This window comes from Pezoporus wallicus, unplaced genomic scaffold, assembly GCF_028554395.1.
Source record: "Pezoporus wallicus isolate ANWC-B61680 ecotype Strahan unplaced genomic scaffold, APGP_CSIRO_Pwel_v1 contig_3815, whole genome shotgun sequence".
Lineage (NCBI taxonomy): Eukaryota > Metazoa > Chordata > Aves > Psittaciformes > Psittacidae > Pezoporus > Pezoporus wallicus.
The window spans coordinates 842,697-1,131,054 of NW_026637911.1; the positions used below are offsets into that span (position 1 = coordinate 842,697).

General features: G+C 38.8%; 2 protein-coding genes across 4 annotated transcripts; both read left to right on the top strand.

The window, feature by feature from the left end:
- The first annotated feature begins 71,269 nt into the window (after positions 1–71,269).
- EIF3E (eukaryotic translation initiation factor 3 subunit E) lies at positions 71,270–93,407 on the top strand. 2 transcript variants are annotated; one of them, XM_057408204.1, is made up of 13 exons: positions 71,270–71,423; positions 72,882–72,996; positions 76,140–76,257; positions 80,035–80,077; positions 80,539–80,643; positions 82,434–82,559; positions 84,012–84,136; positions 85,214–85,340; positions 87,786–87,887; positions 88,871–88,980; positions 91,684–91,786; positions 92,027–92,161; positions 93,249–93,407. In XM_057408204.1, exons 1-13 carry the CDS (start codon positions 71,334–71,336, stop codon positions 93,285–93,287), a joined length of 1,338 nt encoding a protein of 445 aa, XP_057264187.1. In that variant the 5' UTR covers positions 71,270–71,333; the 3' UTR covers positions 93,288–93,407. The 2 variants fall into 2 exon arrangements, with proteins under 2 accessions (XP_057264187.1, XP_057264188.1); XM_057408205.1 differs by lacking the exon at positions 87,786–87,887.
- A 25,089-nt stretch (positions 93,408–118,496) lies between these two features.
- RSPO2 (R-spondin 2) lies at positions 118,497–221,349 on the top strand. 2 transcript variants are annotated; one of them, XM_057408207.1, is made up of 6 exons: positions 118,497–118,815; positions 175,180–175,368; positions 186,256–186,399; positions 187,429–187,617; positions 192,390–192,462; positions 220,517–221,349. In XM_057408207.1, the coding sequence occupies exons 1-5, from the start codon at positions 118,722–118,724 to the stop codon at positions 192,434–192,436; spliced, it is 663 nt and encodes a 220-aa protein (XP_057264190.1). In that variant the 5' UTR covers positions 118,497–118,721; the 3' UTR covers positions 192,437–192,462; positions 220,517–221,349. The 2 variants fall into 2 exon arrangements, with proteins under 2 accessions (XP_057264190.1, XP_057264189.1); XM_057408206.1 differs by lacking the exon at positions 192,390–192,462.
- Positions 221,350–288,358: the final 67,009 nt, after the last annotated feature.

Sequence of the window (288,358 nt, forward strand, 5' to 3'; positions counted from 1 at the left end):
GTGTTTTGAGGGGGATATTTGAAAGTGCAGAAAATTCACCGTGAGCTTTTCGTAGGTAGCACAGCTAGTTCTACATACTACCAAACGAAAAAGAAAAAACAACCAAACAAACAAATCCCCTTTTTTGCCCAGTTTCCTATTAAAAAAAAAAGTTCTCTTTTATTATGAAACCCATCAGTCATTTTAATAATAATTCAGTCAGCATTACTGTTCAGAGAAATGACACCTACCAGGAAAGAAGAACACAGTAATTTGATTTACAGTTTAGCAATATAGCCCGGCATGGAAGTTCTGTATGTGAGCTACAGCGGAAATAAAGACATTCGAGCTCATCACCTAATAGGTTCTAGAACCCAGTGTAGTTCAGTAATGTTGGGGGATTAGTTTAGTATGTAACAGTGGTGGCATCCATCGAGTAAGTAGGAGTTAGGAGGAAACAACTCCAGGTCAGTCATGGCACAAGAAAGAATGTACACCTGTAGGATCTGTGCATTCTGTGAATGAATAAAGGGGTAATTTGTCTTCTGTGTGAACTAAATGATTCATTCACGTGTAAAGATGCTCTTTCTCACTTTGTGAGAGTATGGACAAACTTCATTTTATATATGGAGCATTTACAGATACCATTAGCTTGTGTAGCAATGATAAAGGCGAGTCCCAGAAGATAAATTAGTGAATGAAAAATACAGGAAATTCAAGAAATTTTAATTCTGCAACTTAAGGAATCTGTGTTTTAATGTAGCTTGCCTTTGAGCCTGGTCCTTCTTGGCATTCATTTACTAACATTGGAACTTGCCTCAGGTATTTTCTTACATCAAGTTTAAAGTTTCCCAACACAAAAGAAAAATTGCTATGAAAATAAATTAATAATTTTGCTTTAAGGGAATTACTGTGACAAGTAATGTATAGAGAAGAACATTTTAACATGCTTTTATCACAGCATCACCACAAATAAGAAACACCAAGTAAAAATCTTTTAAGTTATCTTGACAAGTTTGGAGGTTTTTTTCCTTATCATTTTGACTAGCACAAACTATTTTGTATAGGAACATACATAGCAAAGCCATAACACTTTGAATTTCTAATACATCATTAGTATTGTGTCAATTTAAAATTAATTCCTAGTTTCTGACTCCAAAAGAACAAGAGTTGACTTGCAGGAGGATTTTTTTATCCTTAAGCTATACATCTTCCTGGCTATTGACACTTGCAAATGGAGAACATGCCAGAATGACATCATACAGTCTTCCATGGAAAACGGCAAAGAGGAGACACTTTTGGAAAGCTGGGGAAAAAAAGAAATATAAATCAACTTGATGAATTGACAGTGCTAACAATCCTTTAGCAAGTCTTATGGCACTTCCTCTATGGCTTAATAGTCTGAACTGTATCCTGAGAACCAGAGCCTCCTGAGACTGATTTTAAAATGGCAGTGAACAAATGCCACAGATCCAAGCTTCTGAGTTCATATGATAAGGTAGTATGTGCTTAAATTTTAGGATCTACTAGCTGAATATATGCAAGCTCGATACTGCTGCCCCAAAACAGCTTTCTGCTTGCTTAAGTAAGAATTTCCATAGACTCTTAAGTAGATCCTGTGGGCATTAATTAAACGTAAGAATACACTAATAGTAATCTGCCACAGAGGCTTAAATTTGGTGCTGGAAGCTGTTATTTGCTCTAGCTAAAGTGAACAAATATGCAGTGAGGGGTAGTCTTTGCCAGGGCAGGTGGGGAGCTGAGGAGGTGCATCCAGCTGGGCCAAGCCACATGCCCACTGGCCTCTTTTCCTATGGGTGGATGCCGAGAATGGGGCCAGTCCTGCAGGGTGATGGGCACAGTCAGGCCCTGCCGCCCCAGTCCTCCTCGGCAGCGCTGCCAGGCGTGGGAGGGAGCGATGTGTGTGAATTACCGTCTGACCTAATGCCACAGTTTTCATCCAATTCCAGTTCCACTCCCTGGGCAGCATGAATTCACCACTCTCCTTAAGCAGGGTTTGGCAGTCTTGTGCTTGCCTGAAGCAAGCAGCAATACCCCTCTAAGGGCAGACCAGGAGAAATAAATGTCTTGCCCACATACCTGCTGGGATGAGTGCTTCTCTCTTACGCAAGAAACAAGGACGAGAAGCAGCGGGACTGGAGAGAGCCCCTCTCCCAGGGAAGCAGGCATGCCAATGCTCCTGAGCCATCGGCTATAGGGGAAGGGGATGGGGAGGAGCCAGAGGGAGGGCTTGGGGCCCGAGTTCTGCAGCTGAGCAGGTCCCAGGGACTTCCTTCAAGGGTGGTGGGGGACACTGCAGGCAGCTGTATGCCTGTAGGCCTGCACTCACCTCTCCAGCTCCTCATAGCTGCAGTAGTATGTCATATACATTTGGGGTCTTTTTGACTGACTTGAAATAAATTGTACTGAAGTTAAGGGAATTGCTGTGCTTGCCCTGGGCTGAAGTCTGCTCTGAGAATGTTTTTTTAATGCCCTCCTGACATCCTGACCATTTAAAGATCTTATCATTTCTGAACGATGTGTCTGTCTCACAAAGAATTCTCCTGTGCTTTCCCTCAATCCTTATTTATTAACTTCGTTCTTTTTCCAAGTTCTGTCCTCGTGTCCAGCTATGTCTCATTATTTTTGCGATGTTTCCGAGATGAATTTGTCAGGACAATCTCTGGACTTGGAGGGGAAATGGTTTCTTTGTAGGGCAGCATGTTTTATTCATGAATACAGTGGTTTTAAGGTGTTCCTACCCTTAAAATGAAATGTAAACTCTATTGGAAACGGGCTGGTTATCATACCTGCCAAGGCAAAATAATGGTGACAGGTGGTTGGTGGTAGCTAATCCATTCTCACTTCAGCAGAGGCAGAAATTACTTCCAGTGTGGTTCTTTGACCAAGGCTTCTCTTCATGCTGAGGAGAATAAGAAATCTGTATACCTGTTTCTCATCTCAGTGTTACAGATGAGAAAATCAAAATACAGGGAGCTGTATACTGTGATACTGTGATACTGTGGAGCTGATGTAACTTAGCTAAGCTGCTAAAGCAAAACAAAGCACTTACCTATCACAGTATCACAGTATGCTAGAGATTGGAAGGGACCTCAAAAGATCATCTAGTCCAATCCCCCTGCCGGAGCAGGAACACCTAGATAATGTTACACAGGAATGTGTCCAGGCGGGTTTTGAATGTCTCCAGGGAAGGAGACTCCACAACCTCCCTGGGCAGCCTGTTCCAGTGTTCCGTCACCCTCACTGAGAAGTTTCTTCTCAAGTTTAAGTGGAACCTCTTGTGTTCCAGTTTGTACCCATTACCCCTTGTCCTATCATTGTTTGCCACTGAGTAGAGCCTGGCTCCATCCTCGTGACACTCCCCCTTTATATATTTATAGACACTTATAAGGTCACCCCTCAGTCTCCTCTTCTCCAAACTATACAGACCCAGCTCCCTCAGTCTTTCCTCATAAGGGAGATGCTCCACTCCCTTAATCATCTTCGTTGCCCTGCGCTGGACTCTCTCCAGCAGGTCCCTGTCCTTCTTGAACTGAGGGGCCCAGAACTGGACACAATATTCCAGATGCAGTCTCATATTCATGCACAATCCAATTGTCCAATTTGAAAGTCCTTGTTCCTGGATTTAACCATATTGCTATTCAGTACTCACACACATTTGTTTTATGCACTGCTCACAACTTACACTGCCAGGTCCTGTTGCAATTAGGATAGGTTTGTGAGGCGTCCAACTTCCACATTAATTTTTCTAGGTATTCCAGTCCTTCTCCTGTTTCTTAAAAGCTTAGTGGCAATGTATATCTTGCTATTTGTCATTTAATCACTCATTTTCTTTTCAAAACGTTCCAGGTTGCTTGGCCAACATTTATGAGTTTCCACACTGCCAGCTAACTGAATTTTTAGCAGTCAAACCAACTGCTCTCACACTCCAAGTGACTGGTTAGAAAAATAGAGTCCATATCCGAAGGACAAAGCATGTCTGGAGGAGCTACACTGAACACCACCGTTGCAGTAGTAACTCACATTGGTATTGGCAGCAGCCTCCTCAGCTGTTTTTTTATTCTACTAAAGCTATGAGCACAACAAAGATATAAACAGCGCAACTGGGAATCAAAAGAAATTCATTACAGGGCCAAGAGTGCCTTGAGGAAATACCCTGCTACAAAAAACTGAATGAGGTACTTTCTGGTTCCCTAACACTATTCTGCTGATTGCTTCATCCAGTTCTTCAGCCTGGGGCTTCTTTTTGGAGCAGAAGCAGACTAGAAGAGCAGCGGCAGAACCTGGACACTGCAATAGCAGGTATTCCTCAGCAAGCAGAGCTGCATGCTCTCAACCTGCTCCATGAGGTGGCCTGTGAAGTTTCTCTGGAGATGCTTTTGGTAGTGTAGCCTCAGCTGCACCCTGAGCTACCAGGCAGTCTCTGTTTCTGCCCTCTTTGCTTGATCTTGAAGTTTTCTCATGAGTTGATAATGAAAACAGAGTTAAGGAGGATTCTGACTTTCCTGGGGTGTCACTGGGATAGAAACTTTAGTTGATGATTTACACATCTCCCTCACCTAGCTGTATCCTTGACAGTGTGTCTGCCAAATGAAAAGAAATAACGTTTTAAAAGCACAAGCCAAGCAAAAAATGCCTCAGAATAGTCTAAACTGTGATTCTAATTACCATGACATTGTTACACACTGGAGCTTTTACATAAGATTTAAAAAGAGTATACAATACACCATTACAATCTGCATGAGTGAATGTTAATGGACTGCAGCTTCAGGGGGGGAAAGAAGTTAATCAAAACAAGGCTGTGATTTTGCCTGCAAATAATAGGACTCCTACCATGGAAAATGTTCATGTTAAAAGTCAGAAGCAGAAGGGTTCATCTCACTTCACTGTAAATGCATACAGTCTAAATGTCTATATACAAGCTATCTATCTTGGGTTCAATTTGTAGCAAGTGGAGCAAATTATGCATTTCTGGGGTGCATTCCATCCAAAAGCAGGTGTCACAAACTAAAGTCACATCCTAAAGCCAACTCTTTCTCTCCATTAACTGTAAAGGGAATCAAGAGGACTGGCTCAGCTGCAGATGCCTTCATTGACAATGTCTGTGTTTAGTTAGATAAACTCTCCCCACAGGAGTATATCCTGTCGTTGCTTGAGCCGTGCTACAGCCACTGAAAATGGGAAACTGCTTTTCGCAAGTCTCCCTCTCCTAGGGAATGAGTCATTAAGGTTCTCAACACAAAGAGCTCCTGAGAGTCTTATTTCTTTGCCTCTTTGCCCTGTGATGTTTTTTCTTTCTCTTCCTACTGTAATGAAGTGACATTTGCCAGTTTTTATACACCTAGTTAGTGAGTTAAGGAGATAATCATGCCCATTTTGTTCATGTATATGTTTTGCAGTCACCAGACTTGTAAAAGAGTGTATTTGAAGAAAGTAATTAACTGGTGTGAAGTGCCACCATGCTTTGCCAGATAGCAACCTGTGAAATATTTATGTTCCTAACAAGATGATCGGCTTGAAAGATAGCAGTGGAGCCCTGACAATGAAAGAGATCTTTATATCATCAATATCCATGTCCTGCTTACAGGAAAATTGCTATCCATCATGATAGGACACCAAGGAAAAAAATATGAAGATAATTATGTGCTGTAAAAGACTGCTTGGGCAGTTTGTCACTGAAGGGTATTAAAACCAGACAAAATAGGAGCAATTGCATTAGGGATGGATTTCATGTTTCTATGCCTTCCTATACTATTTGTATGAAAAAGAAGAATACAACTTACCTTCTGATATGACTGCAATTGCTTTGTCTTCCCATGCTCACCTCTGAATTACCCAGCTTGCAGGCATGATAAAAGCATAAAATGCAAACTGTAGCTATGTAATACTCAAGACAGGATACATGCAGAAAGGAGGAGAAACTACACGTACTTAATTTAAAACAGAACACTGAATTAACTATTTTTATTTCACACTGAAAATACATGGAGTTTTGTGGGGTGAGCTGCCTGCCAACCAACATGAATATGGCACTGCTGCTTCAGGTGGCCAAAGGATGAACCCTGATGGCCATACCATGGGTGCTGAAGAAGCTCAGCAACTGTGGAGCCAAGGCTGTCTCCTCTTCTTTCACATTTGTTCACTCTTCTAGGTAGCCCATACTTATGCCATCTGTAACATTAGGCAACTCTGGTGTACAGAGTTGGCTGTCTTGTCCAGACCTGTTGTCTTTTCCCTGAAAACACAGTGTGCCCTCAGTGGTGCTGGTACAACAGTTTTCTGGTTCTCAGCCAATAAGTATAGGCAGGTGAAAATTAACCCCAAAAGAGCTTTAAAAAAAAGAGGCTCATCTGCTCCAGCTCAGGGCCAGGGATCTAGTTTCTCACTGAAGTTAACCATATTGAAGGAGCCATACACTGTGGCCCAAGATAGGAAAAAATGGCTGAGGATTTACTTATCCATGGAATGACGAATCCCTTCTGTAGTGCAACTGCAGCTGGATGGTGTGACTATTCTTTTCTTGAACTTTAATTTTATATACACTTCAGTTTTGGAATTACTCTGCATTTTAGTTTTGCCAAGCTTCATTTGCACATTATTTTAGCATTTAAAAGAAAACACTTGTTTGCTTGTGGCACAGCTGACTGTAAGCTTGTTTAGCTTTCTTTATCACATATTTTGCCAGCTTAATAAAATTCAGTGTTTGTTGAACAATTTATTGCTGTAAATGCAATTGCAATGAAACAGAAAGCCTCAAGACACTACTGAAATATTATGAACCACCAAGCAATATGTACAGTCCTCTGAAATAATGTTCCATGATCTCAAAATTGCAGGCAGAAAAAGCTCCAATTAAATCAATACTTAACTCAGCAGAAAAATCAGTGCTTTATACACTACCAGACTTAGAATTTACCAGGAATAACATCTGCCCTACAGATCAGCGTCTTCTTCAGTGCAGTACTGCAACAGTAGAAGCATTTCCAGTCTGCAGAACAGCATGTGAGTTAGCAGGTGACTTCTTGAAAGGATAACTATGTGTGGCATGAATGTGAACACATACATACTCAGAATGCCATATGGGCTGTATTTACTTGGTGTATATATGCAGAGGAGAAAGAAGTGTATGTGTTACATTTCATGTAATAAAACAGGTGTTGTTGCTTTTTGTCCTTCTCATGCTTTTCTGTGAAGGCAGAAGGAAAAAAATTTGAAGAATTTCAATAACAAAAGGTGCTATAAAAATGCTATTGACCATAAAGTCATCCTGAAAATTTTTTCATTATTATACACTAAAGTTCCAGTGTGACTTTCCTAATTTCCCTGGTCTCTTGAACTAGGACTGCATTGCCTTTGGGAGCCCTTTCCAGATTTTCAGATCAGCTAATGAGTTCATCAGTATCCAGATATTATTCCAACATTTAAAAAAATTGCCTCCAGTTTCCCATATGTTGCAAAAAGGTAAAGCAGGTCATCATCATATGGATAGTATTTATAATACTGGCATTCAAGTGACTCTGGAAACCATGCCTTCTTGCCTCCAGCCTTCCCAGTGACTAATCCACCACCATTCTGCAACCATTACAGGCTGTAATAGCATGCACTGGGTGGATACACTTTGTGTATATTTAGCTTCTTAAGTCCTGGCAGGAAAAGCTAGATGGAATTCTTCAGAATAACAGGAGGCACCTGCACCCTATTGAGAATGTTATTAGTGGGAGACAATAAAGATCTCAGCTTGTCCAAGGGTCTGTGTGTCTTATTGTCTCCAAATACAGATGTTGTGTATCTTGCCAATGCCTCCCAGGCTGGTGCTCATAAGCTTGCGCCATGGTCCTCCGTGATCTTAAAGAACCTCTTACGGTTCAGTTAGTTACTAGCTTCTTTGGTGAAAGGGCAAACACTAAGCATATTTGTACCATCTATGGCCTTACCACAGTTTGTAAGCCCTGCTCTCTGAAAGCCAGACTCCGGTATTTATTGCTCAGAGGCTGACATCTTTTAAAATAGCATCAAAAATCTGTGCTACTACATGCAAAGGTTTTTCAAGAACAAATGCTAATCTTGATCGGTTTTCAGATCATGATCTTCTGCCTGCCATAAGCCCTGTAATTTGTGTGTTTTGATGGTAGAGTGATGGGTAGGAGATCATTTGGAGCAGCAGATTTCCCAGATCTCTTGTATTCTGTCACTGTGATCCAGATCATCTGGATTTGAACGTCCTGGAAAATTCACTGAAGTCATTCAGCTTCTATCTGACCATCTGCCTGTCCCACAGATCCACATTCTAAAAAATTCTTCTGATGGATCAGTGGTGGTACCTTATGCCACATGACTAGTTTTTGCCCTTTAATTTACAGCACTTCTGTGAATATTTTCTTTAAAATGATACAGTCAATTCACATCTGTTTTAACAGGAACCTCGCCAGGTCATTCCCAAAGTGAAGAATGGGTTGCAGACTTTTCCTGGTCCCACAAGGATCTTTTTGCCTGGTGGTCTACTCTTCCAAGGCTCAAAACTGACACTGCATTCACCTTTCAGTTCTACCATTCTGCTCTCTGCCATTATACATCCATAAATCTTTAACAAGGGCACCTCCGTAAGGCAGACCTGCCTTTTCTTAGCATGGATTTTAAGTTTCATATTTTCTGTTCTCCCACCTTTCTGAGTATCACTCAACCTTTTGTTCTTCCTGATGATCTCCTAAATATAATCATGATTTCTGCTTAAGCTGTGACCATTGACTAGCTCCATCATATTTCTTATTTACTCCTTCATACAGAATCTCCTTTCTCTTCCATCTTTTGATTCTCCTTTTATTGTACAATGAAGGAAATGTGCTAATAATTCTCATTTTTCTTCTGCGTTTTCCTCCTGGTCATCTGACAGATTACTGTTACCACTCACAGATCAGTTTTTCACGTCTTCTCAACATGTATCTGCAAATCTTGTCTTTCCTTTCCTCTTCTCCATGATGTGCCTCTCAGCTTCACTGTGGACTCCAGACACATTTCTGTATCTTCTCTGCCTTAGGGCCTATCAGATGACCTGATATGGCACAAACTCCTGTTGAATGCCCAGTGGTATCTTTCAACCCACAACTATTGTGTGCAGATAATCTTCATTATCTACACAGTTTTCCAAATCTCTTCTACTTCTCTAGCAGCTTCTGTCTTCTCTGTCTTAGCAGTAAAGAACCCACCACAAAAACCAGAACCCCCTCAACCTTTCCTTCCTTCTTTTGTCTGCCTGATGTTGTCCTTAGTTAAAGGACTCAGGTACTGTCAAATTAAGTTTTAAGTTTCCTTGATTCAGAATAAATATTTGACTTTGAAAATAAAACATTTGACAATGGCAAATCTAAAAGTTGCAGATCTAAGAGCTGCAAATCTAGAAGTTGCAGTTTTTCATTCACAAAAATTAATGATTAATCCCCCATGCACCACGGAGGAGATCATGTATGCTTCCTGACCATGGCTTGGTTAGCCTCTGCATTGCTTACCATGTGTGCACAGCCAGAAATCAGAGGTGCATCTACCCTTTTTATGGTTCACACCACACTTAAGTAGTCCCAGCTTTGGATCTTTTTAATTAAATATTTCCTCTACACTTCTTTTTTATTACTCATTGGCTGTTCCATGGAACTGCAATTTTTGGAAAAGGCAGCAGTGAATGTAAAAGTGCATGATGTGTCCTTCAAGATGGGTAAGTCAAATGTGGGTGTACGATCTGTAAAACTTAACATTGTTGAAGGACACCAAAATGAATTGCATGTGGTCATTTTTCAAATTTCCACCTCACTTATCTCCAGGTCTTAAATCTTACTATCTCCAGATGATTGTGAGTGGCTATGAATCAGACTTACCAGGGAACACAGACACATCTATAACCACATCAAATAATCAACTGTCTTTTATCTAACTACAACTTTTCTCAACAGGACCAAAGTATAAGGGAAGTTATAATCTCAAGCTGCACTCCAGACCTGCCTCAAACACAGCTTTGACGTCAACAGCCCTTCCTTGCAAAACAACTGCTTGTCTTCCAGCTTCTGAAACTAAGCCACAGATGAAAAGTTTGACCAGGAAGGAAAATGGCTTATGTGCTGAAATTGCTTACTGTGAAAACCCAAAGAAACTGTGTATATGCCTTTAGCTTAATTCCACAAGCAAAAGGAAAAAATTTTGAATACATACATTTTAACAGCCCAATCTCAAGCATAAGAAACCACAATATGTTGTCATTTACACTAATAACGTGTCTCAAAGAACTGGCATCAGAGAAGCAGAAGTGAGAGCTGACGGCTAGATCACCCCTGACTATAACAACAACCATCTGGATGTTAAGGAGAGAAAAATCTCCATGATATTCCTACAATGGAGTTGCCTCTAGTGAATGAATCACAGGACCCTAACTCAAACCCACATGCCAGGGTGCGAGGGTTTTCTGGTGAAAGACCCCTTGTAGTGAAAATTAGAAGGGTTATTGAAACTTCTTGTACTGCTCCGGTAATACAAAAAGAACCTCATGCTTGTGAGTGATGCTATTTGGACTGTCATATTCTGTATCCTGAAATTCTTGGTGAAGTAACTTCATTTACCATGGGTGAGGTCACAGAGGCTGTGCTCTGACATGGTCTTCTGTACAAGTAAATCCCTGTGCACAGGACCATGCTTTGGTACTGAAGCAAACTGGCATCAAACAGTCTGCATCTCTACTGTTAAACTCTCTTGTCCTCCAAATATGGTGACTGAATCCAAACTGCAGTGGTCTGTGGACTATGCCTCTTCCTGGATTGCACCCTGGAATTACTTGGGAGATTGCTAGTTGGCCTTGGACACAGCTATCCCAGGAACTATTCTGGTAATTTAAATAGTGGAGGCTGTTGATTTCTTTCTTCTGGGAATACTGTTTGATTTCACCTAGATGTAGTCCTTGGATTCCATTTAGAAGAATGAGTAAGACCACTGGCACGTGTAAATTGACAGATATGGTGGATATCGAAGAAATGGCAATCAGTTACTGAGCTCAGACACTGACCAGTGAGTGGCAGTGGAATTGTGACATCCTTACTTTTAGGTGATAATATGGATTGTCACTGTTTTTTGTGGAGGTTTTGAGTATTCATAGTTTTAATATCTTTTTCTGCCTGAACTATTATTTTATAAATATAAGGGAAAACTTTTCACTTTCAGTAAATGTTTTTTACTCTGTGACTGGTCTTACAAATATTATTTCCAGGTTATGTTCATACTCAATGGGTAGAAAAGTAGAAAAATACGTCCTTCAGTGTTCAGGGAAATGAATTAGCTATGCTTGCACTCTCAGTTCTCCTAGGCGCATCAAGGAGAGCTTTGATTGCAAAAGACAAGCAGAATCTGGACCTGTACATGTGTAACATATTATTTAGTCATCAGCACTTTGCTTGGCAAATAGATGTCTGCTAAAAATAATAGTTGTTACTATCTTCCCTTCAGTTGCACAGTAGCTCTACAATGAGTACCAGAGATGCATTAGTATGGCAATTGAAAGTTTCAACCACAACATTCCTCTCAAAGGTATCACTGCTAGAAACTCCAGGGTTATTAAGTAGAAAAGAACAAGAACTTATTCCACTACATGAACTGCAAACTGTGTCTGAGCTAAAAATGTGCAAATGTTGTCAAAAAAGCAGCTACTGTGAACCTCACCGTACATTGCGTGTTGTCAGTGGATCACTTCTTGGCTGAGTAGTTCAGGCTGTTGCTTGAAAAATATTTTACTCCTGAAAACCAGAATGAAATGAAAAGTCTCTACTGATTAATGGAATTTATCATTAACTTCAGTATCATCTTTCATTTTACTCAGTATTTATTTAGGCTTGTATTTACTGAGAGTTTAGTTAAAATGTGTTACAATCTGATGACAAACTAGTAAGTATCATATCATGAAACAGTTGATGTTCACCAGTGTATTGAAGACACCCGCACATAACATGTGGGATTTATTTGGTCCCGAATTTACTGGACTTGATCCTACTCAATAAATTTAATTTCTATTTCTATAAATGGCAAAAGTTTGCAGTATACTCCAATATGTTTTTCTAGTAAATCAGAAGCAAGAGGCAAATGTTAACACTGCCCAAAGTGTTAATATTAAGTCATCTAGAGCTATACAGGGTGCTCTTTTTTACCTCTCAGACATTCTGCATTCCGTATTTTCAATACGAAGTGAGAACATGATATATTACCAGCACAAATAGTTTCTTAGGTTTCTACAGGTCACATTTTGTTCTGCTGTGGTCCTGATGCATCAAGCACAGTTTATCTGCTAATAAAATGATAGAATGGCATAATTTGGCATTTGCAGGGAGTTCACATAAAATTGTCCAGCCCATATTAAAGTGGGGAATTTTTAGATAGAATGTGTTTTACTGCATTGAATCTTCTTACTAGTAAACAAGAAAATCAACATATTCAGAACTGTAAAAAACAAAGAATGTCTAAATTCCATAGAAATCACAGCTTCTGGTGATTGATAGAAATGGAATGAGAGCTGTTTGCAACTCTTAGTTTGTAATTTGTGTGGATTTACTGCTTGTATTTTTACATATATTTGATAATCATAGAATCATAGAATAGTTAGGGTTGGAAAGGACCTTAAGATCATCTAGTTCCCCCCCTCCTGCCATGGGCAGGGACACCTCACACTAAACCATGTCACCCAAGGCTCTCTCCAGCCTGGCCTTGAACACCACCAGGGATGGAGCATTCACAGCTTCTCCAGGCAACCCATTCCAGTGCCTCACCACCCTTACAGTAAAGAACTTCTTCCTTATATCCAATCTAAACTTCCCCTGTTTAAGTTTTAACCTGTTATCCCTTGTCCCATAGCTACAGTCCCTAATGAAGAGTCCCTCTCCAGCATCCTTGTAGGCCCCCTTCAGATACTGGAAAGCTGCTCTGAGGTCTCCACGCAGCCTTCTCTTCTCCAGGCTGAACAGCCCCAACTTTCTCAGCCTGTCTTCATACGAGAGGTGCTCCAGTCCCCTGATCATCCTCGTGGCCCTAATTATCTGAGTTCTTAGCAAATATAACTGAAACTTTTATTACCCAGATCATACTCAGTATGCATTGATTTCTGTCAGTGCCTTTTACTGTTCATATATTCCATCTTTATTCAGTAACACAAATGCCTCTTGTTCCTGTAGAAGATCTGCCCTGAATCCCTTGAAGAACCAAAAGCATACTGATGTCCCATGGATGCCACAGGGAGTTGTACCTAAATGTCTGTCATAGTTCCAAGCAAAGACCTTAGGAAGTGTGCCATACTTAACTTCATTTTACATTCCATCTTCAGACTATCAAAGCGTCTTGATTTTTTCCTTCCCTGGTGGAGAGACATTACCTTTTGTTTTTCTGAAAGAGAAATAATTGTGTTGAAGTAACTTTAAGCAGAGAAAAAAATGCTCTTTTGTCCTGTTAGGAAGTTCTAACTGACCTTCTTCAGTGACACCTATGAGAAAACTTGGCTGAAACTTGAAAACTGAGATGCCACTGCTAAATTGACTAGACATCTCTAATGGTGACATCTGACTGAAAAATCACTTCTGAAAATACTCCCTGGACATCTGTCAAGAAGCACCTCCTCACTCATGATCTCACATAGGAAATGGAAAGGCATATATTATTTATCTGCTGAATTTGATAAAGCTGAGACTGAAAAAGCAATTGTGTAAAGAAGACTGCAAATGCCTCGTTGCTGTGTTCAGAACAAATTTCTCCCCCAAATTGTTGCCTTATCCTGAAGGAGAGGGTGGAAAATCCTGCAGGAGCTAAATGCAGTTAGTCAGAAGCTGGACTACGCAGGGAACATTTTAAAGGTCAGTTTGCGCAGGAAGCAGTGTGGTTACAATATCACGTTGGCCTCATTGTTCTGCCTGTGTAATCTGTGCAAGCAATGTGTGCAGAACCCAGGGGAACAAACACATACCACAAAATCCAAACTGCAGTGGAGGTGGGGAACTGGTAATGCCTTGTTATCAGAGAATCATTGACTGGCTTGAGTCAGAAAGGACCTTAAGATCCTCTAGTCCAACCCCCCTGCTATGAGGAGGGACACCTTCCACTAGACAATGTTGCTCAAGGCCCCATTCAACCTGGCCTTGAAGACTGCCAGGGATGAAGCATTCACAGCTTCTTTGGGCAACCCATTCCAGTGCCTCAGTACCCTCACAGTAAAGAACTTCCTCCTTATATCCAATCTAAAATTCCCCTGTTTAAGTTTTAACCTGTTATCCCTTGTCTCGTCGCTACAGTCCCTAATGAAGAGTCCCTCTCCAGCATCCTTGTAGGCCCCCTTCAGATATTGGAAGGCTGCTATGAGGTCTCCACGCAGCCTTCTCTTCTCCAGGCTGAGCAGCCCCAACTTTCTCAGCCTGTCTTCATACGGGAGGTGCTCCAGTCCCCTGATCATCCTGTGGCCCTCCTCTGGACTTGATCCAAAAGCTCCTTCAGTTGCAGTCACTCATGTTCACAGTGCACTTTTGTAACGTTTCACTTGTAAGGAACAGTTCGATGGGATTTTTTGTGAAACTTCTTGTTTCATTTTGAACTTTACAGGCCACTAATTTACTACAGAAGTTCAGTATCTCAGTCACTCTGTGCAGTTCCTAAAATTAACTACCCCATGACACAACCAGTAGGTCGCAGCCCAAGAAGCTGCTGTCACTGGTACAATTAAATCACATAACTGCTTTAAATTCCTCAGTTTGAGAACCTTGAATAGCTATACCAATCTTTTTTATAAAGAATAGTTTTTGGCCCATGAAAAGCAGAGATTTCAGACACATTTTATTTTCATTGGAAATGATTGTGAATATGTGATTGCCCCATACTTGATGTGTATGTGCTTGGCTGAACACCACAGCCTGTCAAAGGAAAAGAGACCACTGTTGTCAATGGCAGCTTCCACAATCTCCTAGAAGGAGGCAAAGCTTCATTGTGGAAAGCCACAAGGGTAATCCTCCATGCGTTCCACAGCTGCTGTTGTGAAGGAAATGAGTACATCTTGTAGGTACTCTGAATTATAAAGATAAACTTGGACAGCCACAAAAAAGCATTAAAAATTAAATGCAGCCTGACTCCCGTTTCATTTTCCTTTTGGAGGTACACAGCTCACTGTCTGTCAGTGTTAGCTAACCACAAATAGCCTTCTCATCTTCTGCAAGCTGCATTGCTGTCAAATGATAGTGATGACCCAGCCACTCTGTCTAAAGATGTCAGGGGAAGAGAAAAACCAGACTACTACAAGTGACACAGCGAATACTCCTTTCCTGTTAAATTCCACATTAAATCTAAGTAATTACTTGGCTGCAGTGATACTTAGTCTACAGGACAATGCTTTCACAGGCATTTAGAAACAGCAGTTTACAATAACACTTGCATATGGGTTTGATATCTTGTGTTGTTAAAACAAATCAGCAAGTCTAGACTGTAATTTGCTGAAGCAATTTATGGTTATTTCATGGCCTTTTTCTCTAAGTGGAGGTGAATACATTTGATGGTCCTAAGAGGAAGGATGGTAGTGCACATTCTTTTCATTTTAACTGTAAGGCTGATCTGAAACAGAAGCATTAACATCCTGATTTCATACCACATAAAAACTGCCCTGGACTATTAGTGCTTTATTCCATATGATGTTCAAGTATTGTGTGAACTGCTGATTAATCATGAAAAAAAAGCACTGCAAGTTGGTCAGTGCTGCTGCAGCCATTTCTTCACAGATTAGTAAATTGAGACTGTCAATACGGGAAGTCAGTAGCAGAGCAGGGAGCAAGGACCCATCTGATTAACCCTCAGCTGCCTTGTATTGTTATTGAATTCACCAAAGAATTACAGCTGGGAGTGGTTGAGGATTCCCCTTAGCTCTTCATGCCTGGGCTCCTGCTTCAGCAGCAAGGCAAAACAAATGCTTTTAGTATTTCTGGAAACGCTGCTTTATGGCAGACTTGCCAAAACTTTTCTTCTATGTGAGCAGTGTAATTTTCTCACCCTATTTTTCCATCTTATTGCAAGTCTTACACAGCATCAAAATCTGCATAACACAAGAAGACACCACACTCATTATCCATAGACGTTGCATTTCTTGCATTTCTGAAGAATGTAACACAATATACAGATAAATAAAATAAACAAACAAAAAAACCAAACCACCAGGCTTTCCAGAGCTAAGGAATACTTTTGCTCTGAGAGTTTAGTTTCCTTGTACTGTTCAGCCAGGAAAAGGAGTCCCCAGCCCCATACGGCTGATGCTTGAGTTCCCATTGTGGCACACCCCAATGCGAGATTTCCAAACCAAAGACCCAGAGGGGCTCTGAGATTTGCCTTTCACAAAGATATCTCCCACATCACAGCTGCCTGTCCTCCAGAAAGAGAGCCTCCTTTGAACACTGTGGGCTATAGCTTCAGGGCACTTACCAGCAAGCAAGTACACTTGGTACTGGCAGAACAGAAAATGGATTTATACAAACCAGTCATTAGCTGACTACTAATCAGAAGAAAAATTAGGCTGTATCTTTTTCATAAAGTTTTGTAAAAAAAAAAAAAAAAAAAAGGGCAGTGATTTAGCCAACAGAGACCTTTTAATTTGCATGGACTGCAGTGCTTTCCAAGGCTCATCAGTTATTATAATGAAGATCCTCATGGACTTGATGGAGCCTTGTACTGTACTGCTATTTTTCTTCATTTTTTAATGTTTGTATAGATGTATATGAATTACCTTCTAACAACTTACTGTTTAGATAATGATCTTTGTGTGATGTGATTTTCATACTACTGACAGAAAGACTTTGAAAAAACAGATTTCTTTTTCCTAGAAATCAACAGATTTTGAATTTACAAAGGTGTCTCTTTTTATAAGGCAGCAGAATGGCTATCATCCTCTATTAGTACAAAGTGGCATAACTCCAGTAATGTTGATGATTTGCTACACTACCTTGTTTTCACTGAAATTGGAGGTATGTTACAGGAGACATAACTATTTACTCATTGCTTGTTGACCTTAACCAATACCCCAGCTCCTAGATGTCCATCTCACTTTTGCCATTGGCTTCTAATTTCTATTCTTCAGAAAAGCATTAATACACTGTTTTGAAGTAGAAAATGGAAGACTTTCTGTTTTACAGAGCACCACGTGAAGATCTCACAGCATTGTACAGAGCGTAACTAGTCGAGCCTGTGAATCTTCCAAGCCTTGGGAGAAAGCAGTTGGACTGTACTCCTGTTCAAAACAGGCTGCAATTTATAATAAGGCACCTCATTTCAAATGACTGCTCTTCTGATATTATTATACTTTGGGCTCTCTTTGGTTTTACTTACTTTGTGCTGCCCATATGGACTGCAGTTTTTCTGTAACTTAATCCTTAAAACATCAGTTCTAAGAAAAGATCTTCCTTCATGTTAAAGAGATGTGCATATTTATCAAGAATCAGACTTGAGCTTCTACAGGCTTGCACTCCAAATCCTATAAATGGGTAAAAAAGCCTATTTTGATGATTTAAAAAGGCTGTAGAGAGGCAGACATGAAACTGTGTGATTGTACTGGGGTAATCCACAGTAGCTGAATATCTGTCCCTAGCTGTTCAGAGAGATGCGCTGGGTTATTATGTTAACAATCATAAATTAAAAATGTCCCAGGGCTCACACTGATGTTTGTTGGAGGCCTCTGTCCATGTGAGATGTTTCTGAAATTTCCATGTGCCGTTCCAGGATATGTGTCATGGCCTCTTCTGAGAAGCATGAAGTCACTTGGCCTTTGGTCTTTTGACTTCCAGCACACCCCAGGAAAGGAGTATCTCATCAGGAGCCATGGCCTGTAATGTCTTCTTCTTTAATTACTGTTCTAGCTGTGCCAAACTATATTAACCCTTACTGCACATATGCTGCCATGCTCCCTGAGATGCCTGTGCTTGGGTAGTCTTTGAGAAGGCTTACTGCAGTATCTGTATCTGTTGTAACAGGTAATCCCAGCAGCAGGGATTTCAGTCTCCCCAGTAAATAGTTCATGCACAGAACCTGATTTATCCTTTTGCTTTTCAGCAAAACACACACAGAAAGTTTTAAAATGGAATAAAACCCAACCAAATACAAAGTCCCTGCAGTTAAATCAGATTCAATCTTCTCATATTCCTTTTCTCCTATGACTTCTGTCAACAGTTTGCTCTTCAGTGCAGGATGACAACACTGGAATGTGACTGTAACACCACAACCGCTGACAGTCTGATCAGACCAAAGCTGTTACTGTCACAGACAGGGTATATCTGGGCTTAGCAGAGATATGCATTTAATCCTTTAGAGCCCTCTGCCAGGTGGGAAAGTAAAATGAGTCTTTCAGTGCCATCACCCTAGTGTCCACCTAGCAAGCACTCCCATTTCTATGTGTATGACACTCATTATATCTGGCAAGAAGGATTGTGTTTAAACAAATGTTTCTAAGTAGATCCTTGTCTTTTACTACTATATTAAAGGGCTAAGGACATTAGATTTATTAATGTGTTCAGACAAATATTCTATACATGTTTTTTTCCATACCTCTAAGCATTTCTGATACTGTCTTTCATGATCTCCTGTCCAAATGTTGTTCCAGACCTCTTAGCAGCGAGAGGTTGCAGGTATCATTCTTTGCTGTTTTCTCTACCAATGTAGAGATGTTGAAGATTAGAGAGAATTAATTTTCTAAGATTTTGAAAAACTAGCTAGTACAAAACTAGAACTGGCTCATGAACATCCCTATTTAACACAAGACTTCCACTTCTGGCAATTAGTGTGCAAAATTATCACATTAAAACAACACACTTTGGACCTAGCTTTGTGTAGAGCATTACATTCTACATTAAGTGACACTGATATAAACACAAAACAACTATATTGAAATGAATTTCCTCCTGATTTTCACCAATGATGTGAAAATGTGATTGTCCTTTTTATCAGAGCCCTTACTTTTCATTTGGAAATTCAGCCATTGCTCCAGATGAAATGACATTTGAGTAATGACAGGAAACCAGTGCCAGAAAACCAGCATATAACATACCACATACAATACACATAGCAATCAATCATGACTAAGGCATTGTGGCAAGTGTGCTATTTATCACTGCTTAAAACCTATGTAAAGCTTTTCTCTGAGGAAAAATGAGAAAGACGTCTAAATTTTTCACAGTAGGCATAACTGAGAAAACAGTTCACTGCAGAAGGTGTATTTAATTGCTTTTCTGAGTGTGTGCTCATCTCTGCTTCTGCTGATGTTCATCCCTGTCCTGAATTTATTGGATAAGGAGCTTTCTGGCCCATGGCTCTAGGCTGAGAATGGCCCTCTCTTCTCACAAACAAAAGCAAAAAGTCCATCAGCTGCAGCACATCTTAGACCTTTGTCCTCTTAAAATACCTTTTTCAAAGTAAGTACAACCAGCAATCATAAAATAACTTCCATTTGCAGCTGTAACAGAATAGTGTTACATTATCTGTTGGATCCTGGAACCAAGTATGTGGTGGGAAAGGACTAGACCTTCCTGGGCACTTCCCTGCAGCCACACCAGGCTGTACTGGGCCATAAACTAGCCTGTCCAGTCCAAAGATCGTATTAAGCATACTGGAAACCGGTCAGTGTGTTATTTGGATCCTGTTGCTGCTTCAATCATGAGAACAGTTCTGGAGAAAAGAACGTCTAGCAGAAAAGCTGGGACTCATGATAACAGACATCTTCATTCCTTCTTTATGAATGTCCCTTTTCAGCTGCTCTTAGAATTGACTTAAATTCCCCAATAAGATGACGCTTTGAATTCTTTGTTAGGGCCTATAAGCCTGATTGGAGAAAGGTAGCAACTGGGCCTTTGGAGGAAGTACCGTATTATTCTGGTACTCACCAAAGTAACTTTGAACTGAAGGAGGATGGACCAGCCAGCTGGCTTCTGGTTGACACCAAAAGAGCAGTGAGGGGGAGAGGGACAACAGACTGAAAGCAGACTATCCACAACACGTAAGAAACATGAAGCAGGAGGACCAAACACTTCAGATGCATAACAAACAGGTTATCTCAATGTTAATATTTTGACCAATGTGACAAGTTTCACAGTATCACAGTATCACAGTACGCTAGAGATTGGAAGGGACCTCAAAAGATCATCTAGTCCAATCCCCCTGCCGGAGCAGGAACACCTAGATAATGTTACACAGGAATGTGTCCAGGCGGGTTTTGAATGTCTCCAGGGAAGGAGACTCCACAACCTCCCTGGGCAGCCTGTTCCAGTGTTCCGTCACCCTCACCGAGAAGAAGTTTCTTCTCAAGTTTAAGTGGAACCTCTTGTGTTCCAGTTTGTACCCATTACCCCTTGTCCTATCATTGTTTGCCACTGAGTAGAGCCTGGCTCCATCCTCGTGACACTCCCCCTTTATATATTTATAGACACTAATAAGGTCACCCCTCAGTCTCCTCTTCTCCAAACTATAGAGACCCAGCTCCCTCAGTCTTTCCTCATAAGGGAGATGCTCCACTCCCTTAATCATCTTAGTTGCCCTGTGCTGGACTCTCTCCAGCAGGTCCCTGTCCTTCTTGAACTGAGGGGCCCAGAACTGGACACAATATTCCAGATGGGGTCTCACCAGGGCAGAGTAGAGGGGAAGGAGGACCTCTCTCGACTTACTAACCACCCTCCTTCTAATACACCCCAGGATGCCATTGGCCTTCTTGGCCACAAGGGCACAGTGTTGGCTCATGGTCATCCTGTCATCCACTAGGACCCCCAGGTCCCTCTCCCCTACACTGCTCTCTAACAGGTCGTTCCCCAACCTATACTGGAACTTGTGGTTGTTCCTGCCCAGATGCAGGACTCTACACTTTCCCTTGTTATATTTCATCAAGTTACTCCCTGCCCAACTCTCCAGCCTATCCAGGTCTCGCTGGATGGCAGCACAGCCTTCTGGCGTGTCAGCCACTCCTCCCAGCTTAGTGTCATCAGCAAACTTGCTGATAGTACACTCAATTCCCTCATCTAAATCATTGATGAATATATTAAATAATACTGGTCCCAGTACTGACCCTTGAGGCACTCCACTAGTTACAGGCCTCCAACTAGACTCAGCCCCATAGACTACAACTCTCTGGCTTCTCTCCTTCAGCCAGTTCACAGTCCACCTCACTACCTGATCATCCAGTCCACACTTCCTCAATTTAGCTGTGAGGATGCTGTGGGAGACTGTGTCAAGTTTTTGGGAAGGCAGGAAGAAGCTAATTTTAGTGGATGACTGAAGAAAGAATCCTACCTTGGATACCATTTCTGAAACAGGAATTGAAGGAATAAACATAATGTGATACCAGAACCAAGAGAATAGGAGTATATAACAATGCCAAAATCATAAAGACACTTGTGGGAAAAATAGCCCTAGACATAAGTACTTCAGCTGAGTGGGTAAATGGAAAAGTGTGTCACTAAAGATGCCTGCAATCTGATTTACTCTTCCATCAATCCATTTGATATTTCTGCAGTGCTGTCTGCCATTATTCTTTTAATTTGATATTGCCACTTGTGTGTCATGTGAAATACCATTTGAATGCCAAGGCAACTGAGATTCTGGCAAACACTGTTGACAGCTGTTTTGAAACTACGAATATGATGTATACTACATCTGGTGAGGTTGGAGTGGAAAAGTATGGTGGAAAACAACAATTTCTCTTTTGGGACTGTTGGGAAGGGTTTATAGTATCTAAGTCCCTTATTTATTTATGGGACTCTCCAATTACCTACCCATACAGATATCCTTGTAAAATCAGAGCCAAAGATTGATTCAAGTATTTCTGCAAAGCTGGTTTGTTCTGTGTAGCTAGGGAAAATGACACAGAACATGAAAGAAGACAGATGCTTGAATGAGTTAAATCGGTGAATCAATAAATGATCTAAAAATATTTTTTCATTAATTTTCATGACACAGATGTGATTATGTCTATTAAGGCACCATGTGTTCTCAAGCCTAATAAAGTCTAATACCTATGACTCAGTAGCAGCAGTGGCAGCAGGCCTCCTGGAAGCTGAAATGAATAAACAAGGGATTGTTGGTGTTGGGCTGATGTTGTAGGCATTACTGAGTAAAAGAGAGTGAAACCACAAATAATGTGCTTTATAAAGTTTGGAGCATAACAGCCAGGTAAGCAGTGTTACTTCTGACTGTCCTCCACAGCTGATTTCTAGAAAAGAAGTCTTAAAGAAAAACCAAGAAATAGACAGATGATATAAAAAATATAGATGCTAGTAACAGCATCTACTGGGAACAGTGTTCCAAACCCACCCCTGACCCAGAAGTATATAATCTTTAGAAAACTGTTGCCTCTTTCTGCTTCAATTTACCCTTTGCCTACCAAATTGTTAGAGCCTTTATATTGCAGTTTGCTGCACAATAGTCCATCTTTATGAGGAGAAGAGAAGAAATGCTTAATCCTTTCTAACCTTACCCAGGGAATCCTTGGAGATGTGAGACGCAAACTTGACACTAATAGATAGGGCTGGACCTGAACTTAGGTATCCCACTTTCATGGGATATTATATGTAAAAATGGGAAAAAAAAACTATTATATGTAAAAATGGCCTTTATTTTTGCTGTGCTTTGACAAACAAGCTGTTAGTCAGAACCTAAGGGTTGCCTTACCTAGTGCATTTGGACTGTGACTCTCCTTCTCAGAGAAGCAAGTAAGACAACCAAGTCTGGGATGATGGGAAAAACTTCAGCTACATCTTGGCTCTGGAGTTTCTCATTGTTTTTTTCTGTTTAGTTTTCTGATTGCTAGGAGTCCTTTGATACGCTCCTAATGGTTCTGTGTATTATACTGAGGTAAGACAGATGGCATGGCTAGGATTGGTAACACTACAGTCAACCTGATTTTTTAACTTTGGCCAACACCAATGTCTAAGCTTAGACAAACAGCTAGGTGCGATAGTGAGTGAAATGTATCTTGGCCAGATTCACTAAATACAGAAGATTCCACTACAGTTTGCTAATGTTTGCTAACAGATAATTAAAGCTAAAAAGGACTGGAATGCTATTTCTCTGCATTGTTTTTTCTATATAGAATGAGAAGTAACAGAAAATTAAAAATGAAGAGATCATGTTCAGAAATAAATCCTTGATTGGTTTTGAAACTTTTACTCTGAGTCCCTAAGACACTGAAGCCTCTGCAGCAGATGGTTTCCACCACTGGGGCCCCCAGGGCCTCCTGGAACTGCATATTTGAAACCAAAGATAACTGATTAGTTCAGAAATAATATAAGAATTCAATGTTTTCTTTGCAATCTGCCTTTCATCATTTTAATTTTCATACAGAAAGATAAATTTAGGCACCATGAAGCTAAGATAACAGCTCTAAAAAATACTTAGTTAAAAACAAAAAACACTGAAAAGGCTTATTGATAGGAAACAGTAAAGGACAAAAGACTTATTTTTCCATTGGGATGCAGGAGGTTCATGTGGACATCCATGATGAATAACCAATGATTTTGAAGAGATCTGGTTGCCACAAAGAAGTGTAAGTATTTATGAGTGCATAATGTATAAATAATTAAAAATATACATAACAACATCTTAAATGTCAGAGAAATAATTCAGGCTTTCATTATATTATTATATCATGCTGAAGCTAACAGTTTTCCATTACTGCCTCAATAATTTGAAATAACAATTTAATGCACAGAATGAAAAAAAGTTAAATATTCAAATTCAACCACAGAAGTTCTGGAAACCATATAATATGTGGGTGCTGAGTAAACTTTAGACCACCCAACCATCATTTGGCCATTGGTTCTACAAGTAAAACCTCACCTGCTTATAGAAGTCTGAAGTACTACACAGTTTTTCAAAGTTATTCTTGATGGGGGAAAACAGAAAATGAACATTTTGTAGAGGTAAAATAGTAATTTGAATGTTCCCTGAGGTTTATGTGTATAAGAAGCAAGGTTTATTAAAAATAACATATCCAGGGAATATACAGGTCTCTCATTTAACAAACAATAATGTATTTATGATCAACAAGGTTTCTCTTCTTAAAATGTGCAGCGAATGGAGCTGAGTAGATTTGAGATTTTCTCATTTATTTTTCCTAACAGCAGCTTTCACTTAATGTAAAATCACTGTGGCTGACACCAAATCTTTTAAATATGTAATTTTCCCAAAACTAGTTCTTTTGCTCTTTCTTTAATACACATTGATTAGACTGAGTGTCAGAACTCAATTAGGACCATCTGATGATGGTGCTTGCTTGGGGAAACTGGCTACATCAACAGCAGCACTAATATTTTATTTCAGATGGAGAAACTCTTTCTGTTGAGGTTGCACATTTCTGTGCACTGTAATGATTTGGATAGAATTTCACCTCAAAAATCTGAACACTTAAATTTTGTATTTCTATGTGCTACAGGGCCTTCAACAAGGAGATGCAGTGCTGTCAGGCTGTCCTAGGCTCTACTGAATCTCTTGAAATATGACCAGAGTGGAAGTTTTTTTTTGATGACTGCCTTATTCTTAGTTGGTAAGGACTTCTGTATTTCCATGAAACAATGCCATTGGCTTCAAATACAAATACAGTCTTGAAACCTCAGTGACATGGTTTGGTGGTGGACTTGGCAGTTCTGGGGTAATTGTTAGATTTGATGATCTTAAAGGTCTTTTCCAACCTAGTTGATTATAAGATCCTGTGAAACTGGAAGTGAAGAATAAGCACAGTGCCATGCTTGAACAAGAATATACTCTGGTGAAGCCACAGAATAAAGCACTCAGTGTGAATCTCCAGTTTTAGCACAAAGGCGAAGACAGGTCTGGATTTTCTGTAATAACAACCACCAAAGCATCTAGGTACATCCCAAGTGCATCCCAGACTGGCTTTATCCAATGTGCTGTTCTTTCTTCCATGCCTTGTGGAGCTTCACTGTCCTGAGCACTGATGTAGCACTGCTGGAGGAGAAAGGGGCAACTCAACACCTTGACAGCTCCTCTGCTGCAAAGGGGATTTGTGGAACTGGGAAGAGTTGGGAAACACTCCATCCAGGCCTCAAATGATGTGGTACAGTGAGGTCAAACTGTTGTTATGTGGCACAACACAGCTTTGAAGACTGATACAATGTAGTGGGAACACAGGAGATCCTCATATTCCCACTGACCCCTTTTGCTTCAGAGACATATCCAGTATTCACAGCTGGCGCTGTGTCTCCAAAAGCCAGGAGGATGAAAATGCTTAGAAAAAACCCCAAGAAAATGTCAATAACCAAACCAGTCAACTTCCCAGCCACTTCCTTATGCATTATAAAATACTCAGGATACTTCTATTTTAGGAGGAACATTCTGGATTGATAAATAGAAACCAGAAATATTTGGAAAGTACTACTCTCAAGAATAAGTTTTTCAGGAGGAAAGCCCACAGTTCCAAAAATGCATCACACCTGGAGTGCTACAGTGTGTAGAAGAGCTTGGCCAGCTTTATTCTTTAAATATGCAAGGGCACAAAGTGAATTTCTGTTTTGCTCTGAAATTAAGCAATATTGATTGTATTTTTATATGACACTAAAAGATGTCTTATAACTAGAAGAATGTACTAGTTTTGTGTGAAAAAATTGTGTGAATTAAGAGTTTTTGAATGGACAGGACATGAAATCATTGATAAAGTATCGTCCATCCTTTTCCCAGAACAAAATGTTAACAGATCAAGTTTAAAAACATGACTTGCCAACCCCCTTCCCTTCCAACCCACTTTTCTTAAGACACATTGCATCTTAATTAATTCAGTTTGGATTTCTTGACATTGATAGTATTACCATTTTAGCAATTCTCCTGTCATCCATAAAGTCTGCTATGAAGCCTAGATCCAGCTTTGCTTTCCTATACAATTTATAAACAAAACCATATCTTAAAAATTAGAAGGAAATCAGACAGAAAACGGATATCTTTTGCCTGCCATTTCAGGATAGCATAGGCAATGTTCATGAGTCCTCTAACCCAATATTTAACTTGTTTTAATTTAACTTATTTAGGAGTATCACAAAATGTGCCATAGAATCTTTGGCTTTCATTTTGCAACAGCATCTGCCTGAGTAGATCCTTATGGAGTCCCCTTCCTGAGTGAGAGCTTAGATATTGTAAATCTATCCCAGTCATCCCTAAAGAGAAATTGGACTTTTCCACTGTCTGCACTCAAACCTCAGCACCTCCAGATGTAGCACGCATTGCAGCCTTCACTTCAAAACAGCTGTCAAGAATGTGCGCCAGACTTTCAACTGTCATGCCATGCAGGCAGAATCCCACACGACATAAGAATGGCAAAATGGAATTAAATAATGGTACATGATATGAAAAGAAAAATGCAATAGAATTACAAAATGGTGGTGGTCATGCTTCCTGACGTTACAGAATCCAACATTTCTCTGCTGGAGTGAGTTTAACACCAGACAGTTCTGAAAATCATGAGGTTAAGAGGTAACTGCATTTCTTGAGAGGGGAGTAAATTTACCTGGCTAATGTATTTTAAGAAAGATGGCCTAAAATTTACCTCGGCTCTTAACTTGTCTAAAATACTCGTTCCATTTAATTTAGCTGTTATTTACTGTGCATATAAGGCTATGCTGTTCATGAGTGATGAGGTATATAGTGTAACTTGCAGCCTTCATGTTGTGGTGTAAAAAAACCCTCTGAAACTGCTGTTACAGAATTTGGTATTATTTCATCAATTACTAACACTCCTCCTAAATAGAAGTAGAATTCTAGTGAGTAGCGTATTTGATGAGATAGATTAAGCTGACAACTTTCATTAGTGAGACATACAACCATTGTAAAACTCTTCCAAACCAAAAGGTTAGTCTTAAGAAACTAGACACTGATGTTGGCAGGTTCAGAGGTATTTTTTCAACTTTATGCAACAGTTCATCTGTGCCATTTTCAATAACTCAGGAAGTAATATACTGAAATATATACCGATGGCCTGACACTGAAAGAAGCCAAAGAATAAGGAAAATTTAGATGTTTCTGATCAAGTGGTTTTATTTGTCGGATGCTATGACACCAGAAGCAAGCAACTTAAAACTCAGGTAAATACTAGGAATTAAGTTTTGCACTGGATTTTGGAATAAATGCCGCCATAAAAATGGGTCTTCAAGGAACATATTGTGAGAATTATTTCATTGAAGATCTAGATGACAAAGGGTTTAATTTTGTCTAATAGCACTGTAAGTTATCAGTTATACGGTATAAAATAAACTGAGGAAGAGCCCTCTCAGAGGACTCTCTAGACATTGCTTTTATACAAGATCAGCTCAGGCCAGATGATCTAATAGTCCCTTGTGACAATAACATCTATAAATTTACAAAAAAGTTTTAATAAAACATAAGACCAAAGATGATCTTGTATTTCTAAGTCTTTTGAGCTTTAACATCCTCTGCCTCCCATTTTGTGTTTATCCCAAAGCACTTCAGCTTTTTATTTAAAATTTTCTTCTACATTTAAGCACACTGGTTGCACTGGTAGTCCACTTTCCTGTTGTTATTCTTGAATTCAGTAACCTACCAGTCACAATTTCTATTATGGTGGTGGTGCAACTATTTAAGCTTCTTTTATATTATTTGTAAACTTAAACAGAATGTTTAAAACAAAATATTGGATCATCAAAATACATCACAACGTTAAGATGAATACTGCATAGATTTTTCCCTACCTCCTAATTGTACAACTTTCATGCTATCTTAAAAACTTGTTCCTTGTTCTTAAATAAGAATCCTATTAACTTCTCATAGACATAAAGTCCTGCTAGTTAGCTCTAAATAATGGGATAATTTCGTTATTATAGTATTTTAGGTATGTGCTGCTAACCTGTAACTGTAATTGTTGAAACTACCACTCATTATATTATCTGTTCCCTGTTAATGTAGCCTTAATTCTTGCCAAATGGCACTCATCTACCTCTTCAGAGTGAGAACTTACCCTGTCCAAAATAACTGATTTCTTGATTGTCACTCAAGTAATATTTCATTCATTCAATATTACAGTTTTTATTGGGTGTCACTCATGTTGGCCAAGGAATTCTGCACAGGTTTTCCTAATACGATGGCAACTTTTTTATGATGGGTCGTCTAAAACTAACAATGTTTTTGCAGGGTGGGTTTGCCTTTTTATGTTTTTGAAAGAATGCAGTGACTGTGTAAAGCTAATACAAGGTTTGGGCATTTATTTGTTTTTTAAATTAATTTTGAGAATATTCTACAGTAACAAGAAAATTCGCCTGTTCAGATTATACTAATGAATGTCAGTTCAAGAATCTACATAAAAAGGTGGACTAAACTAGTTTTCTTTTGCTTTGTATCCACTTGACAGCAACAGGAAGCACTCAAAAAACATTGTACTTACTTGACTTTTGTATACCAATTTCACAGACCAAAAGAATTGCATTTAAATGAGCTGCCAAACCTGGGTTTGTTGCCAGCCTGAGCACTTTCAGTTTATCACCAGCTGACCTGCTGCTGTAATTCTAATATGCACTTTCTTGCTACACACTCACAGTTCCTTAAGAATAAGATTCCATGGTCACTTCAGCAAATCATAGAATCATAGAATGGTTTAGGTATGACAGGACCTTAGGATCATTTAGTTCCAATCCCCCTGCCATAGGCACCTTTTTCCAGTATGTAAATCTCGGTTAAAATATGCCTGGAAAAGACTGTTGTCTGCAAAGCACCCCAGTATTCATGGAGCTCCTACCTGTGCTTATAATCTCTATAAGGTATTGGAATCACTAACTTTTTATGGGTATCTGTATCTTAAACTGACAGCATCCACTGTAGCCTGACGCTATTCCAGTTGGTTTCCAGCAGAATTCATGCCATTGGGCAGAATCTGGATCTGATTTGGAGGATGGCGATGGAAATAGGGATTGTTAAAAACACCCCATTATCATATGGTCTGGTAGTTGGCTACAGTGCTGTTCTACAAACATGATTTAGTACAGATGTTTCATTTAAACTCTAGGTTTATAAAGGTACACATTTTTCTGGTTTACTCTGATTATAACCACAGTCTACTCCTCCCCAGTAATCAACTGCTAGAATTTGTCAAATGTTGTCATTTAATATGTGGGTCACTTCCAGTGCTGTGTTTGTTGCATGGAATGCTCCACTTCCATAGAAACAGATGTTTTAACTTAACAGCAAGAAGAGCTAAACAAGTGCATGTGAAGGCACCGTGCAAATAATGTGTTTCATTTCTGTTATTTATAGCTGTCTGCAGCTATCATAATTTTTTTATTTGAAAATTATTAAATCAATTACAAGAAGTTTATTTGCAGATACTGCCAAGAATGATGCATGCTAGGTAACTGCTTCTGGGGAAACTCTCTTCGTATGGGCCATTACAAAGGCGTTTAAGTGAAGCCAAAGCATTTCTGAAAGGCTGCAGTATGACAGTGTTTATACAACAAGCCTCAGCACATATGCAGAAAAAACTTACCCTTTTTAGATCTCCCAACCTTCTGGCAGATATGCCAGGTGACAGGGACAGCGGAGCTAGTGCTTCATTCTCAGCATATCTGAAAAGGGCAAGGCCAGCTGACATGGTGGTTAAAAAGAAGGCTCTGGCTGGAAAAAGGCTGGGCTGAGAGGATGGGTTTGTTCCTTCTTTCAGTTTGATTTAACTCAGATACATCCCAACTAACCCGGGAGTTACAGTTAGGAAAAGCTAGCAGCAGCCTTATCTAGAATGCAATGGGGGGAGGTGGTAGTTGTGGTGGGGTTATGGTATTCTTTTGAAGCACAGAACTATTTACACACACCACAATCAAGCAACAAATCAGCCACCTGTGAAATTCTTTGCTCTTTTAAATTCTACCTGACTAGTTTCATGTCAATGTAGGAACCACTCATATTTATAACAAAGGTGACGTTTGAAAATGAGCCATGGTGCATACTTTCCAAAGCACACAGACTGAATAATTCGTAACAGTGCTGTAATATTCCACATCCAGGGGTGGATCACGTAAAGAGTAAGCTGTGTGCAACCAAGGTAGGGGCTGATAGCTGATATTGCCTAACATCATTTCCCGAACAAATCCCATAATTTCTACACTTGAACCATGGGCAAGCTTGAAATACAGCCCAGGTTATTCCAAAAGTTCACTCTGTTCCCCTCCATGGCCCACTCAAATGCCCTGGACATGTACTCCACCCACCTATACTGAGGTTTCTGTGCAGAAGACAGAGACAGGCCAGATGAGAGAAGTATCTCTGTTTGGAAAGCCTGTGCAAATGTGGGACACAAAAGCAGTAAACAAATCAAATGGGATGCCAGACCAAATGTGTTCTGCATTTGTGAAAATAACAAAGTTGAGTCATGAAAAAAGGTTTATATGTCTTCTTCTCGTACAATCCTTCCCAAGGTACTTCCTTTCAATCCTCCCAAAATTAAATCCAGCACAGAGAGCAGCAGTATTTGTGAGTGCACAGCATTAACCAAATGACAGCTCCATGCGGCTTAGCACCAAACACAGCTCAGAGGGATGGGCAGGTGTGTCCTCCCACAGCCCTCTTCCATGCCCAGGCATTCTCTTGAGGGACAGAGCAGTGCTGCAAGCGTTTGCGCCTCACCTGCCATTTGCAGTGGACCCAAGCTCAGGAGCCCCGCCAGCAACTTCTTCCCATGAAATTCTCCAGTCTCTGCCTCTACCATGAATTCCTTCATGGGAAAACCTCTGGATCATTTCTGTAGCCATGGGAAAGACCTTGTGAAGCCTGCCTCTGTTCGTGTCGGTGACGGAAAGCCTCTTCAGACATCTTTCCAAGGAACTTGTGAAACCACACGAATCAGTGCACCTCTTGTAAACAGGTTACGCAGCCCCTGGGAGCTCCGTGGTTTGGTGTTTGGTAGCTATACAACAGCAATTGGAAGCAAGATGTAACTGAAAAGCATACAGGTAGTAGGAGATAGAATTGCTGTTTGACATCTGATTCACATGAAATGCTAAATGTAAAAATACAGATTACCAAAAAGTTTGGCCAAAGTTTCTACTAATTCATTTTTATACGAAATCTTGATGTGACAACAAGTCACCCAGGGATATTCATTAGAAGTGTGCTTTTGCACATCCTTAATGAGAGATGGGAGTTTTTGAAAGGTAGGAAATCTGGAAAGCTTTTTAGCTCTTTTCAGTGCATTTCAACTGATGTCTGCACAGAGTGAGAATTTAATGTCGGCACATAGTGAGCACAGTCCAACACAAACCTGAAATAAGGAAAAAGAATGTCAGCTGGTGTTCTAAAAGCCTACTCTTTACACAAAAGTAATGAAGTTGTCATGACTGTCTGGTAGCAGATCAATATGAAGATATATTGCATTAATGTATTATATATTAAGGGGTATGGGCATATTATTTATTCAATTAACTCAGCCTTTTCTCTGACTGCAAGTTTTCCTCATAGCAAGTGCTATAAATTTTTTTTTGCATTCTTTTTTTGTCTTAAGTCAGTTTATGGTACAATTTACATGAATGACAGCATTCATTTAATACTCGAAATTTAGAATTCCATTGTCTACCTGAGTCATTATCATTATTTTCAGTCTTTGTTGGATAACTGAACCTTTAGAAAGTGGGCAGAGGGCCTCATTCATTTAGTGGGACTTTCATTCATTTAGAAGACTGGTTAAAGAAGGAAGATCTATTACACTAGCACTGCATAAGCAGATTAAAGGAATATTAGGGCATTACATACTTTTTCTTGCTTTATTAACTAATAAAATATTTTCCTATATATATGACCTTCATATTTAATATAGGCTCTCTTCCTGAACAAATGAACCACAGAAAGATATTGCAATAAACCCCAACTGATTTAGTAGATCTCAAAATTCAGAAACCTTTTTATGCATCAGATACACACAGTTTTGCCTGCACATAATAGTCACATAAATCTTTCTTCCCTTGATATGGTTATTTGCTGCAGAGTCAATGTCTGGAACAAAGATTCGAGGATCTAAATAAATATCAATAAATATTTAAATATAAAAATATTAAATATCAATGAGAAGAAAAAGTCTCACTCCATGATTTTAGGTGTGGCCTCTTTCTGCTTTTATTTCTCTTCAGTAGCTAAATCATCCTCAGGACAAACCTAAAAGGGAAGGAAAAAGTCGTAACAAAGTTACACCATAATTTCTGTACGTGGCTCCATAGCCATGTGTCTTCTTCCATTTTCACAACTCCTTTATAACTGTAAAAAACAATGGAAGAAATTATTCACCTGCAGAAATCCTGTTTTTTCAGGGATTTGTGTACTGGATATCCAGGGGTTCAATGGAGCTTCATGCCATACCAGCCTTCTCCATGGGTTTCCTTTCACTCCTCTGATGTGCATGCCCATGCCTTCAAGGTGAAGGCTCACAGGCAGGTCTTTGCTCACACCCCTTCTCAACTTTTTTATCATTTTACCTACATTTTATATCCTTGTTGTCAATTCCATACATGTAACGATCTGTGCACTGCAAGCTCCAGTGTCTTCTTGATCTGAGAAACAACCAGACAATAAGAGAGCTGAGATGAAAAACATTTTCGCAGAGCAAAACTACCCTGTGACAGTAACTTGACAATAACCATTGTCATACAAAATGACATTAATCTATCATCCTGTTTCCACTATGTTAGTTTCTATTTTTTGTTTTCTTGAGTTACCACCGCTCACCACTGTTATTTTGCAGCAAAGAGTTAGATACAAGAATAGAAATTATCTTCACATGTGCATCTGTTGTCTCAGCAAAACCCGGCTCCCACCTTCAGCATGTGCCTGCACACAAAAGGCAGATGAGGAAACTCATCTCCTTTGGTGCACACCAGACTGTCCCCCTGAGAGGGCAAGCAGACAGCCACACATGGGAGGTATCACCAGCAGAAAGTACCAGCTCAAACATGACAGCTTCAGGCTTTGACTTGTGTCTGCTGCTGCTGCTGTGCACTTAGAATCATAGAATAGTTTGGGTTGGAAAGGACCTTAAGACCATCTAGTTCCAACCCCCTGCCATGGGCAGGGACACCTCACACTAAACCATGTCACACAAGACTCCATCCAACCTGGCATTTTCAACAGTCCTGCTCCCAAACCTGGTCCAAATGGACACAAACATTTAAAACTAACACGCACATGACCAAGCTGTGAACCAGTTTGATTCCCCTCCATTACTGTATTTAACATGCATTCATTAAATGGCAAGATTCAAGACTGCAGGCACCTCTGTCATTCCCCTTGAGCCCTCTTCACACACCCTAATCACTCATAGCTGTCAAAAATGCACAGTTACCTTAAGTGGGACACTACTGCAACCCATAGGTAGATATGTCTATGTGCTTTAAACTTCACTTCATTAAGATCAAAGGAAAATCTAAAAAAAGTAACAAAAAAGAACTGCAGGATGAACAGTAAAATCAGGTGAAGTCCTGGATGAAGTCCTCAAAATCTGAGTCTTGTTTTCTTCAGGTGTTCTGCCTTTCCCAGTAAAGCTGTTGTGTCCTAGGAAAACGCATTCATCCTAGCGCTGTGTGCTGAGTCCCGTCAGCCCCCATAGCAGCTCTCTTAACCTCCAAATTCTCACTCGACCTGCAGCGCTGCCAAATTTGGTAGTGCTGCAGTTGCTTTGATGGGAAGTTCAAGCAGTTAATTCACAAGAGGTAAAGATAAATTGTTTTTCTAAACTACCTAAAAAGTCCAATTTCTATATAGACTTTCAGAAATAAACTTGTCTATTAAACCCATGTGCAGCTAAATGCTGTTTAGTTGAAACTGACATATCTGGGAGAATCTCAACTGGAAAAAATCCACAAAACCAGTATTTCAAAATGAACTGCTGTTATTCTGGAAAGTTGTCATTTAGAGGGTTTCAAGATAGTATTTGCTGATGTTATATTTGGTATTTTATTTTACATTATTTTATTATGTCTTGTTAAAAGCGTTACTTTACCTTTTCAGAATCCATAAAGATATGATCATTAAGCTCACATATAATTTTCACTGAAACAATTTTTATTTCCTTCCTAAGCCAAAAGACCTTGTGTTTGATAATGAGACAGCTGGACACATAGATACTACATGTGCATAATATACATTACTACCACCATACCTGAATAAAGCCCAAGTGAAAGTTATACAAAAATGAGAACTAATATAATAGAATGCAAATAATATTTTTAAAATCTACATCGAATTTTACAATACCTTCAATGTACTTTTCAGCAAAATAAAATTTAAAGGAAATATTTCAATATAATCAAAAGCAACATTTTCATAAAAAATATTTTATGAAAAATTTCTAACTTCTGTAGGGAGTGATCAGAAATAAGGCAATAAGCTTAACTATTAATCCCAGAATTAGGAGATACAAATATATGATTCTCTTTCATTATTTATCTGGAAATATGAATTCCTGAAAACTGGTATAAAATTACAAAATATATTCAAATGAACAGTATTGTAAGGTAAAACTGAGGGAAATATCTCAATTTATTAACAACTTTTTCCTAAACCCTATAGTCTGTAATTTCTGCGGTTTGAAAATGATATAGAAACATGGACAATTTTTATTATATTTCCTCTGGAAAACTCCTTTTATGTGTTTGGGATACAACAAACTCAAAATTCCACCGATATGCCAACATGCTGTTTTCCCCTGCTGCAAAGTTAAAGCTGTAACTTTCATTCAATGGATTGTTGGTTTCTGCCCCACTGAGGAGCTGAGCCCTCAGCACTGATCACTTATCTCCCTGTCTCATTTTACAGAGGTTCAATGAAACACTGATTTCTTTATGCACTTTAGCTTAGGATGCTAGTGTCCAGGTATTAATCTGATCCTCAGTTTCATTTCTGTTGCTGCAGAGAAACATCTTATCCTTTTACAGAGTGGACTAAATGCTTCCCTCATGCTGTTTTTTGATCTGGCCACTTGTGAACTACATCTGTAACCTTTTAGTGCCTTGCAGAGCCTCCCCAGCAGAGCACAAGCCAGGGGATGGCATGTTCTCCTGGCTGGGCCATGTAGCTGCAGCCCACAAAGACTTCAAAATGCTTATAGAACCATAGAATCATAGAATAGTTAGGGTTGGAAAGGACCGTAAGATCATCTAGTTCCAGCCATTAGTCACATCCTTCTCACAATGCTGACAAGAGGGATGGGTTGTCCAGCAGCAGCAGGAATTGTCTGGGCTGTGAACAGTCAAAATCAAGCAAAAAGCAAGCTTCTTCTTGAGCCTGGAGTTAAAGAGGGAGCAAAGATACATCCAGGAATGCATGCATTTCCTGACAATATTTATCTTTAGTGTGATCATGTGTTCCCTGAACACAGAGTTCCTATCCCATGGGTCTTCTCCTATACACTCTGCTTTCCATCCCTGAGAAAAGAATGTATCTGTACCAGCAGCTTCTACATTGTTTAAACCTCCTTTGCAGCTGCTGTCTGTGCTCACCAAACATTGCCGGCAAGCAGCCTCCTCAGGAGGAAAAGTACACTCATCTTCTGTTTGACAAATCAAAGCATCCTCTGGAATTAAATAACAAGAATAATTAAACTGAATTTTGCAGACTGTATTTTCCAGTTGCCTGTTCATACCATGATTCGATATTAATTAAAATCCTGCAATGTTTGCAGACATTATTTTCCTGGGGAATTTTTTTTTACTTAGCAACAGTGCTATTTTAAAGAAAATTTTCTGTCCAAAATAATAATTTCAAAGACTGTAAGAGGTTACTGTTTTAGGAACATATTACCCCATGATGACAAACAAAAGACTCAATAAAAATGAATGAAAACTGAAAAGAAATGAAGTGCTTATGGATGCAACACAACTTCACTTCCTAAACCATCATCCTGAAATATAGCCAGAAGGAACCCAGTAAGATTCTCCTAAACTCAATAAGCTGTAGACTAGATCTAATCAGGTATGAGTCAGAAGTTGTTCATGCTCACTGTGGAGCTGATTTCTGCTCACCCTTTTGCCAGGATAAAAAGAAATGTTTCATCTTTGCAGGCTCATGGGACATTTACTGGACTCGAGCCTTTGGAGGGTAAGGAGACAGCAGGTCTGCAAGACAACAGCATCCCAGAGCACCTGTTCACAGTACAGGGGATGGGAGAGCAAGGAAAACTGCTCCTGCTGTGAGAACAGAAATGCTGCAGTCTCATTTTGTTCATTATGGAAACACAGCCACTGTCTTTTGAGGGTTGTGAGGCGCTGGCACAGGGTGCTCAGAGAACCTGTGGCTGCCACATCCCTGGCAGTGTTCAAGGCCAGGCTGGACGGGGCTTGGAGCAACCTGCTCTGCTGGAAGGTGTCCCTGCCCGTGGCTGGGGGTTGGAACTGGATGAGCTTTAAGGTCCCTTCCTACTCCAACTGTTCTATGATTCTATAGTATTCTCTTCCCATGAAAAATATAAAAATGAAAAAAATGTTATTATTTGTTCTGATAGTAATGATGATATTTAAACCTGAAATTTCAGCTGCTAAGGCATTCTGGCTTCACAAGTTTCCTTAATTCTTATACAAAAGTTAATTACACGTGTGCTTGGAGTAACTGGAATTATTCCACTGTACTGGTGGCAAAGGCAGTTTCCAACAAGTTGGTTTCAGTGTTTGACTCTTATTTTTACCTGGTTGGGGGGGCTTATTCCCATCAGCTGGTGATGCCTGCACAGATCCATGGGGTTTGCATGCAGTTACTTGGCAGGTTCAGACCTCCTTTGGAGAAGACAGCCAGGGTAAGTAATCCCTTCTGCCAAGTGGGCTCTGCCTGCTCTGCACTGTTAATGGCCTTTGGTAAAATTCAGTCCCTGTCTCAAGAGTCCAGAAGAGAAATGTGAGCAATTTGATTACTTAGAAATCAATCCCTTGCTAGGATTTGATAACTGCAACAAAGTTCCCAACCAAATTTGACAGAACTTCTACTTAAATCAATCTATAAGCTTGTGCTTAAGCACTTTGTTAAATGAAGACTTCAGCAGAGGAAGACAGCAACCGTGACCTGTTCTTTAGGATAATAATCTGAAATGCTTCAAATTGGGTTTGCAGCCCCTTACGCCTTCTATAGCATTCTGATTCCCTAAATCAGAACTATCATCTGCAGAAAAAGTGAGATGGTGGAAAATTCTTATGCTGGAAATTGTTTCCAGGATGTATTTTTCTTAAACAAGATGCTAAAGGTGTATATTAAAATAAAATTTAAGTTTTACTTAATTTTTAAGCTAAGTTTTAGGCCGTAAGGAGAATAAATGTTGAGTTTGTTTAGCACACAGCTCCTGGAATGACTGTAATCTCCAAACTTTTTGTTGCAACTGTGTTTTCTGAAGATACTGCTTTTGTTTCTTGTATATTAGAATCCATGGCTTATATTTCTTTTCTTTTTTAATTTTTTTATATTATTAGCCATATCTATGTGGCAAAACCCCTTGTATATTTATAAGCTCTATCTCTTCTTTAAGATGAGATAAAGAGAGTTATTTTAAAAATGGGAGATAATATAAAATTCCTTTCATTACACTTGTCTTTCTCCTTCACTCTTCTGCTTCTAGCTCTGCATCTAAATCATTGCTTTCCTCCACATGTTGGAATAAGTGTTTACAAGACACAACACTTGGATTTCCTTCATGGGCATGCAGTCAGCCCAAGACCTGCGGCTGAATGGCACACATAGATTTTATGCAGAGATGGATAAATTACACCAGGAATAAAAGGCAAGAGCAAACGTGGTTATCTGTGTATTCCTTTGTACACCATTGCCTTGTCTTGGTTCAGTAGACAGAAGCACACATATTTAGATTAGCACCTACAATTTAGTGGTGGGTAAAAATTTTGTGAAACATCCTAACTGTGCAACACTGAATGTATTCATTTTCTCATTCAAGCTAAAAAAAAAGGCTTTAAGGCACTGCTGATGGAAACAATCACAGAATGGTTTGGGTTGGAAGCGACCTTAAAGATCATCCAATTCCAACCCCTTGCCACGTGCAGGGACACCTTCCACTAGAGCAGGCTGCTCCAAGCCCCGTCCTACCTGGCCTTGAACACTGCCAGGGATGGGGCAGCCAAGGCTTCTCTGGGTAACCTGTGCCAGCACCTCACCACCCTCCCAGGGAAGAGCTTCCTCCTGATGTCTAATCTAAAAGGCAACTCTCAGCGACCCCTCACACTCCAACAACATTTTTTGGTGGTCAGAGCATAAAACGATAATTTCCTTGGGCAGCCAAAGGTTATCCCATTCAGGCCAGGGCCCCTGAGGAGCAGCTGAATAGTGCTTCCCTCAGTCTGGCCATCAAGAAGGAGCTTTGCATGCAAAGACTGAGACACCACAAGATGCTAAACCAGCACCAGCTTGCCCTCAGTGGGAGCCACTTACAGCAGTGCTGCTGGAGAGCTGATCACACGTCTTCTTCAGTGTGGTGCACAATAATGTTGTTTTTCACGAGATTATGAACTATTAAATCTGTGTGACATATAGATGAGAGAAGAAATGTTCACAGGCCAGCGTAATTTATGAACATGTGCTGCACAGATGTGAAATTTTTCTTGCTATACTTTTGAAAATTTGGATTACATTTTCTCTCCTCTCTTGTGTTCAAGCTCTGTACTTGATGCCTTATTAGATGTCTCAGCAGGGTAAATGGATGATTAATAATTGTTGATGACAGAAATTTGGTTTCTATAAGCTTTAGAGTGAAAGATAAATATGATGGGAACAGTCCTACCTATGTATGACAACTAAGCCTCTTTAACACTGTCTTTGTTAGGGTTACCCATGATTTATGCCGATGTCACCACTGCCCCTAGATATGGAAAATCTCTTGCAATTTCTCTTACTGTGATCATCACTTTTTATTCAGATACCTGGGGGGAAAATATTCCCCCAAAAAAGGAAAGAAAGAAAAATTTGCTTTTTCAGGGCCAGGAAATATTCTATAAAACACCCAACTCCTGACCATTAGATCATTCTTCAGAGCAATGCATATGCTGTGCTGCCATCTCTCAATTAACTCTTGAGAACAAACCAACAAAACAAGACCATGGGGTGTGTGCGCCAGGAGCCAGGACTGAACTACAGGTTCACCTCAGACTCTGGTCCCCAGTTCACTACTGTATTGTGAGGAAAATGAAAACAACAGTTCTGAATCCCTCCCGAACAGAGATGAGCCATGCTGCCTGGATCCTGGAGAGTTATATACCAAGGTAAGGGTTTGCTTCAAGACCATCTCTTTTGTAATGAGAAGTGGCTGGCCACAACAAGTGAAATCCAATTTCCAATTAAATTCAAAGAGATTTTAATGGATTACGTAGGTCAATTGACAGGAATAACTCACTCAAACTGGAAAGATGAAAGCCTTCCCTCATTTTGAAGGCTATAATATTCTGAAATACAAAATCCTCATTTGCAGAAATACAACACTTCTGTTTCTTCAGGTTGTATCTGTTGTATAAACAGGAAAAAACCCAACAATTTTCTTAGTAGTTCTAATTTCTGTACATCTTCTAAAAAGTCACATAAATGTTGCCAATGTGACATTCATTTGTTTCTTAATATCAACTTGTGACATCTGCAGAACCCTGAGGAGAACTGGAAATCCTGTAGTCCAAAAAAAGCACAATAGGAACAGACATAAAGGAGAAAACAGGCTGAAAAAAAGGAATGTCAGCTATAACGGCTGAAAAAGGGGAATTTGCCTTACTAATACATAACAACTTATTTCATACCTATAGTAGTATTGCATGTGCTAAACAAACTTCAGTCTATTACTCATTATTCTATAATGCAGGTCCCTTTAAATATGTAAGCAACTACTTAAGATACTTTTCTCACTCAAAAATTTTGCTCTGAAATTAAAAAAAAAAAAAAAAAAAAAGATTCTGTCTGGAAGCTTTCATCTCTCCTGAAGTAAAAGTTTAAAAACTACTACAGATTTCTCCAGCTCTTACTGTTACAGTGTTATCCCCCTTTGGGTTCATAGGAGGACAGAAACTCTTTGCTTTTCTGCATCTTTTATCTCATCTCCATGAAATTTTCAAGAGTTAAATTTGCATGTAGGAAGAGAACAACTCCTTCACACATCTGGTAATTACTCTGGGAAATGTACTCATACAAGAGACTACAGGCTTAAGAACCACAGTTGAACTGTATGTCTAGAGATTACTCTTCCTAATTAGTAATTATGCATAATGATAGAAACCTTATCTGGGTTTGTGCTTCAAGAGTATGCAGCCTGACAAAGGGTTTTTAATACAGGCTAAGAAGTCCACTTCCTGTTTGTGAAGGAAACATCAATCATGTTAAGGTTTGGCCCTTCCCCTGTTGCTTTGAGTTCCAAGCACATGTACACCTGAAAACCTAATGCAAGACTGACTGCAGGCACAGTTAGCCTGAAGATTCAGGAAGGGACTGTGCTGCGAGAGGCTCAGATGCTCTGCACTGACACACTGACCTTCTCCTTCTCCAGGATTTTAGAAAACCCTGCAAATTTATATTCTCTTATCTTCTGCTATGATCTGAGCTGCTGGGAAGTGTTCTTCCCGAACAACATGAATTACCAAAATCAATAGACAACTCCCCTTAATTTTAATTTGCTTTGGAACAATGTCTTTTAAACATGGCTAAATCAGCTTTGATTTTGATCGCAACTCAACTGTGGACAGAAGGAGTGGAAAACTGAGAAACCTGTACCAGCTGTTGCTTTGCACTGTCAGAACTGGTTTCATTATAAAACCTCACTCCACTGTGCTGAAGCAAAATGACTGCTCTCAGTTGCTTGAGCAGACGGATGAGCTTGGGGTACAGCTCCACTCACACAAGTCCCTGTGGCTGGCAGGAGGCATTTCAGGAACACACAAAACTGCTGGGTCTCAACACAAACACAAAAAAAAACAGTAGGAAAATCTACTCTGAAAAAGAGATATAAAGCTCTTTTAACCTGATCTCACTCACTGCTGAGTGGCAGCGTGTCACCCTTGTGCTGCTCAGGCTGAAAGGAGGGCCCTGGCACTTCCTACCAGCTGTAGCAGCTCCTCCGTAGCCTCTCTCAAGGATGGCAAACTCCTTCTCATGCAAAGATATGTGATAGTGACTGTCATCATACGGTTTTGTACCAGGGTCTCTAGAGCTGAGACCACTGTTCGCTTCAGCTACACAGGCAATTTCCTTCAGCTCTGCCTACAGCAGACTGTCTGCCATCTCTGCTCTCCCCTCAGCACAAAGGGGGATTGACAAAGGGGGTTAGAGCAAGCTCCATTAGGAAAAAAAAAGGTAATTTCTTACAGGTGGGAACAAGTATGTTTTAATTCAGAGATGCTTCCTCTGGAGCAAAGCTCTCACTTAACAGTCTGAAGCAGGATGTGTCTTTGTACTTTTCCAGGCTGAAGGAGGGGAGCGACCTGACCCACCAGTACTCCTGTGGCTTCCCAGTGCTGGAGCACGTGTCTGTCAGGTCCAGCAGCAGGGGTGGAGGGACCAAGCCTTTCAAGTTTCTCCAGCTTCCAAAAACTGCTCAAACTGGCACATTCTCAGACATACAGAATAGTAACCTCCTACTGTCCCAGAGCACTGGGCAGACCTTAACTTGTTTAAGGATTATCAGTAGTTTTCAAGCCAATGGAAAACAAGACATTCAACTGCCCCTGTATTTTGGCTGTTCCTAAATTTTATGCCACTCCCAAGGCTGAGATGGATGTTCACATTAATTATAGGTCAGTGGTGTTGAAGACAATTAGTAAGTAGATTGGATAGGTTTGGAGTCTTACCACTTGTGGTGGTCTTGAATTCCCTTACCACCTCTGAATTGCATTATCTTATAGCCTAGTTATAGGCATTATTTTATAGACAACAGCCTTAGTCTATCTTACATCTAGCTCTATAGGGTGAGGATAGATGGAGAAATGTATGCCACCATGGATGTCCAGGTCAGACATGTACAATACAGATGTGCACAGGAACACATTTCTGCTGTTCCACACCCTCTTGCTGTAAATCCCATCTCAGAGAGCTGATTGACACTGGAAATATGCATATTCACAACAGAGAACAACAACATATCAGTATTACAAATATTAACAACTTGACCAAAATCAAATCTAGTTTCTTTTCTGGTTTCCTGTCTTCACCGTAGCTGAGACGGTGCAGTAGTTCTCCCAGGTGGATCAGGATGATAGTGGAGTTTTTTTCCATAGAGGCTGATAGAAGCACAGTGATAAGCAGCATAAAGCTATAACAGATATGAGAGTTCCTCTGTTTCACACCTGTTGACATTTACTAAGCTAAGGACTGAACAGTTTTACAGTTATTTTTTTTCCTCAGTAAGCAGCTTTATTATTATAAATACTAATTAATGAAGAATAATGCATAAAGAGAGCAATTAATTCATTCAGGTATTTCTGATCATCTCATAGTTCCCAGCAATAATGTAGAAGAAACCATAAGAACAAAAGATGTAACCTGTGTCCTTATAGTCTATATCCTGGACTGAGAAATACATGAGCATCTGAAGTAGTATCACATTTAGATACAAACCTCACTCACAGCTTCTGCTTTCAGTCACCTCCAGAATCCTCAGGTTAGTAGCAAACCACAAGCCATAAAAGAAAGGAGAGTATGCATTTTATAACTGCTAAGAAAAAATTGAGCACTTACTACCTTCTATTGACAGATTCATGCTAAACTTCAAATATTCTTGCTTTGCTGCATTTCTAATATGCTGCCCTGTGCTGCTGAGAGGGGGAAAAAGGGGACAAGCTTTCTCCTTTCTCCCTTTTCTCAGCTGATCTGAGCTGGGTGCAAAACTGGGGCTCTAAAAAGTTTGACTGGCTCCAGCTGGACACACAGAGCCTACAAAGGACTAGTTCCTCTTAGACAGGTTAGAGGAATGTAAATTCTTCTTATGTCATAACAGTGACAAGCACTCAAAGCCCCTACCAGTGGGAAAAGTTGTGGAGGGAATTACAAGAGCATGTAACAGAGAAACTCTCTTAGGGGGGAAAAATAATCCACACAAAAGACTGTAATGTACACAAGAGTGGACTTCAGCAGGAAAGTATAAAGAATCAGCATCCCATGTGTTATTAAAAAGTAGATAGGTGAAGTAATGCAAAATATGTTGCATTGAACAACCTTTCATTAGGAGCAGGAAGGACACAGTAAAGTATCAAGTAATTCTTCTTATCATGCATGTCTTTCATTGCTTTTGAAAATAACCTGGCTTGCCAGACTGATCCTTGCTGTGGGACAGAAGAGCCTCACATTTATAACAATAGTCCACAAAGAATGAGTCAGTGGGGAACCCTTTGTAAGATGCATCTTTGACAACACTTTGCAGGTTAAAATGTGTTGCTTTTTATTCTCTCTTTCATAAGCAAGTACAAATCCAAACTATAAATTTAATGGCAGGCACGTTGTGTATAACTGAAGCAGTTTCTTGTAAATATGTGAATGTAACGATCTAAGGCAGACTTACCCCAATGAATGACAAAAATGAAAATATAACCCTGAGTTGCACTGGTGTGTGCTCACGCAACACACACCTACTGGGACTTAGCTTAAAAGTTTTTTTAAATATGTTTTTCTCTAATATTTATTTAAATGGAAACTTTCCCAGCTGTTTACGGCAGATATCATATGCTTGTGGTGGCAACAAAAATGGCAATTTTTCTGTTCCTGTGGAATGTCTTGTTTTAGCTGTGTGAAAAGAAACACCATATTGTAAAGCCGAAATGGAAGCCTGTCAGTGACACGAAAATAGGGAAGAAATTTAATTGTTTCCGTAATTCCTTATTTGAGTTAAATAAATCTACTCAGACATAAACCCCCTAAAAATGGGGAAAAGCTGCAGATGTTATGAAATTAAACAGTTTGTGGTTCTCTTGATAGCAAATCTTATTAAATGTGAACTGGTAGGGTTTATGCAAACATACAAGATACAAATAGTAGGATCTTTTATTTTAACTCTGATAACAGCTTCCAAATATAATCTGTAAATATTTAAGCAGGGACAAAAGGTACTGTCTTTTACAGATCTATATACAGCATTTCATTAAGAAAACCCAAATAACCCGTACATTCAATTATAGTATAATGCTGGCAATGACTGTTGCTCCATCCAATATTTTCTCATAACGTCTGTTACTTTCCCCCATTTTGTGATTGCCTGGAATTTCTCCTCTTACTTTATCAAAACCAGGCCTGAATCAGTTTGGTTTATTTCTTTCTTCAGACCAAGGAAGAAAAGGTAGTATAATTCCCACTAAATCTTGGAATACACTTTCTTCTGTACTAGCAAGTATTTGCTTTTTTCTAAAAATACTACATGTATCCATTGTTAAAGCTTGTTGTAAAATAGAAACTGAACTGGCAACACTGAGTAAAACCACATATCCAAACCAATTCCTTTGCATCTGCTTTTCTTTCTTGGACTTCAACCTTGCTCACATTTCAGCTCCACGTACAAGTAAGCAAGAATTTTGCAAGGGATAAAGCTATTAACCTGCAGGAACAGGCAGAGTTCATCTGGAAGGCTCCAAAGATACTGTCTGAGGGGTCAACACAGATGTGATGAGGTTCCCCCTGAGCATGCTGTCAGGCAAGGCATCCTAGCACAACGCCTATATGAAGACACTGTGTGGGACAGCTAGACCGCATCAGTTACAGGTGGTTTACTTTCACAGTTATTGACTAGTATTGCTAACTAGTAGCTGGTCTATTAACATTGTTGCAGTATCACAGCTGTTAAGGATTTTATGTCTGGATTAACTTTTCTTATGTGTCTGAGGGAAGAGGTGTCTTTAACAAGGAGGTGAAATTGAACCCAATAACCCAAACCTGTCAGAAAGAGGCATCCCTAATTCAGAGCTGATCATGACTGGCCATCATGCACATGGCTGACTGGAGAGGGGCAGCAGAAACACAGCCCTGAGCTAGCCACAAGCACAACAGTCCCATGGCACTGGAAATGATGCTCCCAAGAGCGGATGTGAGCATGGCTGGCACATACTGGAGACTAGCCCATGAAGCAGTGAGACCTGAGACAGAATTCCTTCTTAAACCAGTAAAACCCCTGTCCTCATCACACTCAATATACCTGGACATAAATCCTTCAGCCATCTTACAGAAAACAAGAAAATGACTTTTCAGAGGGACTGCATTTCAGATATTAACTTTAGAGTCTGGCTTTTCTATTTTGTTCTTCTCTAGTCAATTAAACAAAGAGATGCAGAAGAACCAACGAGAGAAATATGAGAAGCTGAAAAAGTGCTGTTATGATTGTACAATGGGCTGCTGCTACTTACACAAATTTGTGTATTCAGATTCAATATTTTCCATATGAAGATCATCACTTAATATTAATGCTGAAGCTGTATGGAGGATAGGGCCCCTTCTTCCAATAAAGAATTTGCAGCTACAAGGGCAAGTACAATCCCTGCCCTGAGGAGCTTGGAAATAATATCCTGCTTGTATAAGTTGAAATAGAAATGTGTTTATTTTTACTACAGTCAGTGCTTGACATGCAATAACTAAACCAAAACTATTATTTCAAAAGGATTTAGAATAATATTTTAATTATCCCAATGTTTATAGTATTGAAAACCAGGAACTTTTAGCTATTAATAATGACGGTCTCAAATACTTCTATTTTTTATTTGGAAGATCCAGAGACTGGTATAATGATACGCATTTGAAAGCAGTTGGGCAGAGGAGCTCTTCCATTACAGGATTTGGCCTAGAAGAGTGTAAACAAACTAGCATCTCTTCAGAGCAATTTATACCTATCAGCCTCCAGAAATCTATATTGTTGAGGAGGATCTTTGGGAGTTTTATGAGGCCAAGTAAAAAAAAAAAAAAAGTAGAAGTTATTTGCAATACGAGCAAAGAAACAGTAACCACATTAAAAGAGTATGTCATACTTTATTCACACTCTGCAGTAATACAGAATATAAAAAGTAGAATCATAGAATCACAGAATCATAGCATGGTTAGGGTTGGAAAAGACCTTAAGATCGTCAAGTTCCAACCCCCCTGCCATGGGCAGGGACACCTCACGCTAGATCACATCACCCAAGGCTCTGTCCAACCTGGCCTTGAACACTGACAGGAATGGAGCATTTACCACTTCTTTGGGCAACCTGTCCACTGAGGCCTTTAAAGGGTCACCCACTCCATGGCAGAGCTCCATCACATTTTGAAAGAGCAAAAAGAGGAAAAGATCCAGAAGAGAAAGGAGTGCAGAAAGGAGAAGAAAACACTGCTTTAATCTGCACCACATGTAAAACACAACTGAACTACAAGCTCCAGGGAGTCATAACTCTGAATGTCCTGACTTTTGTGTGTTTAAAATCTCAACTGTAGCATTACAATATGATGTTTGTTTTTTTTTAACATTTAATTTTTTTTCTTTGGGGAAAAAGAAAGTATGCTTTAGCATACAGTCAAAGAGACGGACAGTCAAATAAATATCATCCATACAATTATTTGCATGATTAAGCCATCAGTCAGTCAAGTAAACGGAATGGAGTTCATTTATTTGAATAACCTCCAAGGTATTTTGGGGCACATAAATAAAACGGGGACAGCAAGCAATGGCCCTTTATGTTCTCATTGTTTGTAACAGTTCAACTCTAGAGTAATTCCTCTGAAACAAACGTGAAATCAATTCAAGAACAAACTGATACACATCTGAAAACCCCTCTGCTTTCCCCATCCTCACCCATACACATAAAAGCTGATGATTTTAATTCTTTGTGAAAGGCAACATACATTACAAGTATTTGTCCAGACAAAGTTCAGTGCTGTAGTGGCTAACCAGATATCTAACACAAGACAGTATAGTGACTGCACATCCTTGCAGGCATCAGGAAGATAAACAATTTCCAAAGAGACAAAGCAGAAAGGTGGACAACTGGTTGTACTGTTCTTACAACTTCAAGATAATTACATTCTTCAAGAGCATGTAACATCTGCATTGCGTGCTGCGGTTTCTACATCAACTAACAACCAAGAGGACAGAACTGGTAAAGCAGAACACTTTGTGTGTAAGACCTGACACACATAGTAAGCACATTTTAAGGCTCTTTTTGCTTTTATCTTGGTGGTCTTAGAGACTTCTGAACTAACTCTATGCTGGTCACATAGACTAAATGCCCTGCCTTGGGAGCAGTGCATTAAGTGTGCTTTGGGATCCGATATTCCAATTTAATTTCATCCAAGGAATCTAGCTGTATGCTCCAAAACTACCCCAGACTGAGAAGTAAAGCACATTCAGTAGGGACAATCAGGAGTTTTGTTTCCAAGTACTCCTTATTTGCATTAAAATGTTAACACAGACATGTACTGTGAAGGAGAGGAAAGATGACTTAAATTGATGAACTACGACTGCTACATATTTCTCAAAAGTAAAGAATAAACCTTAGAAAAAGCACCCAATTCTCACTTCTCCCACGGTGTGGACAGATTAATGCACCTACAACTGGGAAAGCTTCAAGCCAGAATTGTGGAAATGCTTCCAAAGAAGTGCGTATCAATTCAGACAGTACTTATAGTCCTTTATGACTCAGTGGTATGATGCTTCATCATGAGTCCTGTGCTTAGGGAGTGATGACAGAAAATGGTTTAGTATCCAGAAGCATTCAAATACCAAATGGATCTTATTTTTACCATCTGAAACAATAGTTTCATTCAACAATGAAAAATGAATGGAGTTTTGTCTTAAATCAACAGTGAAGTCCAATACTACAAATCACAAAAGTGGAAAAACTGTGAAAATAACCCAAAGTGACGAAACAAAGCAAAGCAAAGCAATGTTGTAAAAAAGGTTATATCAAGCTAAGCAAAACGTTAAATTTCTTGTGCTGCCTTAGGCCATGCAGTGTTTTCCTTATGCGTAGGCTCACAATCAAGGCCATGAAAACAGCAAAGGTTGCAACTTCCAGATCTGGTGAAATCTGGTGATTTATAGTGGAAACACTAACTACTCCACACGACTGCCCCAGGAGCTGGGTATTCTGCTTCATATCATGCAATACCCCAGTATGACATCATACCTTCCAGCAGATGAACTACATCATATGGGGACCTCATGCACATGTCTACACTGTGCTTAGCTCCTTGGAACTCTGAGGTAGTGGTCACCTGGCTACCTTATTCTGCAGCCTTCCTCTGGAGAAAAATCAGCTAGAGCCCTTCAAATCAAAACATGAGGGCAGGTCTGTGGATAGATGTTTAGCAACTGTTCTCAAAAGACAGGATAGGCTAGTTTGCACTCTGGGTCCTGCTTAGCGTAGTCCTACAACACTATCGGCAAATAACCACACATTCCTTTCTGTCGTACCTCAGAGCCTGGAGCACATACCTTAACATTCATGTAATGAAAGCACCACTCGAGGAGACTGAAGTACAACCCAGGCATTACTGGAAAAACACACAAAAATAACAATTCGCAGGGCCACCATGTGAGGCTCACAAAAGTTGAATGCTATGGATGAGACTGGTCTGTTTCAGAGTAGAGTAGCCCTGAAAAACATGGATGTGACCATCACTCACCAGATGGTCCCTGAGCCAGGCATCGTGTTGCACAGCAGACACATTTCACAACATAAATGTACTAAAAGCATCTTAGTTTCTTTACAGGAAAATCCTTGACACCAGAGAAGTTATGTGAGGAGAGCTAGGTGGATTAAGCTTGGATCAGAAGTCTCAGTGAAGTGAAGGCTATTTAATGGTTATGCCAGCAGGCACAGCAGTGCAAAGGAGACAGAAGAGCCACTTCCAGATAAGCTAGCCAGCTTCCTAGAGAACCAATACATGCCTGTCAATGGACTGCTTAGGTAGCCCCTTGAACCTGAGCTACTGTAGGGAGAACTCCTACAGAGGTCTCAAATATAGAGGTCTCCTGTGTAGAGGAACATCAGACGTACCATGATGTGCCAAGGTCTAGTAACCTAAGCTATATATCACGGCAATGACTCTGGTGCCAGGCAGCTATAAATTATCATCTCTAGGACCATGATACCAGCCTGGAAGCCTGTGAATACAGGGGTACAAGTCTGGAAGCCTGTGAACACAGGGTGAAGAATATTCCTTCCCACAGTAGATGGAAAGTGTGCATCCATCAGGTTTACTGACACATTTTGTGTGACAATGTGTTAGATGTTTCAACTGCAACAGAACAAATGGTTTAATAAAGAGATTTATTCAAATATTTATGTCTGTATTCCCACTGAGGACTGAAATTAAACCCATTATCATTAACAAGTTTAATCCTGAAATGAGTGGGACATCTGCCTGAGTAATGATGGACTCCAAGATACATTACCCTGTGCACTTTTACAGATAACAATGGCAGCTGCTGTGAAAACAAGACCATTATTTGGCAAGAAATGAAATTAAACCACATTGAAAATATTTAAAGCAACATATATTACCGTAACAACAAACTTTAATCACTCTATTGTGGTACCAGGAGGGATTTTGTTAACTCCCTCTGTAACAAATTTTATCAGTCCTACAATAAAGGTTTTAATGATCAATCTAAAATGAAAATGAACCAAACCATAACTTCTCCACATTCTTGACAGCTACTCACCAAATATGATCTTCTATCTACCCCTGAACATATTGAGCTTAACATATAGACCGCTACTTTGAAAGTGTCTGAAATTCAGCAGACATCTATTCTAGTGCAGCTTTAAAAACCCCTTTGTACCTTCTTCACTCTTCAGTTGCCAAGAAGAGGCAAGGGAGGGACAAATGCAACGAGAACAAGAAAACTCTTTTTGCAGAAACTTCAAAAAACAACACTGTTGTTCACTACAAGATCAAGGCTTGAGCTAGCTAGTACTCACACTAGTTTAACTTCCCTAGTGTGAACTTGCAACCAGTTACACTGATTCCCTGTGGCAAGTTGTGACTGAGCTTTACTCAGCAGGCACTGATGCGAGTTTCTCTTTCAGTATCAATTTTCATGAAATGTGTAAGACCTTAATAGTTCTGAGACCTCTAAGCCTCCGTGAAATTTGGTTGAAATTGGCTACCAGGTTCAGAAATTACTAGAGGACTGTCAGACAAGCAGATGATGGATGAACAGAAGAGCAGTATAATCAAGTAATTTGTCTTTCCTTATAAGAATGGCTTAAAAGAAAAAGAGATTGAAAGTAGGCCGTGAATCAAGGAAAAAGTTCCTACTGATGTTCCTGTCTGATTACCCAAGTCTTCCAAAGAAAGTGGTGGAAATGTCATCCCTTGAAACCTTTCAAACCTCACTTGACAAAGCATCTGTAAATACATAATAAACTACCCTGCAGGCAAGGCATTTTTATAGTGAATAATTAGGTATTTTCAGGAGAATTGATAGATGATATACAGAGATGGTTCCTTGTTATCTCTCTCTTCATGGGAGCAAACATGCATATTTAATATACAGAAGTTTATAAAGATGTAAAAGAGTTTCTAAATTAAAATCTCCTTCATTAAGTCTTCTTAAGATATGAAAAAAATGTGCTCTGGTTTCAGCTGGGATAGAGCTGTTTTTCTCCCTAGTAGCTGGTGCAGTGCTGTGTTTTGGCTTTAGTCTGAGAACAATGCTGGTAACACACTGATGTTTCAGTCGTTGCTCAGTAGCACTCACCCCGATCAAGGACTTCTCACTTTCTCATGCTCTGCCAGTGAGGAAGGGCAAAAGAAGCTAGGTGGAAGCAGAGCCAGGACACCTGACCCAAACTAGCTAAAGAGGTATTCCATGCCACACAGCACATCATGCCCAGTATATAAACTGGGTGGGAGTCACCCTGAAGGGACTGATTGCTGTTCAGGTTGGGCTGGGTATTGGTTAGCAGGTGGTGAGCAACTGTATTGTGTATCACTGGTGTTTTCTGAGCTTCCATTTCTTTTTGTGTTGTTTCCTATTATTATCAGTATTGTTATTGTTGGTATTATTTCTATTATCATTATATTTTACTTAATTTCAGTTATTAAACTGTTCTTAATCTAAACCTGTGGGCTTTACATTCTTTCGATTCTCCTCCCCATCCTTCTTGGGGAGGGGGAAAAAGGGAATTAGCATGCAGCTGCGTGGTACTGAGTTACCAGCTAGGTTTAAACCATCACAAAATATCAAAATGGAAACCCTTAAGGTTCAAAAAGGATACTGTAGGTATTAAGACCAAAAATTTGTCACTGCTGGGATCTACATCAAACTATCATTTCAGAGAAGTACAATGAAAATAATTGGGTTTACTTAACATTTGTATCTGAATGACTCATCCTCAAAGTCAACCTGAGTGTCTGGTTGTATGTCCTTTGTCACCAATCATTCTAAGGAAAACCAGTCTTAACTATCTCCTCGAAGCGCATATGGCCAGTTTTATTGAAAAGAATGGACACTGGCAGTTAACAGAAATCTCTTTACCTGTACAGCTATCTGCCAGTGTTCACCGTGTCTGTACTTACAAAAACATACCCTTTCCTCAGTCTCTCTGTCAGCATTGAGCAAACAAATTTCCTTATGAAGAACCAAGTTCCAATCAGTTTCCCCTCCTCATCTTTATTGTTAAGCAACACCTTTGTAGAAATTCTTCATCTAACATTTGGAGTTGTGTTTCATTTCATTTCACAGACCTAACTACAGCAGTCTTCAACTGCTCCGAGCCCCACAGCATGCACGGACATATGGTGATGAGATTTGGTAATGTAAATGCAACACTCATTACGGGTCACTGGCTGGGAGGTGGTGTTAAGATTCTGGGATCACAAAAGCCAGAAGTATGACCACGTAGTTTATTGCAAAAAGACTCAGAAACATTCACTGGTATGTAAGCCCACAGAGCTGTAATACATACGGGTTATATTATGCAAATATTACTTTTCTTTTATAAAAATGGCAAAAAATTCTTGAATGCCATATCCATACATCAGTTCTGATTTTCACTGGTTTATTTTTATATTCAGTTTTTTACCAGCAAGGTCAAAGAGAGAAAGTAGGGAATAATACAGCACACACAAAAGGAAATCCCAGCTAACAGCTCACTGGTAAGCAAGAGAGAACATTCTCTTTTAGGAAACTGTTAAATGGCTGTACAATGCTGTGGGGTTTCCGTGTGCTTACCTTAGTAGTGAGGACAACTACTACTGCTTTCCTTAAACTAATGGAGTAGCTGAAAGATCAAGTTTAAAAGTGTAAAATTGCTCTTAAATTCTTATCTAAGTTAGCAGGTTAAAAAAGTTTATCTTTTTAAATGTGAACAGCCAATCAAGGTCCTACAGAGGTCACTGAGCACTGCACGCTTTCAGCATCTTTAAAAGGAATTGGAAACTTGTAAGTCAGGTATGTGCCCACAAGCATAAATCCAATCCTGCTCAAGTCAATGGTAACCTGCCTTCAAACCTTGCCACTGATTGCTCACAGTCAAGATTTTACCAGCAGATTTTAAAACAGGCTTCACAGGTTACTGGAACCGTATCACCTGGGTTGAGTGTGCCCTCAACTCCAAAAGTTGGTTCAATTTCAAAGCTTGACAGAAGCTGTGTGAAAACACAGACCTGTCATTGAGAAGAGGACAGAAGAGCTCTACACAAGCAATCCATCCCCCCATACAGGCATACTTCTTCCATGTCTGTCTGCATGGGCCAGGCACCGGGGCCAATGTGCTTTTGCACAGACTGCAAGTAATTTCCTTCTCTCCTGGCAGCACCTCGTAAGAGCCAGCAACTGATGAGTGGACGACAGAAGGAATCCTGCTTGTGAACCATGCCAGACTTCTGACAATGTTTAACTACCCACGTAAAGAAAAGTTTAGGGGATATGGAGACTTAGTTACACTAAATTGTAATGAATCTTCCCATCCACGTTGCCTACAGGGCCTTTAAGAAAAAATTGCTTTTCAGTGCAGCCGATGAGAATTCACCAGTTTCCAGTTTCGTTATGTACATTTGGCAAACTGTTTAATGGGACTTGCAGCCTAAGGCCCCAGAGAACCACATGGGTTTGCCAACTTTTCTCTTAAGGACAACTTGGAGCATCACCACAGATTTTTCTCTTTCCGACCACAGTATTGCACAGATGTACTGACACCAGGAACTTTCAAAATAATTATTATCTGCAGCCTAAAGCCACAGGGGACACAGGGATGATAGCAGAATAACTGGAAAGATTAATGATGCCTCTTTGGAACAATACAATGTAAAATGAAATGTAGATTAAAACAAAAGAGAAAATGAGGTGATTTTACTTGCAAAGCGAATTGAAAGCTGCCATTTCCTATCCTTCCTTTCACCTATTCTTCATGTTATCTTTTAGTTACCCAGTAATAAACAATTCTTACCTGCATTCTCTGCACTACAGTGAATTAAATGCCTCGACTTATTACAGAAGTTTTACCATTCTGTGTCACGAATAATTCTAAATCTAAGCTGCTAAGAAATAGTTCCTTCAGGCAAAATTCTTACTGTTATCCAGAAAGATCTGAAGGACTAGTGAATGGGGACAAGAAGTCATTTGACTTTCTGTCCTATTGAAACAATTATCAAATTTTTCTACTCCAGGCTCAATGGTAACATTAGAAAAAGCATGTCCAAAAATCTCTCTTTTGAGAGAAGTTAGACTTAAGGTCAAACTCAGGATGTTGTAGCACATTAAACTGGGTTTCATAGTCAGCTACTATGGTCCAAGGCCTTGTTGGAACTCAGTCATTTACCCTGGAGAAAACTCAGGGAAGACTTTATAGCAACCTTCCAGTACCTAAAGGGGGCCTACAAGAAAACTGGAGAGGGACTTTCTATAACAGCAAATAGTGATAGGACAAGGGGGAAGGTCTTTAAACTGAAAGAAGGTAGATTTAGATTATATATTAGGAAGAAATTCTTCACTGTGAGGGTGGTGAGGCACTGGCACAGGCTGCCCAGAGAAGACGTGGATGCCCCATCCCTGGAAGTGTTCAAGGACAGGCTGGATGGGGCTTGGAGCAATCCGGTCTAGTGGAAGGTGTCCCTTCCCACGGCAGGGGGTTGGAAGTAGATGATCTTTAAAGTCCTTCCAAACATAAACCATTCTGATTCTATAATAAAAACCACCATGGTGATAGTGCCAACAGCCTTGATACTGGCTAAGGTGATTAGAGCATTTAAACTCATAAAGGATGGACAAGATGTAGTATACTGATAGATTTACTGCAGTGACAGGACAAGGGGTAACGGGTTAAAACTTAAACAAGGGAAGTTTAGATTGGATATAAGGAAGAAGTTCTTTCCTGTTAGGGTGGTGAGGCACTGGAATGGGTTGCCCAAGGAAGTTGTGAATTCTCCATCCCTGGTGGTGTTCAAGGCTAGGTTGGACAGAGCCTTGGGTGAGATGGTTCAGTGGAAGGTGTCCCTGCCCATGGCGGGGGAATGTGTGGGTGTGGGTGTGTGTGTGTGTGTGTGTGAAATTAGATGATCTTAAGATCCTTTCCAACTCTAACTATTCTGTGATTCTACGATTCTAAGATGAACCAGATTCAGGACTGCTCTCCCATGTTTCCACAGTTAAGTTGTACTTGAAGCAATTAAGAGCTTCTTTGTAATTTGCTCTAAGTTCAAAATCACATTCCGACAAATCACCAAGGAGAGGACAAATATTAGTGCTGCTTTGGAAAAGGTTAACCTATGCCAGGATATACACTGGTCTGAAAATAAGAAGACACCTCAAAACACGTGTGGAGAAGCAAAGACAAAGAGCTTCCAAAATTAGAGAAAAAGTGAACCTCAAGATAATTCTTTCTTTCTTTTGCTTTGGGGTGACTGTGTGAGATGCTTGCTGTAAGCCCTGTGCTAAAGAGTTGGGATCTCTAGGAGATGAGATGCTCATCTCCAAGATGCTCAAACACTGCAATGCTTTACAGAGTGTTAGATCTACTGCTTTACCTCAGAGTTCTGAAAGGTCTTCTGAAATACTGGTAAGTGCTCCCTATATAAATATTTCTGCTTTTCTACAAGCAGCACCAATCAAATATAACATGAAAAATTCTTGCAAAAGTATAGCATAGAATTATACACCTAGCACTATCAGAGCTGCTTACAGATATATGCAGTTGACACAAAAAATAGGAGTAAAAGCGTATTTTGTGTATGATTTTGTTTTTTGTGCTTTCTTCTCTCAACCTATGACACAATTCCCTTTTTCCCGAGTTGAAATACATCAGGAACATTTCAATCCTTTATTAGCACACCCTGAAGTTAGTTACTCCTCATTTGCAACACTGTTACAAAGATCTGCAGGAAGAGGAGGACTTTTCATATCATTTTCTTTGTCAATTTGTCAAACTATCACATTTAATTCATGGATTTAAATGTGCATTAAACAGTCATGTTCACACTTGCTCAGTGAGCAGTTCTATTAAAATGTACAAACCAGCTAATGTTTCAGTTATATCCTGATCCAGAGCCTATAACTGTCTCTCTTTCAAGCTAAGTGCAACTAATGTAAATAGGAAAACATACCATGTTATGAGCAGCGAAATCTGAAATAGAAACACATAGAATTGTATTCCAAGCTAATTTGAAGTCTATGATTAAAATCTGGAAAAGTGAATTTTATTTCAGTGAACTACGTTGTTGATTATAAGGCAGCATATTGAATCATCCCTTACATCCAAGCCTTCAGTTTTAGGAGTTGCCCAAGCAGTATATAATTACACTTCACTTAGAAAAGCTTGAAGGTATACTGAATTATGACGGGTCAGAATAGCTAGTAATATGCATGCAAATATGAAGACACTTTGTAAGACAGCCTATTGGTGTTTTGTAGTTTGCAAAATAAGGTGTATTGTAATCTCTGGAACCCTACTATCTGCAAAATGTTCTGCTTTGGGCTGTTTCATATGAGCTTCTGTTACCAACAGGCAGCCAGTCACCTTATTGGGTTTTCTATGAAAAACAGACAGTCCTTCCATTTATGTCAACATTGCGCAAATGAGTTTGAACATTTTCACGGAGGGATATCACTAAATTTTGTACCTATATACACAGTTGAAAGTTTCAAAAATCTACCTCCTGTTATCCTCAGGCAAGGTGGAACAACACACAGATAAAAAGAAATCTTAACTTCTAAAACAGCAATAGCTAAAGACAGTTTTTATTTGAGCTCTGAGTATACAGCTATTGAAGATATTCTCAGTATTTGTAGTAACAGCTGTGATTCCTATACATATTTTGCCAATGGGAGGACAAGCATTTTCCTCCGAATAACTACTCATGCTTCCAAGGGGCTGCATACAGCAAAATTCACATCCTTTTGAGGGAGCAGAAAACACCATCTCTGATACAATCTTGACCTAAACCCAAAAGAGCAAGGCCCTTAGGATTGTGATTGCAAACAACACTACCCACACCTTTCCCCTCAGTCGTGCATTAGATCTTTATTTCATCACTATGGGAAAAGAAGTATGAACAAGTTCACTTCTGCTTTTGTATTTCTCATGATTTCAGCAGTTCCTAAAGTCTGATACATAGAAAGGTCTTATTACAGACTGATTATATGCTGGTTGCCAGAAAGATCAAATGAAGTCTTTTAAGCTTCATCAACCGTATGGATGTGCCTTGTCTTTTTGGAGGACATATTTTTCCCCTGAGGATTTCCAGCATTTTAAAGTTCTTCTATATTAAGCAGAATATCTAATAATTTCAGATAAATTTAGGATGACTGTGAGACTGAGCAAGAACCTGACAGTAACTCTCCAAAACTGCTAAGTTCCTTGATGTCAGTTTTCTTTAACCTGTGTGATATTTTCAACTGTAGATACATTATTAATGTGCAATTATTTTTAAAATAGCTTAAGGTTTGTTGCACACATAATTAGCTGCAATTAAACATTTCTTGAAGAAGCTGGTTTTGTCTTTGGTCTCATGGCTGAACTGTAACACCAACAGCCCCCTCCTGCCCCTCAACACACACACTGTGTTTTGCAACTCTATCTTCAAGTTTTCCTTTTCTAGTTCTTTTTGTTTTCTGCTGGACAAGAGATGTAACGCTCTACATTTTGCAGCTAGATACATACCTGATGGACTGGCTAAGCTGAAAGTGTTGATCTACTTGGCTGCCAGGAAATCCAGACGAAAATCAAGTCTCTCATCCTCTGGCAGATGAACAAATAGGTTCAGGGCCTGTCTTCAGTCCCTGAAGTACTGTGGGAGATTTTCCCTTCTAGGATCTCTACTTTTAAAGTTGACAGAAATGCCCTACAGGTTACAAAAGGACTAACAGAGGTACCTGTGACACGACTGCAGAAGCCTTACTTCCTCAGTGAACAGGGTCAAAAACCAGCCTGGGCCTCTCAAGTTACTACATGTGAAGCAATGGCTGTTGAATGCAGTTAAGGTAAGGTTTTACCAGATCATGCTTATAGGAGGCAAAAGGAGGTGGCTCTGAGTTTTTTAACAATCCACTTATCCTCATGTAACTACCTCACAAATTCCCTGTTTCAAATCCTCTGAAGCCAGTGAAGCCAATCGCACAAAGCTCCATAATGGGATGTCAGTTCAAAGCTCTGGCAAGGAATAAACTTATACACTTGAAAAATCCTCCTTCAAGGCCTCCTTATCCATATCTGAAGGAAGAGTGTGATGAATAGAACAAGATGTTTATCCCCTGTACAGTGTTACTGAAATGTGTAGACCATGAATTTCTCCTAAAATAGAAAATTGTCCTGAAAATGTTCTAAATTTTAGGTAAAAAAAAATTAAAGTTAAAAAATTATAATAATGCATACCGCATAATGAAAAATAGCCCTTAAAATAAAGCCCCCAAAGCCTCTAGAGAAAAATATGTGCATGTATGATGACATTCACCACATGTAATACTTAGAACGTGTGAGCTTAGGTATGTCAAAAAGTGGGAGCAGAAGATACTAATGCTACAGAATCTAGACTATTATCTCCCAATAATCAGCAACAGAAAGAGCAGTTTCTTGTAAAACCAGTGCTGTGCCTGTTTGTGCGCCATGTTAAGATATGTGCACAGTAATCATGAGTGCCACAAAGAAATGTTAGCAAAAACCTGCAGTTTCTATTATTTCACAGCAGCTTCAGAGCACACAAAGAGCACAGGGTCAGTCCCACTGTCCATGTTCTTTAGCAATGTCATCAATATCTCAAAGGAGATGCTGGCCTACTCAACTTCATTTCAGCCCCTGAAATATCTTTCTATGACTTCCAAAAGAGCTGGGCACAGTTTTATATGAATTATATTTCCCTTTTAGAATGATTTGCATTTTATGCCCACGTTAAATACTATCAAAACCCCTAAGAGACACAAAATTTCCTAGAACCTACCTTCTGTCCTGCCTTTATTCAACAAAAACAATCCAGAATAGTGGTGTACAAATGTAATGAACTACTTTTTGGCAAGTTTTGCCCATCAGTTTTTAAGTAAAACAAGTATGCTCAATCAAAACTGAAGCTTGGAAACACTGCTAGGAAGGCCAGCTACTAAAAGGTTTACTACAGAAACACCACCAGAAAAACAGAATTCCTATCAAGTGGGAGAGAACAAATGTTCCATTAATTTCCACAGTTAATATGGACAGGTCAAAACAAACACTGTAGCATGTAAGTAGTAACTGCTGATTTACTGCACATTGCAAGCTCTTCTTGGAGGAACACAGAGAACAAAATATGCAAGCCAGTTGTATTTTTACTGACATATCAGCACGACATAGGGATAACTCACTAGGGCCTCAAGAGTGTAGTCTCACCCAATGAGCAATACGTGATGCAGCACATGCACTTCAGGAATGGCTGTACATGTGCATAGCCTCCCCCATCCGCCTACTGCTGCATATGGCATCAAGACAAAACAGAGGGTGTTGGCAGAGGCAGAAGTTAAAGAGGAAACCACAGCCCCTCTAAAGAGCAGAGATAGCAACCCCCAGAAACAAGTGCATAGGCACAAGCCATCCGCAGCAGCAAATCTATGGTACAGAGCACACATACATTCAGCAGATGCAAACCTCCTCCCACACAAATGTGAAAACCTTCCAAATCCTTCCCACACTTGTTCTGTTCTGCTCAGGGAGCTCATCCTACTGCTCTACTTACATATGATCACAAAGTAGTTTACTGTTAAGAGTAATACCTGAATGCATACACCCCTAGATTAATTACAAGATGAAAACTGAGCATCATTTGCTCTCACTTCTGTAAGAGTGCACACAAAGTAACCTACATGGTGACAGCTATGACAATTATATTTTATTTAAAATATATGCCATTGCCTTTAGATTTAGATGTGCTCACAGTATTTGAAATGTCATGTAACCATATTGTTGCTGTAGTCATGCTGTGATTCCTGACCAGATTTCCTTCAAATGTGATGCATACAGTAAGACGACTTCCCCCCCGTCCTCCAGGGATATATCAAATAACTTGGGCACATACTGCCCGAAGCAATAGTTCTTTTTGATATCCATATACAACCATATGTCCCAGAGCTTTCACTATCCTCTGGATTTGTTCCCAGAATAATTTCAGGAAATTTCTGGGCCTTTCTGTGTAAGTAAGCTTTCCTAAAATACTCTTTGGGGATAGACTCTAGAAGCAGATGGATCACAAACATTAGAGCCCAGCAGGAAACAGATTATTAGCAAAGTCAGTATTTACACACTTGTACTTCCTTAGGACTTTTCCTCATGTTAAAAAGTGGTGAGTTATTGTTGAAAAACTAACATCATCCATTTTGGTCTTCTGAACAGTCTCTTAGTTATATCTATGGCACCCAACTGTATTTGCCCGATATCTGCATCCTGCTTACCTTCATGATGCTACATGAATTTGTGCTAGTGATACAATGCTCTGCCTCATTTGACTAAATAAAAAATTAAATTTCACATCACGCTCTCGAGAACACCCAAATGATTCTTCAAAAAACAATGTTGTCTCTTGTCCTTTTTCGAAAGAACAGCCCTTAGAGATGCAGTGAGTGGGCTATTCCAGAAAATAAAGTGGCAAAAGACAGAAGTCACTGAAGAATCTCAAGGCCTATTAATTCCAGTTCCCTCAGGAACACGTTTTGCTTGACATTACAAAAGATAGATAGGTGTGAATTATACTCTACTGGAGGTGAATATGGAAGCATATTATAAAGCACTACCATTTCCACTGGATTTCCCAGATCCTGGCCTCTCAATTAAGTTTTCTTCTATCTCACATGTAGTGTTTATCAAAACTTTTGAACACTGAAAGGATGAAATACAGTCACAGGAAAACAGACTGGCCAATATTTGGGGAATGGGTCTTTTATTCTTAAGTATTTCTAAAAGGCTGTAACAAAAAGTGATTTTTAAGAACATTTCATATTAAAAGAAAATACTTTTTTTTACTCAAGTGGACTTAAACTTATGCTGTAACTACCATAATTTCATATTTACATCTGATGTAACTATGGATCAAAATTTACATGGAAACATTTGCTTGAACATAACTGCACTTGCAAGCATTCTCTCCCACTAATATCTAAACTTCTACCTCAAAGTATTCCAAGACAAACCACTGACGTATAGCTAAACAACTTGGCAGGCAGGCAAAGCAGCATTTCAACAATTCTTCAACTTATTGTTGTCTCAGCACAAAAAAGCCCATACTCACTTTATGAAAAATATTACAACATCTCTAGGGTGTATAAAACAAATTGCTTTTAATGCAGCAGCTTTGGCTCATATTAAAATCATGTGGAGATTAATTTCTCTCTTTTTGAAGGTAAAATGAGTTAACTCTGCCAACAGAAGAAAAGTTCTGATGTTCTTAAGCACTCCACAAGAACATCCAGACCCCAAAGTAATGCGTCAATGTAGACATTGTGTGAAACACTACACACCTAATATTTAAACTTTATGTAACAGATTATTTTTCACAACCTTTCAGGTATAAGCAAGAATTTTCATTTCTAATTTCATTCTACATAAGTGTTTTCATAAATGAACATTATTTTCAGGATACAACCATCCACTTTGATCTGGTATAAAAACCAAAAAGTCAATAAATAAATGCATTTTCATACTGTTTTGCAAATGAATATTGAATAGAATACTGCCACCTTTTGGCTATGATCTGGACTTAAAAATGAGATTTCTCTGTAAAACTCCTATAAACATTGGATGTATAACAATTATTTTAAAGACTTCGTTATGTGAACAGGCTAATGTTATACTTATTGTCATTGAGGTAAGAATAAAACTTTTCATATTTAACTTCATAGCATTATCCTATTATTTCTCGATAATGAGCAAGCACCTACACAAGGGCTTTTGTCTTTAGCAGAAAAGACAAAAGCATAGCTTAGACAGGAAGCTAATGGAATTACTACTTTACAGTCATGGCAATTCCTCTACTGCCTAGAGAAAAATAATAATACTTTCGTGCAACTTACACATTTGACTTCATAAATATTGATTCACTAACTGATTCTCAGAAAATTCTTATTGGAGAATTGTTGAGTCTAATATTAACATATAAGCACTTTCAAACACAGGTGAAAGGCACTAAGTCTTTCAGCAACATCCAAAAGAAGGGCTCTAAAGTCTCTTACTGTGAATAAATGATGCCACTAGAAAAAGCAGTGCAGAAGAATACAGGGCCTGGGATTTGGGTTAATCCCAAGCAAGTGTTCCAAGTCATTGCTAAGAGATTCTCCTAACTGTGAGCTAATCAGGTTTCAATTTAATTAATTTATGCTAAGTAAATTAAAAAAGAGGGTTCGATCCATCTTTGTGGAGGAGTTTGCTGACTAAAAAGTTCAGGAAAACAAGCACTCCATTTTTTGTTTCAGTATTTGTTTTATGAATTGGAGTGACTGGCTACCAAGCTACGTGGAAGGACCATCACTTACCTAAGGGTTACTTTAAAACAGACCTTATAAACCTACAAGTTTACTATGAATTCAACTGTCTAAACTCTCCAGTTTTGCTTTTTTAGAATTTAGCTAGTAACTTGTTGAAAAATACAAAGAAAAACCTAAATCCCCCGAATTTAAAAGAAGAAAGGGTCTTATCCAACTCACTGTGAAACGCTAATGCCACAGTTAAGTGGAACATGATTTTCAATTGTAAGTATTTTCATACAATCATACTTTAAAGAACACGTTAAAAAGCAATAACCACAAACCACAGCACTGTAAAGGCAGAGTTCTTGTACCAGCCTTTTTTCCTAATATTGCAAATATTTTATACAGAAACTTTAATAAGCCATATCAGAGTTAAGTAGGGAGAACTCACTAGACTGGAAGCTTAAGTTCCATTTACAAGTATAACCATTTGAAATATATACTAGCAAGAATATTTTGGAATTCCAAGACATCATTCGCGTTTAGAGAAGAACAAAGAGCAGGATACACAATTCATATATTTTTAGCCACCAAAACACTAGTTTCCTCTTTCAAAACAATCCTACTTAAAATACCTGCATTTTTACCTATAGACCATCCTAGTTTTCTGATTAAAACTGTGCAGGCTCAGTGTGAAACTATTTATACAGAAAAATAATTCTTCATAATTAAGGAGGTATATACACAATTTCACTTTAGTCACCTTCTTCTCCATCGATCCTATTCAAAACTGTTTTTACCAGAATAAACTAAATGGACAACTGGCCATATTTACAAACTACCTGTACTTTGGAAAAAAAATTTAAGCAGTGTTTAACTTTGACAAATAACCTTCACTAACCTTTACAAATTTGCCTGTAGGGATAAAATGACATTCACCGTGGGGCTTATTAGACTCCTAGAATATTGCTTTAATATGGTCCTTCAGGAAACACTATTTCAGATTGTATCAGCACTTCCATTTTTCAGGGCCTAATATCTCAGCTTGAAAAAATAACAAACCAAAAAAACCCTGAACACCCACATACACATTCCCTATGGGATGAAACTTAACACACAACATCATGAACATTGTTTCCACAACTTAAAACATATCACACTTTCATAACATTCTGTGCCTGTATGTAGCTTATGGTGCCTGTATTTTTGGAATAACAATACTGTAAAAGATTAGCACAGGCAATGCTTTCAGTATTTTGGGAGGGGAAAGGAAAATTGGACTTAAAGTGATTTAGTATAGTAGGGAAAATGGTGTGCTGCTGCAGGGAATAAAATTACCTATTACACTAATGCCCTGGTCTCAATCCTGTATCTGCCTCTGACCTTCTAAAAATTCACTGAAATCAATTGATCCTTCTCACTGTCTTCAATTGGTTTGGATAAAACTTCCCAAGATTATATACTGCCATAGCAGACTTCTCTACAAGGAAATGATACCAGACATTTAGACATACTAGTCTTCTTAGGCAAGAAAGGAATAATTATTGAGATCTAAGACATTATATTCTGTTGACTGAAAACACTAATACAAATTGTGTAGATCAATATTGTATTATGTGTTCACCAGTGAGAAAGGAAAGTCAGCTTTCTCTATACTTTCCTGGCTGAGGCTGCATTTAGAACAGGGATTCTGAAGCAGTTCGTACCAGAAGAGCCAATCACAGCATCTTAGTCAGTAGCTAATCTCCCTTTATTGTCAGAGAGAAGCCCATATCCACAGGGTGAATTTGATACATTGACAGGAGTGCCTGTCAGCATTCCTCTTTACACTGCTTGTTCCTAAAGTAGACATGTTCATTAGAGTATCTGCTAAAAACCTTAAGTGGTGGACTCAGTAGATGGCTGTTGATAACAAGTTTGTATCTTTACTTTAGCTACTCCTTCATTCTCCTCACTGCAGGCTGCATCTTCCCTTTTCTTATCCACTTAACTTCCTTGTTATATAATCTTTCAAGATGCTCTTACAACTAAATTTGTCAAGAGCTCAAACTGTCCAGGCCATACAGTACGACTGATTAACTGTGAGAACAGAAGAGCTTGAAAACGTGAGAATAGCTGGCTCTCAAAACCCTTAGCATAGAGCTGGTAACAAATCTATAAAGGGTGTCTCAGGGAAAAAAATAAATCAAACCCAAATCAAACTTTGCCTGCTCACCGCTGCCTATATCCTACACCTTTCAGGAGTGTAAAAGAGTACCTCCTACCCACACATGCTCTGCTTCAAATGCATTGAGTTCAGCTCACGTCTTGTACGGCAGCAGTCTCTCTACTGTTACAACTTCCTGCCTCTTTGGATGTGCCTGGATGGCTCTGCAGGCTCTGTGGTGTCTCTTGGGCCCAGCCTCCCAAATATCCAAACCCTGCCCGTACACCTGGATTCCATACCACAGGAAAAATGTGCTCAATATGGAAAAAAGATGACAGGGTCCATAGGAGGTACAGAACTCTTCATGAATATACAGATTATGTTTTCTTTTCTGCCCACAAGCTGCTTACTGTATTTTTTCTGCCTTACCTATTTGTAATACATCAACACAGTCCTGTTATACGACTTGTTCCAACATATGTTTTAGCTGTTGTTTCTCTTACCCGTTTTTCATCCCTACTTGGATCTGCTGTAACATCTCCCACATTGTGCCCCACAAAAAATGGCCTTAGCTTATTTCTTGGAGCTGCCTTTGTGTATTTTATTATGTTCATATGATCTTCTAGTAATATTCTTGCACAACTTTATCTCATGTATCAATCACCCGTTCTACATATTGTCCCACAATTATCACAATGAATGTAGGCTACTGCAGCTGCGGAAGAACAATGCCTTCAAATACAGCTCTCAAACAAAAGAAGAGAAATGAACATCTTCACCACAACCCCCGCCCCCGTGAGAAATTCTGCTTTCCACTGTCTTAGACTCATTACCGACTGGAGGCCCCTACAACAATTAAGTACTGCAAGAGACCAGAGTGAGGTCAGATCTTTTCCTCTTTCCATGGTCCTGCCACTAATCTATTGTGTTAGCTCTGAGTAAGTCTTTATCATCTCCCTGCTTCAATTTTCCTCCTCAACAAATGCGCCTACAATGTTATCCCTCCTGGAGAAGTTAATTTGAGATGAGTACAGGAACACTAAGACTGGAATGTTTTTCTTGTAGTTAGCATGGTGACTCAGTCCACTTCCCATGGACAAAGCCCGAGAACAGCGATGGCATCTTTCTGTATTTTCAGGCATCTTTGGTGCACTACTGTTGTAGGGAAAAAGGAGTTCAAACACTAGAAGGCAGGTGATAACTGGGTTACACCTGTGTGAATGGCTGAAACTGAACTTTTGAACTCTCAGGAAGACTGCTGCTTCCTACAGTCAACCAGTATGGTCTGGCTATGAAGTTTGATAAAACCGTGACTTGAAGAGTGGCATATCCTAACTCCTCCAATTAATTCAGGGACAGAACCCCCAATTAGGAGGCTGATCACTCATTGTGTTTCTACACATAGACTACTTGAGAAAATGGGAGGCAAGGGGCCTCAAAGAAGGGTTCCCTGAAAAAATGATGTGGTTTTCGAGACAAGAAAGGGGCCTGGAAAGAAGGCAGCAAAAATCCCAGCTGAAGAAACAATCCTAGAGATCAAGGGGTCTGTATGGAAATGACTGGCAGGGGGTGCTCAGGGACTTTGGTCTGCAATGCTTGAGGCCAGTAACCGCGAGCAGCAGCACACCATAATCCAACATCCAGCATTCCTGGACCACTAGCGACCTCCCTGCTGGGAAGGGAAGCCAAGACCTACTGACCATAATTCTGCGGGGGAGCAAGTACATGTGATAGAATCTAGTAGGGTAAAAGCTCTAATCCAGCTGGTTCTCGAATAAACCCAAGTACCTAGATCACTGTGGGCTGTTGGTTACTCTGCCTGCCCCATGAACATTACAAGGTAATCCTGCAGCCTGTAACTGTCCCATCCTTTCTGAACAAATGCCATCTGTTTTACACTGACACACAAGGCCATGAATATATTAAACCAATTTGAACACAGCTTTCTTGCAGGGTTTGCCATGGTGACTGTGACCACTACAATGTCCTCCTGAAGACAGGTATGTATAATAAAGGCATTCAAAGGTGAAATATCCTGCCTATATTTATATAAATCCAGATTGCCCTTAAATCTACACTATATACCCCAGAGGGCACCCACAGCAAAGGCATCTGGCACTACCTGCAAGCATTCACCACCACCCTTTTCCAAACTATTCCATTTCAAGAAATGCATCCATTTGCTACATTTGCTTAAAGTTTGCAACCTTTACACTGAAGTCCTTGTGAAACAAACAACCTATTTTCTACTCATTAAAAGATTTTAAAAACATTTTAAAATACTAAACTTTGGAGGCAAACATCTTAAGCTAGAACAGTTTCTAGCCCTGTCTCCTGAACAATGAAAAGGGGAGCAAATTTTTAAAGCCACAGCCAAAAAATACATCTGAGCCAAAAAAAAACCACCAAAACAAAAATGACCATATAACAGGAACAAAGGTTCATGGCTACAACCAGGTTTGTATCAAATTCAGATGGTTTTCAAATGATTGCTTCAAAAAGCCTGGTGATGTAAATATCTGTATCACCTTCAACTCAGATTCTCATGCACAATCATTCCACAAATACTTAATTTTTCATAACTGAGCCTAAACTGATGCAGCAGTCAAGAACAGAGAGAGAATATACAATAGGAGCTGCTTGCTGTTCATCAGCACGTAGAGTTCTTTTGTGTATGTAAACTTATAAAATAATATTCACTGCAAGTCATTGTACATATACCGATTATATTGGAACTTTTTCATAGTAACCTATTATGTTTCCCTAAGTACTTCCTGGGGATATAACATTTAAAAGTATTTCCCACTAGGAAAATCTTCCTTTCCCTCCGCTCCATTTTATTTCCCTTTTCTGATAAATCAAAGGAGCAACAATTTCAAATTTCTTAACATATGCTTTATTGTATCCTTTAACATATAATGCTATTTTGAAAAATAGCCTTAGAACATGATTATTTTGAAAAGCCTCATTTGTTTCTCTGATCTCCAGATCAAGTATACTTGAACTCCAACATTTTTTCTCCAAACCCCTCTCCTGCAAACAACTTGGGAGTGGAAAGCAAAGCTGGTTTCTCTCATGCTCATCCATCATCACCAATAACAAAGATCTGAGATTATGCCCTTCCTCACTGATTCCAATGCTCTGGGGTAAAAAGATTTACTTATCATTTCCTTTACCTTGTTTTGTATATTTAAAGTATACTATGTCATACTTACAGAGCCAAATTCATTTATTCTGTATCAATCCAACTAAGCTCACTGAAGTCTTCTGTAATTCCCAGATCTAGCTCTGCCCTAACAGGCCTTTCAAATTCCTCTTGAAAGCATAGAATTGGACAAGCTGGTAACACTGAAAATGCATTTGTTATTTTCAAATCAAATTATACTTTTTCCTAACTTGCACTGTTACCGGGACAAACAAAATCAAAATCCTACCAGAGGATGGAAAGATAAAAGACTATTTGTGTGTAAAAGGTTTTCCCTCCATTCCTTTGACACGCTGCACTCTCTCTATAAAGCAAAGCAGTAGACTAGGAACAGGCTCAAAGCCTCAAGTCATATGGTTTTCCTTGCAATTATAATTTTAACCCTAGTATGTATCAGTGTATTATGACATATCATGTATCCTTTAAGAGGATGTCAGCCAACAGAGACATCTATATGTGTAAGATTCAATTTTTAAGCCTTTACTCTGACAGGTATCCTACATTTGGAACCTATGAGAAAGGGACTATTTTTCCCCACAGGTGGAATGGTCACATAATATCCCTTTTCTTTATGAAATAATTATCTCATTGCTTCCTCTGTTCTTCCATCACCTTTGTGGAAGGGGAGGAAGTATTTTATTTACTTGTTTTACACACACCTACTTTGGTTGAAACCTTGAGAGAGAATGTATTAAAACTAACTTCTACTTAACTGTTCACCTCTCTATTCAAATTATTGCTGAAGCTTTCAATACAGAGTTCCATAAATTGTTTGGGATTTTTAATAAGAGAAGTATTTCCAAAAATACAAAAAATGTCACACTGAAAGCTGAGGATAGAGCCTAACACCATTTGTTAGTAACGTGTAACCTGGTAAGCATTGCTGCTTTCAGCTTTTTAATACAGTCATCCTTTCAAGTGATGAAAACCTGCTTATACAAGTTCCACTAGTACAAATGCAGAGTAGCTCCACTAATTTAATTATCATTCTGTGAGACAAATTCTTTACTAATATCCTTGCACCAGAAAAAGGGTATCAAATAAGGTTTTAACATGCTACTTCCATTTTGGACCCTTATGTCTCCTACTTTTTTTTCCTCCAAATACTTTAAATAGCACATCAACATGGCAATCTTTTATTTTATGATTTAGCTAAATTATGAGATACAGTTATGCAAATTTGACTGCTACCAGAAATAGCTGACAGCAGTGAATTCTAGATGTCACATTTTTGATTTTAACAAGTGTAAAAATATTTATGGATGCAGGAATTACTTTTTTTTTCAGGTATAAAAAAGCTAAAAAAAAAAGATAAATGTAATTTCAGAATTATTAATACATACAAAAAGAAAAAATAAACAAGTTTCATAAGATGTGAACTGTATCTTCTGTGTCAAGGTTGTGGAGGAAGTTAATATGTTCCTTTTCCCTTTGATAATGTGAGACAGAAAAATATTTCAGTATGATTTCCTAGTGATAATTTAGTTCTAACAATTCAAAGAATGTTGGATCCCACTGCTGTGTTAACAGTAAGATGAATGGCAACCAGTTATGTAAATCAATACTTTAGACAAAATTTCCTCCCATTTAAGAATTACAAAATCAAAAGACCAGAGCAAGAAACATTCATGACGATTTTCTGAAGATATTTTTTTAGGTAATTGCCCCCAAATGGCTTTTATTTCATGAACCAAACTAGCAATCTTTAAGAATCTTACATACAGTGGACTGAAATTCCATAAGGGAAGCACTCCACTAGGTTGAAGCACTTCAGGTTCAAGTCTGGTCTATGTCAAAAATTTGGCTCAGAGGTTACTACGCCTTGTAATTCCCCAGTCAGGTGTTTGTGCAAGAATTCACAATAAACTGCAATTTCCAGTCAATCAGTTAAGCCTAGCTCAAACTGTTTCACCATGAAAGCTTAGATATATTTGAGTAAAATTTTTACCAAGGGAGTTACAGCTATTTCACTAAATGATATAGCTAAAGCAGTTAGACAAGCTTGTCTTTTCCCAGAACAGTAGTCTTCAGAATATATTCCACTTTGGGACAGCTCCTCTTGGTACAGTATTGTTGTAAGATTCTTTCTGCTAAAAGGCTCTCCTCAGCTAGTCCTTTACACCTTTTCACTTATTACTGGACTTATTTCTAGCAGACAGTCACTCACCAAACGGAACTGAGTACTGCACAGTGCCTTGAATGCTTTAGCCTTTTGTATTGCTGAAGGCCTTCCACTGACAACTTCGTAGCCTAACTGCCAGAAGGAGAAAAACCAACAGCAAGTCTGAACAGGCCCTGGTGAAACCCACATAGTTATTACGGTAAAAGTATTAGAGAGAGACAGCTTTTACCACTGGAGATGAGATGATGTGTATCATCAGCAATATGCAGGCACCATATAGGTACCATTAAAACAAAGTAATACGTACAATTACTATGGAAAATGTAAGGTGGTCTTGCAGATAGAGATTCTCTTCCACAGCTGATATTCTGTTACTAATACAAAACTTCATAGACCACAGATTCATGTTAAAGAGTTAGTAACTCATGGTCATGTGAGAAACTGACTTCATTCATCCTGCATACTTTTTTTTCCCCTTATGGGACACCTTCTACCACTGTAATCACTGAGCTGCTCTGAAAACTCATCTCCAAAAGCCAGCCTGTCATGTCATGAATGGCTTAGTAGATGTACCATGTCCTTATTTCTCATTTCCCATTTATATTTAAAACAAACCAGCCAACTCTAAAACTAATCTGTACTAACAACTATACTAACTCACTATTCAGCCTCTGCAGCTGCCATAGACATAGCCTGTAGTTACATGATTCACTAAACAAATTATTTATGCCTCTGCTTAGGGATGGAAGTGTTCCCTTGTGACAAAGGCTGATGTCATGCTTTTTGTGAAGAGATGAGACTTGACTCACTAAAATCAACTGTACGTTCTGACAAAAATCAACAGAAAACATACACGGTATGAAAGCAAAAAGTACCTTTAGGATGCATCAATGTTCTGGTGAGTTAACATCATGGTGAATCAATCACAGAAATGTTTAGATTTGAAAAGACCTTTAAAATGATCTAGGTTGGACAGGACCTTGAACAACCTGGTCTAGAGTCAGGTGTCCCTGCCCATGGCAGGAGGGTTGGAAGCAGATGATCTTAAGGTCCTTTCCAACCCAAACCATTCTAAGATTCTACTAAGTCCAACTGTTAACCTTGCACTGACAAGGCCACCACTAAACCACGTCCCTAAGCACATCTACACACCCTTTAAATACCTCCACAGATAGTGACTTCACCACTTCTCTGAGCAGCCTGTTCCAATGCTTCCTTACTCTGGCTACAAGAAATATTCAAGTCATCATCCATATTACTGATTCCCCTATTTCTGTTCCTAATCTCAACATTACATTTCCACCCTTGGTTGGATTTCACTGTGTAAGTCATTGACAGCTAGGTCTCCACGCTCCTTATTGCCTCTGATCTGTCATGCCCTCAACACAACGAGCTCAGAAAAACGGCCAACACAAACCAACACTTAAAATATTTAACTTAGTGCCAAAAACATTTTAGGTCCTTTTCCAGCTCCTCTGTACCAGATTAAATTAAGCCAAGATTCCGCATTAAGCGCAGAGTGGTTGGACTCGCACTTCAAAGCTACTCTGTAACACTTCTGGAGAAATTCACCACTTCAGACATCGAACTGTATTCCGCTGATACCACAAGAGACAAATTATCTCTACTGAGCACTCGTTAACGCGCTGTACTAACTCCTTCACCCAGCCCGAGGCGGAGGCAGCCCCGCCCCCACCACACCGCGCACCCGGACGGGCCCTACAACCGCCTCAAGCAGAAACCAGGCCAGGACCCAGCTCCGTCATTCCCTCCGCAACGACACAGCAAAGTTTCAGCTCCCTGCCGAAGTCCCGTCCGCACCCCACCGCCAGCCGGGCCATCGGCTCCCACAGCCGCACTCAACCCCGCTCACATCACTGCTCAGGCGCACTCCACCACACCCCCTCTGGACGGGACCGCGGAGGGCAGAATGCGCATGCACAGGAGCGGCGCAGGCGCACAGCCATTAAGAGCCGCGGCCGCCTCTCGCCTCCCCGTGTGTCGTTGGGCCCCGCCTCTCTCTTTCGTCCCTGTCGCAAAGATGGCGGAGTACGACCTGACCACCAAGATTGCGCACTTCTTGGACCGGCACCTGGTCTTCCCGCTGCTGGAGTTCCTCTCCGTCAAGGAGGTACGTGGCTCTCCCAGACTGGGTAGAACCGACCCGGCAGCTCGGGGAGCGTGAGAGCGGCAGGTACTATCGCCAGCTGCCGGTTGGGCCCAGGCGCTCCGCGGCCGTCTCCGTCTTCAGGCCGTGCGCGGCCTGAAGCCGGCCCGTGAGGCGTCTTGGAGCTGGCTGCTGAAGGGAGGAGTTCAGGGCTTCCGCACCGCGCGGGGCGAGGTGTGTGGGCCTTCTCCGTGGGGGATGAGAGGAGGCTTGATGGGGGAAACTTCTTCCCCTTCATCGCATTAGGTGTACTTTCGTTTCCTTTCTCATCTTCGGGTGGGAAAAGTGAATATTCCCTCTCACAGCCGCGGTTCGTGTTCTGCTGCCTCCCGACAGCGTGAGACAACCCTCGTTAGCCCCGAGCTTCGCCTGCGGCTCTTGTCACCATGCTGCCGCTTAGCCGTGGAGCTGCAGGGCCGAATGCCGGGTTGCATCAGTATAGACAGTGTTGATAAGTAGTTTTGATTCTAAATCGTTGTCATTACGAGTTTGTGTTTAAGCCAAGTGCAAGTCTCATCTAGTGTGTCCCACCTTGGTCTTTTTATATATATAATTTTAGTTATGATACTGTAGAGAGCCTGGTAATGCGGGAGATAATTTACACTGATGAGAGCTTAGTCTGAAGTGTCTGAGGAGTTTATCTGATCCATCTTAAAATGGGAATAAAATGTGTAAAATTACGTAGGCTTTGAATTTAAAATGGGTACTATTTTAGACTTTAGAAATGAACCAATTAAGCATGTATGCATTGGGACAGCTTGATTGTGTGACCATTTCCATGTGTAGTGTATGGACTTTGCTTGATGTCTGTCATCTCAGGGGCGTTTTTAATATTTTGGCTCAAGTTAAATAGAGTTGGTTTTACAAATCTCTCCCAACATGCTGGTGAAACTTTTGTAGGTTCTGTATCTGAGAGATTTATGAATGTGATGTGGTGAATTATAGTACAACTTTCATGAAAATGTAATTTTGAGGTGTACTCTAGTTGAGGCCTCTACCTACATCTTCAAGACCTAACCGCAGTTTACAGCTCGTGGCTAAATTATGGGGAAGGAGCTTTGAAAGCCAATTTGACCATCCAGTTAAACAAGCTAAACTAAACTTGCTCTTGTGCTATAGACCTAACAATATATTTTAGATTAGTCTGTGCTACAGTTAAAAACATGATCTTGAGTATCTCTTATGGTTTCACTTCAGATTATTTGTATTTGCTACTTGTACTGATATCTTGTCAACATCAGAAATATGGAAAGGCTGTGTAGTAAGCACACTAAATGGCAGAGCTGTGAGATCTTGCAAAGCTGTGAAATTTGATGTTGAGAATTATTTAATTGGAAAAAAAATAATCCATAAACTGTGCCATAAGCATAATATGAACTGGAAATTAATAATATTCAAAGAAATCTGTTAATCCTATTTCAGATCTACAATGAAAAAGAGCTACTCCAAGGAAAGCTGGATCTCCTTAGTGATACCAACATGGTTGATTTTGCTATGGATGTGTACAAAAATCTTTATTCTGATGAAATTCCACATGGTAAGCTGTTTATTTAGAAGTAAAATCTGTTTTACAGCCATTCAGTCTAAAATAAATATGTAGTGGTAACTTGCTTGTTGCACGGCAAAAATGTAGTGCAATGCAAAGACTACATTTAACTTTGGCCTTAGTGAAAAGAAGTGCAATACTGAAACAAGTGGAATCCCCTAATCCCATGTTTGGGTTTGTTGGTCTAATAGGAATTTAGTATTTGAGTTATGTCTGAAGTATTTGAATTTTAATTTCAAGCACTTTAAAGGTAATATCCTAAAAGAGTCACACTTTGCTTTCATCTGCCAAGTTAAACATTGTTGCACAATGATTTGGAGTTACTAGACTTTTTTTTTCTTTAAAGCATCCAGTATGCTGAGGGTGGATTTCCATTGTGAGTAATTCTATTAATCAGTCTGTCCATGACTGATTTCTAGACTTTGTGGCAATACAGATGTTTTTGAAAACATGTTTTCCTTGCTTTATGTATAAACTACTGTTTCTCAATGGTATTTACAATTATAGTGAATGCAGAAGTTAAATCTGTTACTGTCTTCTACATGGTTTTGGAGACTTTCTTGTTAATTACTTAAATTTCTATTTTCCTGAGGAGCATTTGGGGAGGAAGGGAGAAATTTGAATACCTCACTTTGAATACCTCACTTCATGTTTGGTTTTGGGGGTTTTCTTTGTATTATTTATTTTGTTCTGTTGTTTTGCTTTTTTTTGTGACTTTTTTTTTGGGGTGTTTTTTTGGTTTGTTTTGTTTGGTTGGTTTTTTTTTTTGAGGGATGGATGGGAGGTCTTTTGTTCATTTGTGGTTTTCCTACTGATTTTTGTTGGTTGTTTTTTTTGTTTGTTTCTTAGTGTTTTGGGTTTTTCTTTTTTCCTCTTCCTAACCCTAGTCTTTAAATACAAACTTTATTCCTAATTCTGTCTTTTTTTTTTTTCCCCATTTTGTGGAATTTCTCTCCTTTTTGTAAATCAGTGGGACTACAGTTTGTCTTGGCCACAGCTTAGGAGGAAGAGGTTTGGTTGCTTTTGCGTAGCCAAGTACAAGATGCAACAGTTGTTCTGCCTCTGGGTCTTACTCTTTTCAGGCACTTGAAACTGGAGAGTTGGCAGGTAGCCTCTTTGAAGAGGACTGATAGATTTATGAACACTGGATTCAGTGTGTGACCAACTCTTTGATATGCTACAGTTAGGTCTTGTCTATGGGTGTATACATAATGGTGCGTGAGACTGATAACAAATAATTAGAATCGGAGGTTTTCACTTTTGTAATCTAAAATGGTTGTAATGATAGCTTCACGCTTAGATTTACTTACCAGTTCTACTGATCAAAAAAAGTCAGACCGTTTCAGGGCTGTAAAAATCTCAAAGCTGAATAGGTCTTCTTTCTTTCCTTTCTTCAGCCATTCTAAACTGTTATCAGTAGTAAAATGTTAAAATCATAAACAGCACAAAAAATAGTCCTAGCACACTTTCACAAAGTAACTCATCTAATGTCTTTACTGTTCTGATTACAGCCAGTTAAGCAGATTGGTAAGTGTGTTTCATGAGGCCATAGCTGCAAATAAGTTGAATGAATTTGGTCACTGGAAGAGCTCTGCCTTCGTGCAGTCAAACAATTTCCACACTTGTAACGTTTTTGTAATGCTAGTTTCAAATATCTCTAAGATTTTACATCAGATTGGCAAAATTTTTTTCATATGACTTTCTATTTAATCTGTGGCTCTTATTTAACAATGTAAAATTAACATTAAGCAGCGGTGGTACTTTCACATGCAGTTGGTTGTTCTGGGTGCTTGCTTGTACAGCTTTCTTTGAGACGATCTTAACTGGCTCTGAGTTCTTTCTGACATATATTCATGCATCAACACCAGAATGTGTGTACACACAGGTGTTTCTGCCTTGTGGAACTGCTGGCTTTGTTAGAATTTTACACTGTTCTTAATTTTTTTTTTTAAGACCTCACTTGTTTAAGTACTCAAAGCTAAGTTCATTTATGCCATTATATTTAGAAATGTCCCTGCACAATTTATAGTTGCTTTTGTCTTGTTTTCATTGAGAACAACTTACAACTGTGCAGCCAGGAGGTGTCACAGGAAAACATTTTTTACTCTTAAATGAATGTATTTTCTGTCATTTGTTTGCCCTTCCTCTTATAATTTCAAGATTCATCTGAAGTTGGAGATAATTTCTCCATATTGGAACACTTCATATCAGGCAAGTCATTCTTAAATGTAGGTTGGGTCACCATTATGGTGTTAGTCACTTTGGACTCTCTTTTTCAAATACATATAGGTAGTCAAATCACGAAAGAGATGTCTAAAAGGTTCACTGTGGCACTGAGTGTCCTGGTGTATGGATCACTTCCAGTTTCCTGCATACTGTTCTCTTCTAGGATATGGGCTTGGCTTCTCTGATCTTCCTTTATGTTTCTTGAGTCATATAGCCAGTGCCAGGATGCTGTTTGGGTCTTTTTAAGGGTTTGGTTTGGGGTTTTTTTAGGCGTATATGGTTTTATGAACTTTATTTAAGTGTTCATTTTTATTGCACTGGTAGCATCTGGTGAGGAAGTTTGGGTCTATAAAACAATCACCATAAAGCCATTAGTTCTGTTTCCTCACCTTTTTTCATAACAGGTTTAATGTTCTAATTAAGCATGCATAGTGTTTCAGATCGTAATTTTGCAGGTTGAGCTGCTTTAAATTCTTCCTGTCAGTTGTCATTAAAGTTTTATAAAAATGTGCTTTCAGAACCTAGTCAGTTAAAGGAAAATTAACATTATTTGTATCATAGAACTGTTTACTTCTTTCCAAGTTTATTTGGAGTAAATGAACTTGCTTAAAAGGTTCTTTCTGCCTTAGTGGAAGCTTGAAAATAGCTTGTCTAATACAGACTGCTGCGGCTATACCTGCTCTTCAGTGGCTTGATTAGAACTCTGCACAGGAAGAAAGAAACCAAACGTTATCAGCTTTTCTTAAGTTACTGAATTGTTAGATACCTCTGGTTTTGTGACTTGACTAAGAGGACAATTGAGATAGGAGAACATGAGAACATGTGTTCAAATGTGCTGTCAGCACAATGTACTTACAGGTTGGCGTCTGTAAAAACTTACACATCACACAAATCTTTTGTGTGTTTAGCTTTGCGTGAGAAGAGAACAACTGTTGTTGCACAGCTGAAGCAGCTTCAAGCTGAGACTGAACCTATTGTCAAGATGTTTGAGGACCCAGAGACTACAAGGCAAATGCAGTCCACCAGGTAATTATATTTATCAGTATGGCTTCTTGGTATCTCTTAGGCGTTGATGATAGGAATGCTCCATGTGTAGCAACTGTAAAAAAAAAAGATATTTTTATTTCCAGGCAAATTCAAGTAGTGCTTATGGTCAGGTAATTGAAATTGCTGGACACGATTCAGTCTTTTCAGTACTTTTACCTGTTGTGCATAAGGTGTCTCTGTTAATGTTTGTGACTCGACTCCAGACGAGTGAAAGTCATTCAGTGTAGTCAAATTACAGCCAGGATTGGTTTGGGGGAAGTTGGTGGTGGTTTTTGTTTGTTGTTTTGAGGGGAAATATGGGCTGAAACAATTCAGATGCTCTTTTTCTGGGAGACCATCTGCCTCCTCTTTTCTCTACCTTCCACAAAGGGTTATGGTGTGCCCTTAGTCTGGGAGCCCCAGTGGATAAGCAGCCTTTCAGCCTCACAGCATATACTCTTCAGGAGTCCTGTCCTTCCCTTTCCTCACCCCTGAAACTGACTAACTTGTTGGTGTGAGATAGTGCTGATATTTATCTTTAAGACTTACCCAATTTCTCTTCACTTTGCTTATGGGAGCAACTAAAGGAGATTGAGTTTGGCTGCACATTATATCTGCATACTATAAAATTTTTCTTATGGCTAAGTCTGAATTTGGCCCTATAGGAGAGCCTAACTGTAGTCTTTGAGAAAGTAGACTTCAGAAGAGGGATGGGTAGGCATTTAGTGTAGATTACAACTTTGTCTTTACATAGGAAGCGTTGTTACTACTGTTGTCAGTGTGTCTAACCAACTATGGAAAAGTAATTAGATCCCTTCCTCAGCCTTACATTTTTTAAGTTTTCAAATAGAGCACACCACGTTAGATAGAACACTTTGATGTGAATTTGAAGGTGAAACCTGTACTTGGATTTATTGTTGGCAAGCTTTATGCATCTACTGATACAGAAGACTAACATTGCTTTTGGAATTTTTTCTTAGAGTACTGAATGCATAAACTCTTCCTTCTAGCCTGCAGAAATCTTGACAAGGTGTACCTGTGTTTGGGAACAACCTCTCTGAAGAACATCGGTCCCTGAAGGGGGAAGAACTTGATTAGACTTTGCTCTTTATTTCAAGTGCAGATGAGCATCCTTTTTTCTTTTCCCATCTTTGCCCAGCCTGCAGATAAACCTAATCCACCCTTTTGTCCTATGTTTTTTCCACTGTTGTGGTTTAACCCCAGTCAGCAGCTAAGTACTATGCAACTGTTCACTCATTCCCTTCCCTTCTGTGTCCCTCCACCCCTCTGTATATTGCTTTCAGAACTTGTTACAGTCTAGTTTAGAACTCAGTACAGAAATGGCAAGGTGCAATATATTGGGTCTTGATGCACACATGAAACAAGATGTCAGTAGAAATCATGAAATCTGTTGGCTTTCTGGCACTTCAGAACAAGATTCTATCTTCTGTTTACGTATCACCAGAGCATACTTAAGCTTCTGTTGTAGGAAAGCCCTGTTAGGTGCAGGATCAAATCTCTGTCTGATTTCAGCTTGGATATTTATGTCGGATAACTGTATGAGGAGAAGGAATTACATTTGCTTATGACTTGAGTGGTTATGTGAAGCTAGGAGCCAGTCAACAGCTTTTGGAAATACAGCTTTGAAAGTGAAAGGCCCAGTTGCCATTATCAACCACCTTGAAGCTGCTGACTGGGTCTATTTTAATTAAAAAACAAAACAAAACCCCCCAAAACCAAAAAAGACTGCTTGATGCTATCACAAATCTACTGCTCCTCATATGCAGCAAGTTTTGTATTGGAACTGGTACATCGTTTTTGTTTGTAAAATATCTGAAAACAGTTCAGAAACAATTTATTTTAGTTACTGGCTCGATAAAAGTTCCCTTCCAGATTGTTGGGGTTGTACAGTAATGGGGGGAATTAGGCTGAAAGGCGTCAATCTGTCTAGACCCTGAGGAGCGTGCTTTAGATAGCAGAAAGCAACTCTTGATTCTTTGGCTGTTGTGAATTTTTGCTGGTGATTTGGAATCTATCAAATTTAGAGCTGCATATTATCAGGGTTTTAGATCACAGCCTTTGCTCCATGACAGTCTTGTTTGGAACATCAAAGTCTGGGAAATGATAGTAGATGATGTGTAAAGGAGACTTTGCAAGTGGAAGTTCTTTCAAGCGTAAGCCAGAAATATTTCACTTTCTTTTTCATATGCAGCTGTTGGAGGACACTCACTTTAAAATTATAGAGGAATAGTCAGTATTCCTCATGCTTCAAGTATGTTCCACTGGAAGAAACCCATGAGATTATTTCATTGCTTCCACAAGCTTTACTGGAGATTGTCATTCTTGGCTACTTTGGCAGTATGCCATTTCCTTGTAGAATTTTATATCATGAGTTCTAATTAAACAAGCTCACAGCTTTGCAGTCAGTTGATCTCAGAGTAAATGAGGAAATTTTCCAATGCATAAACTTTTACTGGTTTAAGGGTCATGTTCTTTATGGTTTTGTGTGTTTGTTTTTTTTTCCCTTTTTTTTTGCCCCCCTTTTTTGGGGGGGGGGGGGGGGGAAGAGGAAGGGAGGGGCAGACTATGTGGTTAGTTTTTGGAGGTTTGGGTTGTTTTGTTTTTTTTTTTTTTTCCCCAAGAAGAACTTCTAGCTTCATGTTCACCTTTTCAGTTAAATCTTGGTTACATGTTCTGTCAGATACGGTAGTTTCATTAGTTGGTCGAAGTGTGAATATACAAAAGAGGTGAAGGCAGGGGGGGAGCTGCAGGTGTTGATGTGTGCCTGGGGAGCGGGGGTCTGGAGAAAACTAAAAATAACATGAATTCTTTTTGTATTGGAGAAAGGCAGTCCATACAATCAAACTGCCAAATTGAAAATACTTGGCTTCATTTATGAATGCAAATTAAGCTATGGTTCTTCTTGCCAGATGATTGCAGCAGAGTTTGAATGGAATTCTTATTGCATTGAAAAGCTGGTGTGCTAAAATTTCACTCTGAGCTGATCAAGATTCATTGCAGAAACTGGAGAAGAAAATACTAAGTTAACTATTGCTTAAAAATGTTCATCTAAAGTTTGGTCATTAATGTGAGACTTACTGGGGGTAGCTAATGTTACACTTGCCTACTGGAGGGTTGAACTTCCCTTTCTTTGATCTAGGTAATAGTGCTTGTCCTTCTATTATCTATGTTGACTAAAAAAGAGGCTTCAGAAATGTGATCATGTATAAATTAGATGTTTAGACCTTACCAAGTATGATTATTTTTTTTTGGTAGTTTCGCAGTCTGCAGGCATATGCAGTGGTAGAAGTGTTCTTGCTAACTGCTATGCCCAGTGCTAGCACTGGGATAAGTTTCTCATTTTATTTTATTTGAGTTTTTGCACTTTTTTCCTGTCTCCTTTTAAGTTCAGACTGTGAAATTGCTGTGGAATTAGAAGCTCTTTTAAGTCAGAAGTTAACTTACATGCTGAAAGCTCATTATGCCATCAAATTTAAACCAACCTCTCACCCTTTTTTAACTCCAGTTATTGTTGCAGGTGGCATTCTTTATTTAAAACTACAGTAATTTTAAGATTTTGAAACTTTTTCATGACACTTTAAGGGTAATTGGCCTGCTGTTTCTGCAGTTGCTTTTGCACAAGTGGAGGAGTATCATTTAAATTTATATTCTCTTTGGATATTTTCTAGGGGCTGAAGGTTGTGTTGTGTAGTGTGTTGGTGACTGGTGATGATCAGGTTGTTTTGCAAAAACAGTGGTTTTATTTTTTCATTATAGGGATGGTCGGATGCTGTTTGACTATTTAGCTGAGAAGCATGGTGTAAGTGTGTTAATTCTTTTATCTGTTTGAATTTGGCTAAATATCTCCACCCAGCCTCCCTCACCACGAGCAGCATTGAGCAATTATGAGCTAACATTTTGCCCTGTCTCATGTCAATATTGTAAATAGGCAGAATTCCTAATGCCAATGTATTTTACTTGAATGCCTTTGAGCTTTTAATTTTTATACAAATAAAAATAAAGCTGTAACGTAATGTTAGCTGCATGCTTACAACTAAGATATGCTTTACTTTGTAATGCAGAATTTCACAGTTTTCCCAGTATTGGTATAATCTTGCATTTGGTGTCACTGATTAAGAGTATAATAGTTTAATATTGTCTTTCCTGTGTACAGCATCTTTCTAAGAATCTAAAGACTTCGAAGGTTAACTTACTATTAAAATTGGCTTGCAGCAGTATGTTTCTTCCTAGTGAAGAAAAGCTCTCTGTGTTCCTTTTCAGTTTAGGCAGGAGTACCTAGATACACTCTACAGGTATGCAAAATTCCAGTATGAATGTGGTAACTATTCCGGAGCTGCAGAATATCTCTACTTCTTCAGGGTTCTGGTAAGTTTGGGATGTTAGTTGGCTTGGGGAAGAAGGGGAAGTTGCGGTTTATTTATTTTAATGAAATACTTAGACCAGTGTCTATATTAATAATTAAAATCTAATACTTTTGTCCTTTTTTTGAGACAACTACTGTGCACCACAGAAGTTTAAACTAGTTGTTAATAATCATCTCTAACAATTGCCCACCAGATCTGTTATTTTCATGCTGAATTTAGAACTTAATTTTTAGGTCTTGTGGTAACATATAAATATGACATACTTTCCTCACTGCAAATGTATCCTGAAAAATATTTAAAAAAAAAAAAACAAACCAAACACTAGCAGCAAAATGAGCGCTTGTTTTGTGCACAGATGTAATTCACAGTAGTGAAAAGCTTGCAGGTAGATTGAATGTAATTGGTGGTAATGAGCTATCACCTTATCGTCTGAGCTGTCATCTGTCTTGTTTTGAATTTTGTGATAGAATCAAGAGTATAAGTCATTTGCCTAGGAGATGTAAGCAGCTTAAATGAGAATTGTAGAACTAGATTATAGTCTCTGAAGCAAAGCTTTTCATATTGCTGTAATTCATACAATTTGCGGTGGGAGTGAATTTTGAGAAGATTTGGTGTCTTGTAAGCATCTTAACGCAGTAAATTTATTATTGGTGGTCAGTGAATGTGCCATTTTACTGACAAATGGAGGTTTAAGGTAACTGCCTGAAAATCCAGGTACTGTAGCTAGAGCAGCTGCAGTATCTAAAGGAAGTTACTGTGAATAGCTAACTTTTACTTGTAATTAAATGATTTGGAACCAGGAGAGTGCGTGTGAACCTTCACAACTGAAAGTATTGGCTAAATTGGCACTTTTTTTACCTGGAAAATAATGGCTTTTGAACCGTAAATTTCACAGTCATGGGTATGTGGTGCATTTGCTGAAGATACATAGTGGCTCATATGTTGATGTTTGTTTCTTGATAATTTCTAGTCCCATTAAAAATATCCATAACTTTCTGAAATAATGCTAGAGTAAATAATAATTTCTGTAATTGGCTATAATTAAAGAAGAAAAATTGGGAAATATATATTTTAATCAGAGTGGGGTTTAAAGTAGCAACAAACTGAATTCTTGCTTGAAATTTTGATTATAAAGCTCAGTCAGTGTTATAGGTATATTCTGTATACTGAGAGAAAATAAGTTATGTATGTAGGTTTGTGAGCAGCTGTCTTTAATTCTTCATTCTTAATTCTGGGCTTAGCATTATGCTCTTATATGTCAAATAGCTAATTTCATAAAGCTTGGTATAAGACTTTCATTACTAATTCTGATGGAAGAAGATTTGTTTAAAGTTCTGTGTCATGAAATGCAGCCTATGAAAGAGCTATTGTAACTGATCTGAGAACAGAATTTGACACTGTGAGTAGCCTAGTGTAATTCATTCCTGTATAAAACTAACACTGCTTGACCTTAGGAGTACCCTTCCAGGAAACATATTCACTACAGCGAAATCACAGGTTTACTGGACATTTCTTTAGGAAATACGCTTCTTGGCACTCATTAGCAGAAAGAACATTGAGTACTAGGTTTTTTAAGGCAGTTACCTACTGCAGTGGGTTCCTTAGGAGACTGCTTTGTTAGAACCGTGTTTTAGTACTTCAGAAGCACTTAAATTAGCAAGATAGGACCCTGCAAGTCTTATAAATTAAAAATACTGCCAGAAATATTTTTCTTTCTTAAAAGTAATTTAGAAAAATTGAGAGTATGATTTTTTCTTTTTTTTTTTTTTTTGCTGCTGCTGTTGAAAATAGGTTCCAGCAACAGACAGAAATGCTTTGAGTTCTCTGTGGGGAAAACTGGCATCAGAAATTCTGATGCAGAATTGGGATGCAGCCATGGAAGATCTTACAAGACTAAAGGAGACAATAGATAATAATGTAAGTAAAATCTTGGTTGTGTCATTAAGGTGAGAGGTTAGAGGTGTTAGCATTCAAGTTTTATTATGAATTGCTTGCAGTTTTGTTTCTGAGTAGTTTACCAGCTTTTCACTACATATTTTCTTAATAATGGTGGGAAGAGCCGAAGTCTACTTGTAAAGAGCTAGTGAAGCTTCCTTTTCAAATTATTTGCTTCCCTCTTGTCACATTTGAAAATGTGGCTGGGAACTCCTAAAGTATTTCCAGTGACCAGAAAACCTATTCTCAAAGATGAGCTTGAGGGCAAGATATCATTGTATGAAATACCTGCTTAACTTTCAGATAGTTGTACTATTAGCTTTCCAAAATGAATGAAATGCATGTAACAAAACTGCACTCGCGTGAAACCACATTTTTGACACAAAGTGCAAGACAGCTTGGTTTTGGAAATAGTTTTCAACCAGTTCAGCTTCCTTGTCAGCTCCTGAGTTCAGTGTGCATTAAAAACATAAAAGAGTGGGACTGCAGTATTAATTCAGAGCAACTAGATTGATTAAGGACTTTTCAGTGTTTCCCCTCATGAGGCTTCAGTGGCCATATATGAAATATGGAAGTTTTATTCTCCTGAACTGGAATCTTGAAAAGGTGTCTGGTGGTTGAATGTTTTTTGTGACTGGCTTTTGCCTGTTGTTGTTCTCCCCAGAACTGTTCTTTGTAGCAGATAACTAATGTTAATAGATTTTTATTTTTCTCAAATTTTCTTTCTTTATAAAACTAGACTATTAAATTTGACTTACTCATTAGTATCCAAGATTTTTTTAGGATAGAATCATAGTAGTTACTTGTCATGGTCTTTAGACTGATTATTTGCTGTGCGAGTTCATTCTCAAAATGTTGCTTTGCAATCCGTTTGAAGTGCTGCTGAAATCTGGAGCTAATACAGATACTTAGTGCTGATTCCTTATGTGTCATTATCAGCTGGCTTAAATGAACATAGTTGCATTCTTGGCTGAAAGTGATCATAGTGTTTCATCGTTTTCTGAGAGTATGTGGCAAAAAAGCTTTTGAGTCTTTTGAAAGGAAGTAAAACTGAAAAGCTGGAGAAGCCAAGTAGTTCTTCAGATCACATCTGAAGAGGGAATGCAAGAAACAATTCAGGATTAGAAAGGGAAAGACTAACTTAAGTTAGTGTGGTGGTCTTAGGATAACTAAAATCTATCCTGTTGACATTAACAAAATACAAATTTGGCAAACAATTTAGAATATAATAGTGGAAAATTTATCTTTATTATAATATTCAGCACATTTATCTTTAACAGATGATGGATTAGAGAGCTAGAGGTCAAATTCAGCCTGACAGTGCTAACTAACAGTTAAAAGGAGCTGGGGAAAATCACAAACTTTTGAACAATTACAGGTATTCATGCAAACTGTGTTCCATTTGACCTAAACCAATGTTATGTTTTCTTTTAGTCTGTCAGTTCCCCGCTGCAGTCTCTTCAGCAAAGAACTTGGCTCATTCACTGGTCCTTGTTTGTGTTTTTTAATCATCCTAAAGGGAGAGACAATATCATTGACCTTTTTCTCTATCAACCACAGTAAGTTGTGCTGTGTTCCAGCCTGTAAAATGAAGGCAGATGATGAACATGCAAGCTTGTCAAACATTTTTAGCCTGAAGCTGTTTTAGAAGCTCTAATGACAGTAACAGTTAGAATATTTTTTTCCAAGCCTTTCTTTTTCCATGTTTGTCTTCTGATTTTATTTTGGGGTTTTTGATGTGTGTTTAGAATCAGCTTTTCTTCATTGTTATACTCCCGCTTCAAGGGAAAACAGTGTGGAAGTAGGAAGTTACTCTTTATTCTGGTGCTTTGAGGGGATGGAATAAAGGATTTTGTTAGACTACCAACCCCATCACATCTTTTAAGACTCATGGGGAAGGTATTGTTCTATTTTGATTTTACAAAACCTTTTTAAGAAGGCAACTTGAGAAAAATCTGAGAATAAAAGTTAAGATTGAAATGCTATAGCCATTTGTGAGACGACCGACTTGTACGTATATCTTCAAGTCAAGAACAGCTGAACACTGAGAAACTACAAGTAGTACCTAGTTGGATATGACATATTACAATGGGAATAATAGTAATAAAAGGCAGTTGAATTTTTTCCATGATGATTGCAGTGGGATGGTAATTTGCGGGCTTTTTTTGCTTCCTTTTTGTTTCATAGTATATGTGTTGGTATGGGGGGTGGGGGTAATTTCTCACTTGTGCTTATGGGCTAATTCATTGGACAGCTGAACAGGAAAGTTGCAGGTTCAGATGACAATTCAGAAAAGGATTTCCTGTGGTTCTTTGTGCTTGTCCAAACCCCTCTTGTGAAACTAGTGTAGCTGACAGCCAAGGCCGGCATTGACCTGAACATAGTATATCAACCATTCTTCTTCAGTACTAGCCTCTTCTTTCCCTAGTGCACTGCTGCCTTCTCTACCCCTTGCTTCCTCCTTCCTGTGCCCCAGAAAGACTGACAAAAAAAAATTGTTCTTCTGTATTTTAATAAATGGTCAGTCATAAGCCCTGGTATTGAATTGCATAAAAGGTGTCTAAGCTATTTATCATGAATATTGTTTTGATGCAAAATTGCGTTATCTGAGCTTGATCTGTATTTTATCCTTCTAGGTATCTCAATGCAATTCAGACCATGTGCCCACATATTCTCAGATATTTGACTACTGCAGTCATAACAAATAAGGATGTTCGAAAACGTAGACAAGTGCTGAAAGATCTAGTCAAGGTTATTCAGCAGGTAAGGACTGAAATCCATTAATTTTTTCATCATTTTTACTGAAATTTCTTCATAACTTTCTTCTAATAATATGCCTTTTTTAGGATGTCTGTATTTTTCTTTCATTGAACAGTTTTTCACTGTGAAGTAAAATGCATGTTAATCCGTGGGAGGACAGAATGATTATTTTTCCTCCTTTGATGTCAACAAGTAATAATCAGAGTATGCTTTTGGTTTTGATTTCTCTCTGTGTTTAAATGCAGAAAATTCAGCGCAGTGTGTGAAATGGCTTTGGATCTGATTCTTGTGTTTCAGCCATTCCTCCAAGTAATTCTGTGAATAAGGGATCTTGTTGGACCTTGCTTGCATTTCAAAACCACTGAAGTATATTGTTTTGTGTTTATTTGCATTTTCTTAAAAATTATTCTGTCAGTTATATGAGGGTGTAGATGTGGACAAGAGCAATAAAAGAATTGTGCTTGGTAGCAGTGGAGCTTATGGCAAAAGGATTTTATTCTGAACACTTGTAATTATAACAATATAGTGAATAATAAACTATGGTATATGAGTGACAGTGAAGTTATTACAGGGTAGCAGTCAGTTATATCCACTTCAAGCATTGATGTTTAAGTACCTATACAAAGCACAGTCAATGCAAAGATCAACTTTTAAGTGTATCTTAATCTGGTTCTAAGCATTAGTGTTCGCAAAAGTAGCATAAGAAACTGTAAAGTAGTTGAACTGTTAAGACTCATCTTCTGTCTTAAAACCCAATTTTAGCGTTGAAATTCTAATATTTGAAGTAACATTTCACAACAACTTTTGCCTCTGTTTTATCTTCTACAATTGGTATGAATAAAAAAAATCACTAGGGTTTTCCTTTTGAAAATACCAACTTTGCTGGATTTGATTTTGAAATATCTGATAAGAGATTTATTTTTTAGTACTCTTCTAGTCTGTATGGTTCATTACATTAAATCATGAAATGCAGAGGTTTTATACATTTTTAACGTAGATTAGATGGATAACTAGTGACTTGCCTACACAAGAAAAACAAAGCATCAAATTAAGTGATTTGTCAAATGTCATAGGAAATTACCAATCTCTATTAGCAATTAGAGATTGGTAATACCTTTGCAAATATGTAGCCAACAGGTAAACTGTTCATCTCTGTTAATTTTAGATGATTGATCCAAGGCTGTTTTACATAGTGGATGTTAATTATGTGGTTAACAAGGACAGTTGTGATGTGAAGACCCCTCTACCTATAAAACTGAATTTTAAACCTAGATAATAAGACTGTAAATACAGTTCTTTGAGGAAGAAAAAACAACTTTGATCTAGATAAATCTATTAGTAACTACTTTAATTTGCTGATTTTGTTGTATACTGAAGCAGGTAGTGACAGATACTGAGTTAACCTGTCTTAAAATTGTACGTTAAATGTCTTAAATTACATCGTAATTTACCCAGATGTATATAGATCTGCCTTGTAGTTGAAAGTTGAGTAATTTTTTTCATGCCAAATTGAAGTATTTTTTAATATAGAGAAAGTAGCATTGTTTGATAGCTATATTGTCTGTTTGAATTAAACAGTCCTTCAGTTTGAAATATGAAGCATATTGTCTTGGACTACTGTTTGAAACCAGAATTTAGGAAGAGTGCCTGTCAGTCTGTTCTTCCATATTTTAAGAAATTTGGAGGTTTGAGCTAGAACTAGCTCTAGTTTGTAACATTTTTCAAACCCAAAGACTACAGCACTAAAAGCTGAATGTGAAACTACGCTTCTGGTTGTTTATCCAGGCTGCTGTGGGTGGGTGAGAGTGCAGTTATACTGCTTTTAAAAGAGGAATGGTGAAGTTTAACTTAGTTATTATTCTCCAGGGTGGTTTATGGGAGACATTGAGGTGCTGGAGTGGAGCCAGAGAAGGACAGTGTGGCTAGTGCAGGACCTGGAGCACAAGTGTGATGGGGGACTGCTGAGGGACCTGGGGGTTTAGTCTGGAGAAGAGAAGGCTCAGTGAGGACCTTATCACTCCCTACAGCTGCCTGACAGGAGGATGGAGCCAAGGTGGGGCTGGTCTCTGCTCCCAAGGAACAAGGGACAGGACAAGAGGAAATGGCCTCAAGATGCACCAGGGGAGGTTTAGATGGAGATGAGGAATAATTCCTTCCCCAGAGGGTGCTCAGGCATTGGAACAGGCTGCCCAGGGCAGTGCTGGAATCACTGTCCCTGGAAGCATTCACACACTGTGTAGATGAGGCCCTTCGTGCCATGGGTTAGGGGTGGCCTTGGCAGTGCTGGAGTAAGGATTGGACTTGGTGATCTTAAAGGTAGTTTCCAACCTGGTTGATTCTATGATAATGGACTTGTTTCTAGTATTAAATTGTGGTTAAAGAATATAAGGAATACTTGAGTTCTCTTGTGGCTTTGATTCCTAATATTATTCCTTATTTTTTTCACAGGAGTCCTACACGTACAGGGACCCTATCACAGAGTTTGTGGAATGCTTATACGTTAATTTTGATTTTGATGGTGCGCAGAAGAAGCTGAGAGAGTGTGAAACAGTAAGGATTATAACATTCATAAGACTCTTTCCCTTAAGTAAAGATCCCTCAAATTCATAATGACCAGCTAATATTGTTCGAAGTGGTGTTTGATTCCGTTGCCAGTATTTTCTGATGAGCTTTAATTCACGAGTGTGTAGAGTTGGGTTTGCTGGGAGGGGGATTTTTAACAACTCATTTTGTAACACTTAAACAAGACTTGCTGGTAAGGATATAGCTTTAAAATTGCATTTTATCAGTTCTAGAAGTAGTGATAGGTAATCATTAATTTGGCTGAGCTTCAGCTTTTCCATTAGTGCTTTAGAAATGCTCAAAGAAAAGCTTGGATTATCCTTTTGTAGTGAAAGATACTGCATCCTGGAACTGTAGTGGTGGAAAGTAATGGAAGTAACATTAAGATAGCTAGGTACGTATTCTTGGAAAACCCTTAGTTAGTATACTGTGAACAGTAGAAGATACCTAATGCTTGGGTTGACTCCTGTGAAAGTCAGTATTCCCAATAGCTGACCACCAGTACTATTTCTTACATCCTCTGGTTTGGCTTTTCTTTCATTAGTATTAGTCACCTAACTGAAAATCAAGTGGTTTGTAATAGTCTTCACTACATAGGGCTGCTGGTCCTGTAATCTAAACTTCATAGGCACACCTGCACTGCTAAGGAGCTGTTTTGCTTGGTAAGGAGAATGCTGATCAAATTGCAAAGTGGAGTGGGAGAAGAATCCTACAGTATGAGCAGGGGGCTAAATTTGTGTTGCAGGGACCTTTGTTTTCTTCTTGAGTCAGATCTCAGTAATCATGTTAGCATACAATTTTTGTTTAACAAGCTGCAGAACAATGAAAACCTCTAAATCTGTAGCTTTTCCTTCACATCTTAGAATATACCAAGAACTGTGCTTAGATCAACTGTTTACTGATATTGATGGTACAAGTAAATTGCTACTTCCATGTTTGTCCTCAGTGTTCCCCTTCTCTTTACACTGCAGGTGCTTGTGAATGATTTCTTCTTAGTGGCATGCCTTGAGGACTTCATTGAGAATGCCCGTCTCTTTATATTTGAAACTTTTTGTCGCATCCATCAATGTATCAGCATTGGGTAAGATCACTTTTTAATTTGGCAGTTCAGAAACATCAGTCTTGGATGACAGTTTGACAGACAGTGTAAACTTCAGTACTAGACTACTCAGTCATCAGATAAAATCACAAACTAAAGTGTAATTGGATAGTTGTCATTCTAGTTTTATAGCTCTAGTATGATATACTTAAATTACAACAATCAGATTTCAAAGTTGAATTCTTGTACTTAACTTCAATGTTCACTTTATAAGGAAGCTAGTACTTTAGCTAAAATCACTTTGAGTACTACACAGGGATAAGGGGTCTTTGAATAAGTATTTGGAAGAACAAATGCAAATGTAGTTCTTCCTGATCGTTTCTTGCTATTTCCTATAATTTATTTATTTATTTATTTATTTTAGTACTGTGAATCTTGTGCATATTTAAGCACAAGTTTTAAAGGAAATTAGGTGCTTAAGCTTTTTTAACTAAAGACTAGATGTTGTTGTGAGAAGTCTGCTTCTCTGATCTGGCTCCAGTCAGCAGAGAGTGTGGAGGTTGTATCCTAAATATGTTCCCAGTCTGTCAAAAAATACTGATAAAGTGTGTGTAACATACTAGTGATTTGTTACAACAGAAATAGCAAGCTCTGTTTAACAAATCCAGGTTTATGGTAGATGATTGTCATTTATTTAAGTTCACTTATTTTACAGTTTGTATTTTTTGTGCTGTATGTGGTATTTCAACTTCAAATAGGATAGTAAGTGCTGTATTTGGCTCTCGTTGTTATGTGTGATTCATAAATACAGGCAGCAGTGTCATAATTTTATAAGCATTATAGTGTTCTCTGAGGTGAATGATGTACTTTGAGTTGAGACAGACACATCTCATATTGACATGAATATTCTTACCATATATCACTTCAGGTAATTACTGTGAGATTCCTTTCAGTAAGTCATTGTGTTTCAAATAATGGACATAAGCCTTAAATTTTGCCAAGCTTTAACAATCAGTAGATGTGGATTATTAAGTGGGGTGCTTAAGTATTTCTTGGTGCATTTCAGGCTTGGTTTTGAAGAAATTTGCTAGTGAGAATGCTTTTAATTAAATGACTGAGGCATGGTTCTTGCATTTCTTTGTCTAAAAGTGATTTTCACTGCTATTCTTGGAGTTGAAAACTAGTTGGTTGTACCACAGTGTTTGATAAGTACTGTTTATTCAGAACAAATTTGAAAACGATTAGTGGGAAATCTGCTATTTATGTTCAGTGCAAAATAGATGTCCCAGTTAATTTTGTTTTTTACTACTTACATGTGTTAAGCAGCTGACGCTTTCAGAGAATGTAGTTGCTTTATCAGTTGTAATGTAGAACTTGCACATCCCAAATCATCCTGCAGTTAGTTTACTGTTTGAAATACCATGTTTAACATGGAGTAATAGATGAAAATAATTCAAAATGTATTTTGGTTAGTTTGATATGCCTGGATTTAATTGAAGACCTTAATATGTTTCATTCTTCTTTTTTTTATATATTTTTTGTGCAGTACAAGATAGGCTTGTTTATATACAAAGATGTGTGGAATTTGGTAAACTTGTGCTTTAAGTAAAGGAAAACTTAAATCATGACCCAAATAAGTGAATCCTCTTTTAAGACACAGGGACAGAAATAATCTCAAGAACTGTTTTTGAAAGTACCCTTTGAAATCACCTCTAACCTCAAATGAGAGACCAGTGTTCTTGAAACATTAATAAAATCACTGCATCGTTATTTGGTAATTTCTGTTGCATTACACTGGGGGTCTTTATGAACAATGGTCATCTAGAGTACAACTTTCATGCTTCCATTCCTTAGTACTAATGGTGTTAATGTGTATTTGTAAACCTGAATGTGTCATTACTCAGTGTAGCCAGGCGGCTTTTTGGTCATGTCTGTAGCCCTTACCTCATGTTTGTAACCTTAGTCAGAAAGCTGATGGAAGAATGAGCATTATAAATGTCCTGTGTATGAGCAAACTGCCATCCGGAAGCTGAAGGAGTTGGCTGGAAAGCCACAGGGAATGCCATCAGAAGGAATTACTCCTGGAAAAGAGTGTTTGTTTCATTAAGAATTTTCCTTGCTCTGTCTTCCTCCACTTTCCCTCCTTACACTATGCTCAAGCTTCTTGCAGTTTTATCTGTCCCATTTTCTATACTAAACTGTCTCATGGTTCTGTCTCCTGAAGCTTCAATATGAAGTTTATTGATAAACACTTTTCTGGACTAATTGGTCTAAACTCTCTTGACTGCTGGCTGGATTTAAGTAAGAAGAAAATCAGTTCAATCGTTCTTGTTACAATGGTGTTTGCTAACTTGTGGTTAAATTACTTAATTGACATTTTTCCAAAGAATGTTCACATAGGCACGATTTAATAGGAATACAGAAAAATAGTACAGGTTAAAATTTTAACTATAGGATGATGTAGTTCAGAATAATTATATACTTCAGGATGTGAATTCCTTATTCACACTGTCCCAGTGTAAAGCAGTGGGGGTGAGAGATGAGGCAAGAGTGCATGTATGTAAGCTTTAAAGTCATTTCAGACGAATGGCAGTGTGCATCCCAGATTTGTGGTATTTATTGAATACAAGTCTAGGGCTGTATCAAATTTTGTGTTAGCTTAACTTGTATTCCGCAGTCCCTAGTAGTGTTTACCAACATCAGGGGGACTCTTATTTCACAATCTGATAAGTCTGTTATCTTTAGTATGTTGGCAGATAAACTAAATATGACTCCTGAAGAAGCAGAAAGATGGATTGTCAATCTAATTCGAAATGCACGACTAGATGCCAAATTGGATTCAAAGCTGGTAAGACTGTACACATGGATCCAGGTGAATTTGTTGAGTTTTCCATTAAATTTCTTTTATTGTATTCAAGAACAGAGAGTTCTGATTTCTGCTGTTTTTCTTTGCCCATAAAGTGACTCATGTATTCTGTTTTGATCCTGTGTGTAAGATGAACTGTGAAAGCTTTGAAAGCAGAGCATTCTATTAAAGGCTTAGCATTCTGAGTGATTGTTTAATTGTTCTATCTTTGCTGTGTTTTAGGGCCATGTAGTCATGGGCAACAATGCAGTCTCACCTTACCAACAAGTGATTGAAAAGACCAAAAGCCTGTCTTTCCGTAGTCAAATGTTGGCTATGAACATTGAGAAGAAATTGAATCAGAGTGGTAGATCTGAGGTTGGTATAAGTTATGTTTTTCTGAATTCCTGAGGTGTTTGGTTTTTTTTATTGTGAGATATACTGAAGTATAATTCTTAGCCTGTTCTTTAATTCATCAAATATACCTACTTCTAGTTCTGGCACTAGGAATCAAATTGGAAAACTTTTTTTTCCTTATGGTGAGCATTAGGCAGTGATTCTTGTTCTTGCCTGTCTCTTAATCACCAAGTATTCCTTTTATTGTTGCATAAATAAGTGTATTTCTCTCACCATTTGATTCTCTACTTCCTTTAAATGGTTTCCTTCACCACCTGAAAAGGGCTAATTTTGAAGGCTGTTTTGTCAAAGTAGTTATATTACTTTTTTTCAAGTGGGTTGTATTTAAATATCTGTAGGTGTATATATAAGACTTAAGACTGGAACATGAAGGAGGAGTTGTTCAAAACCCTAACTGTTAAACCCATTTCATGAAATACTAGAGAATATAATTAGGTCAGCCAGAGGTTTAAGTAGAGCTAGTGAAAGTGAAGAAGTTGGCAAGATCATCTGGCTTTGCCTCTGTCTGCCTTAAAACATAGGCAGCTTTGTTGTAAAGAAGAACAGCAGTGTAGGGTGGATAATTCTGAGGTCTACTTAAGGACCCAGCCATATATACTCAAAAACACCCAAAAACCAAACCACACATTAAAAGAACTTGGAAAGTGTTAGAAGTTTTATTGGGCTTCCTCATTGCTTGTCTGAAATATTGATGGGAGTTGAACAGGGAGTGGTGCATTAGTTTATTCCAGTGAAGTTAAGTCGTGAAACTTATGTGATATTATTGCATTCAAAAAATATATATGCTTATTTTATGTTCTTTTAGACTCATTTAGAATTTTTCCTTTCTGAAAGTACCAGTTTAGAGGGCTCAGGCTGTACAACTTAATTGCATCATGTATTTCTGCTGTATCAACATCTACTTTAAACTTGTAGGGTATCCTTCCCTAATTAACAATATTGCCACTTCATAGCTATGTATCAGTATTTTTTTTACAATTTCTCATAAATTTCAATAGCCAATAGATAATAATTTCTTTTTTACTAATCATTATTTTTTTTTTTTTAGGCACCCAACTGGGCTACTCAAGACTCTGGCTTCTATTGAAATACTCCTGTAGAGGAAAAAAAAACAGTTTTCAATAAAAAGCACATGAATATGTAACTTTGCTGAGAAGGTAATCATGTGTTCATCTAACAATGTTTGAATAAAATTAGCCAATTTTAACAGTCTCTGCATCTCTCTAACTTAAACAGATAATTATGTTGTATAGGAGCTTCTTAGCATAATGGTGGTCTGAAGCATTTAGGATCACAGTCTGCAAAATTTACAGTATTGGTTCTGTTAGATTTGTCCTGAAGAATGCAGTTGCTGTCAGAGCTGTTTGAGTTTGGAAGTGGAGAATTACAGTTGCTGTTGCAATTAAAAAAAATAAGTGGATGGTACAAACAAATGGATTCCCACTGAATGTTTGGCCAAACAGGAATCTTTCTGCACTTGCAGATTTTTGTTTGTTTGCCACAGAAGCAGCTTGGTGGAGCAAAAGCATGTATAGCCTACACCTTTTATGAAACCTAACAACCTACAAGCAGAATAATTTGTGTAGACCTGTGTGTTCATGCTTCAGATTTTTTTCCTGTCCTAAATCTCCTTTTTAATCTTGCCCAGTGTTTGAAACTTTCTGGAGTAGAGCTTTTTGATTCAAGGAGGGGAAAAGCCTTTCAAAAGGTGTAACTAATGAGCTGTGTATGGTTTAAAGCTTACATTTTGAAATTTTGAAGTTCTTGAGATTAATCGTGCAAACATGAAGCAACAAAACCCTGTGGTGTTCAGCTGTTGTAATTTGAAGGGTTTCTTAAGTTTCTAGGTTTTTCAGCTTGGGTTTCACACTTCCCTCTGTTTCCTTAGCACATTTGCACTGCAGAATATATCATAGCACTTCTGAGAAAATTCAAGATCCTTTTCAAGGTTCTGTGTAGTGACTGATAAGTGAGGTGAATGTGAATATTGGAAAGAAACAGACACTTATCTTTATGCAGTTTTGCATTTAAGGTTGAAGGGAAAAATTAATGACTTGCCTTCACCTTATTCTATCCATGTACCTTTTTTCCCTCTTTGCTCCCAAAGTTCTGGAATTCATCTACATGTGGAAAGTTGCTGTAACTTGCCAGCGCTTCTGCTTACTGTCTGCAGTTACACTTTTGGCTGGGTAACAGTCACAGGAACTGATTTGTCCATCAGGATGGTAGGTTTCTTTCTTTAGAAGTCATTTTCAAGACAGATTAGTCTCTTCACTTCCATGCCTAATCCTGTACTATACCAGTCTAGGAGGGGAGGGGCAGTCTGTATGCTGGAGGGCAGGGTTGCAATTCAGGGGAAGTGCAGAAGGCTGGAGGACTTGGGTGATGGAAATGTCTTGAAGTTCAGCAAAGCCAAATGTCAAGTCCTGTATCTGGGATGGAATAACCTCATGTAGCAGTGCAGGGAGGGGTCCTGAACTGAACAGAAAGCTGCTTTCCAGAAAAGGGCTTGGGGACATGGTGGACAGCAAGGTGAACACAAGCAGCAAGTGCCCCTGTGGAAAGAGACGTGACCATAGCAGAGCCATAGTGTCCTTTCTGGGCTTCATTAGCAAGGCTAAAACCACATCTTGGTGTTGCTTTTGGTCCCTTCGAAGGGAGGATTCACTGCAAGACTGGTCTTGAAGGTACATGAAATGGGATGAGTGTCAGTGGACACGAATAGGGTAATTCCAGTTAGATTTAAGGGGTTAAAAAAAATATTATTTTGGGATTTTACTATGAATAAGATCAAGCACTGAAACCAGAGATGTTATGGAATCTTAGCCCTTGGAGATGGTCAAGTGAATTTACCTCACCATCCTGATAGACTTAGACCTGCTTTGAGTAGGGAGCTGGATTCAGTTGACCTCCAGAGGTTCTTTACAGTCTAAATGATTTTATGACTTAATGTCTTCTATTTATTAAGATGCATACTAGTAACTTATTTTAGAATACTTGCAACTTATTTTAAAACATACTTTAATACAGCAGAATATTATCAGAAGAACTGATCTAGCTGTAATAAGCATGGTTTATTGTGCTTAGTTACATCTTTTGCCTTATGACAGTCAAAGCAGTTGTGGTGGGTAGCAGGGGGAATTTTAAGAAGTGAAAATAAGCAGTTAAAGGTAGATTTCTGCTGGACTATATACACCAATGCAGAAAGCTGGTCTGGAGCACAAGGATTCACTTTATGAATAGGATTGGCTCTTATGATGAGGATGAAGAGTCTGAATTGGGGCTGAAGGTAGCAAGTTGCTTTTTGACAGCAACATTTCCTAAGGCTACTAAGCATGCTCTTTATGCCAAGTTTCTTATTGCTCCTCAAGTTTTTTCTTGAGAGATTGACTAAATTGCAAGCTGTAATTTCATTCTATATCATTACAGCCCCAAAACACTCACTTTAGAACAATCCAGATTGTGTAATAGCCATGCTCCCTGTTTGATAACACAATCACAAAAGTGCTGTTGTGTAATAATTAAAGAATTTTTAAATGAGATAGAATTGGAATGTTTTTTGTAAACAGTAGGCACATGGCCCACATGCAGTTTTCCTTTTGACAGGAAGAATTTACTTAAATAATCCGAGTTTTAAAATCATCTCGTCTCAGGAGCACAAAACTGTTGTCATAGCTTTTACTGGCTTTTTTTCCTGGCCTTTCATCTAGCAGGTGTGCCTTTATACAAAAGGTACCTGTAGATAGTAGCACTGTTTCAAATCTTGGTGGATACTTAATGAAACATTAGTTAACATGAACAGTTTTGAATCTTAAGAATTTTTTTCATGTGTAAACCTTAAAGGATAACTTCAGTTTGAAATGATGAAGGTACCTGCTGTAAATATATTGTGCATCATCATACTTTGTCATCCCCACACTTGAATTCCTCCACCAACAAGCTGCTGTACATCTTAAGGGGTCCCCCATGAAAGGCATCAGTCCAGCTCACAAAGCAAACCTATGTTCACATGCAGTAAATTACAGTGACTGTGGGGGGGTGGGGGGTGGTCCCTTTAAGGACACTGAGAAGGTGAAGTTTCTTCAACTTTTTGAAGATGTAGAACTGATGCTTTTGTGGGATGATTTTTATATGTTGAAGGGAAGTGGGGGGCGAGGAGTGTTGTCATTTTATATTAGCACTTAAATCCAGGTGAAGTGATCACTGACACCACTGATGCAGTCGGTCAGTCACTGCATGCAGTCAGGTGGGCTTCAGGAGTACAAAATGAGATTTCATATCACTTCCCACAAGAGACAATTGTCAGTCAGTTCACTAAAATAGATACTGTAAAAATCATCTAAAATTCAGAGCAAGCCATAATCACTGGTGGTACTTCAGGTACCTGTAAGAATGTTGTGAGTAACATTTCCAGTTTTCTGCCATTCTGATTTAATGTGAAAGGGTTTTTTAAACAAATTATTATTACCTTTTTTTATTACTTCTTTTAGTTACCTGACATTGTCTCTTCCTAGGAGAAGTGGAAAGTTCATGTCAGTCTTTGAAATAAAAACCAAAGCATAAAGATAGATAGTTACGTGGTGGAGAGGAGTGTTCTAAAGGTCTGTCTGCTGTTACACAGTCAGTGTAATGTTGCTAAAATGTTTCTCTTAAACGGCATGGATTTCACCTTGGTTTGATAGTGAAAGGGGAAGGCTTCATTCAGGGTGTCCTGGTGACTGTGAAGGGCTGTAGTTCTAGGTAAATCTTGGTGAAGTAAACCTACTGGGTGCTTCCAGTGACCTAGAGGATTTAGTTTTTTCTGTGTGCCTGTGCTGCTACTCGGAGAGGAAAGCTTTGCTGAACCAAAATCACTGCCATAGCACTCTGCGCTGCTACTTCTCTGTATATCTAAATGCGGATTAGCTGTTTTTAGACATACGGCTTCTCTGTAGATCTAAATACATGCTCAGCAGAGCTTGTCGCATAGGTATTGATAACATGCTGTCTTCCTTGCTGAGCGAGTCAGGAGGTCACAAAATAACTGAGGTATGACTGAATTACACAGGGACTGAGCGGAAGACAGTAGAAAGCATGTTCTCAGCCCCGGGACACAGCTGGCCAGAGCAGGGGTTTGCAGTAGGTTGGCAGTAGATGAGAGTTCAAGCATGACAATCGCAAATTCTGTCGTAACTTTCTATTGACTAAGACTTAGCGATCTCATTAGTAGCAATATTTTATAAACATCCAAGAATAGTTGTTCTCTTTAAATGACATGAAGATAAGGTCCACTTTGTGCCTCTTGTTTTGGCTTGGCTTTTAAAAAAATATTTGTAGTAACTGCTAAAAGAAGCCCTTGGAAGGGGGAGAGGAAGACCAGTGTAAGATTTCCTTCCCCTTTCCTTCTTGGGAAGAAAAGCAGAAGATGGGGAAATCCTATAATTCCCCCTACTGCAAGGAATCTTTTCAAACAAAGTTTGATTTTTATTTTTTTTCTTCCAGTGAATTCATTGAGCAGTTTCAGTGTTACACTGCCAAGTTTTCCTTCATGTGTAGAAAATAACAATTTTGGTTTTCTCTTTACACGAGTGTAGCACATAAAGCTATGAATCTCATGGGGTTAAAATGTTTCATTTCTGATCTTACTTAGAGAAGACATGTTGTTATGTTTGTAATTTTGGAATAAAATTTTTAATGGTTTCAATAAATGCCTTCTCGGTTCTCATTGTAGAAATGCCATCAGAAATGAAATCTGAACACCCATTCAAGGATTTTTAATTAAAAGAGCAGGGTGGTGGTACAGGAACAGTTCTGCTGCTGGTAATGGGTTCCTTTTACAGCATGTACAAGTGGAAGAGCAGTGTGAGGAACTCCTAATCTTCCCTGCAGATTCTTCCCCCAAGCTGATGATTAATTATATAACCTTTAATATCCAGGAGAAAAACAAAATCAGATGCCTGTGAGCTGTATATTAAAATAAAGGTTTAAACAAAATCCCACCAGCAGCTTGGAAAGACACATGATTCTCTACTCCAAGTCCTCACTAAGTTTTATGGCCTAAGACTGTGCTGCCAACAGAAAGCGCTGGCTGCTGGAAGGGTGATGAGTCAGGACCAGGAATAAGTGACTGAAGGAGGTCAGGGGAAAGCGCTGAGAACACAGCATTGCCGAGACGTGGACCTGGCTTTCCTTGATCCTTTTGTACCTGTTGACAGAGAATGCAGTGTATGTACTATCTTCACTGTAAACAAACAAGATGGTAACAAACAGATACCTACCTCCTTACAGGTAAATAATTCAGGAAAGACTTCATGTGACAGCATGGCTGCATGGTTAGTGCCGATGACAGAGTGCCAATGCACTGTGCAGGAGCAGTGCATAACCTCCTGCAGCTGGAGCCATTGATTCTGCATCCTTAGAAAGGATGACAGCTGCCAGAAGCAGCAGGGTTGTGAAAATCATTACCATGACTGTCCAGCCAGCCGACAGGCTGTAAACTAACATCCTTCTTTGCTTGTATAATGCAGTCCTGATTAAACTGTAATTTAAAGATGTGAAAATGCAAAACTGCAAACCTCCAAATTAATGTTTTCGTTTTGTATGAGAATGAGCAATGCTTTGCAAAGAGCAGAACTGTCATTGCTGTATAGCTATCCAAAGATTCATTAAGTTGTTCAAGTAGAGGATTGCTATGGTTTCTCAGCAGCCTCAGCTAAGGAGTAAGCCACATGTCGGCCACTCCACACACATTTTTATAAGTACTGTATTTGTTTCTTGCTCAGTGCATCCTCAGTGGCAGGAGGGCATTCAATTCCTACTTCCCCTTGTAAAAGAGTAGGTTACATGTTAGCAGCCTAGACCAGGCACAGCACACCTCACCCATCCATGCTGCACTGATGGTATGAACTGAATTTCTCCATCCATTGTGTCCCAAAGTATCTTCTCTGTGAAGGTTTGCACTCACACATGCATTATGGCCACTGGACAAATTTGCACTTTAGTATCAAATAAAATCATAATGTGATGTAAATATATTCTATAGCGTAAGGATTTTGAAAACATTCATGAATTAGGTGATCATGATGTTGGAGCTTATCTTTTTGGAGGAACCAACCCTGAATACACTAAGCATTTATTAAGTAAGCCACAAAGATTTTTTAATGCCAACAACATGAAAGTTTAAGCTTGTTCCAGTAGATTGAGCTTGTTCCAGTGAACATCCAATGTACATGGAAGAATTCATCATAAATACTGGATTCTTGTGAGAGCCTTCACACACTGCAATAGTAAGTGCAGAAAGGTGCTGGCTGTGCTGCTCAGCTACAGCTGCCTTGGCTGAAATGGCCATGGCCTGGAAGCTGCACTAAGTGAGCTTTTAAGAGGTGGGAACATGCAGGTTATATTCGTCTAACAAGGACCCAGGGCAAGGTATGTGGAAGCAACTATTTAAGACAAGGATCCTTTTATATCCACATTGAGAGCACTTAATTGTGCCTCAGTGGTCAGAGGTTATGGTATTTAAGGAAAAAATTGTCCTGTGCCAAAAAGGCATTTATTGACCGTGTCACAAGGTGTCAACCTTGTGGTGGAATCATGAGGCTGGTTGTGGAAGGATCAAGATTCTACACATGGCTTGGACACAGCCTTCTTGTTTAAACTCAAAATAAGGAAGTGTCATCTTTGTGCTTAGGAATTAGACGTTAAAGTACCTTTTTGGAGTGTTGATATGTTAATAATTAAATTATTTCAGTATGTTTTCACATCCTTGTACAAAGAGGGCCACAGAAATGCAATGTGTTATTTGATAACAATTGTTCAGATGATGCTTAACTTGTTGTTTTTCCCCCTATTACTACTGCTTTAAGGAGCATTCTGCCTCCCGTGATGCCAGGTTGATGTGAAGGGTCAAAAAGATGATGACATTTAGATAGTAAGAGTTTATCCTACACCAAACTGCAGTTTATCTATCGGACTTAAATGAACTTTGTGTTGTATGATTTCCTTGGTGTAAAAAACCTTTTTCCTGATGATTTTTTGAAAAGAACAAAGAATTCTTGTTTGCAATACAGGAAATTTAGAGGTTTGAGCAATACATAGAGAGCAATCTGTTTGTTATTTTTTTCCTGCAGGTTTGTTTTTGACCTAACTAGGACTATTTGTTTAGAATCTATGGTTCTATGATTCTATGCCTTTCTTTCTGTGTATGTGGCAAAAGCTGTATTGCAAACTTCTTTTCCTTTCCATTCCTTCACTTCATACCGCTTCATAAATCTCCCTAAAGGATCTGAAACCCACTCAGGGCGGTCAGCTTCCAAAGCTTTGAATACATTTATTGGAAATTATAAGAAAAATATAGTCCAATATACTGTATGATTTGAATACAAAGCAAGTGTTACCAAGAATGGGAAATGTCAGAGAATTTGTGGGGTTCAAATTAAGTTAGAAGAAGCAAGGACACTTGTCTATTTTGGATTTCAACATAGTTAGATACTAGTTTCTTGTACAAATTCAATCAGTATTTTCAAAGAATATACAGTTTCAGCTGAATTACTTGCACAGATTAAAGGCACTGATAATTTGCAGTGTCCCTGCCTGGCCAAGTAGACAGAATTTGTGAGAGGTCAAACACTTCTGATTGTCGAGTAGTTACTCTATGTCTGTCTATAGATTGAAGAACCCGATTTAGACAGCTGTGTTACCTCAGATCTTGGCTACATTTTGTGAAGTGGCATAGAAGCCTTTTGCATTCAAACGTGCTTTGTTTTAACAGTAAAGTGAGGGAATACCCCTGATGTGAAAGGAGCTTTCCATTTTGACCTCACTCAGTCCTCATCCCCCCAACGAAACTGTCCAACTGCATCATGTTATATAATTTATTTGTCGATTCTGTCAAAAAGGAGAGCTTGTGTTACTTGGAGGGCCTTCATGCCAATTCCAAAACAAAAACCAATGCACACTGCCAGTACAGCAATTGCCTACAGACTTACTGAATTTCTTCACTCCTACTCACCACCAAAACCAGCTCAGGAAAAAAAATACCCCCAAATGGCTTGTTAGAAGTCAGCAGAACTGCAAGTGATAAAATACTGACATTTTTTCCCGAGGGGGAGATAAAAGCAAAATTATGTAATAAACATTATTAATAGGCTATCTCATGTATAGAGCCAGCCTTAGTGAACTGTTAAACGTGTAGGCACAGGGATCCATAAAAACATATAGCTTGTGTTAGTTTAAGCCCACATATCCCAGTACCCCACCACGTTCTCTTCATCTTCCCTTGCTCTAAAGGTTGATCCTGTAGAGGTGGCCTTCCTCTCTTCCAGCTTCTCTATGTGTTAACTCTCTACACTGTGAGAAAAGTAAATGTATGACATGGGTTAGTGTGAGGTGTCCCTGCCCATGGCAGGGGGGTTGGAACTTGATGACCTTTAGGTCCTTTCCAACCCTAACTATTCTATGACTCTTATGATATAAAAGGGTATCTATCAGCTGGTAGGATCCACCTATTTAAATGTAAAGGGTGGGAAGGAAGCCTCCACTCAAGGCTTAAAAGGAATGTGCAAAGAAACAAGACACAGCAAGTAGAGGAAAAACTTCAGGAAAGTATTCAAAGGGTGAAGCATGTTATGGAAGAAAGAGAAAAAAGAATCTGTTAAATAAGAAGAATTTTAAGAAGAATCAGAAGTACTAGGCAAAGTTAGGAGGAAATTAGAGCAGAGGTACGGACAAAGTAAATATTCCATGCCATGAATATGGGGAAGAAGTGTTAAATTTGCTTCAATGTATGGGGCTCATCAGCCGATTACGCGATTTCTGTCAGCTGTAGTTAGTGATAATAATGGGGATGGAAGAGCTGGACAAAGTAGGACGGGGAAAGAGGATAGAATAAGCACTGGTGTTTGTCTCTTCATTTTATCTGTTTTCTGTGTGTTGGCTCATTAGGAATCCCGCCTTCTGCCAAGAGAGAAACCATTTTGGTTTTGCATAGTTGCAGCCATGTGGGGGAAAAGAGATAGAGTATCCTCTCTGAAAACTTTTGTTTTCTCTCTAATGTAAGATAAGATATTTTGGGCACACCATGCTGTTTGCATGGAAATATTACAGCTGAGGAGTTAAATGGCAGAAACAGAAATGGAATAATAAGCTTGAGGAAAGTAGTCTGGTTGGCAGCTTATCAGAGGTTTTGGTTAGTAGTTGTAACAATCCAAAAGCTTCTAGTACCGCAAGTGTCTTTCTTTTCTTTTTGGTTTACTTGTGATGAGAGAAGAATGACAGTAAAGATCCGATTTTAAATTTCCAGCATGCTTATATTTTTTTTCTGCTGTGTTCGGAATGGTGATTTATTAAGTGACACCGAAGCAGGCTTGTCACTGGGGGAACAGCACAGTGCAGCTCTTGCTATCTGTCGGACAAAGGCTCCAAGCTATAATTTGCATAGGAACTCTTATGCAAAATGCCACAAATAAATAACACGATGTGGGGGTGGCTAGGACCAAGAAGTCACCGCAGTCCAAACTTCCCAGAGCTAGAGGAGAAATCTGGCTGAACAATCCTTCATTTAAACAGGGGAGAGAATACTTCTCATTCTGGGGCAGGCTGCCAGGAACCGTAGGAATCAGTTTATTACTGCTAGATTGATCTAAAATGAGGATAAAAAAATCACAGAGCATAGTTGTTCCAAGCATTATAGGTAGCTTTTGTGTCTTGGTGCTGTCAAATGGCCTGGAATATGGAACCAGAAAGGTAGCTGTTGCATTAGTCAGGAGTTTCCAACCCCAGACCCGCTTTTCAGATCCTTCCACAAGCCGCCTTCCAGGTGCATCTGTCTAACTGGCGGATGGAGAAGGTACAAAGTTCACTGAAGAATTAGAGCCTTCAGCCTATTCTTTACATCCACCTGATCTGCCCATAAAAATTTTAGTAAATAGCTGTGTGTGAACAGGGCTTGGAAAATCTAAAGCATTCATGGAGCGAAGTATGTACTCGAAAGAACAGAGGTGTGACCACTGCATATGAGGGTGTAAACGTGCCAGCCTGAAGTTACCTGATAAAGAAACTAGTAGCAATGAGGATGCTGCGTTACAGGACTCAGTGCAGATGAAGGACCTCAGGAAGGTCTGAGACCCAAGTGAAGCCCAAACCACATTTGAGAGTCATTCCCTTATAATTGACATTTAAGTGCTTTATTCAAAGCAAACCAGCTATCTCTGCTGGCTTACACTTGCAGTTTCACTTGCAGCACTGATTTAATCTGTGTGCTAAAAATCCCCAAAACTATAGCAATGGTAGGACTGCCCTGTAAATATCAAGAAGTAAGGACATTACTATTGCTCTTACAGCAATATTGTCCTCACCACACTATGCATTCCCAAAACTAACTGGCTTTCAGAACAGCATAGCTAACTACTTTTACATCTGGCACAAAGTCTGTGGGAGGTTTGCTGCAGTGTTTACTCAGATCATCAAGACATAGTGTATAGTGTTCATTTTTAATTTGTTTTCAGCCATTATTCTATTGATGAAGAAACCAGCAGGAGGAGATGTGTTAGTTAGCACAGGAGGTTGTGTTAGTTTAACAGGCAGAAATGTGTAAGAACAGTCGGTATTGAACCATCTTTCTTCAGCTGGGTGGTGGGATCACAGTAACTGGGGAATGACTTCAGTAACCATTAGACCATTTGTCACCAGTAATGTCCCTGTGTGACCCTACAGGATGTATTAGTAATAGAAAATCCTCCTTTCATGTGCAGGTGCCTACGAATTTAAACCTGCAATGCCTTCCAAAGCTGCAATCTAACCCTTGAGACTTCTGAATACCCCCATGGCTACATTCCCAGTGTCGTGTGTGCTGGCTGAGCTTTGCAAGAGCTCACTGTGTTCTTTCACCTGGAGTCCATCCTGCATGGTAGGCTCTCTCTGAACCTATTTGTGAGAGCTGGCACAGCAGAAAAACAAAAAAAAACAGAGGGATGTCTGCAGATAGCCTGAGTCCATGCCCAAGACATGCAGTGGCAGGGTTATGTCTCTCTGATTCCTGATTCAGATCTAGGATTTGAACCTCAGCATCTCACCTCTCAAGAAAGCACCAGGGTGACTTCTCCTTCTCCTGTTTTTACACTTCCTGAATGATTTTTGGAGCAGGTCTGCCCCAGCAAGCTTGAGATTTGTTCCCTTATAATCAACATTTAAGTGCTTTGTTCAAAGCAAGCCAGCTATCTCAAAGAAAAAGAAGCAGACTGTTGACTGAGAAGCCAGAAACCCAAACACAAATATTTTCTATACCTTGTGTACAAAACAGTGCAGTTTATGGGAAGGTTTTGGTTTAACCAGAACTCTCCACCAGTGTAAACAGAGTGACAAAGTGGATTTATTTTGACTGAGGTATCAGCTAGTGATATCTGAGACATATGAGATATCTGCAATGGGAATCATTCTTAGCATAGCTATGCTAATTGCTAACCTCAGGTGGTTGGCTCAAAGGGTGGCTTTCTTCTACTATTTGTTTGAACAATTTACACAGTATTGCAGAATTTTTCTTATATATCCAGGTCTCATGCTGGACATGTATGATATATGGGCTTGAAATATATATATATATTTACCTAAAATATTAAATTATTTTAGCTGCTCTGGAATGTCTTATCTGTTAAGCTACTACTTGCTTTTGTGAAAGCTTTCTGCTTCCAGAGTATGTTGCTGGAAGATTGAAAAAGCAAATCATAGAAATCAATAAATTTCTCAGTCAGTATTGCATGTATTGCAGTGTCAAATGCAAAACCAGTTGCAGACAATTTGGGGTTTAATTAAACGCACTGCAGCTACCTCAGCCAAATTTCTGTCCCAGAATAAACTGACTCTACCAGGTTAGATAGTAAAATAACATTTGTCATGTAATTTTGATATGGCCTCTGTTCTGCTGGATCTTGGATTGTATGTTCACAACAGTTTATCAGCCCAATTACATTGTCCATAAACAGGCCCAGATCTTCTGTCCTCAGGCTTCTTAAGCAGTTTTAGGCCTGTGTCCATCTCACTTGGCCTTTCTGTGCCAGCTCAGAAGAACCACCACTCATTTCTCCAGCTCAGGAGAGGTGTGGATTTACTGGGGTGAGTTCACTGAAGCGCCACAAAGATGATTCAGAGACTGGGGAGCATCTTGCATATGAGGAGAGGCGGGGGGATCTGAGACTGTTCAGCACGGAGAAAAGAGAGCTTAGGGAGATCTTATCCATGTGTAAAAACAAGTACCTGATTGGAGGGAATGAAGAAGAGGGAGCCAGTCTTCTCAGTGGTGTGCAGTGACAGGGTGAGAGGCAGTGGTCACAAGTTAAAAACCATTACATTAAATCTGAACACAAACTCCCTAATTTTTAATCTGAGGATGATGAAACACTGTCACAGGTTGTCTAGAGAGTTTTTGGATTCTCCCGCCTTGGAGATATTCAAAAGCTATCTGAGCAATCAGCTCCAGGTGTCCCTGCTTGAGCAGGGTGGTTGGAGTAGATGACCTCCAGAGGTCCCTTCCAACCTCAGCCACACTGTGATTCTGTCATAGTGCCCTTGTACATGAGACTGCTGACTGGAAACGTGCCAGTACGAAACAGTGCAACTTGCCAACATTTAATAAAAAGTATGACATGGCCATGCAGCTATGGCAGAGCTAAGTCAAGCCCCAGAACTTGCTCAGAGTGCATTCTCCAAGATCGGCATGATACAGTGCTTCTTGCCATGGATGGAGGTCCAAGATCTCCACTAGTACAAACCATCCACATAAGGACAATAGTTTGGAATGTCAAAATAAGTTGCTCCCGGCAACTTATTAATAAGCAAAATAAGTTGCTCCCAGCAAAATGAATGTGGCCAACATGTGGCACAGCAACATGATGAGCTCTAATGAAGGTCTGGAAGCAAGTTTGGTTTGGTGCGTCCTCTGGAGACAGAGGAGAATCCTGCTTCTATTGTGAACATCTGAGTCATACCCTGGGCACTAATATGAATGGAAGGGGTTCTGGAGGAGTCATCTTCATTCAAAGATAGTTTGTGTTTTGCAGCTCTCATGAGGGAAGCATAATGTAAGAATGACGAGCACAGTGAATGAGTGAGAAAACCATCAGTGGTACGGAGAAATCTGCTTTAAGTCTTGTCAGCAGTTTCATGCTTCCACTCTATTGCTATTACTGCCACTGGTAAGAAAGATGATTTGCTGCCTTCCCACCTCATCCAGCAAGCAGTCACATTACCGTATCAGTGTTTCAAATGAAGCAGATACCAATACAAAGCATCTTGGTCTGGGCTTCCTTTAGCTTGGGAGATTTTCATGCCCCAGGGTGTTACACTGCAATCTGAGGGTTGCCTAAGATGCATGCAAGTGGGTGAGTGAAGCTCAGGAAGCACATTGGTGAGTGTTCTCTTTTTGACCATTTTCTTATCATTGACTTGTGAGATATTTTTTAAAAGCCATGAAACAACAAGTAGGTCTAAGCCAGTGATGCAGAGGCCTCTGCTTCCCCCCAGAATGCCCAAAAGCTGACCTTGTGTGTTCTATGGAGCTGCTCAGGAAACTGTTGAAGGAGTCCCACTGCGGGTTACAGTTACTGCATCCTAAGCAAAGGTATTGAGGTGGCAGTGTAGTGTCCCAGCTGCTCTCCAAAGAGCCACCATAAGCCAGATACTGCTCCCACCAGCAAAGGGTTTGGAAAAGTATGGTCACCACGTGCGCTTACCTACAGCCACTCTGTCAAAGAACAGACCCACATTCACCATTTTCTTTTAAACAAAGCCTGGAAAGTTCACGTCTTTCTTCTGGGGAACAGTTGGACTTCATGATCTTAAAGGTCTTTTTCAATCCAGTTGATTCCATGATTCTGTCATTCTGTGCAGTAATTTACAGGCTTGGCCATTCAGCCAGAGAGTACTCAAACCCATCTTTACCCTCTGTGTTTAGTCACATCCACATTTCCTGGACAAAGCCGTGTGTTTTCCTAACTGGAAACCAGCAAGAGATGCATTGTTTCTTTCACTCACAGCAACTTAATCATTATTCAAGGCCAGGTTGGACAGGGCTTTGAGCCCCTGGTCTAGTGGAAGGTGTCCCTGCCTGCGGCAGGTGGCCCTGTGGCAGGGCGGCTGGAACTAGATGAGCTATAAGATCCCTTCCAATGCAAACCACTCTGTGACTCTATGATTGATTATGGACAGAGTGTGTCATGGGATGATTGCTCCAAATGAGCTATATAGCTGTGGGCTCTCAGCCTCCTGTTCTGAAATGTTTTTGTGGCTTGACGCATGTAACATTTTATGCAGTAACTGATGAATGTATATGCACATCTTCTGGGGGGGCAGAAACCTGAAACCTGAAATCCAAGCATGGCTCTTTCCTAGGCTGTGGGTTCCTTTCTCCTGCTTCTCTCTAATTTAACAAATCCTGATTTCCTTCCTGCATAGGGGTCCCGATGCCATAGGGGTGGTATAGATCGCCTCCTCTCCACCCTGCCTTTCTGTTCTAATTACTTAGGACACATTCAGAGATGAAAGTTTTCGTATACTTGGGCAAAAGAGGGAAAATTGTTATTGTGTGGTATGAGCATATTGTTGCGTCTGTGTCTTTGCAAAGAAGTCACCACAGTTGGGTTTTGCAGGGAAACCATTCCCAGCTATTTTCTCAGAATGTGTCTGATAAATCACAGAGTCATGGCTAGGGAGATAGACTGAAGTCATTGATACACATTTTGCATTTAAGATTTGAGAATGCTTGTGTCAGTGAGGGCCTCAGCCTTCCAGATTTGCTGGTTTGAGGTAGAAGCAAAGCTTTGTTCCTCCAGGATCTTTGAAATCAGGCTAAATGGTGCCACTGAGTTCAAAGTCTCTAGATGAGAAGCAAGCTAAAAAAGGGGGGGTTTAAATTATTGTTATTTCCATTTTGGATTTAGGTGTATTGACTCAGGTGAGATTTAGTTGCAGACATTCAAAAATGTTCCACTTGACTGATCCTTAAGTAGTTGTGAATGCTCCATTCCTGACAGTGCTCAAAGCCAGGCTGGACAGAGCCTTGGGTGACATGGTCTAGGGTGAGGCATCTCTGCCATGGCAGGGGGATTGGAACTAGATGATCTTAAGGTCCTTTATAACCCAAACCATCCTATGATTCTATGATTTAGCCCTTAGTTTCTATCCCACATATATATATATATATGTATATATGGAATAAGATACAGCATCTTATCTTTTCCTAATATTGAAAATGCATTTTAAGTTTTGAAGGTGACCCTTTGGTGAGGACACAGCAATAGCATAAGATTAATTCACTTTTAAAAACCCCTTGCCTGAAGCTTTCCCAACCACATCCCTCTGCATCCCTCACACTAAGCAGATAAAATGTGGATTTTGATACTGGCACAATTGGTTACTGTGCAAGAGGCTGTTCCCCAGAAGGACTAAACAGTGAGGAGTGGACTCAGGCCCAGTGTTATTATTAGTTGTATTTACCAAGCCAGCTATCAGTCAGAAAATATTCAACTGCCAGCTGTGGGCCAAACCAGGACTGGGGTGAAGGAAGGTTTGGGAGTGTCATGAAGGCACTGCAGATGATCAGTAGCTTTTTTTAGACTGGGGCATGTGATATGTAATATTCCATTTGTTAATTGTCATGCTGGCTTAAACCCCAAACCTTGAATTTTCCCCAGGGAAAGAAGCTGACATTCAATAATGAAAATCATCACTGAGGTCCAAGTGAGCTGAAAATATCCATTAAAGCGATGATAAAACTTCAGTGTTAAGTTCAGGGAAAGCAAAGTGAAATATCTGCATTTGGCATGCCGTCACTTACTCTCCTGTTTTAAAGGGCTCAGTGGAGGAAAAAAAAGCTTCTAAACAAAAGTAGAAATTAAAGGTAGACAACATCTAGATTACCATACGTTTCATTCTGCCAGTGCATGACTGAGTTCTTTAATTCTTATTTAAGTCTTTCAGTCTGTAAGGCGCATGATTTATAGGTTTTTCTGCTGATCAGCAGAAGATAGGCATGGTTAAAGACTACGGCTACTCACATACTGTGGTTCATGCTTTTGGCTCCAGCCAGGGCTTCTCAGCCCTTGGGGTGTTGTTGAAATGGCAGACATCACAGTTTCTCGGCCCTATTTTCTAATTTAATTTTACTCTGAAGAATGGTGACCTTAAATTTGCACTTTTTTCTGCTTATGGCTTAGCTCTAACTTACTATAAGGACAGATATAAGTCAAATTTTTGTTCCAGAAGAAAGGTATGATACACCTTTCCAAAACTTGCAATGAAGCAAAAGCTGGCATTCAGCTCCCATGGCGATTAGCAGGGTATAGAGCCCAGACAAAGCAGGATTCTAATGTGGTTTATGCACTTCTTAAAATTAAAAGCTGTATTTTGCGGCTCTCAACTTCTGAAAATATGTCCTTGGGTATAACTGTGCAGTTCTTCTGACAAAATAGGATGTAAGCTCTTTTCTTGCCCTTTCACTGGAAACCTTCATTTCTGGGCTCAGGTATTTGTCACAACAACATGTGAAGGGCTGGTATCCTGAGCGCAATGAGATCATGCACCCGTTTCCTATTGGTGTCACTATCTACTGATCCTTTGCTGTAGGATTATCTACAGATCCAGGCTTTCTTCTGAGCTGAGCTAAAGGAGGTCACAGTGTTTTGGAGAGAATGCTCATGTGTTGCCTTTTAATATTTTCTTTCCTGAACTTTGTTAGATATATAAGACAAGGGGTAATCAATGATGTGACAGTGGAAAAGTATAATATTCTGCAGATTATGAAAGTTTCTTGAAGATAGGCTTTTATATTAATGGATGCAATTTCACTTCTGAATTTCACTGTAGATTAACTACACAAATTGTGGGATTTTATCTGGGGATTCTTAACTGTCCAAAATTCTTTTTAAACTCACTTCTTTATTATCATCTGGCAGAGATGCTTCTTGTATAATCCAACAAATATTGCAAGCACTTTATTGCTGTATAGATATGCTGAAGAAAGCATGTGCTTAGCCTCACAATATTTAACACTTAGCCTTTATTAACATTAACCAGTAAAGGTCTCTAAATTGTACTTGGAAGACACCTCCAAAGCCAGTTTCTAAATTAGAAGGTTATTCAGAAAAGATGTTCATAAAATGAATCATAGAATGGTTTGGGCTGGAAGGGTTGTTAAAGATCATCCAGTTCCAACCCCCTCCCTGCCACAGGCAGGGACACGTTCCACTAGACCAGGTTTCTCAAAGCCCTGTCCAACCTGGCCTTGAACACTGCCAGGGATGGGGCAGCCACAGCTTCTCTGGGCAACCTGTGCCAGTGTCTCACTACTCTCACAATGAAGAATTTCCTCCATATATCTATTCAACAGAAACGGTGGGAAAACAGGGTAGATGTCTTGAAGAGATATCCTTAAAACAGATGTCTGAAAGAGACATCCTTTAAAAGAGACATCTTTGATCTCAAGGATGTCTTTTTTAAAAAATATCTTAAATATGTTCTTTATCATCTGATTTATAGGTGTTAAAGAAACAGAGGAAGTGCAAATTAGAAATAAAAACTAAACCATATGTTTAAAACAGAATATACCATCAACATATAATTCAATATATTAAGAGATGCATACAACCAAACATACAAATATATTTAGATATAAAAGGGAGCTTATAAGAAGATGGGGTGCACAGAGAAAAACCAAGGTGCAACGGTCACAGCTTGTGAAGAGGAGAGTTCTCTCTGAATATATGGGACAAATTTTCACCATGAGGATGGACAAGCACTGGAATAGGGCACCCAGAGGGGCTGCGGAATCTCAAAACTCAACTGGAGAAGGCCCTCAGGAATCTGACCTCACTCTGAAGTTAGCTCTGCTTTGAGCAAGAAGTTAAACAGATGGTATTCTGAGGTCCCTTCCAAGCTCAGTTACTCTATGATCTTGTGCTGATGGGTTTATATGTGTATCAGAGATAAAGCAGTGAGATTGTGTACATCTTAGGGCACAGGATGTAAAATCTACGTATAAGGGTGTAAAAACTTATGTAAAAACCAATTCACATTACATCTTTGCATTCCACGTGTCCTTGTAAAGCCATTTTTCTGAGGCCATATTAGAGCAAATTTAAACTCATATATACATGTTGCAAACCTCTACTCTATGGTTAGGGTGCAATGAAAAGTGCTGCAAACCAGAAAGCCTGAACTGTCCTGGTATAGGTTAGTTTTTCAGTAATTTTCTGATACAAGTTGATGGCAAACTGAAATCACCATTCTCCAAAAGAAGTGAATTATCTGCAGCTGACAAGATGGAATTTGAACTTCACCTTCAGAATGTGATATCCACAAATGAGCACACTGGCTCTTGCACACTCCAAGAGAAATACGGTGTCCACCGCTGGCAGGCAGGACCTGATTGTCTTGTGCTGGTCCAAATGGGGAGAGGAGGATACATATCATTTCGGGCATGCCTTTCTCATTACTTTTTCTGCGTTCCCTTTTTTTTTTCTACAGAAAAAAATTAAACTCAAGAGAGCTACAAAAGTTATTTTAGAGATGTTACCCCTTCTTTCCATTTGCTTCTCTGAGCTCTTAATGAAAACCTCCAGCTTTAATGGATTTTTTCTTCTCCAGGAAAATGCTCATGGATACTGCTGGAAGTGTTGCATGAGCAAAGCCTGCACAAGCCTGTGAAAAAGTAGGAGTTGGATTGTGTTTCAGGGAGGCATGAGAGTTAGAAGGAAGACAGTCTTTCTATGTAAGAGAATTTAGTTAGATTTGCTTCTAGTCACAATCTCTTAATAACTACAGTCTTCCTCCATAAGGCATTGGGTATTTTTGCTGAGACAAGACTTTTTTTAAAATTAGCCTAGTTTGAAATCTCTGTAGACAGAAGAATTCAAGGTAGTGAATTCACTGGCTTAAACAGATGATAACTTTTAAAGAACATTGTAGCTTAACATTAAAACCAGACTAATTACTTCAATCATTTTATTTCTTCAAACTATGGAGGATTTTATGAGAGTTTGAGGGGTTTTTTTTTGTGCACTGCGTTGCAGAGATACCAGGTGGCTAGGTAGTGTTTGAGGGGAAGCTACGTGAGTGCCTAAAAGGTGCATGGGCCAATCTTGTTTTGGGAACTCATGGTTTTTATAGGATTGCCAAATCATCCAGACTGGCAGGGATCTGGGGAAGGCCCCCATGCAACCTCTTGCTAAAAGCAGGATCAGAAGAGTCCAGACTAGGTTGCTCAAGACCTTGTCCAAGGAAGGCAAGTCCACAACTTGGACCGGTGAGTATTCACCCTCACAAGGAAAATTACTGTCTTCTACAGCCAGTGCGAACTTTTCTCCTATTTCAGTCCATGACCACTGTCTCCCATTCTTCTGCCCAGAACCTCCATAAGGATCTTGGCTCCACCTGCTCAGTAACCTCCTCATAGGTATGGGAAGGAGCTATTAGGCCTCCCTCAAATCCCCTTGTCCTGGTTTTTGCTAGGATAGAGTTAATTCTTTCCCTAGTAGCTGGGGCAGTGCTGTGTTTTGGCTTCAGTCTGAGAATAGTGCTGATAACACACCAGTGTTTTAGTTGTTGCTCAGTAGCATTTACCCTGATCAAGGACTGTTCAGTCTTTCATGGTCTGCCACTGAGGAGGGGTACAAGAAGCCATAAAGGAGCAGAGCCAGGACACCTGACCCAAACTAGACAAATGGGTATTCCATACCACAGCACCTCATGCCCAGTATATAAACTGGGGACAGTCACCCAGAAGGGGCTGATCACTGCTTGGGTTGGGCTGGGTATTGGTCAGTGGTTAGTGAACACTTGTGCTGTGCATCACTTGGGGGTGTTTATTTATTTTTTTCCTCTCTCTATGTGTTTCCTATTATTATTATATTTTAATTTATTTCAATTATTAAACTGTTCTTATCTCAACCTGTGCTGTTTTTACCTTTTTTTCCAGTTTTCTTCCTCATCCCACTGCAGATGGGGGGGAAGCGAGCAAGTGGCTGTGTGGTACTTAATTACTGTCTGAGGTTAAACTAAAACACTCCCCTTCCTCAGAGTGAAAAAACCCAGGTCCCTCAGCCTTCCCTCACATGGTTAGTACTCCAGCCACCAAACATGGTGGCTGTTCATTGGTCTTGCTCCAGTTTTGGGAGACCCAAAACTGGGCACAATGTTCCATTATTGTTATTTATTATTTTAGATCACTTTTGAAAGAATTAATGAAAAACATGCATTTAAACAATTTAAAGGAGGTAAAGATTATCTTGGAAATAAAGAGTTGGAAGCTGGATTGTGTATAAATTTATTTCAAGTTTAGATGTAAAACTTGCCAGGATAACTCATTTCTTCCACTGAAAATAAAGATACATCTCTTCTACTGCAGTGTAAAGACTTACATATTATTGCTGAAACTGGCCTTAGGAAAGGTCATGACTTCAGTTCAAAGGAGATGAGTTGCCCAGCTACAGAAATAAGGAGAAATCTCTTTTAAAATAAACTTTGGTATTGTTCATTTTAAGATCTTTCTCTGCTATGTGATGAAGTTAGGATACTTACAGATCACATCATATGGAGCCCAATAAAGAATGGAAAGGTTCAATTACTTTATATTGCAGAAGCAGCAGTACTTTGGCTTTAATACAGCCAAAGTGTAGAAGGTAAGGTCTTTTACAGTCAGTGAAACATCTGTGGAGCACAACACATAAAACTGAATTTTCAATGAACAGAACTCTAGTCCTATAAAATATTATGATTTTTGAACACTGTAACGAATCGTCTCAGCACTGCTCAAGTACATTAATTTGGTTGCTGAGACTTTTGAATAAACTACATAAAATACACCTCTACTGAGCTATCCCCACAGCTAAAGCTGTTGCCCAGACTCTCATCATCTGGTATTTCAGTCATTGCCACACCATCTTCTTGGGCCTTGACTAATGCTTTTTTCTATGATCATGTTCAGTGAACACACTATTGCTCAGGTAGTTTTCCCAGTTCCTCACTTTGACAAATTCCCCCCTAGAATGCACGCAGGGTTCATTAGTGCCCCAGTGTTGCATGATGGTACACATGCTGTGTCATGCCTACAGTGAACTCCTCTCTGTTGATTTCAGGGGGACTACAGGCACAAAGGCCTACCACATCCTATGGAACCCATCCCAGTGCTTTTTCCTTGTCTGCTCAAGCCCACTCAGTCCTTTCCTTGTGACTGTAAACATATTCTGGGCTCCACAGACTTTAATTTGGCTTCTGAGCCACTGGCACCATTCTTCCCAGGATTTTTAAACACTGTTTCTTAATTATATCTCAAAATTACTTTCATTCTTCTTGATTTACTGACCATCCTGAACAGCTACCTATGTGCTCGAATTCTTTTTCTACATTAGTTCTTGTTCTCTTCAGTGTTTGCTTCCTCTTAATATTCCTTCAGAAGATCACCCAAAAGGGATGCTCTGGTGATCCTCACCCACTTTCCAGCTGCCTGACAGGGGCTGACTGGTACTTCAATGTCCTGTTTATCTCCTCCTTCTACCCTCTACCTCTGGGTAGTCTTCTCTGAAAACACAAGTTCAGATATTATTTCTGTAATGGTGACTAATCATCTGAGACCTACCTGCAGATTTAAGAACCAAACTATATTTGATCTGTATCTAGAAAGAAGATTCTTTCCATGCAACCTATTTTAAAACATGAATTTTCCATCCACTGTACTGTCAAAACTGTGATCCATATTCTTACTGCCAAATATCTTGCTTTTTGCGACATTCTGTGAATTTAAATCCAGTTTAGCTTGCTGTCTGTCTAGCTTTGTGTTCTTAGCTATTAACTTTGATTGTAATAAATTTTCTTGCGTACTTCCACTGATTCTTCCTCATAATATGAAGCATAAGCTGCTTGTCTTCTCTTTGAAAGCAGTTCTTGCCTATCATACCTCATGCAGTATTGAGAGTTCACCTCCAATCACCATTTGATCCAGGATGCAGGTGTCCACCACTCAAACTCTGGATCTTTCATACAAGTGCTTTCATACTGTCTCCTTAACAGTCCAACACACCTAGAAAGATCTCTTGATAAATAATTTTAAAATAAATAAATAATTATATTCCTTTAAAGTTGTCATAGCTGTGTTTCCTCCCAAAGTACTGAAAATGCCACTCCAGCTCAGATGCCTGCCTGTTACAGACCGACAGTGTCTCACTGTCTGCAGATGTTCCCTGCCTGCTGTCCCTCGATGTAAATCACATGAAACAGTCACAAGGAAGTAGCTATGTCCTGTACTTACACGGCGTGATAGGATGCTAGCCCATGGCTAGCCGTGCCAGGTATAACAGGGGCTGCCTGTGGGTGATCTAGCCTGGATGCTGAAATCCCAGCAGCTCCTGAGGCTCTGACTGCAGGCTTCCTCCGCAGAGCTGGCTTCTGCCTGGGCTACTGCCTACCCCATTACACATAGGAAAATCTCAGTGCTGAGGCTTACTCCTGCTCTTAGAATCTAAGACTTTCACTTGGAGATACCTTCCTCATATTTACTTTTCCACGTCTTGGAGCCCAGGGGGGGAGAAGGGTGACAGGCTTCCTCCTTAAGAAATGGGGCAATGTCTGAGACCTGTTTCCCCTGAAACCCAGTACTACATGTTGAGGGACTTAACGTCAGCGTCAGCAGGGCACCTTTCTGAAAGTCCATTTATATTTTTATGCATTTCAGACACATCCAGAAATGGAGTTGTGTTCATGGTGAGGTCTTGTTATCACTGTTTAAACAAAGGACTCTAAGACACATCTCCAGGTAACTGTTGTAGACAAAGCCCTGTAAATATGGGTTTGTAGACCTGAAAACAGTAAAGGAGACAACTTCCTGGAGCACTTACAAAGCTGTGGTTAATCCCTCTGATTTCCCCTTCTTCTTGTAGTCTGATGTCTCTCTCCCTTGCACTACAGCTTGGGGGGATCTCTAGGGTGGTCGTATGCTTTTTATTTCTGCATCAGAAAAGTGTAACCATGTGCTGTAAAGACAGTGCCAGTGCAAAAAGTGTCAGTCGCAGGTACCTGTGGCACACAACCTGTCACGTGAAGTTAGAGTGGATATGGGGACTACACATCTTGGAGAACTCTGGTTGCCAGTAAACTTCATGCACTAAAGTAAATTATGGCCTCTGTTGCAACAAGATATATTGTAAAGTTTCACTGTGTAAGTAGATAGGGGAAGTAAAGACCACAAACCACATTTAGACATGCCTTTGTTTTTGCACTCTTTCCCATAGCATCCACTCCAAATCCAGTCAGAGACCACTGACACTGAGCTAGGCTGACCTTGGCTGACCTAGTTCTTAGGTCTGTGTTAATTATTTGACAGGTCACATCTCTAAAATTCTTAGGTTATGACAACACTGAGAGGTACAGGTGCTCTGTGTAGCTCAGTGGGATCTCGTACACTGTAACCCCGTAATGACAGTTACAATAAATGAAGACTTGACATCAGAAGATGCTGTAATGTGACTTTACAAAACGTTTACATTTCATACTAGCGATTAAACCTGTACATCACTACTATTGTACAGTAAGTAAGTGTAAAACAGGGCAGCCAAGGGGTTATTTATAGTAGTGTCTGAGAAGTTGGGAAACTCAGGACTGAGTTTTGATGCTGTCTCATACATCCTTTTTGATTTCAAGGGAGTTATTTAGCTTCTTTGTAACTCAGTCTTCTGTCTGGAAACTGAGGGTACTGATGCTTCTGTGCTTCAGAGGGATATTATACTAATAAATACAGTCAAAATTTCTGGGGTCTCAGGATGGGATGGTAAACACCATTTATCTGTGGTCAAATTGTCTGGGCCACGGACGCAAAGCCAGCTGGGGTCTAACATGATTTATTAGCTCAGGCACAGTGCCATGTGAACACAGTTACGCTCCTTCTAGAGTCAGCTCTGGTCTGGAAAGCGTACATCTGCTCTGGTGAGAACCTACCTGGCTCTATCCTGAGGCAGCTCAGGTACTTCGGCACCACATGCCCACAATCAGAATTGTCGGTGGGTGTAAAGGAGCAGAAACACCAAGCTCAGAGCCAGTCTGGATCCAGCTGGGTTTATGAGACCTGGCAGCTCTGTCAGACCCAAGCTGCCTCCCCAGCTTCCACACCTTCTCTGTGGTGTCCTAGGTCTTCTGGGGCTCATTATGTCCAGCACCACAAACAAGAAGCCATGGTTTGTTGATACCTGCAGTGCTGGGGTACAGGCTATGAGTGAGGAGCAGAGAAATCAGATAGCTCTGTGGGGTCAGTGTAATAGATGCTATGAGAATTAACAGGCCCTCCTTCATCAGAGCTAAGTTCACCTGGAACCACTTGGATGGTCACTTGCTCCATCCTCTCTCATGTGCATTATTGGAGCTCCTGCTTTACCAGCTCCACAGTACCTTTGCCAAGTAGAGATGTGGCTAGAAACAGCTAAAAATAAAAAAAAGTTGTACTTCAGGAAGACAAGAGCCATGTTCCCAGGACAATGAAAATGGCACTTTATTTGGAAAGTATGAGCTCAGATTTTAAGAAGCCAGAAGAAAAGGAGGGGAAAATAAATGGATAAAGGTCTTAAAGCCAGGGATGAAAGAAGGAAACAGAGTTAATTACCAAACCCTGCGGGAAGAAAAATAAAATAACAAAAAAGGAATAAAAAAGTGGGAGAGCAGCGCTGAGGATCAGCTTTCCCGAGGCTATGAGCAGTGCAGGGAAGCGGCGAGGAGGCTTTGCTGGAGCGGGAGAAGCGCGCCGAAGGAGGTAAAAGCCTCAGCAGCTGCCGGGGGGGGGGGGGGGGGGGGGGGGGCTCGGGGCGGGCGGGCGTTAGGGCCCGGCGGAGGCAGGGTCGCGGGCGCGGCGGCGGCGGGCGGCGCTAGGGCCGGGCAGGGAGGGTGGTCCCCCGGCGGCGGCAGCGCTACCAATGGACCGCGGCCCCGGAGGAGCTGGAGCCCGGGGGGGAGGAACCGGCGCGGACACCGCCTGCATGCGGCCGCCGCCCGCCCCGCCGAGCCCGCGGGGGGCTGCCCCGTGGCGCGGAGCCGGTGTCCGGGCCCGGCGGCGGGGCCGTGACGCCGAAGGTCGGGTGGGGGGGAGCGGCTGCGCCCCGCCGTGCCCGCGACCTGAGCGCGTGTGGGCGGGGTGCGCCCTGCGCCGCGATAAATAGCGCTGTGCCGCGGCTGACAGCCCGGGCCGAGCGGCACCGCTGGCCGCCGAGCTGGGGATAGCTGCGCCCCGCGGTCTGTGCGCGCCCCGCGGCAGTGCTGCTTCTCGTTTTGTTTCTCGGGGAGAGCCGGAGCAGGGGGCGGACCGGGAGAGCCGGAGCCAGGCTCTTTCCCCTTCTCCCTCCCTGCGGCGCACGGGAGATGCTGGAAGCTGCAGCGAGTTTGCAGCGCCTGAGAAGTACGGCGAGAGCCGTGTGAGCTCCTGCCGGTCCCCGCGGCTGGCAGCCGCTCGTAGTTCCGTACGCAGTCGCCCCCAGCCGCCCCTCGCTGCCGCCGGAGCAGGCTGCCCACCCCTCCGCCCAGGATGCAGTTTCGCCTCTTCTCCTTTGCCCTGATCATACTGAACTGTATGGATTACGGCCACTGCCAAGCCGGCCGCTGGAGACGCAGCAAGAGAGGTGAGTAGCGCCGCCGCTCTCCCGGGTCGCCCGCCCGGGTCAGTGGTGCCAGCGGGGCAGCAGAACTGCGTGTGCCCGTCCCCTCCTTTCGCGCCGGGGCAGCACCGGCAGGTGAGCTGTGTCCGCTCCGCGCAGGCACGGCGAGAGGGGGCGCGGGGCTGTACGGGCGTGGGGACCCTTCCGCGGGGCTGCTTCCCGCTCTCCCGCTGGGAGGCCGGAGCGGGCAGAGCGGCGTGGCCCCTTTCTCGATGGGAAGTCTGCTCCGCGACGCGCTGCCGGGGCCGTCGAGCGGTGAGTGCAGTTCCCCGCCATTCCAGCTCTTTAGGACGTGTCGTCCTTCTCCCCGCGGGGCCGGCCGAGCCGGGGCCTCTCCGGGAGCTGCCCGCCGCGGGAATGGAGCTGCCGGCCCCTCTGCTGCCGTGAGCCGTGGAAGCGGCCGGTCCCGCCGTCGTAGCTCACGGCGGCCCGAGGTTCGCTGTTTGCCCGCGCCGCTCAGGCTTGTGTCCCCATGCGGCGAACTTTGAAGAGCATCCCGTGCAGCATCCTTGGGGTGACCGTGTTCCGAGGCAGGAAGGCGGGCTCTCCCCTGTCCGCCCGGTCCCGTCCCCGCCGCTCCCGCAGTTCTCGGCGGCTCAGCTCGGGATTGCCTTTAAGGCGGAGCGAACCGCGCCTCTCCCAGCAGTAAGGGGTGCCTGTGCCGCCAATTTTGGCTAAAGCAGGCAGATCCCTCTGAGTTAAAAAGAGAAACGGTGCGTTAGAGTTTAATCTGTTTTTCCTTAAGTGCTGGTGTCGGGATTACTGGAGTTCAGGAGTCGGAGCGGTGAGATGTGCCAGTACAGCACCCATGTGGACGGAAAGGTTACTGCAGCTCTCCCAGCTGTCAGGGCCGTCTGATGGGCTTTTCTGCTTCTTTCCTTTTTTTTAATTTTCTCTTAATTTTTTTTCCCTTCCTGTTTTTGGGCTTACACGTTCAGTATAAATGTTTTAATAATACAAATATTTCGCTGACCCCTTTCCTATTATTTTCTCAGCCATGTCTTCCCATTTCTAAAGTTAGCTGAGGTTATCAGGTGTCTCAGCTGCCGAGACATTCATATTTCTGAAAGAACTGGACTTTTGATGAAGTTATTTGGAAGGGGAAGGAGCTAATATCTCCTGTGTTAAGCCAGTACATATAGCACTGAAAGTGTGAAAGGGCAGTAGTCTGCACTTTTATACAGATGTCACCCTTCAGAGTACATACAAATAAAATTGTGAAGCAGTTTAATTTTGGTGTTTTTTCAACAGATGGTTTCCGGAATTTAATTTTTTTGTGTGTGGCTAGAACTCTAGCAGTCCTTTAAAGTGACCAGACTATCTGTGCTAACAAAGGGTGTACTGTTTCTTTAATTAAATGTGGAACTACTTAGAGTGCTGGCTAGACTGTGGAGGGTGATAGTGGTATTTCTGCTTTACAACAGAGCTTAAGGATTGCATTGTGGGAGTACTGAAATGAATAGACATCCAACTCGAGTTGTGTGAATTGTCCTCCTACAAAAACTTAAGCTGGTTTTAATTGATCTCATGTTCGCTGATTGATCTTAGACCGATTGTTGCGCTTGTTGAACAGTTGGCTTTTCCAAAAGAGATTGATTTAAATTAGGTTTTAGTTTAGTTATTGGGTAAATACCATCAGTATTGACAGTTGACTTACTGGTGCTGTTTTATGCTGTCACCTAAGGGTTCTGTTTTGCACTTTGAAGAATGCAGTCTTTCAGCTAATAAGTCTAAAGAAGTAAGCATAGCCAGTTCTGAGCACTGAAAGCAAACCCTAAGAATGTATTCAAATTATAATAGACATTTGCTATGACACATGCAGTCTGAAGTAATGCTTTCGTACAGGACCCAAAAATTCCAATAATTTCACAATTTTTCCATATCCCATCTGCAAATAATCAGGCATTCACTGTGGGGTACTGGCAGTTAAAATTTCTCTGGCATTCTGTTTTTGTCTGTTACATGATCTCAGATGCTCCATAATATCATTTTCTTAATGAAATAAAATTTTTGGCATAGATCAAGTCTCCTGTGAGGTAGAAATCAATTGCATTCAGTGGAATTGTGGGCAACTACCATGTGTAGCTGACTTCTTCAAGCAGCTAAATGTACAGTAAGCTTCAAGTATATACGCCTATATTGGAGTTTGAGTGGATTTGTATCTGATGTAGGATATTCTAGTGAACAAGAATTTAGTAAATGCAAGGCGGTGTTCCCAGTCATCTTCAACCCTTTCCCAAACCAAGGCATGCAACTTTGCAGTAGAAGCGGAATGAAAAATTGAGGTTTAGAGTGTGGTTTCTACCTGGCATTGATTTGTGTTTTGTTAGTCAGTGTTATTTCATTAAACATTATTTGCTAAATGCATTATAATCAACAGATTCTAACTCCACTGCTGCTTTTAGTTACTTTTGCAACTCATTAGAATATTTCTGTCCCTAGCTGGCTCAGAACCTTGATTCCGTTGAAACATGCCAGCAAATTCTCTCTCTGCAAGTCTCTGTCCTGAGGAGGTAATTATGATTATTTGCTTTTCGTGCAGAACCTATTCTAAAATGGATCTAAGGGTTACTTACATAGCTTGAAGGTCAGTGGTGTAATCTCACACCTGATATCAAAGCACTTCCTTTCTCTTTCTTGTCTAATTGTACAACTTTATTTTTTAATTTCTTGCGGATACCTACTCACTTTTTCATTTCAACTAAAATTTCCTTCAGATTTCTATTTAGCAGTCAGTACAACATGGAAAAGTACATAGGGTTCACTGTAAATAGCTGTCAAAATCTAGAGGTTGACAGAATTCCCTGGGCATAAAAAAAGTCAATGTGACAGCAGTGCCTGCACTGATGGGAAGATTCAATTGTAGTACCTCCAGTGAGGCCCTTTGGGGTTGGTGAAACCAGCTCTGGAATAATGAGTGATGTGAATGGGACACATTAGCACTAGGAAATTGGAAGTTACCTATATCCAAGAACTCAAAGAAAAACTATGGGTGTTGAATACTTGTCTTTCTGTTTAGCTCATGTTCAAGGAGTGTCATAAGGGTTAAGGTGCATACTTGTCTTCTGGATGCTATTCTGTGATTTTATGCTCTCACTCAGTATTAGATGTACTTAAAGAAAGGGGTACTATCTGTGGCAATGGGTGAATAGTACGTGACAGTGGCCATGGCAAAATATCCACAGGTGGAAATAGCAGGAATGCGTGGGGAAGATTTACCCAGGTGTTTTTTTGGAGCTCACTATAGCTCTGTGTATGGCACTCGTAGCTGTATATACATGTATGGAGGAACATGGTAGCTGGAATCAAAATTATGTAGATGAAATCTGTATCACCTTTATGTAAGATAGGAATCTTGACCACAAACAAGTTATTAATATTATATATAGGCTGTTACATGGATTTTTCAGCTACAGAAAAACCCTGTTCAGATGTTGGGGACTGATTTACCTTTCCTGACTAGATACTTATGAGATGGTGAGAATCTTGGAAACTGTCTCAGCTGGATTGTGCAGTCAGGCTTTTGGAAATACTGATGATTTGAGCACTAGGAAAAAGGAATCTATGTTGGAAGTACTCAACTGAAGTAAACATTACATCTGCTTTTATAGGGACTGTACTACCTCCAAAAGAGTAATTTGCAATCTCAAAAATCCCAAACCTAATATATGACAAAGAATATCTTTGAATTGTCCAAATACTTTACCTATTCTGTCTTTTTCCCTTTGAACTTGAAACATGTTTTACATTTGGAGGACAGTTAACTTTTTGTCTGTGGGTTAAGCCTTAAAAGGAGGAAGCTGTACTTTGAGATATCTGTTTTTCTCAGGTGTTACGTTAAATACTTTTAACAGAATTTGTAAAAGAGCTGAGACATGCTAACACTTCCTGGAGCAATTTCCAGGCCCTTGTGATTAGTTGTAAAGCTTTGGAGGATAGCTTCTGTACCTCAGCCCCTTACTACTTAGGATAGTTAGTTATTAAGCATTCTTTATATACATATCATTACTACAGCAGCAAGAATATGGTAACACTGTAACCACTGAAAAGTAAAAGCTTTTAAACTTTTTGGCTACAGCCTATGATCTGTTAAGTTTGAGAAAGTTTCTTACATTAAAATACCGGCACAAATCAGAACTTCTCTGTCAGTGACTGAGTACCAAACTAGGTAATGGTGCAGAGTTACTGAGGATAGTTGATGCTGAAGTGGATTGTGAAGTTTTGTAGAAGAGATGATCAAAGCACCAAGAGCAGATGACTCGCCATGAAATCAGACACCTAAGTTTAGGGGCTTGGTTCAGTTTCCTGAAGTACATTTCTAGTGCTGCTTGTGATATTTAAAGACAGCCTGGGCTTGGCATGTATTTGATCTTGAGCAAGAGGAGGTCAGGCAGGATACCCTGGAACAACTTGTATACACCTGACAGATGTCTCAAGGAGGCCTGTTATAGTGGAAACTAAAAGTTGGGAGTGTGTGCTGGCACAGTGTTGCTGTGTGTATGCTTTCCCTCGCCTGAATCCATCCCCATAGCCTCCATTCTGGGCCACTTAGGGTCAAGATGCTGGACTCAATGGCTGTAGACCTTGAAGTCTATGCTTATGGAATCATAGAATGGTTTGATTTGGAAAGGACCTTAAGATCATCTAATTCCAACCCCCCTGCCACATGCTTATGTGCTTTTTGTTTTAAAAACTGCAGCATGATTTACATTGTGATGAAGAATTTGGCTGAAATCCGTTACTAGAGCAGCTCAAAATGCATGACAAATACCAAAAGTGAGTTTGTACTCTAATATAGGGAAGCTAAGATGCTAACAGCAAGAATGCAATTTCTTACTTAAATGTGTCATTTACAATACACAGGCCAGCATACAGCATAATTACTATGACAAAGTCAGTTTGCATGGTAGTGTTTGGATAAGCTGCTTTTAATGAAAAATGTGATGTTATTTAAAAGCTAGAAAGTGGAAGAGGTGTTGATTATCAAAACTCAAGGCATAAACAACGGTCTTTCTGCAAGCTGTATTTGGTTGTTTTTTTTTTAATTTCTCTTGCTATTTCTGCCAAGAGTCTGACTGTCCCATGGGGGTCTGCATTTCATTTCTGATCACTTAGCTATTTTTCAATACCCAAAACCCTTAGCTAACCATACAGTAGAGGGGACTGTCTAGTTAAACCTGCAGACCATCACAGGCTGCAAACTTTTCTCCCAGTGCTTTACATCAAACTCTGAAGCATACAACTGACCATAAAATCCCTTTCCAAAAATGAATCCTTGATTATAAACTCCAGGGGTGGCATTTGTGTAATATTTCTTTAATAATTGATATAGTGCTAGTTGGTACAGTCCATGGAGCTGGTGGTACATTTTAACTCATCCTACAGTAGGTACTTGCTTTTGATAAGATAAAGCATACCCCAAAATTAGTAAGCATAAGATGACTTGACTACCTCTATCTATAATTGAAGATGTGTACATCTGAACTACACTTTACTGTTAGCCCCTGTAATAAGCTGAAATGAGCCCCAAATGAGAAGGGAATCACCACATCCAATCTTATCACCTACATTAAAATTGTGTGTTGGTGCAGTTGTTTAACAGATAAGGTCCCTGAAAGTGATACTTTCTCTTGTATTAGAGATTCATTTAGTTTCAGGTATTTTTGTAAGGACTAAATTAGATTCCTCAGACGTGCCTTCTCTTTTTCTTTTCACCTTAAAGTTTTGTTTGGTCACAGTTGGAGAACTTTCTGTGTTTGCCTAGGCTCCAAGTGTTTGCTAATCCTTTTCTTGGTGAAAAGAATGACTTCATATGTATTGGCTGTTGATAATGCACAAATGTAACAGCTTAATCCTTTCAACATGGGCTGCTTTAGACACCAAAATTAGGTGCTGCCATGTTTTTCATACTCATTGTAGTACTCGTTTAGCAGATGCAGTGCTTTGGAAAGCATCAGTCACATGCTGCAAAGTCACTTGGTGCATGCAGAGTAAGTCTTGTCACTTTTTGGGACAGTCGTGTTGAGTTTAAAGCCTATTCCCAAGTAATTTTAGGTGTAGAGCATGGGATAGACTTCTAGTATGACTTCTTGATATCTGGATTCTAACTAAAACATCTTGGGAAGTGAAGTATCAAGGGTATCTTGTCTCTGAGCTCTGTCAGGGAGATGAAGAGTTTGGGTCATACAGCTGTTTCTCCTGTCTACATGATGGATTTATCCAGCTAGCTCCGTACATAAAGGCCACTTGCTGACCAGGATTTGCCATTACACTTGTTGAAGTGTGTGTATTTGTGGTCAATAGTGTAGCTTGTAAACCTGTCTTGAAACCTGTCTGCATCACTTCATTCTCTGGTTCTTCCAGCTCTCACAGGGTTTAACATGAGATGCACTGTCCTGTTCATCTTCACTAATGCCTTTTCAAAACTCTGAGGAGAAATTAAGTCAAAAGGGATTGCCCTTCTGGTTTGTGCCCCCAAAAGCAGAAAATTGTGTAATACGATGTCAAACACAGGAGAAGGAAGAGTGAAAGAATGAGTCTGTCAGACACTCTGATGTCACCCTTGCAGTGCAGTTTCTGCATTGAGGTGGCAGGAGGAGAAATTCTATGGAGTTGGTGTTTGTACATAATCCTATTTCAAAATACTTAATTGATGTGAAAATCGATGTTCTGAGCATGGGCTAGAGATGACAACTGTAACTCACCTAAAATGGTGGCATATCAGAATACTTTCCTTTGTATATAATCCTCTGAGACTGCAAGGTTTTAAGACCATAACTGTATGTCTTTACTTTGGCATTGCTCCATTTGAGCACCCTGGTTAGCACATCTCTGATCTTTATCTATTAAACTGTGGATCATGGAGCAGGTGCTAGCATTTTCTGGATGTGTGCAGGTCACCCTGTCTCATCCTTGTGTTTGTACCTAAATACTCTTGAATGCAACGCTCCAATGAATTTATATAGCTTTGCTTTAATCTTATTCTATTTTGATGCAATTGCTTATTGCTTAAATGCAAACTTGTCACTTAAAATTCGTTTTTAGGTAGTAGCGTGCAGAAGATTGGTGATTAAATTTTCTGACCTTCTTGTTTATGGAATTGAATGTACAAACTGTGAAGAGCAAAAAGACTTTAAAAAAAAAAAAGGATTAAAATTGTAGCGTGGGGGCAGAAAGAGATTATTTTCTTTAGTCTTTCAGGGAAAGCAGAAAAACAACTAGTGTTTGAGGTACCTCGATTGTGTGATCAAGGGGAGGTTTTCAAGATGCCACCTGTTAAGATCTGGTGAGCAGTGCAAAAAAATGTTCATGCTCTTTGTTTCATTGTAATAGGAGAAATATCTTTTGATAGCAGGCAGTTTGCAAATCTCGGCATCCAGTAATTAAGCAGTTATGTATTTCCTTTTGAAATGCAAATTTCAGTAGAGCCAAGTGCTTGATGTATCTGTAAGACTTTGTCCTTGTATGAGGGAATGGAATTTATGCTATCTGCTTTCATTCCTTTCTTTTGTTTTGTTTTTATGGGATGTTTCCATGACTGTAACAAGGGAAGTGTAAGTAATTACAGGTAATATTTAGAAGAGGCACGCAGCTCTGTAATTACGTTTCAAAATAAACACTTCTAATTGAATTATGAATGTTATTTGAAGAGGGTAATAGCAAATCTCAGGTACGGTTAACATAGATCCAGAACATTATGAAAATCCTTCTAGTATGATTTTCTGTTTAAAAAAAAAAAGTTTTTGCTTTTTAGGATTTAAAAAATGTAAATCTGAAAATAATCCAGAGCATATGGTTTAGGGAGTATGAGTCTCAAACTTACCTCGCAGAACTTTTGCCTTTTTTTTTTGAGAATTGTCAAGATTTTCTCCATCTTGATGAAAACCAGACCCAAACATAAATGTAGTGAGGCAGAGGAAGGGGCCTAAAAGATAAATGGTGTTTGTGATGTTGGCTTTTAGGTACAGCCTAAATTGGTGCTTTTTTAATCAGTGGGCAGTTGCATGAACACTAACTCCCAAGTAGACCATGTGCAGCAATGAAGACAATGTTTGTGCCTTCTTATATATTGGGAGAAACTTGTACTGCTTTACACTGCAAAGGGACAGCAGTATTTCTGTTAGGGCGTTACAATGGTGCAACAAAATACAAGCTTTCTGAAGAGATATTACTTTCTTTTTCAGGTTGAAATGCTGGCTGAAATATGTTACACACAAATACTCTGCACTAATGTATGGTCTCTTCAGCTGTATGGTTGCCACCTTTGAAATACCAAAAAGCCCCCCAAACTAGCCACAGAAAGCCATATCAGACAGATGGCTGTTGTGCATGCACAGATTAATCTGCACATGTATAGCAGCGCTGACAACACCCAGTGCATCCACACTGAAACTTTCTGGGCAACTTGGGAACCACTGGAACAGCAACTGTGCTTGGCAAAGATGGGTGTTAGTGATTTGCTCTTGCTTTCTTGGATTACTCAATTAAAAAAATTGAAGTGGGTATGATACGTTTTGATTTTAAACCTACCAGCTTCCCAAGAGATTCCACTTCAAATGTGTAGCTACAGCTCTTTAGAATGGGAATTAAAGCTTCATCATCTTTCACTTTATCTATATTGAGGTGGTACTTAAGAATCCAGACTGAAGTGAGGCCCAGTAATGCTGGCCCTGCTTAGACAACAACCTTTGAATTAAGGTTGCCAGAGCAGAATCTGTCCCAGATTACCCTCCACTATCAGAAATGTTCTTTGGCCTTTCATTATAGCTGGTTCATGGCTGGTTTAGGCCTCACTTTACACAGTGTGTGCCAATAACATGATGAAGCCCATCAAGGGGTGAGAGAGTAAGTCTTATATATTTTATTTCTGGATAAAATTAACTTGCATCATCAGCCATCACTGTCAAAGTGAAGTCCAGAAGAGAGGACAGCCTGATGCAACTTCCTGAGAGGAAGCCGGAATGTAAAAAGCACCTCACTCTTTAGAAAAGACTTTGTTTAGGGATCTGCCTTAAGAATCCCATGTGTTACAGCTCTGGAGAGAAGAGGCATCTGAGAAAGCTGGTTGATTTTCAAGGATTACAGTGTGGATGAGGCCCTCAGTGACACAGTTTAGTGGTGGACTTGGCAGTCCTGGGGTAATGGTTGGACTTGATGATCTTAAAGGTCTTTTCCAACCTAGCTGATGCTATGATTAGGACATTATGACATGGATTAATTTTTGACTCTGCAAGAGTAATTGTGTCTTGACAGGATCACTGCAGTGCACCCAAGGTGTGTTAGGTTGTGTTCACAGCACAACACCACAGCAGCTACTTGTTTTTAGCTTGCTCAGACCTATTGCTAAATATTGCAAAATACAAATATGCGATGCTTCACTCTTGCAAGGGACCTAAACCGAAAGAACACTTCGTCCTCATTGAATTATATGCTTTAATGCTTTCATTAGGAGCATTCTCAGGAGGTGGTTTTACTTCTAAATTTAGTGTCCTCTCCTCTCCAAAATGGTCAGTCTCCTCTCCTCTGCTTTGTTGAATGGTCACTTGTGAGGAAAGCTGTTTTTCTGAGGAACATCAGAGGGAAAGCACATTTTGGAGTAGGGCAGTTTTGTGCCTTTGCTGTTGTGGTCTACTGCTGTAGCTACAGCTGATGACAGAGCATTTCTTCAACATATAGTCCTTGCTTGAGCCATCAAAAATATACCTGGCCTGTATGAGTTTTTGGTGAATTTATGATGTTCTGTAAATATTCATTGCACATGGGCTGATCACCTGTTTTGTGGTGTTGTCTACCTGTCATGGTTCAGTGCAGGGAAGTCTGCCCTTCTGGTGAGAGGGTACCTTCAAGAAGTCGGAGGGATTGCTTGCATTACTAGTCTTTCCACACGCATAACTTTTGCTTAATACGTATGTGTGCCAATGGCAATGGTAGTAGAGAATAAATCCTCCTTTTTGTGTAAATGCTAAGTGGTGTGTGTGAAATTTCAGTGTCAAATATTAGTATTATGGCTGTATGGGAGTTAATAATGGAAGCATGTAATTGAAATGGAAGCCAAAGCACCTGCCTCAAAGCACCAGCTGTGTTTCTCACAGCACTACTGCAGTATACTGGAGTTCAGCGGCTGCACTTTAGCTAGTGAAACTGCAGAATTACAAGTGCTTACTATAACTTTTATTCAGTCCTAGATTTTGCTGAACTTGATCTTTTGTCTTTGGCCTTCAGAGTTGCTTGGTTTTTTTTCTTTTGGAGGGGAGAGGGGAGAATTTAGTTTTAGGAAACACTTGCAATTGTAGTTTGGAAGTAAAATGAGAAATATCCCCAGCATCTTTGTAGTGTTTGAAGTAACAATATTTTTCTATAAAGCAAACTTTGATTCAAGTTTACAGTGTTATGTTTGTGAGGTTTTTTTTTTTATATATATTGTTGTAGAAACTGAAAACTAAGAACTGCTTCAATGCAGTATGTGTGCTGTGAAACTGAGAAGTGAAATCTTCTTCAGACACTTAGGTGAACAGAGCCTGCAGGCCACCTAGTGCTACACAGTATGTATCTCTACTGCTTACAGATGTGTAGTAAAAATACTTTTGAAGATTTCAGGTGAGCAAAACAGTCTCAGGGTAGAAGAGGAAGAGGAGGCACAGAATAATCTGGTGATTAAGAGTTTGGGATAAAGCTGGGTATTTGATCTCCAGTTTTGATTCTCAGTTGTCCATGTTAACTGGGTTATGTATCACCTCTGTGTTGAAGGCATGTGCTAGCACACACACAAAAAGGGTATTTCCTTCATTTCAGATAGCAGACTTCAGCCTCATCTGTATCTCTGTCAGCAAGGAAGCCAACAGTTTAACTGCTCCTGTATTTGTGCTGCACATGCTCTCTTTTTTGCATAATCTCTGTAACCCAATACCGACATTTCTATACTGTGTCAAAGAGAATCTAGTTTTGCTCTACTTAGGGTACAGGAAGAGGAGGATGTTGTCCTGCTAAAAACGGCTTGTTATTTGCATCTTGTGCCAGCAGTATTCTGGAAAGTACCCCCCACCCCATGCAGGAGGACCTCAACAAGCTGAAGAAATTGAAAAGAGCCTCATGAAGTTCAAAAAGAAGTGCAAAGTCCTGCACCCACGAAGAGAACAACCCCATGCATCAGTGTCTGCTGGGACCACCCATCTGGGAAGGGCCCTGAGAGTCATGGTGTTGCTATGTTGAACATGAGCCAGCAATGTGCCCTTGCTGCGGTGAAGGCTAATGGTGGGTTGCATTAGGAGGAGTGTTGCCAGCAGGTGATACTTCTCCTGTAGCCAGCACTGGGGAGGCCACACGTGGAGTAGTGTGTCCATCTGTGGGCTCCACAGGCACATGGACATACTGGGGAGAGTTCAGCAAAGGGTCAAACAGATAACTGAGGGACTAGAGCATCTCTCCTGTCAGAGAAGGTGGAAAGATGGGACTGTTCAGCATGGAGAAGGCTCAAGGGGGGTCTCATCAATGTAGCTGAAGAAAGGGTGCAATGAAGACAAAGCCAGGGTTTTTTTCAGTGGTGTGCAGTGACAGGAAAAGAAGTGGTGGCCACAGACTGGACCATAGGAGGTTCCCTCTGAACATCAGGAAACACTTTTTTACACTGAGGGTGACCAAGCATTGGCACAGGTTGCCAAGGAGATTGTAGAGTCCCTGTCCTTGGAGATACTTAAAAGCTGTCCAGACTTGGTCCTGGGCAACTGCATCTAGGTGTCTGTGCTTGAACAGGGTGATTTGACCAAATGACCTCCAGAGGTCCCTTCCAACCTCAGCCATGCTATAAAAGTGGTTAGAAATGTATCAGGTGCCTAGCTTGTGCCTTGCCTGGCTTTTAGTAATAGCTGCGGAGAGGAAACATGGAGATTCCATTCCATTTAGGAATCCTTGGAGTACGTGGCCAAATCATGTGCTGTTGCCATCACCTTAAATTTGTTGGAGTACTGAGATCAACCCAGAGAAGCTTTCTGATATTTAGCAGTGACACAGGACTGCCCAGCTCTGACCACTTCCCTTCAACGAGGCTCCCAGTCTAGCAGAAGTCTTGCAATTTGCACCTGCTCCACCTCTTACTTCCCTTCTCTGCTTTATACTTCCATGCAAAAACTGCTGATGATGCACAGTGGAAATGAAAGGTGAAATCAAAGGGGAGACAAAAAATCGTGTTTGTGTGGGTCATCTGAGCCATTTAAAGTTACTGTAAAAATAGGGGTTTGCATTGCACTAATTTTGCATCATATGAGTTGCTTGCTCCCCCATTTCTTTTTCTTTTTTTTTTTTTAATTTCCAAATATTTTCAAATACCAAGGAGTGCTTTGAGAATGTAATGATTAAGATACTGGATACAAGTCTGGTCTCACTCATTTTGCTGTAAATCTGGGGCCAGTGTCAGTCTGTCTCAGGTATAGTGTATATTTCTGAAGTGATGCTTGCTCTGGTACATCGTTGTCTCATTCAATATTACTATCAGATCATACAGAAAGTTTCAAAGTCAGGCACTGACTCTAGTTTTTAAGAGCTGTAGTTCACTTTGCTAATGCTGTATTGAGAACTCTTTAAGATTACTTTTAGTTCTTTCCATCAGACTCCTGGAAAAAGTCTTGGTACTTCCAACTTTTATTTCAGTTATTGTAACATTAGCAATGGCATCAATGTGTAGGGTTTTTTTCAGCTTTTGGAAAAGAGTTGAAATTTGACTCTGTTAAACCTGAATTTGAAGACAGACTTGGTTTCATATTGTTTTCTCTTAATAGCTTTCCAAGCAGCCAGCAAGTGAAACTACTGCATATTGAGCCTCGTGTAATATGAGGCTCATTGGGTAAAATAACATTAGTCTGTGCTACTTAAACACACACTCTGGAAGGCTTAAGGAGGAGAGGAAAGGAAATATTTGAAGAGATCAACTGGATGTGGTCGAATTCAAGTAATGTCACCTGAGAAGGATTAGAATTTGCCAAAGCTTGACCTGAATGAAGACCTCCATTTAGGGCTTGTGTTCCTACCAGATCAGCTGCAGTAGTTTTTCCATGCACAGTTTTCTCCTAGCAGTTGTATAGTGAAAGAGTCCAGTGATTTACTTGGCTTCTGTGTCTCAGCTGCAATAAAGTGGTGTTTTTTTCTTTAAAAAGAAAAAAAAATAATCAAATCCCAGTTTAACATTCCTTCTCCTTATTAGCTGCAGCTGGCTTTTGCTAATTAACAAAGTCTTAACATATTTTTTCATCTACATCTTGTTATTTTTATCCTTGCTGGGAGCTCAGTGTATGTACTCTAGCTGATAAACAGCTACACGTGTAGTTTATATCCTTAGATGTGGACAGCTTCAAAAAGTGCATGCATTGACACTTCAAAATCCAGGAGAAGAGTCAGTGGAATGGTTAGTAGCAATGGTACTTCCTCCACCATGGTCTTTGTTTTCTGATTGTGTAGGGTTAGCAAACCCAACAGTCTCATATCCTTACTAACCTGCCTACTGTGATATCTTTGAAAGTAATTTTTTCTTCTGTTTGTGATTGAGTTTTGGAGGGCTCAGGATACTTCCCCATGCACCTCTCCAAAGTGAGAGATATCTCTTACAGGTGTAGAAGTCTAGTCTCTGGGCTTATAATGTCCTGAGGTCTTCTGCAAGGCAAAAGACTGCTCACCACCTGCTGACCAATTCCCAGGCCCTTCCGGGCAGCAATCTGTTCCTTCTGGGTAACTCTCCCCACCTTACATACTGGGCATAATGTGCTGTGGTATGGAATACCCCTTTGGCTACTTTGGGTCAGGTGTCCTGTCTCTGCTCTGTCCTGGCTTCTTGTGCCCCTCCTCACTGGCAGAGTGTGAGACTGTGAAAAAGTCCCTGATCGGAATAAGCATTGCTTAGCAACAACTAAAACATTGGTGTTATCTGCACTGTTCTCAGACTAAAGCTGAAACACAGCACTGCACCAGCTACTAGGGAAAAAAATGGACTCTATCCCAGCCAAAACCAGGACACAGAGGAACTGCTTCATCTCATGCTTCTAGGTTTAGACTTGAGTATCTTAGACTGAGAGTACTCTTAATGGGGAGATGAATTTGCTTTTATTACCAAGAGGTTTCTTGGACCTTTCTCGAAAGCATTGTTGGCTGCTGCTGGAGTGAGCAATGCTTTTACTCAGTGTATCAATTTCCATGTGAAATTTTCATTACAAATTTTCTCTTTCTACAGAAAATGGTACTTGATTCTGTATCTTTGTGAGGCTCAGCCTAGCACTTGTCTTTCTGGGCTTGATTAATCTTAAAAATACCCAGAGTTGAGCCTGGCAGATATGAGAAAAGAGCACACAATGAAATGCCATGCTATGGAGGAATAGCATGTCTCTCAAGAGACTTATTTTGAAATGATGTAATGTCGGAACTACTTGGTGTTATCCTTCTTTTGCATTTACATCTCACACTGCTAACTTACGAAATTGTGACTGAACGTCAACCGTTTTGTTTGGACACAACCGTAGTTGATTTGTTTGTCATCATTGCTCATTACCATGTTCATTTGTTTCTTGATTTTTGTCATTCATGCTTAGCTTGTAACAGAAACACTATCTCCTCTCTCCATGTAGTAACCATTTAGAGATCCCTATGATATTCTACTGGATGTAATAATTTCTCTTTTGTTTACATATGTTGAGCTAAGGAGGATTATGATTAGCTGAATGCTCTTGATAGTATTCAAGTACATCCTAGAGCTTTGCATGTGCTGTTTGATGTTTCATTTTACTGCTTTACTTAAATGCTCTGCAGGGATTGTGGTTTCGTGGTGAGAGCATGAAATTTGAATCCAAGGTGCCTGGTTCTCTTACCAGTAGAGCTGGTCAGTATGTTTAAAACCAGATTCCTCTACCCCACCACCCCCCATAATGGATTCCTGCATTTGTGTCTGCAAAGTAGGCTTTCCTCTCTCTTTTTCTTATAAGTCTTGAGCACTCACAGCTTAAGAAGTCACTGTAAGTCTTTCTTTTGCTTCTGCATTATGACAGCGCAATTTTAATTGTATCAGTGACTTGCATGCTTAAGAGGTCCTAGTGTGTTGGTCTCTAGGCGTGTGTATAGTTATTATGAAGGATAATAAGCACATCAGTAAGCTTCCTGCCTCTGAGTTTATTGACTGGTCACACACCTGCATGCAGAACATTACATCCATGGCAGTGATCTAAGAGACTTGATGGGGAAGTTTTCTGCATTATCATGTCTGCCAGAGATGAGACAGCAAAATCTGTGTTACTGCATCACTGCTCTGTAGTGTGCAGAAATTACTGCTGTTTTTTTTCACTACAACACGTGTCTCGCAGCAATAATGTAAATTTGAAGGAGTTACTAAGGTGACAACTGTCATCATCACAAACAGGATGCCAAGCTTGTGAAGAGGGCTTTAAATGAAAGTTGCCAGGGGAGGGGGATCTCAATCTACCCCACTCCTATCAGTCTGATATCAGTGTCAGAAAGAGATGCCCAGAGCCTGGAGAGGGATTGTGGGTCAGCAGAGGAGCACTTGAAGAGCAGCATAAAGGAATTCCTGATGCTCCAACCAATGCATTGGCTTCATCAGGCGCCTAACTTAAACACATGTAGTATGGGTAGTAAACAAGAAGCATTAGAGATGTGTCTGTGTGCCTGCAGGGCTATCATCTTAGTGGCATCACAGAGATGTGGTGGTCTGGCTAATTGGAGCCTTGGAATAGAAGGATAAAGGCTCTTCAGGAGGGACAGGCAGAAGAGAGAAGGGTGAGACGGTATGAATGCATTGATGTGTTCTTTCTCCAAGTGCTAGAGGAGACACTGAGGAGAGGTGCTATGCTGGATGTTCTTCTCACCAACATGGAGGGGCTACTGGGGAATATGGTCCCTCTCCAGAAGGAAACAGGAAGACCTGGTTACTTGGATATGAAGACTGAGGTACTCCATGACTTATTTGCCTTGATCTTCACCAGCGAATGCCTAAGTCACAGAGGGCAAAAGCAGGAACTGGGACACTGAAGAGCTGTCTGCTGTAGGGGAAGATCAGGTTCAAGAACATCTAGGCAACTGAAGGTGCACAAGTCCATGGGAGCTGATGAGATGCATCCATGGGCCCTGAGGAAACTGGCAGATGAAATGGCTAAGCCACTATCTATCATGTTAGAGAATTGTGATAGTCTGGTGAAGTTCCCACTAGCTGGAAGAGGAGAAAAATAACCCCATTATTAGAAAGAGAAAAAGGATGACCTGGGGAACTGCACAGCAGTCAGTCTCACCTCTGAACCTGGCAAGATCATGGAGCACATCCTCCTGGAAACTGCTAAGGCACATAGAAAATACAGAGGCGATTGTTGACAACCAACATGGCTTCACTAAAGGTCAAATATGGTGACCTTCTACAAGGGGGTTACAGCATCAGTGGATAGAGAAAAGCAAGTGTGACGTCATCTACCTGGTCTTGTGCAAAGCATTTGACACTGTCCTTGTCTCTAAACTGACATCCTTTTCTCTAAACTGGCATCCTTGTCTCTGAACTGGAGAGGCGTGGATTTGACAAATGGACGACTTGATGGGTAAGAAATTGATTGGATAGCTGTGCTTGGAATTATGGTCAACAGCTTGATGTCCAAGGGGAGGTCATTGAGTGGTGTTCCTCAGGGGTTTGTACTGTTCAACATCTTTGTTAGCGACATGGACAGTGGTACTGAGTGCACCCTCAGCAAGTTTGCTGATGACATGAAGCTATGTGGTGTGTTTGACATGCTGGAGGGAAGCGATGCCATCCAGAAGGACCTTGCAAGCTAGAGGAGTGGGTCAGTGTGAACCTCATGAAGTTCAAGAGGGCCAAGTGCCAAGCACAAATACAGGCTGGGTGGAGAATGGTTTGAGAGCAGTCCCAAGGAGAAGGACTTGGAGGTTTTGGTTGGTGAGAAGCTCAGCATGGGCTGGCTTCAATGTGTGCTTGAAGCCCAGAAAGCCAATCATATGCTGGGCTGCATCAAAAGAAGCGTGACCAGCTGGTCAAGGGAGGTGATCCTGTCCCTCAACTCTGCTCTTGTGAGACCCCACCTGCACTACTGCATTCAGCTCTGAGGCCCCCAACAGAAGAGGGTGGTGCATCTGTTGGAGTGAGTCCAGAGGAGGCTACAAAGATGGTCAGAGGGCTGGAGCACCTGTGGTATGTAGAAAAATGAGAGTTGGGGTTGTTCAGCCTGGAGGAGAGAAGGCTTTGGGGAGGCCTGATGGCAGCCTTCCAGTACATACAAGAAATCTGGAGAGGGACTTTTTACAAGGTCATGAAGGGACAGGACAAAGGGGAATGGGTTTAGACTGACAGAGGGGAGATTTAGATTAGATATTAGGAAGAAATTCTTCACTATGAGGGTGCTGAGGCACTGGCACAGGTTGCCCAGAGAAGTCGTGGCTACCCCATACCTAGTAGTGTTCAAGGCCAGGTTGGACAGGTCTTTGAGCAACCTGGTCTAGTGGAAAGTGGAGGTAGATGATCTCTAAGGTCCCTTCCAGCACAAACCGTTGTATGATTTTGTGATCTAGTTGTCTGTTTCTGCTTTCATTCTGCTACAAACCTTTTTTGTTCAGATGTTTATAATTGGAAAGACCTGTTCCTTAGCATCCTTTACCTTCAGTTTTTAGTGTCTTTATCCCACATGCTGCTTGGAAGCTTTCTCCTTAACCAACACCATGATGGTCAAAACCTCATGTCCGGAGTTTAGAGTAGTGTACTTCTATTCACTTAAACTGTTCTGTGAGTTTTTCAGGGCAAAGATAAAGGGTGAATTCTGTCCCTGTGAAATGAATAATTCATAATTCATTCGAGTGGAATGAGAATATCGCTATTGATTCACCAGTACCAAGGAAATGTTGTGACAGTTGGATATGTCTGTGAATGAACTTTTCTTATCCAGTGCTTTTCCTGGGATCTAGTAGGAGTGTGTTCCTTTGCTTATTTGCCCAGTATATATTTTATGTAGATTATAACGAGGGCTTAGGTCCCTTAGAAGTAGTTGAGGTGAGCTGGAAAATAGACTGTTTCCAGTAGAGGGCCAAGCTTGCTCCTAATGCCCAATAAAAATAAGAGAATAGGATTTCCTTTAGACTTGTGAGTTTTATTTACTCAGCATAGTATTAGAATGTAAAATCTTATGGGCATGGATGAAATTAAGTAATGTATTCCTTTGTTGGTTTTGTTTCAGAGTTTGCAATAAACAACCAGTGCCATTTCCAGCCTCTTAGCAGATAAATGCTTCATATTTTATTAGAACAATTTGGTTCCTGACATGAACTTTAGGTCCATTAATCCTGCAATATAGTGAATAGGGCTGGAAAAATACAGGATGTAAATATGTTCTTCATGCCAACCAGATATATATATAATATGCATTCTAGAACATGATAGTCAGAATCTACTAAGCAACTATCAAATTATTGACAAGGTTTATCTGCTGTTGGCTTATTTTGGGGTTAAGAGCAAAAAGACTTCAGAAATTTTAACTGTTTGACATTATACTTTGATGTCTATCACATCTTGCTGGACATAGCTTAAATAGGTAGGGCTAGTGGCTTTATTACCTTCAGCTCAGTACTTTTCATTGAATCCAAAAACAAGACAAAAAATACATGAAGCGTTCTTCAGTAAGTTTTATGGAAAAAAAGACTCATCAATTATCCAAATGATTAAGTTTTTACTTTTGCAAGAATAATGATATTAATAATTGAGATAATGAAGCAGTAAATCTAAGCTCTTCTATTTTACCATATTTATTTTTTTTTTTAATTTGGCACTGGTTTCTCTTCCCAAATGTAATCTAAGAGTTACTCAGATCACTTAAGAGGGAAAGAATAAATTCCTATTGATACCACAGCATGTACTACAAGAATCTTAGAACTGATGATCCTAATGTTCTCAGTGGCCATATGTTCAATTAATTAGTTGATGCTACTCAGTGGGGTAAAATTGACCTCCAAACTGAAAAGTATGCTCTAGCGAACAGCCTGTGTATCTTACCTGTAGCTCATCTGTGGGAGCATGCATGTGGAAAAGAAACTTGAAATCTTTGAATACAGTTTTATTTTTCCCATGAAGTATTTTCCTCTTGGACTGTCAAAGTATTAGACTTCTGCTTGAAATTTGTGAAGACCGGAATCTTGATTAGGGCCTTCACTATCTGTGATATTTCAAATGTTTTTGAGGTTTGTAATTCCAGAAACGGACCCACCGTGTACTGTAGAGTGTTTGCATTGAAAGTCAGCATGTGTTGTTTTGTATTCTATAAAGTTTAACTATCTTCCCCATGGAGCTTGTCCTGAAGATATTTTAGTGTGTTGGCTTCCCAGTTAGACAGACTTCAAATGCATTTGTGTAGTGAAAGGACAGTCCCTTTATAAATAAAGAGACATTTGAGACCACCTAATTAATGCTTACTTAATTATCTAATAATGCTGCAAAATTCTGGTATTGCATTAGTGTACTGCAATATTACTTCCTTTTCCTTCTTAAAGACAGCATAGCAGAAATTTCAGTTCTTCAATAACGCCATTTGTAAGAACAGGTCAAGTTCCACAGCACTGGCGACTGAGCATTAGAAGATGCAGTGAAAGACAATTTTATAGCCTTACTTTTTCTTATGTTTCAGACCTTTCCTTTAGGACTGAGATCATTGCTCCCACAGCACAGAGATGCTAATGTGGAAAAAAGCAAAGGAACCACTGTAGTTGGTGGAAATTGGTGGCAGAAGTTAGGCAGAGAAACAGGGAGGAAAAACCCTTTTTCATGGAAATCAGACAACTTTCAAAGAAAGTGCCACTTAGTAAAAAGCAAAAAAAAAAAAAAGCTAAACAAAATATCAGTGTAGAAACTTTCAAGCAGCCATAGAAAATGGTATCGAATTCATTGGCATGGGATTTTGGGGTGCAGTTTTTATTGGGTCTGACGAAGTGTGTTTTGATCTGTTTGGAATGAGACTTCATGGAAATAGACTAACAGCCTGTGCACAGATTCAGAAAACATTCCTGTATTTGAAGTGGTTTAGCAAAATTCATTTATCCATTAAATCAAGAATTGTGTTTAGGCTGCAGGACCTGATGGCCCACATAATGCGCACTGGGCTACTAGCAGTCATATGTAAACTGTCTAATCACTCTCAGCTGTGTTATAACAAATAATTGGAAACAATATCTACCAGCAGTGGTACCTGTATCTCTAACAGTAGTAGCCATTCTTCTTAAAACAGTTCCTTAAAAAGAGATCCTTCAGAAAAAATTGTTTGGTTTTCTTAATTTTTCTTTCCTGCTACTTTAAGAAGCTGCTGTTACAGCTTAGCTGCCTGTTGTCCATGTTGCATTGTTTTCTTTGAACAAAAGCCAGACCCCCTTTGGCAAGTACTTTGCCATTAGAGCAACTGTCGGTGGGGAGAGAAGCGTTTCTGTGTGGATGCAGTCATGATTTTAACAGGTCACTGATGCAGTGGAGGACATTCCAGAAACATTCCTGGATACAGAGACCCTTGCTATGAACTGTGTATTGTGAATCCCAAAGCACTGTACAGTGGGCAACTCTGGTCTACTGTGTTGACTATCTTATTGGTTAAAAGACCAGTAAACCCTTTTGGAGTAGTATATGACATTGCTTCTTGTTCACTGTTTGTGATGCAAAAGCAATGGGAAAAAAGAAATACACCCTGTGTTCTGTAGAAAGATTTTCTGGTTTTGTAATGTTACCTGATCTGCTGGAATTCTACAGCTATTGAACCTGTATCTGCTCAAATGTATTACAAGACCTGGGAAAGTACCCTGATGGTAGGGTTGTGGTTCTAGATAATACAGCTGTGCAGCCCTCTCAAAAACATAAAAAACATACTGATGTGAAAAATGGTGAATAGCTGAAGCAAAGCTGTAATGAGATCACTTGAAAACTATCATTATGTACACATTCATTTTAACTCTAATATGAAATGAGAAATCTTTTTTTTTCTTTCCATAACAGCCAGGTCTGAGCAGATGCAATGATTTTGGTGTGCTATAATTAGTCCAGTAATTAGCTGATGATTGCTTGGCAAAGAAGCCAACAAATCAAGAATATGAAGAGTCCAGTGACTCATCTGAGAACATTTGCTGTGCTATATTTGCTTGTTAATTTTTGGTTATATGATTGCTGTTTGAATTATTTAGGGACTTATAACTACAGAAAGGAAATAAGTGTAAGAGCTAGTTTTCAAAGGAAAAATGGGTTTTGGGTTCACACAGAGATGATGTTTCTCTTTTCCATTCAGAATAAAGCCCATGAGGCCAAAATAGGAATGAAAAAGCTGCGATAGTGTTACTGTGAAGTTGCAGATGATAGTAGATTCTTGATTAAAGCATTTAATTGGGAACCTTGCATTCACCTAAGTCCAACTTCAGCTTTGTAATATACAACAGTGCTGCTAAGTATTAACTTCCAACATCTTCCAGGACATGATCATCTCCTCTTGGTCTCCTGAGCTGAACCAAGCCTGTGATGGGCTTAGTAAGACACAGGTCTGCTCAACAAAGAACCTTGTACTTCCTTAACTTCACGGCTGTATAACACTTCACAGGCTAAAGGCTGGCATGTGAGAAGTCTCAAGTGAATGGCACTTTCTTCCTTTTGATTTTCTTCACTCTATTTAGTTCTAATGGCCAGCATGAGTGTGATATATTGTATTTATAGACTCCCAGGCTCCCTTAGAACTTGTGGCAAAAGCTCACATTTATTTTTGTACTAGATGTTGTTATGCTAAAATGAATGTGGTGGTTATATGGACTTGAAAAGTTGAAGTTTTCAGTAAGAGAATGAAGTTCCTTTACTCATATTTGTGTCTTTGAAGATCTTTCTGCTTAACTACTTGAACTTCACTAAACGTGGTAGGTTTTCTGCATTTTAACTGCATTTCCCAGCAAAAGAGGGATGAGTGAAGATAAATGAGCTTTCCTGTGTTGTTTTCTTTCATTATTAAGTCTTTGCTGTGAAGTGACAATCCATATATGCATAAGTCTTTGTGCAAAAGCTGTACACCTATATTCTTCTAAATACCCCATAAGCTTTACTTCCTTGCTGTTTGCTACTTGGGTAGAATGTTTTGCAAGAAGATAGTCCTTTGAACCTTGAGTGTGTACCCCTGGTCCATGCCTCTTGGGATCTTTTATTGCAGCTCTGATCTGGAAGTAAGGTATATGCAAGGGATTTTGTAGGTTTGTAACAAATTCCACTGCATTCAGGAACCACTTGTAAGACTAAGGCCAAACTGCTTTGATCAGGAAGTCCAAAAGAACATGAATAAAGGTGGGAAAAGATGATGCTGGTGTAACGGCACAAAATGTAGCAGCAAGAGGAAAGAACAGTGAAGGCAGTTTTATTGTGGAATGGAGATCAGCTGAGTTGATTAGTTTCATGTGTGGGATTCTTTCTAAAACATTTGTTTATAGAATTAAATATAAGTTCCTTACTTGAGACTATTGTGGTTGTGTATGGTTATGCATGTGTGACAGGATAGCAATGTATACATTAAAAAAAAATCTGTTCAAAATATCAGGAGATTAACGGGAGAAGCACCTTTTCATTGACTTTAACAGCATCTAAACTGTGTCCCCCTGACTTAATTAGTGTCAGAGTTATTCATTTCTCATCATATTAGTCTTCTATTTGTTACAGTTTGCTGGAATACAGTCCTTGACATTGTTTCAGTTTTAGGTGCTGATGACAAAGTTTGTGCATCTTATAAATTGCATGCAATGTATAGAACTCTTATTAATTGGTGGTGGAAGTTACAACCCATATTTTAAATAAGTAGCATAATACATCCATTCAGAATTACACCACAAAAAAGAGAGAGGTTTAATGGACTCCATATGTCTGCTTTTAGAACTGGTTGAGTAAAACTTTGCTATACCACATAATGGTAAACCATCAGTGCTATAATGTCCTTGGGGTCTTTTAAGAACCTTCTTTATAGACACTCTTCTGAGAAAGATTAATTCATTAATGGATTCAAGCCAACAGTATTATGGTTTACACTGTTGCAATAATCAGGCATCAGTGTTGGTTGCATTGTCCCTTTAAATTCCTGAAAACTGAAATGCAATATCCCTGCTTTTGAGGAAAAACTGATTTTGAACAAGCAGCAGCTTTTCAAGTACATCACTTGCATTTTAGAACAATTGTTTTAATGCATACCTTAGCTTATGCCCTTTCAGAATAAAGGCTAAAAGAGTAGATGTATATAGGAAAACATGTATATGGGATGCAGTCTTCCTGCATCAGGGATATTTTTTTTTATACAGGAATGTTGATAACTAGTCCTTCATGGCTAAACATTTAAATAAAGCAGCTCTATGTATAATTTTTAAGAAGCTATAGAGCTTGGGTACTAATGGGTAGTTAGCCATCTTAGGGCCACATTATGTTAGTGGTCTGATCAGGATCTCATCCTTCGCCTGCCCACCCCAAAACAGCACTTACACTTGGGAGTAGTTCCCAGCCCGTGACCCTACAAGGGTGCTGCCTGGCCTAGCCACTCCTTTTGTAGTGAGAATCAGATCACTGGATTCTGTGTCAGCAGTCCTGTGGAAAGCATGTTAAAGTCCTTAGCAACCCCTCCTTCGCTTCTGCCCCTTAGGCATTGGCTGGTGAGGAATGTGCATACCTTCACTGTGTCAGGGGATGTGCTGCTTCACCATTCAGACCAAGCTGGGTCTGCTGCTGCAAGGATCAAAGCCATAGAGTGTTGCATGACACTGCAAGGGGGGACAGAAGCACCCTGAAATGGGAATTCTGGACATTTGCATAACAGTGCACTAATGAGACAAGCATGTTTTGGTGAAACACAAAAGCCAGGGTTCTGTTAAAAGGGTACAGGTAGGAATCTAATCTATTTTTTCATTAGATGTCTTAAAATGACTTGTGCTTTTCAGAAAAGTGTGTGTAAGTGTGTGTGTTTAAGCATGTGAGCGCATATAGGGAAATTACTGCATACTGCTGAAGTTCTCACTATGTTCTATCTAGGTGTCAAAAATAAAAAGTATTAGAAAAGCATGTTTAAGTGGTCTTTTCCAAGGCTTTTTGAAAACCTAATAAAGTTCAACCTATTACTTTCTTTTTTTTAATATTGAATTAGTAGTTGAATGAGCTGTTTAGATTTGCTTAAAAATTTAGACTGACCTTGAAAAGAGCTGTTTTAGTACTTGTAGGTGACTCCCTCAAAGTCACATTAAGAGCAGTCAGTCTGTCTGTTCAAAGGAACCGACCCACATTCAGGTAGATCTCCTGTATCCATAGTCCACGTGGATATTCACGCTTCATGCTGTGATTGTTGCAAGTATCTAAGTGGGGTGGGCTGACCTTGGTTGGCTGCCAGATAGATACCCACCTAGCCACTCTCTCACTCCCCCTTCCCAATAAGATGGGGAGAAATAAGATGAAAAATCTCATGGGCTGAGATAAAGACAGGGATATCCCTTACCAACCTAAATGCTCTTTGGCTATATGAGAGTAACGGCAGTGGGATCCATTTTTAACTCCTAGAGAGACAGAAGGCATATGGACCAACATCTTGAATGGTATCACAGCATCACCCTATGATAATGAAATAAAACAGTTTCCTCAAAACTTATTGGAATTACTGATATTTCTGTACAGCAAGGGAGATAAAGCACAAAATTAATATCTTCATGGTCTGTAAAGTAGTTAATGGATTTTAAGGCTGTATACAAACTTGACTGCAAACTTGGACAGACGCCACTGCTTCTGTCAGTCCTTTACAGTTTGTTTGTTTTTTTGTTTTTACCTTAAGAAGAGTAGAAAGAAATCCTATTGTTTGCCTTCTTAAAAGTTATTACAGGAATCTAGGACCTGGGTATCTGGGGTCCCATTCTCACACATCTTCAGTATTGGCAATGCCACCTTTTGGACGCTCTGTATTTCAACAGGAAACCAAATTGCTGCTGGAAGGAAGGGAGTCATGCAGATGTCAGAGAAGGAAAGGAGAGCTTTCAACTCATGGCAGCTGATTTTTAAATCCTCATTTCTGCTTTCTTAAAAGGCTGATAATTAATTTAGTTGCTTGTCAGCCCGCATTTTTTGATAAAGAGGTAGTTACTGTAGAAACAAACATTTGTTCATTATTTCAGATGCTGAGTTTTAATACATGCTTGCAGTTACCTTCTGCACATATGTAATATATTCTAGCTTTTTATAAGGCTGTTGGTTACAAATAGCTTTGAAATAACTACCATGCCTTCCAGCTATAAAATACCATAATAATTATTCATTATATCACCATCATTTTTACTATGCTAAAAGGGATTCCTCCATACTCCCTCCCACAGCAGAATAATATTGTAGAAGGGATTTCATTTGCCCAAATTAATTCAGGATTTTTCAACAGTGCGATACAGCTATATCATCTTTGTTTTAGGGGAAACTGAATGGAGTGCGACAGCAGTTCCATGAAACTTCAGTAATTGGATTCATGTTTAAATAATGTGTGGGCAAAAAACCCCTTCAGCTTCCTAGCTTAATTCTTTTTATTATCTGCATGTAATCTGAGTAGGTTCTAACTAGAAGTTCTCTAAGAGTTAGGCTAGCTGGCTTTATAGCTATAATTTAGGCATAGTTATACATACCTCTGACAATTCCCACTTCCTGTTATATATTCAGAACTTAAAAGACAGGGATGTTGAGATGGTAATTTGTTTCTGAAAATGAAGTCTGATTCTTTTAACCCCAAATTGTAAAAGTATTTCTGAAGCTTAAGGCCATTTATTTGTGTTTTTGTTTTGCTTTGTTTTTTTTTTTTCTCTTTTACGTTTAAGACTACCAGAAAGTCTGATTTTAACTTAATTTCAATTTAGTATATGCTGCTATAACATCCTACTGCTTAAACATATTTTAGGCTTCAAAATGCATTCATTTAAACTGCTTTGGTTCCAGAGCATCCGAGTTAGATACTTGTGCATTCACTTCTTAAATAAAGTGAAAGCATATTGTGTCATACAAGATATTTTTTTCTTCATTATCTGATCCTTATGCATTTGAACTTGGGCTTCTGTGACAAAGACACAGTTGTTTGTGTGCTGATTGAATTTAACAAGAAGCTGGTGTTCTGTAAGTACGAGTGCCTCATTTCCTATAACATAACAGTACAGTCATGCTAAATGCAGATATGTTAAAAAAAAACAACAAAAAACAAAAAAAAAACACCCCAGAAAATCTCCTTAAATCTCAGAGCTGGAAATTCAACCACTGAAAGGTAATTGTACTGAAATTTAAGCCACAAGTCATTTTCTTGCATGGTTAAGGAGTTTTAAATGGAATCAATAAACTGCAATAGAAGGGGTCTTTCAGAGGCAACTTCAAGGAGTTGGTATGAATTTATGTGCATTGAGTGACTGTAGTTCCCAGCCAAATGTACAGCAAAAAGATATTTTCAAGCTTCTTGTGAAATAATAGGTAAAATAACCCTTATTTTACTAAAGCCTCTTAATTCTTTCTGTTACCTATTTATGTAAATTATATATTTTTTTGGAGCTGCTGCCTAGTAAACAGGTACTACTGACAAGCATTTCTGCCTACCCCAGAAGTGTAGGACCCTTGCATCATGCTGATTGTTACAGCAAATAGTGTACAAGAATGTCCTAGATTAAAGTTTAGAGAGGGACCCATTTCCCACAGTTTTAGCCATCTGAAGGTTAGATTCAGTCTGACCTAGTTGTTAGTGAAAAGGGATTGAGCATCTCAGCAGGGATGCTCAGCCCACTTAGCTTTTAGGTTCTTCTGTAGTCAGTGGAAGAGGATGAACATCTCCAGAGAGTAATTTATCTTATCCCAAGGGGCTAACCTAAGAGTGAATCTTTAACATTTTAGCTGGTGAAGTTAGTTGAGGTGAATTTCAGCCCTAGCTTGCTAAATATTGTAGCTTGTTACAGGGCTGTATTTGTTTATGACTTGAGAATGATCCAGGATGTCTGTGGTGGAAGTTAAAACACGCTTGTTATGTACTTAGTAAAGCAGAGCGTTTGCTTTAATATAGTTGAGTAAAACCACATTTTGAATTGTGAAATTGTGAAAAGGAATACCTTTGTCAAGACTCGGAATCCCTTCAGGTGGGCTTCAGTCTGGGAAGTTCTGGTGGAGCCTGAAGACTGAAGTTTCAGTGAATTTTTTTTGGAACATCATTCAGTTATAGAACGATAGTAGGGTGGATTATAGTAGAAGAATGCTTTTTAGATGAAACTTAGAAGAATTATGACAAGTATTTCACATTTTACAACCTGCACAGGTCCTTTCCTATTCCTTATTCCTATATTTTCAAAACCTTGACTTCGTAAAAATACATTGGGGTCAACACATCCAGCAAACCTTCATGTGCACAAAGCTAACACAGTTCTTATGGGTGACATCCTTTTGCTCACAAGTGTCAATGAGCTTATGGAAATACCAAATAAAGAAATCTGCTTGTCTCTAATTCTGTTAAAGCAGCTTAAAAGTTCAGACTTCTTCTGCAGTAGTTTTTGTGAAGACTCTTGCCATGGTACTTTGAGTCTTAGGATTGCCTAGAAAGCACGTTAGGATGTTCTGCCAAGCTCCTAATCTTTGTATGTTTACTTGAATAGCAATACTAAACTATCTGTAGTATTCTGTATGTGTAAATGGGTTATTATTTTCCTCTGGTTCCTGTCTGGCTCTGCATAGTTGCCATCCTGGGCTTTTTTGTTCGATGGGGTGGTGGAGCAGTGGTTTGCCTCTTAAATTGTTTTGCCTTTTGGCACTGGTGCTTGACTAGCTTCTGCCTTCTGTTTAGTTCCTAAATATTTTTGTCTTTGCATTGTAGTTACTGATCTTTATCTGTAATATTTATGTTTGTGGTGATGTGTTTGTTTTAGAGTTTCCACAGCGTGCTACCATTTGTTCTTTGTATCATCTCATATGCTCACTTACTGACTTGGAGAGCAAAGAGAAGAAAAAAAAACTAGAAAGGAAAAAGTATATGTACTTTTTTTCCCAACATTTGTAGTCAACACAAAATACACTGCGGAAAACACAGTTGTTTCAACAGACTCTTGAAGCTGAGACCTGGGTGAAGTTTATGGTTTCAATGAGGCTCAAGGGAACATGCATTTTCTGCCAACTCTAAAAAGACTTGAAAATGTGTTGAAATCTTATATGTATTGTATTTGTTTTGTCTGTGTAGGCAAGTGCTTCTGTGTGGCCCTGCTTTTCTCGATATTCACTACAGCTGACCTTGTAGGTAGGTTTTATGTCTCCGGTGTCGATCAAAGGGAGTTTGTAAAGTGCTTTTTAAGAGTGCTTTAAGAGTTGGTCTGACTCATGTTTCATGGGTTTGAGGGACTTATTGAAAATATGTTCAGCAAATTAATTCTTATTTCTACAAGGAATCTAAATTCAGTTTCTTGACTATTAGATTTTATTTTTCCCTCCCTTCTACAAAGAAATAGGGGTTTCCTATCATATTTATGTCTTATCTGATAGAAAACAGAATTCCCATTTTATGCTCTGATGCCTTATAAGTAAGTGTGCAAGTTTTCTCATGGAAAAGTTACTGGCTACATGCAGGTGAAAATACTCGTATGCACCTGTACTTTAAGGTAGGATTTTTAGAATGGTAGGCATGGTCTTGCTATGTCTAACACCCATTAGAGTCATTATTTTGTTTGCGTTTTTCCGTTTTTTTTCCCCTCTAAGTCTCTTTTATTCCAGTTCCACAAACACCTATTATTACTGTTAGACCAGACTCACTGCAGCTAGGGACAGGTTAGGGTATTCTGCTGTGCTGCTTCAGTTGGCAACGAGAGAACAGGTACTTGTTATTTCATGTCAAGTGGAAGAATAGCACTTGATCTCTGGATCTCATGGACATGGCTTGATTGACTGAATTATTGTCCCAAGTGTGCTTGTTTAGTACCATGTATTGTCTAGACTCCCCTATCATTTCAGTTTGAAAGTTACTTTCCATACACGTTTCCAAATTCAAATTTGAACAGATGTAAGTGATTTTAACTATCTAGTCAAATTGGCTGGTTTCAAGACCACTGGAAGTAAGGAGTATCAGTATACTTTCTATTTTGACAATGGTGCAACTGTTTTTATACAATTGCTTAATGCAGTTGATTAAGCTGGTAATGGATTCCTATTGCTTCAAGTGGAGCTGAGCAGAATTCAGCCTTATCTCTCCATGATGGTGTCACCTTCAGAAAGGTTCTGTTAAGTCAATGAAAATGGTCTGCACAGTAAGTATGTAAAGATGGAACATCTCACAAGAACATACTTGAAACTGCACCAGGGAGATCTCACAAGAACATACTTGAAACTGCACCACATTTGTAAGCAGATGTTATTTTGCGGTTTATGAAGATTAACTTATGTTTTTCCTCCAGCTGTATGCCAGAATCTTACATTTGCGCACTTTCTGGATGCAGGCAGAAGTTGATGTATCAGTTGAGCAAACCCGAGTCTGTTCTCTCATGTATTTGTGCATAGTGTTGCCAAAGATGCTTAGATACACTTGGATGAGCTTTTCCACTTTTGGATGCATTTTTATTTGTTTGTTTTGACACATGATATTTTGAGATCACATCTGTCTGCAAGAGCAGCAGCAGCAGGAGATGAGACTAATTCTCAGTTTAAGCAGTTCAGAGATAAACTGATACAGTAATTTTTCTTAGAATATCCAAACTGCTTTGTTACTAAAATCATACAGTTACCTTTCTCCTTATTTTAATAAATGCATTTTTTATTTAATCAGCATCTCCATCTGGGAGAGGGAAATTTGAGAAGTGTTTTTGGGGATTGCAGTGGGAGTCAATGTTAGTCTGGCTTCTTTTGATTTTTTTTTTTATTTTTTTTGTCTTTAATCTTACTGATTCATGGTCGCTTCTTTTCTTGGAAGAGCACTTCTCTGATAGCAAATGGTGGAGCCACCCAGCTACAGAGATTGCACGTGTGTGAGCATAAGCTTTCCTTTCTGGGCATTATTTTCTGAAATCTGTATTAATTCCTGCTTCTAAGGACAGGTACTTTTCCTCATGCTCTCTTGAATTGCAGTGTCTAAAGGTTCCTACCAGAGGGTGGAGAATGATTAAAAAAAGGCAATTTGACCCGATGATAACTCCTCTTTATGAAAGGTGACCTTCTCAGAGGCTTTCAGAGTATCTAACTTCATTTTTCCTGTTGTAAATCCTACTTCAGCATATCCATTAGTTTCTGTTGCCTGGACAATGTATGCAGAAAAGGGCATTTGAAGGGAGATTTCCTGAGCTGCAGGAGCCTTTGAGGAAAAGCTGATGAATGGGCAGAGATGTTACAGCTTCCCAGCAGGATGCCAGTTAACATTTCTGCCCCCAAAGGAGCCTGGCAATTCCCTGCCTTTCCAGCTGAGTGCTTCCACAGGAATCTTCTTTACAGGGATGAAAAACCTCCAAGATTTCTCCAAGCCCTCCATGTGATATGTCCCTTTCATGTACATCAAACTGATGATTCCTACTGCCAAGCAAGAGGAAAGGTTTGGGATTAGTGCATTTGCAGTTAACAGTTTTAGCCTTTCTGATCTGGTTCCAAAACAGGGTTTGTGTTTGGGTTTTTCATGGTTTGTTTTTTTTTTTTTTTTTTTTTTTTTTTTTTTTTGTATTCTAGTTTGAAGACTTTGAAGGCTCTTATTTAGCCTAAGGTGGTCCAGTCTTAACATGTGAACTAGAAGTCCATTTTGGGTTTCTTCTTGGGAGACAGAAGTAGCAGAAGCTCAGGGCAGCCCTGAGTTGTGCTGGAAGCCATCCTCTTCTGCTCCCATCTCCTTTCCCCCTCTGGTCAACAGAGGCTTGCAGTTCTGCTGACTCTTCTTTCTTCCACATTTGAAGAAAGCTGCAGCACTCAGGTTTCTCCAAGGCCATGACGTTGCGGGGCGGCAGATGCTCCCAGCCCAGCTGTGTGAGCAGCAGCTGGCTGTGCTATGCTGGCTGGTTTGCCTCCTCCTGGGAAAAGGCAGTGGGCCAGACTCTGCTTGTTAACTTCCAGCTGTATCTTACTAGCTAGTCTATCCCAGCAGCATGCAGAACTCGCAGCAGACATCTAGGAGGTAAGCATGGAACTGCAAACTGTTAGAGAATATAAGAAATTTGAAGCATCTCCTAAAGTATTGAGTGGACTTTCATAGGATGCAGAATTCATCCAATAATCAGTTGTCAGTTTTACAACTGGGATACGTAGGACTTGAAATCAAGACAAATTTCTTTGCTAGCTTTACCTTGGTGTTTATTTTCCCTTCCTTTTCCACAAGAGCTTTGTTCTACATCCACTCCTGTGCACACCACTGTCTCCAAGAACCTTTCCTTGAAGCCCAAGGAAGTGGTTTAACATTGGATACAGACGCATGCATGCAGACATACACAAGTGTAACATCCCATTGTTAGAAAAGGAGCGTGACTTCCTGCACACAGAGGGATTGATGGGGGTGGGAATGGCACAGTTGCTAAAACACAAACAGCAGAAAGGCAATCCCCACAGTATATAAAATTCCTATAGTTCAAATGACTAAATCAGCTAAATGCTGCTAAATGTTCCAATGGTTCAGTACAGGCTAAATGTGAAACTTGCAGCCTTTCTGACAACCAAACTTGGGCTGTGGAGGCAAGCAAAAAGAACTGAGGGTGGATGGTAAAAGAAGATAGTAGGAATGTTTTAAGCATCTTACTACTCAAAACTAGTTGACATTTTGCTGTCAACTAGAAATAAGGATGGGGAACCTAGATGAGCATACAGAATTTCTGTATTGGAATGTAACCTAGGCTTCCTTGTTGCTGTATCTCTGCTTCTGGTTGTTAATATGGATCTCATAAAGTGTATACAGTAAAGAGCTGAAGTCAAATGCAACCTGTCCTGGAGCAAGGTTTCTTGTGGTACTTTTTCCTCTGATAAGAGGTGGAATAACATGAAAATGCTGTGAATGTGATGGACTGATTTTCCCTTTTGAACTTTTTCTTGTCTATTCCTCCCGCACATGTGTTCTTCCCCTGTAAAACTGTGCTGCACACAAATCTCCTTGCAAACTTGTAGAAATTGCTTCTGTATGTCTTTAATATTCCTACATGCCCTCAGACCAGCCAAGCTGGTGGCCCTCTGGGATAAAAATTTGATGTGTGATCTCTCCAGTAACAGAACACATGTAATTAGATACTTGGGCATAAAAATACTTGATCATCTGGGTTTGTTACTGAGGTGTTCCTAATCGTCTCTGCACCGAATAAGAGAATCTAGGCCTTTCCATGGGGATCCATGCCATGTTAGGTGGATGTTCAGGTGCTGCAGGAGGTTCTGGTAGAACAGCAGTTGTCTGGAACTTCCCTGTACGAGGAAATGAAAAGCTCAAGCTGATGGTGGTAAAACAGAGTTTTCTGATGGACCAGTTGAGGGCATTAGAGGGTTTTGTCCCTGCAGCAAACTCTAGTGACACCTCTGCGATGGGTAGGAACAAAGCTATGAGAAAGACCACATTTTTGTTTAAACAGGAAAAAGGAGATACCGGCTTGATCACAATCAACTGGATGAACTCAGACTTTAGCTGACTCATTACCAAGGCACTCCTTGCTTCCCCAGCAGCTATTTATGGGAAAGCAGTCCATTCTTGAAAAGAAGTGATATTGAAAGTACCATCTTTTTATCTGAGACACCTCTCGAGCCTTGTGGTGGTGCAGATTTCTAAGAGCACACCTTGGACTGAAAGAGTTATGCCAAGTGCCAAGTCTTTTCTTTCCCTCCTAATCACCACATTCTCCAAAAAGACTGCCCCAGTAAACACATATAGTTCTGCATTCCTTATCTCTTGTATTTTTGAATATGATAAACTGTTTTACCCTGAGATAACCCTGTGTGTCTACAAGATTTTTTTAGATGTCCATGTTCCTAAAAATAATACATGAATGAAGTGTTCCAAGCAGCAAACCACAGCTTCTTAAGGTAGCAGTGCTTGTAGTAGTTTCTAGTTCAAAGATTTTGTTTTATAAGTGATATAACATTGCAGAGTCTGCGTCCAGTTTTACAGCCTTGCTTTGCTGTGTGCTGTTTGATCGTGTTCCTGTAATGATACTTGGATGCAAAGCATGTGTCATTAGTTGGCTCATATAGCAGAAGATTGCTACAGCATATGTTTTGTGGTATGTGTGCCCACTCCACTACTTTACAAGGCTGTTTAACCTATATGTTCTTTTTAGCTCTAATTATCAAAATATTGGTCACGCATTTTAATCATCTATTTTATCACATATTCTGAAAGTGCACTTATTTCTGCAGAATATATTCAGGACTGAAAGTTTGGGTTAAATACTCTGACTTTTGGTACAAACTGTTTTCTAAAGCCCTGCTTGCTCAAACAAAGTCTTTGGTAAAAAGGGATCTGGCTGGGATTCGATTGCCAAATGTGTTTAGAAAAGGCATTGTAAATGATAAATAATGATTTCAAGTTCATTTGTCTGGGACAAATCCAGGCATGATATGTGTTATGTTTCAAAATTAATTCAGCAAAATAGAGTGCATGGAAGGAAAGGGGGGAGAGTGAAACGGTCATTTGGCAATAGCAAAGTACTTCATTTTCTTGACAAAGTTCTTAATATTTTAAAACATTTCAATCTTTTGGACAGAAACCATACACTCTCTAATTACTGGCTATAAAACTAAGGATTTAAGAGCTATGAATGTTACAGTTGGAGGAAACTATAATTAAGGCTGGCAAGACTCTGTTTCCTTAAGGAAACAGAGTTCAGGCAGCTCTTAAAAGGAGATGGTAATTTTTTTTTCCTATTGAGCATATATGTATTGATAAATGCACATTGTCTAGTCTTCAATCAGTAAGTTAAGCAGTATATATCCTAAGTAACTTCTTGTGCTTCCCAGTGTACTGTTTCATCTCTAAAATGATTTATCTAGTAATAATTATAGTTTATTCAGATTGTAAATTGGGATTCTTCAATCATGTATCTCATATCCTCTGCTGAGAGAGAAAAAATGTAAAGCAAAGTAAAATTTACTGGATATGGTTAAAAAGTAAGCTGATTCTCAGTTACTGTGCTGTGTATGTATTTGCATGCATTCTCTTGTAGCCTGTTTGCTTCCAGGGGACCAGGGAGACACTGCTGAATACAATAGCAGGAAGACTGTTAGTCGTAAAATAAATGTGGGTGCACAGTAGTGTTGCCAGTCAGCAGGTCATTATATGCAACCAAGTCTAGACCATCTTGGAATCACTGAAGAAACCATTGACATATAAATCCATCTTAGTCTGGTGGGCTTCCCTGTGGCAGTATTTTGTAGCTAGGAAAGATGCTGTGGAGGCTGAAGCTGGGAGTGGTGTTTGCTGTAGTATGACCCCTAGGGCTCTCACTTTACCACTAAGTTCCAGTGCTGCCAGGACTTTGGCTGCCGCAGTAGCTTCCCAGACACTGGGGAGAGCAGAGAGGCGTGTCTCAGTGCTGGTCATGGGGGGCTTCCTTTTAGACCACTAAATCATAGAATAGTTAGAGTTGGAAAGAACCTTACGATCATCTAGTTCTAACCATCCTGCCGTGGGCAGGGACACCTCACACTAAACCATGTCACCCAAGGCTCTGTCCAGCCTGGCCTTGAACACCGCCAGGGATGGAGCATTCACAACTTCCTTGGGCAACCCATTCCAGTGCCTCACCACCCTTACAGTAAAGAACATCTTCCTTATATCCAATCTAAACTTCCCCTGTTTAAGTTTTAATCCATTACCCCTTGTCCTATCACTATCACCTGCTATGAGGTCTCCACGCAGCCTTCTCTTCTCCAGGCTGAACAGCCCCAACTTTCTCAGCCTATCTTCATATGGGAGGTGCTCCAGTCCCCTGATCATCCTCATGGCCCTTCTCTGGACTTGTTCCAACAGTTCCATGTCATTTTTATGTTGAGGACACCAGAACTGCACACAATACTCCAAGTGAGATGTCACAAGAGCAGAGTAGAGGGGCAGGATCACCTCCTTCAACCTGCTGGTCATGCTCCTTTCGATGCAGCCTGGGATACGGTTGGCTTTCTGGGCTGCAAGCGCACACTGCAGGCGGCTCATGTTCATTTTCTCATCAACCAACACCCCCAAGTCCTTCTCCGCAGGACTGCTCTGAATCTCTTCTCTGCCCAACCTGTAGCTGTGCCTGGGATTGCTCTGACGCTGGTGTAGGACCTTGCACTTCTCATGGTTAAACATCATGACGTTGGCATGAGCCCACCTCACAAGCGTGTCAAGGTCCCTCTGGATGGCATTCTTTCCCTCCAGCGTATCAACCGAACCACACAGCTTGGTGTCATCCCCAAACTTGCTGAGGACGCACTCAATCCCACTGTCCATGTCAGCGACAAAGATGTTGAACAGGACCGGTCCCAACACTGATCCCGGAGGGACACCACTCGTTACTGGTCTCCAGCTCGACACTGAACCATTGACCACAACTCTTTGCGTGCGGCCATCCAGCCAGTTCTTTATCCACCGAGTGGTCCATCCATCAAATTGATGTCTCTCCAATTTAGAGACAAGGATATCATGAGGGACAGTGTCAAATGCTTTGCACAAGTCCAGGTAGATGACATCAACTTCTCTACCCCTGTCCATAAGTTCTGTAGCCCCATCATAGAAGGCCTCCAAATTGGTCAGGCAGGATTTCCCCTTAGTGAAGCCATGCTGGCTGTCACCAAGCACCTTGTTGATTTTCATGTGCCTTAGCATGCCTTCCAGGAGAATGTGCTCCAAGATTTTGCCAGGCACAGAGGTGAGACTGACTGGTCTGTAATTCCCCAGGTCATCCGTTTTCCCCTTCTTGTAAATGGAGGTTATATTTCCCTTTTTCCAGTCATCGGGAACTTCACCTGACTGCCATGATTTTTCAAATATGATGGCCAGTGGCTTAGCAGCTTCATTTGCCAGCTCCTTCAGGACCCGCGGATGGATTTCATCAGGTCCCATGGACTTGTGCATGTTCAGGTTCTTAAGATGGTATCGAACCAGATCCTCTCCTGCAGTGGGCCCAAGGTCTTCATTCTCACGGTCCCTGTGTCTGCTTCCCAAGCCTTGGGTGGTGTGGTCAGAGCCTTTGCCAGTGAAGACTGAGGCAAAGAAGTCATTCAGAACCTCAGCCTTCTCCAAATCCAGGGTAGCCAGTTCTCCCGATAGCTTCCGGAGAGGGCCCACATTGTCCCTAGTCTGTCTTTTATTTGCAATGTACCTAGAGAATCCATTCCTGTTATCTTTAACATTCCTAGACAAGATTAATTCTACCAGGGCCTCAGCTTTCCTAACCTGGTCCCTAGCTTCCTGGACAACATCCCTGTACTCTTCCCAGGCCACCTTTTATATGCCTTTGTATGTCCTTGCTTCCACCTTTTATATGCCTTTTTTTCCCCCTAAGTTTCCTCAGCAGCTCCTTATCCATCCAAGGAGATCTCCTGGCCCTCCTGCTGCACTTTCTTCTAGTTGGGATGCAACACTCCTGAGCTTGTAGCAGGTGATCCTTGAATATCAACCAAGACTCTTGGGCCCCCCTGCCCTCTAGGGCTATATCCCATGGAACCTTCCTAAGCAGGTTCCTGAAGAGGCCAAAGTCTGCTCTCTTGGAGTCCAGGGCAGTGAGCTTGCTGCACGCTCTTCTCACTGTCCTGAGGATCTCCAATTTGACCATCTCATGATTGCTGCATCCAAGGCTGCCCTGGGGAGTCACATTTCCAACCAGCCCTTCCCTGTTGGTGAGCACGAGGTCAAGCATGGCACCTCTCCTTGTCGGCTCCTCTATTACTTGCAGAAGGAAGTTGTCTTCTACACAATCGAGGAACCTCCTGGATCGCTTGTGCCAGGCCGTACCGTCCTTCCAACAGATGTCAGGGTGGTTGAAGTTCCCCCATGAGAACAAGGGCCTACAAGTGTGAGGCTTTTCCTATCTGTCTGTAGAGTGCTTCATCCACAGAGTCCTCTTGATCAGTCGGTCTGTAACAGATCCCCACAGTAATGTCTCCCATCACTGTTTTCCCTTTAACCCTGACCCACAGACTCTCTGTTGACTGCTCACCTGTCCCCAGACACAGTTCCATACTCTCCAGTCCATTCCTAACATAAATAGCAACTCCCCCTTCCTGCTTGCTGGGACTGTCCTTTCTAAAGAGCCTGTAACCTTCCATTCCAACACTCCAGTCATAGGAGCCATCCCACCATGTTTCTGTGGTGCCTGTTATATCATACCCCTGTAGACCTGCACACTATGTATAATAATATGGAGGCACATGAGCACTTGGGAAGCCTTGGAAATGCTGGTTCCCCAGTGCCTGTGTTCCTGCTTCCAGCTCAGGGAAATGCTCTTGTTAGTTGGGCAGCACCAGAACTTGGCTTACCTTTGAAATATTTATTTGTAATTTATTCTGGACTGGAATTAAGACTGATTTTTGAAACAGGAAGATTTACTGTAAAGTGGGATTATATTTTTTTGTACATCCCTGCAAATGAGAAGGACCAAATCCTGTACTACAGGGTTTTGAATTATTACATAGATTCAGATAGAAACTTATGTAGTTAGAGAACAGAGTATCTTAAAAACCTGTATTCAGAAAGTCATCACAGAATGAGTGCTGAGAAAGTATACTGTGGCATATAAAATTCCTTTTCTTTTATAGAAGTTATCTTATATAACTTTTATAAGTTATCTTAGAAACCTTTTCACAATTGTGATTTAATTCAGGTTTGTTGTTTTTTGAACTAGTCAGGCATTTGGGGTGATTTTATTTCACTTTTATGAGGCAGTTTATGACTCTAGTATATACCAGTTTGTTCTGCAAGTGAGTGAGTTTGTGTAAGTAGATGTTTTTCATCTTTGAGTCAACTTCACTGGAAGCTGGTTGTCCCCTGTTAGAGCTGTCTGCAGATAAATGAGTTGCTGCAATGCTATGAAGAGGATGTGGGGTCAACGGCTCAATGTCTAGATGAAGATCAGAGACAAGTGATCCTTCAGGGGTCCTTGCTGGGACCTGATAACAGTACAGGATGGGGGATGAAGTGATTGAGAGTACTGTTGAGGAGAAGGACTTTGGGATACTGGCTGAAACACCTCTCCTATGAAGACAAACTGAGAGTTGAGTTTGTTCAGCCTGGAGAAGAGAAAGAAGGGTTCAGGGAGGCCTTATTGGAGCCTTCCAAGACCTAAAGGGGGCTTATAAGAAAGATGGGGTCAACCATTTAGCAGGGCCTGTAGCGACAGGCCAGAGGGTAATGGTTTTAAAACTAAAAGAGGGTAGATTCAGACTAGATGTAAGGAAGACAGAACAGGTTTCCTAGAGAAGTGATAGATGCCCCATCCCCGCAAATATTCAAGGTCAGGTTGGATGGGGCTCTGAGCAACCTGATCTAGTTGAATATGTCCCTGCTCATTGCAGAGGGGTTTCACTAGATGACTTAAAGATCCCTTCCAAATGATCATATGGTTCTCTGAATTTGTTCATGCATCCTTCTGTTTCTCCAAATACAAATTAGCTAATTTTTGAAAGATAAAATAAAATGAATATGTTTTACAGTGGTTGCAGTAAAGCAGAGCAAAGCATAGCACAATGTCTTAATGTAGGTTGTGGCACAATTATGTTTTTCTCTCCATCTTTGGAGATGGAGACAGCTGTTCAACAAGAACCATAGTGGAGGGTTGTGGAAATCTGTGAGGAAATCTGTGCATTTTTTGGCACTTAGGATTCTTTTTCAGTTTCTAATTTTCACATTTAACCAGCCCTAAAAAGGCACACAAAATGTTAAACCACGAAGTGTTAAAAATTACTTCTCAGGTCACAGGTTGTGTTTTAAATCAGTCTTGTGTTGTTACGGTTCCTGCTAATATTTCTGGAGTTACAAACCTGTCAGTGTTTCCATTTGGAGAAAGAGAGCTGTAACTGCCTATAAAAATATGTTCCCAGCCAAAGCATGCCATGTGAGGTCGTTGCTGAAAAGCAATTAAAGTCTGGCAGCTTTGAAATTACAGACAAATCAACAAGGCTGGGAAATCTGCTGCTTTCTGACTGTGCTGCACTCCTAGAAGTCAGGAAACGTACAACAATAGGTGTGTGGTGGCTGTTTGGAGTCTGCTTTTACAGGTCACTCTCTGCATTGTCAGGTCTGCATGGATGATTTTGGTTTGTGTAGATGTCTTTAGCATTAGGCTGTTATGCTTTCAATGTTGTTTCACAAATTATGCTCTTGATGGGTATTTTCACACCTTCTATCCATTTCCTAAGTCTTTTGTGCAATTGGTCCTTTTCCTCTGGTTCACCACAACTTTAAGTAGCTCCAGCACACTCTTCCAATTTACAACGTCTCCCTGACTCGCCAGCTGGACTCCACACGTAGCCTTGGTGCTCCAGGAAGGAAGACTTGGCATTGAGTGAGTCTGGGGTTAATGAAAGCCTGGAGTGGGAAGTTATAAAAATCAGATGGTTATAGTAATTGTAAGGGGCTATATGTTGAGTTTAATAGCTCCATGGGGAATGCTGAGATTGGTGATATATGAGGAGTGCAGGAGGAGAGAATGCGCATAGGAAGGTGCCATTATATAAATATATATATCCCTTTTCCCCCTCCCCTTTCATTCCTTCTTTGCAGGCTATTTTATATCTTTTTGCCACCGATTCATCAAACAGTCCCTGCAGAAAGCCTGCAGAGAGGGGAAGCTGTTCCCAAGATCCAGTCTTCCCCTCTGGCTACAATGAAATACATAAGTCTGATAATCACATGTGATTATCTATCCTGCATTTTCCATGGTAATTTTTAATCATCTATTTAACTTTTGGCTTGAATGGCTACTTACCTGTTTTAGTTTACATTCAGGCAGATGTAAGGCAAGTTTTTTAAAGGAAGACAGCCACAAAGTTAACATCACCTTGCTTTTTGGTGGTGGCCTGAGTTCATGCTCAGTCACACAGGCCACTGCTCCTGCTCAGGTGGAAAGAGGGAAGGCAGGCCTACTATAAAGGGTTGACTGCAGTCACAAACTTGCCATCACAGGCTGCCTGTGGTGACCAGCATGTAGGCAGCTGTGGTAAGCCAGGAGTTTACAGCTCTATACAGAGGCACTGGCAGTTGCTGTAGGTACAGGGCTTGGTGCTCCCATCCTTCTCCCTTCATGGAGGTAATGCTAGGTCCTTCATCTTAGTGCATTGGACCATTGCGTGTTGTCCAGTGACCCCAAAAGTAAGGAGACCCTGCTGGTGCTTAATAGGCATAAGAGGACACTAAAATTAGAAGCTCCTATATCTGGATGATTGAAATATTAGCAACTGAAAATGAGTGTTTAAGCAACAGTTAATAGGACTAGATTGAGACATGATTATATTTTGAATTAAAAAATTAAATAGTCTTGAAAACATTAAAAAAATCTTTTATAAAATAAAGTGTTTTCTCTGTGACTGCCTTGCATGCGTTCTCTATCATTCTTGCTTCATAGAGTTAAACACTTCTTGTTTGTCTTGGCTTTGCAAAGCCAGTGCTGTGACAAAAAATGCTTTTGATTCCAGCTTGTACTCTTAGAATAATGAAATAAAATTACACTGGCCTTTATTTACGTCTCTCTTTTAAGTATGAAGGCCATGTTTTTTATATGGTTTAATAGAAAGCATAATGAGTACAAAATCTTTGAGGGTGATACAAGCACCTTTCATGACAGAATTTAATTAGTTTTTATCTAGGCTTGGTTTTGGCATAGAATATGTATGCCTGTGTATATGTGTGCATGTACACATTTACATGTGGAGCTCATAACTTGGGCAAACTGTTCTGTAAGAAGTCCTTAAGGTACAATTGTGGAACATCACAGTGCTGGTTTAAAAGTCATGTTTTGGAGAGGAGAGGTGCTTGGAAGAATATTCAAACTGCATGGTTTATTCAGTTTTTAAAGACTCTTTCAGGTCAGGATAGCATGTTTTCTGTATGCTTTACAATGCCAGAAAATAATAAATAACAAAAAACCAGCACCATAGAGATTATGTAACTTGAGGTTTCAGTTTAAGTATCTAAACATAAATGTAAATATCAATGTGTTTAATGGTATTTTTTTTCAGAGGCAAAAGTAATTGCCTCTGGGAAGGAATGCCATCCAGAGGGACCTTGACATGCTTGTGAGGTGGGCTGATGCCAGCCTCATGAAGTTTAACCATGAGAAGTGCAAGGTCCTACACCTGGGTCGGAGCAATCCCAGGCACAGCTACAGGTTGGGCAAAGAAGAAATTCAGAGCAGTCCTGCGGAGAAAGACTTGGGGGTGTTGGTCGATGAGAAACTGAACATAAGCTGGCAGTGTGCGCTCGCAGCCCAGAAAGCCAACCGTATCCTGGGCTGCATCAAAAGGAGCGTGACCAGCAGGTCGAAGGAGGTGATCCTGCCCCTCTAATCTGCTCTTGTGAGATCTCACCTGGAGTATTGTGTGCAGTTCTGGTGTCCTCAACATAAAAATGACATGGAACTGTTGGAACAAGTCTAGAGAAGGGCCACGAGGATGATCAGGGGACTGGAGCACCTCCATATGAAGACAGGCTGAGAAAGTTGGGGCTGTTCAGCCTGGAGAAGAGAAGGCTGCTTGGAGACCTCATAGGAGCCTTCCAGTGTCTGAAGGGGGCCTATAGGGATGCTGGGGATGGACTCTTCATTAGAGACTGTAGTGATAGGACAAAGGGTAATGGGTTAAAACTTAAACAGGGGAAGTTTCGATTGGATATAAGGAGGAAGTTCTTTACTGTGAGGGTGGTGAGGCACTGGAATGGGTTGCCCAGAGAGGTTGTGAATGCTCCATCCCTGGCAGTGTTCAAGGTCAGGTTGGACGAGGCCTTGGGTGATATGGTTTAGTGTGAGGTGTCCCTGCCCACGGCAGGAGGGTTGGAACTAGATGATCTTAAGGTCCTTTCTGACCCTAACTATTCTATGATTCTATGATTCTGATTCTAATTTTCATAACTTCCTAAAAATTTGCTTCTGGTGGTAGACATGAAAACGTGCTCGTGATTCTCAGCTGCAGCTTTGTGTCACAAACACCTCCTCAAAATCTTAAGGAATTACAAACTCAAGTAAATCTGAGAGACAAAGTAAGATGTGCATTTAAATAATTTACTTTCTTCATGTGAAAGAGCTGTGTGAAGAAATCAGGTGTACTAGGGCATCATTTGAGTACACTCTCCTCAGTGCACGCGCTTGCATGAGTGTATACAATGGAGTAAATTTGTTCTCGGTCATTTTCACCTCTCATTTTAGAGCCCAGGCCAAGTCCACACCAAGACTTTATTTACAGATATTTACGTGAATTAAGGTTTTTACTTTTTTAACTTTTGACTCTGGATAAATATATGTGACAGCATGCTTAGTACTGCTAAGTTTTAAGGTGGCTTTTGTTAAATGGCAGTCTGGCTAGGTTTTTCTTTATTCAGATGATGGGTTTTGGGCTCACCATGGGCTTTCCTGAAAGTCTAATTCTTAAAGACTTTTTGCCTATCTGTACAGAAAACTAATATCATTTATTCTCAGTGGAAAGATCGTTTTCTTTCTTCCAGTCAATTTCTTCAAGTCAAATATCCAGTAGTGAGGGTTGTAATCATGGTGTGAATTAGCAGGCTGAGTTAAAGACCATAGGTGCACCAAGGCTGTACTACACAGTCCTTTCTTTCTGGGAAACTACCAACAAATATTTATCATTCAGAAAACTCTACCAGGAGACCCATAACTGGAATGGTTCTGGCTCCTGCTGACTTACTTGAAATTATTAGAGACTGTTAATGTACAGCAGCATAAAAAACAAAGCCCTGTTCCAATATCAATGTATTGATTTAGCTGCCAGGTTTCAAGTGCCTCATTTGAAAATACTGTTCTGTATTTTTCAGTAGCTGTTTTTTCAGTGGCTTACACAATTTTTACTTCCGGTGGTCTCTAGGATGAAGTGTTTTAAGAGCTGAGGGGAGAACTTTGGAAAAATAATTTCTACTTTATAAAATACTCCAGAGATGAAGTTTTGCATTGTATCAATGGCATTGATCTCTTTTTTTCTCTCTCTTTTTAAAGTGAGATGAAAGCCCATGTAACTCCTTACTTTAAGGCATTGACACTCCTTGACACTCACTATCCTGAGATAGTGAAGTGCAATAATCTCAATTTTAGGAATGAGGAATTCAGAGTATGAAAAGGTAAGGTATTTGCTGAGGTCATGAAATCAGCAGTAGCTGACTTATTCCTTGAACCTAGGTGTGCTTTACCCTAACCTGAGGACTCCCTTGAGTACTTCATTCCTCCTCTCAGAGGTACAGCCTTTCTAATAAAAGGGAATAAAAATTAAACTGTTTTACTCAGCATATCCTCATTCACTTTTTAAGACGAGGAAGGACTGTTTTTGTAGTATATTGCCAAGTCTTACTACTTTATACTCAGATGTATGTTGTCTAAAGACTCAAATTGGCACAAACCAGTTCAATTCACAGGTTACTCAACTATGTTTCATAGACCACAGCAGTGACCAAGCAGCCACAAAACACTTCAGGTCGTTGGAAAGGCGAGACATTAAATGAAAATTGCCCAGACAGTCCCAGCAGCCAACTGTGCCACATGCTGCAAGTCTATGCTGCTTTGATGGGAGAGAATTCCTTTCTGAATGGAATATAATAACTAGGTTGACTCTGAGTATATGGGGGGCATATATAAACTAGACACTAGATTTGATCTAGCGTGTTACTCACACCTAGATATGGCCAGTCTCTGATTGTTCCAAGGAAGAAAAACAATTTTCCCTCGTTCTTGGGAAACTAGATCTGCCAGTTGCACACTGAAGTTGGTAAATTTTTCAGGTTACTGGCTGGGCCCTGAACTGTGACTCTGTATATGATCTATAACTGATGCCTTAACAGGCATGGGACTACTGAGAGCAATATGGGCCTTTGTGTTCTGCCTGGGATTGGAAGAGACTCACTGACCATGTCTACAAGAGCAGGAGATAAGGTCCACTGGGGTGCAGTTGTAGAACTAAGCAACTAGTACTGGGGGACCTGATGCCCGTGCTTTACGTATTTCAGGGTTTTAATTTGGGCTAGCTCTAATTTGGTCCTGTGAAGTGGGAGCATACTACTTCCTGAAGAATGTTAGGTGTACACTTGGAGCATGTTTTCCAGTTGAGGTTAATTTGAAGGAAATGAAGCTTCAAGATTGTTCCAGCTTGTAGAGCAAAGCTCAGTCTTTAGGTGATGGTTTGGATTCCTGATATAAAAGCACACTGATGACCCAAACTGTGACAGACATGAGTCATGTATTCTGAAGTTCTTGCATGACACCTCCAGGTCATGATCCAAATACTTTATACCACAAATGCCATTAAAGCATATAACTTCGGAAGAGAGAGAGATAGTCTCCCTAGCAAGGTCTTACAGCATGTAAAGTTATCCTTTAGGATCCCTTATTTGCAATTACAGCATGTTTCCAAAATGCACTGTTTCCATTTCATTCATTGATACTTGTTGCCTCCCTCCATGGATCTCCTGTGAAAAGGAATATATCTGGACATCCAGAAAACTTTCTGTATCCCTGTGTGCTTTGTTACCTGTTCCTCCTCCATCAAAAGTGCACTGCACATCATGTATGTAGCTCAAGCTGCTGCTTCCTTCAAGCAGGAAGTAGTACTTCAGATGCAGGTCATAGGACCACAGGGTAAGTCAGTCTGGAAGAGACCTCCCTTTACAATCTGCTATTCAAAGAAGAGTCAGGTGTGAGGCCAGACCAGGTTAGTCAGAGCTTGAAATGGCTGTGCATTCCTTTACCTGTTCAGGAGTCTTGTGGTATCATTTGTAGTCCTGGGCTTACTGAAAATGGATAGCTGTTGGTGTAACCACACTGTTCATCTTGCTTTGAATTTTCCTCCTGGGCAAGGAAGAAACATTGTCTTCTCTCTGCCTACTGCTTCAATAGCATTGAAATTGATTCGTCCCAAGTACACCATCTGGGACCTTGTAAGCGCTAATGGTATTCTAGCACAAACGTAATCATTCACTATTCTGTCAGCTGCTGTTGCTGGGGGAATGCTGAGCTATGTCTACACACTACCCAAATGAGTTTCTCTACAGGCTTGTTGCATGTCCCTGATACCAGCCTACTCCTCTGCAAGGCTGTGGGGAGCAGTTTTACTTCCGTGTTGTCTAAGCTTCATTCTTAACTTAATGCCTAACCTGAAACTCAGGTTGCCTCTGTCAGGCTTGGACACATGGCAGATCTGCTTGTACAGAGCCCCAGGGAAGCTTTGTTCAGAACTAGATTTTGCTCAATGTATGACAGACTTGTACAACATTTCTTGTGTAAAACATGGTACGGTGAATATAACCTTACATGCATTTTAAAGTTTCCTACTCAGCTCCTTGTGTTTGAGGCAATTAGATCTTCCAGACTCTTCCCAATTGTCTAAAACCTTGCATTTCCTCATTCTTAGGGGGTACGACTTTCTCTACCTTTCAATTTAGGATTTTTTTTAATTCTTTTTTTTTTAAAAGCCAAAAGATCTATTTTTATGCTGTTCTGTATTTTCAGAAGTTTGGTATTTATGAAATACCAAACCAGTGTGTTCCCTGCTTTACAAACTGGAGAAATAAGGCATGTTCTTCACACTGTTACAGATTTACAATTCATAGTCAAATATTTATTTGTTTGGCATTTCCTTTGCATACCAGCTCCTGCTATACTATAAAACGTGATAGTAAACAGTAGTTAAGCGTGTAGTCATTAGTTTAGTGGTGCCTAATATAACAATGAGAATAACTATATAGTCTTTGCCTTTATTTCTGTTGGAATTGCTGCATCAATTATCTAGCTTCAGAGTCCAGATTTGATACCTATCACTTAATCATGTATTGAATTCAGTCTTCCAGGAACTGAAAAGAAATACTTGAGCTTCTTCTCTACCCACTCTTTCTCTGTTCCTCAATCTTTTTTTACCCTTTTGGAAATTGTTTATTAAAAGTATGAAAAGGCAACGTGAAATATCGTACATCATACATAAAGTCTTCCTGTATGCCATTGTACTTTGTGTCTTAAATAGTGCCCTGGATCTTCATCTACTTAGCTTTAGTGCTTCCAATAACGTTTTGTCTTCAGTGATTTGGGTGGATCTGGTTTGGAACTGTGTTTTGGTTTGAAAAGCCAGTACATTGGATTCCTGCAGTTTTCGATGCTTGGAAAAGTTATAACTTACAATAGAAGACAAAGCAAACGCACCATCAAAAGGGAAAAAGTTAAATCTGTGTTTATTCACCTGCATGCTAGAGAAGAATCTTACAGAGCTAGCTGAAATAGTCTAGATATTAAAAGGCTTGGAAAAAAGTGAATTGTTTAAACCCTGGGCCTTTGTTCCAATAGGATTTGTGTCCCAGATGTTGATTTGCAGCAGCAATATGCTGGATAAAGTTTGCTGTTGAATGTGCTATCAGATAGTGGCACACGGAATATGTACATGGGAAAAATGCATTTCTGTGTATTTCTGTGCTGTTTTGTAATTAAGAAGTAGGCTGCGACAGCCCATGCGCTTCTGGAAGACTATAGCATGAAACAAAGTCTGAGACTGCTGGTGGTCAAGAGACTTTTAACCACCTGAGAGGTGGAAGTGCAGCCTTGTGGACTTCACTGACCAGGCCTCTCCACCCATATGGTGTTATGAGGAAAGAAAGGATTATTTCTTCTTTAAGTTTTGTTTCTCTTTGCACATTAACACCATATATAAAGAGTTGGTCCCAGGTATAGTGAGTATCTGGAAGTGCCACAATTATTTCTGGAACTACCAGGCTCTGGTTGAGCACCTGCTCATGCTTCCCAGTGGAATTTATTTTTAATGGAAGGCAAATAAACTTCCCACTTGAAATGAGCTGGGAAATGTGAGGCTTGTCATGAACTGTCTGCCCTGCTTACTTCTTCCTACATACAAATTCTAGAAGGCGCTCTGATGTCTCATATGTAGATGAGGTAAAGGAGATACAAGTGAAGAAGAGCTAAAACTTTAGCTGAGGAGATTTTTCAATAGTGTGTTCGGGAGGACACAGGGATTGGTGTGTCAGGAAATTGAAAATTCCCTGTTCCTGCTGTAGATGGTTTAAAGTTGGCTCTGTGCAGGCGCAGAGGCTGCAGAGTGCTCACACTGTTTTGAACTTGAGTGCCTGCTGGAGAGCTGTGACTGGTGAGTGACAGAGAGGTGGCCTGGTGGGAGGGAGCTGTAGATGTCCCTTCTTTCAAACCAGCCTGCTGTGCCACTAAGGCAAAAGAGCCCCTCCACTGCATGAAGAGCATGCCGGAGAGAGATGGACATTGGGTTCGATCCTAGGGGTAGAGCAGACTGGGGTTCTGGTCTCTGTCCCATCAACTGATTTATGCAGTTTTCATCAGATGTAATCAATGTGCTCTTGCCAAAGATACTGACTTGTGGTGTTTGCCTTCATGTCTGAATTGCTGGAGTTTGTGGAACAACCCAGAACCTCAGATGCGATTGTTTTCTTTTTTTAAGTAGTGGCTTTGGGGATTTTCTACATTTTACTCTACAGACCTGCAAAAAAGCTGGACGGCTAATTAATATAGCATCTAAATAAGAGAAATTGGATGACAGTTTATTCCTCAAAACTAGTACATGTCAAAAAATCTCTTGGGTTTTGTGTTTGGAGTTCCTTGAGGTTGCTATACATGAAACTACCATCATTTAATCAAATTCTCTGGGGCATATAAAGTACCCTAAATAATAAAGCTACCTGATGCAAGTTTCTTGAAAGTTTACATCATGGATAATTTTACAGAGACTGAAGATGCCAGAAACGATAAAGAATTTTGAGATTTGGAGTAGACAAAAGTTTCAAGTGTTGGTGTTGAATTATTCTGTCAGTGGAAGCAGGAATACCCAGTGTAAAACTGGTGAATCTATGAGCAGTGAACAGCAGTAAAAGCTAACATTTCCTAGGATATCTGAGCAGGGAGTAGGACACTTTCTTCTCTGTGTCTATTTCTGTACTTGAGTTTTAGGATGGCAGGTGATGGAGTGGTGTTTGTAACCTGCAACAAATGTTCCATATTTTTTTTTTCCATCTGGTAGCCAGAAAATGCTTCTTGTGCATAACATCCAAATTGTTGACAGCACTGGACTGAAAGGATGAGTACTGTCACTGGGGAAAAGAGCAACCAGACTGAAGAAACAATGCTACTCCATTTTCAGGGACAGAGAAAGTGTCCCCCAAGGAACTGAACAGAGGGAAAATGTGGAGGAAGTTTCACATCAGGAGGAAGCAGCATTGAGTGAAGTTGAGGGCAAGTGAGGACAGGTAGGCTGTGAACAGCAGGCAGAAGAGGACAAGGGGAGTTAAATGTTTCCAGTTGATAGCAGGTATCCAGAAAGTGACTGAGAGATGCCTTTAAAAGCTCCAGAAGGTTGAATGAAGAAGGATGCCTGAGATCTTTGAACTACCTCTCTGGCACTTCAGCCCAGCTGGAAAGAACATCAGTAATGTTCTCAAAATATCTACGCAACCAAGGCATCCTGAAACCAACATGCATGTCATTTTATTGATAAAGTAGGCTTCTGAATTTGGTAGTCAGTATGCAGTGCTGTTAATACATGTACTTACTAAATATTGCAAAATATCTCGATGTGTAGGTGATTTCTTGAGACTTGCCAGGGTGCTGAAGGAGAATAACATCTAACTGATCTTCACAGTGATTCTCCCTACTTTCAGAAAATTCTGAAAGTATTCAATAGGATACCCATGTAGGAAAAGTAGAATGTTTTGATTTAGGAGTGGAGTAAAAGTCCAAAACATTCACTGTCTGTTGAATATAGGTGGAATGACCATAAATCTTCTGAGGCCTAGATTAGAATAATCAGAAGGACATATATCAATAGTGAGAGAATGAAATGAGCTGAAAAATGGGATTAGTTTAAGCATAAAATTATGATATTGAGAATACAATTAAGACTTCTAAAGGAAGTGAAGAAATGGTTTCATAATAAGCAGGCAAAATTGTTCATTTACGAGCATAAATTTCGTGAGATTTATACCAAACTCATTGAAGTGAAATGCCACTTTACAGTTAGTCTGCCTCCAGAAGAAGGGTGGGAAACGTGGATTTTCTGACATGTGGGGAACTTCAGAGAAAATAATTCTGAGTGGTTAAGGCCCAACATCTTGATAAAGATAGCACTGAGCTGTCTTTGTAACTCCAAAAAATGACGGCTTCATACCCAGACCAGCATGGAACTTGGGAAATGGTGTCTTTGTGGTCAAAAAACCTTATATAACACATGAATGTTTTTGAGAGTAGTATCTAGGAAAAGTAGAGAAGTTATATTGCTTCTGTCTTTGGCATTGGTACAATAGCTTTTCCCATGCTGAGCAGTTTTTTTGGTGCCCATAAGCCTATTCATAAAATGGTAAGGAATTGATCAAAGGACTGGATACTTTGCCTTGTGGTGAGACATTCTGGAATCTTGCTCTGTTTATCTTACCCATGAGAAGGCTAAGGCTTGACCTGATCAGAGTGTCTGCATTGGGGAAAAAAAAACATTGAAAAACTGTTAACAATTTGGCAGGCGAAGATATAAAAAGGTCCCGTGGTTGCTATTTGAAGTTCAAAATTCCACCACAGATTTTCAACAGTGAGAGTGATTAGCCCTGTGATATCTTAACAAAGGTTATGGTGGTTCCCTACCGCTGACAGTTTAAAAATCAAGATTGAATGGTGTCTTAAATTATATGTTTTAGTAAAGCGCAAGTTCTGTGGCTTCTTTATATAGGACATTGGGCTAATTGTTCATGAGAATACCCTTTGACCTTGATTCTCTTAATTCTCTTGAAGGCGATGACTAGAGTCAAGCTAGTAATTCCACCCCCACACCTCCCCCCCCTTCTTTTTTTGTTGTTATTGAAGTTTTCTGTCCAAAACTTACTTTTTGCTTTTACACAGCTCTAATGACAAATAGGTGTTTTTCTTGGACAGCATCTGTTCCTAGCCTGTCAGATGTTTTTTAACTATAATGACCTTGCAGTCTTACAGTGTTAGTACATTGGTACACTGTGTAATATCGGTGTACCTGTAAGGCTGTATTCTTTGTTCTATTCTTTGGTGCTCTGAAGATATATGCCAAGCATATTTTATTTGGTTTTATTGAGATGCGTGGGATATCTTTATAACACTAAGTGAATTCTTTCTACAAAAAGTGCAGTTTGCAGTAGTCTTTTAGTTGCTTCCCTCCTCTGAGTCCTGTCTGCACACCTAATGTTTACAGTGATGAATGTCTTAGAGACATTACTGCTAGATCTGAACTAAAATCCAGGTACCAGCATTTATGTAACTGCAATTCCAGTTAGGGCAAGTGTGCCATTAAGCTGGCCATTGTACCAGTAAACCTGGTTTCTGACTTCAGAGAGTTCGAAAGACCAAAGATTGCCAAAGTGATACAGAGACCAGGCAATGAGGGATGTTAGGCACTTAAAGAGCACATTAGCCTGTCCCTCTAAAGAAATTATGTTTAGGTAATGATGTTTTCTATTGCTTGTTTCTCTGCCAGGCCCTCCTCTTTCTCTAATTGGTTTTGTATTCATTTGTCCATTTCAGTTGGGATTTTATGAAAGTGTAAAAATACCAAATCTTGTGGTCAACTGAAGCACCAGGTTCAAAAGATGTTTGTGACACCTAAAAAGTGGGTACGCAAGAAAGACACAAATTAGTAGCAGTTGTTGTGATATGGGCGGCAAGACAGATCACAGAAAATCAAATGCTGTTAGATCTGTTGCTTACAGATCAACTTGTATTCTTGTGGGGAATAGGCTAGACTCATTTTGTACTATTGATTCTCTTGTGATTTCAAACAGTCATAACAATTCAGTTAAAACTGCTTCAGCAATATAGATTAAATACTTTTGATCCAGACAAGAGTTAAAGTAATTAGCTGACATTTGATTTTACTTGGTACAGATCCAAACCATGAAACTTTGAACACGCTTAGAGAGTTCATTCAGTGTTTGGGTACTAGTATGTGTTCTGAAGTAACCTTTTCAAACTTGGCAGCTTTAATCCTAGATCTAAAATAAAAAAGGACCATAGCGAATCTAGCCTGTAAATGCTTTTTCTTTATACTCCAGATATTTAGTTGTAGAAGCAGCAGACAGAAGTAATAGAAAAATGTGTTATCTGCATAAAGGTGTGTGTTTGCGTGGTGTTCACACCCATGCACATACTTACGTGGCTGTGCAAAACATTAGTCCTTCTGCAAAGACCTTACAATCTTAACAGACATCCAGGGTAGTCATGTACTGTGAGACCCAGAGGATGGTGATGACTTGGAGCATGTGTGCATTTTCGGTTTTATGATGTGACGACAGCAGCACTCAGATGCTGGTTAACATTTGTAGGCCCTGTGGAAGGAGCGAGTTTCCATGAGGGATTTTGTTGGAGGAAACCCCTCTGCCTGGCACACATAGTTGAGGGAGGAGGGTGTTACAGGCAGGGTCAAAAAAGGGATGAGTAGTGTGATATTCTACATTGTGTGTGTTGCAGCTGGATACTTGGAATTTGATTGACTATGTTTTGTAAGTTTGTTATTTTTTCTTACAGTCTAATACAGAAAGAAATAGAAAATTATGAAGAAATTTGAAAGGAAGTGTATAGGTGTTTATGTTGAGCACAGGCACTGGCTTCCTCCTTCAAAGAGGAATCATATGAGAATTGAAGAAGCTGTATGTGATAAGAATGCATTGTATTTGCTATGTTAAGAAACCAAGATGGAAAGGGAAGACTTTGGGGCGGGGGGGATTCAGTAGGATTTAATGATAGCCTGCGTACATAGGGGCAAAGAGAGGAAGTTAAGTTGGTATCTTCAAGATGGCTTGCTGATGTGACACCGAAACCAGTGCTGTGATACTTGATTTGTTAAAGTATTTGTTCAGTATCCAAGTAATGTAGTAGTAGACCGTACCATGATTTTCCCTGCATTGTTGAACTGTCACAGAAGTCAGTATGCTTCCCATGAAGGTCTGAAAAGAATAAAGGCAACAACAATGTGGGAGACCACCAACTTCACAGTAACTTACTGTATATAAAATACTTGGAAATTTTTCAATGTCATGCTTGAGCAGCACAGTGGAAAGTTTTCAGATTATTTCATAAAGTTCACTGGCTGTATTGCATCATATAAATCATATTATTTCCTCTTACAGCCCTATCATTGTATAATTCTTTAGTGTTTTTTTTTCCTTAGTGTGATTAAAAAAAAGAAAAATATCTGATGCATTTTTAGTTTTTTGTTATAACTTAATCAGCTAGATGAACAAGGAAGGTCATCACTATGTGAGCATTAACTGTGTGACCATCTTGAACTCTGTTATCCAAAGTCAATGAGTGAGTTAAAGTTCTGATGAACTGACTCTCCCAGTGTTTCTGTAACAGGGAAAAAAGATGCAAGCATAGAAATGACAAATAATTTTTTAAGGCTGGTCAGGAGATAAGAGAGTCTAGATGTCATGGTCTGAGGAACCTCCACACACGTGAAAATTTTGGAATAAATGTATACAACTTACAAAATTACTGTATTATTCAACTCCTTCGTATATCTTGTGTTGACCTTAAGCTGTGAAAGATGTGCCATCCCTCTCCAAAAAAAGGATAACACAGGATAATGGAGGATCATTTTTTGCTGTTAGCTCCTTTTCATATGAGAGTATGTTAGGACAAAGCTATGGCTGAAGCTCAGAGAAATCAGCATAATTAAATTTGTCTGCAACACCCCCAGGTCCTTTTCCACTGAGCAGCATTCCAGCCATTCTTCCCCAGGCCTGTAGCGTTGCACAGGGTTGTTGCGACCCACGTTCAGGACCTGGCGAGTCGGTTGTCTTCCCTGCTGGCTTCTTTTTTGGCACATGAGGACAACCTGCTCTTCCACCTTTAGGATTTCCTTCTTGAAGAATGTTCAGCCTTCCTGGACCCCTTTGCCCTTCAGGAGTACCTTCTGAACAGGCCAGAATCTGCCCTCCAAAAATCCAAAGTAGCAGTTCTGCTGGCCCCCCTCCTTACTTTTCCAAGAGTTGAAAAGTCTATCATTTTGTGATTGCCATGCCCAAGATGGCCTCTGTCCATCACATTACCCACAAGTCCTTCTTTGTTCATAAACAACAGGTCCAGTGGGACGTGTTCCATAGTTGCCTCACTCACCAGCTGTGTTAGGAAGTTATCTTCCACACGCTCCAGGAACCTCCTAGTTTGTGTTCCCTCTACTGTATTGTATTTCTAGCACACATCTGGTAAATTGAAGTCCCCCATGAGAACAAGGGCTAGTGATTGAGAGACCCCTCCCAGCTGCTTATAGAATATTTTGTCTGCATCTTCATCCTGGTTGGGTGTTGTATAACAGACTCCCACCATGATATCTGCCTTGTTGGCCTTCCCCTGATTCTTACCCAGAAATCCTCAACCCTATTGTCACCATCAAGTTCTAGACTATCAAAACACTCCTTAACACACAGGGCTCCACCACTGCCTCTCCTTCCTTGCCTATCCCCTCTGCAGAGTTTATAGCCATCTGTCACACCACTCCAATTGTTTGAGTCATCTCACCATGTTTCCATTATGGCAACTATGTCATGATTTTCCTACTGCACAGTGGCTTCCAGCTCCTCCTGTTTGCTTACCATGCCGTATGCATTGGTGTGGAGGCACTTCAGTTGGACTATTGATTCTGCCACTGTTCTGGGGGGAGAAGCCTTAATCGCTATGTGACCATTCTCAGGCACTTTTGTGATTTCTAACACATCATTAAGACTTGCTTTGCTGTTGCCTCATGGATCTCAATCCCCTACCTCCACTGAGATGGTGGTACACTGAAGGACCTCGGCTAGCACACTGTCCCATAAACGTTGGTGTGCTGCCCCCAGACTTATCTCTAGTGAGCCTGGGTTTATCCTTTTCCCTCTTCAAATCCAGTTTAAAGCTCTTTCAGTGAGCCCTGCTAAGGCCTGTGCAAAGATCTTTTAACCCTTTGAGGCAGGTGTACCTTGGTACCTTGTCTGTTGCCAGCAAGCCTGCTGTTGTATAGCTTTTAGTTATATCTGTGTATATATGTGTATTCATAGTCACCTTTAGCTGTAACCATGCTGTTCAGTGGTTGGCCTGGCCCTAGAGTCATAATCGTGCACATGCTGTATATGAGATCTGACTTCAGCTGATTGAAACTCCAAAGAAAAGTGTTTGAGTGACAAATAAAATCAGGCATCTCGCATCTTCACTCCTTTGTTCTATTTAATTCTTTGTATAGTGCAGGCTTCTCTTAGGAATCTTGAACAAGCTGGAGGTACAGATTTACGAAGAGTGAGATCCAAGGAGACTAAAAAGGGATTCAGAAGACTACAGGGTTGCCCACCATGTGTTAAGCAACAATTGTTTCAGAGTACATGGTCACATTATTTGATGTGGTTACAGATAGGCAATTCCCTGCTGACAGTAAGATGAGGGATGTATCCACCAGGCCTAGCTCATCATCTGTTTGTTTCTTATATGTCTTTGAAGATGTGGATTGTGAATGAGAATAGTAGCAACATGAAGTGTAGGAAAAAGTTATATCTGAAGTCTTGTGGGCAACAGGAGATGGGAACTGGTTTAGTAGTATAAGGCAGTTGGTCTGATAGGAAGCCTTGTTACGTAAGGGTTATCAGAGAGGCAAAGAATCATACATATACCCTAGAGGGTAAGGATGCCATTCCCATCAAGTGGTTCTCATTGTGTGAGCCTGGTGTCAGAGGACTTCAGGACTCGAAGTGTCCCACAGCTGAGCTGTTTCACACTGATTGCTTGCCTTTTTGTCCTGCCTGCCACCCACTAGGATTATTTTGTACAAGATCAGAGTTGAATGCTGTTGGGCTGAATTTGGTGTGGCATGTGTGGGGGACGGGAACAGAGAGGGAGTGGGAATGTGGTGTGCAGATGTGTGAAGGTGAGAGTAAAGCTTATCAGCTACCGGTTCCAGAGGGTGGTGGGCTTTTTCTTTTCCTGGCTCTGCTGACCAAGTCTTCCATTGAACAACCTCAATTATCCATCCATACAAGATAAAAGTACCAGAGTACTTTGTTAGGGTGTGAATACTTATAAGTTTTTAAAAATATAACCATTAGACATAGTCTTTGTTCTTTTGGCTAGCTGCTCTGTTAAAAAGCTCGTGAGACCCCGAAGACACTTTCCTTCTGTTGCATGGTATTTTTTTGTTTTCTTTCCAGTAAACAGAGTTTGAACTAGCAAATTTCTGTGAAGTCCTGTAGCCAATTTAATATTTAAACCAGACCTGTTAAGTTATGCTGTTTCCAGGAATGTCATGAGCCATCCTCTCTCTGCTAACCTGCTAGTGCCGACTTGGGGCTTGAGGAGTTGACAGCCTATGGGGACAAGGCAGTGTTTGGTGACTCTCTGGAAAGGCGGGATAATAAAAGCTCATAAGGGCAAAAGTAATGCAGCTGAGGTTTGTGTTAAAGTTATCAGCCAAGTAATTAAAAAAAAAACAAAAGGGGGGAAATAAAACCAGAACTTGAGAATAGAATTGAAGTCACAGCAACTGGTGATCTAAAATGGTATCTCCTTCAGTAATGTCTGCGCATATTGTTTTCAGCCCATTTTGGTAGAAACTTGTAGAGAAAGGCGACTGGAAGTTGAAATTGCTACTCTTTTCTTGGAAATAATTGTCTCGAGATAAGGTTGCAAGAAGAGAGTTGTTCTAGGACTGGACCCTGAGAGCTATGGGACAGCATTGCTAGTGCTGTACCTGTTTCTGCAGAGAATTCTCTACTCTTAATATTGCTTTCTTCACAAGTCAGAAACTACAATAGTGTGTTTGCCAGATTTCCATGAACATGTCATTCCAGGTGCATGTATCAGTGTGCTCTTGTTCATATATTTTGTTGTTGTGTGCTTATGTTCCCAGCTTCAAACTAGAATTCAGCACCTGGGTTTTACTTAAGTTATACTGGTGAACTTTATATAGCTTGGTCTCTGCTTGCCGATACTTTTATTTTCAATGTGTGTAAATTCATTAAATTGCCTTATGTACAATAAAAAATGTAGAGATTGCATTTCTCTTTATTCACTTGCCAGTGCAGATGTATGAGAGTGAAGTGCACTTTCAGAAACTTCCTCTCAAAACTATTTGTAACCATGTGGTAGATAAGTAACACTTTAGAGAGAAGAGGACCTCTAGCCAAAATAATTTCAAAATGATCTCAAAGTGCAATTTATCTTCTTATTTTGCAGCTAGCTATGGACCAAATCCAATTTGCAAAGGTTGTTTATCTTGTTCAAAGGATAATGGGTGCATCAGATGCCAACACAAGTTATTCTTCTTCCTACGAAGAGAAGGAATGAGACAGTATGGTGAATGCTTGCATTCCTGCCCATCGGGGTACTACGGACTCCGAACGCCAGATATGAACAGATGTTCAAGTGAGTTGTTTTTTTTTTTTTTTTTGAACCCTTACATTCACTGTTGTAGGAAGGCCATAACTCATGCTCAGTTTTTAAAATGATATGTTGTGGAACATAGTGATATTTTCACAGATGTCTCAAGATCATCATAAAACTTCTTTGCTAAAGAACATCCCAACTCATTCCAAGATATGTAACATTCAGCAGATTAAATAGTTGATGCATTAGCGTAGTTTTTATTGTTGTGGTTATTTTTATTGGTTTTATTGCTTTAGTTAGAAAGGAAGTTGAGGAAAGAAAGATGATCTAAGCAGATAGTCCTAATTTTAACAAACAGATTCCCACTATATGAAAATAAAAAGCATTAAGCATTAATTTAACAGTGCCTCATGTAGGAACTTGTCAGTACAAACACTAATATATGGGTGGGCTTCTTGTCATGCTTTTTTGTTCCCACACAAATTTCATGTGACCAGACACCTCGCACCAGACATACTTTAGTATGTAAGTGTTGCTATTTTAATAAAACAGATGTACTATTAAAACCAAACAAACAACCTTTCACTTTTAGTACTGCATTTTATTTGGAAATTTACAACCTGCTAATGTGCAACAAGATTCCCTGTTTGCATGTTTGTGCCTAGAAGCACAACTGTTAAAATCAACAAGTGCTCTGGTATCTCTGCACATTATTTCATTGCTGTCTGGCAGTTGTACTGATTCATATCGAGTTTTCCATATGCTCATATGTGCAGTATTACCCATATGGATTATTAATTGTTGTTACTACCTCTAATTCATATTTGTTTTTTTTTTGTATGTGTGTGTATGTCATAGTCTAACCAGAATAAAGTCACTGAACCTAGGAACCTGAAGTGAGAAATAGCTTTACTTTGCTTCTTGGAATAATCAAGTGTCTGTTCCATGAATGACATTCTCCCCCTCAGTACTGTAACATGTCACTGGGATATGCACCACATTGTGAGAAAGTGGGTGAAGGCTTTCACATCACATCACATATGATCTTCAGACCTGTGTGAGGTCAGTCTGTGGCAACCTGAGCTGGACGATGAGCACTCATAGCCATGCTTGGACCTGTCCCAGCCCATGGAATGACATCCTGCCTCTTTCCCCATTCCCTGTGCAGGCTCCATAGATATGGTATTCTTCAGGTTGCGTCCCCAACTGCTGTGTAATATTGCCAAGTGCTGCCTAATCTATACCAGATGGCTAGGTTTTGATGAAAAATTAAATGAGACCAGTATATGGTTTATGTATCCCTTCTGTAAATTAGTTTAGGATTTTGGCCTTCATTTTCATAACATGTTTATGAATTCAGCAACTTGTCCACTTTAAACCTTTCAAAACCATGCTGTAAAAACTTGCCCATATAAAAATGTTTTTGAATATAGTTACAACTTTGGGAAATAGGTTAATTTATCTGTATTAGCCTGTACTGTGCTTAGGAAATAGAAAAAGTAGTCTGTACTGGGAAGTCTTTCTTTACTTTAAAAAAAAACAACAAAACCCAAACCAAAAGATTATTTGCAGAAGGTGAATTCAATATAACTTTTTTCATTTTTACCACTTACTGAAAGTGGCCTTTTCCCTGAATTACAGGATTAGTTTTTAAAGCATAAATGTGAATTGTGTCCAACCCATGTTGGCATGTGTTGAGCACTGGATACTTAATTCACCTTCATGCCTTTGTCAGTCTCCCCCTGTGAGACTAATGATGCAGTTGCATTTACCGACCAGTTCTGGTTCTCCTCCAATGACCTTTGTATTGTATATTTTTATTTTAGTGTAACTGCCAACTGGTGTATTTATAAATCTCATCTTTTTTTTTTTTTCAATTTGGTTTGGTGATCTTGCATGGCACATACATTGCATTGTGGACACACAGACATTTTGAATGTGGATTGAAGTTGAGTTAAAATAAACATTCTTAAGAAGTAGAATAGGTTTCTTCCTACTTGATGTTAGATACTTTTAGGTATGCTTAGTTACAGACTCCATTGCTCAGATAATACTGTCTCAGCTAAAAATAAGAAAAATTCTGGCTGTTTAAAAATCCTTCTGGGAGTTACAGGGCTTGAATTACATAAGTCAAAATTGCCCATTTTTGTTAGACAAGCGATAGAACACATCTTTGTGGAAAATGTTGACATGATTTTAAAATCCAAACATATTTAGTGCCAAATGTAACACAATAAATGCAACAGCCAAGTGCAGCAACTCTAAAATGATGGAAATTTTCAATTTCAAGATTAGCTTTCTTTTCTACATGTAAGCTGTATGTGTGTGTCTTGAATTTGCTAAGTGGTTCTAGACCTTTTTTCTAGTAACAGTGAATCATGTAATTTGAGACTGCTTGTCTCTAGAAATCGATGTAGAGTTTCCTGCTGGAGATATTTTTCATCTTGAGCTCTGCAGTATGAGAATGCAGTACATTTGGACATGAAATTGGAAAGTGTTGAGTCTCTTCTGTAGAAGAATACCCAAGAGAAAAGCTACACTTTGTTAGTTTTCCAAGAAATTTTAATAATTACTGACTTTGAACTGAACTGCTCAAAAAAAAAATCACATGAGAAAAAAAATAAAACTGAATTAAAGACTAAGATGAAATCTGTCACTTGGGTGGTTGGTTTAACATTGGTCTGATTAATGGATCAAGCCTATCTTGAACCTTTCAACTTAGTCTGTATCCATAGTAACTTCTAAAATTTTAGGGGGAGGAAGCACTCAGTGTTGAGAAATTACAGCTCCCTTCAGCTTTGGTTGGCTATTCCATTTGTTTAGGTTCACCTTCTTTCTTCACAGGAGAGCTCGACATTGCTAAAAGTGTAATTTCCCCTTCCATGTGCCTTCAGTAAAATCAAGATAAAGAGAAGCTTTTAAATAAATTGAGCATTTATTAAGTACCTGTAGTAAATTCACTTTATTAAGAAAGTTCTTTTTTTTTTTTTTTTTTTTTAAACTTTGTTACAAAATAGCAAGGCATCATTAATATATCATGGCTCGACTATTTCTAATGTAATATAGCTGAGCATATGACTGTCTGAGACTACTGTAGTCAATGCAATTGTAACGGTCTGCTGAGGGGTTCAGTTACCACAGGGACAGCACTGTTTGCTTTAAATATTTTTTCTGACTTTTTAGAAATAGTTTTCATTACTTTTGCATTTGTTTTCTTCCAATATGGCCTTATCTCTTTAAAACAAACTTAATATAGCATTTGGGATTTGAAAATTAAGTTGAATGGCCAGAAATTGAGGTCTATCTGTCAATATTTTATAGGCTTTTATATTTTCCTTCTCTCTTTCAATGTCTTTCCTTCCTTCAAATAGTTCTGTTTTTGTTTGTTTTTTTTTTTTTTTTTTTAATTTGGAGTATTTATTTATTTATCTATTTGTTTTTAGTTTTGGCCTTTGTGTTTTGATGGAAAAGTTTTATTCCATCTGTCTGGCAACAAAAATCATGACAGTGTTTTGAATTAAGATTTATTAAATCTGTAGTCAATTTAGATTTTAATAAGGCAATTGTGTATATGTGAAGTAATAATTGAAAACACTGTGGTTTGGCATTTATTTAAAAGATCTCATCTAATAATGAATTGAGATTAGAACTTACTGGAAATGTATCACTAAGTCTTTATTAAGTGAATTTAATTTAAAAAATATCCTCACTAAAGTATTTTATAATTAGGATGTTGTATTCCAAGCATTGCTTTCTATGAAATGGTAGACCTGTGATAAACTTCAGGGCCTGTTGTGGTCAAGTGGCAGTGTGTGTCATTTTCTAGAATTCATGTTTGGCCCCAGCCCTGTAGCTTAAAAATCTTTATTTGTATAATAATAATAACAATAAACCTGTAACTACCTATGCCATAGCTGCTTAGGAGGTTAAATATCTAATACAGATACTCCATTGTAAGCTAAAGCTCTTTTACTTACGGTTTTCCTTCTGTTCTTACTGTTTCCTCAGGGACTTTTCTGAAAGTTTTGGTCTCTCTTCTCTTTCCATTGGTTGTACAAATGATACTCCATCCACTTTAAGAACTTTTCACATCATAACTTTATTCAGCATCTTGCATCTGTCTCCTTCTTTTGTTAGCACTAGCACAGTCTTTGCCCCTCATGCGCCCTTGTGTCCTCAAGATTAGCTACAAAACCTGTAGTCTGTCTGGATTTTTGAAGTATCTCTCAGCTCAAGAAATTCTGGAAGGTGGTGCTTGATCATGACAGATTGGTGTGGAATGCCAATGCACACGTGAGGATGGCAGCATGAAGTCTGTAGCACCAATGCTGTTTTACTGACCAGCAGAGGTATGGGAGCAGCAGTTGGAAGGAGTGAGTGTGATGGGCATGAGGACAGTCTGGGGACAGGTGAAATTAGGAGGTTGTAGGGTAGAAGAGGCAGCGATCTGAGGAAAGAAGAGTGGGGGCTGTGGGTCAGAGTCCATGTGAAAGACTCAAGTATTTAATGCTTTGGACCAAGCAACAATTGTCACTCCCCAGGATAACCAACCTCGCAAGTTATGGGCCCAGAGGCTCCTTTGGAATGTTGCCTTAAAGACTGAGTTTGACCTCCAAAAGTAAAACACTAGCTGTAGTGAATCATCATCTGTTACTTTGACTTCTTAAATACAAAAGAATGCCTCAAGCAAAGATTACCAAGCCCTTCAATTGAGGAATGCCCTGTTTCCTTCCACAGCTTCAGTCAGCAGCTTCTCTTTGCAAAATATGATCATTATCTCTCCACCTTGAAGGTGTTCAGTGCAGTTCTCTTTCTTACACTTGTGGTTGCTGGTTTCCACTCATGCAGATCCCCTTGCATGTTCTCACTTCCCTTCCCTATAGTCAACTTCTCTTCACTCGTGTCCAAGATTCATATGGAGCAGAACTTGCTGTGAATTGTTATTAACATTACGAGAAATTGACCAGCAATCTTTTCCGCTATGTGTACCTCAAAATATCTTTGTTATGAAGGGAGTTATGGATGGATAGTCACATTGATTATGTTTAGGAAAGGACAATATTGCAATGGTAATGCTACAGAATCTGATCTTTCACAAAGGCAAAATAAGGCCTGTGTAAAATTTTCAAGATTATGCATATCAATAAAAGTACAAGTGAATCACTACTTTTTTTATAGTGGAGGTAGACCTTTTTTGACCTTAAAATTCATCATATTGTGCTTCAGATAAAAAAATGATATAATAAACCTTGTTAAGGTATGTTAAAATTCGAAGCACATGCATCTCAATATTTTGAGGCATATATTCAAAGGCATATCTTTCCCTACAATTCATCTGATTCTGCATCACCTTATAAGCTGGTGATAAATTTACTATGGAAGTATGGTATTTGTTTTGGTAATGTTACGCTAGCTCTAATTTTAATACAAACAGATGATGTTTACCAGAGCATGTACTATTTTTTTTACAATAAAGGCATATGTACCTGAGTCTATATTTAATTCAATATCTGAATTTGCATTTTGAACTCCTGGGCTTTTGATTCTATCTCTAAAACGTAAGACTGTCAATTCTTTAATGCTCATTTTAAAAGAAGAATGAGTAGGACTGGCTTATCAGGACTGTCAGGAAGCAAAAACAAGTCACAAAAATCTTTTAATATCACATTTTAAGCAGATAAACCCCAGTATCTCTAACTTAGACACGATTTATAATCTGGGCTTTCTCCTTCCAGAGTTCTTTAATGCACTATTTATATAGTTTTCTATAAATATTAAGTTTCATCCACATCAGTCAGATTTGTTTCTTTTGTGATATTTACATAAATATATGTGGGTCAACATAAATGAGATCATAAAGCCTAAATACAAACTTACTATTCCTGGCCAGCTAAATAGACTTCTTACACATCTAATTGTTGCCCTAGCCTTGACTGAAAAATGGCTCACAGCTATTACTTTCTCAAAATATCTGGTGCATGTGCAAAATACTTCAGAAAAAAGTTATTTTTTTCTGGAGGGAAGGAATGCCATCCAGAGGGACCTTGACATGCTTGTGAGGTGGGCTGGTGCTGTGCCAACCTTATGAAGTTTAACCATGCCAAGTGTGAGGTCCTACACCGGGGTCAGAGCAATCTGAGGCACAGCTACAGGTTGGGGAGAGAAGAGATTCAGAGCAGCCCTGGGGAGAAGGACTTGGGGGTGTTGGTTGATGAGAAAATGAACATGGGCCGGCTGCCGTGTGCGCTCACAGCCCAGAAAGCCAACCGTATCCTGGGCTGCATCCAAAGGAGCGTGACCAACAGGTCGAAGGAGGTGATCCTGCCCCTCTACTCTGCTCTCGTGAGACCTCACCTGGAGTATTGTGTGCAGTCCTGGTGTCCTCAACATAAAAACGACATGGAACTGTTGGAACAAGTCCAGAGAAGGGCCACGAGGATGATCAGGGGACTGGAGCACCTCCTGTGTGAAGACAGGCTGAGGAAGTTGGGGCTGTTCAGCCTGGAGAAGAGAAGGCTGCGTGGAGACCTCATAGCAGCCTTCCAGTATCCGAAGGGGCCTATAGGGATGCTGGGGATGGACTCTTCATTAGGGATTGTAGTGATAGGACAAGGGGTAATGGGTTAAAACTTAAGTTTAGATTGGATATAAGGAGGAAGTTCTTTACTGTGAGGGTGGTGAGGCACTGGAATGGATTGCCCAGAGAAGTTGTGATTGCTCCATCCCTGGAGGGATGGAGCCAGGCTGGACAGAACCTTGTGTAACGTGGTTTAGTGTAAGGTGTCCCTGCCCATGGCAGGGGGGTTGGAACTTGATGATCTTAAGCTTCTTTCCAACCCTAACTATTCTATGATTCTAAGTGTCATAGGGGTGCTAGAGCTCACTGAAAATCAAGGAAAAGGGGACTTGGACTCCTAAGTCCTGTACATAACTTCTTTTTTGCCACTCAGTTTCAGTCAAAGTCAAAGATGGTTTAAATTTCTGTCTTTGAATTCTTTTCTGACAGTGGCCTATTTTAAGGGAGATGATATTATCCTTCTTTTTCTGCTTTTTCTCTCTAGAACCAAAGATGTCCTTCAGTTTGGTAGATTTCCTGCCTATTGACTGAGCAGTGCAATATTAGCTTATGGAGTTAAGTTTCTTTCTTGAGCATATTCTGTAACTACTCTCAGTCATGGGAGCACTTTTACCTGCTATAGTCTACCCTTGGGCTCTACTGAAATGTCAGTCATACACATTCTTACTCTTCTGTCAGCCTAAATTAAGAGATTGCACAGTATCAATAGATTTTTCCAATGGAAAAGTTATATATATTGTCCCATAAAGCAGCATTTTAAAGCTCTTGAAGAGGTAAGTTTCTGTTTCGCTTTGTTTTGTCTGAACACCAAAGACAGTTGAGCAAACCACTTCTGTCTGATTTCAGCCCAGCTCAGCTTCACCAGACAGAGTAGTGACTTCTCTTCCACCCTTTCCCCTGGGGGGTGAAGTCATGGAGCTGTGAATTTATAACCACTCCTGGGACAGCTTGTGATTGAAAGTAATCTACTAGAAAGTTTTTCTAACTTTTGGAGTACTGCTGTTCTCCAGTTCTCACTTTTCAATTTATAAATATGTTTTTATCATGAAACATTATACTCTTTATTGTTTCTAATATTACTTTTTCCCATTAATTTCAGTGGGGTCTGGTCAATTTGATGGGATAAGAAAGTTAGTAGTTTAAAACAGCCTTTGCTGAAGCAATTAGGACCTTTGCCATGGGTTTTGGTGAGGTCAGAATGTTTTCCTTTTAGCATTTACATACAACTCTTGTGGGAAGTATGGTGTGACATTTTAAAAAGTGTCATCTGTTTAGAAACAGTGTGGCTAATCAAGCATACCAGTAGATTTCTATGGGCCTCCCTGAGTGCTTTTTGAAGTCCAGTTATATGTGAATGGTAGGAAAAAAGCTGTATGGTCTTCACATGGGAGTGGCTTTCAGTGGTGCTTTATACCTTTCAAGTGAAAGAATGGAAGCATGTATTTCACTTTCTGGCTTTCTCAAAACAGAATCACTGGAAAGAATACATGAGATTGTGCTAGAAGAGTTGCAGTAAGTGTTATGATGTCTGAGAGGTCCTGGTTATGAATAGAGGGCAATAGGGCCAGGGGGATATAAGGAGACATGATGCTGATCAGGAACAGGAGGGATTTGAGGTCTAGTTGGAAGCAGACCCTTGGTGAGATGCTGAAAATTGAATACAAGTGAAGGAAGGAGTCAGGACTCGAGCATCTAACACTGACCTACAGACTTGTTGCTAGCTAAATGGAAGCTGCACCAATGAAGCACCCTTTACTTCTTTGCTGTCACGTTTTGATGATTAGGTTTCTGTCATTGTTGCCCTACAAATATGGTAGGCCTGCCAAAAGTACGTGATTGTTCTTTGGGGTTCTTCCGCAGGACTGAATTTGTCAACTCTTTCTCCCCTTTAAGCCAAGCTTATCTTCCCTGCGCCCCCCAGAGTTCTAGGCTTCTTACTGCTTCTCAAGTCTCCCAGGCACCCTTGTCTATCTGAAAACCTCTAGTGGGCACCATTTTCTACATATTTTTAAAGATTTATTCATTCACTAATTTAATGTTTAAATATGAGATATTCGCGGGTTTACTAGCAATACACAATAGCAGTTTAAATAGCAGTAGCAAGCTGCTAGTAAGCAGTGGCAAGCAGTAGCAAGCAGTAGCAAGCAGCACCAAGCAAAGGTGAGGCAGGCTTTTGCCTGCTAAGCATGTTTATATGTTATAAAAAGGCAACTTTTGTTAAAAAGTTTTTCATTTAATCTCTCTTTCACCCAAAAAAGTTCAAATGGATTAACTTTAAAGTTTAAACTTGTAACTCCCCAACATGTTTTGAAAGCAATAGTTAAAACGATATTTATTTCAGAAAATATACTTGCGTCACTTGGATGTGAAGAAGGGTTAAATGATGCTAATTTTTCTTTTAATGTTCTGTATTATACCTCATCGTTGAACTACAAGATCTGGAAAAACCTTGATGTCTTTTCACACTGTCTTGTGTGGGTGGGCAAGAGGCAAATGTTCTTTTCTGAATATTTACGCACACTAGGTGTTTGATTCAAGCATTGCAAGTAATAAAGTACTTGCATAGTACATCTCGAGTAGATAACAAATCTCAAACGTAATAAAATAACTTGCAATTAACTATTGCAGTAACTCTCCAGAGCAAGTCACCATATCATTTGTGCAGTCAGATTAATCTAGGGAAGTGATGTTGCAGGGTTATTGCTTGGGCAGTGATCTTCTCTTCTTTGGAGAATGTTTCAACCCTTGTTCTTGGGAATTTCCTATAAAGTAAACCGTGGATAAGAAGCCCAGCTTGTGCTGCTTGTGTGAACACAAGTTCTTAAAGCCCCTTTGAGAGATGCTGGACACAGGAGTCAGCAGCATACAGGTTATGTGTGGTTGTGTCTAAACAGAGCCTGCAGAGCTTATCTTTGGCAGTGCAAGACTTCAAACTGATATTCGCATTCCTTCTAACCAAAGAAAGGAGTACCAGCATTTGATTTTTTTATTTTCATGCAATATGCCTGATTTGTTGTCCAATGCCACAAGAAACCTGATCTAAAAAGCCTCATATTGCCCTAATTACTAACAAAGAATAATTTTCCACCACCACCCAGTTTAAGTGTTATGTTGTGCTTTACTTAGGCATGTTGAAGTTCAGGAATAAATACTAAAATCTGTTTTATAAGGATTACCTAAATTTGAAATGTTGTTAAGGGAAGGGCATATTTACCAATAGCTATTTCAGAAGTCATTATGGTTTGTATTTTTTTTTCTTTAGAAAAGAATGAAGAATAAATTAATTGACCAAAAATACTCGTATATTGTTGCATGACCTGAGTAACAAATGTTTCCTTCTGTGACTTCAGATACCTGAAGACAGGATAGTTAACTATAAATTAACTATGTTAGCTGAAGGATTAGATTATTTTAAAATAATTTTGAAGTGTTTATTACTTTTCCAAGTAAAATCGCTTTTCCTTTTTAATCTTGGGACCATTTTTCCCTGGCATTTTTTTTTTAGGTATGTGTGACTGACTTTCATAAGTCTCCATGTAAGTATTTCCACTTCTCAGGTGTGCATCTGAATGTTGATATCTAGCTCATTTCCAAGTTGCCATGTTTTAGTATGGAATAGGATGTTTCTGAACAGTCTGCCTCCGAGTCTGTAGTCTATCATGGATGTAGTCTATCTATTCTCTTAAATTTTCAGAGAAATCCAGTATTTCAAAACACAATAGTATATTTAATGTTGGGGGATTTTTTGCTAGTGTTTATAGCTTTATGTTTTTTAATCACTTAATGTTGGGTTTTGTTTTTTTTTATGGGTTAACTGCCTTAATAACAGAGAGGAGTTACATCCAGAAAAATTGAGGCTTTTTGCGTGGTAGCACGTATCTGGTAGATATGGACATCAGATATAATACATGAAAGCATTCATTCAACTATTTACAGGGTCAACTCATGAAAAGAAAACATATCCTGCTTCTGATGACAAATAGTAAACTGAAGACAGTGCATACAATACATGCATACTTCCCAAAAATTTTGTATCATTGGCTCAAAATTAGTTAAACACAAAAATAATGTACAGTGAACATTTTTCCTCCAAAAAGATGTAATTAACTCAAATGTTACCTAACTATAGAGGTTTTAGCTATATTTTTGATTTAAAAAATATGACTAAAATGTTGTACGGGAAAATGTGGTAAATAGTTACAGTTAATTTCTCTTACAGAGCAGATGAATTTCAGGATGACAATATTCCTCATTAGAGTACTTCTTGATTTTTTTTATAACAGTTGTTCAATTTTTAGTCTGACCCTAACTTAGCTGTTTCACTGTTCCTTATGACCCTTTTAATTCAGGATGCAGAATAGAAAACTGCGACTCCTGCTTTAGCAGAGACTTTTGTACCAAATGCAAAACTGGCTTTTACTCGCACAGAGGTCGCTGCTTCCGAGGATGCCCCCCTGGATTCGCAGCTTTGGAAGAGCTTATGGAATGTGTGGGTGAGTCTTCTAGTACAGCAATGCTGCTAAAGCAGCTCTTTTTCCAGTTGGCAAGTTCAAATATGGCACTGTTTGTGAGCTGACATTTCCTATGAAGAAATACTGACTACTGAATTGGGTCTGCATTTTTTTTATCAAAAAGAATGATTTTTTTTTTTTCCCCAGACTTTGAAATACTGCATTAATGGGAATGGCAGTCTGTTCTGCATCAGAAAGTTCTTTCCTTTCAATTGTAAATCACCGTGTATGAGGATTTACAGTTCAGAACTTACAAGATTTTAGGAAGGCCATTTTTTTGCATTAGAACTGTAAATCAGTGATGTACTTGTTGGGTCCTTGCCCTCACAAAACTACCTGCTCATTTGGCCTTTTACCAAGGCCAGAACCCAGGGGCAGGGCAGGTTGCATTCCTGTAATATATTCACTTTCAGTTTCTTTGCAGCCCCCCACCTTTTTCCAAGGGAAGTACAAATATAAACCAAAAAATAAGGGTGTTGGTTTTTTGTTGGTTTTTTTTTTTTTTTCATAGAAATTACTATGTAATTCCAACCAGCATTGGCAGTTCTCACAATATTTCTCAAGTCTCACAATTTGGTGTTTTAGCTTGAAGCCTTGGAATTGTGCCAGAACAGATTGTCTTTCAAGAGTATCCTTTGAATTTCATGATGGCTAAGGTCTGGAAATGTGAACTCTTAAACTTTGCAAATCCTGGTGACAACCAAATGAGATTTATTTATTAAAAAAAAAAATTAATAAACTGTGATTTTAGAAGGCTTTTTGAGTATTTGGGAATAACATGATGTCTCTACGTTCAGATTGATAGTCAGATGGTTTTATGCTCAAGTTGACGCTGGCTGAAATGATTTTCAGAGATTTTCTGTAAAAGATTTTAATTTTGTTTGGAAGTTTTTGCCTGTTAACAGTAAAACTTTCAAGTGATGCTTTATAATATTGTATTCCAATAAAAAAAGCCAACCACAAATTAAAAACAAAATAATTGCTTACTTGTGTTTTCTTTTGCTTTATCAGAAGGCTGTGAAGTAGGTCAGTGGAGTGAGTGGGGAACTTGCAGCAGAAATAACAAAACATGTGGATTTAAGTGGGGCCTGGAAACGAGAACAAGACAAATTGTGAAGAAGCCAGCAAAAGACACGATACCATGCCCAACCATTGCAGAATCCAGACGGTGTAAAATGGTCATGAGGCATTGTCCAGGAGGTACGTGTAAGTGTAATCCATGCCACAAAAATCTGTATGAGCTTTCTTTTAATTGAAATCCTATTTCTAACTTGAAAAGATCTATTTCATCCCAGCCAGAGGGGAAATCCTGTCCCTACTCTGCCAGCTAAGGCTGAAAGGCAATACTGCGGCAGCCCTGATTTGTGCAGCAAGGCTCAAGGGAAAGGTTCAACATGATTAGTGTCTTAGTATACTGTGAAACTATTTTTCCCGGTGTGGTACTGAGGCTTTTTCAAAGAGGTGCCCCATGGAAGAAAATAGGTTGCAGTTTGAGCTTCAGCATTGAAACAATAGTGATAGTAGAATAACTAATTGCTTTGCACATGGGAGGAGAGATTATGATTCTAAACCTTTCTGCAAGCAGCACACCCAGTGCTGGTGTGATGGGGATTTAAATTCAGTAAAGCTAGGTACACATGGCATTGTTAGCTGGAATGTTACTTGTTCTGAATATTGTAGATCAGGGCTAAACTTTGATAGATGTGATATTTGCAGAACAGTGGTATATATGAAGCTTTTCATCAGAAGACTAGCTTATGATAGTTACCAGAGGTAAATTTACTAAGAGTTAGGAAATTTGTTACCTAGACTATATCAAGATCATTGATCAAATCTCTCCAATTTTTCACTAAGTATCAGGAAAGACATTGAATAAAAATTCAGTGTGAAAGGTTTGAAGTACTCCCTCAAAACTACGGTCTCCAGTAAATCCTAAATATAGCTGTTCTCTCCTGTCCTTCTATAGTGTGGATTCCCTGCCTGTGTTTTTGGAGATAAAAATAGATTTATATAAAACTGCAGGTTTGAACTCCCCACACTACATGCTGATGCTTAATAATGCTTCTGTACCATCAAATAAAACACTGGCCAGAGTATAAACTCTCTTCTCTCACCTTAGAAACTGCTGTGAGAGAGTGTGTTAGTGGTATTTTAAGTACCTAGGCTAAGTCATCTCCTGGTCTGGTTATCTCTGCAGGTGAGGAAGCCATAGGATAGGCATTGTCCTGTTTGTAATGCCTGCTTCATAGTATGTTTTAATTATGATTATACACATGGCTGGTCGAAGATCCCGCTTCTTTATCATATTTAATTTAGATAGCAAGTTGCTGCATTAGACACTCAAAGTGTTTTGTTGCTTATTTAATCAGTGTGAAGCAGCAGGAGACAGAGACACTGGTTACAGGGAAACTCAAATCAAGCAGATCCTACCTCCTAAAATATGGTGTTTTCTTAATGTCAGAGATTTTGTAATTGAACTTTTAAACTGAGGAAATAAGAGGAAAATGTAAGATTAGCACTACTGGGGGACTGAGGAACCATAACCCCTGTAAATGCAAGTTGAGAGGCTGTTAATAAGTGCTTTTTTCCTAATGTTCTCAGTATATAAACTCACACAAATGTGTAGGGTAAGTATTGGATTGTAAAGCTAAAAGAGTTGTAGATTGTGATGGATGAAACCGAGCACAGGCAGTAAGGTTATTTTTGGTAGAACAGGGTCAAACAGTGCTTTTGTCACATGCTTTTCTACTTCTGTACAGTTTACTGTTTCTATTTATGGTCCTCACCACAGAAAAACTTCCGAAACAGATTTTTACAGATTTGCAGAATTGGAGTTAAATTCAGTTTTCCTACTAAGTACTTCAGTTTCATATTTATCAGTGATTTATCAGATGTTACCATCTGGCAATGGGTTTGTGGTACAAATCTAGTGATGAAGAAGAATTCCTTATCACTTTCCCAGTATTTGCGGAGTTGTAGAGGTTCAACCTGGAATGCAAGTGAAAGATGATTTAATTTCTTTCCTACTTAAGCCAGCAACATTAAGAGGATACTCTACTTGATTTCAAATATGTTACTGTGTGATATTTTCTTATTGTCAGTACTAATTGATTTAACTGTTATTACCAGGTGGGAATGTGACATCTGTGTATCTGTTCCTGTTATGTATGTTACCCTGTGGCTTGGGTGTAACATGACTCATACTATGAGAGGCTGGATTTAGAAAAAGATTAGTTTGATTGTTCAGGCTACCTCCTGCCCATGCTGGTCTTTTCCTGATAAGAATTTTTCTCCTCTTTATCTCAAAAAAAAAAAAAAAAAGAAAACAAGAATTTTTGAAAAAGAGTGGTTATGTTAAAAGCAATGGGGTAATTAGCGGCAGAAATGTTCTGTGGACTGATAAATCTTGTGGTCTTGAAGTTTTCCCATAGATTTATTACAAGTATTCTCTTTTTACCTCTTATTTTACATGGTCGCCATGTTCACCGTAGTAGTTACTCCTCTTTTATTTTTACCTTTGAGAAACTTGCAAATTGCTCTCCTTTTGTATTAAGTAATACATGAATATTACTCTATGGCAAACTCATTAATTCTAGTACAAATGATGATGCTATTTATGAATGCTTATTTAAGACATGAATCAAGAGAGATGAAGATGTCATATATGTATGCATTAATTTCCTGAGCTCAAAAGGGGGAAGGCAGCAGGACAGGTCATAAGGCTATAGTGGGAGGGACTGCTCGCCTTGACTCTGGCATGTAATTGGACGTCATGCTGGTTGACTGGGTTTTTGTGCAGTAATCTTTTATCTAACAGTAAAATGACCCAATCAGATTTTCATTATTAATATTTGGAAATTATGACTAAAAAGACTAAAAGATAAAAGAATTTATAATTAAATACAGAAAGCTAATGAATATGCAGACTGTAGTACATAGAATTTACAATATACAGCCTACTGCATCTTTCTGTTAATTTTGCAGTGGCATTGGACCAAATCTGCCCTTTTTTCACATCAGACAGGTAGAAACTGCATTAAGTGTAGCTCCACTGAGTTCTGGCTCTGCTAGGCTATTGTTATCACCAAGCAGGCTTGCCTCCTTTGCTGTATTTTGCGACCACCAATTAACCTCAGACCAAGAAGACTTGGCTTTAGCATGTCTGAAAATACAGCCGGTAATTTTCAGTTACAAAGCGTAACTCAAAGCTTCTGCAGGAAAAAAGGAAAAACTCTTTCAGCATCAGCAGACAGCTGACAAGAAGTAAGCTCCACCAAAGACACTTTGCACAGTGCAGGTTTGGAAAGTAATAGTAATAGCAATAGTAATAGAGCAAGTATTTCTATGAGTATTTTAGTTGATGGCCATTTTGCACATTTAGTGAAGGAGCTAGCAGTTGGGAGCAGGAAGGGGCAAGATGAATGTAGCTTGGAGTATGGCTTAACACTTGGAGCCTGGCATGCTTATTAGTATGTTTGCTCAGGAAACAAGCTTTTCTCAGCTGCCGAATCTGCTCGTCTGGATTGTCAACATCTGCTTTCGTACAGGGAGTGTTGTGCTGAGAGTATTAAAATGTTTGGGGTTTTGTTTAGCTGATTATATTTAAAAGGGATGGCTGCAGGAGAAAACTAATAGTAAAGGAAATCTAAACCCTATGGAAAGAAATTCCTAATCCTGCCCATTTCAGTAAGAGTGCCTGCAACTAGACTTTGAGTCTAAATTTAAGTCTCTAGTCTAAATTAAGGGGTATAGGCAAGAAATGTAGTTATGTTATCAATATAAAATCAGTTTGTGCCAGCTCCTTAAAAAAGCACAAAGGTTGTAATCTCTGTTTGGTAATAATAATAATAATAATAATAAAAAACCTGAATCATAAGTAGCTCAGGTTGGAAAGGACTGCAGAAGGTCCTTTAGTCCAGCCTCCTGCTCAAATCAGGTCAGCTGTGAGAAAAACAGGATTAACAACTCTCAGATATTAAATATTTTTTCTTTTCTGGACATAGCTCTGTTCCTCTTCATATACTTATTTGTGCATTAAAATATAGTATTTTACTCTTTTTTTCTTAGAAGCAAAAAACCAGGTACTAATAATTCACGTGTGTATATCTTCTTTTTCCTTCCTGTGGCAGGGATAGGCAAATTAGGAATCTGTTGATGGAGGAGCGTTTTTCTCCATATTTTCATATCAAAGCAGTAAAGAAAATTAAGGTGTGTTAATGATGAAATATGAGCAGATATGTTCTTTTCTTAATGTTGATGAATAACAAATCTGTTAGGTCCTCACAACCAAGTATGACATGTTGATATACACACACATAAGACAGAGTTACAGCATGATTCATATAAATGTTATTTTTCATGTAATTTGTGTGTTATTTGGTCATATGAATAGGAAATACGGGATTGAATGAATCTATGAAATCCTGTTCTGAAACTTCCCTTGCACACTAAATGTTTCAACTGAATTAGTGTTGCAGCACTTGGTGTTTTTTTTTTTTTTCGGTTTTAATTCTATTTTATTTTAGTAGGGTTTTTTGTTTTTTTTGTTTTGTTTGGTTTTGTTTGGTTTGGTTTGGTTTGGTTACATTTTTTGTTTGTTTTTTAAAAAAAAACACACCTGAGCAAGAAATACCCCTGAATAAATGCAGAAAAGAAAATGCCTACATATATGAGCTAAGAGATGAAATAGCTGTATTACGTATGCATTTGATTCATATTCATTAAAATTAGTTCAACTGTAAATTTAGTGTGACTTTTAAAAAAATGCTGGATTTTTTATATTACATTATTAGAAGTGATCCATTCTTTAGTAATTTTCTAAAGGGAAAACGCAATCCAATTAGACTCTTATCTGAAAAGTATTTAGAAATAGTTTTTATAAACTATATAAACTTGTACATCAGCTTGAGTAGCAGTTAAATTTAAAGCCAAGTGCTATCTGTCAAGGACCAACACTCAGGTTTCCTTTGCAGATTTTACAGGAATGATTGCTCTGTTACTAAACTGCTTGATGCTTTAGATGTCTCTCAAAGCTCTGTGAGCAAGGTATGGCTGTTGACTCGTACTCCTGCATTTTCTGTGTTTGAAATAAGTAGGTTAAATTAAGCAGCTAAGCAATTAAGTGTTCTGAAAAATATCAACACTTATTGAAAGTCATCCTTTCAATATTTTGGTTCTTTAGGTAACTATTCAATATTTGGGTTGGTATTTCCTTGAAACTGATATGGTGGATCATGCATGGGACTTGAGGCAGCTTGATTTTAAGTCACAATACTGCTACAGCTTTTTTGCTGTTTCATTCCAGATAAATATAACTGCGGGTTATAATTGTGGTTATTAACATTTGTGGGGTGTGTGAATATGGTGAAATAATACTTATATTGAAACCTTTAACTTAGCTTGGATAGATATAAGTAGCCTAAATTTCCTTGGAGTGCTGTTGTGAAATGTGGTTTTGGTTTGTTTATTTAACTGATGGGTCAGGTTTTCGAAGGATTTTAAGGGGCTTAGTTCTCTTTGACTTCAGGAGAATTTAAAAATGCATGTTCTTTTTAAAACTAGAAATAAAATCTTTCTAAAATGACGTTTAGAATGTACCTTTTATGACATGAGCAAAATACTTTTGTGGAAAAGAGTTGTCATCTGATTTGTTTTAGTTTTCCTTCTTCAGGACAACTGCCCAAAGCACATCTTGTCATGGACTATATATTTCTAAGTGCAAGGGTTTAGCTCTATGTATCTTATCAGGACAATTTAGTCTGTGGAATTTTATGTAGTGTTTTATCATATTGTAGCATGATACATTTTCAACTTATTTAAAAAGATTACCAGGGAATTGCTGCAGTGCAAAAGAGCCAACTGAAGCATGTTTTACCCTTCCTTCTGAATATAAATTATCCTTCAATCCTCCTTTTTAGTTAAAGTAATAGGAAATATTTTCTTGGGAAGTCTTTCACACAGTTTTTCCAAGCATTAAAAGGTTGTACGCACAATATATTTATTGCCATTATTATATCTTAGGCCAGATAAGTACTTTCAACATATGTTTTTTCTTAAGTATATTGTATTTGAGAAGTATCATGAGTATCATGTGAGGCAGTATCTCTTATGGGAGTAATCTTTTTTAATGAATAACCAAGTGTACCAGTGTGTAAATCCTCATAAATGACCAGTGTGAGTTATAACCGTCCCATGGCAATTATGCAGTTCAGGGTTGTTTAAAAATGCTGAAGGAGAGCCAGCTGCTAATCCACAAGGACATACAAATACCGAAGAGTGCTGTAGCTGATCCAAGTGCATAAATTGAATTTGTCCATAAAAGTGACTTGACAAATTTTATTGTGATACCCTTATGAAGTTACTCCTATTGGTTTTTGTCTTTTGTTCATTCTGTAACTACAATTCACCTGAAGGAGGAAAAGCCGCATATATACTCATTTCTGCTTCTCAACTGGGGAGTTATTTTTGTTACATTGTAGTCAGATGTTTCAGTCACAGCAGAGAAATCGGCAAACACTCTCCTACCTGAGATTGTTTTCTTCCCTGGGGATCAATCAGTAAGGCACATTTCTACGGATATCCTCTCCCATACCACAGGCCTAGGAAATGGCAGGTCTGCAGACCCATCTGCTACAGATACGGCATCATCAGCCTTGCTCATTTTTAAGGATTCACTAAGGCTTTCCTTGCACAGAAATCTCTTTTTAAAGTAATAAACCTATTAGGCTATACAGACATTATTTGTTTCTACAACGTTAATACAAGGGCCACATCCTGACATACTCCTGGCAGAATTTTTGGTTGGGTTCTTCTGATACTCCTCAGCTTTTTTACTGTTCATCTTTCCAGCAGAACATGAACCAACAATGGCAGGGTTTGGATTTTGGAAGTTACTCTGTGAATAATGGCGACTGTGACTGAAGTAGAAAGACTTTGCTGTACTATAATATTTAGAAAATATGCAATATTTTTATGCAATACTTAGATTCTGTCCCCCTCATCACACTTAAGGATACTGTAAGAAAATGTGTATGACCCTGAATGTTGGGCCTTGCTCTGCCGCACCGGCTTGGTGATTTCTAACCAACCGTGACAGAAATTAGATTATTTGGATGCACATGTGATAGCCATCAGTTAAATTATCAGTTTAAGTAGATAAAGTTTTTCAGACATAACTGGGTGCATACTCCTTGCACAGTACCAATGAAAGTAAATTATCTAAGTCTGCGCCACCCTCTAAATACAGCTGCTTGGTTGTTAAGCTAGGAACTCATTAGACTGCTGTAACTTGATTGATTGTAACGAACTGTCCAAACCCTCTATAATAGCTTTCTGCTGGAGCATCATTTTGAATGCTCTGCAGCCTGCTTGCTAGATACTGTAGCAAGTACTGGCAATCTAAGGTAGCCTAAGAGAGGAGCCTCATGGATTTGGGCTGAATTCAGCAGAGATAGTTTGCCACTGCCAGAGGGTGCAAGTCTGGAGAGTAAAGAATCCAGCGAAGAGGAGAAGAGGGGAAAGAATCTGAGAAATAGACAGTTATGGCTTCTTCCTGTTGTTTGGCTCTTTGGACAGAAAAAACATATATAGAGATATTTGGGTCCCAATTAATGGCTTTGTTAGCAGACTACAAAAGGTAAAGCTGCTTCACTGACTGGTTTCTAGTGTCCTTTAAAATCTGACACTGAACAGACGTGTCTGGTGCTGCACAAGGTAGCTCATTGTCAGCATAATGGTGTGCACAAGTTAGTTACCCCTGCTGAGAGACAGGATTTATTAGATCTGGCTCAGTCCTGTGCAGGCCATGAGGTATTATGTTTGTGATAAAGAACTGTGGTTTGCTGTATGGATGCATAGTTCATGAGCGCTAACCTGGGGGACTTATTCTCTTGTGGGGTTTATTCCTGTTAAATAACTGCCACAATGCTCAGAGAAATTCTGGACAGGGACACTGCTCAATTCATAAATGCCACAGTTTCCAGTACTCTGCTGTAGACCAGATTTAATTTAATTAGTTTTCACCAGCTGGCTACAAGAGTCAAGGGGGAATGCCAAGGGAATAGGTGAAGGAGCAATCCCCCCAGCTGCTCTCACTTCGAGTTGCTGCCAGTGTTAGAACTAGGGTGGAGTCAACTGCACACTCATAGAGAGTTTCTAGACATATCTGTATCTTTACATGTCATGAGCAGCACAGGAAGAGGGGAATGGGGGAAAAGATCTGCTTCTTTTTGTTATTGTTGCTTGGTTTTGACTGTTTATGTGGTATTTTATTAGAGCTTTCTGAAATAATTTGAAATAATCTTACCTCAGATTGGAAAGCTTGGTCTGATTCCCATCGTTCTTTTTGCTTTGCACCTCAGAAGTGAATGAAAAGAACTTACTCTTGAACAGTTTGAATATCAGGTTCATTTTGAAGAAATTCAAACATGACTGCAGATAATGTTTGGAAAAGGAGTGAGAACATGAGCAGAGAGTAAGACCAATAGAAAGCAGGAACTGCTCATGTTGAACAGGGCAGTCTTTCTGTGCATTGATTTTTATATGGTGTTATAGCCTCACATTAAAAACGGGCAGATTTGATAATGTTCTGGGCACTGTCTTAATAATGAATTAGCCTAAAATGAGTAGTAACATGTAAAATAGGAATGCGATACCACAGAGATAATCAAGTACCTGTGTCAGTCTGACATTCTGCACCAAATGATCAAGCATAAAAGCAGTATTAATTAGGACAGACACAGTACTGCACCAATGTTTGGGTCCCAAATAGGCTCCTTTTATGCAATAAATCTTCATCCTGAAGAGTATTTATTTTGTGTTTCTAAGCTGGCACAGCTTTAATTCTGAAGAGGCCCCAAAAATCTGATGTAAAGTGTCTTCCACTGAATTAGAATCCTCTATCATCTTTGCCATTTAATTTGAGAGTTTATCAGTGTGTTTCTTCATAGAGTGTCAATAAGGAAAAAGGCTATTTGAGTTCAAATAAAGGCTGAGTTTATACAGCTTTGCATATCACCTCCAAGTTTGATACTTTAATCTTGTGTCATGCACATCTATTTAGTGCGTATAAATACTGCAGGCACAGTAGCAAATTGTTAGCTCATCTTTTAAGACTATTATTTTGAGATATTTCTTGTAGAACCTAATTAGCTTAGCTGTTCATATATTTGTGCATTTTAAGCCTTTTTATTCAAATTCTAATTTATTGGTTTCCCATGAGCATTCCTTGGCATTCTTAGCTAATCAGACACTTAAGTCTGATGATGTCTGTGAACCTTGTATCAAGTCAAACTGCTGGAGAGCAGAGAATCATGCAGGTGTCTAGCTGCAAAGAGCCACTGCAGTAGGACACCAATGAGAGCAGGTGCTTTACGGCATGTCGGATTTGTTAAGAACTTTGTTTAGGAAGTTCAAACAAGGGGCATGACTTTTAAGCACCCATGTTTGAATTGCACTGTAATGTTTCATAAAAATCACAGGTATTTCGAATGGCATTAATATCCCATGATAACACCATGGCACACATTAGAGTGAGCTCCTGGTGAAAATGACAGCCAGCTGTTAAATCCTGTTTCTCTGACAGATACGAATGTGAACTTCTCTGTCAGATACAAATGTGAACATCTTGAATGGATTGCCAACTCTTCCTATACAAAGATTTCAGCACAGTAGAAAGAGTACTGTAAAAACTGTCAAATGTTTTTTTCTCAATTCATTGCTTTTAAAGTTGCACAATGAAACCTTAGCTGTTGACTAGATGCAAGTGCCAAGCAGCTTTGATCAGGTGGAGTGTAGCTGTCTTGAAGCTAGATTGCATTTAGCTTTAATGTTACAGTATCTTCAATACTGAAAAAGTGCCACATTTATCTGGTAGTTGAAATGACAAATGCCTAAATGATTCCTAAAACGAAGATAGGTAAAAACTACTACAGGGATGGTTAAATTCCAGCTTTGTGCTTTTGCTCTGAATTTATGGATCAGATTATTTTTTTACCTCCTGATTTACTGTCTGTTCCTCATAACATCTAAACTAGAAGAAATGACTTTTGTGAGCCCTAGTAAAGAAAACCCACAATTTGGCTGAACATAGAGAATAAATTTTAAGCATTGCAAAAGACTGTACAGGAGAGATGCTCTAAAAAACAGTGCACAACTCTGTCAGATAGCACTAGGAGTGATATATGAGTAGGATTATTTGAGTATATTTACAACAGAAGAAAAGAGATTGTATTTGATAACTGATGGCTGAAGAAATTTCTGGACCATAAAGACTCCACAGATAAAAAATATCTGCTGAGCAAGTCCTGTGTCAGGCTTCAAATCATTGCTCTGGTTAGGAAACTAGAATAGCTGATGAAAGATTTCTAGATCATTTCAGACTCTCTCAGTTTTATAAGCTGTAATACTGACATTCTGATGTAATGGTCAGAATCAATTTTTCATAATCATTGAAGGTGATTAAACATATATTCTCTGCGGGACTTACGTATATATGCTATCAGCTATAATTCACAGCACACAGTACGTGATTATTTTGCCACCAGACTTTCTTAATCAGCTCTGCAGCCCAATGCCAGCTTGAGCGTAGGCTGCAGTAATACCTCTTGAGAACAGGGGAAGCCAGTGGAACATGAGTCCTAAACACAGAAACGGAAAAATCCTGGGAGATAAGGTTTGTTTTATTCTTGCAGCTGTGGCAAGGAAAAAAAGAGGGATTTATCATTTCTGCAGAGCTCAGTAATAGAGGTGGCCCAAAAACCAGTGAAGGGTTTCGTAAGAAGTTTTATAACATGCTGAATATTTCTTTCAACTGGAGTGTTTTTATTAAAGAAGTAATTGTCCTTAAAGTTTCAAGCTTTAAAAAAACTTGATTCATATGTCTTTTCCAGAATAATGTTTTCTGGGTGGAGTATGTTGTGAAAGAATAATGTATTACTTTCTCTTACTTTTCTTCCAACCATCTGAATTATTTGTTCAGGATGTTAAAAAGAATTCCATTTTTTGGGAGGGGAACTTCCCCTCATGCCCCTTTTTATTACAGTGTCATAGTCTTACAGTATCTCAGACTGTGACTAAAGCTTATAAAGCATTTGCATCCTAGTTCTTTGGGTGTGATACCTATCTGGAGTAGGTCAGTGTTCTATAGATGTGTTCCTGTTGGTCTTTTATAGCATTGATGAACATGAGCTTCTTTATGGTTATTGCCGAAAGTCAGAATTTCTGCCGAAGCCAGTAAAGTTTCATTGATTGATTGGTTTAAATGAGATGGCACTTTTGTAGCTGTTACTTGTTCCACAAAATATTAGGATTTCAGAACTTAAAAGTGAACTGAAAATAGGAGCCAGAATATAACTACAGTCCTCCTCAGTTCATGGAACAGTGTTGGAACCTCTGTCTAATTGAGGGAAGGTTGTCCAAAAAAATGATTAAAAAGAGAAAAAAAAAAAGGGGGGGGGGGTGGCGCTGGGGAGAAAGATGCACTTTCCCCAACCAGCTGAGTGTAGAATGAGAATTCAAGTGGTGTTGCTGGACTTGGAGTTGTAACTGGTTGTATCAGTGCATACACTTCAAAGCTGGGAGCAACATGTTGCAAAAGAACTACTTAATTTTTATTTATTTATTTATTTTTTAACAGTTGTCTAAGTCAGCTCTCCATATCATCTTTCAGGGCTATTAAAACAGGGTGTGGATCTATTGATAGGGCTATGATTTATTTTTCTGTGTGAACTAAAATGTAATCTAATTACACAGTCAACTGTGTAAAAACTCTGTAACTGTTCAGTATGTGGTTAAGACATCATGTCAGGTCACTAGCAGTTGATTTTTTTGTCTACCTTTTTACCACTTACACTAATTTTTATGCTGGTTTTATTCTAAGATAATAGTAAAGAAGAGAACAGGGAAAGGCCTTTCTACTGAGAAGAGAGTGATGTGGAAACTTTGGGCTTCTCTCTGAATCAAAAATGGCACATTTTGGAAAGACACATTTTCAGGAAGTGAAACTCTGATACTTTCAGCATGGCAATGCTTTATCTGCAAAAAGAAGGAAAGGTACAGATACCTGAAATCTGTAAGAGTATTCATCTCCTGTGGACACTTGGAGGATGTTCAGGTTCCTCCTTCAGCAGAACTCTTTGAACTGTGAAGTTACTATGCGGCACTTGCAGGAACCCTTATAAAAGGGCTTTACCTATTACTTGCTAAAATGATTTAGTAAAGAGAGTAGTGTAGTAACTAGGGCATTGAGAGCTCTTTGTATTGTTTTCTCAAATGATTTTTGTCACCAGTTTTCTGATTTCTTAAAGCTAAGCTGCTGGAACCAACACGTAACAGTTTTCATGTTTTAGCTGTTTTTCAAGTCTTTGTTAGCTGCAGGCAAGAAGCTGAAAACATGGACACCCTGAATGATTCAACACCATAAATTAAATAAAAAGCACTGGAATTTAATTGTTTTTTTTAAAATCTAGTGGTTTTGAATTTTACTTGTGACTGGCTCATGATTAACTTGGTTGTCAAACTTGTACCCAGCATCCAACCCCAAAAGGAACATATTTAAAGTTTCTGATTTAGTTTTCAGTGTTTGCTAAAATGCTGTGTCTCAGTTATTCATGTGAAAACTCTGATATATTTTAGTATGAAAACATTTGGCATATAATTTCTGAAGAAGAGAATGTTGTTGTGTAGGGCTATACCTTTGGTGTATTTCCAAAGAGCTTGCTTTCATAGTATTTACGTAAAACCTAGTCAGCAGCAAAAAATCAAGTGTTATTAGTGAAGGAGCATTTCAGTGCAATGATCTAACATGCTAATTTGAGAAGATAAAAATTCATATTCTACTTTAGGCTCTGAAAAATGATCTAATGCAAAGCATTGTGACCTAGCAAAATAATAGCTTGTAATTTACTTCCTTGGTTCCTGTCAGCAGTTTCATTTGTGTTGAATAGGTATAATTGTGTGTCCTCAAAGAGATTGCACTAACCCCGGTTATGATGTAGGCAGACTTTCCAAATCCTTTATTAAGCTCAGCAGTTTCCTGCTGCAGATAAAAAATACTTCGCTTTTATTTGCATTCTGCTGGTAAAAAGTAGCTTTCTTTTAAAAATGTGTCACTTGTGATCCTCAAAGTTGAGTTGACTGAAGGCTTCCTATTTACATTAATGTTCATGTGAATACAGTGTTTAGCTGAGCCAAATTTAAAGTAAAAAAGCACATTTTGAAAGGCCGTTGACTGATAGTGATGCCACCATGCTACCACATGCATTAGATTTTGAAAGCAAGCATTTTCTGATTGTTTAACAGTCCAGAGGAGTTGCACTGGGAAAGTATGGGAGGTTTCAAGCCTAAGCCATTTTATATTAAATGAATTGATAATAGTTACTGCCATTAGCCACATGACTCAGAGAACTCAGAGAAAAATTGTTTATGCTTGGCTGAAGTTAATACTAAACAAGCTCCATAATGTCATTTTTGCTAACAAACATATTTTCCCATTAAAAAGAAGCTAAAATGGTGTTCTTACAGTTCTGAAGGTTAAGTGTAAGAGGTACTTTTCTAATTTGTAAGTTTTGGGGTGTTCTTTTGCAAAACTTAAAAAAACTAATAATAAGATCAAGATCTTCCTTGCCTGAAGCTTCATACAGTATTACTACAGCCTAGCTTTATTTCAGTGGAAAAATAGCAGGAAATTATGTATTTAATCATGTATATTATGTTAAAATTTGGAAACATTTTTGTTTGAGCTACAGTAACTCAAGAGCCAACATTTATTATTCTGTTTTGATTTTTATAACTCTTAACCTAGATTTTGCATGTGCTTAATTTTTTTCCAAATAGGCTTGACATCTCTTGCTATTCATTTATACCTAAAGGTTACCATGTTATCCCCAAAAGCTAATGCTCCATGTTAGAGACATTGGGATAATAGTTGTTTATATATAATACAAATATTAACACGTTTGCATATACACATAGAAATAAATTGTTTGTAGGTTTCCAGATTCACTAGTATTTGCTAAATCCAGAAGATACTTGCATCTAGAATAACTTGAGTCTTTAGTTATTGGTACTTCTTTTAATACACAAATGTAATTATTTGTTTTTCAAAACTTTGTTCAATGACAATGGCAGGTCCTACTGAGTGCTGAGCACTTTTGAACATTTGCTGAAGTGTGTTCTTTCAGAACGATGAGTGTGTTTCAAGAGATTCCTTCATCTATTTTCAAAATGCCTTACTGATTTGTAGTTGCACTTGCTGGTCTGAATCCCTCGTTGTGAAAATGTCCATCATAATGTTAGTCTTTTCTGCCCAAAGTAATGGTATTGTAGACCCCGAACTTGGGTTTAGAAATTGAGTTTGAAACACTTTAGCAATAAAACTTTTTTTTTTTTTTTTTTATTTTGCACAATTCTTGGAATTGTCTGGTATCAATAAAAATATACTAAATTTATTTTCAAGTATTTAAAACCTTATGTTTACAAGATCTAAATCAAGGGGTGAAATAATGAAAGGAAGAATGAGGGTCAGGGATTTCTTCAATGTAGCTACCTGTGAATTACTTATTAGCTTGAAATAATGGTAGCACAGTGTGTCTTTGAATACAGTCTGGATATTAACTCTCATCCCTAGAATCCTACCCATGACCTCAAGAATATTTAGCTTTCTATATCATTGCAGAAATTCTTGACCATTATTTAATTTATTTTACCCTTAAAAAGGGATGTAAAATCTCTCCTTGAAACTATGCCATAGGAACAGATTTTGTTGCTTCCAGTACTGGCTAAAAGTAGGAATTGAAGAAGCATATGAAAATATTCCAATTGTGATTAATGGATTGTGTTTTGTTTTGTATGATTATATTGCTATTGTACTGTGTATAATTGTGTTACTTGATATACAGCTCTTTTTCTAAATGTCAAATTGTGGCTAGTAAATAAACTTAAAACTCCTTTTCATGCTTACTGCATACTACATTAAATGATTTTCAATGATGTAATGGGGTTTGGAGAGGAGACATAGCTGTTGTTCACACTGTGCGTTTTTTGTTGTGACATTTCTACTTCTGATTTTTTTTTTATTTTTGTTCTCTAACATAGACACAAAAAAATGATTTTTTTTTCTTTTTTTGAGGAAAAAAAAGGAGTCTGGTAATATTTCGTAATATTTGTCCTGGGTTCAGCAGTAGCAGTCATTTTTCTCCTTCTTAGTAGCGTGTGCAGTACTGTGTTTTTGACTTTCAGCCTGGGAACAGTGCTGATAACACCAATGTTTTTAGTTGTTGCTCAGTAATGTTTACTCTGACCAAGGACTTTCTGAGTCTCATGCTCTGCCAGGGAGGAGGGGAAGCCAGGAGGAAGCAGAGCCAGGACACCTGACCCAGACTAGCCAAAGGGGTATTCCATACCACAGCACGTCATGCCCACTATATAAACTGGGGACAGTTACCCAGAAGGGCTAGATCACTGCCTGGGTCAGGCTGGGTATCAGTCGGCCGGTGGTGAGCAGTTGTATTCTCTTCCCTTGTTATTTCTCTTATCATTATTATTATTATTGGTGGCAGCAGCAGTGGTTTGTGTTATACCTTAGTTACTGGACTGTTCTTATCTCAACCCTTGGGACTTACATTCTTTTGATTCTCCTTCCCATCCCTCCAGGAGCAGGGGGAGGAACAAGGGGTAGTGAGCAAGCATCTGTGTGGTTCTGGGTTGCCGGCTGGGCTTAAACCACGATAATATTCCATTCAAATCTTATGCTTGTCAGTCCTGTATTGAGAAGAGATTTGATATTCTTTGATGGAGTGACTGCTCTTGGGATGTTTGTACAAAAGTAGATCTACTCTTGTACACGTGCTTGCATAGTGTATATTGAAAATCACACGAAACACTGGAACATCTTGCCCAGAGAGGCTATGGAGCCTCCCACCTTGGTGACAGATAGTCAAAAGCCACTGGGACGTAGTCTACATGGTCCTGCTCAAGCAGGAGAGCTTAAACCAGATGACCTCCAGAGGTTCTTTCCAACTTCAGTCATTCTCTGATATGCATAGTTTGATTTCAAAATGGGATTTGAAGTAACCATAAATAATTACACTATTTATCTTTAAAAGCAAGAATGATGCCAGCAACATGTGCCTTTGTGCTATGTACCTTAGAACACCATATGTTTTAGTCCAGGTATGGACATTGCCATACTGGAAGGGGCAATTTCTGTGGCTAGATGAGTGATGGGAAACTGTACATCTCACTGGAACACAGAGGGTGATTGTGGAGAAGATTTCTGAACCCTTGGAGTGCTATGGAAATAAAGAATTAATGACAACTTACCTAAGATATAGTAATGCCAGCAAAATATCTGCAGCTTATTTGATGTATTTGAAGGTAGAACATAATTCTTTGTTTCACTGTACATGTTCTTTCCTTAAAGCTGAGACACTAGCGCCGTTTTTGTCTCTTGTACTATCCTAAAATACTTCCCCTAATCTCGTGTCAGTATTTCGATCACTATCTCTCTGCTACACTAATAATAATCATCATCAATATATGTGACTGTAGAAACTAAAAAGTTTCCTTCTACCTTGAAATATCAACATTAAAGTCTGAAATCCATTAGCCACTTGTTCTTTCTTTTCTGAGTCACCCTGCATCTTACCCTTTGCAAAATAAAATTAACAACTGAAAGTCTACAGTTTTGGTGGTTGAGGCGGGAGCATTGGCAGGAAGGCATTGTGCTTAAAGTATTCTTTCAAATGCTTATTGAACTCACCACCATCTTCTGTGTGTAGTTTCTTACTGCAAAAAGTCAGATGATTTGGCTGCATTATATTCACCTACAAATATGCAACTATTAGGATTTTCATTAGGACAATAGTTGGCTGAACAAGCTTTCTTCAACACAGTTTATTAACAGGCACTTTTCTCTTTTCTGACCCCATATAAGCACAGGAAAACAATTTTCTGTTTCCTTTCCCAAAGATGATACAGCTTTTACTTCAGAGTGTTGTCTCGTGTAGTTATAAGAGAGAGAATCTTAATCAGTCATTTTATCAGAAATTAGTTTCTCCACATCTTTTGTAACTACCATTCTGGACCAGTCTTTTGAAACTGTGAATAATTTGAAGCCATATGCAGAAATACCCATCACTTTTTCTATAGTACTAAACCTAGGGACTCTTCATCAGGGATTGTAGTGATATGACAAGGGTAATGGGTTTAAATTTAAACCAAACCATTCTGTGACTCTGTGGTTAGGATCATAAGGTGGTGAAGAAGTTACTGAGTGACAGGAGGGCAGTAGGGCTTTTGCTTCTACCAGAAAATACATTCCCCAGCAAAAACCTTCTTTGCAAGGCCTTCCACCACATTCAGGGCTTCCTTATGGCCATGTACGTGCCAGGGCTAATGTGTGCTAGTGAAGTTTCTTGTTAAGGGAAGCATAGAGTTTTGTCCTATTCTTGAACTGTTACTGGCATGTTAGTTTTGGGCTACAGTTACAGTAGTGGTGTTGATGGATCCTTGGTTGACCCAGATCAGCCACTTCCATGTTTTTTTATTCTCATGCTACCAGCTGACTATCTCAGCCTGTAACATTATGCACAGAGGTTTTTAAGGATCTGTGAAATTTGATGGTCAGAGTGTTGTACACGACTTACAGCCAGCATGGAATGAACAGAATTCTGATAGCAATAGTAACTTATATCTGATCTGTTGTTTGAAAGCTCAGTTATGTTCCCAAGCATTAATTCTTGCATGTGAGAAGGGAATAAATCATATCTTCAAAGATGACTGTATTTTCATTTCTGGATGAAATTTCTGAACAGAATCACTTATCAAAACAATGCTTTGAGAAATTATAAGATTGGGCCAGTGAAGTTCTTCACGATATAAGTTATGGATTGAAATCAATCCCATCTATTATAATTTAGACAAGAAAAAAACTACCCAGTTTGTAACATACTGTATTGTTCAGTGTTAGCTTTAGCTTCTGTTCTTGGCCTGTTCACAGATCTGCAGCCCATTACAGTGGTGCCTGTTAGAGCAAATGCTGTGAAAGTTTTGCCAGTTTTTCTATGATAAACCATGTTTTCCAGGAATTCATACTTAAGCATTAGAAAATCCCTTGCAGTTGAGACTTGGCATGGAAAGTCTTAATTCACAACGATTTCACTGGTATATTTCTCCAGATTTTCAAAAATAAGTCAGTCATCTAATTTATTAAGTTGGAGGTATTTCAAAATAATGTATTGTTTCAAGATCATAGGATTGTATTTGTTGGAAACAAGTAATATTATGATCGCTTAATCTAAATAGACACATTTCCTGACAATGAATAATTGCTTTATTACTGTTACCTCACAAATCACACTTAAATGCTTCTGTGTGTTTTTTTCTGTTGGGTAGATCCATGCTGAAACTGCAGTAATTTAAACTGGTCACATTATTTTTGGTATTCTACAAATATTCAAATAGCTAAGCTGTTTTTCTTTGAAAAGCTGTGTATCAATGAAAATTCAATGAAAATTTAACTGTATAAACTCTAACTTATAATATCAATATTACATCCTAATGTACATTTTAAACTTTTTTTTTTCCCATATTTTATAGTTGGCAGTATTTTTCCATTTAGTTAATTAAGAGTAAATAACTATTAATGCACATTGTGAATGTTCATCACAGAGAAATGAGAGTCTATATACTTTGTGACTCTTACCTAGGATGTTTCCATAGTTGTGATAGAGACAAACTATAACACTGTTGAGTTCAAACAAATAATCTATGTAATTGTGCATATTTTAATTATCTGCATAATTAATATTATTATTAATTAATAGAATAATATTAATTAAAATAAGGTGAACCACGGAGAAACGTTTATTCTGTATTACAACCATTTATTCTTGACTGCATATTAGTACTTTGGGTTTTTTTAGAATCAGGTTTGGGAAAAGAACTATTACTTGAAGTATATTTACACAGAAAATAACAACAGAAACCACATGTTCAAAGCCTGTATGCATGGAAAGAAGGTTAAAGAAGAATAACTGGATAGTGTTAGGGAGAAAGTAATTATTTGGCTACACAGAAGGAAACAAAGATGTTAAGCATAAGTGAAATGAGAATAAATTCAAACAGGATTTTGAAAGGAATCTGTTAAAGCCAGCAAATGTCAAGAAGAAAATGCTATCTTCCAATCCGAGTTAGAAGTGGCTGTAATAGTGGATTAATTGTCTCAGTAGAGAAAATAAACAATTGAGTGGATACTGGTAACTAATTTGATCAGTATGTCACACCCTAAATGATCCAGTTGTCACCCCCTATTAATCTTATAGGACAGTTTAAATCAACACATGGAATAGATTGTGATGAAGGCACTGGCCAAGAAATGAGTACTTGCTAACATAATGAAATAATTAACATTCAGTAGAGATCAACTATATTTCAATGTGAGAAGCTGCTAATCACTTAGCTTAGCTTGGTTCAAATAAATAGTTCCTTTCAACATTCAAAAAAGTATCAGCCAGTTCAAGTATGTTGCCAAAGTTTATATGTTTGTGTCCATGAGTTTTACCTTTTTTCCCAGTTCTCTCCCCCATCCCTTAGGAGTGAGCCAGGGCTGTGTGGTGTTCAGCTACCTACCAGGTGAAACCATAGCAACTTGAATGGGTTTTAGGACCATCTATTCCAGCGCAGGGGCTTATCACATAAATATCTAAAATTAGGATTGTAAAAAATATCCAGTTTGAACAACAGCTGCTAATTTGAAATCAGTGAGGTCCAAAAGGTCTGGGTAAATGTTTCTTTTATCATCTTTTGATCTTCTGCAAAGAATGTACAGACAAGAGTGTGCCATTCGTGAGAGAAATACTAGTTGGCGCAAGTCAGAAGTATGCCAGGAGTCCTGCTAGTGTTTCAAGGCACTATTCAAACCTGTGCTCTGGCTCTTTGTATTTTATTAATGAGATGTAGCCCTTGCAGCTGACCACCAGTTTAGCGAGGTCTGTGGTTTGTGCTACTGTACCCACAGTACCATACAGTCAGATGGACTATGACTGCCAGCCTCAATATCTACTGGTGGAAATACCTCTATCCCACAAAGAATTGTTAACATCAGGCACTTTTAAGCAAAAAAATAAATAGATCTCGAGCAATTTCAGTTATGCAATGACTTTAATACTATTACAAAATAACAAAGACAAGATCTCATACCCATCAGAAGCTCACCCAAAGTAGCCATCAGAATGTGATGATGTGGAGCAGGAATAGCACATACATTTATATTTTTCATATGGTTAATTAAACCCATAGAATCATTCTGTACATACTAAGCTTTTATTGGTATTAGAATAAAGAATTTCTTTTTTGAAAGAAAAAAACCCATCCCAACAAAAAAACCTGATAATTACTTCTCTCTGTGCTTCTAATCAACAGTCTTTGATGTACATCTGTTTTTTAAGTACAACTGTAACTTCCAGTCAGGAAAAGCCTTTTATGGCAAGTAGTCTTTAAGCTACATGCTGTGTTTGTTTTACATATTCTTTTCCCTTTTCTCTTTAAGAAAGCACCCACACATTTTTCTTCAACTTTATCAGTGAATACATACTTTAAAACTTTTATGCAGGAAGAAACTTTAGTTTTCAAGTTAATTTAGACTGATTGTTTAAATTGATGGTGGAGATTTTACTGATTTCTTTCTTGCAAATGTGTATCAGGATAAGAAGACAACCTAATTTGTCCACTACACGTGTATTATTAGATATCATGTTATACTGCTTCTTACATCATGTGATGCCAAGGCTGTTTCCAGCTGCTGTGTAGATGAGAGGGAATGAAAGCCCCTGTGGGCTAAGACCATCTGCAGGAACAGGCTGGTATAAGAGAGCTGCTGCAGAGCATTCATTCCCTAGCAAATCAGTGTTACTTACCTCTGGGAAGGGCAAAAGTATGTTTGTTGTTGTTCTTCAGGTCGTATGTGAAAAGTCATTTCCTTTTGGATTAGTATTTACAGCTGTAGAGATGAGGCTAAAAGAACTGTCACAGAAGTCATGGCCAAGACTAGCTACCAGACTCGAAAATGTTCAGACTTGGGACTTTTACAGATATATAAAGTTTTATCTTCACCACATATAAAATTAAAGCACAAAGGGGCTGAATGTCTAGAAAAAGTGGTGATGGTCTTAATATAGTCCTGTAAGCATTGCTGTTTGTTTCAGTCAATTATACATTTTTTTTTTTTCCCAAAATAAATAATCTGAGAATAAAGGTAAACAATATTCTAGACCAAAAGAAAAAATCAGGCTCCTTTGTAAAGTGGTCCCACTCAAAAAAAAATTAATTTTCATTAAATGTAAAGTTATCTTGGAGGATTGAAGAGTTACAGAACAAGGAATGTATACCTGCAGGATGAGGAATGGCATCTAAAAAGCAGAGTTTCTCAGAACAAGTCACATTAGTCCACTACAATGTAGAAAGAAAATTTTCAGATGTAATTCTTGGCTATATAACTTTGGTAATAAGCAAAAAGCACAATAAATCAACATTATCTTATGTATGAGAAGAACTCTGGCATCCAGTCTGAGACCTATATTTTATAGAAGATATTGGATCAGACAGTTCAGATGGAAACTGCAGATAAGAGTCAAAAACTTCATTTGAAGACTACAAAATAACTTTAAAGAAAGGTGCACAAAGAGTTCCATATGTTTAACTTCTCAGAAAGATGGACAAGTAAAGATTTATCTACAATGCATGAAGAGAATTGTCTGATTTAGGACAGAAAGGCTCAATGAGAAATACTAAGTGGATATTAAAATTTAAGTTGGGAATCGGGCAGACATTTCTGGAGGTGGAATGATTAACTGCTGGGAAAATTACCAGAGGAAGTGGTGGATCCTCTGTCTCCTCTTGCCTTCAGTTCTAGACCAGATTTGTTTCTGCAGCAAGCCTCAGCAGCAGAGCAGAGAATAATGTTTTATTTCTGATATGTATGTAGGAGATCTCACTGGAGGTTCTATTGACCCCCACTTCTCACTTGTAATCACTGTATCATCTTCAGTTTTAAGGAATAAAACATATTTTCAATGATATTAATATAAAGTGTTAGTATTCTTAGAGATATGCCTTATCTAATTTTACTATCTTGGGTTTATTATTTAATCCATAAACTTTGAAAAAGAATACCAGTTTGAGAAATCTTGGTACAGTTAATTTCGGATAACTGCTTCAGCTGGCTTCAAGGCAAACAAGACACTTTATGTTATTAAGTCTAATAGTAAACTTGGAGAAATCACAGATTGGTTTGCCTTCGGGTTTGTCATTACTATGATCCTATGTGCATCTGCAGTAAAATTTAATATAGGATATATTAGATCTGATACAGACTTGAATTTATTAGGAAACGTTGTAGAGTATAACTTTAAGAAAGTACAGAGTAAATTGCTTGTTTCTACATGAATTTCCATTTAAAATAATCATAACTTTGAAACTACCTCATTTGTTGTCTTCAAATGTGACTTTTTCACTTTGAAAATCTCCAAGCATGCCAGGCTGAATTTTCTGCTTTTGGCTGTTTAAGACTATATTCTGATTAATATTAAAGAAAACTTTGCCAATCAATAACTCAATATCTGCAATACCAAAACCAAATAAATTAAATATTTTGCAACACATTCACTGAAACCTGTGAACTATCATATTTTTAAGGCAAAATTATTTTTCCGTGGAACAAAAAATTGGTGAGTGGTATGCACCCATCTAGTGCCTGAGGGCAAGGTGGGGGGGGGGGGGGGGGCGGGTGAAGTTAGGTGGCCCCATGGTCTGGTTATGAGTTGCTTTGGAGAAAGCCAAAAAGAAATACTTTAAACTCAGTTTATCTTAGGTCCTTGATCCCAATTTACTGATATTTCCTCCTGTCCTCCTCCAGCTCGTATTTAAGCCTTAGTTGCTTGTTGGTCAGAAAACTTTAGTTAACACTTCAGAGCAACATCGGGACATTTAAGGAGCTGCTTCTGAGGGGTGTTGTGGGGATGGGGGTACAAAGTTTTTCTGTGACAAGCATTATGCAGAGAGTTGAATGAAACATTGCTAAAACGCTCAGAAAAAAAGTCCATGAGGAAGTTTGAAGAGAATTCATTTGGTAGTTTTAAATTAATGGTGACTGTTTTTACAGTTTCATGGTCCAGAGTTCAAGATGTCTGTGTGCCAGAATCATGGCCAGGCTTGGAGCCAGAGTACAGCAAAGCTCTAGGTGCATGGTACATGAAAATGAAAATAGGGTTAATGGTACTTCTTTTTGAAATAAAATAGACAAAGCTACAAAGAGCTGATGGTCATACAACTTGCTTTTCTTTCATGTTCCAGGCCAAGTCTGACAGGCAGCATGAAACAGTCGGTATCTGATATTTTAGTCTGAATAGGTCTCCTTTAAAACCAAAGTTACACACTGTGCTGACGAACACATGGTAGTTGTGTACCTGTTTGAATACCGGCTTTGGGGTAGGGAAGAAATTTTGTTTTTCCCTGAAGAGTAGAAACTCACCTTTTAGTCCAGCTGTGCCTTTCTACTGTTCTCTCCATGGCATGTTTGCAGTGGAGAAAAAAATAGCTTTAACATCCTGGGAGAGCTGTGCTGCCAGTTACTGCAGAGGCAGTGGGCAGGCTCAGGGGCAGCATGAGGACCATCATCCTGATGTCTTTTAGCTTCCTTGCAGAGCTCCTTGTGCACTCCTTTTCCAGAGATAACAGCAGAGCTTCAAAAGCTGGTCCGGATCATAGTTAGCAGAAGCCAGTTGGGTGATTTTATGTTCCTTATTTCATCTTAAAGTAGACTCCATACAAACAACAGACTTCCAAAAAAGTTCCATGGATCATAAAGGTGTTTCTACAGTTTTGACAGTGGTTTGATGATACTAGTGCACAAACAGAAGCTTTAACAAGGCAAAGTGCCATATTGGGTACTGTATTTCTCCATTTTTCATAAACAGTGCAGTATTAATATCAATGAAAAACTCTTGTGTGACTATTAGGAAACAAATAAGATTTAGTATGCGAAATGCCCTCTCTCCAGCTTCTGATAGTGAATAAGCTTCCTGTAGCTAGTATATGAAGTGGCACTGAGTAGTTACAGCCTGGCATGCATATAAATATTAGGTCCTCATATGCAGCCTTGGGAAAGTGCTTCTCTTTAAGCCACCAAGAAAGCTACTGTAATACATTTATGGATAAAGCCACGTAACTCAGGACATCTTTTAAATCCTGACTGGCCACAGCACAAAGACAATAACTGTCTTTATAGTTGCTAACTAAACGTCTGGCACTGTTAATTGCTCTCCTCAGAGGTGCCACGACAGGGACATACCTGCAGGAGCAGCAATGGCCTGTGCTGTTTCCCTCAAAAGGCAGGGGCTGCCCCAGGTGAAAATATGACTGAAGATTGAGGGATATTCTCTAATACCATTTAATTTAGTAATGCAGGGGCTCTGGAGAAGTCTGTGGCCATAGTGTGTAGGTGGGATGTACAGGTAAAGGGAAGTCCAGAAAGCTAAGTTTAGATCATTAGGTATAGTGACTGTGTTGCACTCCATCAGCAGAGGGGAAATGTCAGAAAAGGTAATATCCTAACTAGAAGACCAAGACAGTAACTCCGTCATGACCAGAGCACAGATAATAGAAGCTATAATGGATGGAGTGCAGTTCTGATTGTGGGTTTGGTGAAGAAATCAAGTGTGAGTCCATCACACTGTATGAGAAAAATGTTGGAGGAGAAGGGAAAAGTATACACAGTATGCACCGAAGTAGTTATGAATAAACAGAGACTAACCTGACCAAATTTAGATAGGCAGTGTGAATACCTTCTGTTTCAGCACCTTCTTGAGTATAAACCAAATGAATAACAGCAAGCAATGCAGGTGCAGCTGTTATTCTGCTACACCATTCCTGATGCACGTGCTGAGGGTAATCAACTTACATCATATTATTAGAAATAATACATTCATCTTCACTTTCAGTTGTTATTCAGTAGGAGTGTTCCTGCTGGATTGTACTTTATTATCAGGTGTTCACTTTCGCCTCTTTTCATACTGAACTTCAGTAATATTACCTATGCAATACTTGAAGAGAGGCAGAAATGGTAATTGAAACTATATTTTAAGCTATTTCAGTTAAAAGAAAAAAAAAAGAGAATAAGGGCCTAGAACAAAATTGTTCCTCTGTTCTTAGCCAGAATCCCTAAGGGGAATTTAAAAAGACAAATCCTTTATAACATGAACAAATAGTGTTTTACAGAAGAAAAAATCTTAATAAATAAATAAACTACAGAGTATTATGTCTCTCTCTGTAAGACACCCATGAACAAAATGCAATTTCTAGCATGAAATTAAACCTTGCAGGTGCTACAGGTAAATACTGTCTCAACAGAATTTATTTTCTATTCCCTATACGATGAGATAAAAATAAAATTAATTAGATCAGCTAGAAAAAGGAGAAATGGAAGAAAAATAAAGAATAGGGTTTGAAAACTGGACAGAGGGAGTTTTAAGTCAGATTAATGTTCAGTCAAACCTAAAGAAGTTCAAAGCCAATTAGTTTTTAGCTGTTATTGTTGCCCATGGAGTTAAAATGTATTTACATGTGTATGTGAGCTTTTGACTATGAATATTTTCTGTTATTTTGAAATTTGCTTTACATTGCACTGTGAAAGAGGAAAATAAACAAACCCAGACTTTTCACTGGAAATATTTTGTTTGGCTCTGCTTGCAAAGCATCTGATCTGACACGGTGTTGATTAAGATGAGTGAGTACCCTGCATGCAACTGATATTCATATCTTTTGAATTCTGAGCTTGAGCTACATTAGATGATAAACATTTTGACTGCAATGGAGATCCACCTGTTTTTACACCACTGTGAGTGAAAGTATAATGGGACCCAACATTTAAAAATCTATACTATTCAGGTAAATGTAGGTAGTGACAGGACAAGGGGTAATGGGTTCAAACTTAAACAGGGGAAGTTTAGATTGGATATAAGGAGGAAATTCTTTCCTGTTAGGGTGGTGAGGCACTGGAACAGGTTGCCCAGGGAGGTTGTGAATGCTCCATCCCTGGCAGTGTTCAAGGCTAGGTTGGATAAAGCCTTGGGTGAGATGGTTTAGTGTGAGGTGTCCCTGCCCATGGCAGGGGGGTTGAAACTAGGTGGTCTTAAGGTCCTTTCCAACCCTAACTATTCTATGATTCTATGTAGGTCTTCTATCGGAGTTTTCCGAGTGCTTCCATGTCAACTTGAATTTGCTAGTTTTCCTCTTCCTTTGGTGTCCTTTCTCCCTCTTTCTTCTCTGTATCCATATGTATGAATATTTTTTGTACTTATTATATTCTTTAATTAATAGAATAGCTTACGTTCTAGCAGAATAATGGGTACTACATATTCTTTGAAATGATGGAAATGGAAACCAGTTTTCAGTTAATATCTCACTGCCACCTACTGTGTACATTCAAAAACTGCACTGTGGGAAATGCATTGCATTTCAGCAATGTAAGATGACTCTTTTTCCCAGTGAATTTGCCCTGAAGTTGACGAAAAATTCCACTGAACTCTCAATAGGCTATTACATGTAAATTCTATTCTTGGTGGAGTAATCAGAATTTCTTAAACAGATAACAATGTCTGATGGTACTCAATATTTTCCAGAAGGAAATAACATAAGATTTTAGTATTGCTTAGTTAGTTTGTATTCAGGCCAGGTGAAAAGTAGATGTGTACTTTGAGAGAAAAAGAGTACCTCACTTTGCTTATTCTTGCCCTGAATAGTAAAGCCTTTTATTTCTGAGTGGATATGTCAAAGTAAAAAAAGCCAGTGGCATTAAGATTCAGAAACTTGAGATAATTTGATATTTCTGTTAGTTGAGGGAGTATTCTTTGATTCTTTTAACTCAGCTGTCATCTCAGTAGCTGATGCCTGGTGTATATAAACATCAAGTAAACACAACATTATTTGTTGTTTGAGATATAATAATTTACCCAGAGATATGTAATTATTAAGTTGAAAATAAAGTATCAGGATTCTGGGCCTCAGGAACTGAATATGGTATCATGCAGGTTAGTTTTGCACTAACAGTGCTTTTGCAATGATTTGTATAGAAATTAAAAAGTTTTACTCAAGACAGAAATTTCCCTGATTTTCATCAGGAAAGCTGACATCAAATAGACAAGAATGTGTGAAAAACATCAGACTGCATTTACATAAGGGAACTCATTTTCTTAGTCTATTATTAATTTCAGTAGGCTGAGAATACATATAGTTTTTACCGTTAGCTGTTAGTATTGCACCAAAAAGTACAAACGAAGACCAGTAAACTTGCAAATTCCAGCACTTCAAAGCTGAAGAAGTGCTTTCATTTGCTTCTTCTTCATATCAGTTGTGAGAAATTCTGTAATTATGGCATGCTTTTTTTCCCCTGTTTTTATTCAGTAATTGTTCTAAGACCTCATTTGCTCAACATTATTCAACCTTTGCAAACAAAGAAAGAATGATAAAATAATTCATTACTTTTCTTTGATCTCTGTTGTTACTATGTTTCTGTGCTTTGCAAACATTAATTAACCCACCTTTACAACTTCTGGTATTTTGGGAGTTGAAATGGTATTGGGGGCAGCTGATGTACTCTATGTGATTATACCATCACTTCTGCTGTCTTCAGAGGCAAAAATGTGTTTGCAGAACTTCTTCAAATTCCATCAGAAATTTACCCAGGAAAACGAGGACCTGGTTTCTGTCGCATCTCCTTGGCCCTTTCTGTCGCATCTCCTCAACCTTATTACTTCTTCGCCAGCGTCACCATCCAGGTCCCAATGTCTTTCACTCCCTGTCCAAAATGTTCTTTTACTAAGGACAGTTTCCCCCAAGTCACATTCCTCCTGCACCTAACATTGAGCATAGCCAATTTCAGCCTTAATTTAATGGTGTTAAAAAATTCCATGCAAACTAACTCAGGAAAGCTGTGGTAACATTGGTAGAGATGCCCACAGCATGATATTTTCTAAGTTATTAAAGCTCTTTGCATCCTCTTCCTGTGGGCCACTTGTCAGTGCTGGTTCACAAATCATGCTTTAGGAAGAAGTTGACTTTGTAGAACTGGGGAACTTTTTTCTCTCACTGAGTGTGTGCTCATAAGATTTCTGAGCAATTTGTACATTTCTCTGGAAGTTTCACTATCCAAAATTTTAAACCTGACTGAAAGCCCCAGGAAATAAATGGCCTCTGGGGAGTCATTTCTGGACTGAATCTTTTGTTTGGTTGGTTGTTGGATTTTTTTGCGGTCACTGCTTATGTGTAGTTTGATGTGTGGTATAAATGGGGAGTAAATGATGAGGCATTCATGGGTCTGAGTAGTATAGAAGCTGTCCTGCCAGAGAGGGCTCCTACAGCAGCTTCCATCTGCCATCTTTCTCCTGAGTTGATCTAGCTGGTTAATCATTGAGTATCTCTGTCATCTTTCCAGTGCTATCCTTAGTTTCCCTGGTGTCTCCTATCCTTCAGTGATGTGACTTGAGTGTAATAACTTTTTTATTTTACCATGCAGATGGGATTCTGCCGCATGCAGGGCCTATGGTAGAACTGCAGCCACAGACTGATGTACAAGTGTACAACACTTAGCTCCTAAAACGACAAATGGAAGGGAAGAAAATATTAAAAGATGTATTTAGCAAGGAACCATGCCATTATCCCAGGAACCATGGTGCCTTCACTGCTTGTAATGAAAGTTCTGCATATGAAAATCCAGGGAAGGGGCAGGACATCTAAGCCTCATTATTCAGTAATCATCACTAGAAGAGAAAAATGCTTTAAATAAAGAAGGGGGTATTAAACATTCTGATGTCTCTAAGGTAATAATTTGTGTGTAAGAACACCTAAAATTTTTGAGGTGATTGCACTATGAAATAAAGCTGCAAATAGTTTTTGCCTTTTTTTTCCTGGATGAAATGTTTTAAGTTTAAATCCTTGCTGCCCTCGTGTGGATGTATACTGTGTTTTCTCCATCTGTTGAAATTTGCAATGGACAGATTTTGTTAGAAGAGCAGTACATACAGCACTGTTTATACAGCAGATTCTGAACTGATGCTGTCAGTCTGAGCCAAGGTTCTCAAGCAATGTAGCTGGGAGTCCCTGTGAATACATTTGCTGCATTTTAGTTCTGGATAAGCAGGAGTGTCTTGAGTGTTAGGAATCTGCTGCCCAAGCTCTGTCTGGAGAAAGCTGCCTTTGCATCTGACAGAAGGTGATGAAGGCTCCTTCTGAACCAGGTAATACATATCCTGAAGGGACCAGGTGGATCCATCCAGAAGGAGCATGCAGTATTTCCAAACACATTCATACTCAGGGTACGAGACAACTGTCAAACTGAGCCCAAGTCTCTAATATACCAGCACACAGCAGCTGTAGGAGCAACACTGGTCAAATGGTACAAAAACAACAAAAAAGGAAGAATAATAATCCATCAAGAGCCAAGTTAAATAATTATTTTTGTAGCTGTTACTCTTGTCTACAGACTATTGCTGTGTATATTATCATGATGTTTTTTCAGGAGTTCATGTTGAAACTGCAGTATTACCTATATGTTACCATACCATTACCTATATGTAATCATACCCTCCGAAGTTGTGGTACATTGTTCAATAATGAGAAGATTTCATAGCATACTGTATTACTTGCCCACTCATCTGTCAGAACCAAGTGATCCAAATAAAAGTTTAATGAATAACACTGTAAAGATACCAAAAATTGTGATAAGTTACTTAGAAAATTAGGATTAACTCATTGGTAATTTCTGAAACAAATAGGAAAACTGAATTTTATAATATTGCAATAAAGGGTTCGAATGAATGGCTTTGCCAGTCTTGCTTATGTAAAGTAACCTGTGCAGAAATATGAGGTACAGAATGATAAATAAGCTTTTAAGGTTTTTATCTGCTGGATAATTGAACACTGAATCCAGCTAAGTTTCAGGTCTTTCTTAGGCCCTATACATTACAATGTATGAACACAACTTTACAGCGTCTCAGAGTCCTGCTGCTTCCTATGGAGAGAAGGGCTTGGGGTCAGGGCTCTTGCTGTTTGGAGCATTGCGGATGTTGAGGTATGGGGGAAGCCATGCAAGGCTCCCTGCAGATGAGGTTCTCCACATCCAGCCCATGTCACAGAGCAGAGGGAGCTGCTGCCATCTCATCCCCAGGGCAGCATCTCCTCCATTGCCTATTCTCACCCCACTGTCCTCCAGCCGGGGAACTGGAAGAGTTTGGCTCCCAAATCCTCTCTGAGGATCAACTTTCTGTGTCATAAACATCTTATTCTTCAAAAGACATCTGTAGCAAGATATTCAGAAGTTACTTCTGTTCACTGCGCTTCTGCTGACAAAATAAGCACTGTAATTGAAATCTGTATTTAACTAAAATTCTCAGGAGTGTGGACTTCAGGAGCATACTTTGAACTCTCTAATCTTTACAGTCACTTTTTTCTTGCTAATCTCTAATCTCTGATGCATTCTAGTAACAATATAGGAACCAATGGTTAGCCAAGAATACCTTTTATATTCAGTTTTTGGTTAAAATAACAGTTGGAATTTAGGACTCAGCATTGCCAGCCATCTGGATTTTCTCTGTGTGGTTTAATATTGTCCTGAAAATAATGAAACTTATTCTGTACAACAGGGTACTTGGAAATATAGTGAGCAGCCAAAATAGTCACAAGAGAACAAATATCCAGATATCAACAGCTTGGTGGTGCTGCCTCAGGTTACTACTCCATGGCATGTGTAAAAGAAGGTAATTTGTCTTTGGTGAGCCTTGGGGCAAAAGTAGGTACAGGGACAATTGCTGTAGAGCAGCAGAAGCACCATAATGTGTTCATAGCACAATGACATGTCAAATCTTTGAGTCCAGTTCATGTCTATTTTAAGGATATTGTATGGGGGTTTTGGCTATTTGATTTGATGCTTGTGTTACAGAAGCTATTTTGTAAAGCCTAGACAAAGATACCAAGTGGGTTGTGGGCCATTTTATTTGTGCATCTCAATGTTTTTAAGGAAAAATAATAGGATCTTTCACTACCTCAAACTTACAGTAAAGAAGTTACTCTTTCTGAGTTCTCTGGAGGAGGTTGTAGAGAAAACTAAATGGGCAGTGAGTGGAGTTTGTACAGTGAAAAACCTCAGAAAGTAAGATCATTGAGCAAACCTCCAGTAAAGCTCTGACTGATTCTGTTGGTCTTCTGACAGTCAATTGACCAGCAGCATTGGTTACTCATTTCAAATTGTTTCTCCTCATCTACTCCTTTCTCAGTAAGTATTTTGAATTTTTGGGTTAAAAAATAGGATATTTAAAGTGCAAGTTAGAATTCAGTGTTGAATTATACATTCATCCCAGTTCTCTGCCTTACAGTGTCCCAAATAGTAGAATCATGTAAGGAAAAAAAAAAAAGAAAAAAAAAGAGAGAAAATAATGGAAATCTCTATAATTGAAACCATCTTGTTGTAATGCTATTTTGTGTCAAGTATTCCTTCCTTCTGACCTCATTACGTGTGCCTATTCATTAGATACAGTGTTACTAAAGAGTTTTAACTTAAAAGCTGCTTTGATTAATGATTGGTTAGACTGAGGTTTTACTGTGTAGGATTAACTAGATTTAAAAATGGCAAAATGCCACAGTAGCATTAATTCCAGACTTTAATGAGAAGCAGAAGTAAACTCCAAGGACCCTTATGATTTTAATATGGACTAAACTCATGTGCTCGTTACCTTAATGTCCTGTCCTATTCTATATACAAGTATTCCATTAATTCCTAGCAAGTTGTAGCCTGGATGGCATATTACAGATATATAATCTGAAATATATTACCCTACATTTTTAATTAATCATGATTTTTGATACTTTTAGAATCTGATTTATTCAGTACTATTATCAAATAGAGATAAATGCTTCATGCTGATTTGGGCTTTTTAATTAAGAAACAATATGGAAGTAAGAGGAAGCCAATCTGGCAAACATTTCCCCCAGTTAATAATGTACTGAAAATGTAGATGAAAAATGCATTTTCACATTTTTATATTGTCTGCTACTTGAATTTCCTTTCACTGTCTTCTTATGTTCATTTAGTTCTCCTGAAAGTTTATGAAGTTAGCAGCTCTAGAGATTAATAATCTTATTTTTTTTACCATTGATCACATATTTCAATATATGATACTGCCAAGAAAACTCATGCTGTTCTCACTCCAGACAGCATTCAGTCATCTCTTTAAATCCTACTAGACTCACTAGTATTTAAGCATATATTTAAAAGGTAATGCATTACTGAATAAGGGCCTTTGTATTTGAGATTTGCAAAAGATGCAGATTTATTGTTGAAACTGAACAGAAAGAAAACATTTCCCATCCCAGGAGCCTGAGAATTTTTTTTCCGTGCATTGATCCTGATTTCCCAGTTTTGGTTATTTTTCAGTGAACTTCTGATTGTAAGAAGTGTGTAAGGAAATTTTTGTTTCTGCACAGTAATGTGCTGTGAGAATTAGGCAGAGTGCACTAAGAAGCAGTAACAACAGTTATTTGCAGAGGCAGCACTGTTTGAGCCAAAGCATGTAGGATGACATCCAACCAAATACGTGGTCCGTAATGCTTGATTTCTTATTGAAATCACGGATGTATTGGACTTGACTTAAATAGGATTACTCACTCAAGCAAGTTTACGCAAGGGTCTAAGGCATGTATCCAGCTTTCAGTGAGTTAGGAGTCTATGTACTTGCTTGGCTCCGGGCCCGAGGCACTTGCATAACGTTGCTTGCATGAGTTACTCTGCCGAAAGTGAGACCTACATCAACATGGTTACTCATACCAGTGAAATGTGTCTGTAGAAAAGTGATGACAGTTGGGGATCCTGCTTCCTCTTGTATCACATTGAAAACTTCTGTTTTCACAGATGATCAAAGCTCATTAGCCAGGATTACCTTTGCATTCCCCATTGATAATATCTATGCCACTGAGTTTTTCAGCTACAGTCTAATGTCACTTCTGTATTCTTTACTTAGTTGTCTCATTGATACTATTTGCTTTTCCTTTTTTTTAGGGAGAAGGCCAACAAAAACAAAGGACAAGAAAAAGAAGAAAAAGAACTTAATGGAAAGAGCTCAGAAGCAGCACAGCATCTTTTTAGCAACAGATAAAACAAGCCAGTAAAGACTTGATTTTCTTTAATATATTTTTTTTGCAAAGCGCACAAAAGCTGCTATATGCTCCTGCCCATGGATGCACTACGATTCAGCTGCTTTGACAGTATTGGTGGCAAATACCTTGTGAAAAAGTAAAAAAAGTCCACAAGCTTCTTTGTTTTATTTATATATTTTTTTATTTTATTTTTTCTTGTCATTTTTGACCTGAAGACTTCAAGGTCAGGAGCTCACTGAGTTGAGTCAGTGGAAGTGGTGCTGAAGGGCATCAGAGATTTTGTCCTGGGGGCACGGTCAACATGCTGACATGGAATGGACGCAGGAAAGAAACCTATATATCACCATTAGGCGGACTTGTGCATATTTAAATAAAAAAAAGAAGGAAGTCTTGAAGGTGTAGGTACTATTGCATTTATGGCTCTTGTTTCCTATATTTGAACATTTCAAGAGTAAATAGATATGACTTACCTACTTAGTGTTAATGTACACTGTTCTCAGCACCTGCTACATTGAAACAGTTGTATAATAAAAGTGCTTTAAGACAACATAACATGAGAATTACTTACAGAAGCACAGCAGACTCTATGTGTACATATTACTCTGGCTACATATAAATGAACATATTTACTGTACATCTATGCATTTTTATGTATAATACTTTATACATGTTTAAAGTTATGTCCTGTTGGTTCTAGTAATATACTTTAATCCAGTAAATGTTTACTTTTTACTATGTTTTAAGTATCTTCTCATATTTCTCAACAGTTATAAACTGGATTTTCTTTCAAATTTGCAAAGCACATTCAGATGGCTAAACTACCTTGTAGTGACCCTCTCAGAGCGTCAGCTCTGAAGTAGACGTGCCAGACTAGTAAACAGCAAATCTTTTCCACTCTTCTGTTCTCCTATCTCAGTCCTGGTGTTTTTGTCTCAGAAAAAGAAGTGTAACTTTTTTTAAGATGAGGCACTATGACAGTAGATGTTTTGAGTGTCAGGAGAGAAATTATATGGGAATTTCTTGGTATCTGAGATTGTATGTGTAGGGTTTTTTTCAAATATAATGCACAATGTTTTATTTCTTCTAGTCCTCATCCAGTCAGATACATCAAACAAATACCTGAATAGGGGAAAAACACAAGAAACAGCTATGTGAGTTCAGTCATTCAAAAGCATAGCAAACACCAGTGTCCCAGTATTGCCAGTTATCTGTAGAAGTTCAGCAACTTTAATCTGCATCTGGTGTTTGTTTAGGTTTGGGAGGGAGAGGTGGAGACAATTTTCTTTGTACAAAGTCAAAATGACTCAGGATGTATAATTTGGTAATCTAGCATTATTGGACTTGCATTCAAAGAAGGTTTTGAATACCTGCTGGGAAAAGCCCACACTAAAATGGCTGTCATTTATGCTGTCAGATATGTTATTCCTGTTCTAGGGCTAAAACTTGCATTTGACCTACACAAAGCAAAGAAAAAGTAAAGCTGGCCCCAGAACCTTACAAAACTCTTCTTGGCATACACTTCAGAAAAATCCCACAAGTCTCAGTTTTATGGGTTATATGCTTCACATTTAAACTAGGGAACTACAGCAACTATAAGCACAACTATATTCGTATTTAGCTGGAACAAGTGTTGCTATGAAAATGTGCAGTGGTTAGGCATGTATGAATGTTCCATGAAGACGCTTGTGGACTCACTTAGCCATCTTTCATTTAGAATATGTTCATATTTAACTAGAACATAATAATGTTAAGGACAGTAAAATTGTTCTGTTCCTGGGCTGCTATTTTGGACCTTAAATGCTCACTTACAAAAAAAAAAAAAAAAAGACAGTAAGAACTGTAGCTGCCTGTTCGCTTATTGGTCATCAAATTTGGCTGTAAATTCAGTGAATGCCCTCATACAATCCTTCTAGTAGTGGTTACAAGTGTTGTATTAGGCATGTCATAAAAAGAATGCTACAAAATACAATAAAATTATGTCACAAGATTCTGAGTAAATATTTTTGGTCCTTGTTAATTCAAAGAACATATTCCTTTAGATAAGCATATGTGCATAAGAATTAGAGTAGGTGTGTGGATGCAGATTTTCTCCCATGGGAGTGGAAAATTTGAGGGTTTTCCAAACATCTGTTTTGTTGATACTTACAACATGTTTGAAAAAGCACTGTACATTCGATATACATTGATTTCTTTTGTTCCAGTCACCTTTGTTAAAGAGTTTCCTTCAGAGTGTAGATACAAGCAAGTCACCTCTAGCAAGTGCCCTCATGTGTAGTTTCTTCTTTGTCCTAGACATCTGTTTTCATCCTGGCTTTGCGTGGTGTGTCCTATCAGTATATTCATAGCACCGGTGGTTTTGTAGGATCATACTTCTGAGGTTAGAAAGGACCATTTGGACATAGGAAAAGGTCCTTAACTGAGAGGGTGATTGGTGACTGGAACAGGCTCTGCAGGGAAATGGTCACTACACCGAGTTCAGGGAGCATCTGGACAATGCTCTTAGTCATTTGGTTTAGTTTTAGGTAGTCGTGTGAGGAGCAGGGAGTTGGACTTGATGATCCTTATGGGTCCTTTCTAATTTTAGATACTCTATGATTCTGTGATGTTGGGAGATGATCATCTAGTCCAAATTTTTGCTTGACAATGGATTAACCTTGAAGTTATATCAAATCTGCTACTGTTTCAGGATCTTCAAACAGATACTGTTACTTGGTAAAGTGAAGATCCTGTTTTCAAAGCTGGATATCATGAAAAAACCCTGCACCCACTCTGCCTCTTACTTCTTTTAAATGTCACCTTGTTAAGGTCTTACTTCTTTTTTTGGTAAGCAGCTGACCAGGTAGAGATGCCACCTTTTTCTCCTTTGACAGCTGACATTTTTTTTTTGTTTCTCTCAAGCAGTGGAAGAATACAGAGCAGTGGCATTTCTGTGTTCACAGGATTTATATAACCCTAGTTTAATGATCAGCTATTGGAAATCTGTTTAAAAAAAGAAAAGATTCAGGTTAGTAGGATAAAAAACTTTCCATGCTGTTGGTTAATCATTGGTTAAACAACTGTTACATTGCTATGATGGACAAAGACTTCTCTTTGGAAATTGTATGTTCCTTCATATCTTAGCACTTGTCCCAGAAGACACAATTGCATAATCCCACTCTGCATTTAGGATCTCTCTGTTCTCAGTATACTTTACCTTATCCTGACCACCCAGCATCTCTCTCTTTAAATTAAATAAATGAATCCCCCCCAAAACCCAGCTATAAGTTTAAAACAATTATTTAGCAGCTGACTGGTCTTTACTGCATCTCAGGTGTTCTTGCTGGTAAGAAATTATTGTTACATGTCTGTTTACTTATTCCTGGGGAGAGGAGGGGGGAAACAATCGCATTCCACATTACAGCAATGCAAAACTTCCCTATTACTAATCTCAGTACTAGGAAGCTGTTTATACCTATGTGCTTGACATAGTGATGTCTATGAAAGGAAAGTGAATACTTTGACAACTTATATGTTGTGCAAGCATGCTTTTATTAGTATGCTCCCTTTATTAGTATGAGTTTTTATTACAGAAAACTGCAGAGCAGAAAAAGAAATCAGATTTTCATTAGAGTCAGCTAAAAGTAAAGCAAAAATCAATTAAATGCCATGTTCACTTTATTTTTTCTTTTTAATGAAAATAAAAAATGTTAGTAAAAAATCTTGATTGAAAGCTTATAAAGCTTACAAATGGAGAAGAATTTTTCAGACAGATTAAGATCAAAGTTAGTGTTTCAACTTTGTTATGCTGATGAAATAGAATATGGAATCAAAATAAGTGCCATGTTTTTAAGTGGGTGATGCTACTGAAGACTGATGCTACCACTTACCAGAGGGTATGAGATATTTTTTAATTCAAGCTGCACATCTCTTTTCCTTCACCACCAAAATGTATTCGTCTCTTGACACTAGTTCACTTTCACTTCCGATGGTGTACGCCAGCATAAATTCCAGTAAAATTTAGACTGATATTATTTTGGCCTGACACCAACAAGAACAAAATGTACCCTTCTGAGAGTGCAACCCACAAACCGCTGTCGGCTTTTTGTTTAGTGTTTTACCAAAAGCTCTGCGCTGAACCTGGCTTTGTTTCCTTCATGAGAAGCCTCTATCCAGGAGCAAGGAAGGGACATAAACTCTGAAAGTGTTAGAACAGCCTGATCTGGAGAGATCAGGGAGATCACTGAGAAGAGGACAGTGTTTGAAGTGCAGCTCCTCCCAGGAGTGAAAAATGCCAGAAAGAAACTAGGACTAGAAAGAGCATACAAACTGAGCCCAGCCTTTAGCCTGTTGTCTAACTCTTCTAAGACCTCAACTGTTGTTTGGGGTTTTTTAATGCAAACTATCTCTGTTTATGACTAATGAATATATGTCCTCAACCCCACTGCAGTTGGATCCTTACTTAAACTGTCCACTCGTGTATCTGTAGTCATCTCAGCTGTGAAAGAGCTACCCAGCATACTTGTTTTCAAATTGTGTCGTCAGTGACACTCATGTAATCTTGTTGATTTTAACTGGGCAATACCAATGAAACTAACTAATAGCTCATAGACCACAAATGAATAAACACTGAAACTGAGATGGTTTTGTTTTTCCCCAGTCACTTTTTGAAACAGAAATTCAACTCAAGAGGACAAACAGAGAATATGTCTTGGCTTGCAACTGTCTTAGCTTCCCTGATTTTAAGGGGGCTTTATGGGAAAGATAAAAGTTGTGGTGGGTTTTTTTTTAACCCTAAAGTCCTCTTTTTATCAGAAACTGTCAAGAGATTATGTTTGCTTTCTCTTTCTGAGTGGACTTGGAGGTATTTGTTGCCATCTACAGAAGCTAAGGCCCTTCTGCAGGGGGACTCCTGATCTTTGCTCCAGGATTGATTTGGTCTTTTATTTAGTTGCTGTCTGGTGATAAACACAAAAAATCTCAGGGACATGGAGAGACAGGATTTCTCTGTCACAGTTTGGTACTCTCCTTTCATCCTTGTGCTCCTTGTTATGTTGTGGCCTGGCTTCGGCAGGAGCAGTGAACAGCCCTTCTACCACAAACATCTTCTAGTCTACCTGTTCTCTTGGCTACAGCATGTGGATTCAAACTCTAAGGCTAATCCTAGTAATTTATTTAGTGATCAAATATTTTCTCACTAGAGAGTTAAATAGAAGTTCATAGATCTGATACTATACAGATGATGGATGAGAGAAATAGGTAAGTATGTATCCTGTCACATCCATCATCTAAACCAGGAATAGGTAAGTATATAGGCAAGTATAATGACCATCCCTGATCCAATGATTGCAGCTACTGAGGGAGTATGAGATGAATGAACTGCAGACAATGGCTCATGCTCACCTTACATAGCATTGCCCGTTGCCACTGTTGGAGGCAGAATATTGAACTGTTGGTTTGACTCATTAGAGCCTGTTTTTAGATTTTTATATAAAAGTTTAGATTACAGTTTTTCTACCTTTTTTTTTTCTTCATCATGCGTTCATCGTGAATTTGTACGTTCACATCGGTTCAATCCCAGTTCAATGACATTGTTCAGAATCAAAGTCTTTGATCAACTTTGGTAGGACAGTTGATAAAGACAGTCATTGACTTTGTCAGGGAAGATGGAAGGTTCTTATCACCTAAAGGTATACTTGACCTTGAAAAAAAACATGAAGGATTTTCTACTTTATGACAAAGTTCATAGAAGATGGGCAACAATAACAAATGTAGAAAAAATATTTTCAGTCTGAATTTTGTAGGCAGTTATGAGGATGATGCATGAAGGGTGAATGATAGCATTTATAAAATCTATACTGAGATGACTGAAATTGTATTTCTTCTGGTTATAAATAGGTTACAGTTCTGCAGTGCTGATTACTTGAATTAGGCAATCATTCTTCATTCTTAATCTCATTTTTTTATAATTTTTTTCTTCATGCGAACAGTGCAGAACAAGGATTTGGTTTTTTTGCTTAGTCTTTCTTCTCCTTCCCTCCAGCTTGCTGGTGCTCCCTATACCATAATTCAAGGAATTCCCATGAGCTCTAAGCTGCAGATGCTTTGCAATATGTAGCTGGCTTGCAGATGTTTTGGCATGTATTTCCAAGTTACACAGCCAGCCACTCTGAAGAAAATCCAGATGTTATTCAGAGAGAGAAGTAAGTAGAACATGCAGTCTAGAGAAATACATTAATTCTTATGATTTCTCTGGTCAGCTTCATTTTTGAGGTGTACTATAAAAAGAAAGGTCAGATGTATTATCTGGGAAGCCCCCAAATCCACTTCTTTCTTAGAAAAGTGAGACCTTTGACCATATTACCACTAAAGAAGATTGGTGTTTTTTTAAACAGAATGTTAACAATACTGTGCTGAATACACAGAGGAGATGGAGTACTCAGCTGTACAACAGAACTTCCTGCCCCAAATAACCTTATCATAAATCCAAATTACCTTTTCCCTCTTAAAATGGATAATTAGCAGGTATAAATGGGTAACATGGTTTAGTAAGAGGTGTCCCTGCCCATTGCTTGATGATCTTAAGGTCCTTTCCAACCCTAACTATTCTGTGATTCTATGATTCTAAATATAAATGAAGGCTTCTTGAGCAGATAGAGGTCATTTAAGGCTGATGGAACCTTTACTAACAATGAAGTTGTAGTGTGCATTTCAGCCTAGACTATTGTATCTCCAAGGCATTATTCATACCAGTCTTCAAGCCCAGAATATGTTTTTTAAGATACGGAGTAAGACTTGAAACCTAGAATAGGACAATTTTGATTCCTAAGCAGAATTTTTTCTCTGGAAAATAACAGGTTGTAGGACACAATTCGTGAAATGTTTGTTTTCCTCCATCTGAGTTGCTCTCAAAAAGAACAAGCCATTCATTCTCTCCACATCAAGCTTCTGATGGGCATGCCTTCCTTCAGCCTGCTTTCACCTGCCTCGTTATTCCAGCAGCAAAACTGTCCACCAGCTGTAGCCCATTTTGAATGTCACATTTGCCAAGCAGAAGTCACTTTCCTTTCCTGTAGAAAACTTTATGCCACCTCTGTCCTCTATATAAATAATTTAAAGGTTTTAGGAGTAGATCATGATCCAGATAGCTGCAGTCCTGAGGCTGACATAAGCAAAGGGGTCTTTTGCATACATGGTGTTCTGTGTACTTTCTGCCTTCTTGGCAACTCAGCAAGGGTGAATTGATTAGGCAGATTGAAATGTCTGGAGAAACCTGGAGTGACCAAGATTCTAAATTTGGCTAAGGTGGTGTTAGTTTTAGTGACCTTACTTCTCATTTATAAATTATATTCAATGCTAAGCATATCCATCCTCTGCTCTGTTGGTTATGTGCTATTCTAGTTCACTTCTGTCACACTAATTGAAATTCTTCTGATGTTGCTTTTTGCTATCTTTTGTTTGTTAAAATGCTTTTGCTTAAGCATTCACTGAAGAAAAGAGTTTCACTGAAAGTTTTGTTGATGAAAGATCTCACACAGCACCGAAATGTTCTAAATATGACATCCATATGTTTTCCACATGGCATCTGCTATGCAAAGTGCACCTAGATCAGCAAATTGTTGTTTAAAAACTTAAAATTATACAGTTGCTTCTGTATGAGATGAGGAATATGTGTCCAAGTGAGTCTTAATAGAAGATCCATATATATACAATCCTAAACTTGTTACAGTTTTGCTTATCCTGGCCTAGCCTATTAACAGTTTTGCCATCTCTTGGACATAGAAACCCAACTAAGTGTGAGCTAAGTCATTTGTAAGGGAGAATACCTACCTCAAAAGAGTGTGATAGGTCTGCATGCATTTGTTGTTCTGAAGGACTAGATGTGCATACGGCCAGAGAGAAGGGCAGTGCGCAGCCAGTAACTAATTTTTAATTCTTGTATAAATGTGTCTGTATGGTTGAGGTGGTACTGCTGAGGACTCTCAAGCCTTCCTTAACTTAACTGTGGCAGCCAGGCACTTTGGAGTACCCACCTGACTGCCAGGGGTCATCATCACCAGCCTTCTCCTCAGCTATGTTTGTTAAGAGCATGCATATTCATCTAAATTGAAATAGATGGAAATATATCTGCATTTAGGAGGTTATAAATTGCAACCACCCAGAAACAAGAATTCTGCCTTGTAACATACTGCTATGTTGCATTAATTTTCAGAGTGGAGCTGAGACAAACATGTAGGTGCTGGAGCTTCACCAGACCTTAGAGCTGAATCTGTAGGTCTTGCTGAGCTGTCAGACACAACTGTTTTCCTCTTGTTTGTGAGCTGCCAGAAGGCCCATAAAGTGCATCACTATGAGTTTGAGCAGGCACAGATCTGTACAAATACAGGCTTGGCTGGTGTTTAAAATGTCACCCTTGGGGGGGGGGGGGGGTGGGTTTTTTTTGTTTGTTTGTTTTTTGAGAAAAATCATATTGGTTTCAGTCAGATGCAGATAAGAACAAAACCAAGCACATTCCAGAAATTCGCTGCCCAAGATGAAGAGCAGGGTAATCTTAAATTAGCAAGAATACTACCCTTAAACTTTCTGCAATTTTGTATCAGATGTAATCAGAAGCACAGGCTCACAAATGCTATTTGTCTGTGAAGCCTGTCCATGGGTAGATACTATTCGGTTTCATGCTTTCAAAGCAAAGTATGTCTAAAATGTGTGTTGTGTGTATACCATTAATAACTGTTTAACAGCAGTAATAAAGAGGACATGATATTGTGTATATGTATTTATTAAACTAAAACATGGCAGATGCACAGGACTCAGATCTTAAGAGGAAAGGAGGTCACCTCAGAGGCTATGACCAGCTGTAGAGTTGTTCAAAACTATATGCCACATGGGATAGCATATGACACATTTAGATAAGTAGTGAAGATCTGATACATGGATGAATCTAGGCAGTTTTGTGGTTTTTTTGAAAATGGGAACATAAAAATACTATTTCATTTTTAAAAGCCAGCCTTAAATGTAAGACCTTCTTTACCTCTTCCCATTCAGTGTGTGTAGCTAAACCTCTTGCCTTCTGGGGAATATAATTTTTCTGGTCTTCATGAAAAAGTATGACTGCAAAGGCAGTTTTTCATCAGTGACGGAGAGCAACAACTGAAATACTAGTATAAGCCTAATAAGCTCTCAAAATTCTGAAAATGCCCTCATTCTTCCAAGAGGAGTATTATTTTAACCAACTCTGGTATCTCTGTATCCTCAGAGAGATAGAAAGCATGTGTGCAAATATGAACTTCTCAACAACATGGAGAGCTATCGGCTTGGACCCAATGTCTTGCATATTCAATGCCAGAAAATGCTCTTTTGTTTAGAGAAAAAAAAAATCATTTGTTTATTTCAGTAAATGATTCAAAGGGTCTGCACATTGCTAACCAGAATTGGGGGATGACTGATATCTGTCAATTGGCAAAACTACTTGTTAAATAAAAACCCCCAAACATTAAATGCCTACTTTAAATACAAATAATAAGTTCAAAGGATTCTTTAGGTAAGAAATATTTGGTGGTGTGAAGCATAAGAGTACAACATAAATATCTGAGGTATTAGAAATTCAGTTCTAGTTTCACACTACCTTGTCAAAAGCAACCTTTTGTTTTTCAGGACACACTAATTTTTTCTGAATTTTTATTTGTCATGCTGGCATAGTGTACATAAGTTACAGGTTTCAAGTCTCAGGGGGAGGCAGTGGTGACCAATGTGGAGAGGCCATGAACTTAACCTGTGGTGGACACAGCTGCTTCCAGCTGGCTCTGAAACAAGTGTCAACAGCAGGAAAACCCATCCCTGATCTTTAGCTGAACTCAGAAACCCCCAGTGCTGCTATTCAAAAATGTTCTAGAAAGACAATGGCAACTACTGTGACCTGGAGACACACCCTTGGAGCAGAAGCTGTTCCATGTTGAAGGGAGTATGAATATGCTGATGGGTCTGTGGGAGACTTACTCTGGGGACCGTACACCTCTGGGAGACTGCAGCTGTGGGTGACTGATACCTGGCATCTGTGGCTTACCGTCTCACTGGATGGGTTTTGATGGATTTTGTGCAATCCACAACAGAATGAAGGAAAATAGAGACTGAAGATGGAAGAGGATAGGGATTTATATGAAGGTGAATTTTTGTGTTTGTGTGTTCTTCTTCTCAATACCAAACTTGTCAAGTGGAGGTTTTTGTTTGTTGGCACTCCAGCAGATTTCTTCAAAGCTAGACTGCTTTGCCCACAACAGTGCCGGCTGAATTAGACTGATAGTGCTGGTAGTGCTGAGGTCCCAGTTTCATACGCAAAATTCTCCTTTATGTAGTATTTGTTTTGCAATATCCATGAAAACTTTTTTCACATTTGTTGAGTCCTGTTGGGAAATGATGAAGGCAGTCTATGTAGAAAAATTAGTGCCCATGAGATGAAAAGAGATTCATAAACCTCTGGCTCATGGTGTTATGTCAGCCTGGAAGAGCTTTTAGGAATGGTCCTGCGGTGCGTGGTCTCTCACTTAAGATCAAAGAAACAGAAATATATATCAAAAAGGCTGTAGCAGGAGAAATAAGGCAAGATGAGCTACCACTGTGATGCTACAGAGAGAATCATCGTGGAATGTTTTAGTCAGGTTTCAACTGAACTGAGCACAACTGCAGTTTAATTTTAAAAAGCCTCCCTGCCCTCAGATGTTGGCATGAGAAATAGTGCCAACTTGAGGGAACTGCTAACAGCACTCAGGTTAGAGAAGTAATAAATTGGTCCTGAACACATTAGAACTTTATAAGGAAGGAGTAAAGGAAATGAACTCTGTCAGGTTTGTCAGCAGCTTAACATTTCTTTTTGTTGTTTTCTTCCTTGAAATTGTATCAGAGGTTGTGTGCAAATATTCCCAGGTAATATACTGTCTAAATGGATGCATTTAGCAGGAGTGTTGAAGAAAAAAAATAGTTTCAAGCTCTGATTGGAATTGTAACAGCAACACTTAAAAAAGAGAAGAATTAGAGTGGTCTTAATAAGGAACTTGTTTAGTGGTTCCATTTCATTGTCTCATACCTTGTGTAAAGTGGTAGCTAGTAATATTTTTTTGCAGACAGTAATGGAGGCCTAGAATAGAAACAGATGGTTCACTTCACAGAATTGGTGTTCTCAAATGCCCCATGTTACAGGATCTCTAATGTTAACCTTCTGTCTCTTAGGTAAGAGTCAATTCAAATCCATTTAACCTATAAGCCTGGGTTTTTAGGAGGCCCTTGACTGAACATGATGTACTTGAGGCATACACAAGAGCAGAGCCAGTCCAAATCAGTGCTTCTGCAGTCAGCGAGCAGTCATTTGAAGATGAGCTGATAGTTCAGGTTTTGCTGTCTCAACAAGTAGGAATTACTTTAACTTGCCACAGCTGTGGGGTATTGCAGTGTTAACCCTCTTCTCAAAAACAAGCCACTCAAGTATGCACTGAGGCCACAGTGTTCTGCAGGGAATCCTGCTTGCATTTTGTTTAATAGTCTCCATTAGAAAGCAGTTAGCGAGAGGTGTGTCAGTAGAGGGAAACACGTGAGGGGAAAGTGGTTTTCCCATCAAGATTTTCACAACTGGCATTCTTCCTCTGCCCTGTGGGTGAGATTTTGAAAAAAAAACCAAAGCCAAAAGAAGGGGCTTACAGATTCACATGGCTGTGTCCCAAGCATTGTTCTCTAGCACTCTTCCAACTGCTTGCTTGACCTCTGTGCGTGGATCACTTTGACTAAATGTCATCATTCTGATTAAAAACTGGTGAGAAGACATGAGTTTTTCTCTTCTTGATGTTAAGAAATCCTAACATCACACAAATAGTGTTGCAACCATTCTCTTGCCTTCTGCTACTTCTGTGGGGAACCCTTCGGAGTTCCTTAGCCTAGTGCCTTTGAGGCAGAGACACAAGTTCAACTCTAACTGGAGAACTGTCAGAGAATGCCCATATCTACATAGAATCATAGAATCAATCAGGTTGGAAAAGGCTTTTAGGATCATCATGACACTTTTTTGCCATGCACTTACAAGGAGAAAAGGCAGAGACCAAATTGTCCTAAATGCTAAATCAAATGAAAGGATCACTGGCAGCAATGCCTTCAAGAGAAAAAGCCAAATCAAGGCCTCTGGTCATTCTGCTGTCTTCTCACCCAAGGATAAACTGGAGTGTGCTCTTGCATGTCTGTGAAGAGGAAGTGGATGGTCATCAAAATGTTCCAGGCAGTGTTTTTCATAACTGAATCTCTACCTCTCTCTTCCATGAGATCTGGAGGTCTAGACAGGATGATACTTACCAAAGCAACAAGGTATGTTTGAGGAGACTGCCAGTTGGGCACCAGGAGTTCAGCCACTCTGGAAGTGCTGCAGAAGGAATCCTTTGTTCTGTTCACTTCTGCACAGGCGACATCAAAATTACCCTCTTCTGGATATCAGCTGCCTGCTACAATACTTAGTAAAGCTTGGATCCTTCCTTAGGATTAATGCCACATATTCAAGAAGCTACAAAGTCTGAAGAATTTAAACTTTTCAAAATCTCCAGTTTTTGCATGAAGTCCTAAATTACAGCTTATGTTTGTTGCCTTCATGCATTTTTCCTGACTAGCTGTCTGCTCATAAAATCCTCCTACCCCATGCTGTCCTTTAATTCAAGCTCTCTGCACAAAACAAATGGAAATATTCAGGCATTGCACAACAAAAATGCTTCTAATAGTGAAAGGTACCAAGATTGTAACTAAAACAATAACAAAGATATATTAGCTCAACGATGCATTAATGAATTTAATGTTAAATAAAGCTGAACCTTCAAGAGGTAAATATTTAAATCAAGCCACAGAGATGGCTCAAATTGTACAAAGCTCTGGGGAAATAGGGAGTGTTTGTTGAACAGAGTTCTGCGATACAAATACTAAAATTTACATTAAATTTTATGCAGATTTCTGTGTATCATAAAACTGAGTAGAAGCCAAAGAAGATGTTTTTCTTTTTCTTTTTTTTTTGGTGTAAATTGGAAGTCAAAGCAGCACTTAGAGGGCTTGACTGACTGTTGTTTGCCCTCCATGCCTGTAATAAATGTTGCCAAGTGAATAGCAGCATTTCTTTCTAGCTTGTCCAGACCTTTCTGGACAAGCCCCTTGAAAGAGAAGCCACCCCAGAAGAGAGGGAGGGCAACAGCATTCCAAAGCTGTGATCAGAAACATTTTCATCCTTCTTAGCATGAAAACTAAGAGCAGCCCAACATGTTCTTGGGCTTTTTATCATTTCCCTTAGCAACGGCAGAGCTACAGCCCATATGGAGAAGGGAACTGTTATCCAGAGAGCGACTGACAAGTCTTGAAAGAAAACTGGAAAGGGAATAGAGGCTTCAGCCCCATCGCTGCAGAAGGCCACAAATTGTCCAGGGACTTTGGTGGAGCGTGTGACTGGATTGGGGCATGATGCACATAGTGTAGCAGCAAAGAGCTGTACTGGAGCCCTTTCTGTTGCAAATGTCAAATGGCGCCCTCAAGAAACATGGAAAATGATTCATTTTTAATAACCCTCCTCACCATAACATTCTCCTCTGCTGCTTTCAGAGAGATGGAGAAAAGGACTGCTTTAAGCACATCACCTCCTAGGATTTTCTGAATACTTCTTTGTCTGACTGCGCCTTACTTCCTCTAAACTTAAATTTTACCATAACTTTTTTTTATCACTCTTTTGTTTCAAGAGTAGTAAGTTGCCTGCCAGTATTGTATTAATGCAATAGTATTCTATTGCTGAAAGAACAGTTTGAAAAGTTCAAAATTTTATTATTATTTTCCAGTCTGAGCAAGCGTATTCCATACAGTATGTTCCTTACACATAGTCATCTCTGCTTATGTAGGAAGAGAAAACACTCAGTGTTATTGATTGGCTGGGATTTCTTCCTTTGTCTCAAGCCCTATGAAAAATACTGCTGTATCCATCTATCGTACAAGGCTCTTATTTTGAAACATATTATCTCTTAGTAAAATATTATCATTACCCATTAATAGCTCCAGTGTTTTTCTGACCATTGCACAAAGGGAGAAAATGTTCCACTGCCTTGCCTAAATTTCCTGTGGAAACTGGGCATCACAGAGCAGGAACTGTGATGTGCTAATATTTATGGTCATCATAACAGTAAACTTAGATTTTGTCAACACTGTACATTGGACAAAGGGACAAAATTTTTAATGTCAGGCAATTTTCTGGCCCACACCTAAATGTGAGATCATCAGGATCTAGGACATGTATACGTTGGCATGTATGACTCGTCAGCTTGGTTGCTGTTACATCCTAGTGAGGGTTCTTTTTTTGACAGGGCTCCTCGTGTTACCTGCCTCCCATGTGGTTTTATTCAAGCATAGATGGAAGATACAGTGATAAACTTTCTTCTACACATTGTGCTTTATGCACTTACGTGTGTTTGCTGAGGGACAAAGCTTACCAACTTTTCTTTTTCTGGAATCTCTTCAAGGTTGCTTAAAGCAAGGTCTGTGGCTTGTGTCCATGCCGTGTAGACTTCAGGCTCTAATGTCAGCTCTACATTACTCTTGAAATACCATGCTACTAGATATAGTACTGTCCTGTTCATTTCCATTTAACTCCCCTGCTTTTCTACATACCCTTTTATCATACATTTTTCTGATCAGTTGCCCCCCAGCCCCACAGTGCTGATTTGCTGTTATCATCCATAGCAATATATCAAGACTAGCAGCACTGTGTAGGAAGACACTAGTACTAGTGTTTCTAGTCTTTCAGGCTTAGTCAGGAGGAGTCAATTGCTATATCATCTTCATCTCATCTGTAATCTCTAAACAGTCTGTCACTATTCAGGAGGATTTCATAGAGCCTTATTATCTAACAACTATTATGCTCATGTATGACTTCTTGCTAACGGCTTAACAGTTTTGCATAAGAAGATTAACAGATTAGATTTCACAAAGAAACCCCATCACACAAATCTTCAAAAGATCTTCTCAAAGGAGCAAGAACCAAAATAAACACTTTCTGAATGTAAGACAATTGATCAAAATTGACCACTGCTTCCTTTGAAAGTAATCAAATGAAAATTTCTGGGTAAAAGGCATCTTCTGGAGGCAATGAGGTTGATATTTTCTTTAAAAATCTGTTAATAAATAATTTAAAGTACTTAAGTCTGCCTAAATTCACAGCAGAAAGGGCACTTCATATGCAAGTAATGATAAGTACAGAACACTTTTCTTTCCTTGTTCATCACATTATAAAACATACTTTAAAGACAGCTGCTAAGTATACCAAAGGTGGTTTAGACTTTGGATTTTTTGCTAATTCAGATTCAGTTTATGCACAAACTAAAGGAAAGTTTCATCTTCCCTCATATTAAACATTACCTAATTAAGTACTATTTGACTGAAGAAAAATGGTGTTCAGCTTGAATAGAAGTGAGAGATTTTGCTATCATAGCTTTTAGTAACAAAAAAGTGTCTCACTTCCAAACCGTTCTGATGCAGAACTGTGAAGGAAAAATCAGATCCACTAAACCTGGAAAAATTCTCAAAGAAATCTGAATAGATTTTTGGCTTATTGCCTGAATAAAAAATCCAAGAAACCTCATCTAAGGAATTTTATCCAAGAAATTAATCAATCAAACAAACAAACAAAACCAAACCAAACAAACAAAAAAAAAAAAACACCCCAAAACCAAACCCCAAATTGCATGTTCATGCCTTTTTTTTTTTTTCTTGTGGATTAGAGTAAGAGCATTTTTAATAAAAAGGAGCCTGATCCTTCAGATTTATCTCTGAACAAAATCAGAACAGTAATATGCGTGTGTTTCTTTTAATATTCTCATCCAGAATTAGAAACACTGACTTATTATGGGCTGCTATTGTTCTCTTGGCACTTCCACCTTGGCCAGAGCCAAGCATAAGAGTTATTGCATAGATACCGCATAGCTCACCTTTAGTTTTCTAGGGGGAGTTCTAGGAAAACGAGATTAGTTTCTTACGGGAAATGCCCTTGCCGCGTAGGAATCAAAGAGCTGCAGCTCCAGGGAGGGCTCTTGCTGCCGGCCGCGGAGCGCGAGTGCCGCCCCGAGGCCACGGAGGAGAGCTGCGGCTGTTGCTGCTGCTGCTGCCGCCGCGGGAGCCTCGCAGGGCAGTCCGCGATCGAGCTGACCGCGGCTCCCGCCATAACAATAGCCTGACGGAGGGTTTTCATCCCTTACGATCCCGGTGTTATCTTTATGCGGGGATGCGAAAAGGTCGTGGCTCTCCTGTTCTTTTCTGTTCTGTTCGGAAAGGAAAACCAGGCTGAACTGAGTTTAATATTCTTTGGAAGGTAAATTGATATGATGAGGCCTATAGGGATGCTGGGGAGGGACTCTTCATTAGAGACTGTAGTGACAGGACAAGGGGTAACGGGTTAAAACTTAAACAGGGTAAGTTTAGATTGGATATAAGAAGGAAATTCTTTCCTGTTAGGGTGGTGAGGCACTGGAATGGGTTGCCCAGGGAGGTTGTGAATGCTCCATCCCTGGCAGTGTTCAAGACCAAGTTGGACAAAGCCTTGGGTGATATGGTTTAGCGTGAGGTGTCCCTGCCCATGGCAGGGGGGGTGGAACTAGATGATCTTAAGGTCCTTTCCAACCCGAACGATTCTATGATTCTATGATTCTATGATATATTTTAATCTGAGTTCAGATTGGATTCAAGCAGGAGATCCATTCACAGTCTTAACTTTCTCTTTTCTGACTTTTCTTCCTCTTACTATTATAGACAAATGGTAGCCGGCATATTTTCATCTGGCATAGAATGGTCACAGCTTCTCTGGATGTACTGATATGGCTTTGTCATATACATTCTATTTTTTCCCTGCTGATGTTGCCTGTGGTATTTATATGCACAAATATCATGGGTGCAATAGTTAAAATAAACGAATATCAATATTTCAAAGGGAATTTTTTTTTTTTGTGGACAAAATTAATCTAATGAAAAATATAAGGCCCTCCAAATCTTGCCCATTGTTTAATCTATAACTATATGTAGGTCATTAGCAAAGGCAAAGGCAAAGTTAATTTTTTTTGCGTACTTTACTGTGTGGGAAAAAAGCCTTACAGCTAAATTCAGCATTTTTTTTCAAAAATAAAATATAAATTAGGTATATATATATAAAATATATAAATTTAGCATAACTTCCTTTCTTTACCTGTTTTCAGTTTAGCTACATGGCTTTAACACACATTACCAATCCTTTCTCATTGTCTTCACATATCTCACGAGATTTAAGTCCAGATGGATATGTCTTTTACATCCCTGCATGCTCAGACAGTTTTTATATTCCTCCTGGATCACCACCTTCTTGCTTCCACCTCCTGTATGATTTTCTTTTATGTTCGAGTTCTGTCAGGACCTTCTTGTTCATTCATGCAAGACTTTTATAAACTGCCTTTGCTTGATTTCTTGTGCATGAGGATGATCCATTCGCTTAGAAGAGGTGATTCCTGGAAATAATCAGGTATCCTAGACTGCTTTTCCCTCCAGGACAATATGAAATGGGATTTCTCCAAGCAGATCTCTGAAAAGGCCAACGTCTGCTCTCCTGAAGTCCAGGATTGCGATATTACATTGTGTGATCCTGCTTTATACCTTGATTTCTCTTCTATGGAAACAAAACACACTAGAGAAGATGGATCTTATGCTGGTTCCTGGACAAATATATGGTACCAAACTAATAATATTCCCTTTTTTTGTTCAGGATCCGTCTATCTTGAGATCTGTGATTCACCTGCAGTCCAGCTATTCTAGTTCTAGCTAATGAGACTATAATATTAAAGGAAAATAAATTACCTCCATGATAAATGATGGATGAAAGACTCCTTTTGTATAATTTTACACCCCCATTTACTTAAATCTCAGTTTCATTTCAAAAGTCAAACCCCCAATACAGAGGTAAAAGAAAAACGTTGCCTTTCTCTTTAAGGTGCTGTTTATTCTTGGCAGCCTGACACTGAGAGCTGTCAGTGGAAAGCTGAAGTTGATACTTTTACCTCACTTTCTACCCTTTTGACTTGTACCAAAACCTGCAGTTTGTTCATAGCAGTACCTCAGGGTGAGTCCAGAGGGGACACATGTTTGTTTTATATATATATATATATATATATATATATATATATATATATACACACTAGATAAATTTGTTCTTTCAACTTAGGCCAGAACAGGCAGATTTAACTACTCTAACTAGCTGGCAATAATTGTGATATGCAAAGATGTACCAGTAGAAAACAGGAAAGTTGAAGTTTTACTTCATACTGATCAGATTTGCTTCCTTTTGCCTAGACAAGCGTGTATAAAGGTAGTAGAAAAGTGCCAGAGGAAAGTTAAAAAAATCAGATCAGATTTGCTTCCTTTTGCCTAGACAAGCCTGTACTTAAGGTAGTAGAAAAGTGCCAGAGGAAAGTTAAAAAAATCCTTTCTGTCCCCTCTCTTTTTTAATGTCAAGGACATAAGAAAGTCGTTGGGGAGAGGAGGGAAAGGCTGGCTTCAGACAATGAAAAAAAACTTTGTTTAAGAATGCTTCTTTCATATTTTCCCTTTCAAAATCATAGAATCGTAGAATCATAGAATTGTTAGGGTTGGAAAGGACCTTAAGATCATCTAGTTCCAACCCCCCTACCATGGGCAGGGATACCTTACGCTAAATCATATCACCCAAGGCCTCGTCCAACCTGGTCTTGAACACTGCCAGGGATGGAGCATTCACAACCTCCCTGGGCAACTCATTCCAGTGCCTCACCACCCTAACAGGAAAGAATTTCCTTCTTATATCCAACCTAAACTATCCCTGTTTAAGTTTTAATCCGTTACCCCTTGTCCTGTCACTACAGTCTCTAATGAAGAGTCCCTCCCCAGCATCCCTATAGGCCCCCTTCAGATACTGGAAGGCTGCTATGAGGTCTCCACGCAGCCTTCTCTTCTCCAGGCTGAACAGCCCCAGCCTTCTCAGCCTGTCTTCATACGGGAAGTGCTCCAGTCCCCTGATCATCCTCGTGGCCGTCCTCTGGACTTGTTCCAACAGTTCCATGTCCTTTTTATGTTGTCTTATATAAAGTTGAGGAGAGAATATAATTCCTCCCATCTCATGCCAGAGACAGAACCCAGGGAGATCAGAAGTCTAAGAGCAGCTGGACAAGGAGATTGTTATCAAAGTCACAGAACAACCAGGGATTTTCCAGAGATGTGGAAATTTGCTACAGTGGTGTGGAATATCCAAAGAGGTGGGGAGCAGGGGGGCAGTAACTATTAGAGAAGAGAGAGACAACATTGTTCTAAGCAGGCAGGTATCAAGAGAAGGACGACACACTTAAATGTTAAGATTCAGGATCCAAATCAGAATTTCTTAGAGGTCAGGATAAAATAGATGTTCCAAATACACCATCTTCTTCAGAGACTAGCTTATGTATAACCTGAATGAGAAGACACCGGTCAAACCTGGAAATTCTTACAGTCACATAGTTCATGGGATGCGATGTTTTCAGAGAGAAGCAGTTGGCTGATGAATTTCACCAAGGTGTAAAATCAGAGGACATTGTTAATCTCTCTTTTCAGCACAGGAAGAAACATTTTGAAAAACAGAAGGTGCATTTCCTGCACATTTTGGTCCATGTCTCATGTCAAGCAAATGTCTGTAGATACGCTGGCCAGCTTCCTCATTTCAAGGAACTGGAGTCACAAGAGAGCCCTTCACCCATCTCCCATTAGAAAGTACAGATATGACCATTCCTTCCCTCTTTATAATATTGCTATTCTTATAGATCGACAAGACAAGTGCTTTCTAGCTCTGCTAGAAGGGTGGCTGGGACAAATGAGAGACAGGTTGGACTCTCAAGTAATAACTCTCCATTAGTTACAGGCAGGTGAGAGTCGCAGAGCACTGAAATTTCAGTAAGACATCCATCAGAAGAGTCAGACAGGGTCTTTGTCCCTTTATTGTTGTCAGGAATACAGGAGACAAACTTCATAGGACAGCAATGGGCAATGCAACCTGACTCTGTAACCAGAGTAGATGTCCTGCAGACTCTTTGTACTAAAATGTTGTAAGAGAAAGGAAACAAAGATCCCCAGCTCCCTGTTATTCACCAGAATTATAGGATTCTCCTACAGTTTGGGACTCTCTCCTGCAAACTGACCATAATAAAATCATTGACAGGTTTGTAGACCATTGAGTATTGTGCTTGCTTCATCTCCCTTGAACAGGCAGTTCTCTGAAATATCCCAGAAACCTTGAAGAGACCACCTCCAGGAAGCACAGCAGACTGATGAATGGCTCAGGAGCACCCCATGGAATACACTATAGACAATAACAGAGTCAGGTACCGCACAGCAAGGGAAGATCTTTTCCTGCAGCAGGCAGCATCCCCGCTGTCATACTTCACCAGAGCTCTTCAATGGCAGCTACATGCTGTCATTCTGCCACTTAGAGAAACAGCCATACCTGTAAAGTATAAAATAGCACACAGCTGGAAGTTACCAGGAGAAAGACATGTTATGTGGTGAGAGTAGGATTATCTGAGGTCATTGCAGTAGGTATGTGTGAAAACTCTGGAGCCTAGCAGGCTAGAGAGCCCTTACAAAGCCAAGTAAGAAAGATACTGCTGCAGGCATGGCCTTGTTGACAGCAGGGTGATAAGTGCTTTAGAAAGATTACCACATTTCTAGAATGCAGCTAGCATTGGTGCAGTCTATGGCTACCAGATTTTACTTGCAAATATTTTCTTAATGATGTAACTACATGCAAAGGAGGCAGCATCCTACTCAACGTCAACTGAAACAAACTACATTTGTTTTGCCTAATTTTGTTTTCATTGACTTCAATCAGCTTTGCATTCTACTGCGTTTCCAGTTTAATAGTGCACCTGGTCTCACAAAACAGTACTAAACTGGGCTTTTCTTGAGGGAAAAATCAAGACAAGCAAGACAATCTCAGAATAAATGGTAAGAACAGGCGAATTATATTTTAAACACAAAATGAAGAAAAAGTATAATTCCCAATACAATGAAATATATTTAAATTGGTTTAGATTATATTACTGGTATTTAAATCAGCTTTAGAGACAAAGTGATGATCAAATACATGTGCTGGTTTGGGATGGGGTAATTAGTATCTGTCAGAATTAGCTGTATAAATAATAAAACAATATATACTGCATCTTAGCTGTGGTTGTATTAAACTATTTTGGTTTTTATATTTGCAATAAATCTACAAACTCTTCAATGCATAACTTTCTGCTTCTTTCTTTCCTTAAAAAGTAATCTGGTTTCAACTGTAACATTAAAGTAATATTTACACTTTTAATTTCAACTAAACTGACAGCTGACCCCAATTTTTGTGTTTACAGGAGTAAATAAAAATAACAAAAAATGTGCTCTTCAACAGCCCTTCAAGGTATGAAATGCTACTTTACTTACATTGCAATACTTGTTAGAAAAACTAATTTTCACATGATCAATATTGTACTTATAATATAATTGGGGATCAGAGATGATGGAGTGGAGACTAAATGAACAAAGGAATAAAGTGGCATTTCTAGTGCTCCAGCCCCAGTGCAAATACTGGGTTTTAATATAGCTCTTGCACAAGTGATGTAAGACCCATTTCCAGTAGTGTGCTCCGACAGCTCCACGTGAAGGTTTTTGTGAGTCCTTGTTGACATGATGACTTTCAGAGCTCAAATCTCTTGCCGGTCTGTTGGGGTCTGGCTTTTCTAGCTTGGGATTGTGTTCAGCTTTGGTAATTTGGTTCATTTTTCCTTTTTTTTTTTCCTCATTTATAAAAGCCAGGAATTCTCAACAACTCACTTTAATGAGATGTTACTCATAGAAAATCTTTTTTTCTTAGGTAATTTGTTTAACAGTGGAAAAAGCTGGAAATGTCACATACTAAATGAAAAGCATTTGACATGTTTGCACAGCGGTTAAAGGAACAGTTGCACACTTTTTCCTCCTATTTCTCCTTGTTAGCTTAAGGGGAAAACATAAATATATGCAATTATTTTGCTACAAGGGGTTCCTTTCCTGAGTTCTGTGGACGATCTAATACCCAAATGGGAAAAGTCTCATGCTTCAGACTATCTTTTTAGACTCTGCATATATTGTCAGATAAAGCATTCAAAACATGAATCTGATGAAAAATATTGAATCATAGAATTGTTAGGGTTGGAAAGGACCTTAAGATCATCAAGTTCCAACCCCCCTGCCATGGGCAGGGACACCTTACGCTAAATCATATCACCCAAGGCCTCGTCCAACCTAGTCTTGAACACTGCCAGGGATGGAGCATTCACAACCTCCCTGGGCAACCCATTCCAGTGCCTCACCACCCTAACAGGAAAGAATTTCCTTCTTATATCCAATCTAAACTTTCCCTATTTAAGTTTTAACCCGTTACCCCTTGTCCTGTCACTACAGTCTCTAATGAAGAGTCCCTCTCCAGCATCCCTATAGGCCCCCTTCAGATACTGGAAGGCTGCTAGGAGGTCTTCACGCAGCCTTCCCTTCTCCGGGCTGAAGAGACCCAACTTCCTCAGCCTGTCTTCATATGGGAGGTGCTCCAGTCCCCTGATCATCCTCATGGCCCTCCTCTGGACTTGTTCCAACAGTTCCATGTCTTTTTTATGTTGAGGACACCAGAACTGCACACAATACTCCAAGTGAGGTCTCACAAAAGCAGAGTAGAGGGGCAGGATCACCTCCTTCAACCTGCTGGTCATGCTCCTTTTGATGCAGCCCAGGATACGGTTGGCTTTCTGGGCTGCGAGCGCACACTAAAGCCAGCTCATGTTCATTTTCCCATCTACCAACACCCCCAAGTCCTTCTCCGCAGGGCTGCTCTGAATCTCTTCTCTGCCCAACCTGTAGCTGTGCCTGGGATTGCTCCGACCCAGGTGTAGGACCTTGCACTTGGCATGGTTAAACTTCATGATCAATCTTTCCCATTACATGGTTTAAATTTTATTTTTTTTAAAGAGAAAACTATTATTCTTCTAGAGCATAATATGGAACACTGGAAAAGAATATATTGTTCCAAAACTTGTTATTCTACAATTTCAAATTCATTGTCAGAATTTCAGACCAGACGGAGTAAGTTAAATCAAGCTGCTGTCACTTCTCATTTTTGCTTACCATGGAGTTAGAGCTTAGCTAGCTTTTTGATATTTCTATTACAGACTTCTGTTGAAAAAATCCATCCATCCATCCATCCACCCACTAATTCATCCCAGGATGAAGCCTGACAATTTGAAGAAGGATGCCTGCTGATGAATGCTGGTTGAAATCTCTGTTGTTTCCCTTTTGTCCTCAAACTGATACTGTGAGAAAAAAATGCTCAGGTCTCCATTAAGCCCTGGTCTCTCCTCCATATGCAGGACACTTCACTTTTTCTTTTGCCATTCTCTCTTTGGAAAGAGATGCTGATGTTCAGGTATAGGGAATGGATGGTATTACAAAGCAGCAGTTGTTTGAGAGTCATTTGGTCAGTTTCCTCACTCCCTATGCATCAGCTAATACTTGGCCAAATGATTCCAACCTCAGATTTACTATTAAAGTGTGTGGAAACGTCTAATGAAGAAATGAATCTGCCTCTTCTTTTCTTAGATTAGAGTTTTAAACTCCCTAGGGGAAAATAAGAAGACAATTTTTTTTTACAACTGGAAAATTAAAGGGATTAGAATATCCAGCACATTTTAAAACCGCTTTAACAGTAGATTGTTGATTACCAGATGCATGTCTTACATAAATAAAGCAGTTTTAATCTTACAAAAAGTACTAAGAGTTGAGAGACAGGAGGGAATCTAACACTTATATGCAATACTGACAGCTGTGAATAACAAGAACTGTTAAGCCTCAAGTAACCAGCCCATGCAGTTAACTCCAGCATCCTTTTAATTCCCTTCATCAAGCAAATGCATGCATTCTTTTTGATGCAAAATTCTGTGAACAAGGCTGTAATATCTCTACATGGCCTAATGGGAAAATTAGTGATTAAAGAAATCCTAGATGTACGGATCAAACTGGAACATGCACCTATACTTGACTCATTTAAAGCAACATTGAGAATTGTAAGAAACATGCATTTTGGAGGGAAAGCCCCGAGAAGGGAAAGAGTACAATTTAGAATGAATTTTAGACTGACACAGGAGATCTCTATTAATGGTACATTTCATCATGCGTATATTTTAAATGACCCTTTAAAGAAGTAGAATTTAAGAATGCAAAGCACAGCAACAGTTTTATGATTACTCATAAAATCAAAAAAATTTTTTAAGCATTTCAGTTTTCAGGGTTAAGGCTTTCAGCAGTTGGCTTAGAATCTCCCAGTTACAGTTTTGTTCAACGTTCTTTACAGGTCTTAAGAAAGTTAAGTCAACCCTTTTCAGGCCTGTACTGGTGCACCCTTACAACTTACACTAGATGTTGAACAATATTGCATCTAAACACATTCTGGTCTTCTGATATTTCTTCCTGATGTCAATGAACTTTTTAAGAGAGACAGACACACATGAATGTAGTCAGCCATTTGGGTTTCTAGACATATTTTCCAGATTAGTTTATTCTGAATTCAGAACAGTGCATGAGCATGAAATGCACTTAGAGACTTTTTCCTGCACTTATTTTCCCTCTCACAACTTCCCAACTTCTGAATAACTAGTGGCTTTGTAGGTGCCTGCCTCAATAAGATTAGGTTTGTAAAGCTATGTGAACCTTTCAGCAAATACAGATCATCAGGCTTTTCTGTATTCCTACTCATTTAATTAGCTACTGACAGGTATTAATATTGTGATCTCAGCTGACCTACCACTAAGTCATTAAAAGAGTTGTGCTCTTTCTTTGGTTTACGGAGCAGCAGACCAAGGTTTTGTTTATCATTGCTTGTCAGGGCTCATGACTTCTGCTTGAGAGAAAGAATCCAAATGCAAACCACTCTGGTAATTTTGCAGCACAAATTGCTGGTCCATACTTCCAGGAGCAATGCAGGGACCTGTTCAGTACAAGATTCAGTACTATCTTCAACCATTTTAAGAAAAATACTGTAAAGGCTGAGAAAATGCTCAAGTAATTCTGTAAAGATATGGTTAAGCTAGTTTATGTTACTCATGAAAACAAATATTTTGCTCAGTCATCTGTATTTTTCTCTTTTACAAATTAAGGGAACTGGGGATGGAAAAGACATGAGATTTACCACAGATTTTACTAATTCTGGTAAGTGGTGTATTTCTTTTATAATTCACTGCATGTGTTCAACTCAGACCTTGTTAACGAGAGGTCTGTGAATAAATGTCATGTTCGGGGACAAAATATGACAATTTTGAGAAGCAGCCCAACCCTAAGTTTATTTAAAAGTTTAATTCTAAGAATCAGTGTTGTGAAGAAAAAAATATCATGGGGATTTTCAACAGTTAAAGCAATTTTTAATAATAAAAAAAGTCAAAGTACTTTTTAAAAAATATAAACATTAAGAATAGGTGATCATTTTGGAGCACTTTTTGTGTATTTCTAGTATGAGACAAATGATTTTGCTTATTGGCATGAGGAACACTATGCTACTAAAAAGCCATTAATTCTAGTCCTTCTATAGCATATTATGGTTCACCAACAGGGGAAATGCTCAAGAAGAATGAATTTGATTCAGGAGCTATAGGCATGTCCAGAGTGGATGGGGCAGTGTGTTACAGAGATACCTGTGTTCATTTCATAAAACTTATCCTACTTCTTATCTTCTGCTTCTAGACTCAAAGGTGTCAGGAGGGCTGGCTCTCAAAATTACTCAACCACTGAATAGTTCAGTTAATTGTCTGGGTTGTACCCCTGGCCAATGCAGGACCACATCATGATTTCTAGGACAATTTTTGTGTAATGTAAGTGGATCATGTTCAGTTAGATATCAAGAGTAAACACATTTCAATGTTTAATTTAAGTTTAGTGTAAACTAGATCTAAGATCCTTCTGATGAAGTCATAAAATTCCAGTCATCAGGCTTTGAAAAGGAAAGCAAGTGTGAAATTGCCTACAGCTTTCTTCTGATATGCATCGTGACAAAGTACACTTTATGAATTACAAGTCCTAAGAGAGTTTCCTTTGTTTATGGAATTTTTTTTTCATTTTGTTCTGACATAAGAGAGGAGTTAAGCTGTCATATTATAAGAGGAGAAAAAACACCACATGATTTACAAAAAAATCCAAATAAAACAGTATGCCTGTAAATCACAGATCTTAGAAAATGTTATTCTGTACTTCAAAGACTGTTGAAACACCAAAGGTTCTTTATAAAATAATTTCAGGGGTTTTTTGGTTGTTTTTTGTGTTGTTTTTTTTTTTTTGTAGCAAATTGTTGGGAAACATCTGTTGTAACATCTTCTAATAATAATATTTTGTATTTCTCTAGTAGTTTTTCCAAAGATTTAAACATGTTTTACAAACAGCTGCATAGGAAGTTAATCCTGTGAGTCATCACTGTGTATTGCTGATGTTTCAATCACTGCACCAAAGTCATTTATTCATATTACTTTACTATCTAGATACAATATTTTTAAGGGTGAGGTAAGGCTCCAGAATTGGAAAATAAGTAAGAATTTAATTAAAGAAACACAAAGTATAAACATATTAGTGAAGCTTCAAAGTATATTCTAAATATTTTTTCAAGCTGTCTCATTCCACTGTGTTTGCTTATGTAAACAAAAACATTAACGTTGTATTTTATTGTTTTTTTCCTGAGTAAGCATAAATAATGCATGTATCTGTCTCTTACAATTTCATTAAACACAGTTTTTTTTTTCTCTGTCCTAAATTTTTCAATATTTCCATGTTTTTTAAAAATATCCGGCTTCCCTTCTCTCAGCAAGGGATGATTTAAGATCCCCGGCTTCCATTTGTAAATTGGTTTTAACGTGTTTATTTATTTTTAAGATAGTAGAGTCCATGAGATTTAAGGCTATAATTTTTACTAATTTTTTTTATTGTTTGTTTCTCAATAAATGCACTACTGAATACTTTTTTAATTTGGCATTTTTCTACATCAATTTAATGTGTATGTTCTCCTCTTAGTCTCAAAACTTGTTCCTGATTACGAAAGAATACATTTCTAATGCTTATTTTCCTTGTACTTCTTATTACACTAGTCTAAAATTCAAAATAAGTTTATTGTCACCCAACACAACAGAATTTGCAGCACTGTTCAACAAATGGAAATGAAAGAAAAAAAGATCAGACTATCAGATACTTCAGTCTGTCTCATAGGACTATCCCATGTGAGGATTTCATCCTACTTACACCTTCTCAGCTGATGCCATTCCCTGAACCCCTTTATCTTGCTAGTTGCCCTTAAGTACTGTATTTGCCTGTTACTAATAACAGGAGTACATTTCCATGAAATGAGCTGCTACTATGGCGTTTTCAGCTAAATGGGCTTTCTTTAGTTATGAAGGGCTATAAATCATTCTAAACTTAGGCTTGGATTTACGTCTTGTCTACAAGACATCTTTAATATGTACACCCCTGTGCACAAAATTCCTTTGCCCTGCTGAGTTTTTGAATCTCCCTCTGTGGGGTTGAATTTAACATTTAGAGATTTAATCTAGACTAGCTCTCAGATAAGCAGATGGACCTAATTCATTCAGGATGGTTGGCTGCGCAAAACTGTTTTGTTTTCTCTGTGTATATATGTATCTATATTCCTCCATTGTATGCAAATGAGATTAAGAATATGAAATGAAATGTAGTGTTACAGATCTGGCATGATACAAGATTTCAGGGACTACGTGAGCATAATATTGCATGTCTTTCACCCTTCTTCCATCTCTAGTCTAAATAGTAGAAGACTAGAATATTCTTCATGCTGATTAAGATTTTTTTTTGGTTTTCATAGTTCAGCGTTCAAATATATCAAAGGAAAGATACTGGTTGAATAGTTTTTCTTAAGTTTAGATTGCTTTTTATCCCGGATATCTGTAAATATACGTAGTGCAAGTTTTAACATAAAAATCTTAAGTTAATTTCTGTAAATGGCTATCGCTGAGTGTAAATGGTAAGAGAAGTCATGTTCTGTGGGCGTTCTGCATAAAACCAAAACTATAGCAAACTGGAAGATGCATATGCAAGTTTTTGGTTTGGTTTGTTTTGGCTTGTTTTGGCTTTTTTGTAAATTTGGAAAAGCATGCCTCCAAGAGAAATAATTTTCATTTAGGGTTAAGTGTGACCTAAACCTAAAGTGAAGGAACTGATACAATGCATAGCAATACTGTGCTTGGGAATTCTCAGCTGTTTCTCAATATAGAAAATTTTATTATCAGTTCTAAACTAGAAAAAGCCTTCAAGTATCCCCCTGAAAGAAAGAGCTTTTGTATGCCTCTGACCTGTTGTACATCGTTTCATTACAGCAGTCATTGTTCTGTCTATAATAATCTGAATGATTCTATCCTCCTGTAAGAACAGTATCTGCACTCCTCCAATGAAGTGCACAGCTTGTGTCAGTTCACCTTTCAGCACTTATCTTACTTTTCTGTAGATGCCTTGAACTTGTCATCATTAGTGAAATAAATCCACATTCTTTGGCTCTCAACTAAAGTTTTGTTGAGGAATTTCTACTCATGTGCCTTTGACAAGCTTCCTATTTAGATGCATGCTTCTAGTATTATCACTGCTTGCTTTATTCCTGAATTATATTTCTTGAATTCCACATATATATATATAGTTAGTTTCCATCTTCTCTTACTTTGTTTGAACTTAATCCAGTGTGTAACAACGTAGAAATTTTTCTGCTGTCTGTAGGGGGTGTTGCAGTAGGACCTTTCTGACGGTTGTATGGTGTAACTAGGCTGCTGTGGCATTTTGCATTGGGATGGTATTCTCAGAGAGTTTGACTAGTTTCTTCTAAGTTCTGCTTTCTAGAGTAAAAGAGAGAGATGGATAAACACTTAAGTAGCGTTTGGAAAGTAATTTCACTGCTTTTTGTCTGGGTAAGTAATTTGGATGACTACAAGCTATATCCAAGAAAGGAGCCAAAAGCCTAAGAGTTAGAATGCTTGTTTGAATCAGTGAATGTAATTAAAATGGGACATTAGGGACTTTGTCATGGCACAGATTATGTCCTTATAGCTAAATGTTCTTTTTCCTACACTCTTTGCCATCCCCAAACTGTTTTCTCATGTTGTCTAAGAGGGTACTCTTTGACATGAAAAAAGAAACATAGCAGAAGACTTGTTAGTAATTTAACAATATGTAGAGTTGTATGTTCTGTCCATAATACCACTCTAAGGCAAAGAGAGAAAATTGTGGTAAATGAAGTTCAGATCTTCTGAAAGATGGTTAAGAACTTTGAGTTTTGAGGAACCGTTGATTGGTAGCACTTGCATAGATTTTTATAATGGTTATAGACAGGCATTTTTGTCTGTTTAGGAGCCAGAATATGAAGCTCCTGAGATTATATATCTGTTCTTTGACAGAAGACAGTAGAGTTTAATTTATTGCAGAACAGACAGTAGAGGATGTATTTTCTGACTTCTGTGTCAGTTAGAGCTCTTGCCAGAAAGTAGGAGTCTTACAGTCAACATACTTTTCCAGCCTGTTAGGATTCAAATCCACAAGAATATGCCCAGGCTCTCAGACAGTGACATTAGTGGGTAAAGAACATCACTCACTGACTCACACAGTCACACCATTTATGTAGGCAGTGACCTCCAGAGATCATCCAAAGCAGGTCTGCTTAAACCAGCTTGCTCAGGGCTGTATGTGGAATATCTCCAAGCCTCTCTGGGTGACCTGTTCCAATATTTAATGGAAAAAGCTAGATTTCTAATCACTAATCAGAATTTTCCATGTTCCTAATTTGTGTCTCTTGCCTTTCTTCCTATGACTGTGTATTTGCAAGAGTGTTGTTCTGTTTCAATTGTACCCGTCCTCTAATCATGTAGCTGTAGACAACTCTTAAGATCTTCCCTTAGTCTTCTCTTCTTAAGGCAGAGTTCACTCAGCCTCTCCTCACACATCATGTTCTCTGGCCCATTGGCTTAGTGCTCCTCATCGAACATGCTCCAGTGTGTCACCATCATTCTTGTACTGAGGAGCTACAAACCAGACACAGTACTCCAGATGTGGAGTAACTATTGGACAGATGATAAGGACATGCACTTTATTCTGTGTTTAGGTAATTAAGTCCCATTTCAGAAGTCCCCATATTTAAAAACTTCACAAATCAGTGGGATTTGCTCTCATATGAAACTCGAACTTCCACAAACTTATTTCTGAGAGTTCCCATTGTCATGATGTTTGTTTTATTTACCCTTCTGAGAATCAGAAAGGTAGCATAGTTAGATAGCTATAATCTGCTTTTTAATATCTCTGAGGCACATTTTGAAGCTGATTTCTTCTGTCCTCACCTTGGAAGAAGGAGAAGTGCATGTCTTCCTATTCACGAAAGAATTGAAAATACAGAGGATCAGTTGAAATAATGACTAAAATTTCTAGGATTCCGGTGTGGCAGAAATAGATGCACTCTAAAGCATTCATGAAATAGTCTCTGAACTGCCTTACACCATAAAAACATGACCACATCTGCTTTGAACTATTTTAAAGAAGTAGATAGAGTAGTGATCCTGCATCATACTTTAGTCTTGCTACTGATTTCTACCCTGTCAGTTTTGGGGAAATGGTCTAAATAATTGTTTTCTTGCCTACTTGTTAGACTTAAATAATAAACACAATGTTGTTTGAGAGATCTTAATCAGTCAGTCTGTAAATAATATGAAAGAAGCCACTTACACTTTTCCTTCAGTTTATCAAATAGTCTGAACAAAAAAATCAGAGAACTGACATTTCTGATGAACAAGAACACTTCTGTATTCCAAGATCTGTCTGTATTTCCTATTTTTGTGACAGGGACACTTCAGACAGCATTTAGCCATGTTGAAATTCTGTAGCATTAGACTAGTGTGTAAATGGAAAAAACATTCACACTGACTCATTTCAATAATCCATGTGTTTCTCTGTAGTTATTTACTCCCCTGCATTTTCTGTGATACAGAGCTGAGTTGTGTGTTCATGAGTCCTGGATTCAAGTGTCACATATGTCAGACCTTTTACATTTGCTTTTTAAATAAATCAAACAATAAAATAAAAAAAGCTTCCACGTGCCCTTCCTGTTCAGTCTGAAAATGAGGATGAGTGAACTTCTTTTCAGAAAGGCAGCCTTTGAAGATGTTTAGAAAAGAAATGGGGAGGTTAAGATCAAAGGACCCCAGAACCTGTTCTGTGTAGTCAGTGAGTATTGTTCTTGCACATCTGGGTCAGTTCAGTGTGTTTTTTAGAGGCAGAAAGTCTTGTCCCTAAAGGCAATGAGATCTCTCTCCACACTGTATTCTCTTGAATTTATTATGTGAATTCAATGTTATATAGAAGTTAATTGGTAGTGACCCTAAATATACACAATCCTTGACAAAAACTATGCTAAACTCAAGGTCACAAGATACAGCTATAATCTGGAGTAATAAAGATATCCAAAGGGCATGAAGAACAAATACAGAGCCATGCAAGAAACCTAGATGGATTTGATGAAGAAAATGCACAGGAAAGACATTCAAGTCCCCACCAACCCTCCTCCCCCCACCCCTGCCATACTCCATAGTGATGACATGTGGCAATAATTTGATTTTTTCATAGCAGCCCTCATATGCTTAAACTGTTTTAAAGAAATGTGCTCCCTTTAATGGTTCCATCCAGCAGAACTGAATCACCCCAAATTACCAAATGTTTTTCCCGTTACCCCTCCATTTCCAACGGACACTATACCTTCTCTTGTTACCTTCTCTCTTTAGACAAAAATTTGATTGTTTTGTATGTTCATGAAGGAAAGAAACAGCATAATCAGCAGATCAGCATGTCCATATAAAGCACTCAAAGCAAAGACCACTGCATTTTCCTGTGAGCACTACTGAGCAAGAAACCTCCTTTATTTGGAACCTTCTTCACCTGCCCAGAACAAAAGCACTTTATAAAGGTCCACAGTCACTATACTGGGACAGCAACTGACACCATGACTGACAGCCACTGCCAAGCAACAAACCTATTTACCCTTCTGCTCCAGTTAAATCAAGCATATCCAGCCTCTCTTCATTCTGGACCAAACAAATTTGATTTGCCCTTATTGCACTGTTAAAGATCAGCTGACTTAGCAAGCAAGCAAAAATCTATGAAGCTTTCCTGGGTTGCCATTACCTACTATCTTTCTCGAAGTCATAGTGGAATGTGGGTATCTACTTTGATGCTTCAGCTGGCTTTTGTCCTGTTTTGAGAAAAGCTAGTGAAGAAAACCCTATATAAGGGATGGACGTGATCATTTTGTAAGGAAAGCCATGATTTTATTTGTCTAGAATGGAGGGCTTCTTCACTGTCCAGTAAATCTTTACCTTGATTTCTTGAAAGGCTTGTTATTCCAGGACCACCCTTCAAGTGCTTTAGCATTGAACTTTGCTGAGGCTCAGGAAGCACCTGGATCCAGTTTAGCTCAATTATTTGGGTATCACAACCCCTGGATTTTCAAAATTGATATATATGATACTGAAAAATAGTACCCCTGTAAAGTAGATGTAAAAAAAGTCAGTGTTCCTTGCCACATTCCCAGGTCAAAATCTCTAAGCCAGTAATTTCAGCTGAGTGATCAAACTTCTAGAAATTAGATTTGTGGCATTGATTTGAATGGGAAATTGTGTTACAACTGCAGGATTTGTTCCTATAGTTGGTGGTTCTCCAGGAAAAGTAAGAGTTTTACAATCTCACAGAAATCAAGTTACATTACTGAACTTTCTACATTTGCTCTTTCATGAACTCCTTTTCAGAGAGTTTCTCTGATGTTGCCTTTTAAAATGAATGGATTTTTAATAACGATACAAATCCTCTGTGCAAGCCTTTATTTTCATATTCTAGTTCCAGAACTACCTTCCTCGCCCAAACTGTTTTTTTTAGTCCTGTAAAAACACGCCTTGTCTTGATAATCTTAAACAGTAGAGGGCAACCTAAACATGACTATCCTAACTTTCTCCAGTTTGAGATGCTGTAAATCTGATGGTTTAAATGTTACTACCAGTTAAAGGTGCATTAAACGAATAATAAATAATTTCAGTATTTAATAGTGATTGTGGATGTGCTATATTTCTATATTTGTCAGTGCAACTGAACTTTTCGTTTTAGGTCAATTGACTGTGAGATCTTAATAAAAAAATCACAATGTACTCAGATTCCCATACACAGCATAGTCTGTCATTTGCAAAATAAATTTTGCAAATAGGTGGAAAATGATATTTAAGGTCTCTTCCAACACAAACCATTCTATGATTCTATGAAGTATAGATGGAGAAATGGCACCACAGAAAGAATAAAATCCTATGGAAGTATCCTGGAATTAAAGGAAGAATAAAATTAGTATAATTTCTAGAACTGCTATCAATTTTTATAGACATTTCTTGACCATGTCTTATAATTCTCTGTTTACCTCCACAGACATGAGTATAAATTCTGTGTTACTTGCTGTTGTAGAGTTCTTGAAATAACATACTCAATTTAAGGGATTTGTACAGTCTTTGTCTAAACTTTGTTGAAAGTGTTACTATGCTTTATTAAATTTAGTGAAAAAAAGCACAAATACACTTAAGAGACAGTGAGACACCAGAAGATGTGATATGAGAACTCAAGAGAAAAGAACCTGAGTAATATTAAATATCATGAGTACTTGGCAGCAGTGATTGCCTTGTTGCTCATAGCCTGATACAGATACTGCACCAAATTTATTTGACAAAAGCCATCCTTTATAACTTGGAAATCATCTTCCTGTCACTATATAATAGAGTTTATTTCTATTCAGCTGTGTTTAATGGTATTTCTTTAAACAAAATTATGAATTTTCAAACACAAGTTACAATAATAAGTGCAAAAAACATTTGCTGCTGCTGTTTCCCTGGGGAGCCTGTATGCCTTCCAAGTTTCTCTGAGGTTTCATGGGACTCATCCCTTATCCTACTTCTCTTTTCCCCTCTGTGGATCTTCTTTACAAACACAACTCCAGCTGTCATCTGTATGCCAATGGCTGGCAGGTTTATTCCTCCACTCCAAGTTAAATTCACTCTTTTTCTGTCTTCTCAGTGATACTTACATTCTTTATTATCTTTGCCATGGAATCATCACTGTACTCCCTGGGACTGATGCCTGAAAGATGGGGATTGTGTCAACCTCAACCTCCTTTCCAGAGCTACAGGTTCCATCTCTGGGACTAATCTTTCCTTTTTATCCACGTAGAAGCAAATCTTAACTATCAGTTCTGAATCTTTCAGTTTACATCATTTAAGATGGTGCTGTTATGCAGAACTTGGTCCCTAATACATTTTACGCCTTCATATTTTGTAGTTTCCCCTTCTCTTGGCACAAAACACAGAGTGCCTGTCTTTTATTGAAGGGCACTTAATTGAAACCCTTGCTATTTCTTCACTGATTCTGAGCTTCTAAATGCATGCCTTTTCTGACAGTGTCTCTCCTCATCAGTTTGTTACCACGTGGCTGGTCTCCCAAGTAACAAGTGATGGCACAAGAGGTAATGGCCTCAAGCTACACCAGGGGAGGTTTAGATTGGATATTAGGAAAAATTCCTTCACCAAAAGGATGGTCAGGTATTGGAACAGGCTGCCCAGGGAAGTGGTGGAATCACTGTCCCTGGAAGCATTCAAAAAACCATGTAGATGAGGCTATTACACAGTTTAGTTGTGGACATGGCAGTCCTGGGATAATGGTTGGAATTGATGATCTTAAAGGTCTTTTCTAACCTAGCTGATTCTATGATTCTATGATTTTATTATTTTTTTTTCAACCAAATACTTTTATATAATTTGCTATAAATATAAGAAGCAACCTACCTATTTAGAATTATTTGGTGTGATTAATACCAATGAAAATCTGGAGAAATCTAGTCTCATGACCTCAGTATCATCACCCATTTTTTTTCTTTCTTTACTTCTTTTCTGTATATTCATGCATCTTTATTGTTGTCTTGTAGACCGTTAGGGTTTCACAGGACAAAGAGTGTGTCTTTTTGTCATATGAGATACGAATGTATTCTAGAGGTCTAGTTCTGGGTTTGTTTTCTTTTTTATCCAGTGGTATGAGATACTGGACAGACATCACTTTTCATAAAAGTCTACTAAATGTTTTCATTTCTTAGATGTCCTTCTTAATATAATATTGGCAAAACCTATCAACATTCTGTGAAAATATTGGCAAGGCTTCTATTGGCACAAATGTTAAAACAATATTACTTAGAAAGCAAAATTTAGCGAGGGATTAACGTGAGAGATTAAAATAGCTTTTTGCTTTCATTTGTTGAAGGTGCAGTCATTATGACCACCAAGAATTCTTCCACTCACTTTATAAAAGTGTTCAAAATGAGCTATTCCAGGGCTTTTTGGCTACAAATCATCATAGATTTTGAGTTTTAAGTTAGCAAAGGTGCTATGACCACAGCTAATCTGTTGTTGTGCCACTGTGTTTATTCTAGCTGAGGTTCTGGCACTCTTGTTTATATTGTGTGTTACTGTCACCTAACATGTCCAGTTGACTTTGGTACAATTTATCTAACGTCAGTCTGCCTTACCTGCTGTTAGCTGCAGACACAGGTTTTATACATGTAAACCTTTTTATGCTCTATTTCTGAGTCATATGTCTTGGTGGTGACTGCCTAAAACTGCTTTCCACTGTGGTGGGAAGAAACACCATGCTACATGATAACTGTCTGCAAGATCACTTTCTGCTCCTTACCACTCTCCCAAAAAGCAGTGTCGACTGCCCTTTTCCCCAGGAAACCCAGTTGCTCCATTATCTCGCCTTGAATATCCAGGGGGTCTACACTAGCTGTAGTCTTGGGAGCCATGACTGACAGTGACAGTGCCTAGCTAGTCTGTGATCCAACCTGAAGTATATGTCTGCTCAAACTGCACAACTCTGCTCACACTGAAGTTATGCCTCTACCTTCTAAAACTTCTCAAGATTTTCAGGCTGAATATTTGGAACCCTGTGGTTATTAAACAGCTATTTTGAAATTAAGTCTCATTATTCTTTAAGATGCATTTTGGAAGAAACATCCAAAGTATTTTCAGTACATGTTTTTAATTTTACAGTCTTTTAAGAGTGGAAATTTTCAAAAAGCAATGGATACAGATTTATGTCAGAGAGAGAAAGGGTATTGTTAAAGAGCAACTTGGATGGATGATGAATTGTACTCTTATTCAAAATGGCTATGTTTTGGTCAGTGGAAGAAAAGGTTATTTATTTTTATAGGACAGGAAAAACACAAAGATTTTTAATGAAATTCTGTGTGGAGTCTTTATTCACTGGCACCTTCTTATAAATATTTAGTTTTCTAAGTATATTGCAATATAAAATTTTAATAAAATACAATAATAGAAACACCCTGAAGCCAAAACTGAGGTTGAATAATTTCTTTTTGAAATTCTAGTACTTTAGAATATATCAAAGGTACTGTTTTTTTCTATATTTATAAATTTATATAGTAGAACACTCAAATAATTTTTTTCTTAATATATAAATATGTTCAGGGCCTAGATAAATTGTGGGTGGGCATCATGTGATAGCAAATGTTCCTCACTCACAGCTTGGGAAGCTACACTCCTATTGGGTCAAAGGACAATTAAATTTTTATGCTTATTTAGTCCTACATTTTTTATTAGTTACAAGTGTTTGTCATACTGCGCTGTGTGTTCACTTATTGAACAGGAGCTGAGCTAAGGGCATTGATTTATGGCCTTGGTTCAAACCTGGGTGCAGGGTGATGGATGAGTGGTCAGTCAAGAGCAATCAATACTGACTGGCCAGTTGAACACAAGGCAACAAGAGTGGATGTGAACCATAAAGTAGACCCTTCCACCATCATCTTACAATGTCAGAAAAGAAGCTGATGTTGATCAAGAGTGCAAATGTATTTGTGCGTACTACATCTTATGTTTTGCAGCTTTTCGGAATCAAAAATTTCAGTTCATGTATGGACTTTCTACTCTGGGTTGTTATAGTGCTACAGGTACACTAGTTTTATTTTGCTGATATTTCACAAAACTTTATTGTACAGTTAACAAGTGAAAAGTTCTTGCAGATGGGAGAGACAATCGTGTCACTAGACATAGGCCTCAGGGTTTTGGAGCACTTCCACACACCACACTCTTGTTGGACCCCAGTATGTGCTGCACACCTTGTCTCCCTTGCACACCCTTGTTTCCACAGAAGGAAGCTCAGGTTGCTCACTGGAAAGATGTAACTGGCTCTGACCAGATCCTTTGTATGTGTTTGTAAGGATCCATAACCCTTGTGTGCCTGCCATCTAGTCTAGCCATACCTTTCATAGCTTTAGTCACAGTCCACAAGTACATAACAAGCTACCTTTACTACCTACTGGAATTTAGGAAACCATCTGTCTATATAATCTCTTATCTGTTTCATTACTGAACAACAAAGCACTGCAGATCTAACACTCATCTGCCTTGGTGGCACTAGTGAAGTCTTCACACTGTTATCAATGTGCTTACCTATAAGAACATGTGAATGTTCAACACGAACTAACCTTACCTACATCAATGGAACCTTCTGCTTCCCCACTTTTCTTGAAGCGGCAGGTGGCCTTTCTAATGGTTTCGAAGGGTATGGAAACAGAACTGCAGTGGCTAATGATCTCCAATTTAGTAAGAGAGGTTTAACTAGAAGCCAGCTCTGATGTCTTTGTTCATGAAACAAAGCAAACCCATGAGACGCTTAAGTCAGAGTGTAAACAAATTCTATTAGAAAGGAAATTATATTGATTTCATTGTATGTGGATAAGGTCTTTCTACTCAATCATATTCATAGTCTAATTAACATGAAATCTTGGCAGACTAGAAACAATTCTTTTAATTAGCAGTGTTCTTACCAGTCAAGTCCTGATGATGGTGATGTTGATGGTGGTGATTACCACTGTTATTATTATTTACATTGATCTTTTATTTTTAACTAACTGAGTTTCTTGCATTGGGTTTTGAGATAAAAGCTGTAAACTTTCCACTGTACATAATCAGGGCATAATTTCAGGTCGAAGTGGCACAGTGGGCTTCTGTGCGGGTCTTTGATGTCTGGAGAGTTGAACTCACATTCTGTCTTTGATCTCAAGTGAAAATAAGTTTGGTGGGTCTTGTTTTAGCCTCTGTTCTTCACAGTACAAGTGCTCCCACAGTTCAGTACAATTGGTATTCTCTGTGATAGAGAGGCCCTAGGCATGGGGTGTTGTGGGGTCAGTGCTGACATTTGCTGGCAAAGCTAAGTGTGGGTGCTTGCATAACAACTTGTGTGATGCCTGGTTTAATTTAGTGCTGTGGTACAAAATACACTTATTAATATGAAACAGTATAGTTTCAAAGCAGCTGACAAGTAGAAATGTCTTGGATCATCCATATAAAATATTATATTATCTAATTTTAAAGAGTTGAATCTTGTTTGATTGTGCAGCTGTTTAACAGCACCTAGTATAACCTGACCCTGTTGTTAAGTGCTATTGTGGTAGATACTAATAATAAAAAATTAAACATATAAATTAAACTTATAAATTAAACATAAAAGTGCAATACACTACAGTTTCTGTAAAACTCTCGCCAGGCAGGAGCTTACTTCATTTATTGCAAACATCTGCTAAAGAAACCACACTCATTTCCTAAGGAATAAGGCGTGCAAGCATTCACCTTTTACATTTACTAATAAATACATAGCTTTCAACCTAAAGGCTATTCAAATTCATAAAAGGTTTTTGAACTTAATCCTAAATCCAGGTATCATGCTCATTTCCTAACACTTGATTAAAGCAATGTAAATGTTTAGGTAGTTTAATTAAATCTATTAAGCCTTTTCAAATCATGTAACTACCTATTACCAGTTAATTATAAAACACTGTGTGCTTTTATAGTGTCATTATAACTAATTTCAAAGAGTCATTCTTGCAGAACAGGGAAAGCATCCATCCAGGTTTAAAGGGTAATCAGCTGTTTGGCATATTTTCTGACAGAATGGATAATCCTGTTAGAAAAACAGGAAATGTCTTTCTCTGAATATATGGGATAAGGAAATGTATCAATAAATAATTGCTAAAGCAGTACTTGGACTCCAAATAGCTTCTTATGCTTCATAAAGTTTTGAGTTCAAATGTTTCGCACCTTTCCTGTGTAGATATGCCTGAAGCCTCTGTACACATTATTGATGGCACAGAGTCTCTGCAACTTGATTTTTATTTCTGAGCAACTTAATCTTCACTTGGCCACACAGAGGTGTGAGACAGTTTGATAGATCCTTTATCCCTCTCATGGGCTTACTGGCTTCATGAATCCCAGTGTGAGCAGCAGGAAGCATGGCTGAGACTTCCCTTCCCCTCAGGTTTTGGGAAGTGCAACAGGTCCATTGGACCTGAACCCTCACATGCCTGTGGTTCTGCAGGGCACCAGTCAGTTGGACTGACACAGGGAAGTGACTAGCCCGTGGAAAGGTGTTTATTGGTTGATGTTGGTAAATGCAGGAAAGTTTTACCTGTGTGAAAAGTCAGACACAAACTAGACATCTCAGGTGGCACATAGCTAGCTCCACACCACATTTTGGAGCTAACAAGCTCCAATCAGAAGATGAACATATTTGTTTGTTGCACTATCACATCTATTCAGCTCTAAACCAGAGCTGTCTCATCTGATGGGCAATTCATATCAACATAGAGAACTGAAGAGTATAGCATGAGTTATTCCTCAATTCCCTGCTCTTTCTTCAGAACAGATAGCAGGCTGATCGGGATATGAGTGTGAGGTTTGGGAATGGTCAGTTCATTTATCAGCTGCTTCTCTCTTAAAATGGAACAAGCTATTTTTTTTTTTTTTTTAATTTTTGAGATTGGCTTGATTTGAAATTTACCTAAATGCCTCCTGCCTTCAGGTTTTTAGCTGTGAAGCTGACAACCCATCATGTTGATGAGTGTTGATAACATGCAAACTGCTAAAGCCAGGTATTACAAGATGATTATGGTTTACAGCTTAACCTTACGCAAACACAAACTGTTGGTGAATTTCAGAAGAAATTAGGTACCTGATCAAGAGCAGTTGTCTAAATATCTTTGTGAACGTTACCTGCAGCATCTTTCTGCCCTACTGCTGGATGTGCTTCTATACTTCTTAGAAGTATTGCAGGAATGAAGACTTTAAACAGTAGGGTGGTAGGGAGACATCTTTGAGCAAAGGTATCTCAATATGAAATGATGTGCTAAAAGTGCTTATTTTGATCCATGTCTATAAAATGGGACCTGTAGATGTCATGCTTCCACGACTATATAGACATGCCCAAGTTAGGGCACATAAATCCTGGTTTAAATGCTTAAATAATTCCTAGAGGTTAGTATGAAGTGCCCATGACATTGCTATCAGAAAATGATCAATGGATAAAACCTAGTGGCATATATCCTCTGAAACGATTTCTATGGAGTCTATGGAGATAGGTTACAGAAGTCACACAGAAGCCTCTATGTAGGACATTCATATTTCAATAGGGCTTGCACCACCTTTCCTGTTGCTTAAGCATTAACCCTGAGCAAATGCAATTGCTTGAGCAGAATCCTACCTGTTTTTTCTGTCACAGTAAGTTGGATCCTTTTTACTGCCTATCCTTGCAAGCAGTGGGTGGGGAAATGTGTGGGCTGCAATCTCAATCCAAGTGACTGATGATGAGACTCTGCTTTACCCCATTCTTTTGTATGTTTCTCATGTAGGTCTTGCTTTCTATAGGCTATATGCTAAATCAAAATAAAATGCATGCAGTTTACTTCATGATGAGCCTAACAAGTTAAATTAATGATGTGTGTGGCTGTGCCAAGGCTGTTATTAGAACATTTGTATTGCCAGAGTACAATCTTTTTCAAATTTAGTACCCAGCAGACCTATCTCTGACAGACCCAATTCTACCAGTGATTTAGGTTGGTTGGTACAGTTGTCCTCATCATCAAACCTAGTCATAGATGATTGAGACAAATGTACACAAAGATTTTAGGAAAAAAATCTCTCATTATTTATAGAGAGGATGTGAAGAGCCAGAGCAATGGAACAAATACTATTTTAAACAGAACTATAGTGTCTGAATTCAGAAAGAAGTATTGTGGTGCCAGGGAAGAAGAGACTAGAAAACAAAGGAGAGCATGTCAGCTTGCTGTAAGAAGGCTCTGCTAATCCTCTTTGGGGATATCTATACTTCTTTTCAAACAACTTCTTTGCTGTAGGAGTGATTTTGTTAAGGATAATATATAAGGCAATTTCTCCTAAGCAGTGAGTCCAGTGAGATATGGAGACATAAAAACTAGCTGAATAAACACTAAGGAAGGAGTACCAGCTAGACAAAGCTGAGAGATAATGTAGAGGGCAGATAACTTGGTAGCTTTAATGTTGGTCTAAATTTGCAAAAGTCATGTTGCTTTCCTGCTCTGCCAAAAAAAATTGTATATGTCTCTTTTTGCTTTCCACATGTTTTTAAGTTACCCCATGGACATACACTTGTCTATTAGTCATGGGTAGTTGTACCAATGCAGGCACATGTGTAGATTGCTTGTATGAAAAAAAGTACTTTTAACCTGTGTACCTACTGTTTCATCCTTTAATGGCCACTCACAAACTTTCTCAGGAGAACAGTGAACTCCTAGTTAGCTCTCTGCCAGTATTTTAAGTTCAGCTCCGCCTTTGGTAATGAAAGTAAGCTCTGCCTAGTCAACATTAACTGGTTCTATGCTTGTCAATATTTCCTTGGGAATGCATAAAATAAATACAGAAGATCTGCAACAGAGCTAGCACTATAATTACCTGCAACTCCAGGGCTTATAGACTCATGTCTGTCAAAAATAAGCATATGTAGAGGCCTAATTCAGAAAGAGAAAAGATCTGATAACAGTTAGATGCTGTTTTACCATTAAGTACAACCAAAATGGCACTTCTAAATGAAGTTTATTCCAAAATTCAGACTAAAATCCCTAGAGCCTTAAGATGTTTTGACTATCCCAGGAATAGTTTATTTTTCTGTATTCTGTTCTGAGCATTACAGTATAATAAATATTCAGATTTGGATTCCAAAGCCATCACTACAGTGTATTTTTGGTAATAGTTGGAATGTATCAGATTTATCTCCTTCAAATAATTAAAATACAATTTGGGACAGATATATGATCATTCTCAGCTTGTTGTAAAAAATGAGAAGCTACTGTAATATCTTGAATTTTTTGCATTCTTACATGTAAAACTGAGCAGAGGGTTAGCCACCTGCTAAAAGGTTTTGGAAAGTGGTAAAACTGAAGAAGGATAGGTATAGAAAGGCAAGGATAAAGGCTGGACTTGTTTAAGTAAAAGGCACAAAGAGCTTTACATTACAAAAGCAATATCACTGTTCTAAAATTCCCACCAAAATATGTGGAAAACAAAGTTATCATCCAGTTTTCCTGCAATTTTATAAACACAGGGCAGCAAAAATTTCAGATAAACAAAGTAACATTCAGGTCCTCTACAACTAAACTTAAACACTGCATCTGGGGGAAAAGTAAAATATCTGAGTCCTAACTGTTTCTACTTATTTTTAGTCAAATTTGTAGTTCACTTTTCATGAAGTAAGTCCTCCTGGTGCTAGGCAAAAAAAAAAAAAAAAAAGCATTGTACCTTATCTAAGAATCAGGAGGTATTTACAAAAAATCGTCTCTGAGGCCAAAGCAGTTATGAGACAATTCATTATATCTTCTTTTCTCTTGTAAACCTTTGTAGGCAGGGAGGATCTCTGTAGGAACCAGAGGAATTTTACAAAGAACAGACACTTCTAATTCCCCAATGTCCCACTCCTCATCATGCAAAGAGGTTTCAAAAATATGTATATACTCTTTCCTTAAAACAATGCTCTGTTTATTTCACCCTGACAAAGATGTGCCAACTGTTTTCTCCTCTAAAAAGATTAGTGAAATCTGTAAGAATCAGTAGAGACATCTGTAGTGATTTGCTTAGATGGAACACCATGCAGTTTTCCTTTTACTTGTTTTCCCCACTCCCCATGTTTCTCTCTTTCAGAAAGGTAGTCCTGTACATAAGTTCTACTAAGAAATATCTGCATATTATCAGAGGTAAGAGGCATTTACTGCAAAGTGTGTTTCCGCTGACTGTGCTATTGATATACATGGTATCACCGTATTTTGGCTAAGGTTCTAAACCATACCATAGCTGGAAACCTTCAGATACTGGACACTTGCCACACTGTAATAACAACATATACACATATATACAAAATACGTGTACATAAAAATGCACACACATGCATATATTCTCTCATATATGCACATTGAAATAAGGGCAAGGACTTGAACATTCTGTGAGGTCTTTTTACAGATCATAAATCAATTTATTATGAGCCTTTCTGCTTCAATGATATAAAATGGAGCCAAAAGTTTTTTAACATAATATACTATGACTTAAGCCAAACATGAAAAAGCATAAAAAGAATGTTCAGATGGGGGAGAATTCGTGAGGACCAAACAAGAAGTGTTTTCACGAATCTACTTGCATGTGTCAAGATGAAGGCAACAAATTAAAGGTCTGTTCATGTGTAACAAGTCAATATTTTGCACATGTAAACATGGCATAGCTTCATTGTTAAATGATCATATTAAGGAGAAGTAAATAGTACCAAAAATAAACATACCCCAAGGATGATGAATGTAACCACAGTGAGCTAGAAACTATCATTGGGTAATGCTTGTGTTCTGGCCTTTATTGTGAAATGTATGATGCTTGCTTTGGTTTGCTGAAAAAAGCTGGAAAGTGAAGGGTTCGTGAAGGTTCTGCAATGAGTAGAGAGAGATGAGTAGCGGTGAGATGACGAGTGTGAGAATACCAAGCCACCCTGTCCTGCAATACTAAAACCACTCACCTCAAAATAGGGACAGTGATAGATTAGCATTTTAAACGTTAATATATATATATATATATATATATATATATATAAAAGTTTAAAGAACTGTTTTCCTCAATTTTTAAGAAATCAGGTGGCAGAATCTGGAGCTCCTTTCTACTAAACTTACACTTAAACTCTTAAAAAATAATATGGAAGACACCTGAAAGTGTTGAGCTTACACTCAAAGGGATCCCCAAACTCAGGCTATTCAATGTCAAATTTAAAAGGTTTGATTTTTCAGACAAATGGATCACTGCTCTTTTTACTTCCACAGTGTGTCTGAAGTTAGACGTGTAAAAATAGCTCACAAAGCTATTGATTCTTCTGTTCTTTGCGTTTACTTAACTTAATAGAGATAATATTTACTAACTTTCAAAGAAAAGTTCCTGATGTATGGAAAGCAGATTAAAGTACATTTTCACTAGGAGCAGTAGTTATAAAATGGAAAATACTGGGTGAGATCTTGAGAACTTCTGAATGACCAATCTGAACAAAGCAGGGGAAATGGCTGTAGCACATTTTCCAGAGATATTCTCTTCCTGGTGTGAAATGCAAAAAGTTGCTGAAATCTATTTATGAATCTATTTCTTTTACTGACAATTTATGACTTGGAGGAAAATGTTAAGAGTAATGAAAAATAACAAGTTTGTTTAGAGACAGCAGCGAGTCGAAGATCATGGTACTTAAGGAGGAATGGTTGGTTTTAGATGATTGTCCTCTCTTCCCTTTTGAATAACAGCATCCACTCTGTAACTCTCAGTAAGATGCAGTAAGATTTTTCTGCATCTTATTTATCTCTTGCCATAAGTGCAGCCTGCTTGTGTACTGCTGTCACAATGCAAGGGAACAGGAAAAGTAGCTGAAATAGGGAGTATGCCTGCGTGCTGAAATATGTTAGAGTCATCACTGCTTTAGGACATCCTAGCTACAAGACTGCTGTTCCAAGACATATTGGTGAATTTTGGAAATGCTCATAGGAAAAGACGTGTTACTGACAAAATAAAGATAATGAAGAAAAGGGGTAACAACTGACATGAAATCTTTTAAAAGTACATTGAATGATTAAGTCCAGAAAATGGGTTGTTATAACAACTAGAAGTTTGAGAACGTTTGACTGACTTGGATAGCATAAATTATATTTTGCTTATATGACTTTTCATGTTTAAGTTTAAAATAGAGTTAAATCATCATTGTGTAGTGATTGAGAGTCTACTGATTGCAATAAATTAAAACCAGTGGGTTTAGGATAAACATGTATAATGTGCCTTATTTATGAGCAGAAGACTAAGACCCAACATTTTTAAATGGCACAACTCACACTTAAGGAGTAGTTGAAGAATTATTTCTAAGCACCACTTTGAAGTTTAGAAGGCAGTCTTCTTTTTTATAAGGGTGCTTATGTCAGTCTTCTCAGCTTACTTCCTCAGTTTTCAAGCTGCACAGAAAATTAAAGGATAGTTCTGTAAAAAGCAAAAGAGTACTCATGAGTTTTTATGTTTCAAGTAATATTCTTAATGGACGTTGATAGCTTTTTTGTGGTTGTGTGCAATAGGAACATGATTCATAGACAAAATAAGAAGACCTTGCGATGAATCTGATCAATGTTTCTTCAAGTCATAAAGTTTATAGTGTTCTATTTTTAGTTGTGCTTCCATAGATTTTTTAAAAAAGTCATATTTACCACAGCAAAGTGAAGGAGAGTACAAATAATCTGCATGTTGTCCCTTCTGGCTCTAGAAAAGAAGTTTTAGAAATGAGTAAAAATACACTCACTGTCTCCTCTGCTTCCGTGCTCAAGACTCCTATCTACATTCTCACACGTGTTATCAATCACTCCACATCCATCTTAATAGAGTCAAACTTCACTCTCTTGCCTTTCAGCACCATGCATACTCTACATATTCGTGTAGGTCATCAACTTTCCTAACTATCTTGCAGCTTAAAACCTTCAGCTGAAATACACTTAATCAAATAATGGCGCCAACAATCAAAACCAGATGCAATTTGTTTCTCTTTTTAGTAGAAAACAATAAATGATGTTAGGTTTGCACATATTTTTTTAAACAATCAGTAGACATGATGCCTTTCTAGATCCAGAGAAGCTTCCTAACAGTAATTTTCTTGCCACCTTCTTCAATATGTCTGAACTCATTTAAATATAACATTGTGTTTGAAATACTTCAATGACCTAAGGTCTCTTATGTAAACAGGTATTCTTTCAATTTCATTTTTTACATAATTACATTACAAGCAACAGTGATTGATGCTATGCTTGAAAGGCAAACATTTTAAAAAGAGGTTTGAGAGAGGCCAAACATCTGAAAATTTCGTTTTGCTTTAAATTGCGAAGTGCCGTTGGAATAACCCATGATCCTGCATATGGTATGCTGCTTAGGCTACAAGACGAAGTACATCTTCTAGTACATCCTTTTTGGTATTATTCTTTAGATGAACTAGTTCCAGACAGACTTGATTTTGCATGTGTGAATCTCATATTATCAGATGTGCACACAACAGCTTGATCCCAAGGTCTTACTGTAATCCTGATTCTGCTTGCCACAAAAATAAAACCTGACATTCAGAACAAACTCTTCACTTTATAAAAACTCTAGCTGTCTGCTTGTTCACACCTTCTACAGGATGCTTGGGCCACCCAGCTGAAACAGTCAGAAATCAAATGGAACTCCCATCATGCTGTTAAGCACTTCCCAAAGATAAGAGCAACAGGCCTGCAACATCGATTATCTCGCCAGTAAGAGACAGCAATAGGGTTTCACAGTATCTTGTTCTTCTGACAGTTTGTGCTAAAATAAAACAGGTTACAGGACAAAGAAGTTCAAATGTTAAAAAATTGTCAGATCTCTGTGGCTGCTCTGTGTGACTATAGCAAACTCAAACTGAACTGATTCTAAAACTGACTAATGACATGACAAGTGCATTTAGCTTTGGTGATAGCTTTGGTGATAGACTCCTGCTTAAATAGTAGCGAAGATCATTGAACTGCTGTTGGGGAGATTTAGACTACATATGAAGTTGTTTTGTGTTCCCAGGACTGCTTTTGGAAAAAGGAACATGCACATTTTCCCCAAGAATTAGAAGTACCTCCCCCAGTCCTTTCTTTGGAATATTGTAAGTTAAATCAGTCAATTTAATTTATGCGAGAGCCCAGTCGTAATGTGAAGAAAAGAGCTTAATGGTCAGGCTAAATATCACAACTTGGCCATCCTTTCATTAGGCCAAGAATGTGATTCTAATACAGCGGGAAAATCTTTCCTGTGTCAGCTCTGAAAAAGGATACATTTAGCCCTTCTTGTCACCTACCTGCTGCTTCTCCTACTGTGCATCATTATCAGCATTTCAGAACTCAGTCTGAGTCCCAACTGGAGGTCTAAATTGCAGTCATCTTAACCTGTATTTCTCAGATCAATGGGCTGGATATTGGCACAGGTTTCATAAGTCTGCTGTGAGCAATATACACAATGCTTCTGCTTTATTTAAAAGCATTTAGAGACAGAAAGTTCATCAAAGTGAGGGAATACTCTGTGGGTCTGCCTTTTCTTGCTTCTTTCCTTTATGTATGCTGCATGCATTGTCTTATGTTCTGAGAACTAACATATTCACTGTATTGATAGTAACAGTCCACATTATTATTGTAGGACATGGTGAGCAAATTTCAGATTCTTAAGGCAGTAACATATCTAAACTCATGGATTTGTTCATGAATTTATACATATGGTGGTGTTAATGGTATTTCTTACTTCCTGTGAGAGCTGGCTAAGAAAATAGTAGGTACTGATACTTTTTTACTATGTTTTACAGTCTTTCTTTCAGTACCAACTTTGCTATCCAGTAGTAATAGAAGTATTCAACAGTATCCTGTAGTGTGTGCAAATTGATATTTATGGATGATTTCAGTGCATGCAGGTGGATCCAACAGGAGTCTTACTCAGTTCAGCCTGGAGAAGACTCCAGGGAGACCTTAGAGCAGCTTCCAGTACCTAAAGGGGCCAGCAAGATATCTGGAGAGGGACTTTTTACAAGAGCATGTTAGGGATAGGACGAGGGGAAATGGGTTTAGGCTGAAAGAGGGGAGATTTAGATTAGATGTTGGGAAGAAATTGTTCTCTGTGAGAGTGGTGAAGTGCTGGCATAGGTTGCTCAGAGAAGCTGTGGCTGTCCCATCCCTGACAGCATCCAAGGCCAAGTTGGATGGGGCTTTGAGTGACCTGGTCTAGTGGAAGGTATCCCTGCCCATGGCAGGGGGTTGGACCTGGGTGATCTTTAAGATCCCTTCCAACCCAAAACATTCTGTGATTCTGTGTACAGCAGGATTAGCAATAGGTAATACTGGGTATGAAAGAAGTAATAAATTCACCAGTGTCGCAAGAAAATAGTTAAAAGACTAATCCTTTCCTTTGTGCTTTTTCCAGATGAGCAAAAATTTCTGATGAAGCAAATGTAGAAAATTAGTATTGCAAGTTCTATTATAACAAAAAAAAAAAAAAGGAAATCCAAACGAAGCAAAAGTAATTTCTAGCTTTTCTCATCATTTGGAAAAAGTATTTTTGATGTGCCTAAGGTTCTGAAAACTGAAAGCATATAGAAAGAAGCTAAACATTTTAACTAGAGAAAGGATTCCTGACTGGGAATTTTTTGAATTCTCAGCGTTGTTAGTGTTGCTTCAAAATAGTAATTGGCACCAAAACACTCCTTTTAACTGCAATTTGAAGAATTTATTGTCTGTGACCTAATGCCTAAATTGCAGACTTCTGTCATACCTGGAATAGGTTTCTTCTGTCTGTCTTCTGTTTAGCAGGGTAAACGGTCCTTTATGTGCTAATTTTATATAATGAGTTAACCTATTAATAAGAGAATAATAATGATGTCAAGTAGAATGTGACATGCCTTAGAAACACTGTTTATTCTTCACATTTTCTTCAAAAAGATTTTCACATCAAATAATCATTTGTTGCCAGTTGTGACTGTAGCTGTTAAGTGAGAACAGCCACTGAAAATGAAGCTGGTCTCTGGCTTCATTCACAGTCTTTTCTAACTGCTGTACTTTCCCTTTCCATTCTTGCATAGCACTAGTAACATTTCTTTTAAAAGAAGACAATTAGATACTGCAGATCTGGCTAGGTGCCTGCTGCACAGCCTTTCTATGCATTTGTTCTCACTTGTCAGAGTGATTCTTACCATCCATGTTCAGTCTCAGCAATCTACATAACTTCCTATGTCACAGGTTGGTGTTCCCAGGCATAGTTATAAGGATCATACATAAAGAACAACCTTCCCTAGTTTTATTAAATAGTGTGATAGCAGTACAATCTTTTCTTTATCAGTGTTTCTAAGTCTGCATAACACTAGACAGCCGTGTGGCTCTCCACTTTCAATGTGATTTTGAAGGGAGGCTCTGGAAAGTTGATAACATATTTCACGACCTTCGTGTCTGGAAGCAGTTTCCCCTGATTGAAGTCATATAAGTTCAGCTAAGTTGGAGTGTGCTGTAAATATTTATCTGGCAGTCTGACATATAAAGTTGTTCTGAAATTACAAAGTACATTCCTGTCTTTCATGCATTATTACCACTTTTTTCAGTACACTTGTGAGTGATATTATTTAGAGAACATTCTATAAGTGACTTATCATTGCTTGTTAAAGTTCTCACACTCTGTTGTTTGGTCATTGCTTTAGGATGGCAGCTCTTGAGTTGTATCACTTCCCTATCTTTTAAAACATAAATATGAGATTATTTCAGAAGTGCAACAAGAATTTATGCAATGAGGTAAGCATGGTTGGCACATTTCATTTTAAAATCTGGTTTTGTGGCACCTATTTCCACATAGGGCTCCAGATGCTTTCTATTGTTGACAAATCTATGGTGTTGACAGCTTCTCTAATCATTAGGTAGTTTGTCATTACCTATCAAATATTTATACATAAAGTAATGCTTCTGGGTAGAAATTCTTTCCCAGGGACAGAATTAATTCAGCTCCAACTTCTGTATTTCCTTATTTCTTTCACTTATATTCTAGAATGAATTTTGTGTTATACAAGGGACTGCATCTGAAATGTATATGTTATTCTCAACAGAGGTACAAGACAGGTTCAATAAAATCAGTGGTAGGATGAATTTTGCACTGCTGCTGAGCTCTCAGTTGGAGTCTTTTCAAGTCCAAGCGTATTTTTGTTTTTAAGTGTATTTTGCAAGGCTTCTTAGTGTGCTTAATTTTGTGAGCTGTTTATTGAGTTTGTGACTAGCTTTCATGGGAAGAAGGAGGAAGGGAATTGAGGTGACAAATCAGCTAATTTCAGCAAATATTTCTAATTTGTAGCTGTTTCTGTTGAAACACCAGTGATGGGTTGAAATAGCTGCAGAACAACTTCTCTGATGCCTTGTTTTCCAAGGCCAGAAGCCATTACAGTCCCACAAAGTCCACATTATGAAAGCCTTGTCACTGACAGCTGACAGGATGCACTTATGGACTGTGATGTGCAACTCTTCTGAATGTTGTAGGTGGGGAGAAAACAAACCCATTGATTGTTTTATGGCAACTCGTTGTGCAGAAAAATGAGGACTTTCCTTTGGTCCTTTGCTTTTTGGCTGAGAGGAAACTGAATAGCTGCATAAATAAACTAGTTTGCTAACAACTATTTGGACTAACCAAAGACAAAATTGCTTTCTGCATCTTGTGACAGTTGGGCAGACTTTTGAATGATCCCAAAACCTACGGAGACTATGAAAACAATAGCAGGGAACAAGAAATAAATTTCTTTCCCTGTTCTATTTAACAGCAGCAAAATAGATAGCTCTGAGATAGTATCATGCTATTTGGTATTCTAGACTGATATATAATAGTGTAACTTGATGTTTTATACTCTATATTTCAGGCTTTGTTAGTCTGGATTCTTAGGCATGCAAAAACCCTTAAGAAAACCACCTGCTGAAACATATGTAAATAGATCATTTTTGACCATTTAAGAGAGATTGCCTTTGGGAGGATGCAAGGTTCAATAAAGAATCTGGCTGTCTTCCTAGCTGACTGTGGTGCTTGTGAAATTTACTGGGCACTCAGGTTTTGATTAAGAAAAAATATTCTTCTCACTTTTTAGACATTTAATTTCTAAAGTGTAAATAAAAATCACTTTTTTCCAACATTGATACAAAACCCATCTTTTTTTGTATTTTGGATGTAAGTTCAGTAAAGCACCTGAGTCTTTACAGAAACATGTCTTCAGGAATATCACTGCTAAACCCCTTAAACTCCTAAAAAGAAACCAAGATATGTAATGTTGCTATGGCTTTATAAAAAGTTGTGTATTATCAGGGTGTGACTCACCCATGTCTGATTCTGCAAAAGGAATCCCAGTAACGCTATGGTTCTTCATCCAGGTTTTTTGTGCTTCTGAGTGGTGAAGCATACTTGATGAACCTACTTGCATTGAAAGAAATGGGGTGTGCGCGTGTGTGTGTATGTGTGTGTAACAGAGTGCCATTTGATCCACCCAAAACCCAAACACCAGCATGACCCAGCTAAGCATATGGTCTCATAGGAATAAGAGTTGAAAACTTGCCCTCTAACATATATTTTAAAAGAATTCATCACAATACTGATTCAGAATGTTTGGTAGTTTCACTTTTCATTAAGGTATCGTTCAAAGACATGAATATAATCACATTAGCAAGACCACGAACTGCTAAAATCAGAATGGTTTGTATTGAATTTATGCCCAATATAGATGTGATACATTAAAGATGTAAGGAAGACTTCTCAGGAAGAAATTAAATGTTAAAACTAAATATTTAAAACCCAGAGTTTGGTGTTCTGTTCTTGGCACTGTCACAGCTTTGGTACAGAATGTTTGGCCAATCACTAAAACTCCTCATGTTTTTCCTGCACCTTTAGTGTGATCCTGTAGACTGAGGTTTTATATTCTCTGTTATTGTGTTTATATAGTGTTTCACAACTCTCAAGAGGGAAAATGAGCATTGAAAGTGTAAACTTAAAAGGTTATTACTGTATTTATGCAATTCTGCCCATTTATGTCAATCAAAGAAAAGCTTTACAGTATAGAACTATATATTTTTAGCTGAGCTAGTAGATACCATATGACAGGCAGAGTATGCTTGTCACTGTGCTTCATATCTATTTCACTGAAAACATCAGATGCAGTTTTTCATCAAAAGAAAATTATGGACAACATAGAGCCAGTGTCACCCGAACGGTTATGTGTTCCAAAACCTAAGATTTTCATACAGTGGTGAGAAGGCCTAACACAATAGAGGGCTTTCTTGACTACTGTTATGCCATCATTACAATATTAGCAGTATTTCAGATTAATCACTTCACAGAAGTGTAACATAAAAGGTTCACATTATTATATACATTTTGTTTGCATCGGGATGTATTTGCACTACTATGAAGTTATTTTATTTACTTCAAGTAGTCACTGAGGTGAAAATATTTTCCCTAGGCAGAGTCAGATTTGTGTGTGATTCATTAAAGGAGGTGTGTTTAACAGTAAAATGTTTTTGTTTCCATGCACTTTGACTGGTGCTAAGATTTCAAGCCTGTGGGATCTTCTTTGATGTAAGTGTAATCCTTTCAGGATCACTCTTCTTCAAAATTAGGTAATTCACTGGTTTATACAGGTATCCTACTGTTTAAAACCAAATGTTATCGGTTTTACTCCTCCTAGTCTTTTAGTTAATAATTATACTGTTGAAGCTGAGGTTCTGGACAATGCTTAAAAAAAGGCATCAGGCTGAGTGTTAAAGAAAGCAATCAAGTTAAAGTTTTATCTACATTTAATATGTGATAAACACTCAATGTCCGTCTCTCTATTCCAAGAGAGTTTTAGTTCTTGTAATATTATAGATGTATAGAAATACATATTTTCTTATTGTGTGCTTCTATACTGCCATTTGTTATCCCTGCTTTTACTCTTGTCACTGCTTTAGGATGTCTTGGTTAAAAACATTTGTCACACTTCAGTGATGGTAATGTACCCACCCCCTACTTGTTGCAGGCGGCAGAGATTTGCCTTGGTTTTAAAGGGGAAAAGGAAAAAAAGAAACAGATTCAGTCATTTATTGAGTGTAAATGTTGAAACATCTTTACATCAGTGACAGGAGAAGTCAAAACTTACTGTTTTTAAATGTGTGATCTAGTGCTTCCTTATGTCAGTGGAACTTCTGTACACTACAGGCTCCACTTGCCCTGAGAAAACTTCTTTCATCTTGCATAACCAATGCATTAAGTGCAGCAATATGTTTGCATTACACCATTGGAAAGAAGGATACTGTTCTGATCACTTTATTCCTGTTTATGTTCTAAGCTACCTGTTATTTCTGTTCCAATAAACACCACCTAATATAAAATGTTCTTCACAGAGGATTTTGCAAAAATAAATTAACACCTTCAAGATTTTCTGTAAATTCAGTAATATTTTATTCATGTCTCTGGTCCTCAGCACTAGAAAGGTAATCAGTAAAGATGAGGGACTTTATGGTGCTCTTCAGTTTTCGTAACCGCTTCAAAATGTATTCCACCTTAAAATTAACAGTCTTTTTACATTTTGAAGTGTCAGAGGTCTGAGATTTGTAGCAATGTAGATGAGAGCTCAATTTCAGTAGAAGAAAACATAATTTATCCTTTTTCTGTACTTTTTAAGAAGCTGTCCCAGCTGGATCTTGGCAGCATTATAGATATCCATCACTACTAACTATGCTTGTCTTGAAACAGCACACTGATGTACCTATTTTAGAAGCCTTGATTTAACATTTCCATTCCATTGCCACTTGAGTCTCCATACATGGAGTTACATATGTACTCCCAGAGATGGATTTTGTGATCTGATTAGTGCTGCAAGCTAATGGAGGTGGACATGGCTGTGTGCCTTTCTGTGTGCATCTCGGCTCAGGGCTGGTCTGAGCAGGTTTTGCCAGATACAAGGAATGTTGCTGTGAACTTCACAATTATTACTCAAAAAAAATTACAGACTCTGGCTGTCACCCAAAATATAGCAATTTACTTCTGATGACTGATGTTCTGGTAGTAAACTGCACATACCCTATTTTGATTTACTATGATTATGGTATGCCCCCTCTAATGGCTTTTTCCTTGCTTTCAGGGCGTTTACAGGTATGCCTCTTCTTAGACCCTAGAAGTGCAGCTGTGAGCTAGAGAGAAACATGCACATGATTAATCAGTGGATGGTGAGAAATCAGTACTGTGTTTTCATCATTTTTACGGTGATTATGATTTCCTAGTTATTCATGCAAAGAATGGCTTTGAGGTGTGTAGAAAATTCAACATCTGGTTAGCAATGGGAATAGATGGGTGGGGATAAGGTTTTTTAGAGGAACTTTTTTAATTAATATTTTTACAGAGGATGAAAACTGGGGCTATCCTTTACAACAGTAGAGGGCTGTGAGATGAGACTTTGTAACAATGCCTGGTTCTATTGGTTCCGCCAAAAATAACTTCGAGGTCTAAAAGAATTAAAATGTTATATTAGCCAGAGAAAGAAAAATAATCTGCTCTTTCTACAAACAGCCTTTCGCTGTCCCTCTGCAGCTGCCTCAGCAGTACTTGGTAGGATAAGAAATAGGTTTTAGTTGCTATTAAAGACCATATGAAAATAAGTGGGGGATTCTCCTCTGAAATAGGAGGCTGATTAATTTTACTTTTTTACAAACAGATTTATTATGCATTACTGAACACCTTCTGAAGGATTTAATGCTACTTCTAACAGATATTTAGAACTATCTAACAAACGTGAGATACATAAAGAATTGTTTCCTTTTGAAATGTTCAAGGGTGAATATTTAAGTGCTAAATGCTGAGGCACTTATCTATTAGAACATAATGATCTATGTATTTTAGTGCTACTGTGCTAGTGATATTTGAACAGGAATAAAAATATGGGTTTCTTCTTTGTGTGAGATGCATGTTATTTATTTTCAGCTTGTGTTTGTACATATACCCTTAGAGGTATGAATGAATAGGACGTGGAACCTGGCATGAAGAAAATATATAGCACAAGCTAAACCTATAATTAGTAGTGTTTATTGTTTCTGTCTACTGCGTCTCCCCCGTAATAGAGATAGGTGATGGCTGGATGAAATGCATGGACATGATTAACCTGTTTTCAGATAGAGAGCCATGAGAGCACTGGAACTTTGCAAATGTTACTTCAAATGGCTGTGCTTTATTTCTTTAACTGTCTTACTGAAATAAATATACGATACACTGTGACACTTCATCTGTGAATCTGTCTGTGTCTGGAGTCTTTCCCAGGACCTCCTTGAAAAAAAGATTTTTTTATGTCAAGGGATTTTTTCTCATTACATAGCTCTAAATATTGGGAATATATTCACTAAATGGCCATATGTCATGATATCTCATCGTTATTATCTAACAGATGGTTTAGTGAAAATCTGGCTCATTGCTTTCCAGCAAATCAAGCTATAAGTAACAGCTAATGAAAATTATGTCTTGAGAGGTCTCAGGAGTGTATGATTTCCTAATTAGACTGATATATAGATAAATTTAGTCCTGATGTAGCCCAGCATTTCAATGGGGTCTTGCACAACTGCTGCACCAAAATTTAGAACTTTCTTTACACTCTTGCTCTCTAACTGGAGTAGTGGAACCTCTTTAACCTGCAGTGGAGCCAGAGAGATTTGTATGACCATATTTTTGTGGTTTATAAAGTATTTCAGACTAAAAGCTTTTCAAGAATGCTGCAATATAGAAACAGTGTCGAACCTGGCTACTGAAGAGAAACGGAAAGGAATGGGCAAGATGTGGGGAGTAAATTGAGGAGAAAAAAAGGAAGCACTGATAGCAATAGTCAAGAGCAAGTGATGCTTTTAACCTGGTACTGAGCAGAAGAAAAATAAGGTATAGGCATAGAAGATGACAGTGCAGGATGCCATCTCCAGAAACCTGCTCCTATCATGCTAGTCGAGTCTCTGTACAGTGTGTTGCTATAAATGATAATGTAGACCTGGTATGAAAAGCTTCTACATACAAAAAGAAGCAGTAAGAATATTTCCATAATACTGCATTCCCTGATCTGTGAGCAGGTCTGCACTGTCTTTCTCCCGGCGGATTAGGATTTACACCAGACCAATAGCTGTACTTTTACTGGTTTGTCCAAATCATTTCCTCCCATGAAGATCTGTTGTAATACCTATTCAATTGTTACATGCACACAAATCACCAGTGTCTGGTATCTACTTACGCAGCTGCTATCCCATGGTGAATCTGGAGATTAAGGAGGACCAGGAACTTTTCTCTGCTTCTGTTAAGCACTATTTTTAGATATCACTAGTGTTTTAAACTCTGTATTTGGACCCACAGCATACTTGAGCTATTCCTAATCTTTAAAAAATCCTGCAGACGGGACACTCTTTAAAGGCTTTAACCTGCTAGATATGGCATACTTCCAGGAAATTATGGCAAGGCATACTTTAGAACATGAAAAATGTCTTCTGAGGTGGAAAGGAGTACTCCAGGGGGAAAAAAGTTTCACTGCCCTGTAAAGGAGTCATCACTCTTTCCTAGACTTGCTAAGAGACTCTGAAAAACAGGATATTGTTTCTAGACTGCTGCACTCAGAATTGGCACTATTTGTAGCAGAGTTTATGTCACTCAGGCAGATGTGGTGTGGAAGGTTTCATTCAAAGATTAGCTCAGGACATCAGGCTTAAATTATTCCTTCCTTGACTGGATAAATAAATGATAAATGCGCATCTTTATGAGTACAGGAAAGAAAGGAGGAACTCACAGCACTCCAACTTTATTGGCAGAAAGGGAACAGTGTTGGGAGTTGGTGCAACTCACCAGCTTTACCTTTCAATATTATTATTTTTTTTATTAAAATACTGGAATAATTATGTAAATTTTAAGAAAACTCAAATTTCTATGATTTTGATTTTCAAATAATATAAGGCTCTACTTTTAAAAATTTTGAGCTTGAAAAGAGATATAAGTACCTTTTATTCTTAAAATAAAACCAACACTAATCTGAATTTTTCCATATTTAATTTCTTTTTTTTTTTTTACTAAGCATGATCAATAGTCTAAGGAATAAGAACATAAAACTAGTGGATTAGAAAAACAATTATGCACTTCCAATCCATAACTGCATCTCCAGCTATCTAGAGTGTAAAGTAACAAAATGAAATTTACACTTATGCTGAAAAATGGGGTTTGTATTAATCTAATTAGAGTAGGAAAAATTCCTGAGGACAGGAGGGATTTCAGACCTTAGCAGTTTGCACTTTCTAGGTACAGCTGCACCTGTACAGCTGTACGCAAATTTCATGACAGATGTTTTATACAGAAAAAAAATCTTCACAATTAACTACATGAGAAGTTTCCATAAGATTTGATTAACATACACCATGTTCCTGCAAAGGCCTTAGTTTGTAAAACATTCTCATATTTTAGAGTTAGTTCTCTACGTTTCAGTTAATATATCCAGTTCTCCACAATTCATACATTTCACTCTTATTCAGCCTTCTTTTCATGTGCTTCTTGTAAAGGTACTTTGCAAATAACAATAAATCCCAAAGGAATGCTATATATTGAACTGGCATCTCTGTAGCAGACATATGTTTGAAATACACTGTAGTTTGAAATTGTAGGCATCTAAACTGATATGTACAAAGACAATATCTTCTTGGTTGTGGTTCACAGATTGCCAAAGAAAATGCTATATTCTCACAGTGCAGCCTAAAAGAATCTCTTGGTGCTTGCAAACAGAACTGGACAAAGACAAGTAAATGCACTGCTAGAGGGTTTGACATTTGCTTCTATTTGAATTTAAAATGAAAACTAAAATTTACAAAGGTCTCTTAGGAAAAAAGAATCCATTATAAGTTCAACTTCAAACTAACTTCAATATTTGGTTTAAAAAAAATCATAAATTAAATTTAGAATCACTGTAAGAATGCAAATTTTTATAGTTATGAATATTTCAATGTTATTTTTTTCTGATTTAAATTTTTTTATTATGTTTTTACATAGTGAATTTATATTAGTTTTTTGTTTTAAATTAACGCAAAATAATTTTTTCAACTTTAAACCCTTGCTTCTGACATAAAGTTTGTGTGGCTTTTCTCTTCAGAGTCCCTTTATTTAAAGTTTTCATAGAAGACTCTTTGAACTAGAAAATAAGATGAGCCCTCAGCACAATTGAGATAGATGTCTGTTTTTAATATCTGGATGGCAGCTTGGTTGCATTTTGTTGCAGTAATAAAAAAGCTGTTACTCTGACTTGCATTGAGCGAGGCACCTTACTTTCTTGTTCAAACTATTTATTCCCTTACTTGATGTTATCATGGAACATTTTTACATATTGATTCAAGGTTTGAAATAGGTTTATTACACCGAGGAGGTACTTTGAAGAAGAAATTAAAATGAAACTTTTAAAACATTGTTCAAATCTTCCATTTAGAATATTTAAGATGTATTTTAAAATGTACAAAAAATAGTAAAGAAAAAAAAAGCGTGGGAGCTATGATTTAGAAACTGTTGAAACACAGAGGAACTCATTCTTGGAGCAGTGTGAAGTATATTAAGGGCTATGAAATGTGAAGGCCCAGCTGTACTGGCTGGACTGGGGAGCTGGGATTTCTGTGGCACACAGTTTCCCAAGAAGGTAGCTTATGATTCCTGAAAGTCAGGCAGCCCAGCTGGTTCAGGAGCTGGGGCAAATGCAAAGAAGACCTATAAGCTGTCAGAAAACAGGGTTTCTTTTATTTCCAATGGGAAGATACTGAAATAGATGCATTCCCACAGTATATGTCATTCTTCTAATGATTAAGTATTTTTTTCATGGAAAACATCGAGGTCCCTAGCCAGCTCTTCTATGGAGGTAGTTGCCTTATCTCTCTGTAGTACACAATAAACTTGCTTCTCCACTTACTTCAGTGTAAAGATCACTCATAACTTCTATATACTCATGCTATGATTTAATGTGATTCTCTGTTTACAGCTTATTTCTGTGGACCATTGCTAAGACTGAGGTCAACACCAGTGGCTAGCCCACATGGCAACAAGATTGATTTTTTTTTTTTTAATTCCTACTGAAACCTGGTTTTCAAATTATTTTCACCAGAGTGAAGTTACACTGTCATTCCTCTGTAAAAAATGAGACTTTCTGGGATCTTAGTCTAAATTCTAGTTTGCAGAAATCATAGTAATTCCATGGTGCTTACTGAACAAAGATGTCTGATATGCAATGCAAAATGCCTACTTTTCAACTGAAATTTAGTGACAAGCTTCAGTACATTGCTCTTAAGCTCCCACGAGTTCAACTGCTTCCTTTCAGATGCAGATCAGTTACAGCTCCGACTTTCAGAGTTCAGCTCTTTAGGTCAGGAGTACACCACTACAAATCTGGAGATCACTTTGGGTCCTTGGTGTCAACTGATGCTGTAATTGTCCCGTAAATATTAACAAAAACTTCGGTTTCGGATCACTTGCTGCTAGGACTTGGCATGAACCATGCCTAAATAGAGCTATTGTGGTTTCCAGTTCTTGGAAAACTTGGTATTTTAATATAACACAGTATTAATACAGAGCCAAAATGTTAGTCATCATATGCAAAATGTACTCCTGTTTCTATCGCTACCTTAGCAAATAACAGACTACCATCTATCAATGTGGCAACAAAAATTAAGAAATAATTAGGCCAAAGCCTCATATTTCTGATTTCTGTGTGCCCTGATTCTTCAAAGCAGGACAGTTCTCTATGAGGTGACTAAGATGTTAGCCTGCCAAAAATAGACATTTTTAAGAGAAAGTAACTGTTGACCCTTAAAAATTTGGAGAAGAGTAATTTAATTGGAGAAAATGATTGCATGAAAAAAGAAGCTTTACTCCCAAATTGCTTTTAATGAGAGGTTGAGAGCAATGCAATCACAAAAGAATTTTAGCATTAAAATCTTAAGTGTTGTGACACTTCAGGGAAATGTATAACATACTTTCTTCCTAACAGTTAGCCAGTTCTCCAGGAAATCATGTATTAATGCAGCAAAACTCAGCTATGACAGAAGAAAAGTTATATGAGTTCATTAAAAATTACCGAATGAGGTAGGTTAGGTCCCTGTAAGTAAAGATGCTCTTTAAAATGTCATATATATGTATAGGACTGGAAAAAAAACACTGTGTTATTTATGTGTTACACTAGCGCTGTGAAGCTGTCCTCAACTAGGCTGGGACTCCCTTGTACTGGACAGTGGGCCAAAGTACTGACATTCTGTGACCTATCTAAACAAAGTTTTAAGCATTTTGTGTTTGAAGATACACCTCTTTTCAAATGGAGACAGCTAGCAGACACTGTTTGTTTACTTCAGATACAAAACTTACAGCAGTCATCCACACCTTGTCATACCAATGCTTAACTACTACTCTATGCTCTACTTCCATTTGGTACTCAACAACCTGCTAAACAAACTAAACAAGCTTTAATTTACTAAATAAGTTTTTTTTTTTTCTGTAAATGAACTAAACCATTATTATGTGAGCATTGTTAGTTTATCTTGTTTTCAAGACTAATTAAAGTGGCAGTCATGTACAAAGGTACTTTACACTGCACATCAGACAGCTGACAGATAAAGGAACTGCTGGCTGCCTGCTTTCCTTAACTGTTATCATGCATCTAGGTACTGTTTAGTCAGTAATGGCTACTAATTTTCTCTGAGGCAAATCCTAGGCATGTTTTTTTGTGGATAGCAGCCACCCAGGACCCTCCCCAGTAGTCAGCATGGTCAAGACTGCAGCTAATGTTGAACTTTTAAGCATATTTTCTTGTTTATTCCAACAAGCTTTGCCATCTCAAATGTTCTCATCTACCTCCCCAGCATACCCTTTGGCATATAACACACTTTTGCAATACCATGCTATGAAGAAAACCCCAACACTTTAGTAGGCTTTAACATTGCTTGCAGACACTTTGAATATAAAAACAACACATAAAACATAGCACCATAGGCTACTTGGAGAAGAGACATAGGAGATGTGGGTGTGGGTGGCCTGTTCTACTTGGCCTCAAATATGGAAATAATTTTTGTAGACCAGAGGTATATAGCTATTTAAATGTAGCCTAAGAGATCACAAGTTCCCTTGTGACATATTTTGATCAGCAGAGACAACTGAATTGAAACTCTTTCTGTAACAAGACATAAACTGCCTGACAGGCCATTCTCCATTTGGTCTTCAAAGAGTCTGTAAACCCCTTTTTGCCCCAAAGAGTCTGTAAACCCCTCAGGTTTTCTAGAGTCAGAAAGTTTTACAAGATCATCTCTGTTATTTAGTTTGTCAGAAAAAAAATTATGCTAATGTTGGGCAATGTAGGGTTTTACTTTTGTGAAGACCATAGGGATAGGTAGGTTATTTTTCGTTAAATTTATTATTGCTTAATCTCAAATTATGGCAGACATAATTACTATTAATGTTACATAAAATTATTTCTGTCCTGCTTTAATCAATCACTCTACAGATACTTAACACAGGCGACCTGTTCCAAAGAATGGAATGGATTATTTGATATATTTAGAAGTATTTTGGCATATTTTCCTAAAAGAGATAGACTGATAATAAAAGACTTTTATTGAGTGGATATTATAGTATATTGATTTCATTTCTGATGATAAGTATCTTCTTTTAAGGCTGGCAATATAAAAATGATGTTTTGAATTTCTTCTTTTTTGTCTTTCTGTGTTTCACATAAAAGATATTTCCTCTTCCCTGCACATACCGCACTAGATTAGAGAGTAGATGGCAGTTATACTCATCTTATCTTCCTATTTAAATAGTTAGCATCAAAGGCTCAAATACCCATGTCCTCCATTTGCTACATTTAAGCCTTTGGTTAAATGACAGTGACATGCATCAAAAGCTCTGTGAAGAAGACTGGGCACCAGTTGGCTAGTTTAGATAATTGCACATAACTGAGAAGTACATTATGACTGACATTGCCTTTACCAGCAATCAGTAGAGGGAGGAAATTCTGAGGTAATGTCAGCTGATGGACTTACGGACTTCCCTGGTTTTAGATTGTCAGGATGCCAGAGGCATTCCTCACTGGTCAGACTGAATCCAGTGAAGAGTGAAGTAATACTGAGCAGAATAGGGAAATCCTTTGAATATCTGGTCCGAAAAAAAAGATGCTTCTGCCTTCCATTGAAGAAATACAGCTGTCATCCATCACAGCAAAGCCTCGGGGCTCTGTTTGACACTGCATGAGCAGGTAACATCAGTTTCTAGAAATGCCTTTTTAACTCTCCAGCTGGCTGGGAAATTAATTCCCTTCTCTCTGATGAGAATTTTACTGCAGTAGTCTGCAGTTTTTCCTGACTCCCATGAAGACTACTTTAAATGTATGTTTTGAAACTGAATGTCACTGCCATGAGCATGTTCCAGCTGGTACAAAATGTACCTTTCTGCCTTCCTTCTGGTTCTGGCCACTGAAAAAGTATAAAAAAATAAGTTTATATAGAATTCCATCATGGTAAGGGACTTCCTCTTCCAGTTTAAGGACTTATTTCTGTTCTTGAAGATCTTGAAGGCAGTTACCAGACAGAACAGGATTTGTCTTGGCAAATTCTACAGCCGCCCAGAAAACACCAAGTTAAAGCAGAGGTCAAGAGTTACTTACCAAAGAAAACGATACTAAAATCAGGCTCTAAAGACATTAAGTCTGTCTGTCAAGTCTGTCTCGCCTTAGGAAATTCTTATGTTTTCCTTTTCTAGGCACCTTCTCCAGTATATGTAACATCACAAAATAATTTTGTTTACAAGTTTCTTATGATTATTTCCTCTTTCCTATTTTCCTCCTATTCCCCCAAACAAACCTTATTTCAAGAAGCAATTTTATTTCCAGAAGAAGAAGTACTGAAGTCTTTTAGATATTCACTAATTTCTGCATTACTATCATTGATTTTATGGAGAAGGCGAGTACATTCTGGGAGAAATGAAAGTATAAAATATTTGGTAGATAATAATACAGCTACTGATGAGAAGGATTTGGTAAGTCACGCAGAGATGCATAATGAAGTGGAGTAAATGAAGTCACTCCTATTGCAGTTGGATTTCAATGCTGATAAATATAAAACAATACTATAGACAAAAACTTTAGAAGAGTCTGATATTAACAGCATCAGATCAGTTTAGGGATCTGGCTGTCCTTGCAGATATGTTACTGAGGACCTATGTTCAAAAAAGTTAGATAGGAATCAGCTGAAAGATAACCTAAGTCACTAGGGTTTGCAAGAACTAGGAAATTTTATTTTAAAATGTTATTACCATTACACGATTCATTGATGTGTTTGCCTGGAATATTTTATGTGAAATTGGCCACCCTGTCTTAAAAGTTTTAAAAGAAATAATAATGCAGAACACAGAGTGAACCAGAATTGCATGATGACATTACCAAACCTATGACTATACAAATTGTTTATATCTAGAATAATTCAAAACCTATTTTACCTATCAAAGCAGGCAGCCCCTCATGACACTAGATAAAAGAATGTAAAGAATGAAATATAGACTACATGTTTGTAGCTCCTCTTCTCCTAGCTCTTAAAAATGTGAAACATTTAAAGAAATTGCAGTGTAAGAAATCTAAAATACATGAAAGGTAATACTTTTCTACATAGTGCATTGCAAACATTTTGACATAGGATGTTCCTAGCACCCTCACAAGAAAAGGAAGGGGGAAGACCAGAGAAAAGAAATAGGGCATTCATATTTAATGCATTTGAAACACATGTTTCAGAATAAGTAATAAACATCACACCTCAGTGATTATGGCTGTTTCTACTACTAGACACACTTCCGTTTACTCATAAGGTAGTTTTTTAATATTAATGTGAAGCATGTGACACAGTTATTGTTGGAAATACATCTGATATAAAGTTGAAATGCCTATGTTGTATTTCACTGATTAGAAATCAGTAAATAATTATTGCTACAGATGGCAAACAAATAAAAATAAGAACTTGCTTTGACACTGCTTCCAGGTCAAATGTTTCTGAATACAAATCTACCTGCTAGGTGCATCTTAAAGATGGACATGCAGTTGATAGCCAAAAGAATCTGGACAAAATTGGCAGAGTTTTATTTGATTATTTGGCACAATATCTGTAAATTTACCGCCTCTTTTGTATTTTACACATCAGTTTTATCTTGCCTAAATGAGATTGCAAACACACTGTGATGATGTCTTCTTCTAGCACAATAATTGATCCTGATTGCCAAAATATAAACAAGTATAGTCAAACTCTTAAGTTCTTTTTGCAGAAGTGAAGCATATCTGAATAACAATATTGACTTTGTCTCATGTTATTGTATGTTAAAAGCAAACCTGAACTTTATCTATTACTAATACCATGATCAGATAAGGAATTTCCCTAGGTCCCTTAGATATATCTGCAGATCCCATTGAGAGGGCAAGAAGAAAAATACCTCTAAACTTTTTCTCACTGTTTAATAAAACTGTGATCCAAATCTACTCATGTAGGTTTCCAGGGGATACAAGGCTGCCAAATCTTTTTACTTAAGTAAATTGTTCTGAAATGGTAGGTCTGTAAACAATCAAAGTGATGCTATACTCTTGTCAGTCACTTTCAATGAAATATTTGGGGCATTTTAATTACTGCACATAGCATTTTTGTAACAACAAAACCTATCATCCCTGCCTACTCTGAGTTCTCTTCAGACCAGTTCAAATGAAAAATGAGATTTTCTAAAGTACTATATTTTAAAGAAATAAAAGATACCAACCCAGTAAACCCTTTATGCTGCATTCCAGATGTGTAACATCTAAAGCACAATGGGATTGTGTAATACAATTAAGGGAATTTGATCAAGATACAAGCCAACTAAACATTCAGTGGTAATGACTTGACAGTATCTTCCTCCCTTCCATGCTATGCAAAATTCCCTCCCTTTCAAGGAGGCACCTAAATAAGTAGGTACCCTAGCATATTTATCCCAGGAATAGTGCTGAGAAGTTAAAAACACTTCTTGATCAAGAAAGGAAAACTCTTCTAGACTTTTGGGTGTTTCTTGGGGGTGTTTGCTCCACACAATAAATTAAAAAAAAAAAAAAAAAAAAAAGAAAAAAATCTATAGCCATGAAATAGATGATTTTTCTTCTTTTGAAGAAACTGAAGAGGAATCACTTCGTGTTTATATGCAAGTTGTTTCAGTGTTCATTCTGTTACCACAAGAAAAGAGCTTGAACACAATCCATGAAAACATTTTATCTTATTTATCAGTTCAGTGTTTAAATTTTCTTGGTTTGTTGAACTTTTCCTAGCATAAGACAGGTGATGGTAGCATACAGACCAGAGTTCCCTAAAGTTCTTCTGCGTTTTAATCTTAATGAACTGACAAATGAAGTTCATTCTTCACACAAAACCATGTTTCTATCTAATGGTTATAAAAACGACCAGTATGTCATCGGGCCCAAATTCCATTCAAATTGCTCAGATTATTAACTTTTTGAAGTCATTTGAACTAACAGCATAGGTAAGGTGGCTGGGATTTGGTAACTTTATTACCTCAATGATGTTGTCAATTATTACTTTGAAGAAGAGAGAGAACATAGCTTTTTTAAACTCCCCTGGGTAGAAATAAAAAGCATTATTTATTGTAGAAGACACTAACTGCTTTCATGGGGCAATTAATCTTTTTTATGGAAGGATAACACTGAAGTCAAACTAATGACAAGATCTAAACTTAACGTAATTACTTATGTGACACTATTCAAAATGGTTGTTAACAGCTGAAAAAGCCTGAAAGCAACAAAGTCAAATACAGTTTAAAAAGTGTGAAGTGTTCGTGAAGAAAAAGCATGATAACTAACAAGCTATTTCTTATTTCAGAAATTGGCTTATTAAATTGGGTAGCAAACTAAACGTAAGTTTGAGGCTGCAAGGAGAACTGAACAAATCTCATTCCAGGATAAAGGGTGTGTCTTTCATCCAGGAAGTAACTAGTAAGCTTTTTTCGGGAAATGTAAGGATGGTAAGGATGGCTGGCTGGATGGCTGCGCCCAGCTGCATGCTATACTTCCATAAAGATATCGATAGCAGCAATGAGAAATAAGCATGAAAAGAGGTTTTGAAATTACAAACCACTAGAAAAGGTCAAAAGACTTCATTTTTGTTTTATCTAGGAAACAAATGGTTGAGGGAGGAGGACATGACAGTTTTCCAGCAAAGAGACCGTAAGAACAGTGATTAATTTGTTCTTGGTCACAAGAACTGAACAGGTCGAAATAAATATTCAGTTCTAGCAAGGGATATTTCGGACATGGTGGAATCTTTTATTCGAGGTTTGCAAACACCTTGAGCTCATGCAAAAGCCTACTGAGAATGATATATGCATCTGTGAGCTTGCCCAAGTCACAGAGCAGAAGCAGATAATTTTTAAAGTCTTCTAATTTTAACAGTAATTTACAATAGTACTACGTAATAAAAATGACTATTAATGCTGTCTCGTGCAAGAACATGCTAAAAAGCATGGAATTAAATTTAAAAACCCCTCAAATCAGTGCACATTTCTGTAGATATCACTGTCTTAAAAGAGTTTGTTGTTTTGGTTATTTTTTTCCATTTCTAACTTATTTAAAATTTTTTTGTTTTTTTTTTTCCATTTCTAACATTTAAAATTTTAAGTGCAAAAATTTAACTGCTTCTCTACTCTTTGGCATTACATTAATGAAAATTAATTTTGCTTTCAACTGATATTTTAGATAGGCATTCTCTTTCTAGGTTGATCTTTCACATAAATGTTTTCATTTTTATTTTTACATATGATTCTTGATTTCAACTTTACTTAGAACAATAAAAGTCACATGATATGAAAAAATTATCTGAGTCTCTTTAAATGCTTAATTTTCATAGCTCAATAGCAAGGACAATCCCACAAACCTTTCTTAACAGGATACGTAAGTCTCTAACACAGAAGACTTTCAGAAGCTGTAAACCAAACTGTTTGATATAATCTGCTAAACAGTTTTCAACTCCATATAAAATGAAGTCCTCAGTTATATCACGTGAAATGTTGCTGGCCTTGCACTTGGTAATATTTTCTAAATACTTATCATTATCTGTAATTTTTGTAGCCTGCTATGTCCCAAACATCCTAAATGTCTGTCTAGTTGTATGAAGCTAATAACATGTTCTATGTTAATCTCGTATTTTCAGTCTTTTGCATTATTCTGCTTTGACTCTTTTTATTGATTTTTTTTTTTTTTCTTCTGAATGGAGATTTACAGGAGTTTTCATGTTCTACTGGATGACTTGCTATCTATAAATCTTACTGTTCACTGCATGTTTACAGTCTATATGGGAAGATTTAGAATACCTGGTCTATTAACTTTAAAAAACCTCAGTCGTTGTTGATGAAATTTCTTATCTTCAGTGTTACAGTATTTTTCTCTTAAGAAGTGATTTTTAAAGGAGATAATTTTAAGTATTTTTCAGTTCACAGCAAGGATTTTGTGATATTTTTTTACAATTAGTATGCCTTGAAAATGATTACACACTTGTAGCCTGCTTAGCAGGATTAAGTTTTATTTATGATAAAATTCTGAACACATAGGGATTTGTATTTGGGGGTGTCTGAAAGTCACTAATGAAAGATAATTTTGATTTTGGCTCACA

Coding starts and splice junctions, on each gene's coding strand:
- RSPO2 (XM_057408206.1), top strand. CDS start 118,722: ATGCAGTTTCGCCTCTTCTCCTTTGCCCTGATCATACTGAACTGTATG. Junction 175,369..186,255: donor AGATATGAACAGATGTTCAA/GTGAGTTGTTTT, acceptor CTTTTAATTCAG/GATGCAGAATAGAAAACTGC. Junction 187,618..220,516: donor CATGAGGCATTGTCCAGGAG/GTACGTGTAAGT, acceptor CCTTTTTTTTAG/GGAGAAGGCCAACAAAAACA.
- EIF3E (XM_057408204.1), top strand. CDS start 71,334: ATGGCGGAGTACGACCTGACCACCAAGATTGCGCACTTCTTGGACCGG. Junction 80,644..82,433: donor TCTACTTCTTCAGGGTTCTG/GTAAGTTTGGGA, acceptor TGTTGAAAATAG/GTTCCAGCAACAGACAGAAA. Junction 88,981..91,683: donor CATCAATGTATCAGCATTGG/GTAAGATCACTT, acceptor TGTTATCTTTAG/TATGTTGGCAGATAAACTAA.